A 252,829-nucleotide genomic window follows, 5' to 3' on the forward strand; every position below is an offset into this window, starting at 1 on the left:
CACCATACCTAACTGACATACCTTCTCCATTATACCACATTCACTGTCCAGCTAACATGGTCGATTCTGCACTAGACTCCTCTAGAGTTAGCAAAGTTTTGAGTCTTAGGTTTGCTGTACATCGGCCATCTTGTTACCATGTACAAATACTTTACTGTAGAAACAGAAGACAGTGCATGGTCTTGCTGTTAACAAGGAGGTGACTCGGAAAACCAGAGGATCTGTTAGGTGTCACGTGTGTGTGTGTGTGTGTGTGTGTGTGTGTACTGCAGCATTCCTGGGGTTCAGGTTCGCTGTACTGCTCCAACATTCCATCAAGGGCGACAGAGCGCCACGGCGACAGATTAGCATACAGAACAAAGCCGCCCGCAGGCTAGGCCACTGGGACCAAAACCTGCCCTCCGCCCCTCCCATCCCTTGCCCACTCTGCGTACACTCACACTCACACACATGCACACACACACACACACACAGACGCAAGCCCTGGGAGTACGTGTGTGTGCACCTGTCAGGGGTTAGCTGACACCTCTGGTGCTGGCAAAGCAGCTCCTCATTAGCATGGCTGTGATCTAGGGGTCCCCAGGGGTCCCAGCCTCCTCACCTCACCCCCTGCTCCCCCTTGCTCCTCTCCTCCTCCTCCTCCTCCTCCTCCTCCTCACATCTCCCACCCGTCTCTCTCTCCTCCTCCCCTCCTCCGCTTCCTCCGCCACTCTGATGGCTTGTTTGTCATCATGGGGGCTAATCAGGAGACACGGGGCCATGTAGATCAAGTGTGTGTGTGTGTGTTTCTGTCTTGAACCAAAGGGGATAGGGAGCGTGGTTGGTAAACTATGGCCTGGGAGAGCAGAGGCTGACTGTCACACATATGTAGCAAGAGAGAGAGAGAGAGGAAGAGAGATAGAGAGAGCGAAAGAAGGAGAGAGAAAGAGGGAGAGAGACTGTGGAGGGTGGCAGTAGCAGGCAGGGGGTAAGGCTCTCACACAGTGTGACTGGCTCCATGCTAACTCAAACCAGCTTCGGCCCACTAACCATGTACATCTGTGTATGTGTGTGACTCTGTGTGTGTGTCTGTGTGTGTCTGTGTCTGTGTGTGTCTGTGTGTGTGTGTGTGTGTGTGTGTGTGTGCATATGTTTGTGTGCGTCTGCAGCCAATATGAGTATGACCAGCTGAAATGCCTGACAGCCAGGGAGAGGATTTAAAGAAACAGTGCTCCCTAATGTGTGTGTTGAAAAGTGTGTGGGATCGAGGACAATCTTCCAAGAAAACTCACACATAAACACACACACACACACACACACACACACACACGCTCACACGCAGGTCGGACAGACACTCAAAACCTTCTCTCCTTCACTCTGTCTTTGTTTGTCCCCCTCTGTCTCTCTCTCTCTCTGTCTCTCTCTCTCTCTCTCTCTCTCTCTCTCTCTCTCTTTCTCTCTCTCTCCCTCTCTCTGTCTCTCTCTCTCTCTCTCTCTCTCTCTCTCTCTCTCTCTCTCTCTCACATACACACCAAGGCACCTGTACGAGGTATCTGGGTACTCCGCCCTGACCCTCATGCCTTCTGGGATGCGGGTCAAATGAACAATAAAAGGGATCAGGTATCTCCAACAACTCACACACAAACACACACACACACACATGCACACACACACAACACACACACACACACACACACACACGCACAATGAGCGAGCCCAGCTGTACAACAATAAGTGAGTGAAAAAGGCTCTCATGTAGCAGACTAAGGGAGCGCGTTACTGCCATGAGGCAAGCTATCCCAGGGCACAGGGGACACGCCGTGAAAAATAACTGGAAAGACCTCTCTGTCAGTAAAGAGCTATGGCTCTTGGCTCAGCTTCTAGAACAAAGAGAGAGCGAGTGAGAGAGAGAGAGAGAGACAGAGAGATAGAGAACGAGAGAGGGAGAAAGAGAAGAAAAAGGGAGCTCCAGAAAGTGCATTAGCTAAGCTCTCTGTGGCATGTCTCTAAGCCTGACTCATCGCCATCCTCTCCTAACTGGTCCCAGCGCCTGTATGTGTGTGTGTGTGTGTGTGTGTTTGTGTGTGTGTGCGTGTGCGTATTCATGGATAGGTTTATGCCTGTGCGTTAGCGTGTGCACATGCACGGGGGTTTAGCTGGCTCTGCTGTCTATCATGTGACGCAGAGGAACGTGATGGATGACACTCACTCGTGCTTGTGGTCGCGAGAAGATGTAAGACAGAGGAGCAAAATCGAGGAGGGGAATAAAGAAGTAAAGGGAGAGATTATAGAGAAAGAACGGGGGGGGAGAGAGGGAATGGAAGCAAGTGAGAGAGACGGAGTGAAAAGTTAGAGAAGGAGAAGTAGAAGTAGAATTAGAAGCGTGCTGTTTTTCCTCATCACCTGCTTTTCTACTATCAGTAGAATTACAGACCCCTTTATCTCTCTCATCTCCCACTCCATCACCTCCCCCTTATTAACATGACACAGCAGCGGAGGGAAACAGACGGCACCATAAAATGAAAAAAGAAAAAAGAAAAAAAAAAAGGAATGGATGGTGTCATCACTCGGTAGAATTGAATAGAGCAGAATTGAATTAAAGTGAACATCCACCATTAATGAACCCGAATTCACGTGTGATATTTTCATTTTCCGGGAACACAAACAAGTCTCAAGTGCCAACGCCAGCGAAAAATGTTTGAGTGTGTGATGTCGTCAACATACAAAACTTTGAGTTGCTGCTTTGATAAGGAATTGGAGAGTGATGTTGTGGAGGTTTTGCATCCAAATGAGTTTTTTACCCCTTAGGGACTCTCACTTCGTCCAGAAACTCAATCTCCTGTTCGCTGCCAGTGGAGCAGGTCCAGGATAAATGAGTGACATGTTAATTCTATTTTGTGGGCTTATTAAATTTAAGAATTTCCAATGATCTGGTCAGTCTTTTTTTATACAAAATGGGTATAAAATACACTTTGTTGTTATTTTTGTTTTTTTATAGCAAGGACCACAATGGGAAAAAACTGTGACTTTATTGTGTCATCTTTGAAAATGTTATTCCAAGTCAATGTGTGTTTTATCATGAATTGTCAACTAAAACTAAACAAACTAAAATTAAACTAAATTAAACTAAATTAAACTAAACAAAAAACAAACATTACACATGCCGTTCTGGGCTCTCGTTTCAACCCGTGATAAACATGTGCTAAACATCACATCTCCTGTGAAAGCCTTCAATGAGTTTGCCTAACCTGTGTGTGTGTGTGTGTGTGTGTGTGTGTGTGTGTGTGTGTGTGTGTGTGTGTGTCAGTCAGAGAGAGAGAGAATGAGAAGAGGAGAGAGGCAAAAAAAAAAAGGGATTGTGCTTATGTGTGTGTGCCTGTGCATTGTACGCGTGTGTGTGTGTGTGTGTGTATGTCTGTGCTCAGCGTATGTGTGTCTCAATCTCCCATTCTGCAACAGGGTGCTATATTCTTTCAGCGGTAGTAATGTTCCCCAGCTGGCTTTGCCCATTGGAGCCAAGCAGCCAGTCCCAGTTAACTACCAGCCCACAGGAAAATACCACCATGGCCCTCAGCGCAGCACGCAGGCCCTTCCAACCCAATCAGCCCACTATAAAACTTGCCCCTCACATGCTTCAGACATGGCGTGGAGTCGACTACAATAGCTGTAGAGAGGCAGATGGGAAAGAGAGCCAGAACAGACTGAGCTGCCATTCATGATCTAATTCACTATTGCTCTTCACAGTTTCTCTAGTTCACTATTTCACTGCGGCTGTTTACTATTTAAGGCCGTGATCAGAAAGAGAGATGCTTTTTTCTCCTTGCTCAAACGCAAAGTGCAGCTGTAGCAGACAGAGCAAGAGTTCAAAGGGCGCAATGAGCGTTACATCATTTGACAACTTGCGAGCTATCTAATTAGTGTTAGCTAGCTAACCTGAGGTAACAACGGGGATAACCATGTTGAAAATAAAAGAGAAAGTTATCAATTGCTCTGCCTGCTCTTGAAGAAGATGAGGAGCCCATTTTGAATAGCAGGATGTGGGTAAATAACAGCCCTGTAGGGAGAACGAAGAGAGTTTTATCATCTCATCCACGAGCGAGATAGTGCAAGGTCTATTTTCTCACTGACGCAATGTTCGGTTTGGCTAAAGTTGAGACATGTTCAACGCGGAGCGCCCCAAAACGCGGCATGCCCACAACGCGGAAAAAAAAAAAAGGTGCAGATGCATTCACAAAAGTGTCCTATGTGAACACAGCCTTACTCATTCATTGTTTCTATCTGCTGTTTCTCTCTGTTATACCTCAGTTAATAAAGCAAATCTAATCTAATATCATCAAATGTAACCCAAAATAATCAAAACGTGCAGATAGACTTATCGGCAACAAGCTTCTCTCTCTCTCTCTCTCCCTCTCTCTCTCTATCTCTTTTTTCTGGTTTTGCTGTGATCCAGTGAAGGCTGGCGGGGGAACATTATTATCGTTGCAACGGTCATGTCTCCAGGTGAATTCCTGTTTTCTCTCTTCTGGGGCCTGCAGCATACTGAGGTGTGTCAAACCGTCTCTTGGCTTGCACTGTTTCTAACACCTAACCTAGAATGCTTAAAATCCCCCTGACACTCACACACTCACACACACACACACACACACCCACACTGACATACATACACAGACATAAACACAGATACATCTCTCAACGCATACCCATCCAACACATATTTATGAAGTGTCTTTGTATGTCTTTTGTTTTTGTGTGTGTGTGCCTGTTCATGTGTGTGTGTGTGTGTGTGTGTGTGGGGGTGTGTGTGTATGTGTGGTGGGGCTGAGTTTGGCCCCAGGCATCTCCTTGTGGCTGCTGTGTGGCCTCTCCCTCTGTCTCTCTCTCTCGTTTCTCTCTCTCTCTCTCTCTCTCTCTCTCTGTCTCTCTCTCTCTTTCTCGCTTTCTCTCTCTTTCTTTCTGGCTGTTATCACGCTGATACATTTCCTGCTCCTGGCACGACTCCTGCATAGCTTATGGTTAAAGAAAGCTTTCATCCATCCAGCGCCTTCAGGACACACACACACACACACACACACACACACACACACACATATACCGGCGCTGGTACGGGCCGGCGCTGCCCCGCCAGACCACAGGCCCAGACAAGCTCCGCTGGCACCAATCACCCTGATAACATCTTAGGCTTTATTTCATTTTGGCTTGCTCTGTTCTGCTCTGGGAAAGACAGACGCAGAGGAGAGGGCTTTTTGGAAAAGTTTGACTTATGCCAGTATATAAGGAGAGTGTAGCCCCTTAACCTTGGGCAGATAACTTCCCTGCCTCCAATGCCATCTATGGACATGACAGTGCAAGCCCTCTTTCATCCCAGACAGACCAGAAGACGAATGTTTTTTTTTTTTTTGGGGGGGGGGGGGGGGTTCCATGTTTTGTTCTATGAGTTAAAGCTGCACTACATTCTCTTGGACACAGCTTTTTTTTTTATTTTACCCCTGAAAAGTAAAAAAAAAAAAGAAAAAAAAAGACAAGACATAATATATTTTGATTGCATTAAGTCAAGAGGAAAATTGTATCCGAAGTAGAAATAAGCATCCTCTGATCCAACATTAGATTAGAAATAGGTTCTATATATTTCCAAATGATTTTTCATGCTTTTTTCTCTTACAAAAAATGAATCATTTAACTTTTGACTGTGTATAAGTGGTTTCTGTGTGTGAGTGGCTCAAATATCACTAAAGCACAAAAAACTTAGAGGAGATTTTGATCTCTATTGAGCTCAGTGGGGTGATTGGTGAGGGCTGGGGGTGTGGCAGGGTGGTATATTGTGTATGAAAGTATCAATAATAAAAAAAAAATTGTTGGATATTGTTCCTTGGACACTGTAGATTTATATTTAACTGACAAGCAAGCATAAAGACAGCCTATGTTGTTCATGTGTTTGTCAGTGTCGAGGGTTCTTTCTTTAAGTAATTGCTCAAGACAAATAAGTGGGTGAAATAAGGGGAATCGTAAGTGTACCATGAAAGGCTTTCAATATCTCTTTGCGGTGAAGCAGCCTGTAAAAGGAAAATACAGCCATAAACGCCGTCTCCTCATTTTCTTCTCCCACAGTCCCACCCAATCAGAGTGGGACGCTAATAAGATAAGAGGAAGAGAACAACAACAGTGTAGTAAGTAGGATTACCCCTGTCTGACAAGCTAACAAGCCCCATCTCTTTTCCTTTTCAAAAATACTAATGGTAGCCTTTTCCTCCCGAAGGCAAACACACACTATTTTTCAACAGAAAAACGGAGTGAACGCCCCGGTCAGAAAATCTCTCCATTTACTCCTGAAAGGGGTGTATTATACGTTATGCACCGAGGTCTGGCAGACTGTACAATAGCTGAACACACACCAACACATGAGGTTTTTATCTGCATGTCCGTCAACCATATAGGCTTGAACTGTTCTCTAAGGAGTGTTTTTAGAGCAGTGGCAAGGTGTACATGTTGCCGGGCAGGTTCTCATCTGTGTTCTTGTGTGTGTGTGTGTAAATGCATGTGCTTGTCTGCGTGTGTGTGTGTGTGCATGTGCATGTGTGCGTATGCATATGAAAACATATGTGTGTGTGTGCATGCACTCTTCAGCCTGTGTGTGCATGTGCGCTTACGCTGTAATTACAGTAGGCCTCTTATCAAATTTGCTACATTACAGTGATGAACGCACACCCGTTATCAAATGTCACAACTAGGGAGGAGAAGCGAGGGGTACCTTGCAAAACTACTGAGCAGCAGTCAAATTACCTCCATTATGGCTAGTTATGCAAAGAACATAAACACTTTGGTAGATACGACACGGACAGCTCACGGTCCATAGCAGCAACACCGAGTTCACATCACCACTTCACTGAAAGCGTCGCGCAAACCAATGTGTTTGTGTTTAATACCGAAGCTTCATCATCACTCTCCATGCGTAGCAGGGACGGGGTGTGAGGTTTCTAATGCCTCTTAAGTAAGGCTGTTAAGGAGCAAAGAGTCCACACATCTGGAAGACACAGTCAGTCGGCACATGCTGAAAGTTAGCGGTGGCGCTCGCAGTCCAAATTAGTGGCGAGTTTTATTCCCCCGCTGTGGTAGGAAAATATCAAATCTGCTGCCATATGAGTGCCATAAAGCTGGCTGTGGAGCGTTTGATGCCTTCATGTGGGAGCCTTTAAGCTGCGTGTGTACGTGTGTGTGTCAGTGTGTGTGCGTGCGTGCGTGAGTGTCTTTGGTGGGATGTGCATGCCTTAATGTGAGATGCGAGTGAGTGGCTGTACGCATTCCTGCATGCATGCATGTTTTGCGTGTGCGGCTGTGTGCTGTATCTGTGTGTGTGCCCTCCCGCATGGATGTTGTGTTTCCTTCTTATGCATATATGTGCAAACGTACATTTCTATCTGTCCGTGTGTGCGTGTGTGTGTGAGTGTGTGTGTCTCAGGTGGCTGCGGTGGTGTGTATGTGCAGCTGTGCCATGTTTAGCAGCTCCCATATAGGCCTAGTTGACCCTGCTGGATATAGCAGACAGACAGACACAGGCGGAGTCAGACAGCCCCTGGGGTGGTCCTGTCTGAGGGGCAGTGTTATGGGCCAACAACACTAGGGGAGCCCACATATAGTACACATGCAAGAACACATATAATGGCACACACGCACATATGGGTATGTGAACGCAAATGCCCATATAGAGACACACACCACACACATGCACATGGTCTCATATGCGTACAAACGCACAAAAACACAAAGCATGTGAAGGGAATAATTGCCCTTGGATGTATGAAGCTCTTTTTTCATCACCTGCGATAACATTACCTTACATTATGTTTTTTTCATATTCAACCTATTCAAAAAAATGCATAGAAATGACAGCGGCTTGAGAATACGACGTAACCTTGCTTTTGTATTGCATTACTGTAGCAAGTTGCATGTACAGCTCAAAGAGCGGCTAAATCTCTTTATGAAACAACCTTTTTTCTATTCATAGCATTGGCAGCCGTGTCTATACAGCCCAGCAATCTGTATTATGTTGATCGTACTCAACATACTCAAGGCCTCAAAAACTTTGGCTGTTATATATCCATCATCTCTCTGTGTCTCCGTCCGTCCCTCTCTCTGTCTTTCTCTCCTCACTACCACCTTGCAACTTTAAAGTGAGAGGGGATTTTGTAAGTGTATGTTCACATTTCTTTCACTGCATACACTTCTTTAAATGAAAGGAGCATAATCTTATCTACCACAGAGGAATGGGGAATGGTTGCCGTGTTCAGAAACATGGAAACACACACACACACACACACACACACACGCAAATAGACACACATGCCTAACAGCGGACATAAGATAAATACCCTGGCAAGCATTCAACACATTCACGGAAGCACACATAAGCACCATACATAAGCACATGAACACACGTGCACACACACACACACACACACACACACACACACGCAAACACACATGACTTTACACACACCACCCACACAACTGCCACCGTGTAACCCCTAATCACAACCCCAGAGCTTGGACATCAAATGAAGCAAGTTTAAAAAAAAAATCATCAGGAGTAATTAACGCAGTTTCATATGCAAATGTGATTAATGCAAAACTACAAAGTCATTATGCAAATCGACTTTTCCTTGAGCCTCTGTACAAATATTCGCAGCGCAAATCAGGGATCAGTCTCGCCATCTTTCTTTTTTTATCTCTCTACCCCTCTCTCTCGCACTCCTTCCCTCTCTCTCGCTCTATCTCTCTCTCTCTCTCTTGGAGTAGAGATAATACGTAAGTAGCATGTGAAGTTATTTCTAACTCACGCAGTGTGTGTTTTCATGCGATGGGCCGGGGCTATGGCATTACGCCGCCTGCCTACTGATTACTGGCTGCTTGGCACTGGAGCGAGACAGGGAAGCCGGCGTACAGGGGAAGGTATGAATATGCAAGAGCCTGATTGCTTTTCATGATTAAAGCCTATTTAATATGGAAATGAGAGCAAGCCAGGTGATTAAAGGAGCATTGGGTGGTGGGGCAAAATAAGAGGGAGAAAGACAGAGAGAGGAAAGAGGAGAAGAGAGAGAGACACCTTCAAATACACACCGCTGGAGAGGTGTGGAAGCTGGAATGTCACAGATCTGTAGTGACACCAGCAGTTACTACTGAAACTACAAGGGCAGAGCGCTGCAAATCTGACCTCTTTGGGAATAGAGGTCATTCTCACTTTTGAGATGTTTGTACGACTGAAATATATTGGATACATACTGATGCCAGGTGGGTTTCATCCAAAACCACCAAAAAAGAAAAAAGAAAAAAATTACTGAGCGATATTTCTCAATATTTCAAAAACAAAATTGATTTTATCACATTAAAACGTTCCTGTGTGCTACACTATACTTTCACACAAGCAATAATTCTGTACGAGTGGGTGTCGCATTTTTAGAGTGGCGGGTATCTCATTTAAAATTAAATCTTCCATCACGCCATATTACTAAATCTGCCCCTGCAGCTCTGTGGCACCAATGCATTCTGTTTCTGCTGTATAGACACACACACAAGATATGTACATATGAAATGGGTCTGAAGCATTTTGATGTTTGGGTTTGGTTCAGTTAAGGGACATCAGTGTCAGTATCGGAGCGAGCTGGGAAGTTGCTTACTGTAATATGTTTCGTGCTCAACACCTAAATCAGTGTTAGAAAACAGGCACACCCCAGTGTAAATGATTTGGCCTAATATATTATCATGATACAAGAGTGGCGATGGATAAAGTTCAGAGCAGGGAGATCAAAGGTGGATGGAGAGAGAGATGTTTGAGGATGTCGCTGTCGTACACATCACACCTCATGAAATATTTACCGCGCGATCTCTATACACAGTGTATGTGTGTGCAAAAGAGAGAGAGAGAGAGAGAGAGAGAGAGAGAGAGGTTGTCATAATGTCCCCCTCGCCCCTATGTTCTGGATGTCTTAAAGTACTCCGAGGGGGCCTGCCAGCCGTCCTGGGAGGGGTTCAAAGCAGGGCCAGGGTCGTCTTAGCATGGCAACGCTCCCTTAGCGACAACCGCTCGCTGTCTGATGACACGCATCATTCTTCAGACACACACACACACACACACACAAACACACACATACAGGTACACATACACGTGCACATATCCACACAACACTAACACACACACACACACAAGCGATGCTAACACACACACTCTGACAAAGCCCACACATATACACACAGAGTGCATGCATCAGCAGGAGAAACTCAGGGAAAAAAACAGGGCACAGAAGGGCCATTTTTCATCTAAGTTATGTGTGTGTGTGTATGAGCGTGCATGCCTGTGTGTATATCCGTGTGAGTGTGTGTGTGTGTGTGTGTGTGCACCTTTTGGGGTTGAATCTGCTAGCCTTGCAGCATGTTTGCAGTCTAAGCAAGCAGGCTGACAGACAACAAGGCCAGACAGGATGTTGTAAAACAGAACCAGGTGAAGCAATCCAGGAGGGGACAGGGTTAAGGGTTACACACACACTACAAGCATTTTATCCATACTACCTTATATGTGCATGTAAATTGCTGTCTGTGTGTGTGTGTGTGTGTGTGTGTGGTGTCTTTATTTTCTAGTTTTACCAATTTTCCTATCCTAGTGCTTGTGTCTGTTTTTCTGTCACCTGTGTTGCAAATATTTGTGTGTGTTTCAGTCACCTAACCTCGAAATACCGGATACAAGCAAGTGTGCATATGTGATAATGTGTGTGTGTGTCTTTATGTGTGTGTGTGTGTGTGTGTGTGTGTGTACATGTGTGTCGGCACCACATTGGACCTAATTAGACCTAATAATGTAATCTAATTTGGTTGAAACTTAAGACTGCCTTGAGTGGCAATCTAATGTGTTGAACAAAGCTCTCCTCCTCTGTTTCATTTAGGGCTTCGAGTGCTTTCATGTCCTGTTCTCTTAGTGATAAGACTGGCTGACTGTCTGGCTGACTGAAACTCTAACTGACTGGCGGCCTAACAGTCTGACTCACTGACTAACTGTCTCACTGACTGGCAGGCTAAGTCAACCTAAGTGTGTTTAGCTGCCCAATTAAGTGTTTTTCCTCTGACCACCTAAAAGACAAAATGCCATGTCGAGTACGTTGTGTCTTTTTCATTGCATAAGGCTTCCAAATGAGTTCCATGTTGTGTGTTTTTTTTTTTTTCAAGAGGCCTTCTGGGCGGATTCACAAGTTGCTGCTAAAGGTTTCTTTTGGCTCTTTCAGTTTCTAGAGTATTTTAGAGAGTTCATCAAAGGCAATTAATGAATCAGTTAGACAATTAACAACAGCGATGTTACCACCGAAGTCAGATGCAAATGCGAGGGAAATACCGTCAGATGGATTGACTGCCTTGACTGATGCCATTTAAACAGAATAGATGAGACTATTAATTATTACTTTCCCCACTCTAGATTTTTTTTCTCCAGTGAAATTAATTGAAGGATTTACTGCAATCTACAAAATAAATCCCACAGTTTGTATTTTTCTAAAATTACCAGTGACATCCAAAAGTGTGCCACTACCACATATTATTTGGGAGCTCCTTCAATAGATTTTCCCTCTGCAAAAGATGGTGGCCATACACAGCTGCTGGCCACACACAGCAACTGTACATAGGTGTTGATTTCTGCAAAGTTACTGTTAAATATGTCGTCTTCAGCTTTGATTCTTAAATTTGAACAGGTTCAAATCTATATTCAGTGTCCTGCAAAATGCAACTTTTTAAGGAGAGAAGCATTTTCTATATTACATCTTAAAATCTCTCATGGCTGGCTTGGTCTTATAGAATCATAAAAAATTGGGAAGCATGGGTGACATATAGAACTAAAAATAATAAAATTAAATATAACAATACTATCACCTACCCTATTCTAAACGAGTCTCCCCTAATCCACCAGTGTAACTGAGCTATTACATCTCTCTGGTGTTTTAACTGTCTACTCATTTGTAATATTTTTTTAATATGATCACAGGTCATCACTTTCACAGCCGGGGATGACTTGAACCTGATGAAGCCTGGTGGCGAAATGTGTTGTTTGCGCCAGTGTATTTTCCTGTTCAGATAGACTAAATGATTTGATTAGCACCTGAGAAACGCACTGCTGTGCACAGGAACAACCACAACCTAAGGTGTCACAGGTTTTTAGTCTTTCCTTTTCACACCAACTCTGCCCCAGTCTACCACAACTTGCACAATCCAGTATAACCGCTCAGTTTATCTGTATGTGTGGTGGTGACTGTCTGACAACTTTTATAATAATTATTATAATATTACTACAACTCTGATAAATCATGATCGCGCTAACTCCAGTCTTTTCTCTTCTAAATCTGTGCAGGTCTGCTACTTTTTGTCTAATCCAGCATCAATTAATCTGGGTGTATGATGATTTTCTTAATATTATTATAACTCTGATAACTTAAAATACCATATATAATAAAAATAGAGTCTCTCCTTTTCTAGCCAAGTCTCTCCCAGTCTATCAAAGCCTGTATAATCTGGCATAGCCTAACCTATTAACTCTCTTAGTGTGTGGCGACCAGTTTCTCTGTTAACTTTATAATCTTTTTTGATATCACTAAAGCTCATAACTTTTACAATACAGCAGTCTCCCCCTTTTCCAACCAAGTCTCTCTTAGTCTACTGAAGCCTGTGTAATCCTGGATAGCCTTCCCAGTTCTTCTGGGTGTGTGATGGTGACTGTCTCCTCTGATAACTTTGAACTGGTTCCCCTGCAGCGCTGGCAGTCTACAGGCCCAGCTCTCTCCCCCCTATAGCCAGATGAACGGCCTCGCTGCCTTATTAATCCCCTTCTCCTCACCACGCAGAGAGATGAATTTTAATCAGCTTTCTTAACCTTTTTTTTTTTTATATGCTGCAGGATTTCTTTATGAACACACAGACATGCGTGTGCACTCACTCACACACACAAAAACACAAACACACGCACTGGGGGCGGCTCCTCTATCACCTTCTTCCTCGCCTTTCACAATTGGTTTCAGCTGAAGAAGTCCTTCAGGCCTGCCAGTGTGTGTGTGTGTGTGTGTGTGTGTGTGCGTGTGTGTGTGTATCTGTGTCTGTGTGTGTGTGATGTTTCACTTAGAGCAGAGCAGAATAGACACACAGCGCAGCTCTCACTCACTCTAATGAAATCATCCCAGGCTACATTAATCCCTCCTGAAGGCCACTGTCAAAATAACGAGCAGCTGGGATTCTTTAAAGAGAGCTATCTGTCTTGGACAGGTGAGAGATGTGTGCATGAGCAAGTGTGTGTGTGTGTGTGTGTGCGAGCGTGTGTTCAAGTGTGTACAGACATGTGTGCATCTCGACAGACGAGAGGACTCTCTTTAAATCTGTGTGTGTTTATAATTGAGCAGCTTAGCTCCCGGTTCCTCTAATTGCATCCTCGTTTTTTTTCCTCCTCCTTTAAATTTACAGTTTATTTCATCCTCCTTACCTCCTCTCTCCTGTTTGGGGCAGATACCCTTGGCCGGCGTCAGCCTCCTGTGCTCGTCCTCCTCTCCTCCGGGGGTAACCTGGATGCCCACCTCTACTGGTACCGGCCCCCTGCCCAGCTCCAGAGACCTGGCCCTGGGAGAGATGGGGATGATGTTGGCCCCGCCGCTCTCCCCGGGTTTGGAGAAGGACCGCGGGGCGGTCCCGGGCCCCCGGCACAGACGCCGCTTGTGCTCGATGAAGACCAGGATATCGCCCAGAGGGAAGTTGGTCTGGCATTGGCCGCAGGTCAGCAGATCGTGCTCCCCGGGTCCCGCCCTCCGAGGGCTGGGAGTGGATGGCTCCGGAGATGGAGATCCCGCCCCTGGCTCATGATTGGCCTCTGCTGCAGAAAAGGGAAGAGGAAGATGTGCATGTCAATCAGTGCTGTGTTTGACAAAAAAAAACCTTGCTCCATGGGGACAGCACAAAACGATACTTGATTAAAGAGAGAGAGAGCGAGATCAAGAAACATCGACAAAGAGAGGGGGAGAAAGAGAGCAAGACAGAAGAGAGACAAACAAACACAAACAGACACAGACAGAGAAAAAAATACACGGAGAGGTATACATTTTCTCTGAAATATTACCTGGAAAAAGCCGCCTCTCCCTACCGCGCGAGATGATCATTACGTTCACAATTGTGTCGCTTTCATTGGCATAAAACAACGCGGCTGCAAAGACACCTCGCCTAGACAAACACCTGGGAGCAGCTTTATCAGTGTGAGATCTGCGTGGGTGGGACTCAACACTTGTATGTGTGTGTGTGTGTGTGAGTGTGTGTGTGTGTGGCCAGGAAGCTATTCGTTTCACAGTACTAGCTGGGTTTCCGGTGAGGGCTTTTGCTGCACTAAGATGCCATAGCTAGATGGCTGCCTTCACCACGTGGGAGCCCAACTACAAGTGCAGAACAAAGTGTAGCGTACTGAAGGCCACATCCACCAGCAAGTGTGTGTGTGTGTGTTTGTGACTGTGACATAGAATGAAAAAAAAAAAAGAAAAACGAGAAGGAGAGAAAACAAGATGTCTGTGTGTGTCTCTGTCACCTGTGTGCGTGCATGAATGTGATCATGTGGAGCGGCACACAGGTGAGTAGGAACGCCGTATTCTCCATAGACAGAAAATCTATAAAGCCAATCCCAGGACCCTGTTAAGAGAGTAAATCTCATTCTTTACAGACGTGACACGGTCATTAATAACCATTACACACGCTTCCCCCCTATAGCTAAGACAGAGTCCCTCAGCTTAAAGTAAATCCCTCATGGACAACCTCCGTTTTTAACACCGCCCTGATGTACCAGTATGACAATGTGTCCTCTTCTAAGAGCCCGGAGGAAACCTGAAGCTCCAGAGACACTAGGGGCGTCGGAGCGAGCGGGTACCCAGGGAGAGGTGTTGATGCCTGGGAGAGGAGCGTAGCACCGCCTGCCTGTCTCTATTCCCTGCACTTCTAGCACCCGCATCTCCCCCTTCCAGCCTCTCTCTCTCTCTCTCTCTCTCTCTCTCTCTCTCCACAAACATGAAACCCTATAGTAACTGCTAAGATTAGACAAAGGGTGTGTGTTTGTGTGTCCGTTTGTGCGCGCCTGTGTCTCGGTGTGTGTATCCATCCAAGCCTTTGCTTATCAGAGAGAGATCCTAAACTCTCTTATCGCCCATCCCAATCTGTCATGGAGGCTTTCCTCGTCTAAACTCCCAGTCATTACCGTTAAAAGACAGACAGAGTTCCGCTTGAACATTACAGACAGTTTTGCCTGGTTTTATAATTTGAAATATTCGTTAGTAAGTATGTATCACCCCCCCACTGCACCCCCACCCCCCCCCCCACCCCCCACCCCCCCAACACACACACACACACACACACTTTCCAGTCCACTCCCTTCACCCTCACATAGCCCTCACTTCGCCCTGGAGTGATGATCCGATGCCAAATATCTTTTCTCTAAATGGCGACGGATTCCTGGATGCCTGCCAGATAATTTCCATCTCATAATCTTAGGCGGCGAAGAAGGAACACAAACACATATTTACCCACAGTTCACAGCTTGTGACCATAATTCACATGAGCCAATGTTCCAGTGTGTTCACAGGAGCCGTGTAACCGTGTGTGCACGCATGCATGTGTGTCTACGTGTGCACGCATGTGCGCGTAGGCGTGACACGTATGTGCTATGCGATACGCCACGTTCTCATTTCTGACTCCGAAAAACATATTCAAGGCAGGTGGCAGGATCATGATTTGAAAAGACCCAGATTCCAGATGTGTTTTAAATGGAGAAATGGAGAAAACATCGAGTCAAGGAAACTGACGGACACCTGGGCATTTGAACTTAACTTTCTAGGAGAAGACAAAGAGAGAGAGAGAGAGAGAGAGAGAGACAGAGAGAAAGAGAGAGAGCGAGAGTCGGGCCTGTTTGTTAACCCTGGGTTGAGTAACATGGCCGAGGGCAGAAAGGCAGTAAATTAGCAGGCGTTGGCAGCGTCACTATGACGCTGGAATATCAGTCGGACATCTTCTAAAACCGCACCCCTCTCTGAAACCCGCTCACTCATCTGTCCTGAGGCTCGCTTGTGTGAGAAAAACACGTGCTAAATGCACCAGCATGGCATGCTACACCAAAAACAAAACATAAAATACCCCTCCATGGACACACACACACACTCGCACGGAAACATACGCACACAAGGAAAACACACTAATGTAGCCTATCATCGTGGCAGACAGTGTCTAATTCCTCTGTATGAACTCCTATGTGAGAGGTGCATGCTTGATAGGTAAGGGAGCATAGGAGAAACACTGTCAAACATGCCACCGACGAGAAGGCGTGATGATAGCAATGAAACCCAGCTGTCTAACATGATACCACACAGAACATACAATATCTCTCTCTCTCTCTCTCTCTCACACACACAGACACACACACACACACACACACACACACAGAGTTACATTCAGCAAATGACAGTCAGACTATTCCGCCTTATCAAGTGTGAGTAAGTCAGGCAGCCTTAGAGCACCCCCTATCAGTTTGATGAGGAGAGAGTCAGTCACTCACTCCACTACTACCGCACACTGCCACTGCACAATACGTACCAGATGGGAGACACAGCAGAGAGACAATGGGCCTCTTTCACCAATATTTCCATTTGTGTAAAATGTTGAAAAAATGTTCAAATGCCCGGCCAAAATGTATTTAACGAAGAAAACCACGTTGGTTGAGGCAAGACGTTGTCTCGTTTGCAGCTGAAATATTCTTCATCGCATGTATTAAAATGCTTGCTATACAGTTGTGTTAGTGTTGCGTCGTAATTTCCCTGGCCTATTGTCAAGGCCAGTCAAACTGGGTAATATGGGTGACATGTGGGATATCTGTGCTGAGAATTTTTGTTCTGGTAAATGGTTTTCACATTAGTAGGAAGGTAAAAGGAGCTAAGTGTGTAAAACATGCCAAGGTGGATATACCAGGTTCTGAGCTCCTATTCTGATATTAATTGCCCCAATAAATCCCACTAATCCCTAATTATTGTGCGTGCCCTTATGTACTCATATAAAGGTGATGACTCTTGTTGTTGTTTAATTGTGCCTGAGGTGAGGGCAAAGAAAATTTTACAGCACGGTTAGACAAGTTCTATTCTATTCCATTCCGAGCTCGATTCTCTCCTGTAACGAAACGTCTCCTGCAGCTGAGCGGGAAACTGAGAAAATGTAATTTTGCTGGATTTCATCTGATTAGACTCTGGTTAACAGCTGAGCATTAAACGGAAAGCCATGAAACCATTTTCTGTTTCTGTAAGTCCTTACCTGACAGTACCTTCTAATACCAGCTGTACACTCTGTTCTAGTGGTAGAGGCAAACTAAGGCCAGGGGCACTCATTTGACAGTCAACCATACTGTATGGGTTCAGACCTGTCTTTCCTCTCCTTTTGTTTTCCCCCTTCCATTGGCTGGGCTAAAAACACACGAGCACGCACGCACACACACACACACGCACACATGTGTAAACCCCACAGGGAAAGTCGGGTAAGATTCACGCTGTCATTGAAAATAAATGACACCAGCAACATTGCAGATGGTTGCAATCAAAAATTCAAACGACAAGCGGCCTCGCTTAGCCTAACCCTTTTTCTCGGCTGCGATTGCCAAGGAGAGCTGCAACAGTGTGCGTTGTGTAAGGCCAGGGCTGTGTGTTTCATTATCTTATCACCATTTAATCCGTAGCAGTCTCATTTCTTATCATAAATCTTAGATTATCATTCTGAAAGTGAGCAAAATACAGCTATGCAGTTGACTGTGACTTGTCAGTAAATCACTATAAATGACTTGTCAGTTATGAGGCATGACATTTGGAGATAAATCAAATCTTCCTAACAATTTTAGAGGTCAGAGAAATAATAATAACGATAATAAAAGAAACTTTATAGCATTGCAAAATAAATTAAATATGTTTCATCATATTGAAATATAGAAAAAATCTGTAACATTAGGACAATAAACTGAAAGAAATAGTAAATCTTAAAATGTTCACCAGTCATCTCCTCTGAGATTGTCATCCAGTTACCACAATGTGTGAATATTTACTGTGGCGTCGCAGTGCGTACGGTGGGTTTCTTTCTAGCATTTGACAGCCATATGGTGTGAATAAAGAAAAAAACATCAACAGTTTCACCAGTAGCATGCCAATTCTCAGAGTAAACACATACCAAAAAGCATTTCCATAGCTGCATCTAGAAAACAATTCTGTGCACTATTGCTGATTAAACATAATAAAAATACGAATCTTTTGAACAAGGGAGGGCTGTGATGCTAATGATCAGTTGTTCCACATTCATGTGAGTGTTTCATGTAAGAATATTCTGCTGGTTGGTCTGTTTGTCATGGATGTGACCTCAAGCTTAGTGATTCACTGAAAAAACGCGGGAGGGACCTTTTACTTTTAATGCCTGCAACAGACTCTTAATAATACGAAAGATAAACTGTAAATCAGAGGTCAAATTCAACTTAAAAGAATGTGTTGTTTGACTATTCATAATATAGCATTCACTATAATGGTGGAGGACTCATGAAGAAGAGTATTGCATGTGATCTGTTAGTGTGTGAACATGTACAGTGTATGCAATTTGTACATGTGTGGTCATGTGGTTTGACTGTAAGTGAGCTTGTGTAAACGTATGTACTCTGCGTGTGCGTGTGTGCGTGTGCGTGTGTGTGTGTGTGTGCACAGATACATGCCAGCTTGCCTTGGTGCATACTTGTGCATTGCGTGCATTCATTGCGGTCGCTGTGAGTCGTACACCCCTCTGGATGCCTGGCCTGGCAAGTAGACTTCCAGTACACACTCTGCCTCTCAAGCCTGTCCAGAAATATGCTGATATTCAGGTTCTCTGCTCTTCCAAGTAGAGCGTGACCTATAGGGCCATCACCGCAAGGCACAAGGCTCTGTTCAGTTACTGTAAGTAACCCCTGATCTGACGCGTTCTAGTAATACGTTGGTGCCCTGTGGAAACTTCATATTATTACTTGTATTCGTAGAGACCTTGTGACTGGACTTGACAGTTTATATTGTTTCCCACGTGGAGGAAATGTTTCACGACCAAGCCAAGCCGGCCCTTCTGACAAGGCGTTGTAAAATGGGCGTGAATGGGAAAGTCCACTGTTTTTTCTGAAACGCTCTCAGTGATTAACGGTTTCAGCAGGACATTGACGATAATGCATTTACATTTACTGTTCATTCGTAATTCAATCAAATTTCAGAGGGTTTGGTTTCTCCCCCGCGGCCCTCAGATCCTCCAGCCTAAGGTGTGATCCTGGTCCTCTGAAGACCCACCCAGCTTAAGGAAACAGCCATCAGGGACGTGCTGCCTCAGGACATTAATAGGTACATTAACTGCTTTCCCTACATTATATATGTAATTATTATGATGTCCTGTATGTATGGTAAACACAGGTTCAGTCCTCGAACATGCAAATACAAGTGCATATGTGCACACACGCAGGGACACAGACGCACACACACACACACAGAAACACACATTGTTCTCACAGAGAGAACAATGGGATTTACAGATGCACACCCACAGTGTGATCGCTCTTCCCTCATCTGTTTAAGGTCCAGTACTTTTGGCATTGCATTTGACCTCTTTGATAACATCACAGAAAACCTGTGTGCCCAGTCATTCCCTAATCTTGCACTCATGCCTCTCAGGTCATTGTCACTGTGCTAAAGGCCACAGTTCAACAAGCAGCAGACGGTGTGTCATGTGAAAGAACAGGTAGGACAAGATTCAGGCCCCTTCAGATGCCCCAGCCTGCCTGCATCCAGCTAGCCACTAAATGCTCTGCGTTCATTCCTACAGCAGGATCAAGCTGAATGTCAAACATTTGTCAGCATTTCCAAACACCTTAACTGGTGAACTTGTTGTTTAACACTCGGAGGTCTCTGCAGAGAAATCAGCTGAGGCGTGGGGGGCAAAACTGGTATTACAAAGATCTCTAGAAGCTAGTCATTAAAAGCCTCAGACAAGACCAGGATGCATCCTGGAGACGTTCACAGATGTGAGCTTCAGCTCTGACTGGTCTGTCACGCATATTCAGTAATTCAAAACTAACTCTGTGACTACCAATATTCAGTATAATGCATTGTGCACTAAAAGTATGTAAGTATATCCGTTGAGTTCCACTGAATCATTTACATGAATATATTGACAGTACAGCAGGCCCAATATGGTTTTCTAGAGCCGGTATGAAAAATAAGAAAATATGTCAAGCAGGCAAATATTTGACAGTTAGTCCAAATTTATATAAGTCCCCTAAAGGCACTGAGAATATGCAAACAACTGTAATTATTTGTCTTGATCCATGCAGGAAAATGTTAAACAGACAGTCTCTCTCTCTCTCTCTCTCTCTCACACACACACACACACACACACACACACACACACACCTGATGTAAAACTCTAGTCCTGCAGTTCATAGGAATTTCACTGATTGCACAGACAAAAATTAATTGTACTGTATGAGTACAACTGGGCCTCTACCTTAATTAACTAACTGACAGCGACTGTGACAGCAGAGGAAAAAAAAATACGAGATCAATATTCAAGCTAGATCAATATTTGTCATCTGCCTAAAATCTGCTAAGCATGCACCTATACTTTCTCGATTAGAAGACCCCAACAGACATTTAGATTTCAGGTTCCTATTTGCGTTTGAAATTGCCCTAATTATTTGAGATGCGAATCAGTCAGCTGAAAAACTAGACTGAAGGAAAGTAAGTAAAATGAGAGGGAGACAAAGCGAATGGGCTAAATGATTAGTCTAAATGCTAAATGGTGTCGGGTGGGACGGAATGTGCCTAACCCCTCTCAACACAAAACAGATTGGCGAAAGATTACATCATGAACTTCTGCAATGAATTACCCAGATTAGGCCACTATGAAATTGGATTTAGGCAAGGCAGAGCGCCGGGAGATGAAGGCTAGATTGATATAATTGATTTGAAATTGGATTATGGGACTTTTTAATCATATGCCCGAAAATTCCTGCCGCAGATTTAATCTACGCTATTTAATCAAAATTTTTGGTCTCGGCTTTGAAAAGCCTCAAACAAGTTGTGACCCTCCGCTTTGAAAAATTGCATGAATGAAAGTTTAGATTGTTGTTGTTACCTTGGCTGTGTCGTTGTCTTCTTCTGCTTAATCTTTTTTTTTTTTTTTTTTTTTCACAAACAGCAAACTAAACTTATTTTCGTGCACAACTTGATTTTTCGTCTGCTCTTAAAAATTAATCACAAGTGGAGATAACAATTAGGCCTAAGCGTCACATGAAAAATAATTTGGTGTGTGTGTGAGTGTGTGTGTGTGTGTGTGTGTGTGTGTGTGTGTGTGTGTGTGCGTGTGTGCACGCGTGCGCGCGTGTGTGTGTGTGTGTGTGTGTGTGCGTGTGTGTGATTATTGCCAATTACAAAAGATGGATTAGGTACAAAACGACCAAATATTTAGGAGAAGTCAGTGCCTGCAATTCAAACGCTGAACAACAACGAAAAGGGATACACGCCCCTCACATGGAGCCACATGTTGCAATATGCTAGAAAAAAAATACTAAATTATGTTTTATGAAAAAGGTTTGCGCACACACACACACACACACATACACACACACGCACACACACGCGCACACACACCTACACACACACACACGCACACACACACACACACACACACACACGCACACTTAGCCAGACAGTCCTATAGTTATCATAAGATAATTTAATCAGTTTTGATCAGTAGTAAAGTCATATTGTGGAGCTGCAAAAGGTATACCCATTTGCAATCTCACCGAATTGTGTTACTATTAAATTGTATAATAACAATTAATAATAATCTATACAGTGGCTCTATTATTTCTTCAGTAGTAGTCAAAGTCCTCAAATTGTCTTAAAACGAAGAAGACACACTTTTCCCCTGTCAGTGCATTGGGTTCATCACATGTTAAATTAATTCTTAAACATCACAATTACCCTCTGTTATTAGCCTATTTGTGCAGTGTATTTTAAAGGGCTAAATACAATGCGTGGACACTATTTGAATCCATTTGCAAAAAAAAAAAAAAAAAACAAGAAGCTGTTCTGTTGCGGGGAACATCAGAATTAGTATGACAAAAAAAAAACTAAATTATTTAAACCAGTTAACTTTAAGTGAGAAGTCGTGGATTACAAGGAATTATCGGCTACCCACCTTGTATTGTCTCCCTGTGCGTCAACGATAAGTGCTGCGGGTTCACCTGCTTGCGGCGGGACATTGCCCCGGCATTTACTCTGGCATCGCCCGGTGAACGGCACTTGGAGTCGGCTTGGACCGTGGTGTCGGTCCTCTCTGGATCGCAGGTGAACAACTTTTTCCTAATCCTCCCTCTACAATTGACAGTCTTCGACTGCAACTTGGATGCGCGTTTGGAAGGTCAAAGACACGGATAGGTGCGCGATAAGGATGGAAGACCAATTTGTCCACAATTGTCCTGCAGCCGCGTCACTTCTTCAGAGGAAGCAACACCTGGATTGAAGAAGCCAAAGTAGTTTTAGGAGGCAATACAGGCAGCTGATGAATTGATATTTGCGCAGGTAGGTAATGTAGGTAATAACCTATTTGCAGACTGCGCTTCTTAGGTAAAAATCCTGGAGTGCCCACCTCTGCAGCGACCGTGGTGACAGATGAGGTACGGAGCACTCCACTGGTGATGGGTACAGGCTATTATTTGGCTCCTTTCTCTCTTCCTTTTCTTGTTTTTTTTATTGATATGATTATATCATCTGGGGTCAAACAGTTGCTGTTTATTCTAGGATCCCTACAGTCCTTCCATTTCAGCAGTGGTGCGCTAAAATGACCCTTTGGCACCGAGTCCTCCTGCGCGTTTTGGCATCGGTGCGCGGAACGGCAACTCTTGGCTCTGGTGGTAGCCTCGTTGAGAGAGAGAGAGAGAGAGAGAGAGAGAGAGAGAGAGAGAGAGAGAGAGAGAGAGAGAGACGTGAAGACAACAGGCGGGCAGACAAGACACCTCCTCCTCGTCCTGCTTCTCGTCCAACAAGCCGAGGTCCAATGTTTCCTACAGAGTCGAGGCTACTTCTTGTTGTTCACGATGAAAGGAGCTCTGTTTTGGGAGGACCCCGTGTGCGCGTGTGTGTGTCTGGGTGTCTGTGTGTGTGTATGTGTGTGTGTGTGCGTGTGTGCGTGTGTGTGTGTGTATGTGTATGTGTGGTTGGGGTTGCCTCCGTGGAGTGGGATGGGATTCAAGTTCAAGTGCGTCCGTGACGTTTGCGCGTCCACGCTGGGAGAGACACCAGACATCTGAAGGCGGCGGACTGCACGGACACTGGGGGCGACTAGCGGTGGCTCCCCGGCGCTCAGTGATGGGCTCGTTACTAAATAAGTAATCTATTACTCATCAGTCGTAACTCGTTTCAGAAGCAGTGTCAGTGTTTTACTCTTCTCTCTGGGAGCAACATGTCGTTAGCACCATTCCACTCTTACCTTCAAAAATCGGGATAATTCAGTTAGCTCTCCTGTGAATGATCAGGGCATCCAAAAAGCCATGATGTCCAATGGTCTTTTCCCTTTTCCGTCAATGGGAGCATTTCCACCAAGTGAAAGTATTTTTTATTGATTTTATTAATCTAAACTGACCTGCAGATTACGCACAGGCCAAACTCCCTTTGTTCCCTTTTTATCAATTCAGGCTAATCGATTATTAGGCTACTATTTTCATTCTTTTCATATCATGCCAACTGGAATTTTGCAGATCTGCTGTTGTGTATTTACTGTTTTTGGCAAAGAGGTCAGTTAGGCTATTCTAAATTAATTGGGATATCCACATATAGATTAGATCTGAGTTATAGATCGTCAAACCGGGGTCACAGGCATATCTGGGGTCATAGACCTATCATTTGAATACACACAAGTTGCCTGGACCTTTAGGCTAATTCAGATGATTTGCTTTTCATAAATCGCTTTTTTTGTCATTGAGGCAGTAGTATGTAAATCATGAAATAAGGCTATTGCGCATCATTAACATAAGTGAAAAGCACACCTAATTCCCCACATTGCACAGCATTTTAATAAGAAGCGGACAGGCTGCATGTTTGTTGTTGAGCCACTTTAAACATGTTGTGAGGCAACAGTACCCTCTGTTGGCACAGTCAGGAGACAATACAAACCTGTTTGGGAGCGATACTGTAAGACCGGGTTGTGTTTTATTTTAGGAATGACGTGTAGGCCTACTTAATTGGCCATTTATACAATCCAGAAACTAAGAGGGTCCTTGAAGAGCGGATCAGGTTCACTCAGAAGCAATTAATGGCACTAATGGGCAATCATTCCGCACATAATTCATTGTATTCATTTAGATCAATGTATGCACAGAAAAGTGCTTCGTACGCCGACCAACGTGACTTCACCATTGAATCGTAAGCCACGGCTCAACTCAGAAGAGACTGAATTTTCTAATTAGACCTAATACCGTTCCACACAAATAAATGTTTCAAAACTACTCTCTAATTTGGCTGAAATACGTTGTGTGCTAAAACTAAACCCTAATAAGCCCATTTAATGTTGACACTATTTCCTCAGGATCAGCAGAGAAGTGTGTAGCTATATAGCAATACATTTTATAGTCTCCCATTAATAAAACATGGCGGGCAATTTTAAGAGCATTAGAAGTTTGATTGCTTCGGGGCAGGCCTAGGGGACTTTCAGGACAGTAATTATTTATATAAATGAAATGTCATCTCAGCTCTGGCTCAAGTAGACATAACCTCAGCAGACTCCGCATGGAAACACTACAGCACAACAGCCATCTCTCACAGATCGGCCGAGCATGTTGTCAAGCATATTGCTTTGACTTGAGCGCATAAATTCGGTATGTGATATTACATGAAATGCCTTCTTTTGCATTTGGGCCAAGAGAGCAACAGCAGTCCGTGGACACATCGGATGCTGAAGGAAAACATTATCCTGAGTTCACACACTGCCTTGCCGTCCCTGCTGGCTGCAAGCAGTTCCTTGATCCTTACCCATGGGTTTCTCAATAATACATCAATGTCTCCATTATAGCTTGTATCTGCTGGCTCCGGGCAAAGGCAGTTTAAGCCGGGTTGCACAGGGCCAACGCACCACAAATACCCAGCTTGTGGACACAGGAAAGGTTTTAAGTCCAAAGTGTTGCCTCGGAGGAGACATGGATCTTACGTGGTTAAGTGCCATCGCTGTATGGGAGACACCTGAGTGGGCTGAGAACACTGCAGGGCATTACACACACACAAGAAACTATAGCGTGAATTGAGAAGAAAGTTTTGTCCAAAGTGTACAGAGACGTTTAATAAGTGCATAAGCCCATGCAATAGATGCGTTGGCTCTGTTGCAGAGTGACCAAGGATTTGAAGATTTTCCAGTTATTTATAATTATGTTAGAACATAAGAAATGAGTCCAGAGCCCAAAGGGAAACTCTATGAGAAAAACAAGGAATAGCCTTGTAAACCAGTGGACTAAAGCGCATTTAACTTCATGGTCACAACCTTTGTCACATGCCATCCTCTCTCTCCCATTTTCCATGTCACGCCCATCTGTTTGCTCTCTAATAAATGCCAAGAGGACATTAATATCTTAAAAAAAGAACAAAGTGTATGAAAGAAAACGTAGCTGCATATAATAACATTTTGAAGAACAGAAAAAGGATCTTGTGTTCACAAGGTTAAGTGTACAAACATGTCACACAGCCATTTTGATGTGTTTAACCACAATGTGACAAAGGACTGACAAAAGACAATGAAAGGTCCACTCTAGGACAGCCCATGGTAATATGAATATTGCTCTGGGATTTGCTTATAGTCGGTGCCTCATTATGCAATGTTTAATATTAATAAAGAAAGTACAAGTATATATTATTCATAAGCTGATTTACTGTGGTGTGTGTGTGTGTGTGTGTGTGTGTGTGTGTGTGTGTGTGTGTGTGTAGACTTGAGTGACAGATTGAGATGCTCCCTTGCTATGGGCAATACAACCAGACAAGGCTCTTACTTTTCTACAGGACACATCCTGACAATTTCTCCCACAGTTAAGAGGATTTGTCCGAGCACGGCTGAATATATAATACATGTAGATTCCAAATTTTAATTTGGACAAAGTAAATGATTCAATGCAGTCTTTTCTCAGACGTTAAGCTGGAAGGGTGTGTGTGTGTGTGTGTGTGTGTGTGTGTGTGTGTGTGTGTGTGTGTGTTTGGGGGTTGGGGGGTGACAGGATGTTACTCATAGCCGACTCTATACTTTGTAACATTTTCCACATCAACTTCAAAAATCAAATGAATATTGGCCAAGTTTTGTTTCAACCAGCAATAGCTTTTTTTTTTCATTCACCAGAAAGGAAGACACCCATCATTAAAGTCATGCCTTCATATCCTGTTTAGATTATTGTAGCTCATTGCTACCTTGCACTATAAAGACACTGTCCTTCCTGCAATTTGTAGGCTGCAAAATGCAGAAGACGCAACGATTTTGACTGGACCACAGGATAAATCACTTCACTTTTAATCTTATTGTACTGGTTCAGTTAAGCTCAGAATTGGGTTCAAAATCTCATCTCATCAATTACTTATATAAAAAAAAGGGTATGGCATTCCTTTTATATTAAACTATCTGGCATCTGTTTTTTTAATGACCCAAAGGAAAATAAGATGTTATCTTAAGATGTTATGATTTTATGGTATTCTTTGCGTATGGCTCCAGTCTCACCCTCAGCTGTCACTTCAGCCTCTTTTCCTTGCATAGGGTTGAGATAGCTTGCTGTTTATATACAAAAAGTAGGTTGTTATGTGTTCAACCCCCAAACACAATGAAAAAACCCCTCCACTGGCATGTAAGAGTCTTCAAAAGGCCGAAGAAACTCTGTTGATCCTTGTTGATATTGGGGACTTTTTTTTATTTTTTACAAACACAGCCTAAGCGGTACATTCCCCCTCAGATATTTGATACATATCTCTCAGATATAAACTAAATGAGTATTTTTGTAGCATTCAGTCAAGATGATTCTGCTTGTGTAATGTATCCCTCCTTAATGTAAATCCCCCCCTTGCTCATGTTTTATCTCCTTCCACAAATATTTTGGCACCACTCAAGATAGCTGTATTTGAAAATGCAACTACTGCCAAGCTGATGATACTTATATTAATATTTATGTTCTCTATTGATTTGGGGACGTGTTTGAATGAATTTATACCCTCTCAAAAAAATTGGGTGTACTACACCTCTGCAGCCATAGATTTTTAGGCAAGTTGAAAAGGCTTTTTCTTTTTATAGGATCCTGGAATAGTTTGTCTGAGGACAAAAAAGGGGTTTTCCATTACTTTCTTTTTGAAAATCCAGTTTTGCACATTGCCTTTGTCTTTCATCAATGTGTAGACTTGCATTATCTGTTTTAAATATATGCTAATATGCAATGTGACCTGTTAATCTAATAGACCTAAAACTAGGCTATTATCTTGTAATATAGAACTGATGTGCATATTCTTTGGATTTGTTTTGGGGGATTGTTTGGATTTGAGCGTCGTTTAGTGATTTGTTTAGTGAAAAGTGATTCCCACAGAGACTATATTGATTTGTCAAGTCTCATCAAGTTCATTGGTCAAATCCACCCTTGACGGTCAAGGTCCACGAGTCGTTCTTTGTCTCCCTCTAGTGGATATTGGCAATAACACAATTTTGTTGTGGTAAACCATGATGAAAAAAATATTCTTCAGACGTAAACCTGCTTGTTTTTTTGTTTTTTTTTCAATAACTGCAATAGTAATTAACCTGCTAAAACAAATGTATTTAAATGTGAAAGAGAGCAAAAATCTAACCACAGCAAACATGTGTGCGTTGTTTTTTCAGTTTATGGTCGTGATGCGTAATGACGTTTACCAGTCTCTGACGTACTTCATAATGGCGGTGCCCTTGTTACAATGGGGACTGTTGTTGATCACTTGTTAGCCAACTTACTGTGAATAATTGCAAATAATTCCTATAACTGTCAGTATTCAGTCGTTTACACCGAAGGCTACATGTTAAAGGTAAGCTTCGTGTTTCATAACAAGCAGCTGGACGCTCATCGAGGTGAATTCAAGATGGATTTGACAGGTTGAAAAGTTCTTAGCCTTAGCGTAAGACCTCGAGTGAAGCAAGTTTGCTAGCTAAGGTTAGCTAACGACGGATGCTAGCGGAGAAGATTGTCTGCTTGATTGTAGTGTAGGCGGCAACTTTGGCTGCCTTGAGTGTATTGCAAAATCAGATTAATGTTAGTTACTCGATATGTTAAGTTATTCTTCTCAGCGTACATCTTGCCAATACATTGGCGTGACTGATGTTCATACAGTGTGGATTAATTTAGCCCCCCGAAGCTAACTTCAGTTAGCGTAGCTAGCTTTAGTTAAACTTGCTGTTAACAGTTTTGATACGACCAGGGGAACAGTGCTTCTCCGTTGTTATTGACATCTACATGCAATTACCAGTTGTCACTAGTTAACGAATTTATTTTAAAAAAAAATGTTTACATGCCTAGCGATAACAGTAGCCTATGAATGAATGCGGGCAAATGCCGGTAGGTTTTGGTTCAGGCTAGCTTGAACATTAATGTCATTCTACCTGACAGTTTGGCAGATAACCAACACTGCTAGTATCCCGATAGATTTTCTTACTCTAAATATGAAAGTAGCTTGTGAATGAGGAGTGGCCACAGCTGTGATCTGTATGTGTGTGTTGTGACAGTCCAGTGCAGCGGGTCCATCCACCGTTGCCTCTCCCCAGCCAATGAAGGAATCCAAGGATATCTCGTCAATGTCCGGCCAGACATTTCTGGACCACATCAAGCCATGCTGGTACTGGGACAAGAAGGACCTGGCCCACACCCCATCTCAGTCCGAGGGCCTGGACCCGGGCACAGAGGCCCGCTACCGGAGAGAGGGGGCCCGCTTTATATTTGATGTGGGGACCCGACTTGGCCTGTATCCTTGACTGATTGATTTGATTACTCGGGGAAAATAAATTAATATTCATCTTTAGAGATAACAGAATACCATTTCTTCTTCTCCACTATGGAGCACAATAAATTAGAAGCAAGAGAGATAACAGCAACCAAAAGCATATCAGGCAATGATAAAACACCTCATCAAATAGTAAAATACTGCACTCTGTCAAATTGTAACATTTATTCCCTTCCCTCTAGGAGAGATACTAACATTTTGGTGTAAAGATATGCTTGTTTGCTATTTACAGGAGACTAGTGAGTTATTGGAGATAACATAGCAGTACAATAAAAGTCAAACTCCTGCAGTTGGTTAGAATTTGTTTCATTCAACTGCTGGTCACTGAAGAATTTGACTTAGAAATTGTTGTAAAAAATGTTTTGTAATATCCTTGACTGTCATCAGACACTACGATACGCTGGCAACCGGCATCATCTATTTCCACCGCTTCTACATGTTTCACTCCTTCAAGCAGTTCCCCAGATACGTGAGTTCAGTTGGTGGCTGTCCTTATCGTTTTTAATTCCTGGAAGTAGACTAAATGTGTGGGATAAATGTTGTGTTTGTGTCCCAACAGGTGACAGGCGCTTGCTGTCTTTTTCTGGCGGGGAAGGTAGAGGAAACTCCTAAGAAGTGTAAAGACATCATCAAAACAGCCCGCAGCTTACTGAATGACGTGCAGTTTGCCCAGTTTGGAGATGACCCTAAGGTGCAGTATTCCTTTGTCTTGAGACGTTTTTTACTTTAAACATAGGTGAAAAAAATTGGGGATTGTAAGTTCAAGGTCAAGGTATACCTTACTATCCCAATCAGGGAAATTCTTGTGGTCACAGAGCGCAGAAAAACAAAACATGAAATGCAGGCGGTCACACACTCCCACACACACATAAATGCTCTCCCTTTGTATCCCATATGCGTGCGCACACATACACACCTCCACAAATGCTCACACACACTCCTCCCGTGACATCTGTCCCACCTACACATGCAAACCCTTATACAGTACATACACCTGAGCACAACGATATTACAGTCCATCACAAAGTCCTAACTGTAAATCCATTGTGTACCAGCATTGTAGCGCCCGAGCCTTCAATATTATCCGGACAGAATAACACATAGGCTAGCCCTAGAAATAAAAACAAAACATAGCAGAAAACCTCCTACAGATTACTGTTGACAAATAATGGATTCATCAATCTAATCTTTGTGCGGATAAACAACCTGCTATACCTAGTAGTCTTAATCATATGCTGTAGGATTAAGCCTTTTGACTGACTGCTCAGTTGGGACCTCTCATGTCGTGGGTGGGAGGGTCATTAAGGATGTGATCAACCTTGTTTACGGTGAGGTGTGTGTACAGCTGGGCAGCTGACAGCTAATGACATCCAGTGACCCCGCCCGCCTGCACACCATCTGGATCATACGCTGTGGCTTAATTTGATCCTGGATGTGCACTTTTTCAAAACACAGATGAAGCCAGAAGACAGAGCGTTCTGAAGAATAGACTTATTAAATTATTGCAGAATGCAGTGGTCAGCTTTAAAGCTACTCACATGTAAAGTGATATATATGTTTAATCTACTGCACTAAATGTAAGGGTCTGTTATCCGTGCTCCATGTGTGCCAGTATATGTTTGTCACTCTTCAAGTTGCCAATACCTTCCTGCACCAGCGCCACCAAGATTCCTCTACTTTTATTACATTTTGTGAATGAAGTGAGTTCTGTAATAGGTAATACTAACTGCCTGACAAGGTTGCAAAAAAGCCTTGATACTGGGGTTATTGAGGCATCTGTGTTTCTTTCAACAGGAGGAGGTAATGGTGTTGGAGAGAATCTTGCTCCAGACTATCAAGTTTGACCTGCAGGTGGAGCACCCCTACATGTTCCTGCTGCGCTACGTCAAGCAGCTCAAAGGTGAGATGGGATCGGTGTGGCATCAAATCCACACATCAGGGTGATTCATTATTGTTCTAGGAATTAACAAGTTGTATTGATTTTTTTTTTTTGTGTTCTTATTGTTAAAGGTGATAAGAATAAAGTGTGCAAGGTGCTACAGATGGCATGGACCTTTGTCAATGACAGGTGAGCAGCCAGCATGTAAACACATACACTCTCACTCTTTCTATCACACCTGACTCCTTCTGGAGTGCAGGTATCATGTAGTGGACACGCTCATGCAGCTTATATTCATCAGTTTTACCATACTAGTAAATTTTCAATACATAATTTCAGTAATGACTGCCCTATAATGAGGATGTTGGTGATTACTGCATAGCAAATACCCACCTTAATCTAAACTGTTTTTTCCTCTGTGTACTTTCAAATTATTTCCTTAATAGGTATGGTGCAGATACATGTATCCATTTCTCATCTATTTTATTGTATGCTTTCTTTCAGGGTTTTACTTGCTTCCTATGTCAGTCACCCTAACCTGCTTGCTTGTTAATGTGTTCTTTAATTAATTGAAGAATTACTCAAACAGATTTGTTTTGTTAGTCTGGGCAGAGTGTTGATTTACAAATATGGGGTTATAAAAGACATAAGAATCTCAACAGAGTATGGGTCTTTTCAGTTTTCAAATTATCATTAGATAACAAATTCTCTTCATTGCTGACAAAACTGAACTGAATGAGTTGACCCTAACTGTATTGTCTGTGTCCCGTCCAGCCTATGCACCATGCTGTCTCTCCAGTGGGAGCCGGAGATCATCGCGGTGGCCGTCATGTACCTGGCCGGCCGCCTCTGTAAGTTTGACATCCAGGAGTGGACTGCCAAGCAGTCGTCACGCCGCTGGTGGGAGCAGTTTGTCCAGGACGTCCCAGTGGAGCTGCTTGAAGGTATTCATCGTACTTCCATGACATTTCATGCATTTCCTCCAAGTACAGTGCAGGCCAATAAACACTGCTTGTTGACAGCAGTATTGTCAGTTATTAAATGTGTTGGACAGGTTATTCCAAAGCTGAAGGGAGGTGATACAAAAGGCCTAGATGTAGGTATAAAGCCTGTAGTGAATTAGGCAGTGATGTTAGGAAAGCCCGATTAGCGACAAATAACCTTTGTGTAGACACTTTGATTTATAAAACCTCTGTTCTCTCTTCTCCCAGACATCTGTCACCAGATCCTGGACCTGTACTCGCAGGGCAACAAGCCCATCCCCCAGCAGATACAGGAGAAGGAGAGGGCCGCTGCACCTCAGCCCCCCGCCCCCCCAATCCCACAGGGCCAACCCCAGGGCGCCAACCCTCCTCCTCCACCACCAAAGAAGACTTCTCCTCAGGGTGGCAGCCCCGCACGCCAGCTCAAACGCCCACATGTGAGTACACACTGGGGTTGGGCGATCAGTGATGGACTAAATCCACCGTGGGTGGAAATTCCCTTGCTGAATTATTATTTATTTATTTATTTATTTATTCATTCATTCATTCAATTTAAATTACCGTTATCTCTGGTAATTTAAAATGTGGCCTAGTGCAGAACACACAAATGGGGAAGAGCACGCAGGTACAGAAATTATGCTTATTAAGTTGATTTTAAAATCAACTTAATCAGCATTTAGGCTGCCAGCACAGGTGGCGAAAACACAGCCTGCATTTCACAGATGGTTTTGTCCCTGCATGAGCTTCCCCATTTGAGCGCTACTGCTTCTTATTGGGAATGAACCACGACCTTATACTTATTCATCAGTTTTTTTTCTTTACTGCGAAGTGCTATAATTTAAAATGTAAAAATGCTCCTTGCTTGTGTATTTCAAAGCTATATTTCAAGTCGTCACACCCACGCCACACACACTGTGTGTGTGTTTGTCTGTCCCCACCGTCCCTGACATGGATAAACACAGGGAGGATGAGTTATATATATGATGACGATTGATTGACAGGAGGATTTACACTATCGCCCAACCCTAGTGACTGACTGATAATGCACTGGATCTAGCAACACATGTATGCATTTGACTTGGTTCATATCCATGGGTCAATCAAGTGATATTTTTTATTGAACATATGACTTGTCTTGAAAGTGGGGACTGATTATTGATGTTTCTTTTCTTCCACTTGTTTCAGGCATCCCCAAAAGATGAACCAAAGGCTCCAGGTAAGACTTGTGTTTAACTTCATGCAGGTTATGCTGCGTTGTACTTTGATGTAGTCAAATGCTACCAAACCTGAATCCACACTCCACACACTGAAAAGCTCTCTGGATTAATTCATCAAGCAACATGACAGTTATGCAAATACATTCTTGGAAACAGCTTCTAAACGGTGTATGGATTTTGTGTTATCGGGATTAATCTCTGCCCAACATGTTTTAGCATTATCTAAATTTGCTATTCAAGCCTACAGCCATGTTCCCAAATGCGTACACTGGCTTTGCAAGGCTTTTGCATCTCATCTCATGACTGGTCTGTTTGACTTGCAGAACAAGTTGGCTCAAAGATTCCTCGGCTGGAGAGCCCCATGCCCCCCCTGCCCACATCGCAGCCTCCCCCCGGTGAGTGTCTGTTAGTTGTCCATCTTCCTCCTGTGTCATTTAAAAGGAATGAGAGTTCAAATCATTTGGAGTTGGGCAGATTCTGTCCTGGCGTCCTCTCAACTCCCCGCTGTCTGTTTGCGTGCACCACCAGATAGGCCCGTAATGAGCAGCCTGGACCCCCTGCCCAGGACTGAAGCTTAGAGGGTCACACAAGTCCTTAGTCCTCTCAGTCTGGTTACATAACCAGCAACTCGTCTGGACATTATGTTTCCCAACACATGCATACTCCTAACCTCTCCCAGACCAATCTGATTAGCGCTTGAGCCTGATAATGAGACCTCCTATGTGGTAGAAGCCTGGCAGTCTTGGTCTAGCTGTGTGTACACTGTCTGGGAATGGAAAGGTTATTCTCATTCACGGGGGAAACAAGTATTCTCACGGTATTACTCATTGCCTGCCAAGATGATGGCGGTGAACAAATCGGATATTATGAATTTTTAACACGCCGTCTCTCTCCCTCTTGTCTTCTTCTCTCGCTCACCAGACCGCAAAGCCCCCGCTCCGGCCCCTCCCTCGGAAGCCGAACCTGGAAGCGAGTCGGCCCCACCTCCCCCCCACGCCCCTCCTCCCCACCAGCCCCCTCCCCTCCCCCACCGCCCCCCTCCGCCCCCGCCCTCCAACTACATCATGTCCACCAGCAGCTCCTACATGTCTGGAGAGGGCTACCAGAGCCTGCAGTCCATGATGAAGACGGAGGGGCCGTCTTACGCCCCCATGCCACCCAACTACGGACCCCCTATGCCGCCCTACCACCCCCACGTCTACCCCCCGCCCACAGCTCCGCCCCCGGGGCCCCCGCCTCCACCCTCCACCTACCCGCCACCCAGCCTGCCCCCAACCTACCCGCCGCCGGGCTACAACCACAGCTACCCTCCCCCGCCTCCTCCACGCATGCCGCCGGGCCACGTTCCCCCTCCTGGGATGGGTCTTCCGCCCGCTGGGTACCCTCCTCCGCCCCCCGTGCCCCCAGGACAGTCACAGGTGCCCCTGCCACCGCCCCCTGGCATGCCCATGAACCGCGGCGGGTGGATGAGATGAAAGGAAAAAGAGAGAGGAGAAGGAACGGAAGAGAACGAGAGGAAGAGCGGGGAGAGTCTGAACTAGGAACTGAGGCTGTGCAGAGCCACAACTGGGGATGTAAAGCTCTCTGGAGAGGGAAAACAACTAGAGGCCAAGACCTTGTGTTATTCTGGTACAAAACAAAGGAGGAGAGAGCTGGTTCAGTACGACTCCAGTACGACTTGTGTTAAACAAGTGCTGGGGTTCTGAATGAAGGCCTATCAAACAGACTTGGAAGGAAAACTGAGGTCTGGACAGTATTGTCAGGAGAAGCGCTGGCGCTGCAAGTGTGCACTGAGAATCTTCAATTATCTGGTCAATCTCGTTTTAAATGAGCAGCCGGAACATGGTACAACACACGCATCATGCACCCAGCTCTGGGATCCTGTAACAACACTGTCCACTCATTGTTTTTCCTCCTGGAAACGTACCAGGAAATATTAGCGCCCTACAATTTATGCTCCCAAATATGTCATTCTGTCACTCGTACTCTCATTCATCGGTTTTTCACCCACTGTAGGGCCATGAAATGTACCAATGTTCCCTTTCCAAGTTTTATTGTACCATTGGGAGGGTTCAGGATTTTTCCAATTCAGTGGAGATTCCTGTCTTTCTGCCTCCCTCTTACATTTCGTACTTTTTTCCCTGACGTCCTAATCACGTCCTTACATTGGTTTGCCTGGAATCCCCGTCATCTCGATGTCTCTCGTCTCTGGAATCTGTTCACTTCCTCCGTAAAGAGAGATTTTCTGTTCTCTCCACATTCCCACGGTTTCCTTTTCCAGGGAAAGACGGACCATAATAAATTCTTGAGATGGCTGAACATGCTTAGTCACATATGAAAAGGACTGTCAGGCTGAAAGACGCTGCCTGATGTTAATAAAAACATGCTGTATATTCTTTCATTATTAGATTTGTTTGATATTACTTTCTGTGCTGTGAAAACGCTATGGTCATGTTACAAGATGTTTTTTCTGTATCATTAGACATTTTACATTAGATACTGTCATTCCCACCCACTTCTTTTTCTTTTTGTAGTTTTATTGCTTTGTATGTTTTTCCCATCACATTTCTCTGAGTGAACCTGCACTGCACACAGTATTACATGAACTACCAAACAGAAAGCTGTAATCAAACCAACCATGTCTACAACACTGGACAGTCCAAGGTATATTTGTACATATCTGATCTTATGCTGATGGATCTCTTATTTTTGTTTGTTTTTGTTTTTTGAGAGTTTCTATCCGTATGTGCCTTACTCAGGCTTCTCTTTAACAGATGAATATGTATCCTGCACGCAACTTTGCTTTTGTGTCTAAGTGGCACTTGGGACAATAAAGACCTGCTTTTCCTACTTTGAACTTGAGTTTTATGTGAGTGTTTTGAGGTTTGATGGATACTGATCTCCAATCTGCTTAGCTGTCTCATTCAGTCATTTCCACTTCTGTCAAACACGCACATCAAATATTGGCTTCAGCTGCATTAAGTCTGTGCAAAGAGCTAGAAGGATAAATTACTTGTATTTTTGTTTTCTTTTACTTCCAGTACTATACCAACAGGGGGCAGCCTAACTCATGCGCAATTGACCAAAGCAGCATGTCTACAGAAATGTGTTCATTAATCAATTAAAGACACCACTTCAAAGTATCATTAAACAACTTTGTTTATTTTCTCCCAAAGTTTTCTAAAAGTGGCCTATTTCATGTTTTATTTCTTTCCACCTACCAATATCCATCTGATATCAGTGAAATTCATGAAAAGAAGTTACACAGTCATGCTAGTTACTACAGGAATTGACATTTACACTGTAGATTCTAGGATTCTGTATTGTGGTTTAGCACATATGCAGAAAAAAGAAACACTATAGATGTTTAAAAAAAAAACAATCAGGTTCCAAATCAAAACACCATGCAGAAAAAAAAAAAAGTGGCACATCTCAAATCAAATGCCATATAAAGTATTCAAAATTGTATCATGGCTTCAAATCAGTTCCTAGAAAAAAGGACACTTTTAAAAACCATAGTTTGATTTATCTTTTTTTTTTTTTTTTTTTTTTAGACCCATTATTTGAGAGAACAGAGGTGCAGGAAGAGCAGCCTCAACAATGTTCTAATTTGGAACAACTAAAACTAGAAATGGGAGAGCCTGAGCTGTCAGTCACTAATCGAACCTATTTCTGATTGAGCAAATCTCCTGATAGATTGAAAATGTGACTGCCCAGCTACTGATAGCGCTCCCATCTCTATCACCTGGCAATAAATACTTGGACTAACAGTGCTTGTTCATTCTGACATCACGGAATACTCGTTTAAAATGTTAAGTGTTTTCAGGAGACATCTAAGGGAAGACTTATCTCTCGCATTCTAACAAAAAACAGATTCAGCTTTAAGAAACATGCGCTGCTGAAACGCACCTGTTGAATCCATAAGAACAGAACAAGGCCTAGCTCCAGAAAAAAACTGATTTCAATCACTGAAACACCTCAACAAAATAATAATAAAATAGAATTATTCAGCCTTTTGCCTTGTAAATTTCACTAAACGTTGATGAGACGAGGCCGGTCCTGTATGGATGCAGCAAATGCCTTCAGCAGTCTTCAACCGTGTTGTAATCAGGGTTCAATAGCGAAGAAGAGGATTCACAGGCAGATGCTACAGTTGCAAGAGAAACCATTCAGTCGTCTTTCACACACACACACACACACGCACACACGCAGTCACAGATGGGCAAAGGTAAAGCTGTAGCCCTCCCAACCTGAGAACATGATTGTCGAGCATGCACACAGCATACAATTTTAGTTAATTTCACAATTCAAAATAAGGAAACTATCCATCTATCTGACTCTGATTGAGATGGTTTGTTTCAGAATGGCCTTGATAACATTTTCAGAGGTTACAGAGAGAAAGAATAATAGCAATTCATCTGAAAAAACAAAAAACAAAAAGATGGACTTTATTACCAAAAGCAAACCCTGTTTAAGGTCCGGTTGTGTGTGCTTTCCAAACTAAATATTTGATCACATGGCCACGCTAGAATACAAAATAGATAAAAGTAAAATCAACGATAACAATGAAGTAGTGCTATGGTTTTATACATAATATACACAAGTTAACAGTGATCTCTAGACTGTAGTATCGATAGACTTGTCTTATGAGCAAAAGGCGCTAGGTCACAGTGGGTTTCACTTAGTTAACACTTTAGAACGCTAATGCTAATTATACTCGTTGACCACTAGGGAGCGATACAGGTGACGGAGGAGCTGGGGTCTCTATAGGAGGTTCTATCAAACCTTATCTGAAGATACCGCCGCAATGTTGCCTTCGCATCACCGCAACATGTCTAGAGAGTTCTGGACCCCGCAGCCTTAATAAGTTCTGTGCTTGAAACCATGTAATATCGCTAGCTTAACATAGCACAGTTATGCTCTAAAGGACTATATTTGTTGTGTATTTATATAGCTTTCATGTCATAGCTTTATCACGAGCCTAGAATATACTGTAGGCTGTTTATGGAGAGAGATCATTCTGTAGCCTAAAGCCCCTAAAATCAATGGCAAATCAGTGAAACTAGCTGCCAGTTGTCAACACTTCATAAGCTCAGAAAGATAAAAACATATCGTACAAGTAAAGTTGTACATTAGTGAGTAAGAGACTAAAAGGTCCATTTTGTAGCTTCCTAGATTCTATCTAATCCAGTCTTTTGTGAGGGTTGGATGAAGGAGTGCTGGGTGCTGTAGGCAGTAGGGAGCTTGGCATGATGGGTAGTGTAGGCGCAGATAATGTGAGGTGGTTTCAGGTGAGTGTAGGTTGATCCTGATCTCTCTCGCTCTCTTCCTCTCTCTCTCTCTCTCTCTCTCTCTCTCGCTGGTTGCCATGCTACAGCGGCCCTTTGAACTGGTTCCCAGAGAGGTGCTGTCTGATGGACGGCTTTGATCCTGCCGCATCACCCAGCTTTCTCCACACCACCTGCACACCGAGAGAGAGAGAGAGAGAGAGAGAGATGGTGAGAGAGAAAGCGAGGGAGGAAGACAGCGTGTGAAAGAGAAGTAGAGCAAGACATACAGAGAGAGACAGGCAGCCATGGAGACAGAGACCTAAATAGTAAGGCTAGGCAGAAAAAAAAGACTTTCTTCTTCAAGACAGAAAACTTCAAACACTCACATTTTGACTTTGAGCTCAAAAGAGTGCACACACACACACACACACACACACACTACAGTAGAGCTATCTCTGTCCTCGGTCTCTGGGAGGCTGCCTGACTCTAGTCTCTGGCGCTGGGATCTCTGAGCGAGCGAGGGGCCCCCGGGGACCCCAATGATATTACAGAGGTACTATTGTAGTGCTTCCGAGATTCCTGGCCTGTCACATACCTCTGCAGGGCCCAGATAGCCCGGCTCTCCCTCTCTCTCTCTCTCTCTCTCTAATCAGCGAACCTTTTATACCGGTCCGGGCCTTTCAGCACCACAGAGAAGATGGAGGGAGGGAAGGGGGGGGGCAGAGGAGAGGAAGAATGGAGGGGTGAGGCTGAGGGGTGGAGAGTGCTCTTTTCCCTGCCGCTCCACTTTAATTGCTCTGACAGCTCAACTACGAGCCCCTTCTTAGGGCTTCCAATTAGAGCTCGCTTTGCAGGAGAGACGGGGGTGCGGGTGGGATGATGATGGGGGGGGGGGGGGGTGTTGGGGGGAGGGGGGGGCAGAGAGAGAGAGAGAGAGAAAGCACTGTGTTCGGGACACTGCTGCAAGTGTCGTTCCATACCAAATGAGGCTTCCTCATTAGCGACAGCAACTCAAAAACTAACCTGATTTGCACCCAGAAGAAGTGAACTGAACAGAAAGTGACCAACAGACAGACGGCACAAACATGAACATTATGAACAACAGGGATACTAGGATTAAAGCGAAGGTCTGCACACAGTATCACTCCTCCAGAAAAATGTGCAGGAGACAAGATGTTTTGATCTGAGTAGGTCTTTAAGCCTGAATGATTATGGCTAAAATGTTAATCCTGATTATTTTACTAGATATTGTGACTAGAATATAAATAATTATGATTATTTGCCTTGATGATAGTGGTAACAAAATTATTTTACTGCACTAGCTAACTTGCATCTTTCAGTGCATCAACATCTTGACTATTTTCCACCAGTGTTATTCTAAATTAAATTAAATAATAATAATAACTTTACTTATACAGAAACTTTAAAAACAGAGTTTACAAAATGCTTTGAATGTTTCAATATTACGTATTTGTGCAGCCCTAGTAGATGACTTTACATAGTGTAGGCAGTCAGATAACCGTACTCTCACCTCATGCCTTCTAGCTTTATTTCCTCACAGCAAATAAAGTTTTCAGTCATGCGATGTAGGTCATTGTCTCCCTACTCCGACTACAATATATGGGAGGCTTTTGATTGAGAACTAGCTCAAATACATACTCAGGAACACCGGGACAAGAAAAGCCTGAGGGGAGGACGAGTGCTGCACTTACGTTGCACATCTCTCGAACGATGGCCTTCTCTTTCTCGCTGAGATCCTCCTCGTAGTCCTCGGGAACCTGCTTGTCCAGGTTCTCGTGGACCTCCAGCACCTGGGGGCAGAGGGCTTTTATTCGTATAATCTTTCAAGAACAGGAGGTGTGGTCAGGTCACATTACCATATGAACTTGACTAAAGAGGGACACTAGAGGGATTAAAGAGGATATCAGAGAGCTATCGATGTAAATAGGAATCCGTTTTTTTTTTACGTTTTGCATCTTCTGACGGCTAAAAAAAATCTGAATCTGAAATCTGGTTTATTTTGGAGGCGTAGCAGCAGTGCAGTGGGAGTTCACTCTTGCACAGCAGAGTACGCAGTAAAAAGTGGGACTTTGTTGTACAGCACAGGGATTTAACAAAACTGAGGCCATCTTATTACAGAACTCTGAAAACATTTCCGTTATGGTGAGACGAGTGCATTTTAACAAGGTGCGTTGGTGAACAGCTAAACTGTAGTTTTCCCACCACATTCTCCCTAAGTGGAATTGTTTTTAAAATGTACTGTAACAACAACCCCTTGATCCCGCCCCCCCAGTACCTTCATGGCGTGAACCACGGCCTCAGGCTTCTGGACGCAGGACAGGTAGCCTGTGGCAGGAGAGGACTCGCTGGTCGGGAGGCGCCCCGTTCCCTAGGAGGAGGGCAAGTGTCAGTAACAGCAGCTGGAATGGCATGTTGTTGTGTTGTGTGTGTTTTTCTTGTTTTACAGGCATTGTATACAGTTTATAAGACAGCATACTGTAGTGAGTGACAGGAGAGATGGGAGGGAGAGTGATTTGAACCTCTAATGTGTAGCATGTGTCTTTGCCTGCTGAGAAAGCAGGACACCCCAGTGATGAAATGCTGTTACTGATGATAATTGTGGTTTCTGCCCTGAACTCAAACCGATTTGAGGCTCAACAACTGCGATAAAACTACAATTTACTGTATTTCACTGAACAGTGGAAGCTTCCGGTGTGTTTTTCAGATTATTTGACATTTCTACCTCAGCAGGCAGTCACACAGTGACACGCGACAAAGGTCGAGAGCAGGATCTGAACCCACAACATCTGGAGCACACGGCGTGCGCTGCAGCCGTGACGCCACCAGCTTCAGACGGTCCGCTGTCACACTGAGCTTAACGCCACGAGTCACAGCAAACTAGCACCACCTCGGTTCTTCATTTGAGTCACATCCGAGATACCCGGCTCAAAGAGAGACATATCTTTTACAAGAAAAGGTTAACCACACTTTCCTCATCAGTAGGTGTTTGGTGCAGATTTAACAAGGGAGATGGCGGGCAGGTAAACTGTCATTTACTCCCACTCAAAAATCAATATATTTAACATTTCTTTCAGCACAGAAATGCCACTGCCTTCATCCCAACTTAAATCGCCCCCTGTTTCTTGTGTGTGGGGTGTTTTTTGGGTTTGTTTTTCTTGCATTCACAATGTATTCAACCCTCAGCCAGGTCTGCTACCTGCGCTGTGTGATTTAACCCGGTGCGATGGGAGCAGCCAGCCAGTAAGAGGACCAGGGGGTGCCTGACTCATCCCACCCCCCAGTTAGTTCCAGACAGTGGCTCTCTGTTGGAGGGACACAGAGATCTGGTGGGACAAACACAATGGCTTCATTCACTGTGACCTGGCATCAGGGCCCTGCATTAGACACAGCTCCGTGGCTCTGTTAGCCCGGGTTCAATTCTCCGCTCGCTAGTGATGTGTTTGTCAGCTTGCTCTGTGCCCGCTGGCCCCATTTGAGTGCCAGCGCGAGCCCAACCACCCTAATAATAGGGACATAAAATAATAATCCTCCTACACCCAAGAGTGATGTTTTGCTAAAACTGCCCAACAACCACCTTAAAAATGAATAAAACCGCTGGTCCTGCGAGTTGTGAACTGACTTGTGCATCTTTCCACACCTGACAACCACTGAAAACCACAAGGATAACTGTTTGTATTAAAAAGATAAAAATTGGACAGTGAAAGGTCAACATTTTGCATGATATGCCTCATTTAAGAGGGAAAAAAAACACTTAAATTATAGCCAGGAAAGAATTTGGGTGGGAGTGATGAGGGTGTGCTGTTGTTACAAATTATTAAATCCATCAGCAAGGGTAAGTCTACAATTTTGAGAAAATGATAGGGGAAGAACCGAGAATTTATCTGTCCAACAATCCCCTTGGTAAATACAAACACACTTCCCACTGGCTACAGCGCGCTTCTTTTTGTAGAAGGTTACAGCGAGACATCTTAACAGCTGGGTGAGTAATTTCCCATACAGCTCTTGTGCAGTGAACGTGGAAGTAAACTACAAGTAAAAGTATGTAAATCACTGCCGCTCCCATTTGATGCTCTCTTCCATGGGTTAAAGCTACTGTTTGAAATGTGTAAACACTCCCGCTAGCAGTGGGGCCAGGTTTCTCAGTTTATTCTGCGCCGGGGCTGTGCAGTAAAGAAAAGGATTTGGACAGCGCAGAGACACAGCCAGCTCCGGGCCATGTTTACTATTCATATGGATGTACAGTTGGGGACGGCTTCCCTGCATAAATAGGCCTGATTTAGGCCTTGCAGGATGAGGGGAAAAGCAAACGCTGTCAGAATCAATGGTTTGTAGTTCTGGCACACAGAATACGAGTCGACTGTTGAGTGTTTGGGAGAATCACGCAGGCTGGCTGCTTTCTTTCTTTATCCGTCTTTCGGTTTGTCGTTCTCATTGGTGTTCTCTCTTTCTCTGACATACAAACAAACATACACACACACACACACACATACACACACACACAGAAAACAACAGTTCAGTTCTGTGCAGTTCTGCTGTTGCCGTCTGTGGCCCCACGTCTCTCATCTTCTCTCTCTCTCTCCATCTTCCAACAAGGGCTTTCTCTCACACGTGGATGAACTCAGGCCACATTAGAAAGCAGCCAATCAATCACCATGCAGCTCATCATGAATACGTCTCCATGGAGTCGCCACGACAACCAAGCCAAAATGAGAGGAAGAAGTGAATCACTTTCTAATCACCTGATAGAACAAATGAAAGCAACAAGAGTAAGTTACTGTCTGTACTGTATATGCAATTTATTTGCCAATGTAAAGGGTATTTCATGCCATAAAACACCATATTTTGTGGCAAGTAAAAATCATAAGCTTGTTGAATTTGTGATGTACCCGTAAGATGGTTATCCATCTTTTTGTTTTGGTCCAGAGGATGAGGACACATTTATTGTAAAGACTCTTTAGATTGGAGTCTATTTCTAGCTGATATGGAATGGATGAAGACTCAAACACCAACAAAATTCAAATCCCACACACTTCTCAAATGTGAATACCTCACAAAACCCAGTAAAATACTAGTTGAATGCATTTGAATAATTGACAAGAAGAGTGCTTTGTTCAATCTTGCAAATAATATGCCCAGATTTGAGGCTGTTTAAATGCCTGGCAAGATAAATTGAGCAAACATCCACATCAAGGCTGCAAGAGACAGTTACTGTCTGTGCTGTCTAGAAGATTGATTTGCCAGTTGTTGGATGATTTAATGGCATAAATCCCGAATGCAGTATCAAGAATGCATTTTTCAGTCTACTGATTGATTCTAATATTGACAGCTACTCTTGAGGTTTGTTGCGAGTTCTAAGTGAGGTGACCGTGAGTCAATATCATGACCTTGTTTCACGGCATAAACCGCGCTGTGAAATTAAATGCGGGGAGACAACCGTCGAGATAATTTGCCATTTAACCTTCCTCCTGGTTGGACAGACCTCCCAGGGGGGTCAAGGTTCACGGACATTATTGGACAGTGAGTGACGTGAAGCTCCTAGAGGAGAAGACGTTGATCTGTGAGCTTAAAAACGGAGCGTGCCGGGTCTGGACGCAGTAAGCCGGGGCCGTCCAGAGGGCCGGTGATTAAAACACAGTATTGATTTTTACACTTAGTCCTCTGGGTAGTGGCATGGCCCGGCTCTGGCCTTCCTTAAGCAGTCAGAAAACAATTACCCAGCCTCTCCTCCCCAGACACTGGCCGGGTCAGGGGTGGCGCTGGATTGGAGAGGATTATTACTTTTATAGCGGGATTCAGTTCAAACAGGCTCCAGGGGGAGGAAGGCAGCTGAGAGGAGCGGAGGGCAAGATGGGAGGAAGAGAGGAGGAGGCGTCGCTCCCTTTTATTTTCTCTCCTCATCTCTCTGTCTTAGTTCCTCTTTCCCCTCATCTCTTCCTCCTTTAATTCTGTCTCTTCTCTCTCTCTCTCGCTCTCTTTGTCTACATCCTGTCTCCCTCCTCTCACTCTCGCTTTCTCTGCCTCGTTCTCTCTCTCTTCCTGTGTGAATGTGTGTTTCTCTTCCTGCCGTGTGTAAGGGAGATAGGGAGTCTGGTAGCCTGTGGAGGTATAATTGGAGTTAGAAATAAAGTGAATTACAGCTGACTTGACTTGATTTCGCTGTGGAGGAACCGGGGAGAGGCACAGCTGTAGCCACCTCGTGTGTGTGTGTGTGTGTGCGTGCGCGCGCAATTAGTCCCTGCCTGCTCCCTGTATATGGAGCAAAGTGGCTACAAGCATCTTAATGTCGATTTTCGCCTATGCATCTCTTTGTGTGTCTGTCTGAGTGTGGGTGTGTGTATGTGCATCTCTGTTTGTGTCTATGTGAGTGTTTGGGTGTGTACGCTTGTTGTGTGCATCTGTGGGTGTTAGGGCTGCACGATTATGGCAAAAATCATAATCACGATTATTTTGATTGATATTGAGATCACGATTATTTAACACGATTACTCATTGACTTTGGGAACATCATGCATTTATTGAACTTTAAAAAAAAAACCATTGGATTTCTTTGAACTTTAAATATAATTGAACTGAAAAACAAAGAAATAAATGCAAATAAATAAATAAATAAAAGTAAAAATAGAGATAAATAAATAACTAAAATAAATAATCACATCACGTCTGTAATTTGGGGTCTCGCGGTGTGAAAACAAAAGTGAAACTTAACATACCACAGTCAGTAATGGGGATTTGTAGACAGTAACTTGTCTTCGCTGCCATACAGACTTAAACGGTAGGTGACTTTAACGTTACCTCGTGGTATTTAAGTAACGTTAGTGGAATTAGGTAATTTAACCATGTCGCAGTGCTTCAGTGCAATTGAACACGCACCGTGGGCCTGTACAGTGTTTCCACACCAATGATTTTTTTTTTTTTACCTTTCCTGTCGACCAACGGCTCTCTTTCTGTCATCTTCTACCAAGGAAGGTTTAAAAATAAACGGAGAAACGCGCCGGCCGGCTCTCTGTTACCGACTCCAGCTGAAACTATACCACAGCATGTTTGGGCTTTGGAGGAGGGGCGGAGCGGAGCGCACCGTTGCGGAGGAAAGGGGTGCGCTGGATTTACAACACAAGACAAAACGAGAGCAACATTGCTAAACGGAATGAGGCACAAAAATCGTTTTATCTCGATTTTCTTGTTTTCATAATCGTGGGAAGCCAAAATCGTAATCGAAAATAAAATTCGATTAATCGCCCAGCCCTAGTGGGTGTGTGTGTGTGTGTGTGTGTGTGTGTGTGTGTGTGTGTGTGTGTGTGTGTGTGTGTGTGTGTGTGTGTGTGGGTGGGCCTCCTGGGTACTCACCATGTGCATGGCGTCCTGGCGCTGGGGCAGAGAGGACAGCTGGGACTCTGAGTGGTAGAGGGTCATTCCCTTCCTCAGGGCGCGAAGGTCACCTGGGTTACACTGCTGGGCCCAAACATGTGCACCGACACAAACACACACACACACACACACACACACACAATTAGACTTAATTTCCATGTCATTTGAAGATAGCTAGGAACTTGCTTCACTGTGTCCCAACTCTACAGACAGGACGGCTCAAACTGCACGAAAAACACACTCACAGACACACACAGACTGCCTATCAACACTTTGTTCTCTCATGTCTTGTTTTGTTCTTCAAGCACCTGAATAGGGGAACTTTTGGCCCCTCCCACTTTGGAAGCCCTGCCTTCATTTTACCTTTAATTACAGATTCACACCAATTCCCATCATTATGGCATCTCAAAATCAATATATTCATATCTATTAGCATCATTACGGTAGCCTGACTGCAAGTACAGCTCAAGCGATGTGGAGGATGGTTTTAAGTAGGACACTTGATGAGCGTTCGCTAGTTATTTTATTGTACAGAAGTTATCAGAACCACCAAACTATTTAAAATTCAACAGCTGTACAATAACCTGCTTTGCCTATCGGAGCGTCGGCGGTGGCGTGTACAAGACCCTACGGTCCTGTCCTCCTACCCCGGCCCCGCGCTCTTACCGTCCCTCTGACGCTGTTGCTTCAAGCATTTTTTTTTTTTTTGCAATACAGAATTTGTTGTAGCTTTATTCGTAAATGGCGCAGCACAGCAGTGGACTGTATCATGTGTCATCATCGAGGGGCTTTATGCGGGGATTGTTTTCCCAAGATTCAGCCTCATTAGCAGCCAAAGACCACTGGTTCCTGGGGGCAGTAACTGGCCTCGCTCCTCTCTGTAGGCAGGAACACAGCAACACCACTGTTCCTTATGACATTTCTCATGTCACGCACTAGTGTTCCCTCTGCGCACGGCACAGCATGTAAACACACGTGATGCCTGGGAGCATTCAGGCTATAAATAACCCAATGAGCTGTGTGTGTGTGTGTGTGAGTACGTGTCTGTGTCTATGAATGCGTGGACATTGTGTCGTGTTGGCTGCTCTTGTGCATCACACACACACACACACACACACACACAGGTGCACATACACTCATGCGCACACACACAAAGCCACAATTAGCATTCTCTCTGTCTCTTCTCTCCTTTGATATCCCCTCTCCACATCACTCCTCTGGCTCAGTATCCCCTTATTGTTCCTCTAACCTTTCCCCATCTGTCCCATGGCACTTGGTGATCTATCCTTTGGTTTTCTCCATTCATGCCCTCAATCTGTACCTCTGCTAACCAACAATGATCACCGTGTCCTTTCTCTAGGCTTAGTGTCTGGCAGCAGACTTACGCCCTAAATGGCACATCTGGAGGAGCGACAGAAATTTGCACGACCACACAATCCAGGACATGAACATCAAGCGAATGACTAGTAAGACCAGTGAGGGTATCACTCATTACAAAATATCAAAATAAAGAGTAGTCTTCAATCATGCTGCTCTCTGGCAGGATCGCCATCACCTAAAGAAGACTTCAGTTATGCCTAGATTACCTCTAAAAAACGAACCAACACTCCCCACCAAACTCTACTTCTAACCCCCTAAGTCGACCTTGACCACGGATAGAGACCGACCAAGCCATGTGTTTGCCAGACAGGCCGGGACAGTCGGCCCTCTGCACTCCTCTTGGCTAAAGCACGCGGCCCCTTCCATCTATCCATCCATCACAATGTTCTCGGTGCTGACGGGGAAGGAGCCGTGGACGTCACGCATCATTTCCTGTCTGAGTTACGAGGGGCCGGGGTGATGCCGCCGTGACAAAAAGGGTAGAGGGCGACGCAGCGGCCTCCTTCTGCGCCATGATTTAATGGAATACAGAATCCGAGTAACCTGTGCTAGTCTCCCATGCGCAGACGTTTGGAGACGTTGCGTCAATTCATTTTAGTACTCTGCCAGCAGATTGATGTCTTTACAATGCCACGCTGTGATTAACTACCATCTATATCTTTTATTTTCTGTATTGGCATTTTTTGCGGGTAAAGAGTCTACTTTTTAGACTGGTTAAGTGCTTGACAAGATAAAGAGAGTGAACATCAATTAGCTATAACACTGGAAACCATGTTCAAATAGTCACTCTGTCAATAAATCAGCCGTTATTCATTTACCTCTCTCATCATTCAGGTCTCCTGAGTGGACCCTACTGCAGGCCACTCTCGCAAAGTCAACGAGGTCAATTAGCCCGCAGTTAATGGATGGGGTGTCATCCGGTATAAATTGAATCTGTCATATAAATCATTAAATTCTCTGAGTCACACTGAGCACTCACTTGTTAATGACAAAGTGGCAGTGAGCGCGCAGGGAAAGTCACAGAGTGCCTCACACTTCAGTGCGTCTGAGAGAGATAAGTAACGGTTGAAGAGAGGTGGGAGATGGGGAGTAGGAGTGGGAGAAAAGTTAAAGAACAAATCGTGTACAGTGCGTGCGTGCGGGTGAGTGCATTTGCACACGCACACACACACACGCACACACACACACACACCCCTTTGTGTCTGTGAGTCTCCGTCTCTGTGCTGTGTAGGCCTTTGTTTGTATCTACCTTCCGACCATTTTGTCGGCTCCCTCCCTCTCTCCCTTTAGTACATTTAAAAATCACTCAGCCAGGCTGCTTTGGAGGGTCAACATTCCACTGATAAGAAGCTATTGTTTCCTTCAGGCTCAACGCAAGTTTCACTGGGCCAGTTTCACAACACTGGAAGTTAGGCAATATTTCCATTCAGGCAGATAATCCATTGTAAATTCCACCTGCTAGTATTGAGACACAACAGTAAGTAGGCTAATTGCATAACAGGTTTTTTGTCCCTAATTACTGAAAGCTAACATTTTCACTACCAATCTTGTATTTTCATGGAAAGCAAAAAAGTTTCTCAATCACACAAACAACAAGGTAACGTTCTTAAAAAATTCATACAGTCCTGCATTCTTCAATTACACTCATACCAGTTGTCGGCCATGCATAATGGATGCCTGGATCTACCTGTTTCGCCCCCGCATCTTAAATTATTCAGCCCACCAGACGTCCCGGCAAGCCAGGACAAGCGTGTGTCATTCATGCACCAAAGCACAATGTAGCATTCATTCACCTAGGGTTACCTAGTACCAAACACCAACTGTGCTTTGCAAAACGGCTTCAAGGACAAAAACAGGCTCCTTGCCAAGACGGGCCACACACAGGCAGAGCCACCTGTGTTTCATTCATTAGCTTAGCATGCTAGCAGCAGATAACGGGTGCCACCCGTAGGAGAGAGCAACAAGCTTACAGCTGTGAAAGTCCCACCACCGGACAGATAAAAGAGGGAAAAAGCAAAAGAGGCTAGCCCCATTGACCTCAGTAGCATTTCAGAGGCCAGCAATCAGTGGCATTGGAGAAAGTTACCTTCTTGGTCTGTATCTGTGATAAGCTATACCGGCTATAAGCCTGGGGAGAGAAAAACAGTGTTCATGTAATGGTTCATTATTGGCTTATTGTCTATCAGGAGCCATTATTAGCAAGGTAGCAACTGTAGTAGTCTTCTTAGGGTCCATAAATTATTGTCACTGTAAAAAAACAAACTCTGAGACACTGTGGAGGAGAGAACTTCACACATTTAATGTCACACATTTGAGATTTTGAGGCAAAGCCCCTTGGTGATCTGGGCTATTTTATACAAAGTGTTCGGACCGATGAGAGAGTTCTGTCATGGTGATTTCACAGCTGCTTTTGAGTTGAGTTTTTTTGCATTAGACTATGCAGACTTATTCAAATATTGTCTTCCTGAGTGTGTGCCAAGTCCGATAAGGAGCTCGTAATCTTTTTCCCATGTCGCCACATTGCCACGGTCATCAAGAGGAAAATTATGTGCAGTCAGTCAGGAATGAGGCACTTCACCCTTATATACCTGCGCTATCAAACCTCATCAGCACTTGAGAAAATAATTATTACTGAGCAGTATCCAATTGATAAAAGTAAGTAAAAGTTCTATTATTGTGAAACCTAAATATTGACTATAAATCTTCACACCTTAGCTGTGGATCTTCATAGAAATCTCACAATCCTCTTCTCATATTCAGAAAAAAATATATACATTATTGCTATGAATACAGAATCTGTACTTGTTGAGTGTACCGCATGCATGACTTCACATCACAGCCACCATTTCCACACCCACCACCATGGTTTATAGTACAAGGAATATTTAGTCAAGGTGTAATTTAACAGCGGTGTTATTTCAAAAGGAGGTTCACACTGGATGTCCTGATGTAAAACGGCTGTGAGACAATGTGTAGCTCCTAATTGTAGCACTTAGAGCTAATTACGTGGATCATTGAGGTTTCGTGTCAGTGATTCCCGCCCACACTCTTTTGCCTACACATGAATCTGCAAGGAGATAATTGGGGAAAGAGAAAATCATGGGAAAAAAAAGGAATAAAGGCTTCCAATTAAAAATCCATTTAAACTGTGACTCCTCAACTTGACAGTCTTGCTTCCAAATGAAATGAGGCACACAATACAAGCTTACGATCAAACAGAAAGATAATAGATGATATATGTTGATGTATTGAATATATATCATAATATACTCTATATGGAAGTGTATGTAGGAGTTAAATCATTTTAAACACTTTGACATCTTTTCCCTGTGACCTCAGGGTCTATAAGCATAAAGTTTCTGAGAATCCTTCTAAAATGCACTTTGAAAAATGTAAACAAAAACCAGAGACATCCTCTGTGTTCAATCATTTAATCCCCAAAACAAAATAATATTTTTTTTTCCTGTTTACTCTATCCTCAATAAATAGATAAATATGAGATATACAACTTGAATGAAAAATCTAATTGCTATTATTTGACAGAATATTGCAATTGCAATTTAAACTGTAATTCATATCATCACGTTTTTCTTGTCATACATTTTTTTAGAACTTTAAAACTGTTTAAAGATGATGTTTAAAGTGATTTTGTTAATGTCAGTGTGCAGGATTTACTGAGTTTGAGTATGATGAAAGGTTTTCACCAATATTGTACAAAAATTACCTGGAGCACTAAAACACCTTGTGGTTTTTTTTTCTATTAATTGTTCAGCTCTAATGGTGGATACCTCCAAAATGTGTCTGGAAACATGCAAATGTTATTGATTCAAGTACTTATCATTGATCAGTGATCTAAGATCACTGGTCAGGAAAGACACATGACAAATTAATACATTTCGCTAATAAACTTTGCTACGAGTCAATAGAGAAACTAGTCTCTGGTCAGTGTTCCTCCTGTATGTCACACACACCTCCACACTTTCTCTAACATGTGACCTCCTGGTGAACTGAACATGCCACCTCCTCCCTCCCACACCCCCACCTCCACTCAGCCCCTCATCCCCCAAATTCTGGGGAAGTCACAGCAAGGTCAACTTTGGGAGAAATACTTTACTCTGTCACTGTCACTTAATGCCTCTTTCCCCTCCTTTCCCTCCTCTCATCGTTTCTCCGCTCCCACAGTTCGCCTCGGGGGCTAACATCACTGCTCGCTACTGAAGCTTACTGACTCCCCATGAATTAAACATGGATAAACACATTCGCCAACTAACAGGCAGGCTGTTATGAGGGGGTGGCTTCAGAGGGGAATCAAGCAACCACTTTGTCTCATCGCGGCTGCCTATCGCATGTGGCGGCTATGTTGGAAAGTTGTGAGAAGTGGTTTTTTTTTTTGTGAGGGTATAACTTCTTTTTCTTGCCATTTCATCGAATGGCACTGGACTGGGCCAACAGCGCAACACTTGTGTCTGTAACTGAAAGGGATGGGAGAGTCATGTGTGTGTGTGTGTGTGTGTGTGTGTGTGTGTGTGTAGGAACCTCACCTGTGAGAGAAGCTTATTATTATCGTCCTCCAGGATCCGCACTTTAGTCTCCAGCTGTCTGATGTAGTTGGAGGAGGAATCTGGAGGAGAGATGGAGAAGAAAAGAGGGGAAGAGAAGCGATTAGCATTTCAAAGACCACTAAGCGGAATACAGCCAGGCAGGGCCATTGGAGCAAAAAGGACCACAAAGAGCTCAAAAGGTTGACGCGCTCTTTGGGACGCCCAAAAACTCTTTGTGAAAGTGCATTTGCCAAATGAGGGGTTTTACAAGTATAAAGTTGAGATGTGCGCAGTACTTTGCTGATGCCTCATATGTTTATTTGCAATTGGAACCATTTGATCATTAGTCTCTCTATCGCTGCTTTGCAAATCTCCTGAGCTAAAATTACACTTTCACAACCAAACAACAACATGGAGAGGTCTGCTTTTGCTCTACTTTTGCCGTGTGTCGTACACACTGCTTCTCATGCCTCATCATACCACCTGACTCTCTGACAGATGAGAGTCTGAGTCTCTGCAGGTGCAGCAGCAATAGGTGAAAGGCCTTGTTTGTGCTTGAGGCCATCCACCTAGACAGACCTATACAGCAGGGCTTATCCCAAGAAATAATTCAGCCCTGTTGGCTTTAATGAACTCTGGATTGCCATCTAATACTCCTTTCACACACGCGACTCAGGAATATTACTCTATGCTGATCCGGGTCCATCCTGTGCAGGAAACACCACACGTGTATAGTAAGGGTGAAAAGAGTTGACCCACGTCTTTCCTGGGTCACTAGTGTGTGAAATGGATATTAATGGTATTTTTCAATATCACATCATGCTCTTTTAAGTGCTGCTTTAACACAGCGGCCTTCTGTCATGCTTTTCACACAACCGTGTCTATACTGTATATACCTGAGACACAGTGTACATGGCCTAATTGCCTTGCAGAGATTGCAAAATCTGTTGCTGATCCCATTATAGCGACACTCCACATTAACTTGAATCAACTTTGGTGAGTTCAAACCAGGGACAGCAGCTCTCTGAAGAGTGGAGGTGTGATTCGACTCAGTGGGTGGCACAGAACCTGTTATCTAAAAAGGCATGTTTAATTTACAGTGAGATCAAAGCGGAACTACGCAGAGGAACTGCACTCAGGCAACTTGTCAGGAACACACACCGCTGCGCTCACAGCTTAATTTTATTTTGTTTTTCTAAGTGGAAGTACAGAGAAAGAGGAGGTTTACGGAGTGGAGACTGTGGGAAAACAGTAACAAAGCCAGCGGGGAGGCTGCTGATGAAAATGTTGGGTTGGTGTAAGATGCAGATGAGAAGTTACTGCTCGTAGGGATATCTCTCTCTCTCTCACACACACACACACACACACACAGGTAAAATCACATCTTGTTGCATCAATGACGCAACGCCTACCTTGGTTTATATATAATTGACCCAAATAAGTCTAACCAGTCTGCTTCATTCATCAAGCTATAGTCTAGTTGAGCAGCAGTCTGCAACCAGGGGGCGCTATTCTGCAAAACTCGACTTGTTAATAAAGCAGTCATGCTCGGGGGCAGCCTGGATTATGTAGACTTGCACTGACACACAGTCAGTCACAGATAATAGCTACAGCCTTGTATCACACTTAGGTGAACAGAGATGGCAGGAAATGATCAGAGACCAGAGTCAGAGTCAAACACTTTCAATTCACTTGATTTTGAGTTTGAGTTTTCATTATGATCAAATTGAACTGAAACTACAAAACTGTCAGATATCTACCAAGATAAAATCCTTTTCACAAGCAAAACACTGATCCATCTCCCAAGCCCTGAAAGTAGATAGGAGTGAATGACAGTTGGCCCAGCAGGGTCCTATTTGTGGTCATTAGCCCCTTGACTCTTTAGGAGAGGCAACTGTGGCAGACAGTGGTGTCAGTTGGCTGGTTAGATGATGGTTGGACAGCTAGATGAGGAGGCCGCAGTAGCCAGAGCTGCTAATCCTCTCTTCCTGCCTTGTGACCCTCTAATCTGGATTCATCTGCTGGCCTGACCTGCGGCCAGATCTCAAGCCGATTACGATGAAGGTTCCTCAGCCTTCAGTCATCGCCGCCACGCTATAACAACAAAGACAGACTGAGAAACCCCAAACACAGGGAAAGGAAGGAAAACAAAAGTCCACTGCTGCTGTTTTTTCTGTGAGTGTTTTTTTTTTTTCAGATTACTAAAAGGAGGTGGAGATTCCTCCATCTGTAATCCAATAACCTCACGTAATCTGAATCTATCAGGCTCCTTCTCATCTCCCTAGCAGCAATTAATTAAAAAAAAGGAGCTCACTAGATCCAGGTCAGAATCAAAATCACTGTGCTTCCATTTATATTTACATGTGCCGGGAATTTAGCCTGGTGAATTGGTGCCACACAGGGCAAAAATAGCCAACACATGCATAGGGACTAATTATATTTTTTAAAGAGGAGGAGGAGGAAAAAGAAGATGAAGAAGAAAAGAAGTAGAAGAAAATGAAACCAAAAAATGAACCGATGGAATGGTTTGCAAGGTTGCAAGGTTATAGCATTCCAATAAGGATGAGGTCATATATGTCATCACATATATACACGTCATATATTGAAATTCAATATATTGCAATACAAAAATGTGACAATACATATGGTGGGGCAAAAAAAATGAATGGCTTGCCCATCACAATTTCACAAGCTTTCCTTCCAAATTATATTATTTGCACTTTGTAATGGCATTTTTAAATTGTTTACATTCTAGCAAGCCAATGCCATTGCTAGAAAGAGTTGTGGCTCAGAAATAAACAGAATTCTGCACAGTCATTTGTTGTCACTGAACCTTTATTTATTACATCGTATCTTGGCTGTATTGAATTGTGAAGCCCATAACGCGTATCGAATCGCATCGTGAGATAAGCATATCGTCCCATCCCTACATTCCAAACATACAGCTAATACATAGCTAATACACAGTAAACAGCCTCTACTAGTCCAGAGAAAGAGTTGGCCCAAAGGGAGGAATCCCACCGCTCTGAGCTGTGTGAGTCTACAGGCTGAGAAGCTGAGAAGCCTCAGATACCACCGTACCATCTCTCTCTCTTCCTCTCCCCCACCTCTAAGCCTTTGATGTGTTGCAGGGGTTAGAGATGTTAAAACCTGAGAGAGAGCGAGCGCATCACTTCAGCATCACACATGACATGTGATTAAGTGGTCCTGCTTAAATATGTGCAGATCTGCTGTGTGCACATTTAGTAGGAACACATGACAAGCGCAAAATGTCTGTACACCCACACACACACACACACACACACATGCACAAAAGCCGGAGGGATCTGGAGGGAGAATCCAGCCGCCCCCTCTCTTTAACACCCGGCTCCTGAGACCCATCCTGGAGGGAGAGGGGTCAGGCAATTAAACCATTCCCTGGCTCCCCTGCCATTCCTCCATCCTTTTATCCCTCCATCCCTCCAGCTCGGGGGGGGGGGGCTAGAGATCATACAGGGATCGCATAGCCGAGCCAAAATAATTACCCCGCGAAACTACAGCGACCCAGCCCCATGCAACTACTCCTTTATCCACAACAAGCACCGGGGGAGAGCGGTGATTATTACTTATGCATAACCTGAATGCAGTCTGGAGAGTTGATACAGCGAGTACAAGCAGCTAGGAAGTAAAGGCTTTAACATTGATGTCCAACTAAGCAATAAACAATACATCCCCAGAGAGAGAGAGAGAGGGGGAGAGAGAGAGAGAGAGAGAGAGAAGGGGGGGAAGGGGACTCACAGAGGGAAACCTTGTCCTTACACAATCTCATGTGAGCTATTTTTACCTCTGTGCAAGTGTTGTTTATACGGTAAAATGAGCTGATGTATCTTTACGTGAGATTATGTGTGTGTGTGTGTGTGTATACGAGACAAAATGTGACGCAGACAATGGCGCGAGTCTGTCCCTCTCCCTCCGCACGTCACTTTCTATCTCATCAGTGCCACTGTGACCCACTTCCAACAGCCACTCCCTCCTTCACTCCACTCCACTCCCTCTTTCCCTGCTTCTCTCTCTCCTTCCCTTTTATCGTGTCCCTCTACTTTAACTTCCCCCTCTCTTGTCTTCATTTTACCTTCTTAAAGGCGTTTTTGGGAGATGTGGACATATTTAGTGATGCGGACATAGACACCAAAATCATCCATGTGTCCCCAAGTAGATCATTCGCTCCGCTGCTCCATGCTAACATTTTGTTTTTTAATTATATGGCCTGAAGATTCCTAACTGTTTAAAAATGACATATCATTAAACTCAATAGAGCTGATGTAGGCATATTTATTTCAGGTGAGCAGCCACGTATTTATCCGCTGTGCAGTAGTTTTTTAGCTCACTGCATTCACTTCCTATCATATTTAGTGTAAATTTGACCAATCTTTTACACAAAACTGCCACATATCAGTTAAAATGTCTTACTATTTAGCAGCTACAAGTTCTCTTTTCTCTCTTTTGAGATAATGCTTGTCGCCCACTATCAATCAACATAGTGTATGCTAAAGAATCAGGATGGAGCACCAAAGCAAACAATCTACAGACAATTCTTAATTTTATTTTGCATCTATGTTCTCATAACTTAATGGGTAAGTCGATCAAAAATGCTCCCCAAGCTCCCAAAAACTTGGTGCATTCCTTTAAAGATATTTGACTTCTTTTTCTGTCTCTTCTTTGCTCCACACCTCCTATCCATCTCTCCATCACAGCTCGCATCTCCCTCCGTCTACACCATTTCTTAGTTATACAGGGTGTCTGCAAGTTTCATCAAGTTAAATTTGAGATTTTTTAAGACCTTTTTAGTGCCAGTTGGAATGAACTACGAGACCAATTTTCCAACTGAAACAAACATGAAAATGAAAGCAACTTCAGACCTATCACAGCATAAAACTGCATGACTAGGCTGGTGTGTCACTGGGAAAAAGAAACCACAGCATTTTTAAGATCTGTAAAACTGAATTTAAGACTTAAAATGCTTTATTTAACTGTATTATAGACATTTCACAGCCATGATTTTAGATCATATAATTTAAGACATTTTAAGACTTTTTTCAGGCTTCCCTTTCTATTCTTCCATTAACCTTGATTGCCTATCAATCTCTACACACTACCTTGTCAGTGTTGATTTAACTCTGAAAGTGTTAAAATGGACTCATACATAAACACTGGTGGTGTTTATGAGTCCAGTCAACACTCATTTACACTGGAAAATCTGTCCATTCCTCATAGCATACATTCCTGTGCGTGCTTCCTCTCTTTATCCCGCCCTCTCTATAAATCCGTCAGCTCCCAGTATGGGGCAGTGGGTGGGACTGGGATTACTGGAGGTCAAGGCAGGCCATTCTTAGAGCAGCAGGTTGGGAAGCACAGGAGGGAAGCGTGGAGTCAAGCATGCTGGAAGGGGGGTGTTGCAACAAGCAGAGGGGAGGGTAGTCTCGAAATTGGACCACACGTGTATAAATTTACACTGGGCATTCAGCTGATACTGATGGGAGTGCAACAATTAGAGCAAAACCAGCCTCCTCGCTGCTGACTCCAAGGTCTTTGCTACATCAAAGCGGCTTTGGTAGAAGAGTATGGTTAAAAAGGACCAGGCTTTGGAATCCCCTTACGTTTTCAAGTCAGATCCCATGGCTGTTTAGAAGCCTGCAGTGCATTGAAATCACTCCGCTTTTTATTATTCCTGGCTCGGCTTTGGCTTTCATCTCCTATTCACAGCTGTATCACTGTGTTTTAGCACCGAGACATGGATGTTCTCTCGACGACGTGTGTGTGTGTGTGTGTGTGTGTGTGTGCGTGGAGTATGAATGAGTGCTTATGCGCAGCATGTGTAAGATAGGGGAGTGCATGCGGGTTTGTGTGGGTGTGTAAGCCGAGTGTGTGAGTGTGTGGGAGGGAGAGAGAGAGAGAGAGAAAGAGAGAAAGAGAGAGAGAGAGAGAGAGAGAAAGAGAGAGAGAGAGAGAGAGAAAGAGAGAGAGGGGGGATTTTGAAACCCATCTGTGATTAAGTGTGTGTGTATATGTGTGACTGTGTGTGTGTGTGTATATGTGTGACTGTGTGTGTGTGTGTGTGAGACTGTGTGTGTGTGTTCATGTGTGTGTGTTCAAGGCGGGAGGTTGGGTCAATTACCTCAAGATGTTGAAGAAAGAGGAGAAACAGTCTAAACAGTCTCTCCCGCTCTCCTTCTCTGCAGCAACACCCAAGTCAGAATACAGTACATTCCATGTAATCTGACCTCACTGGCTGCAGAAAGTCCAATCTGTCAGGCAATAACTTCTTCATTAAACAGAGACTTCGAAGAACTCTAGATAGAACATACCAGAACCATGCCGGGATGGAGAACCAAACTGAGGTACACTTGAGGCTTTTGACGCTGACAAAAAGGGTGGCATAGGAGGAACAGAAGAGAGAAAGAGAGGGGGGAAGAGGAAGGCAGAGAGGAAGCAGGAAAAAAAAAACAGAAAATAAAAAGATATTTCAAGAGAAGGGAGGGCACCGTTGCCGGGGGTCAGGACTTGGCGCCAGTCAGGTGAACGGGGTTCGATGGTGTTTTCCTGAGAGGAAGTGTTTGATTGCTGTTCCATATTTTCTACTGTCAGAGGAACACTGTCAAGGCCGGGCATGCCCACACACACACACACACACACACACACACTAAACATGCCACAGAGCTGTAGAGGAATGGTGTTTGTGTATATATGTGTAGGTATGTTTGTGTTGAGCACTGTATATCTGTGCACTCTGCATGGTTTTATGTGCCTCTACACTTGCATATAAACCTGCAACCCCACCTGTTTGTATGTGTGTGTGTGTGTGTGTGTTTGTGTGTGTGCATGTGCTTGGCCAGCATGCCTGCATGTATGTGTGCCTCCTCTGCTTGGCTGCCCAGTGCTCGGTCATAGCCAGGGCAAGCCGACCAGAGGAGCAGAGAGGAACAAGTTAAGTGGGCATCCATGCTGCATTAATGAGGGGGATGGCAGAACCTGGCAACCCAAGCACGTAAACCACGGGCCCCTGGAAGGGCTTCAAAGGCTCGGCTGGCTCATCAGCTGGCGGGGAGCTAACCCCATCTGACAAGACATGGCACCCGCTCTGAGGGAGAGAGGGAGAGAACGCCTCACCTCCCCACGCACTGTGGAGTGTGTGCATGTGTGTATCCAAGGAAATAAGTGTGTGTGTGTGTGTGTGTTAGTGTGTGTGGGTGAGAGTGTGTGTTTTGGAGAATGAGAGAGCAAGACTTGTTCTTGCATGTGCATGTATGAACGTGTGTGTGTGTGTGTGATAACAGCAAAGCATAGTTTATGCTCGAAGAGAGACAACTCATGCTGAGTGACAAGTGTGAAAGTTAAAGTGCCAAATGGATTACACTTCAAAGGATTGCTTGTGTGTATCAACAACTTTAAACATTGACCAGGTGAAGTCGGCTTTTTAATCATTTGCCACTTTCCACGCAGGACCTAACGGCCAGGGACAACTCAAAATGTTTCAACTCAGGACTGACTGCACTATCCCGTTTATGCGTGATAACAGAACATATAAGAAATCATCTTAGTTGCAAATGCAAAACAACTAACAGAAATTTTGCTTTAAGGAGTATTTAGTGTTGTAAATATTTAGTACACTCTAGTGTATCATGAGTATCGTACCTCTGGGAAACCCTGTGTGGCCCTGTAGTGGAAATGTGGCTGTTGACTTGGTGCGAAGGGACTTTGGACCTTGGCACACACACTGTTACAGACACTAAACGTACAAGCGGTGTTCACTGTTACAGAAAGAATGTTTTGCCATCGGCACATGGCATGAGGCAAAAAGAAAGACAGACACTGTTATGGTATGGAAATACATGCTTTGTTTGCCTCTAATTATACTTTATGCAAATCTAAATTTCTATGATGAAACTTGTTAGTCAAAAGAGATAATTTTAATTAACGATATGTGTGGATGTTTTATGACATAACATAAGATACACACCTTAGATTTCATAACCAGGCCTGTTCATTTATAATAAGCATGTATGTCACCAACTACTGATTAGCTCTATTCAGATCAGTTGTACAACCAGCAACTGGACAACAAACAAGAGCCACAAACCAAATGTAATAATTCAGTCTCTTTGGCCAAACTGCTCTAACAGCCAACTGTCTACTTTTTAAACTACTTTGTCTGTTTAGGAAATATTTGGTGAAATTCTGAATACACTCACAGATTTGGCAGCTTTACAAGAAAGTTAAGTTTCATGCCTTGAACATGAGGTCTAGTCTTTCTGTTCAGGCTCCTGGAGCAGAACAGTGAGGGAGTGAGGACTGTGTTCAAACAGCTGTGTGGGACTCAGGCCCATGTTGCTGGATGTCAATTGAAAAGCTCAAGTTAACGCTCCCATTCACACACTTAATGCTGAGGTGAAAGACAGTGTCCCAAAGTAAATAAAACGCCTCACCATGTGTAACATAACATGACATGACATGACATGACATGACAAACAACTGACGTTGCATTGGTGAAATCGGAGCTGCAGTACAACATTCTGTACATAAATAGTCAATTGCCAAACCCTCTCCCAAATGTCACTAATCTTTTGTCTTTTGTCTCACTGTAAATAGGCAACACATGCACACATGGGGAGTAATTAAGGGTGTGGACCAAATATAAGCCCCTAGCTTTGATTTCATGGGATTAAATCCAACTGGCTGCCAGATTGCTATTCTTCTAGCCTAATCAAAAGATTAAGGGCATAGGGCACTAGCCCTATAAGTGGCCCGATCATCAAGGAAACAATTAAGCTGTGGCACTGCTGTTTCATTCTGTTGTGCCTTACACAATACAGAATGGACTTTTTTTTTTATTGAACTCAACAGCTTCACATCTGCATGTAAACAACTTGTAGGCAATTCTCTCTGGTGTTATCAATGCTAGAACAGCAAGTGTGTATTTTTTTCTTTTCTTTCTAAATCACAGCCACACATCGACTCATGCACACATACGTAAGCACCATCGCACACATACATTCACACAAACTTCACACACACATACACACACACATTTACAGCCAGCCACACACAGCTGCAGGCGCGTGAAGAGGTCAGCTGACCCTGCGAGGGTGGTGACAACAAGTGAAGGAGACAGAGGAGGGATGCATCACTTCGCTGGACGGGACGTGTGATAGCAACAAGACACATGTCTGTGTTACTGTCTCCTGGAATACCTATAAATAAACTCTCTCTCTCTCTGCTGCTTTCTCTCTCTGTCCCTCGCTCTCTGCAACCCTTCCCTTCTCTCTCCCTCTCTCTCTCTCTCCTTCTCCCACTTAGGGTGGCGAGACAGAGAGATCAATATCCAGACATGGGAGATTTAAACTGGTCTTCAATTGCCAGTCAATAGACATTAACAACCCATGGTACATCAAAGAGCCCCAGCTGACCTCAACTTCATTTGACTACAACAGGTATGCTTACATGCACACGACAGTCCGGTTACTGTGAATAATCAGATCAAGCCGACAGTGATTCCCCCTCAATAACTCTGTTTTATGTAGATTTATTTAATAGTCGGGTTGGTTTACTTAGAGAAGTATGCGACCTAATGAGATTCAGCCCGTGGTCAGTGTCAGAACATTTTGTCAGACTGCATGAATGCGTTTACAGAGAGCAATGATGCAAGTGGTGTTATTCTCTATTAAGCCTAGGTCACACTAGATGATTTTACTGCTGATTCTAAGTCTGTCTGGACCATCCCAGCGCAGATTATCCTGTAGTGTGAACAGGCTCAAGACTGCCGACGAGATTTTTTCAAACATGTCTGATTTTGTCGGGCCGAGTCTGATCGGGCTTGTGTTGTGTAAAGTGGTACAAGACTCACCAAGACTGAACCCTGAGAGTGACCGTGGCAACAGCCAATAGGAGTCTAGCTCAAGTGGGAAGAAAAAGAATGGACCGGAAAACAAATCATGTTAAACAACAAAAATACCCACTCACATAGATAGTTTACATTAGTAAAACTCCACTTGCTCCGCTCTTGATAAGTTGCCACACAATTTTATTTGGAGAAATAAATCTCATATAAAATGGTATGAAACAGCAGTGTGGCTGGGATCAATCCACACAACTATACAATTGCAATTAAAGTGAAAATTCTTCATCAATGTTACCCTTGTAATAATGTCACTTCAAAATACATATTATGTTTTTTGAAATACTATTTACAGTGAACTGTTCTGGAAAAATGGGACAATGCTTCTGGAGATGGTAATTTTCAACAAACATGCTCTGATAGAGACTTACAATTTATTACTAGTGGCGTGACAGACCTAGTTAGTTGATCCTTGACAGACTGTCTATACAAGTCCAGGTTTGAGCTTCACAAATGGGGTCAAATGCGCAGGATATGCTATAGTCCTTGTAACATTACATAATGCTGGGTGTTGAGCTATGTCAGCATTTCTTAAACTATGGGTCGCAAGTCTGTGTGGTGGGTCAGGTCCTCACATGACTAGAGTACTAGGATGCTTTAATGAGCCCGGATTCCTGGGTAAGACTTGAAAATATACTAAATTTGGGTCTCCGAAAAAGTTTAAAGAACCCCTTCGGCTATACGGGTCTACTCACTTTAAGAGGATCTGGTCTGTTCAGTATGTTCAGTTCAGTGTCTCCCCATTCCAAGAGCTTGTTTCTCACTATCTGACATTCAGTGACACTCATGGCCCTTGACACAGAAGGTCAAGGGTCATAACTCTTGACTGATTCAGGGACGCGACACAGCATTCCTCTGGATCAGTCAACCAGCTACTGTAGGATTTTCTGCTTGCATAGAAGAAAATGGCGGCAAATCACTGTGGGATTACTGTGTTACTGTGTATTTCCTTCATTTGTTTTCAGTAGCAGTGTTACTGGCTAATACCGGGCCTTAAAGCAAAACTCGCATGATCCCTTTTGTTTAAATACGTTTCCACTATTTAGACGGGATGATTTGTTGGGGGGATGAAATACCCTTTGTTAGAAGAAATTATAGTATCTTTACTTGTTAGTTAAATTAAAGTTAATTGCATACCATTTTCAACTATAAATATTTGGCAAAATGTAAAGGAAAACAGCTATTTACCTTATCCCCTTTGATAACATTTCAACAAATACCTAGACAGACCTGTTGGCTAAATGTCTGGATGTCATCAACATGGTACCCCACAGTGCCCATGAAAGGCTTTGTGGAAGAGGCTTAAGAGATGGCTCGCTTTACCTCACACAACCCACAACCCACAACCCACCACAGTGTGTAAACAAACACCAGAGGGCATTGTGGGTAGAGAACGTCCTCCTGGAGCCCATGGCTCTCTTTAACCTCATTCCTCTCCCCGTCGCCACGGTTGCACCACCGCAAAACCCCATGGCAACCTCATTTACATAAATCTGCATACCACCCCATTCCTTTAAAGTCTGTCTGACTGACTGCTGAGTTGGCAAAGGTTGCGCTTATGTAAGCAGACTCTTAACTGGTAGCAGCTAGATGGTAAATACAGGGGACGTTCCTCAATAAGTATAACCCTCAACCCCTTTATTATCTGGGTCTGAAAATCCCATCCGCCATGTGGGATCTGATGCAATGTGCAAAATAAGGCTTCTTCCAATCCTGTGAAAATGACCTTTTCTTTCCAGTGACATCATCTAGTGGTTTCACTGCTGTTTACATGAATAATAAAGAGATCTGATTTCATTCTAATGCAAATCAGAGAGACAGAGAGAGACAGAGAGAGAGAGAGAGAGAGAGAGAGAGAGAGAGAGAGAGAGAGAGAGAGAGAGAGAGAGAGAGAGCAGGCAAGCTTCAACTTGTGGGTCTGCCATCCAATCCAAGTGCTGACAAAATCACTTAATCTATCTCGCTAGCGTGTTTGACAGACTCGTTTTATCTGCGCTACGGTTGACTATGTCTCTAAACACCCACAGCATCACCTGTGACACGCGGGCAACCCCAAAAACGAATATGTAAATGAATTCTAAGAACACTTATGATTTCCCCAAAAAATAAGGCAGCCGAAAATAATTGCATTTTATGTGGAATTATTGGTGAAATAAATAACAGCAAGAGGGCAAGGACCGCAAATAAAGTGCCCTTTGGAAACAAATACCCCTGTATTTACCAATGTCATCTGGTGCTTTAACAACTATCAACCCGGCACTGATGGATAAAAGAGACCTCTCAAGGGCTATTGGCACAGTAATTGCCACAAAGAGAAAAAGATCTTATGTAAGAGCTGTTCAGACGGACACTTATCTCATCCAACCACAGCTAAAACTGGATTGATGTCGGACCGGAGTTCCACAGCCTCGACAACAATGTTCCGAGACGTGGGGAAATTAAACGAAGGCGACGTCGCTATTCTCTCCAGTCGTCAGGAAAAAAAAAAGGCCATTAGAAAGGAAACAAGAGAACGAGAGAGAGAGATGGAGAGGCAGAGAGAGAGACAGATATTGTGCGGACAGGACAGAAGCAGACATAATAACCCAGGGAATTCTGTTACAATCTATTATGAATGGTTAACGTTGGCTCGGGGCTCGACTGCGTAGCTACAACAGCCAGGTCTCCACTACAGGACAAAGCAGAGCTAGCCAGGACTCATTATCTACTGTATGTCACTGAATTTACCCCCTGAGTGATAATCTGAGTGAGTACTTTTGCCTACAGACATTTTTCATCTCCTCTTGTAATCACTTTGAGTTGGCCTCGGCGAGCACCACTTGGCCCCGCCGCAGAAAAATGACCAATGTATCTGGCGCTGAGTTCCAGACATCCTCATCCCCTGTTGCAAGACAGAACGCTCTGAAACATATTCAAACAGGGACATGCTGTCACACACACACACACACACACACACACACACACACACACACACACACACACACATATACACAGAAACAGGCTATTTTTTAACCCCTAACATAAAATCTCCTTGTAAGAGGCGACAGCAGCAAAATAACTTTTTAATCTTCCGAGTGGCGGCACACACTTCTTTTTCCCCTGGCGATGGCAAGACGCCTACAGCTTCAGAAAGAGAGACACAGAGAAAAAGAAGCAAGACTGCACTGTGAAAGATAAAGTCAAAAGGTGTGAACGATCAGAGGGGGGGGAGAGTCAAGTGAGTGTAAATGCCACCGACCATTTTAGAATAAAAGTTTACTTGCCCTGACAAGCCAACATTGGGCTACAGTCCCGGTTATTGTTGCTGCCGTGCCTACAGGGCCGACAGACAAACAGGCAGGCGGCACTGAGAGCCCGTTTTCTCAACACATCTCCTCCGTTTTATTGAACCTGCCAAGCGTTCCCAAGGTGTCTCGTCTTGCCTAATTGTTTCCAGTTCGGTTGACTTTGAGCACCGCGCTCGCCGCCCTTAAAAGCTTGATGAGATAGCAAAATAGCATCTCTCCTCACTTCTCTCTCTATCCTGACCTCTTTATTCCTCCCTTCGCTCCCTTTTTCATTTCTCCATCCTTCACCTCCCCGTGTCACGCCTGTCTTTTCATTACCTCCCCCTCTCTCATCCAGGCCTGATCAGTGTGTTGACCTCCAAAAGAGAGAGAGAGAGAGAGAGAGAGAGAGAGAGAGAAAGAGAGAGAGAGAGAGAGAGGCATAGCATAGATTCAAAATGACCAGTAGAGACCTGAGGAGGGCACTAAGCTGGGAAGATGAGAAATCTTCACCCATACATTTTAAAACAACCTTTAGTTGCCAAAACAAAGAGTTACTCCTTGAGCAACACTAAATACACAAGGTACTGTAGCAATTGAATAATAAATACGTTTTAATGCGTTTCCACAAAAAAAAGTCACCTTGCATGGTGCAGGGAATTGCAAGGGTTGAAAACAGGTTACTGCTGTTCCCCTTTTCTCAAATCTGATTGTCTAATTTGAGGTTATGGAGAAGTTTAAGTTAAATGAGGTTAGATTAAGGCATCACACTCTAATTTAGAGGATGAGGAGTTCGGGGTGGGTTCGGTGGATGAGGGTAGATGTTTGAAGAAAGAAGTTTAAGGGGATGCACAAAGAAGGACGGACTGACAGGACACACACACACACACACACACACAGCAAGTTCTCTGGAATACACAATCAATACAACAAGCAGCATTTAAACCTAATACTATTCCATCCACATGGTAGTGATAAATCACACCACTAAATATTTTATTGCAGCTACTAAATAGATAGATCAAGCACTGTTGTAAAAATCATCTTCCCAGTTCCCACCCTTGAGACAATAATGACATTTATGATTGTTGCTTACCCATGTCAAAAAAAGTTTAAAATGTAGGGCATTAAATATGATATCATCAGATGACGGTGTGGATTATGGCATTATATTTCATGCAGGGAAAGCTTTAAAAGTCATTATACAGTACTGTGGTATATCAAAAGAGTCCTAATTCCATAACAGCCACTACAGTAGCGAAGCACTCCATCCTTTTAATAGGTAGGAACCCCGCCTTTGACTTCCTACCCATTAGGTTTATTAGTGTGGCTTGTATAGGGGGAAAAGTAGACACACACACACACATATAGATATACACACATCAAGGGGAGAATCATGGGGGCAAATTCCATTAGTGAGTGCAACTACAGGTTTATAGCCAGATGGTTAACCTGCCCTGAATCAATCTGATGAAGACTACATTAGGACTCCATCACACACACACGCACGCACACTCACACACACACGCAAATACCTCATAAAACCTAATGGAAACTCGTCAACCGGTCATTTCATTATAGAAGACCTCCTTCACACCCCATCTTCTGGTCGTCAAGTCACACTCATGGAGTTCCTCACTCGATGATGCATGGCTGCCATTTGCACACCAGGGTGGTTATAGAGAGGCAGTTTGGCTTGATAAGTCCTGTGCTGGGGCAGAATCACAGTCCGGTCCCATCAATCAAACAACCATAGTCTCCCCTAAGGTTTTTCAGAGACTGGATCGGGGTCCAACGTTGAACCGCGGAACACTGAAATTTGTTCCTAAATAATGAAAAACGCTGATGGTTTTTGACTGGAAAATTATAACTTTGCATGAAGCTGCTGGATTTGCCATGCTGTCATTGCATTCGATCCAAACCCGCGGCACTGTGGGGACTGTGGGCTGAATAAAATATGTTAGGCCAGTGGGTTAATAGTCTAAAAAAATAGGGTACATTTTGTTTGATGAGTCTCCACAGAAGCCCTCAAAAGTGGTGAAGGCCTTGAAGTTGAAATGTTCCCCGTTGAGAAAACATTACGACGGCCATCTTCAGTGATTTGGTCAAACTCTAGGAACCGCCATCTTCATGTTGGATGAGGTAATGTCAACGCACAAATTTAGCTAGTTTAGTTTTAAAACCCATCTAATATGGGTTCTGGACACAACCTTATAGCTTCAAAAATATCACACAACCCATGAGCAGCAAAAAACAACTATTTCTGATGTTCTTTTTTGGTACATTATATGCAAACCTATATGTGCCAAGTGTGAAAATTAGAATTATATACATATACAAGGATGCTGCACCACAAAAACAACACTAATTGATCATAGGAAGTTACAAATTACATCACAGTCTACAATTCAAGTCTAGAAAAAACTTGTGTGGTTGTGTACAGTCATTACCACAGATCAATTTATTTTATCTATCAAGTAAAGAGCCTAATTTTGAGTCTATATCAAAAAACAATAATCAAATGCAGTCTTTGAACAGTGAGCCTAAGGTTTTTTTTTTGTTTTTTTGGGCCAGTGTCATCATTTTAACATGATATAACATAAGCCAGTAAAAACCCATACTCCAAAGCTGATGGCCGTTTGTTGTCATCTGACATGAGATATTACAATGTAAATGAGTCAACAGTGCAAATGACTAATTTAGGCTCAATGTCTTACTACTTTTGACTGTTCAGTTTTGCCAACGCGTAGTCAAGTAAACACAGAGACTGCTTATCTCATCTTGCAGATGATGCATCCGTTTCCAAGCGAGGCTCTTTCGGTGTCTGCCAAAAAGCAGTCAAGCACACCTCCATTAGCTCGGACCTTTGCAACCACAAGGCATTGTAGATGAGTCAGCAGCAAAAACAAGACTAACGTTAGCTCACTGTCCCAATGCCTGTGACTGTGTTTTTTTTTTTTTTTGGGGGGGGGGGTTTCACCCAGGCCTGGACCTCACAGTTGGGTCAGACACTATGTGGCCTCCATTGTCTGTGGCTCGGCCAGCTGTCCTTTGGGAGTCGCTGTGTCAGCCCGCATTAGCGGTGACTGACAGAGATCAGAATGGGCCAGTGGTGACCAGGTGGTCCCTCTGACTCAACGGATCTTACTTACAGCCCCACAGCGGAAAGGGGGAAGGTCATCGGTAAATCACCAACAGAAAGAGGGAGAAGAAAGGGCTGTGGAAGGAGGGATAGAGGGATGGAGGGAGGCAGGAGGGAAGAGGAGGTCCTATTTAGTCACACTAAGTGTGTCAGTACATTAAATTGTTAATTGCAATGAACTCTCTGCACCTGTTACACGCAACAGATTCCTATGCATTTATAGTTTAATGAAGGTTATTCTGACTTTGGTTTTGAGGGGAGAGATGGAGGGAGGGAGAGAGAGAGAGAGAGAGAGAGAGGTTAAATCAATGTTATAACCAGCCAACTAGCCATTCTATGTGTTGTTTTTTTAATGGAGGGTCATCCAGCCTCTAATCATCTTACTGTAAAAAGCCCCGGATTAGCAAACAGGAACATATGCTAGCCCTTTGTCCAGGTTTTCATCCCTGACTCCAGTCTCTCATTTCTCTCTCGCTCTGTCTCTTTTTTCTTCTCTCTCTCTTTTATAATTTACTGAATTTATTGCTTTTGTGGCGTCTGTGTGGTCTCATCAGAATGACCAAAGGAAAGATGTAAGCATGGCTTTTTAATCACACAATAACAGCTTATTAAAACTCAAACGCTGCAGGCTGAAGGCTGATGCCAGCATTTTTATTTGCTTTGCTTGCTTAATTGTTAGCTCTGTGTAGCACACAGCTTAATATACTCCAAAACTATATCTAATTTTGAAATGACACAATATACATCACTGAAATTTCCAATATATGACTGTAACAGCGCTTCTTTTTCTGTGCGACCTGTGGAATATGAACTCAGATTTGACCCCCGTCTCACTCCTTTTTTCCCACATGTGGACTCCCATGAGGCAGTTCAGCAGCAGGACATGTTCGCAGACGCCGAAGCTTTACTTACATAACTGACTCAGTGTTTTTATTACGACATACATAATGACAATATGCTGTGTTTACTGCACCTTTCATCCAAGTTCCTGTCAGCATGTTCTGCTTATTGCTATTCCCCAGACATTTAAAAGGCGAGGCAAGGCCCCACCCAAGCACTATTGACAGCTAAGGCCTTGAAATAATCACGATTTGACATGTGATATCTCAAACTGAAATCCATAACTCATAACAAAACTGTAAATCAGTCAACTTTAGACCAATACTGAGATATCTGATAATAGCAAGGCATTTGAAAAGCTGGAAACACTCCAAGCTGGATAAAGAGGAACGATCCTCTTTATTTCAGATGTGTTATGAAACACGCTGATGGTAACATACAAATCAATCCTCTGCTAAAACCGTACAGCTACAACATGGATTTGCTCTAAAGGCATTCAGCAGAGTGTTGGGTTTATTGGGTTCAATTGCTATCGACTGGAATGTGGAGCTGGAATGTATGTGTGTGTGTGTGGCTGTACTGTATCATTTACATTGTGGGGATCTCTCCTGCAATACACAGAGAAAGATGGTATAGGGCATCCTGAGATGTTGAAGATAGGAAATTTATAGGACATTTTAGGTACCGATATTGGTATTGATAAATTGAATTCCATACTAATGCGATACCAAATAATACTTTTTTGATATTTGCCAAGGGACAACAGATGAAAATTAGATACATCTGGCATAAATCTGGCATAGTTACATTTGGTTTTAAATGTTCATTAATATGCACTGTCCCTATTAAATAAAGAAATCATACAATCATTCGAAAGCAACAAAAGCCATCTATTTGTCTCTACAAATAAACACATGTAAAAGTACTTCCTTCGAAAATGTTTATGTAAATGTTAAAGTCTGTTTGTAAAATTATTTAATTTCAGCCTAATGTAAGGATGAAATATAAGAAGGGTACGTCTCATCGTGAATACAACAAATACAGAGTTGAGGATGCTTGGGATGACAGGTCAAATTTTTTTTTACTTTGCCAGGGTTTCCAGGCTTTCTATAAAGTGTAAGCACACTTTTGCCCCATTCTCCTTGGGGAGCGGAAAAGGCATTCTCAGTCAAAATTGCACCGAGGCAGTGTTTTTGTGTTGTCGAGTCGGGCTGCGTGTCTGGCATGTAGCCAATAGCGTTGCACGACAACATGTACCTCACACTGGTGCACTGCCAATAACAAATATAGCTGCAACGGAATGCATAGCGATTGGCTGTGAGTGCGAGTGGCTATAAAATGGATTTCCCTGTTGAAATATTTACTTCTCCAAAAATAAAAAAAGTATGGAAAGTTGGGGCCAAGTCTTCATTCAGAGCTCAGTAGTGTGCATTTTTCAGTGCTCTGCAGGTGTAGTGGTGTTTCTAGCCTCTCAGTCTTTTTCTGTCTGTTTGTCAGATAGTGAAAGAGAGTTTCTCCCCCCTCACCTCTCAGCAGCAGCAGCAGCAGCAGCAGCTGAGGTTTCAGGGATGGCCAATCACCAGCTGTGGCCCCTAGCTGTAGCACCCCCCCCCCCCCCTCCCCCCCTCCTCCTCCTCTTCTTTTTTACCCTCACTTTGACTCTCATCCTTTCCTCTTCCCTCTCACCTGCTCCTCTTCTCTCCTCTCCTTGCCCCATCTCTGTTTTTTCCCCTTTCATGCTCCCCTCTTCCTTATCCTGCCCTCCCTTCCCTCTCCTGCTCTTTTCATCCTTCTCCTCATCCTTCTCCCCCCCCTCCTCCTCCTCTCCCATTCCCTCCTCATCCTGTTCCCTCCGCCTCATGCCTTCTCCCCTAATCCCCCATAACCCCAACCCTCATCCATTTCTCTTAATCCCACCTCTCCTCCTCTTCCACATCTTTCTCTCCTCATTTCTCAGATATTCCCCTTCTCCTCAGCCGCTGCCAGATGACGGCCGCTGATGTGGGCTCCCTAAAAAACCCTCTGTCAGCCTTTCCGTCCATTTGGTGAACCGCGCTGGCATGACTGTGGCAAATACAGTCAACACAATAGGAATCAACTCCGTGCCTCTGCTTTCATTCTACTCGCCGGGCTTTTATGGTGCCTTCTCTTGTCCAGCATTTCCCAAAATGACAGCTATTAAGTTTTGCATGGAAACGTTGCACATTATACTTTTCATCCTGTTCCATGTGGTATAAACACTCCACCATATACAGCTTATATCTGGAGAATTACTAACCAGTAGGACACGGCGACAGGCTCTTTCTACAGCGTTTTTTCCATTTGATGACTATTGTTTTTCTTTGTTGTGCATTGCATTGACTAAAAGAAGGCCCAACAGGTATACAGGTACACAGTACAGACCTCTCGCTTTGAGAGAGCGCGGCCTAGCCGATTTTTAACAAAAGCAAAGGCGGCCTTTTGCACAAACCGCCGCCGGCGAGGAAGCTGCGGCTCTACAGGCGAGATTCAACTTGTTTAGAAGTTGCACAAACAGAAAGAATAAAAAGTGACAGGAGAAACCTGTCAAAGGGGAGAGAGGGAGAGATACAGGGAGACACGGAGAGAAAAGAGGTGGCACGCTGTAGAGAAAGCAAGGGAGAGCACACCCCATAATACAGAATAAAAGGGGCGTAGTATCCTAGCAACAAGCGAAAAGGAGAAGCTGCTTGCTCTGCAGTGTCCTCTATTGCTCCTGGATCTTCAACCTTGAGCCTTTCTGTCAGAGGTTCTTCTCAACGGCCATCTAGGAGACACTTTGATCCTTCCTCCCGTCCTTTATCCTTCTACTCGTTCTTTTAGGACACCCTGTTGCACCCTTATGAGCGTGCTTTCATAAGTACACACGCAGTTTAACACTATCTTCTTCTAAAGGGTTTAAGAGAGTGCCTCGGTTCGTACAGTGCATATCATGCGCAGGGCTACGTGCCATGTATTTAAAAGAGCGGTGGGCAGAGATACTGGATCCCGCTCTTCAAATCCTTTTAACGGAGAACCCCCCAAACCCTCTGCCATGTTTCAGAGAGCCTCAGCAGAGCTACAACATCAATGGTTTAATCCCCTTACATCTTTTGTTGACTGAGAGAGAGTGAGAGAGAGAACAAGAGAGAGAGAGGGAGAGAGAATACATAGGAGATAACATGAAATATCTCCTAAAAATCCCTCCAGGCTGGTTTTGTTTCTCAATTAATCTATTCCAGACTGAGATCAAATATAGTGATGGGTAGCTACTGAGATAGCCACAGGTAGTTCCAGCATACTGTGGTAGCAGGGTAGGTAGTATAAGACTATCTTTAAGTTCAATCTTCAAAGACGGATTTTTCTGTATAGTATAGTGTGTGTGTGTGTGTGTGTGTGTGTGTGTGTGTGTGTGTGTGTGTGAGGCAATTCATGGGTGGGGCGTCTGACTTCATTGATCAATCTAACTTCACCCAGAGATCAAAGAAAATGTCACGGCTGCTGCAGCAATCCCACCTATTGCATCGTTCTTTTTTCCAAAGTATGAAATAATGAAGGCTTTCTGGTAACCCTTTACTACCTGAAGTACATTGCAGAGCATCATAAGCACATTATAAGCACATTATATAACACTATGACACTATAGAAACTATAGTCACATCAGAAAATTATGTGCATTGTAATGCACTCTGACATGCATTATAAAATATTATGAACCGGATAAGACTGAGATTAGTTAGACTTCCCTGATTTAATATTTAACTCCCACAGTATTTGGACATTGTGTTTATTCTAGCATAATACATTCAATTCTGCTTATAATGGTTATAATGCAGTCATAGTCTGCTTATAATGTGCTTTTATGATGCCTCACGAGCAACACTTCAAGTAAAGCGTTACCGACCTTTGTTTGCCTTGCAAGCTGATGCCCGACTCAAAATGTGCTGATGCTGAACTCCCCAAAAACAGCAGCAGAGCGGAGCAGTGTGAGATCAGAATGAGAGAGGCCACTGCGCCGGAGACGAGAGACGAGCCGGCTATAATTGGCTGTCAGAAGTGTCATCTCCTCTCAGCGTGTGAGTGAGAAGAGGCTGAAATATGCTGTGTGATGCCCCTCTGAGGATGAATAACAGGCTCGATTCGCCTCATCTGACGCCTAATTCGGCCGACTCTATATGAAGCTATACTGAACATACGGAGAGAAACTAAGTCCGCAACAAACACAAGTGAGGATGCGGTGGTTGTATGGTCTGTATCAGAGTCTTCCTATCTTCCTCCATCTGTCCCATGCCCGTTCAAACTTTCTAAAACCAAACTCTCCCTCCCTCCCATTTTCACATCTCTTCCTTCCATCCTTCCTCTATCAATCTCTATCACATCCCCCATTTTTAAGCCTGATATTGTGGCAAGGCCTGGTGACTCCAGAGCCAAGCAGCCTGTGTGTAATCAGACATTATCTGTACTTCTGCTAAACCCGGCGCTAACTCTGATGGAGTTAAAGAGGATCGGAGGGAGACCCAGGAACATCTCCAGTAGTTTTAGATAATCGTCGCGGACATCCCCGATGGTTGTTCCACACAAGTTAACACCAGCACAGATGCACCATCCAATACCATGAGTGTCAAATATGATGCAAAGATTGAAACAGATTAAACGCATTTTGTACTTGTATCCCTCGCTCTTCCTGTCTCTCCCTCCCATCCATCCATCTATCCATCCATCCACTGAGGTTGCCAGTCATTCATAATCATTCAGACTTTTCCCTCTTCCATGATCCTGCATTTTGCTGTGATTATCAGCTTTCAGCTAAGCTCTTTACGATCAGTCATATAGGTCGAATCGAACACTCGGCTGATAGAAATGGAAATAAATAAATAAGGATTTCGATCAGCCTGTATAATCTGAGGTCAAGCCCAGTTAAGTGTGGTGGCCTTAATATCTTTTCTGATGTTTAAATGGAATTTGATCAGGCATCAGATCAGCGATATTGGGAGGCAGAGAAGAGAGCTGAAGCATTTTTGAATACATATTTGACACGGGATGGGGATAAGTGAACATTGCTGATGTATTCACGGCATTGCAAGTTTGAAACTGGCCCCTAACCTTTCCCGATCCCTCTCTTTCCTTACCTTCCTCCTTCTCCTCTCTATTGTATACCATCTAATAAAGCAGCAATGCCATTTAAATCATCTAAAAGACACCAGGGGTCCAGAGATATTACAGCATGTCCTGGTTCCAGATAGAGTTCTTTATGTGACTGATTTGGCTGCTCTAGTGTTTATGCTACACTCTGTCCATCTTAGTCCATGTCATCATCACAGGTCCTCAGTCCTGAATAACAGAAAACATAATATCAGTTGTTCATTTTGGTGCTACAGGCGTTCAGCTGCTCCCTTGTTTGCGGTCGCTTGTAAATCTCCTTTAGGCTCCGGGATGCTCAACTCATTTCCTACCAAGATGGTGGAGGAGATTTGAGCAGGCAGTCACGTGTGTGGCGTGGCACATACAGACACACATACACACATCAAGCCTGTGCAAGTCCCCTCACTACACAGATTACTGTGCCTTGATATGACATTTTAATGGCTGTACTTTGGGCTAATAGAGTCCCGGTGCAGCAGAGAGAGACGAGTGCAGTCTAACTGGTTTGTAAAACTCCCAAACACAGGATGATAAGGGGCTGACTGCCTGATTTACTGGAGGAGATGAAGCGCACTCACCCTGGCAGCCTCCAGTGTTTACCTTACATTCAGTTGAGTAGCGACCCCCCCCCCCCACACACACACACACACACACACACACACACACACTCACACTACCACAGTTGACAGTTTACGCCCTATGCCAGAAAAAATGCATAATAATACCAAAAAAATTACATCCAGTTTTACTGACTCCTCCAATAAACCAATAATTATAAGGCCAATGTTTTGAATGAGTCTTCATATGAGAATATAAGCATTGAAAAAAGAACAACTTTAAAACTGAAACTGTGACTATAGGACTGTGACCAGGTCTGGAAGAAGAAACTCCACTACTGCTACAAACAGTGATCCTCCACCATGCACGTGTGTGAGAGACAGAGAGAGATGAGGGAAAACTGTTTTAAATGTTTATTCACTCTTTCCTCCCTACATAGTCACTTTCTGCTCATGTAATGTACAGATCCTCCATCATGTCTACTGAAGGTTCAGGGAGATGGGATGGACACAGTTGCTTTTTTCTTCTCTCTCTCTCGCTCTCTTAACACTGTTGCGTGGATGACAATACACTGACAGATGGCCATAGTAGCCTTAATGTGGGGGTAATTGGGAAGGGGGTGGGGGTGGGGGGTTTACACTGCAAAACCTCAAACTCCTCACTTCCTCCACTGTAACAGAAGACAGAAAACCACTAATGATTCACCCCAACCCCCGCCAAACCAAACAGCCGACTCCTCCTGACAGCAAAGTGTCAGAAAAAACAGAAAAATCATACATTCATTCTTGACACGTTTAGAAAATCAACATAAGATCCCTCTCTCTGACATCATCACAGACACGCAGACACACATACTGTATAATCCCCCTTTAATTGATCCCTTCCCGTCCGAACTGGTGAACTACCGCCTCTTTCCAGGCTCCCGGTAACACAAGAACATTTAGAAAGGAAGGTCTGCCTCAAGGCCCGTCCCAAACCAAAACAGAAACATGTTTTCCCAAGATACACAGTCCAGTCTTGGCAGTGGAGAGAATGAAATCGGGCTGCAGGAGGAAATTAGCCTTCGGTAAAGCGGAGCAAGGTTACCTAAAACCATTCCAAAAACACTTCCTGAAGATGGAGCAACAGTGTCGAGCCTGAACAATTCATTCCAGATGCTTCAGCCGACCGTCAAACTCTGCATTATCTCATCCATCTCACTGGGAGGGCCGGCCAGTCATATTTCACATTTTTTGCAGGCAAGCGGGTTATGCAAAGCGGCCTAATGGAGCAGTCCAACTTTCACTGTGAGCCTGAGATCATGTATTGTTGTGACCGTCTCGCCCTGGAATGAACCCTTAAAGAAAAGGCCAAGACAAAAACAAATCAACTTTTTACACTGTTAAACAAAACGTCACATTGCATGTCCTTCATGTCAACTAGTGGAGCGTTTCAATATTTCTTTCTTTCACAGTTCAACAACGCATTTTTCACCTAACCGCACCATTCACACAAATTCCAAATGAGTTATTACATCTCTCAACCTACTTAAACTAACAGGTCATGCCTTGCGGGAGCCACCACAAGCAGGTCCCTTCACCCACTGTGGCTCCAGGCCCATATTCTAAGCACCCGAGCGTCAGAGAAAAGCAATCTATATCTGTTAAACTACGGGTCGGCGTGGGGTGACAGCGCCGCTATCTAAATGCAAGCAAGGTGAAGACATTTGCTGACTCCGGTCTCCAATGTCACAGCAACCAAGAGGGAACAGCTGACAGGCAGAATATCCAGATGAACGCCTTGTTCCTTCCAGGCCCCGAAAGGAGCTGATGAGGAGGAGTTAACGTCGTGGAGTTGCTGACTTTTGGCAACCTGGGACCGCTCCCCTATCGAAGGTCACCGGGCGTGTTGCATAGACAGAATCGGATTGCTGATAGCCGAGTTTACGCTGCGGCCCGGGATGGTTTTTGTCACGGTGCCACCTGAACCCCCCCCCCTCCTCCCTCTCTCTGCTTTGCATCTTTATCAGTTGTTTGCATTTCACCCCATCTCACAGATAATACAGATCAATAAGGTCTTGTCGGGAGTGCACTGCCTCTCTCATTGAAACCGCTTTCAATAAGCCAAGGACAGGCTGGGAATGGGTCAGAGGACAAGTGGGGAGCGGTGACTCTCCTGTAACCTTCCACGGTCTAACCAAGTGGCGTCGCTAACGGCTTTCTTTAACCCTTGAATGTTTTGAGATTTGCCCTGAATATTTTTTGATCAGAAAATACATATAAAGGGACCATAAAGGCTCCAGTATGAGCGCTGTCTACAGAGATTTGTACTGCACAAGAGTGTAGGGAAAGTTCAATTTAGTGGTCAGAGCGGGCCGGTTGTTTTACGTGAGCCAGCTTTAAAATCCACTTTGGGGCGAACCGAGGTACATGCCAGGACACAAATCAAACTCGCCTGTCTATGCTCTGTGTGTATTTGGTAGGGGACACTGCCAATCACCGTCATGTAATTTGAGCAGGACTAAAGAAATACGTTTTGCATGACTTTAATTCTGTCTGTCCTGGGTCTTGGTCAGAGATGGGAAGGTAGAGCCAGGAAAAGACAGGCCACGATGTATGAATCTTTTTCACTTTTTCAAAAGAGGAAGACAGGTAGGATGTGTGACAGGCTTGGTTAAATGATTGATTGATTATCCAAATATGGAAAGGCAGCAAAAAAAAAAAATTGCGCTGAGTAGTAGCCAGACAGACACTGGAGAGTTCGCTTGGACTGACACTTGACTTGGCTGATAGTTTCATTCTTAGATGCAGCTGAACTCTTCATTGCTTCCAAATGCTAAACGGCTTTTCCAAGATGTCATGCTTTGCTGGAGTCAGTATAATGTTGGATCACTCCAAACAAAATGACTCTTGTGTTTCCAGTCTGCAAGATAGTTAATAAGGTTAGTGCTGCTGAACATTAAATGCATAAAATCTGTTAACCTCCGCATGAAACTTCTATATTGTTTTAAACAAGACATTGTTTCCCCAAAAATAATAAAATGTGTTCAAAAATGAGATTTTGAATTATGCTATTTAGGCTTTTCCATGGCATAATGATCTTTGTTACTACAGCTATGATGGGAAAATATCAGCTTTCTAACAGAAGAAGATGACAGGTCAAATAATTTGCTTCTTAAAATAAGCGTTGCATAAAGTTAAGTTTCCATATCTAACAAACAAACAAAAGCAGCTTACTGTTAACTTGTAATATTATGAGTTAATGTGAAATCTACAGAGTGGAATATATAGAGGCAAAACCTTTGATTAAATGTAACTCATTTTTCTTTTAAGTAAGTAAAGACACAGACCAGGAGTGATGAGCGCATTTATAGTTTTATATATTCATTCATAGTTCTTTTTTTCTCTGTTTATCTTCTACACAACCTGAACTGAACAAGGGAGAGGAGAAGAGGACAAAGAGAGATGAGGGGAGGAGAGAGATGAGAGGCAAGAGAAGAATTCAGAAGGGGAGGAGTGAGGAGGGATACAGCAACAGATAAGACAGACAGGACACTACAATATATCACTGTGGGCCGGTACAGACTGCTGTTCAAAGTGGTTAGTACGCTGCTTAATCTAGACCTATGTTCACATCAAAGTGCTCCAGCTTGATGCATTGAACTTTTACATATCTTCTACCAGGGGAGGATACCCCCAGACCTCCCTATATGGTTCTGTAGCTGCCTCCCGTCTGACCCCCAAATGTTAAATGAGAAATCCTAACAACGCCAACCTCATCTGTCCTTCACCTTGAATGATAAAGCGAGAGAGGGAAGCAAACAGTCAGGGGAAGAGTAAAGCATTCTTACATTCTTGCAAACTAGGTGGGATTGACTGGAAGGACCACACCCTGTTTGTCTCATTTGAGTGAGTTACTTGGAAGCAGCATGCAGACACACACACACACACACACACACACACACACACAGCTGACCTCACTCTGGCTGGCATCATTCTGCACGGGTCAACCGGCATGGAGGCCGACCATGCCCAAACCCATCCCCATCCCCCTATCCCTTACTTCCCTCCGCTCCAGTGGCTTTGAGGCCAGGCGTGGGCGCCGTCCACTCGCCCCACTGATCACTGCCGTTGCCTAGGCGACCGAGCAACCCAGCCCCTCCAGCAGCCCACTGCCCAATGATCGGAAAAGAAGGGCATCCGTTTAGAGGGGTGTAGAGATAGAGGGAGGGAGACAGAAAGAGAGGGAAGACGGGGAGAAATGGCTGAAATTGCCACAGTATTCCCAACAACCGCACATCCTTTTGCATGATACAATAAACCACATTTATATGCATTAATGCTGTAAGATATTACAAGACAAAATACAGAAGCAGCTTCCAGAATACACACAGCAACAGATTGCTGTGTGTATTCTCAATCTCTGCTCATCTTCTACTTATACAGTGCGACATGATCATCTACATGCAGCACATTATAATATCATCTGGACTGAAAACTCTACACTTGGAAAAAATCAGCAAACTTTACTCAAAATAACTGCATTTTGACATATTCCAAGATAATATGTTATGTAATGACCACACAAAACGCAATATAGCATGCTGGACTTCAGGATAAACTTCTTGCAAATTTTTCTGTAATGTTTTTTTTTTTTTTTAATGAGACAGCACTGTATTTTACAGTGTGTCCATGTCTGTGTGTGCTGCACTCATGCTCAGGCTCTATAACCTCATTCTGTCGGATGAGCGCTGCGTTGATGGGAATAAACGGACAGCGGATCAGACAGCAGGTTCATAGGAATTGAAAGAGAGAGAGATGGAGGGAGATGGAGGCGGAGATGGAGGCAGATGGAGAGAGAGAGAGAGAGAGAGAGAGGGGGAAAGACAGAAGAAGTCAGGTCTGTAAATTAGGGAAAGCAGGAAAAGAAAAAGTTGGAAGAGCGACCTGGAGTTAAAAGAGCGACCTGGAGTTAAAAGAGATTGATTCGTACTTGTGAAGAAGAGAGAGACAAAAAGACAAGAGTGGACACTTCCTTCTCTTTCCATCTTCCTGTTCCTCTTTCCATGCAGTCCCGTTCCTGCTGTGTCACTAAAGAGAGAGAGACCCACTTCCTCTTTTGTTTATCCAGGAATGTGGGACGTCCTGACAGGCTGGCTTTCCATTGACAATACACAGCTGAGAGTTCCCCCTCTGGCTCTTTCTCTCAATCTCTCCCCTGTGTGTGTGTGTGTGTGTGTGTGTGTGTGTTTCTGCTCCATTATCTGTGTTATCAGCCGGCCAGGCCTCACACAGGCAGACAGGGTGCTGGGAAACGCAACCCAGAGAGCGACACAGGAGAGACATACAGGCTGCCACGCCCCGGGGAAACTCTCCAACAATACCCGACACGCCTCAGTCACTGCAGAAACCGGATCAAATATATCCATCAAAAAGAAAAAAAAAACATTAACAAAATCTAAAAAAGGACAGATTACCACAGAAAGTCTTTCTCTGAAGGCACTAGTGTCATTTTGGTGAAACAGAATCATTTACAAATCTGACGCTTTATCAGAAGTTCGTGTAAGTAAACTTCTACTGTCCTTTACCGCATTTTAAAAGTATCCAATGAGGAATTTTAACGATTTCCTCTACATGTTTTAAAATTAAAACATATGGTACAATGTAATTATGCCAATTTTATCAACCATATTAATTGTGCGGCCCTAATTACAGCTTTGTCAATTATTCTCCAAGAGTAGCTGATTATTTTCATCCCTTTGGTTCTTTTTCATTCATGCTCCTTGGCAGTGTTGCACTTTGTACCTAACTGCAGAACGGACCTGGGGTGAGGTTACAAGAAACTAAATCAGCACCTCAGCACACACACACACAGAGAGACGTACATCTGAGCGTGGACAAACAGGATATCAGCAAGAGAAACATCCTATTCCTGCTAGACGCCCTGTTTAGCCCCGCAGACACTCCACACAATGACTTGAAACCAAAGCAGAGAGGAAAACACCATTGTGTTGTTGATCCTCTGGTTTCCTTTGAAATGTGAAAGCAGCTCACACAGAGTAACTCAAGGCTGACTTTGACCAGCTGGCTGTGTTTGATTGATGTTTGTTTTAGAGAAACATAGGGGATATTGAAAACCTGTCTGGTTCTTTGAAGAAATAAAACCAGCTATAAAGACTTTGCAGCGCTCTAAACAAAGTAAGCATGGGAGTTTGATTCCTTCTCATAAATAACTGACCCAAATATGTCTCGTTTTTCATGACTGTATTCTCAAGAGCTGAACATAATATTGTCATTATTTTTTGATGGGAAAAGAAAACTATTTTACTTCAGCCATAGACACATCTGTAATGCTTTTGGGAAAGACTTAAAATTCTTCAGCCGCACCTTTAAAGCTGATGGATAAAGCACCTCTGAGGTAGAGGGAGACAATGCTTCAGTCACACAGTAATTAGTTAAACATGTTTGGCCATATGAATGTGAATATCACGTCGCTGACTAATTGGTGTTAGAGTGATGAAACACAAACTGGTGGCCGACTGGGAGGGCTGGTTCTACAGTTTCACTATGAGCTTTTAGGTCACGTCACTCCCCAAGGGGAAATGAAAAGGAGACAGAGAGAGAAAGAGAAAGAGAAAGAGACAGAGAGAGAGAGAGAGAGAGAGAGAGAGAGAGATAGATAGAGAGAGAGAGAGACAGGGTGAGTGAGTGAGAGAGAGAGACAGAGACGCAGAGAGAGACAGAGAGAGATAGAGAGAAAGAGAGAGAGAGAAGCTTGTAAATAAGTCAGAAGAGTTTACACTCACTTTGGCACCTCATACATTAGGACACACACACACACACACACACACGCACACACACACACTGAATAGCCAGGTGTTAAAAATCCCAGTTTAAACACAGAGTTTTATGACTTCTCGGGGAGTTAATTAGGACTAATGTGAGCCTAATTTGAGCCTGAGTGGTTAGGTTTATAGGGTGACTCAACAGAGTGACTAAATATAGGAAGGCATGGGTTCCTCGGAGTACAGCACCATTCACTCAGGAGAACAAATCTAGGAGGCCACTGCAAGCAGTCTCCTTTGATGTCAAACAACATATCATATTAATCCAATTCACATTGAACACATTACGCTAAAGCTCTTTTAAATCTCATTCCTCCAAGCATCGCAAATATCTCTGGCTCCTCTCTGAGAGGAGCAGCCACATGCAGCTGGATGACTGACAGGCTCCATGGTAACGAGGTCTGAAAAGTATTATGGGAGAAGGGAGGGGAGGGAGGGGCCACCATGGGCCATTTATCAGTGTCTAAGGCCCACTGTTTTAGCTCACTGTCTCCAGCACTCAACAGGAGTTGGGCCTTATTCAACATCTCAGTGGCCAGTGGCACACACGTGGATGCATGTGTGTGGAGACACACACACATATACAGTATACACACACCAGCTTGTGTGAGAGGGGGGGGATTAACCCTTGTTGGTACAGCTGCTGTTGCTGGGAGTGTATCTCTTTCTCTCATTAGCATATCTGTGTTAAGATTAGCCCCAGTGGTCCCGGCACAGCTGGACTAAAACAATTTACTAAATCAATGTTTTATTTACCCTTGCACTGATGCACGAGTGTCAATCCATCTGCATGCCACAACCTTAATCATATCATCAAGGGTAACTTACATTCACAGACCGTAGCCAAATGGTTCTGCAGTTTAATCACTCAAAGGACAAATCAGCTTTTGTGTGTTCAAAAGTAGCCTGAGAGCAAATTCTAATTCATTCCAGAGGGAATTATTTCACTGATATCATACACTACCAGTCAAAAGTTTGGACACATCTGATTGGATGTTTTTCATTATCTTAAAGCCATTTTGATCTAAAGGCTTATGCTTAAATGTTTGAAATTTGTTTCTTAAATAATATAAATATAAACAGTGAAGTTGATGCTTATGTATGAATTTCTTTCCAAAGCCTTTAAATCAAGGCAAAGGGCGGCTACTTTAAAGAATCTAAAATATGAGATAGTTTTGATTTAACACTTTTTTTGGTCACTACATAATTCAATTTGTGTTATTTCATAGTTTTGATGTCTTTACTATTATTCTAAAATGTGAAAAATAGTAAAAAAAAAAATAAAGAAGAATGTGTGAGAAAGTGTTTTTTCTATTGCATGGGCTGCTCCATGAGAAACACAGACCACTGCATGATGTGTGAATGTGATCATGCTATACCACGTGGTCCACTTCTGAATGGTCCCAAAGTGGAAAAAGTATCAAAATATGTTATCGTTAGCCTGGGTCTAATTTCTTTTCTGTGTCCCACTCCCAGGCTGAAAAGGTTTGAGGATCCTTGCTGCACTGGCTTCTTATTTAGAGACACTCCATCTGCAGAGTTGAAATATTGTTCCTTTAAGGCCGTTTGGCAGCTAAAAGGCCAGGGGAATGTGTGAGGTCTGTTTAAGGTCAACAGGCGTTACCAGAGAGAGGATCTTTATCAGATCATCTGTCCAGTGTCAAACCAGCACTGTGCTGGCTAGCCACCTTTTGTTTTTTACCTCTCTGGCTTTGTTTTCACTGCAGGTTAAAAACTAATGTTGCTTGTTGTATCATTCATTCAGTTCTTCTTACAGTAGAAGCAGCATAAACTGCACAATTTTCCTCAATAGAACAGAGCTCCAAATCCACTTGTCACACCATCCATAACTAGAAAGAGGCTACTAATGCTATACCTATCTATATTTTCTTTATCCCAAAAATCAACTGATACTTTGTCTCATCCCAAACTGCTATACTCCACTGCTATACCGACACACCAGAGGCCGGTTTCTGTGTGGCACTAGGGAAGCCTAATGCAAGCTCTCTGTGACAGCATCATATTTCAGTAGGTCTTTGACTGGAATTGGGTTCCAGACCACCAAAAGTGAATGCAGACGCTGAGACGTCTGGAAATAGAAGTCACTAATGTAGCTTATGAAACACAGCAGCACTCAATGTAGCCCCTGCTGTTTTTCTTTTTTTTCCTTCAGAACAGAATCCCTTGCTAGCCTCACTATGGTCATACACACATTATAGCACACACACACAATGTACAAGCAAACATGGACACAGACACAGCTTGTATCCCCAAAGGAAAAGGAGAGGGGGGTTTGTCTGCAGTGTCAACGCACAAGAAATTCAATTAAACAGACAGCGGGATGTCTCCAAGACCCAACCTCCTCTGAACCCAATATGCCGTCCAACAGCCCCCACCCCTCCCACCCCCAAAGCTTCCCAGCCAACCCCCTACCACCATCCAGCCACTCCCCCAACACTACCAAGCCCCTTTGAGGGCCCTTTGTTGGGCTCTCTGTCATACACCCCTCTCCCTGTGCCTCTTTTTGCCTCAAAAGAGCTGGAACCTTTCTAGAATGGTAGACGCCTATTGGTCAAAAAGCTGGAAAAAAAAAGTTTAATATTTGACTGAAAAGTTTATAGAAAATGGAAATCAAGGCTCCAGCTCAAACAAGTGGTTGCTTTTACTCTTAGGGTACCAAACTCATTTCCTCCTCCTCCTCTCCTCCACCTCTTTCTGTCTCTGGCACCCAGACAGATGCTGTTCATTTAGCACTTGAGCGGCAATCCTCGAGCTTGTCTGCTAAATACCCAGGGGAGCCACTGGCATTTGGACAGCATTAAATAAAGCCACTCTGTAGACCTCACACCACGGCAAAGGCTCTGGCTAAACCTGACCTCACAACATGGTCGCTCCACTCAGATTTCAGCCAGCCCCTCTTCTGATAATATGGAAGAATGGGCCACATCTGAGCTGGTGAGGACTAGTTTTCACTAGTCAGACTCAGTCCTGTTGAATACTAGCCATGGGCCAGCAAGCAAGTAATATGCATTTTTTGAAAATGATTCAGTGAGAGGAGTGATGCAACATCAGTTTGATTTGAGTGCTTGGTACGGTTACTGTTGTAATAGTTTACAGCTCATCCAACCTGTGTAATAGTAGATTACGATCATTGGATTACCGTTTTTAATTTTGATTGCCATCTTTAATTATTTTACAGCAGTTTGTAACTTTGTCAAGAATACAAGAATAGTTCTGTACAAATATACTGTTGTTGTTTTTTTTTCCTCCTATAGGAGTTGTTTGCGATCATGTTAAAGCCAGAAAGGTTTGTAATGAGCTAAGATAGCATCAGTCTCATCCCCAATGCATCGGTCTTAACGACGAACCCTCTCTCAAGTGATTGGGGTTTTTCTGATACCAGCTGTGTGTGTGTGTGTGTGTGTGTGTTTATATCTGTCTGTCGGTTAGTCGACAATGATGAACGCAGAGAGCAAGAGCTTCAGGGGCACACAATGTCACACAACACATCTAGCGAAACAGCGGCTTAGAGAGGTGCAAGGCCGCTACAGACACAATATTGCTGTTATGTAATGACACTGAAACACTGCCCAAAACTGTGTTTGTTTGTGTGTGTGTGTGTGTGTGTGTGTGAGTGTGTGTGAGTGTGTGTGTGTGTGTTTCCGGATTAAGGCCTCCCTCGGCTCTCCCTCATGCTTCCACCCTATTGTAGTCTTTACCTTCAGGGTTTTAACGGCGCACAATTCCCGGAAAACACATGACCTATGACATCTGAACTAGGAAGTAATTTCCTTAGGATGAGCACCTACATGCTGCGACTGCTGCTGTTACCTTGTCCATGTAAATAAGGCTAAAATAAAAAAGGCTCGACCTGATGAGAGATTTTTTTTTCTCTCCAACAGCATGAAACAGAATTTATTCCCTTTGCCAAACAGATCATGGCGAGTTATCGGCCCATGTGCTAGCTAAACCAGGCTTAGCGTCCTCCTGTTCCATTACGGCATTTTCATCCCTCTCGCAGCTTTCAGCTGGGTATTTAGGTCCTGAAACGGGGACATTGATTTCTGGTCCCGTGCCGTGCATTTCAAACAGCCCCTAAGCGGGCCCGAGTGCTCCTCCACAGCCAAAGACAACAATGATAATCAGCGGACGACTCCAAAAATCAATTTGCTTGAGCCCCTCTAAAAGCAATTAAGATAAGTCCTCTTCCTTGAAGACCACGAGAGCAGTGACCTAAATCAGAGCAGATTCAGATGATGGGGTAGCGTGGGACTGAAAAGGCCACTTAAGGATGCTGTGAGTGTGTGTGTGAGTGTGTGTGTGTGTGTGTGTGTGTGCCTGTGTGTGTGTGTGTGTGTGTGTGTGTGTGTGTGTGTGTCATAAGCATCCCAATCAAGACTTGGTGGCGAGGTTAAGATAAGACCTCATGCTAATCCTCCACAGTAATTCTGATCAGCATATGTTGTTGTCATTGTAATCACACGCATGTGGCAACTATGAGCATGCAGCAAAAATAAGAAGAGGAACACACATGTATGACAGGTAACAGGAATGTGTGTGCGTGTCTGTGGTCAGACAGCGAGCTTGACAAACATGGAAACATAGTGGCAATTATTTATCACTTCATATGAAGCCTCCAAAGGACAGCAGCAGCCTCGGGCCACTTGTCTGGGGATCTTTGTGAGCCATTTATTAGTGCTGCTCATGCATCCCAGACCATGAGAGAGACTTAGGGTCACAAATGTCAAACCACAAGCAAAAGGGCCGACCTGACTGACTCTCTTTCATAAAAAGGAGAGAAACAGGGTGCAAAACTTTCTGATTTTGGGTTGGTGAGAACTCAGTAGTTAATTTCTAAATGCAACAGGACCCTAGCTGTAGGTGTTTGATGCCACTATAATAGATAACAGCATCCCACAGGTAAACAAATCTGCCAGTCATCTGGCACTTGGGAATCTGAATAGGAGCATCTGGCCTGATAGGTGAGGCTGGGACTCTGGGATATGGGTCCTTGGGTCTTTGCCTGTGAGAGTCTACAGGTATGTGATAGCCTTGGTGTGTGACCAGGTGTAGAGAGTGTGTGAACTCACCATTAAGTCCATTGGGGATGCTCCTGTGATGGTGCGGTGCTGACAGGTCATCCATGGACCTCCTCATGGTGGTGCCCAGCTTACTGTTCTCTGAGCTGGGCTTGTGTATGTGGCTGTGGTTGTGGTGGTCGGGGCTACCGGCGCTACCGGTGCTGGACGTACTGCTGCCGTCCCCGACATCCCTGACCGTGCCGGTGCCCCCGTTCAGGTTGGTCAAACTGGACTGACTGTCTATGGAGCTCCTGGAGCCAGCGCCGTTCCTCTCCTCGTCCAGCATGAGGATGATCTCCTTCAGCTCGGAGTTCTCCCGCATCACGCTCTCCTGGTTGGCCTCCAGCTCCTTCAGCTTCATCATGTAGGTGCCCACCTCCTTCCACATGGCGCTGGCCGTGTAGCGGCCGAAGCGCTGCCACTCCCGGGACAGTTTCTTGCCCTTCTGTCGGTCGTCGTCCAGGAAGCAGCAGAGCTCCCGGAGCTCGTGGTTGTCGTCCTGCAGCTTCTGGTTGATCTCCTTCAGGCTCCGGATCTCATGCAGGTGCACCTGCAGCCGCCGGTTGATGTCCTTCATCATGTTGCCGTGCTCGATCATCAAGTTCATTTTCTCTCCGTCAACCCTCCTTAACCTCCTGACCAGCTCCTCTTTGCTGCAGCGCAGCAGCTCGTCGTCCGTCATCTGGCTCAGGTCATCCTTGGGTCCCTCGGATGGATTTTTAGCCATGACTATAGGCTGTGCTGCTCTCAGTTCGTTTAAACAGTGGGTGGCAATTAACTATCAAGACTAATTTAACCAAGCCTCAATTGGGGAATTGTATTAAAATATGAATACATGGTCCAAAATATTAAAATAAGTCCCCCCTCTAGAATAGGCCGATAATGAAAAGGAAAATATTAATGTGATGCTATGGCAACCCGTGCATGGACTGAACGAGCTCTCACTAATCTTTCAAAAAAAATAAAAAATAAAAATCCTTCATGAATTTCGCAAAGAAGTGCTGGTACTCACATTCCGACAATAACAACAACATTTGAACGATTACCAATCGATTACCAGTGATTTCCAATCAGGTCATGGTCCCGGGCGCGGAGTCCTGTCAACACAGTATTCCGAGTCCCATCGCAATGTGCGCTGTCTTCGCACAACATCGCTCCATTCAAATGATTAAAAAATGAAACACAACAAATTGAAAATAGAGACTATATCCCAAACTACGTTCAATCGACGGAGATTCGTATAAACACTACACCTTTAAACGCCACTTTTCTACCGGCGGTGCTCTCGGACGCCTTCTACGATCAACAGCGCTCCTCGGATAAGCCTCTTTCCAGAGATGGTGTGGTGCTGGACGAGGGATTCAAGGCTTCAACTGGGCTCTCCCCCCTCTCTCCTCCTCCACCCCCTCCTTCTTGTCCAAATACTCGGGTTTGAAATCATTCAAGAGGATTTCGGCCAAGACGGCCAATCAAGACATGGGAGCGGAGTGAGCAGCAGGTACATGAGGAGTGTGGTGAAGCCCACACAGCGCACGGGCTCGGCCCTCTTAAAGGAACAGTAATGGTTAATAAAGTAAAGTTCAATAAAAGAAAACAAAAATAAACATAAACAAAGTGTCCCTATTTTAAGATTGGTACATTGGACTGTGGCTGGCATAGTAGACCTATTGTTTTTTTTATTGATATGTTTAATACAAATATTAAAACACATCTACATATTTAATATATTGGATATTCATATATGATATACCCACTATATTAAATATTATATATGTGAAAATACGTTAAGAAATATTTAATAATCACAATACATTATTATTGTTGTTGTTATGCTACTGTTATCAATATATTATGTGGGCTATTTCATAATTAAAGTCACTTTTACTAGTAAATATAGGTTAGTTCTACAGCAGTTCTCATATGTAAGGCCCATGTACTAGTCTTTGCAAAATAAGAGAATAACTCTCAACCTCCAACATTCATGGTATCAGCATTCAAAAATCTTTTGGCCTGATTCAGTGAATACTTAATAAACTCTAAAAAAATAAAATAAAATAAACACAGTACATAAGAACAGAGGTGAATAATAACCTTTGAGTGTTTTAATAGACCGCTGAACCAAATATATAGAGCACAGTTTATCTGAAATCTGAGAGAGAAAGCTTAACAGGTGCGTTTGAGATTTCTTTGCAAAGTCACAGCGCCACCTTGCGGTTACATTTTGTAATGACCAAAGAAAAACTCCCAGAGCAGATTAAATCTGTCAAATATACATACTGTAAGTTTTTCTACATCGTTATAAACTAAAATTATTGATACAAGCCCATAACTGCTTCACATCCGTTAATAATCATGTTTAATATCAAGGGTTGATCAATCTTCAGCTGTAGTGTATTTACAAATAAAAAATGTTTTTGATCAAACACTTTGAATATTGATAGCCAACCAGCACACTGGGGTAGATTGTGACACAAATTGACTGACAGGTTTCTATGATATTTCTCTAAGCGGCATGATGCAGCATAGTGCAAAATTACCTTGAGTGAATTACAAGGCTGCAAATGTATATAAGAGGATATTCAGTATTTTCTATTCAGGCTGTTCTTCAATAGACAGAGAAAACCACCACTTTCTATAATAGACACATTGTTAAACCTATTACATTGTAGGCAAAATGATCTAATCATCAAAAAAAAATGTTTTTAAATACAATCATTGACCTTCAGTAGTGCAGGTTCATAACATTCATAGAAAGAGCTAAAGAGTTAATTCCTGCTATCAATTGTACAAAAAGATGTTCTGTGCTCAGGATACTGTAAGGTACTTTGAAAAGTGCCCATTAAATGGTTTCTTATTCCCATATCATTGTACTAATAATAATACTATCAATATATTATTTCATTATAAAATATTATTATGATTAATACAATTAGAAGAAAAAGCAGAGTTATGAGGTGCTTTACAAAGGATAAGAAAAACCTAAATGACCAGGAAAAGCAGTAAATCAACGAGAGAGCCTTTTGACTGAGGCAGGAATACAGAGAGCTGCACTAATCTAATCAAGAAAAGATAAAAGCATGAAACTGAAGTTAAAATAACAAGATTGAACAACTCTCTTAATCTGCTCATTAAAACTCAAATTAGCATCACAAATCACACCTAGGTTTCTTGCTACTGGCCTTATTGGCAGACAGAGTGCCTAATTCCTGGTGAATTAATTTAATTGAGTTGGATGGGCCACAGAGGACTAATTCTGATTTATTTTAGCTGTAAAACATTCTGGGACATCCAGCGCTTAACATCTACAAGGCAGTTTTGGAGAGTGGCTACACAGTTATTCAGTTTTACAGGCAGATATAAGTGTTTCATCAGCATTATAATGAACATTTATACTATGTTTGTGGATAATGTCCAAGTCAAAGCTTGTAAATGGAGAATAAAATGGGGCCCAGAACTGAATCCTGCAGGTTTCTCAAGTAATCTAATAAAATAGTATGGTCTATTGTAATGAAAGCTGCACTTAATTAAAAAAAAAATTTGAATATTAAAATTTGAATATTCCCCACCTTTTTTTCTCTGTGCTATGAAGTTCTTTTTCTAAAACCTTGGATTTTTTTTTTATCAGAGCAGCCTATATTTAATATCTTTTTCAAATCACAAATATTCTGCATTAATTATTTCATTGCCTCAGCAACCCATACTATTGTTATTCTGCACACCCCAATAATGCTGTAATCCATACTCTTTCCCCATACATTCTACTATTCATTCTACTTAATATGTTCCAGTGCTGAAATTGTCATTTGTGTATTTTTGTAGAACCTCTATTTGCTATATTCTTGTTGCTGTTATATTGTTGCCATTTATTTCCTGTGGTTTCTGTGTTTGATGGAGCACACCACTCCGCTCTTGGGCCTGAGCGTGCCGGTGTCCAGGATGTCAAAGGTCTGCCCCGGGATCAGGCTGAAGTCAAACCTCTGCAGCAGCTTAGCCATCACCACCTTAGCCTCCATCTGAAATCACGCCATCAAGCTGTTCAGTTTGTGCGTGTTTGTGTAGTAGTTGTGTGTGTGTGTGTGTGTGTGTGTGTGTCTGCCACCCACCTGAGCAAAGTTCTGTCCCAGGCATGAGCGCGGTCCCAGGGCAAAGGGGTAGTAGCAGTAATAAGGCCTTATAAAACAGATAAGAGAGGACTTCATTTATTACAGTGCATTTTCATTCCTGTCTCTCCTGTCTTAGTTTAAAGTGAAACTTAATTTAGTGGTATGGGATTATATCAAGCAATGATCCATGCTCTAACATCTTGTGAAGACTAAAATGAAAACATCCAATCCATATTGTATTAAGGCATAGATGATTACTTTGTGTTGTCTGGAGTTTAGTTTAGTAGTAAATTGCAATGCAACATAAGGAAAACTTGCAATACAGTTATATATTTTACACACACACACACATACACATACACACACACATATAGAAATATACATATACAGTAATATATATCTGTTTTGATCATCGTGTGAATTTCATTGTGTGCTACTTACTTGGGAGCATCAGGGTGAAATCTGTCCGGATCAAATGTCAGTGGGTCCTTGAAGAATTTTTCCAACCTCCCAGTCACATAGGAGTTAAACTGAATTTCAAGGCAAATTACATTTACAAAGTACATTTAATTTTGATATCAGTTAAAAAAAAATATTCTAAAAAAAAAAACTTGTGTTTCTCCAAATCAAACCAATGAAAATGCATTGGAAAATGAAAAATATGCACATACAACAATGTGAAAATCAACCAGTTTTACTCACTGGTTTACTTTTGGAGATAAATGGTTTCTGTGGGACGATTTGCTTAGGAAGAAGAAACAATTCCGACCCACAGTTAAAGAAAATGCTGCTTTGGAGGTACAAACACGTTAAAAGTGTAATGACTCACTATACAGATGACTCCTCCAGGTATGGGGATGCCATCGATGACCATGTCATCGAGCAGGTCACGAGATGTTCCCGGAGCTGTGGGGTAAATCCTCAGAGTCTCTTTTAGCACCTGGGGGGGAAGTTACAAGGTACACCTCTGGGTCAGTTATTGCTTCAGATACTTTCAGTTACTCTGACTGCATGCTTCAGCCAAAATAAGAGCCAAACCATAATTTTGCGAACTTCATGATATGTACCTGTGTGAGATAGATCAGTTTCCCCAGATCATCATAGCTTATCTCCTGCTTCATCCCAATGACATCATCCACCTCTTTCTTCACTCTGAGAAAGATAACACAATTGAGGAAATCATTTTTTTTTCAGTATCTACAATATCAAATGAATTGTTTGAGAATGTATTAGTTCTTACTTTTCCAGTATTTCAGGATGTCTTCCCAGTTCCATGATGCAAAAAGCAAGTTGATTAGCTGTTGTTTCTTGCCCTAAAAAGTTACAAATGGTAACTTTTAATACACAATTAATACAAAAATAGCACATAACAAAAAATCATAGAATCTGCATAAGAAGGAGAACTTTGGTTCTCTTTGTTCCCAAATGTTTTGACCCTAAACCAAAAACTTGAGCTTACCATTGTTTACCTCTCCACCCTACTTTCCACACCAAAGTGAGTATCAAGCTTATTTTGCAGCTTTCTCACGCACCGACAACAGAGCCTCACCCGCAATGAAGAATGTCACAAAGTTGTCCAACATAAACTCTTCATCTTCTTTATCCATGCTTTCCTCTGGAATCAAAAAATGGTTTTAAACAGGTGCACTAATACTGACCTCAATCTTATTATCATATTATATTATTTGTAAACCTATGGGGTTTAACCTAAAAAATATCTATTTAGGAAAGAAAGGCACTAACTGCTTATGAATGTATGAAACCTATCTCATCTATCTATCTGTTTACCTTTTAGTGTGAACAGCTAGCGGTGCAGAATTGCATATGCGCTCTGTAAAGCTAATAATGTGGACAACCAATGATGCACATTTTGCATACCCTGCATATATGCTGTAAACTGTGGATCTGTAAACTGCAAATCTTTTGATAACCTGAAAATATGTTGTTGAAGACGCTGTATCTTAATTTATAAATTTGTTATATTATCCTCTATATGTTCTATTGTTGTTATTATTCATTGCATTGTTTTCAATACTCATTATTTGTTCTATTCTTGTCTATATCCTATTGTTTGCTGCTGCAATGACCCAGTTTCCCCACAGGGATCATTACAGTTTCATCCAATCTAATCTAATCTGAAGATAAGGGGCCACAACCTTTGCCAGCAGCTTTGATGATTTGTGTGAGGATGTCCTTGGGAACCTCCTCGCCATTTTGGATGGCAGTCTTTCTGCTGTGGATCCACTTTGCGCCCGTTGAGCGCAGCAGCTGGCACGCCTGCCTCACTTCGTTGACGAACGTCCTGTTCTTTGGGTTGTGCTGGAAATGCCAGATTTTAAGATCTCACACACCTTACAAGATGACTATCTTCGCCATTCAAACCTCATACAAGCATGCAATGAACTCGTACCTCGAAAAAGATGTCTCGGGCGTAGTAAACCATCCCTTTCAGACATTTCTCGATGGCTTTAGGGAAAGGAGAGTCCTTACTCTTCAGCAGATCTAAATCCACTCCAAAAGCAACCTATATGTTGCCAAGGAAACAAAAGAGACGATACATGTGTCTAGAGATATTAGCAAATTTGGTTCACAGAAATATTTGTTGGTGCTATTGTTACGAATCCTAAAAGAAGCCATTGCTAGTACATTTCTTTACGTACTGCAGATAGCTTCTGTACTGACTTAAGTAGATCTGTTAAGACAGTTGAGCAGTTTTAGATACTGGACTCAAGAAAATCAGACTAAAGATGACTCCGGTACTCTCTTTGCATTCACTAATAGCAGAAAAAGAAATAACAGAACAAGGCACAATACCTTGGCAATAACATCTAACGTAACACAGTTGACTAGTGCGAGCATGTTGGCCTCTTCTTTGCGATCGGCAACTTCCGTAAGTTTATCCATCAGTCTCTCTGCCCTCTCATTGAAGGTGCCCATCAGACCTCTCAGGTACCTGGAAGTGATGGCAGTTACAGATAGTGTAAAGCACAGCCAAGATGTAAACCGCCACACAAATGTTACAGTCGGACAATGTTGCTTCTGGAAATAGTAGAGCAGTGGGCTTTTTTGTCCACAGTCTGAATCTCTTACATGGGATCTCTACTGACTGCGATCACTGAGTATAAAATGAAAGTTGAGCAGATATTCCTTTCTGCCTTTACGATCTAACGAACTAAAAAGCTCCCACACCTGCTTGTCCTCTACTGTGTGAAATGTATAAATAACTCACAGGCTGCTGAAGGCGGGGTCCATGATCCGGCGCTGTTTGTACCACTGGTCGTGGTCATGTGATGTGACCAGGCCATTGCCAAGGAACCTGGAGGAGAAACATGACACACATTGCGTTCAGACTAGCAAGGTAAGAGCTGTAAGGATCTGACATGTTGAAATAACACTTGATGATTGAAGAGAAATCAGCCACATCAGTTATGAAGTGTCTAAAAACCTGGCTAACTGTAAATAAAAATACTTTACATTCCTTTAATACAATGGATTGGGACAATAATGAATAATGGCTAATGCAGCAGTCCTTAAAGTATTTGAGAGACATTTATGGCATTTCATACCAAAGAGGGTGTGGCCAAAGGTCTCCACATTTGAACACTGTTACATTAACGTTAACGACATGTAACATATTTCTACTCCAAACCCTTTGTCATCTCTATAAAGGGTGTTGCCAAAAGATGAAAAGTGTTGTCTGTAGCCATGGCAGTCATCTAAAACACTTTCCTAATTAATTAATTATTTTATTACTTGTCATTACTTGTCAAGACACTCACAGCTGTCAAGCATGTAACTAGCACTAATAACTCGTTTTCACTTGTTAACCTCCATTTTGAAACAGATCAATGAAAATTAGGTGTGTTGAGAAGACTTAGTCATGTTCAAAAGAGTCACACATTTTCTCCTGAAAGGCACAGTGGTCAAATTCCAAGATAGCCATCGCTGAACTTATTGAATTTTGATTTTTTTTTTTGTTTAATTTTGGCTCTGCTCTTGTCATTCTACACTCATTCACACAAAACAGCATCTTACTCTGTAATGTAATGTCAGCTCAGGTATTCAAAACATCGAGGATAGCTGAAATTCCACTACATAATGTAATAAAATCAAATGTAATAAAGTCCATAACATAATAAAAATCCAATAACGTCATAAAATTTTGGTTAGTGGAGCAGTGTTTTATCTTAACGGCATTCATTTACTTTTGAATGTCTCTTCCAGGGTTTGCCCTATAAAGAAATTACTTGTTGGATAGGTGTGTTTCTGCTGAATCTAGCAATATCACTTGCTAGCATATTATTCAAAATATACTGGCATTCAAAATATTGAGGATAGCTGAAATTCCACTTCATCCAAAAAAGTTTACTATGTACAGGAGCACTGCGTGTTATATTCTGAATAGTTTGAATACATGGTATCTGTATTACTGTGATGCTATTTATTATTTTTAAGAAGCATTGGACCAGTGAATTACCTCTGACCAAACAGGTTTGAGAGTCTCTTGTAGACAAGTTTATCTTTTGGGTACTTTGGGGACATCAGGATTTCCTGAAACCAGGGGCAACACAAGCAGGGTATTACAAAAACAAGGATTTTTTTTTGTTTATGCAAATATTGTCGTGATAAATGCTAACAAATGTGCTCCAAAAGCCACAGTGGTCATTACATAGTACAAATGTAGTTCTGATTTTTACTGTGGAAGCAGTTCAAGCAAAAGAGGTCACTCTGAGCACCTTTACACCATTTATTATGCAATGCTGTTTGTTTGCTTATGCAACTGATGGCTAAGCAAAGGCTTTTACCTTAGTGGTCTCTGGACAGGTCACAAGCAGTGCAACATTGTGCAGAATATTGAACCTGTAAACAGGCCCATAAATCTCAGCCCTGTAAAGGATAACATATTGATTATCAAAAGTTTGACATGCGAACAATTACAGTCTGGACACGCCCCCTTAAGCAACCTTAGATACCAACACGTTAATTTAGGCCTGAATATTTGGGGTGTGTGTGTGTGTGTGTGTGTGTGTGTGACAAAGAGAGAGAGGGACAGAAGAGAGAGAGAGAGAGAGAGAGAGAGAGAGAGAGAGAGAGAGAGAGAGAGAGGAGGGACTCTGAAAGATAACATTAGAGAGAAGGACAGCAGCCTAACATGAGTGTAAACGCCTACAGTTTTTTTTAGAGGAAAGGTTTACCTGCCCTGATCTGCAGACAATAGGCTACAGTTATGGTTGTTGTTATCGCTGCAGTGCACCAGAAGTTGACAGACAGGCTGCTCCTGGAGCATGTTTTGATTTTTTCACTCTCTCTCTCTCTCATTAAGCTATACACTAATGTCAGTCTATGTGTCAAGCCAACCAGAACCGGTCACAGTAAAAAGGCCTACTGTATGTTGCATACTGTATGTTTTGTTGTTGTTGTTGCTGTTGTTTCGAGTAATACAAAGTACCAAAGTGAAACTAACGAATTGACCCAAGGAGTAAAGTCGTAGTAAGTTCGTTTTCCCCCCAAAAATATACTTTTCACAACATATATTCGTAGCTGTAAGCTAATGTAAATGCCAATGAAATGTGTCAATCACAATAACAGCAGCTAGTTACACCAACAAGGACAGGTGGATAAGAAATTAAAGCAGAAATTTCTCACCATTCCAGAAATGTGTCGTGCAAAACTTTGCCATCTTTCATTGCCCTCCAAAATACTGTCGAATGTCCGAAGAGAAAACTGTTTGGGGGGGGGGGCAAAAGCATCAGGTAAAATAAATCGTTTTTTAAGGTAATTTAGCGAGAAAGCGAGCCAACTGTAGCCCACATAATCCACTTACCTGTCTCTCGGTGGCCCAGGTATGTGATCATATTTCATATGAATGTGTTTGATATACAGACAGTAACCGAGAAACGCTATGAAAATCAGAAAGAACAGATACAAAAGCGCATGACCAGCCCAGGATAAAATCAGATGGAAAACCGCCATATCGGTCAGTCAACGATTCTACTAGAATCAGAACCACGAAGAAGTCCTGGGTTTCAACCAGCGGTCACTCCGTCTGAAATAAACACTTCCGTATTGTAACTATCTGCAATCCTGAAATATTAGAAGTAGGTCGAAGGTCTATAACTAAATACCACCAGGTACATTCAATCCACTTGAATTAGTGATATTTCTGCCCACATGCACAGTTCTGGCTCCATAGCTCAGTGGTTAGAGCACTGGTCTTGTAAACCAGGGGTCGCGAGTTCGATCCTCGCTGGGGCCTGGGTTTCATTTTCCGGTTTAAACTTCGCAAGGATCTGCGTGTTTATATATGAGAAGATGTTATATAGTAAAACTTCGCGACTGATACCAGATGCGATTGAAGAACATCAGATAGTTATTGCTGATAGCAAATAAGTCAGATCTGTTCATTATCCAGAGGTGTGACTAAGTCAACTGTGCTCGAGTCTCAAGTCTTGAGGCTCAAGTCTTATCAAGTCAAGTCCATGTCATTAATGTCAAGTCTCAAGTCTAAATGTAGAACACCAAGTCAAGTCAGAACAAATCAAGAGCCCAGTATCAATTTAATATCTTAAAGAAATCTAAATATATAGGACTTTTCAATACAATATGGTTTTAACAGGATAAAGACTTGGTAAGAGCATCATGAGTTTGATTTCTATAATCAGTTTCAACTAAATTTAATTCAATTCAATCAATTAAATTCAATCATTCCATACAAATCTAGAAAACAGAATTTAAATTCAGTCGCCTGGTGGAACAAAACTTTCACTCTAAGTCATTTACACAAACACAAGATCTTTTGTCAAGACTTTAGAAACGTTTTCAAGTCATCAAAGTGCAAGTCAAAGTCAAGTCCCAAGTCACCAGAACCCAAGTCCAGCCAAGTCTCAAGTAGGCTATTAAAACTGTGACTCAAGTCTGACTCAAGTCCAAGTCATGTGACTTGAGTCCCCACCTCTGGTTATCCCTAACCAGAAACAGCAACAGTAATCCTAATATAGTTGAGAAGGATACTAAATAGCAAAATATCCAATAGGAATTTTATAGGGGAATTATAGTGATGCCATAGGAGATAAAAAAAAATACCATAAAACACAAAAATAAACCCACTATAGAGTACCACAGACACACTATAAGTCATGGAAGTGCCTACATTATCGTTAGGTTAATGTCAGATTTAATGTTCCCTCTAAAATTTCATTAGGTTCATCATCAATTAAAATTATAATATATAGTTTGATACATGAAGGGAGATTAAATGAGCACAGATCCTGTACAGACCCACGGCGTGTGTGTTCAGTTCAATTCGATTAAATTCAATACAATGCACTGAAGCACTGCGACAATGTTATCGTTAAATAATTCCACTAACCTTAGTTAAATACCACAAGGTGGGCTATACGATACCTACCGTTAAAGACCCTATAGACAACTTTTTTGCTTTAACTTAACATTATGAAGTAAATGTTGATTGCACAGTGTAATGGCTATAGAATAATGACACCATCGGCGTTTAGATTGGTTCCCTATAAGCCTCGCTTTCACTATGCAATTCTGTCTGCCACCGGGCACGATCTCCCGGGAGAATGAAGGCTCGATTTACGGCACAAAGGAAGTGCGTCATCCATTGCGCAACCAAAAGAGGAATAGGATAGGTAGCTATCGGTAGCGGTAGCGTTAGCCATGTTGCTAACGCTAACAGCCAGAAACAAACAAATGATCCATTGTCCGTTTGATAATCTAATCAAAGAGCACGTTTTCTTGCAGTGGCCTTTCTAAAATGAGCAGTGGTGAAAGTTACTACATTGTGTTATGATCAAGGAGTTGATAAGCAGACAGATGGTTTGTTCTATTGCACGGAGCTAGGCTCTAACAGAAAGCGATCCGGTTGTCTTTGCGACAGCGGCGTAAACAACAATACCACTTGGAAACGCTAGGGGGGAACAATGGGGGGAAAGTTGAAAAGTTATCTGTATCCACTTTAATGTTTGAAGGGCAGCAGAAGACTTTGTAACCGGTTACAGTTTACAAATCCCGTTAGTAACACAGGCGAGTCCAGCACATGGTGGAATGTTAAGTCACTTTTGTTTTCACACCGGGGGAGACTCTGTGGTTGAGTTCAGTGCTGCTGGTTTGCTGTCTGTACATCTCCACATGACAAACATGACGTGATGTGACATCAGGCTCATTAGAGATCGATTTAATTTCTCTACATTGACCAACTTTTGATTTTGTGCTTCTGTATGGGAAACACTGCATCTCTTAGCCACAGACGCCCTCTAGAGGCCATCTCACGAAGCGCATCATCTCACTAAGCGTTACTGACTGACTGACTGCCTGACCTGAATTTGCCTCGTGAAAAATTAGATGACTGCCACTGACAAAATTTGCCACCTTCAAGACGTCGAGATAATTGGTAGCCTCTATCTGTTTGTGTTTCTCAAAATTAAGACCATATTTCCCATAAACCCCATTTCTTCCTGTCACAAAGAAGATGTTGCTACTAGTCCCTCCTCCCTGGCATCACTCGCTCCATGTGCATTTGTTTTCTCTTTTGCTTTTGAAGAAGATAAACATGTTGGAAGAGATTTTTCCATAGCCTTCTTCCTGTTTTGTGCTGTAAAGCAATTCATCAGATTTCCCCCCCTAATCCGACCCTGTGGCACGCAATGAAAAATGCAATGCAGAGGCCAGTATAGGCTGCCAATCCACTTGACGATGGTCTTATTTGTCTACAGTAATTATACTAATGTCTCAAAATTACTGTGGTTATGATTTATTGATGCTAAAATGCGACACATAGCACCTTTATAAACCTGAGGCATGATTTTGTGTGATTTGCCATTTACACCTGGCAGGAGTATAGGCATTCAGCATATGAAAATAAATAGGCATAGAAAAAAAAATGTATTTAAACATTGCAAAAACGTTCTCAGTAGTGAGAGGTTTCAATGTTGTTATGCCAGATCCATAAATATAGAGCTATAGGCCTAAGTTATGAAGCATAACTAGGCCATGGCCCGTGTGGCAGCGGTGCACTCACTGCACCGACCTTACAAACCTTGGTTCATTGTACTGATGACGCAGAGGTGAATCAGAGTTTCATGCCTCTAAAACTTTCAAACCAAATTGTTTTTCCTCCCACCTCAGAGTTCAGTGCGCTCTCATCCCTCACCGATCTCCAAATAGGATCCATGACTCAAAATAGGATCATCACTGACAACCGAAGCGTGGAGCTGCGTAGATAGAGACGCTTCACACATCAGACGCCGCCTGCTTTCACTTCGGCTGGTGAAGCGGGGAACCCTCCCTCAGTTTATACAATTACACTCATCTCCGTCAACACTGGCGTGATGAGGCAATTGTCTGAGTCAACAGATACAAAGAAACTCACATAGATTTAATAAAGCCATGGGGACAGAAGTGATAGGCTAAGTGATGCACATGGACATTGTAAATCCAAAGTGCGATGGGTTGAACATTTATATTTGCTCCTCTAAATAGATCAGCTCATCATTAAACTCATTGCGCGGTGCAAGGGGGCTAAAAGGCTGTGACTAAACAAGTGTGGGAGACACAGAATCTGATTTGGAGATGGTTAAGTTGTTCTTTGTGTGTGTTATCCTTCAAGAAGTGCCATAAGTTGATTGCTTCTGAAGTAATAATAATAATAATAATAATAATAATACATTTTATTTGAGGGCGCCTTTCAGGACACCCAAGGTCGCCTTACAATGCATAAAAAGAAACATACTCGAACAGGTAAAAACAGTGAAACATGGCAAAGACACCAGTATAGACAAAACAAGTGACATAAGGTGGGCAGACACGTATAGGAGGGGGAATAAAAACAGTAACAGTGTAAGGATAAAAGGGAAACACACAGTACGATGAGCATTACAGTGAGTAGGCCAGTTTGAACAGGTGAGTTTTGAGGTGGGATTTGAATGCTGTTTTGGTGTCAGACTGTCGAATGCGTGGGGGCAGGGAGTTCCAAAGCCTGGGAGCAGTGCAGCTGAAAGCCCTAGCACCCATGGTGCTGAGGCGTGAGGTGGGGATGGTCAGGAGACCAGCTGAGGATGAGCGCAGGGAGCGGGAGGAGATGTAATCCTGGAGGAGGTCAGAAAGATAAGTGGGGGCTAGGTTGTGGAGGGCTTTGAAGGTGAGCAGAAGGTTTTTATAGTCAATCCGGTATTGAACAGGGAGCCAGTGTAGTTGGATGAGAATGGGGGTGATGTGGTCGGATGATTTGGTGCGAGTAATGATCCGGGCAGCCGAGTTCTGAATGATTTGAAGCCTGTTAAGCAGTTTGGTGGGAAGGCCAGAGAGAACTGCATTACAGTAGTCAATCCGGGATGTGACGAATGCGTGGACCAAGACTTCAGTGCTGGATTGAGACAGGGATGGGCAGAGTCTGGAAATGTTGCGAAGGTGGAAGAAAGCAGTCCGGGTGATGTTTTGTGATGTGAGGTGCAAAGGAAAGGGTGCTATCCAGAATGACACCGAGGCTCTTGACTTACGGTACGGGGTACGGGGAAGCCATCAATGATGATGTTTAGGGCTTTGGTGTTTTGGGCTTTGGAAAGGGTGGTTTTGGAGCCAATGAGCAGGGCCTCAGTTTTGCTGCCATTGAGCTTCAGAAAGTTCCTGCTCATCCAGCTCCTGATGTCCTGGAGGCAGGTGGTGAGGGAGGTGGGAGGAAGGGCAGTGGTGGGTTTAGTGGAGATGTAGACTTGTGTATCATCAGCGTAGCAATGAAAGTGGACACCATGGTGACGGAAGATTGTGCCCAGGGGAAGGAGGTAGATGATTAATAGGAGTGGACCCAGTACTGACCCCTGGGGGACACCCAGTGGAACAGCAGAACACCTTGACCTGTGGTTCCTCAGTTGGACATACTGTTGTCTGTCAGTGAGATATGACGAGAACCAGGAGAGTGCAACACCAGTAATCCCAATGTCAGCCAGGCGCTCCAGGAGTACTGGGTGGGAGATGGTGTCGAAGGCAGCACTGAGGTCAAGGAGGATAAGGATGGTAAGCAGTCCAGAAGTATTCCCTCTGAGATTCCCAGTAGCCTTTTTCTAGGACAAAAACAGTGATCCATGTAATGCAAAACGGTTGAACTAATTTGAGGAATTCCTGCATGTTTTAGCTATAGTTCAGGTGTGAGCACAGTCGACGGTGAAATGCAGTTGTCTTTATACCAGATGGAAAAAAAGTGTGAAAATCCAATAGGCATACTTGTTTTTAGAATGAAATAAAAAGGTCAAGATGTCTTCTCCCCAAAGCCAACTCATTCTTCACACCTCAGCCACCTACTTATGTTCTTCAGGCTGACACCAGGATGGAAGCAAGTGACTGAGCAGCACACTAATCCAAATACCATCTGAACACGTAGGTGGTGATATACACACTATAGGATTATTTTTACATAGTAAGCCAAGCTGCTAATAGCTTTTCAGAGTCACGGTGTGTGAGGTGGAACTGCCTGCATGAAAAGGAGAGGCAACGCTGCCTCAACAAACATCATGCAAATCCGCACTCTCCTCTACTCTATTTGTGTTAAAATGCATTAAGTGCATTTGTCAGACCAATTTTTTTCACAAGGCTCTTAAAAAGTGTCACTGAAATGTAAAATATGGTTGTTAAGACAAATCAGGAATTTGTGTTTTTCCATGTATTGGTTTTATCATCCATATTTAACCATGCACATCAACTGAGAAATTAAATATTTCCAGTTATAGCCTTTCACAGATCTGATTTTTCCTGTGCATGTTGAAGACTGAGATTACATGTTTATATGGGCTGGGGGTGATTTGAAGGGGATGTCACCCACCTTGTTAACTCTAAATGAACAATAGAATATAGAGAAATAAAAATGTGGGGAAATGGATCTTTACCTCTACACCATTCCCCAGGAAACCCCACTGTTTTATGAGAGGATAACAAAATGTATGTAATTTCATATTCCATTGCTGGTGTTTCAGACTAGCAGACTAGCAGGAGGCAAGGTGCACATTCAGGCGTGTATTTAGTCATGGTGACCAGCAGGGGATGCTCTGTGTCAGTTTCTCAATATCCCACTATTCTCTCATCCTCCATGGCTTTGCTTTGAGAAAATGAGTTGTGGACAAAGTTGACTCCCTCGGACACTAAGCCACATCATGTTTTCTAACCTGAATGTGGGCCACTGTGATGTACATTTGAATGACATTGCTGTCCATGGCTGATTCCATCTTTCCGACGAGATTTATCCAATATTCTGGTCTAAGTCACGCAAGAAACCTCATCTGATATTAAAAAAAATAAATTGTTGTATGTTTTTGCTACAAACCACCCACTTCCACTAGTATGGCCACTTCATACCTGTACATATTGTTCCCAATAACCTTCAAGCTTGTCTGCATTCTTATCTTAAAAAGAACGAGCAATCATATTTTTGGTCCAGGGTTTTGGCTCTGTGTAAACGCTGGAGGCTAGGGGCTGTTTGATGTTGTTATGGCTGGCTGTCTGCCGTCTCAGTAGTACTGGATCCGCAGGCCCCTCTCATGTCCAAAGGTATTGTGTTGGCTGCTCTTCTGATTATATTATCGACAGAGAGAGGGAGAAAATTAAGACTCCCACTGGACGTGGGTAAACAAACAAAAAGTTTTTAGAGTCTTGTCCATCCAAGGAATTTCAGTTATTCAGACTTCTCTGAGGATATTGATGTCCAGTGTTGGGATTTTTGGGCTGAATGTTGTTCTTGCTTGATAAAACACTTTGTCTGTCCTCAGTCTGCAAGATTGAGGGGCAAGAAAAATATTCAAGGGCCAAGGACATCTTTATAAGAGACGATAAAAAAAGAACAATATTATTATCCATTTAGATATGCATAGTCCAACAGTCCCTACAAGTGAATGTAAGACAAATGCAATGGAGTATACGGTCATATAGGACATTTGAACCACCTGCATCACCTGCAATTTGAGGTAAAGGGAGACACAAAATGAAAACATGCAATGCCCAATTTCGTTCAAAGTGTTCATTCATGCTCCATAACCCTTGGATGTCTGTCTCTCTCTTGAATGGAGGCTTGGGTTTGAGATTAGCCTTGTTGACCATCTCAGAACAAGGCCTTCCTCTGTGTCAAGCTGGTCAAGGAATGGGATAAGTCAAACTCCTGATAATCCATAAGATCCTAAGATCCATTGGCATTCTCAGTAAGTCATTTAGGTAAGTATGTGTATGGGTTTGCGTGCGTGAGTGGTGGCTTTCATGAGTTCATTGACGCTTGTGTCCGTGTGTGTGCGTGCATGCGTGTGTGTGTGTGTGTTACCCTCATCACATGTGATCCACAGGGGGGGAGGCTGGGGACGAGGCAGTCTGTAAAGGGAGTGGCGAGGGACTTTAAGGACCATGCTGTTTTGCCGGTCGACCAGCCACAGTACACCCAGAGGAAATCTCATGTTCCTGCCAGCCTACAAGAGTAAACAGATCTGTAACCACCGAGCGCTGGCACCGGGCCTCGGCCACCAGCGCTATAACTAAAGGAATGAATCACATCACACACACACACACACACACGCATGCACAGACTGAGGTATGCGCATGTGTAAGCACGCGTTCGTACTCAGTCACAAACCCGCAGTTAGAATGCACAGCTGTCACTCAGATGCACATGAACCCCTAATAAATAAGGGTTTTGGATGGTATTTTCTTCCTTTTTTTGCTGTGACTTTCTGCATGCACCCTCAAATATTTATTGCCACCCCATTTGATATTGTGTGACAAGTTAAGTATCTGAAATATAATGACCTTGGTCCGGGGATGGACTTCTGTATCTCACTCCATGAGATGATGCACATGCCCTCCTTAAGCTGTAAAGTGTATTCACCCAGCTTTTAAATGCATCCACCCAGCAACTCCTTTCCTCATTCAAGATTTCAGATAACAGTTTAGCCACGGAGTCTTGAAACCTCCCCTGTCTTTTATGCTCCTTTTTTTCTCTCTCTCTTCTGTTTTCCCTTGCTCTCCTTTCTCCTCTGTCTACACATCTGCGGTTATTTATCTGTTATGCTGTGGCAGCAATGTGGTCAACATGTGTCTGGCTTCCTTCCACATAGCACTCATCTGTAGTCAACTTATGAATCACTACAGGACTATAGTAGACCTACCAAGCTCCTTATCGTTCAGGCCAGCGCGGATGGCTGGATACCCGCTATAGGGATGGATAGATGGATTTCTAAGACTTCCCTTGGCTGTATACATAACACGAGTACACCATGTGCCACCTGCGTCCCACTTCTGACCTAATGTTCTATCGGAAATGTATAGCGATGTTTTTTTTTTTTCTCCGCTCTCGGGTCAACGAGAGCAGCAAGCAAAGGATAGGCGTCATGACCTATAGGAATTAGAGTATCTAAGATGAGTATCTGGATTGCCTAAGCCTGTGGATTTGCATTACCCTGACCCCTGAACTTTAAATCTCGATGTTATTTAATCCTCTTGTAAGAGTATACCCTTTGTATGGACAGAACAACCTAGAAACCGGAGCAGAGATTGATGGTGGTGGCGGTGGCTGTGAGCTACAATCAATGGGGACGTGGCCTTAAGTGTTTAAACCTATGGTACGGCGAAATGTCTTGTTTTGCGCAGGGGCCATTTTGTCTGATTGGCTGAGCTGAGTGGAAACCCTTCTGCATTATTTTGATACACCATGTAGTTTAGCTTCACTTCGCTGGAAGCTGAATTCAAAGGAACTTATCGCCAACACCCGCAGCCCTCCAACTTTTGTAGTTTGGACACAAATGATAAATTTAGTCTCATGAATCATACTCATACTGACACGTGGTTTTAAAAAAGCTGGCCTGGAACCTTGAGATGTCTGATAGATAACGCTGGTGTGGCTTCTGACCCTCAGACATGAGCTCAATTTATAAAAAGAAACTGACGTCGGATTGAAAACACACAGTCGGTAAGACAGGGTAAATTAAGGAAACGTTTGATGCCGTTGATTCATAGGGTGTTACAATAACCCAACAGTGATTGCGCATACTTCTTCCATGTACTGTCAGGGGAGCTGGGCCGTGATGCCTAATTGAATCCTGTCATCACTGGGCTCCGGATGTTTTGAAGGTGGAAAAGGTAATTTAGATAAAAAATTACAGTCCCGTACCCATTACTTCTCGTCAAGGCTCACACTAACACACACAAAAAACAACCTTTTCATCACGGATTATTAGACAATTTAGCATTCCAGCTTCCACCAGCCCTGCTGTGTGCGCAGGACATTCACCACTCTATAAGATTAATACAGGAACCTCCCTTTGATGGTCTGACTTTGTTTGTTTCCATCGTGGATGACGGAGACGGCACTTCTTTGCGAGGGAATAAACAACATGTAAAATAAAACTCCCACTTGCTATGTCCTGACATGGAGGAAGTTTCAGGCATTTTGGAGGTGTTTGGAAGTGAAACCAGATTGCTTGACAAGTGCTGAGGGTCTCTAGCATTGTATGATCAGTGGATTGTTTCTGGATGGTCCTGGGTAAGCACAGTGAGAGACAAAATAAGGTCATACAAGAGTAGTGAGTTCCTTGGCTGGGACCATCAGTGAGGCTGCAGTATCTCCTGTCCGCTCTCTTTAGATCGAGCCTGTAGCTCCAAACAAGGAATCACACATTTGACTGCACTTTTCACTGATGTTTGCTGCAGTGCTGTGATGGCTGCACTGTAACTTAACCTCTGTAAGGAGAGGTTTGGAAAAACAAATTTTTGTCTTTCAGTCACTAAAAAATATAATTACTGGTCTGGCAATAAGTAATTTCAGAGACATGATTTTTGTGTTACAGTATATGCTTATTTAGGTCTACTTTGCAGTATTTAAAAAAAAAAAAAATCTGCTGTAGAACTAATGCAAGATAAATGCATGATCTACAATGCTACAGTTGTACTATTCAAAAAAACTTCTTCATGTCTACTTCATGCTGGGGCTGTAAAACTGTAAGCTGCAACAGATGAGGAACAAGTTGAATTTTTTATGTACTTTAAAGCTGCATTAAGCACGACTTTTCTGTGAAAATACACCCATCTTATCAGCCTAAATCCAAATAGGGAAATTGAGACCACACACATTCACCCTATTTGCTCAAATTAAATTCTGGTTTCAGGTATGGACATTTCTCCACCTAAAGTGACAAATTGAAACATAAGAGTGAAATCCATACTGTCTCCTAAACAGCGGTGAGCAGCACTCCGCCCAGAGAAAGCAGGACTCGCCGACGTTAGATCTTGTGCCGCTCTTGTCCCTTTGATACATTGATCACAGACACAGACCGGTCAGGTTGGTAAACATGAGCGTGCTGTGTGCTGTTCACCAACATCAAATCACATGATTTCTGGGTATTGAAGTTCAAATTTTTCAAACAGTTACTGCTCGCTGCCATCTGGGGCCGCCGACATGCAAAGCTGCCAAGGCGTAATATTAATACTCAGTGTAGCATAGTGAAATAACCAACTCCTTATGAAAGGCTCAATATACAGTATTCACCTAACTCTAACTTTAAAGCCTAAATTTTTACATTGGTTTTAACATATGCGGAGATAGGAAAGTATGATTCACTTGGGACAACCTTTCATTGTGAAGTAGCACTTCTGCCTGAGATTTGAAAGTCTTGAGTTTATTATACAAACTACAAGGACCAGAATTTAAAAGTATTTAGTTGAGCACCAGAAGCTTTGTTGGTGATGTGTCAGGCTGCACTCACTGTTTTTTACACTAAAAGTAGAATGATAGAAGAACTTATCTCATATAGCATCTCAATATAATGTGAAAAACCCCAAATGAGCCAGGCGATGAATGCAAAGTCTTTATATATTTCTTCATCATAATTGCAACAACATATTCATAGAGCACTGAAGTACAACGTAGAATGAAATACAGACACTTGATGTTGCTGTATGAAGTGATGTGAGGCAAGTGGTTTCCCTTTTGACGTCGAGCGCCTGCATTTCTCAGTCCGATTAGTGCACCATGTTGAGTATAGAGTCATTTCAAAGCTTCAGCAAACTTTAAAAAAAAAAGAACAGACAAATAAATACTGTACAAGACCATATATGTAATACTAGGTTCAGAAATCACAAAAAGATCATGCTTTTCTTAACAGAACACTTGATATATGCACTTTCATAGAACAATGCAGCATTTCTGGCGAGTTATCTTTTCCCTTCACGATAACACTATCATCAACAAATGGCAAACATGAGTACATTTGATATTCATATATATCTTTTGTATATATACCTTAAATAAAGTGCCTTCCTTTAAAATCTGTGATTCCAAAATGTAAATGCGTGTTCACATGTATACATCTGGAAATAGTATTCCTGAAAGAGGTTTGGAGCGAAAACCCATAGAATTAGAATGGATAGAAAGGGCAATTCCTGGAGTATCATGGTACTTTTAAGTATAACATTACTGCCATTGAATGTTTGCTAAATTGTCACAGGAATGAGGTTTCATCTTCATATGTGGAATGACCACATATGTCCACACTGACATTATCAAATATTCTATGTCAGCCATCATAAGAGTACCAACTAAACTCAACTGTTTATTTGAGTAGAAATGTCCTTTCTATCCATTCAAGTTCCGTACATAAACCCAAAGACTTCAAGCCAACAGCCTCAATAGCAATGACACCTTTTTTCCAAACACAATGCACCAAAATGACAACAGCTATTCAGTGATAACGGTTCCAACTGCTTTCCAAAAAAACTGCACAAAAAGCATAATCTGTTCATCAATCTGGATTACACATTCGATACCCTTCTACTAATCTCTACCCGAATACATGTGCACTTCGTACAAGGTCCAATAGTGCTCCGCGGTCGAGGTAAATGGACAAAATTTTATCATGGTCAGTTAGTCCCCCTGAGAACATTGTAGAGACACATCTATGAGAACAACCTGCTCACTTGAGAACACTTTTTGCCTACATTTACGCTGTAGATACTTGGGTGGCTGGATTTACACAGGCGGCAACAGTCTGATTTTTAACTCTTTGCGACCCAGATCATATCTTTTCATGGCTGTCAAAATGTGAGGAAACACATGGAGTCGATCTGTGTGGCAAAGCATTTGAAATCAAATGTGCTGTTCCTGTGCAATTACTCCCTAAATGATACGTTCATAATTCTCACCAGCAAGCTCATCAATGGGTTTGAAATCCCTTTAGCTTACTGATTGCTTGCTCTGGTTAAGATTTCCAACTATTTCTTTAATATTTCTATCAATCTTTTAATATTACTAATAGGAGTCTAGTGTCCCAATAGATTGAAATGCACATACTGTGCTTAGATGTGGGACCTTTTGAGAAAATGTAACCTATTTTTCTCATTCATTTGGGTCTAGTGATGTCCTCCCTTCACACTGTAGGCTTGTTTTACCAAAATATCCCCCTTAGTACCTTTCAAACCTGAAATATGTTCATTTATTGTTAGCAGCATAGTTAGGAGTTTTCATTTATTGGACTCTGCCCATGCATTCCTTTCTCTCATCAGTATAACCTGCCCATAATCATACATTTCCTAATGTAAAATCTATAAGAAGCATGATCAAGATGTTTACCATATGTTGCTATTGTCAATCACAAGAGCTCCGGGACACCACCAAAAAAAGCCAGCAGGTAGACATCATGCTTACACGCACACAGGAGTGTGTACTGAATAAAAAAACAAAGAGAGAGCTTGATGTCATGCCAGATGTGTAACAGGTTGGCAAGCATTAGGAGAATACTGCATCTTTTTTTCCATTCATGTAATTCAGTTCAGTTCAGTTGAGCCTGATATCAGGACACTGTGCCAAATCCTAACTTGAGACAGCCACACTTCAGCATCAGCCTGAAAACCCCCCAAAACTCCCAATCGCATCTGTGCATTACCTCTGAGTCTTCAATGCACGGTCAATGGCCGATGCATGGTTTAGACATATAGATGTAGATTTTTTTAAAGGTAGGCAGTCCCCTCTCAAGTTAGGATTGGGCCCACTGACTCTCTGGGTGAAGTGGTAGTTTTGGCTGTGGTCCCTCAGTACTCCCTGGCCTCTTCTAGTTCATTCATGAACACGTCTTCATGGGGGTTTTCTGGGCAGCTCAGCCCATTGTTGGGCGGCCGCACCGCATGGAAGCGGCTCCAGTCTCCCTTGCACAGGATCCAAGGCAGCACGTCCACTTTGAAGTGCAGCTCAGGTGAGAAATCGGTGCTGATCAGGTTAGGCGTGCCTGCGCCCTTCCCCCGCGTGATCAGCCGTCCGCGGTCGTCATAACAACAGTGCTGCGCCGCCAGCGTAGACGAGTCGCCAGAAAGCGCTGAGCGGATGCAGGTGCGCGCTGATGGCTTGTAGATGTCCAGACGCTCCTTGGGGCCACTGGCATCGCGCCAGCGGAACGGCCGGTCGTGATTCTCATCGAAAACGCTGACCACCGTGTACGCCACTTCAGAGGGGTAGGAGCAGGGGCAGCTGGGCAGCTCCGCCAAGACCTGGTGGAGGTACCTCTGGAGGAACTCACTCTTACAGTTCAGCCACTTCTCACAGCTGTCCACATCTGTTGGAAAGAGCACAGTAACACCATGTTTTTAGCATTACTAGTCACAACAACTCTCTCTTGGCAATAAATCTAGAGGCAGTCTAGAGGCCATAAGTCCTGTGTCTGGCATCATGATGGACAGCCATGCTACCAAGCAAGCCAGTTCAAAAGTACATTTTCAAAACTATGTTAGATCCAATACATTTACATTCCCTTGTGTACCTGGCAGCATATCAATGGAATCTTTACTTTCTTATAATCCGTCATCCAAAGGGGTGATATCATACCTACGACTATCTCTGACTTACTTGATACTTCTCTGGATTATGTGAAGACAGTTTGGATTTGGGCATTGAAATTACAGAGGAGCAACAGACAGATTTGCAGAAGAAGGTGCACGTGCACTCAGCATCTATACACACCAAGCATGGTCTAATACAGTTTAAGGTGTTGCATCATCTTCATCTCTCTAAGGTCAAGCTCTCTAAAATGTGTCTGAATGTGGACCCATTGTGTGACCGATGTAGAATATTTCCTGCTTATTTGGGGCATATGTCCTGACTTTGCCCTAATCTCCGGATAAGTAGCAGTTATACGCACATCAAAAAGATGCTGGGCTATTTCAAACAGCAGCAGATAAACAGAGTACAGCCCGCACATTAGGAACTCCAGTTATACCTCAGATTATTGTCTAATAAAGGTGTATGAATGGAGTTCCTAGTGTGTGGGCTCTACTCTCTTTGGCCTAAACTGTCCAACGTCTGGCCTTCTGTATTTAACACTTTGTCTGATATTTCAGGGCAAACGGTAGAGCCTGACCACAGTGTTGGCTTTCTTTTGGGTACTGGTAGAGAGGTTCAGAGGCTCCACTTCCACTCTAGCGAGGTTCATAAACCTTTTCAACTCTTTTTAACTGGAAGTCTCCCACTCATGTCCTAGGTAAACACAAAACACATTCAACTGACCTGTCCCAAATGGCTCTGTGCCATTCTCCATTTCGAAGGGGAAAGGCTCCACCACAGTGTTGACATCATCTACAAAAAGAGAAAGAGGCACATCAAATATAAATTAAAGACCCTATTTTACACAAATAACAGCCATAGTAAACATCTTTATAGGAACCTCTACTGCCGTGGCCCTGGAGTAATAATATTTCGGCAATCATCCAACACAATGGAAAAAAAGGTTCTAATAAACTGGAACAAAAGAACGCACATTACAGACCAACATTTGGACCAATGAAGACTGCATCTATGCCTTGGAAGGAAAGAAGAATATGTGTGAGCTCACCAGGACAAGGCTCCAGGTCGCACCTGGAGGCCTCTGTCAGAGTGCAGGAGTAGCCACAGGACTTGGTCCTCTTCTTCTCACCGTGTCCACAGGTCACTGAGCAGGGAGACCAGGCAGTCCACTCGTCTGTCTCCTTCTCTGTGGGAGGAAAAACAAAACAGAGTCAGTGACACTAACTCAGCCCGAGCTACTTTTGTTACATTTCATTTTGGCCTTGGACTATAGGGAAGCTTTGCAATCCTGGGAAAATTCAACAAATGTTTAGGCTAATGCAAGGTTTATATACTGCAAATTATTAGAGATTATTAGAAAGAGAGGGAGAAAGAAAGTGAAAGGGTGTTACATTTTCGAGGAGCACTGCATATGGTTGCGGTCACAGATCAACATTTGGCTCAATCACTACATGCATTTAACAAGCTAATATGAGAAAACAGCTTCAAAGGCTTGATCAAGATTATGAGCACAAGGGGAATGACCTTTGCAAATCCAGAAAACAAACTTCTCTGTCTGTCAAAGTTCTCTGTTGAAATAACTGATTGTGCGAGTAGCATCAGCATCCTAATCCAGAATCAGCTTTCCAAATTTCTCGTCTGTCTCAGTCAATATGGACGGAAATTTTCTCCTGGTCTAACCTTTCCCATGCAAACCCATGTTCTTTTGAAGTAGGCTTCAGTCAAATTAGAGAGAAAGAGCCTGTGCTGGGGTGGGTTGATCCGCCTGCGCACCAAGTTTCCTCGTGGTGTTAATGACACTGAAAACAAGTCGTTCTCGATTACAGGCGAGGTGGGTGCAGAAATACCAGCTTGGGTGTAGCGGGCACCCGATTTGCCTTTGTGGGCGCTGCCAACTCGCCATGTGGCCACATGGGAACAGGGTCTCAGGAGAGTCTTAATTACAGGCGAAGCTAAGGCAGACATCCTTGATTTATGTTCACCAAACCTTTAGATCTGACCACTTAACAGGCATTGTTGCCCTTTCTGGTAAGTCTACATGCACATCACTTACACAGACAAGGTTTATACGAGTAGATGGATAAGGGAAAGGTTACACAGCTAAAACGAGATGGCACTCAGTAGAGCGCATACTTCCGCCAACGCTATGCAAATGTCAAGATATGCCAGTTCATAATTTAATTTAATTTCTTCCATGCCCTATTACCAACTTGTTTCACATCAGCAGATGCACACATTTTCATGACTGGACCTGAAATGGGACATGAGATTATCCCTGTTGAAATTCTAGCCACTTTTTAAGCATTTTAGCTGATTATTGCAACACCACATGGCCAATCAGCTCTATATTTCTTCAGTTTCCATTAGGGCTGCCCTTCTACCACTGGACCGGAAATGAGCTCCCCAGTGCCCCCATGTTGTTTGATTGGGCCAATAATGGATGGTTCGTATGTCTGCTGATAAGCCACAAAGTTTGATGGTGTTATGTGAATCTGTTCAGAAGTTATATGCCTTTTAGTGAGAAGCCACGCCCACTGCAACGCCCCTGTTTGGCCAATTGGTGCGAAAAGTTAATCAGATCTTCCTTGGCCCATGACCAAACTTTCCACAAAGTTTCGTCCAAATCTGTTCATAACTTTTGGAGTTATCCTGCTAACAGACAAACAAACAAACAATGGGGAATGGGGTGGAAACATCCATCCAACTCCATTAGCGGAAGTAACTGTGTTTTTATACAATAATAACTTTCATAATTTTCTCTCTCCCTCTCATCTCTCTCTCCCTCTCTCTCTCTCTATCTCTGTCTCCTTATTTACTATCTTTACCACTGAATAAAGTCTGTGCATGTTGAGGCACACCGCTCTTTTTCCCATCAGAGGAGAGCAGAATTAAGAGAAACAAAAAAAAAAAAGCAACAAAGCCGTAAATGTTATGCAGAGCCCTGAAAGACCCCCGAAATTCTTGAACTGGCTCAAAAGGCCGAGCCGCGGAGGGCAGCGAGGGCCGCCAGGGTCCGGGGGGGCCCACGGGGTCCCGCGGAAGGATGAAAGGGCCAGCCGAATGGCCCCTGTCATTCTGTGTTCCCAATCTGCCCTCTAATTGTCCACAAGCAGAGGGCTGTTTTGTCCCAGGGAACAGTGCCGGCCTCACGCTGCCATTAGCGAGCGCATCGGACCCATCTTCAAAAGGCGGGCCTCTGCGACCAGCACGACCAGTGTCGACTTCAAAATGCCTGAAGCCCACAATGCCCTGATGGTCGAGTGCTCATGCTGCCTCTCCTCCTGGCATCGCCTGGTCCGCTCCGGCTGCCAGGACGGTCTACTGTAGTCTGTCTCTCTCTCTTTCTTTCTTTCTCTCTCTCTCTCTCTCTCTCTTCCTAAAGACATTCCTGTTCCCGCTATCTCTCTTTTGATATGTGAAAGTCAATGGCTGTATTCCCGCAACTTCACGTGTTACCTTTTTTCTTCCTTACATAAGTGGAAAAGATTTGATTCATTTTGGTTAAGTGCTCAGTTGTAATCAGTTTCTTGTGTTGCTACATTGTGAAGCCGAATCTAACGCTGAAAAGTGAAAATCGAGAGGGATTGTGCTTATGTGGCTGCACTGGCAGACAGTGAGTGTACCACTTGGCAAACCTCACCGTAGTAGCTCTGCATCGGGTCCCAGCCCTCGTTCCAGCGACTATCCCAGTACCCGCCCACCCCGCTGGGGAGGGGCTCCTCGCTGCCGTAATCCAGGGAGTAATCTTCCTCCTCCTCTTCCTCGCCGGTTTCCTCCAAGCCTGAGCGGCCGGTGCTGTCCTCGCTGGAATCGGCGTCGGTGTAGCCCCAGAACAGGGGCCAGAAAAGCTTCTTCCCTCCCAGCCAGTCTACTGTGGAAGAGGGGGAGGAGGAAGAGGAGGGTAGCCAGTCTTTTTCCTTGGCCAGGTCCATCTCTACCTCCATCTGAGGGTCGTCCACCACCTCAATGGTTACCTGCATGATCAGAGAGGGAGATCTCAGTGAATTTAAAGTACAAATCCGTCTTCAAACAGAATTTGCCTATATGATCTTTGACAGCTTCAGTATTTGTGAACATGAACAACTCTTTCCTAAAGTTATAAACTATCAACCAAGACTCCAAACTGTGACTAAACCGCCTAATTTACAGTGAATGAAAGACCTACAATGAGAAAAGTATTCATATTCAACAAGTATCTATTGAACTGTCACAGATCACTGGGATAACTATGTTAATTCTGCTTTTGCTTGGAGATGTCATCAGCACAGCACAAGCAGCGCAGCTTATCAACAGGCTGAAGCATCATACATAATTGATGATATCCTTTGTGCAGCTTTACCGTATCAGTTACTCATCACAAGAAATCAACCATCTCAAATCCTCAAAGAAAGTATTTTAGAAAACCAAACCCGCTCCCTGGATCTAACTCAGCCAGCCAGACGTGAGCATGAGCATTCAGACGACCAAACGATCCCAGCTCCTTCGCTTTCGTCTCAGGCAGAGAATGCGAGCGTTTATTCTGGTTAACTACCTCTCATTACCTCAGTATGACTCATCCTAGATGCTGCAGTAGTTACAAGGGCCCGCTTCAGCTGATGTAAAGACCAGGCAACAAGGAAACGTCCTGTCTGCATTTTCGCTATCTTTTTGTAACTGTTGTGAAAATAATTTAAGGATTAGAGTTAAGAAAGTGTGTGGAAATTGCTGTCGTTTGTTCTAGATGGCTGTTCCCTTGATGCAGAGAGTCTTATAGTTAATGTATGGTATGTGTGGTGTATGTGCTGCAGAAAATTCGGTTTCGCCGGGACAGTGAGAGCCGGGTCACTGTAGTTACATGATGTAGACATGGGCATCATTATGTCCGCCTAACCACATCCTGATTACACTGACCAGAGAGGAGGAGGAGGAGGAAAACTACCCCGAGATAAGTTAAACAGAACGACTTTTTGAAGACGCTTAGGCCAATCTAGAGGGAAATGATGAGGACTTAATGGGTAACGCTTATGATTACAGATCCCCTTTTTCCCTTTATTACACTTTAATTGAATAGTAGCAAAAAAAGACACAGCTGGCTGTCTAAGATTAGAAGGAGAGACTGCTAGATTTTGTTACACAGTGAGAAAATAAATCATTACAAGAAGAGAGAAAACAACTGCCCAGTTCCGCGCTTCTTTTGCGCTAATGATTTCTATTTAACCCATAATTTACCACCTATTTCTTTACTGTGTAATTACACCAGACGCACCAAAATGAGCGCGTTGTCATTTAAAGGGTTGTTAACTTATGGCATATTACATATCACAAGGCTTTAGTCAACCAGGCAAGTCCATTAAGAATGTAAAATATCAAAAATAACATATCCTTATCTCCGTCTTGACGTGTCTCTCTAACAAGCTGAACTCGTTCTGTGAGACCCATCATAGAGGTTCTACTTACACATTGTCCAATATGACCCCAAATACAATCTGTGACTCCCCACACGCCACTGACCTGTATGTTGGGGTTCTGTGAGTTCATGTCAGCGTTGGCCAGGTCCGGGAAGTTCTTGAGATCCAGGATGAAGGGTTTGGTCTCCTCCTCGGGCTCGGGCTGTGGCAGGACCCCCACGGAGCGGTGCTGGGTGTGGGACCACCTCCGCTGGTGGCTGTGGGGCTCGGGCAGCAGACTCTGCACCTGGTTCTGCTGCTCCAGAGCCTCGGGGCTCTGAGGTGGCTGGCCGTGAGCCTGGTGGAAAATAAAACAGAAGACGTAAGACAATGTATTTAGTATTATTTCACGTTTTTTTGTTTCTTTATTGCTAACATCACCCTCCTCTCACTCATATTAGCGATGATTAATGGCCATCTGGACCACAGACAGTAAACTATTAGAATGATTCAAAGGAGAATACCACCGTCATTTAGAGTTATAGCCCATACTGTCTACACCTAGTTTACATTTCCCCCAGTCATTTTGCAATGTATGCTGTATAAAGTTAGATTTTTTTTTACATTTACTCTTCATTTTTAAAATACAAAACAGTGTCAAACCTATCTTGAAAGTAACTGCTAACAAAGTCCCATCTAACAAACACGCCCCACATAAGAAGATATGGACGTGACAATAGAGTTTGTAAGGTGACATGTTTTGAGAGATTATTTGCTGGAGGAGACACCCATTTCTTCCTGTGGGTGTCAGGTGATTGACAGTAAACAAAACGTATTGATAAGAAAACACTCAACTTGGGCACCATGAAATAATGATAAAACAGAAACTTTGACAAAGCCAAATTAAGGCTTCATGTTTAATGTGATGGATCATGTAGCTTGGGCAATTTTCAAGTCTGTGGAAGTTGTTTTTCACACTGCACAAAATGAATGGGAGCAACTTTCTGAAGGTTGGAAAACCTAGATAATTGGCACAAACTTAAAAAACACTGGTATTATCCTTTTAGGTAGCCTAAAGCCAGTGGCTACTTTAGGGTAAGTGACATAAAGTCTTGTCATTTTTGTAATTGGCTTAATGGCTGATTGATGAGCACCTCTAGAACACAATTAGCGCTCTGTTTCCAGGAAGAAACCTTGAAAATATCTACAATTTCACAGCTTGGTCAGCAATTCTAAAAAGCCACTGAGGCAACCAACCAACCAGCCAAGCGACCAACCGGCCCGCTCGTTCGTTTCATTCTTTTTTTTTTTTTTTTTCCCACAACAGTCATGGCATCCAGGCCTTGGACAAAGAGGGGCCTGTGCCAGAAATATCCTCTTTTAGCTTTAATGAGAGGGCCTGGGAGGCGTGGGACCCCTGGGCCGGCCCGAGTGTGTCTGAACCTGCCGTGCCGCCGCCGCCGCCACCACCACCACTTAGCTTCCCCTCGCAGGTCTCTCTCAGGTCCTCAGAAGGAAGACCAGCAGGAGGAAAAGTTCATCACTGAGATTAACATTATAATGGTGAGGAGTCGGAGAGATATATGTAACTGGAGTACATTTGGGGGTGTGATTCTCCAGTGAGCACACGTCTATTTCATGTTTAATAGGAGGACGTGTGTCTATTTCATGTCTGATACTGGTCCAAGTCAAACCTCGACCCCCCAAAACATCCAGTACCCCCTTGTCTGCCAATCACCCAAGTCTGTACAGTATCCTCAATACAACAAAATGGCCCAAACACACAATGGGACAGGACTTTGGGATTGGAGCTGTGCCAGTTTGTGGTCTGCACAGAGCGAAATAGTGGCGGTTGGAGGGCAAAAGAGGGGAAAAAAGATCTGGATTAACGACAAGACGGTTGAAGAATTATAGTTATGGCCTGTAGAACAGAACGTACTTTTCACTGGCTGACTGCGATTGTCCCATAAAAAAGTTATCTGGTCGGTCAAATCCAACCATGTGAACACATAATGCCTATTTAGAGGAGAAGCCTGTCAAGCACAATAAGCGGTAGATGAGGAGGAGGCAGCCCCCTCCCCAGGAATCTGTAAATTGGCAGTAGTGACATAAATTGATAACCTTTGAGGAAAAATCAGCCCTGTAAATCAACTTTTCCTTGCAAATACTGCAAACAAATATTCCAAATATTGCAATGAATGCAAGTTTGACCTATTCCCACACTTTTAACTCTTATTATCCTATTCAAACAGACAAGGGCCATAATTTAACAAATTATAGCAATATTACTGCAATAAACAGTCCAATGATAACACTCAGCCAGCATGACACTATAACTTTTTATACGACTTCTCACCGATCCCTGTGTTTGCTAAGTTAACACATAAAATGTTGCAAAGGCCCCTGCAGTTTTTCAGAAAAGCCAATGTAAATTCAAATATTAAACTCAATAATTACACGCACAATTCCTTTTACAAGACCCAGGACATTTAAGTCCCATAATACAGGCATTTTTTAAAGGTGAATGTTTTTAGATGGGATGCCATTGTTTTTGACTGAACTTGGTACAGGGGTTTTTAAGACCTGGATCTTATAGGTGCTGCGCAAGAATGCACCGATACCAGTTTTTCACTGTCGATACCTCCAATCTAATCCATTACATTTACTGAGCAATACAGACTTAGGCTGTTGATTGAAGCCTGTGGTAATAAATGACGATCTAACATCATTTTGTGCGCGAGAAAGGTAGAAAATCAAGTCACTTTGCTTTTGATTTCTGACATCTTGCACCTGGCTCTTGGTGTAGGATTTTATTGGGGAAATTCTCCGGCACAATACTCCATTTTATCATGGTATTGGCCTGTTAGCCGCATCAGTGCATCGCTAGTGCTACTGTGCCTCCTGCCTTTGGCTAAAGGGAAGGACTCAGGGGAAGATTATTACAACTGGGGGGATCAGACACAAACTCAGTGAGAGACAGGACAGCTCATTCTGCACTATGCAATGCGTCTATTTGTCCTACATTCCTCATATCTGACCAGCAGTGACAATATCCACTCACATACACATTGTAACACTCACACACATGCACACACATGCTCTAACACCTACACACACACACACACACACACACACACACACACACACACACACACACAAACACACGCAGACACACAGAAACAGGCCGGAGTCATGAGGGAGGCCACATACTTTCACACCCTCCTCATCTCGTCTTGTTACACATCTGGATCCTGTATTTTTTCGCCCTGTATATCACTCTCCTCCTCCTTTCTTCCTCCCCCTCGTTCTCTCTGATCCCGCTCTCCTCCTCTCCTCCTCTCCTCCTCTCCTCCTCTCGGCAGAGGGGCTCTCCTGATCAAAGGCCTATTGGCTGATGACATGTGGTGTGTTTAACGGGGCGACTATATGGATGCAGTGGGAGACCTTGGCCTGGCCTGGAAACTGGCGCTCTCTCTCTCTCTCTCTCTCTCTCTCTCTCCCTCTCTCTCTCTCTCTTCAGACAAACACTACTGAGAGATCCACTTCCAACTTCCCACCCCTTCGGTAAAACAAAGCCTTGTGTCCTGTCCTTTCAGAGGGCCCGACTGACTGGAAAACACTGGATCCATTTAGGGCTACTGCCGCCGCCGCCGCCACTGCTGCTGCTGCTGCTGCTGCTGATGGTGACACACATTCAGGATGGGGAGAGGAGGTCGAGGCGCTGGATGGGGGCAGGGGCTGGATGGGTGAAGGGGGGTGGTGGGGGTGGTGGTGGTGGGGGGGGGGGGGGTGGGTCCGGTGGGGTTGGAGGGGAGCGGGCTGGGAAGGCAGGCGGTGTGGCAGCCCTGATTTATGTGACCGCAGATATCAAAGGCCTCTGCACTTGGCCGTTTCCAAACCATTACAGAAGAACAATAAACTATGGGCCCTCTTTGATCGCCGCCTTTGCAAATGAAAAAAAACAAAAAAAAACACAGGGGAAAACAAATGCATGCTCGGTGGAATCGGGGTGAGGGTGCGGAGGTGGGGGGTGGGGGGGGGGTGGGGGGTGGCAGGCGGGGGTTGGCGGGATGGGATGGTACGAAACAGACAGGGCAAACAGGGCAAACAGGTCCTGATATTTGGAAAAGAGGCCACTCACACTTCAACACAACCCCCCCCCCCCCTCCTCCTCCTCTTCCCCGAGAGATGAGGGTAAGACCAAAAACAGGAAATTCCACATTAACACAAAAAAGAGCCAACGTAAACAATCAGAGGAGTGACCCTTGACCCCGGCTCCAGTGTGAGAGACTCGGAGGGTTCGCCCTACCCCGGTTACATAAGCCTCTCGTTACTGTGCACCGCTTTACTGTACTGTACTGCCCCACCGCCCCTTTCCCCCCCCCCCTCCTCATCCTCCTCCTCCTTCTCCTCTCTCCCTCCTCTAATCTCTCTCCTCTCCATCCACCGCTTTTGGACAAGCATCCGCCAGGTCACAGGCAGAGGTGCACAGTCACCAGCTGCAGCCTTTTGGAGGATGAAACGAGCAATCATAAATGCCACAGCAACTTTTTCTGCTCGCTAACCATCCCCCTTCTCTCTCTCTCTCTCTCTCTCTCTCCCTCTCTCTCTCTCTCCCTCCCTCTCTCTCTCTCCCTCTCTCTCTTCTTTGACATCAATCAGACAGATGATGGGAGAGAGACCCAATAGGGCATCCATGGGAGGCCACACAAGAAGGAAAGTTCAAAGGCAAAAACTGAACCCTGACACACACACACACACACACACACACACGCACGCACGCACACACACAAACACACAGACTTTGATATCCATATATGTCCATGTGTAACACAAACACTCGCTTGGACACACTACACACTACACACTACACAGGGTGTGTGTAGAGATGTGTGTAGAGACTTTGAATTTATTATTGGTGCTGCCCAGTGTTGGCAAAGCTTCTCTGCTACCTTACTATACATGGAGAGAGAAAAGGAACAACAGAGATTAGCCTGCTGCACTCCTGAGGAAATCCCTCTCTCATGGCCTTTGTCCTCATTTTATTGATTGATTAATATTAATAGTGACTTTTGTGTGACTTACATACTATTTTGTTCAACACTTTCTATCTATGGTGTAATAAAGTCACCACTTTAGCTTCCATTAGCCTATAAAATTATGTACAACAAAAATAAAGAAACTTTGATTTAATATTTTCATACTTGTTATATAGGTTGGAAACATACCATAACAAAAAATAGTATAATATTCCTCTAATAGGGACTTACAGTGTGTCTGTGGTATTCAATAGTGAGTTAATAGTGACCTTATCCTACTTTATTGCATTTTATTTTATTTTATTTCCTATGGCATTAAGACATATTCCTATAATATCCATATAGGGACTTTTAGTTTTGCCGTGATGTTTGTATAGTATTCTTCTCAGTATTATTATTATAGGATAGCTCTTTTTGATAAAGGTAATAAGCAATGAATGGGATATAAAACTAAGAACACAGAAATAGACCTTGCAATAATTAACACGTTAGTAATGATTCAATAGGGCATTAACAATTTTGATAAGGAAATCACATTTTGTCAGCCGCAGGTGTAATCATAAGGCGTCACGGTCATTTTTTAAACTTGCTGCTGAACTTAGCTAAGCTTCAAAAAGCCAACACACATAATGCATGAAGAAAACTTACCTTATGGGCAACATTCTTGTGTCTAGTGGGAAAGCCCGTCCCGAAACTAACGACAAGTATCGGCCAAATCATCAGCAGCATCTGAAATCTCCCCGCGACCTCTTGACGCATCTTCTCCACTGAAAAGCTTCCTTTTGAAGATTTGTAAAAGTACTTTGGAGGCTTTTCTCCGACTATCTTCTCTAACTTTAGCTCGTTGATTCAGAGAGAACGATATTCCCTGCCCTTCATTAGTTTTGTCGGCAACTTTGACTCGGGACAAGTGAAGTTTTCAGCCTCGCCAGCCTCGAAGTGTCGCACTTTATGAAGATGCGCACCAGTGTCCCAAGGTATCCAGCGCGCTATCCATATCTGGCACCAGCGACTCTCGCAGCGGCTGTCTGTCCGTACGGCGGGTCTAGGTCAGTGTCTACCTTCCCCATAAAAAAACAGATCTGGATCAGCTTTAAGTACCGAAGAACCCAAATACCCACGCAAAATCTCCCCGTCCGCACCGGCGCCCGCTTATTCAACTACTTTAAAATGTGAGTCATTTCGTCGTGGGTGGGTGTTTTCTTCCAATACATTGACATCTGGAGTTCATAGTATGCTGTGCGTTTTTTTTTTTTTTTTTTATCTCTGATGCGTTAATCCATTATCCAGTTGAAGTTAATCCACACCGGTTCCGTAGGCCTGTATGCGTGTAAGAGTGTGTGTGTGTGTGTGGTGTGTGTGTGTGATGTGTTTGTGTGTGTGTACCGCCCAGCCAACCGGTTTCGGTAAACTTTCCTTTTACGCACGCATTCATGCTGAAGGAGTCGGGGGGGTGGGATGCTCATTGCTCAGTTTCGGAGGCGGCGGTGTGTGTGTGTGTGTGTGTGTTGGGGCGAGGGTAGGGCGGTGTGTGTGTGGAAGGGGGTGGGGTGTATTGGAGGGGACTACTGAAGAGTATTGGGGGACTATTGCTTCCCAAAGGTACAAGAACTTCAGGTGTAAATACATGGGCTGCTGCTGTAGAATGGAGGGAATGGAGAGGTCAGTGGTAGGGGAACCCGCCATATTAACATAACATTTACTCTAGTATTTGAGTCATAAAATCTTATTTTCCTCACAACAAGTGAAATAATGTGACAGCGGTATGAATTCATTCCACTTGTTTCTAGAATTTCCTAAATCAAGTGTCATTTTCTTGACACAGTATCCAGGGGTTTTGTTCCTGCCTTATTCTGCCTTCTGGAGACAAGCAGGATTAGCTCACCGCATTGGCAGAATGTTTCACTTGTTTTAAGAAAAAATGACATTTTAAAAAGACTAAATGATTTGTTATGGTGGAATTTTTCGCAGTGTAATGGTAGCAAACTGCAGGATATCAATGACTAATCTGTCAAAAAGGCTTTAGAACACATTTGTCATTGACTGTTCAGTTGTGCCTGCAATCTGCTTGCGCCCACTGTAAATAAACACAGACCCATTCCAGCACTTAATACAAAGAAAGAGTGATTTAATCTTTGCAGCACTGTTTCCAACAGCATGGTCAACATACATCATGGCTTTACAAACCCCTTTAAGTGGTTTATCTTCGACCCAAATACAATGAAATTGCCAAGGGCAAAAGCAACTGATAAGGAAGTTTCCAATGGTCACTGCAGGTCAGTTCACAGGTCTGTTTGTGGCAGGTTGAACAATGTCACATTACATCAAAGAGCTCCAAGCAATTCTACATTTGAATCATCTCTCTGTTTTTGATGCTTCCGTTTCAAACTAAAGGAAGCCTGTCTGAGAGAAATCGTCATGTTGCTGTTTGCAATTACACTGTGCCTCCAAAGAAGAGAGACTCCACATACTGCATGGGCCTCCAGACAGCTTGGGAGGAAACTCTGACAAGAAGCAGAGTCTCATGTCAAAGCACAATGCCGAGGAGTGAAATTCCAGATTATATTGTCATGTGTTCTAGCATTTACTGTCATGTTTATTGAATCAAATGCATCGCTCAACTGTTATTCAAGCCATTTTTCATGGACAAAACAAATAATAACCATTTTGGAATGACTGTCACTCACAGACAACAATGCAATACATGTCTAATTAATGTACAGTAAAACAAAGTGACCCTAAAAGTTGTCATACTGTGCTGTAATGCCAAAAACATCAATAAAAGCATCTCTAAACTTTTGAGTTTAGTCGTTTTGATGAACATTTATAGGAATGGTCACAATGCCACACGATGGCCAGCTTTCCGACTGGCTACACCGATGCGGCCCGATGATCAACAAGTATTTTCAATTCACATCAACAAAGTGATAGAACATAAACATACACACATGAATTGGATGTTTGACAGTGGCACAGGTGCCGTATTTAGGGGTGACCTGTCTATGTAAGTTCACACAGAAAATCCAACGGTATAACAAAACAAACACTTAACAGTGAAAGCAGGTCGATTTGGAATGCCATTCGATAAGATGATCACAGATGATACAGTACGGGAAAGAAAAAGTCTGTTTCTGACATTTTAAGCATGCCCAAACAAATCCTGCAAATTTCAGTGACTACATCATCTGTGCATTTACAATGCCTGTCAGTAGTGCTAGCACTGAAGTAAGACGTGTAAGTAGTCCGCTAAAACACACACACGTTCCACCGGGACACATTTGGAGCTGCCTTTCAGATAAAAGGTACATTTCTCACAAAAATAGACAGCTGAAAGAAAGACAATAAAAGGCATTTAAAATAAATAAAGCTGTCTGTATATCAGATAAGCATGGAAGCAGCATCGTCATACATACAGATCTACGTTACAGCGTGTCATCGTGTTCAGAGATTGGTGTCGACGCTGATTAACAAGAAAGCACTTGAGTGAGAATGACAGAACGACAAAAATCACACGTGTAGCTCATTAGCTTATAGAAATGTTAAAGACATTGGGCTCAAGTTTTTGAGTGCAGGTGTAAACAGTAAATAAGGCTGAAAAATATTTCTAGAAAATAAGCTGTAAAAAATATTCCTTGCTCTTGCTCTCCCAGGGGTTCCTTCCCTGTTAAATGTTTTTTTTATTTATTTTTTTTCATTTTGAACAGGTGCTTTGCATTTTAAGAGAAAGGTAGAAAATATATCTATACATATATATCCTTTGGTTAGGGAAAGAACCCAATATTCTATACTCTCTATTCAAGTAAAAGTGATTAGGAAAAAAGCCATCAGACAAATACATATGGAGAACACATGCTTATGTTGCTCCTTTGAAATAGTGTATCTTTCTTTGAGGTTTGGGATGCTACCCTAAGGCAGTATTCTACCGACTTCGGGATAAATAATATTTACATATATCTTTTATTTACTCTTGTGTGCATCATAACAACTGTTATGAACCCATTTCTCATTTATATATAAATTTTCTCCAAGTGCACGAGTGGTAACTCATGGCAAAATCCTGTCTACTCTACACTGTTTGGATTACAGAGAAACTCCACATTGTTATTATTATTGCACAAATAAGACGAGTTCAGTGTGCACACAGGAATAAGACTTGACGTTAGGTCTTACACAAATGCAGTCACAATAAGTTAGGACAAATTGAATGGCTCTGAACACACTTTGTAACAACGGACACAGAAAGACAGAAAGATGTGGGTGACTTTTTGGCCCTCTCCCTGCTATGGGTGATTCGGTTGGACAGCTCACAGAACGCATCACACACACAGGCTGATAAAGCAATGCTAGTGTGCGGGTTTCGAAGCGGGGCGGACCTGCGAAGACTTTGGTTCGGGCGAGTCCGTTGGGGTCGAGAGTCGGATGGTAGAGATGTGGAGTAGAGTGGGGTACGGACTGGCTCAGAGGAAAATAAGAGCGGGTCACGGGGGGAAAAGAGAGGGATCCGAGAAAGGAAAAGGTAGAGGAAAGTATGTGGAGGGAATTGGTGGGGGAGAGGGAAGCGGGGGGCGTTGATTGGGAACAGTGTGTAGAGGTGGGGGGGGGGGGAAAGGCTGGATATGACGGGAAGGGGATGATGTGGCTCAGTCCTGAAGCAGGCTCTCCTCAGACATCCAGCCCAGAGAGGGCAGGGGCTGCTCACGTCTGGAGTACTTCAGCTGCAGCAGGTCGCCCACTTCACTGATGGCCTCCAACGCCTGGCACAGGAAGAGGAAGAAGGTTATTAATCCTGAATCCAACGAGACATTATTTATGCAGATCAAAAATATTTAAGATAATGCGTTTTCACACTGAGCCAGAGGAAAAAAAACAAAAAACCTGATGGTTAATGCACTGCAGTGCCTGATCAATTGCGCAAGTGACACAAGTTGAATACGTTTTTTTTTGCTGTTGGCGATAGATAAAATGATAAGCATTAATCATCTTTGATTTTTAGTCTTTCAACATGTCAGAGGAGTGAAGGAGACGAGGCTCTGGAGTAAAGGTGAACGGAGAGCTCCCTGCAAAACCACAACAGAGCAGAAACTCCTCCGCTGCTTTCCACAAGAGACTGTATCAGTGTTGCAACACTGCAGGACACCTGGAAACAATTTACCTTCCTCCTGACCTTTTTTCTGATTCCATAGTTTGAGAAATAGTGAGGGCTGGGTTTTCCAAAGACGGAAAAAGCGGCTCCTCGAAGTGCTCAACAAAGGCAGGCTGATGCCCTTTAAATGGACTATTAAAAACGGTGTTGACATACTCCTCAATGAGATAAATGAAGTGTCTTTGGAGAGACAGAGAAGCCTGAGTAAAAGCCTCTGTCTGAGAAATACTGTAATATTTAGAGACAGCTTGGCCTTCCACGTTCCTCTATAATAAAGGACATATTGGATGCCTTTATTATTCAACATACACACTCACACATATGCTGACACATACACATACACACACACACGTTGGCTCTGACAGTCGGCAGTCAGGCAGATCTGACTGACTGACCAACTGCTGAGAAAAGCTCACTCAGTGTTTTGAAGGGTAGCGAGTCTAAACACATGATCATCCACGGATCAAAAACAGGCTCTTATATCATGTCAGAGGAATAAAATTAAGTCTTCAACAATAAATGTCTATTCTGTAATGATATCCCCTTGATCTGGAGCCAGTGGTGAAGAAGATAGACTTTGAGTAGAGATCATAAGTGTCTTTCTCTTTATATCTCTGATGATTAATATAAACCCAAATGGCAGTTGCACGTTGGTAATGGGTGTTCAGCAGCATTCAAACAAATGTGTACAGACAGTTTGTCTGGGAAACTACTTTTTTCTTATCTCTCCCACTCCTAAGAGTGAACAAAGAGAGCTGATGTGGCAATTTGAGACTCTTGTTATTGATGCACATCAGAGATGTGACAGTGCAGCGAATGCAAATGGTGTGTTCTGGATGCTTATCGGACTTATCGGGTGACTCACTGTGTCGAGCATCTCTCTGGTATGAGCGGCCGACACGCAGAAGCGCGCCCTGGACTCGATGATGGGTGTGGCGGGGAAGCCGACCACCACCGTGCCGATGTTCCTCTTCAACATCTCCCGGCCAAACGCCCTGCAAAGCAACGGCAGGATTAGACGAAGAGCAACACTTGGCAAGGTCTGAAGATGGTCTGAGCTCTCAGCCATCACCACATCTGAGATGGTGTCTCTCTCTTATATGGGCGACTAAACTGAAATCATCTACTGCCTTCAATATGCATAGTTAGATTCTATTGAGAAAAGGGACAAAGGTAAGGAAAGTCATAAAAAAACAAAGTGAGGCGAATACGTCTTTCCTAGATGTGGAATGATTTAGGAGAAATATCCTATTGATGTTAAAATGGCCTCCAAGGACTCTATTATATACTGCGGAATGAATGAGAATCACCTACCCAATTTTGGCAGGCATGTAGAGCATCATGGGCACGACGGGCGAGTCATCGTTGCCGTAGATGATGAAGCCCATGTCGCGGAGTTTCCTGCGGAAGTAGGTGGTGTTCTCCGACAGCTGTCTGAGGCGATCAGCACCTGGGGAGGGCAGAGACAAACGTTCAAGCGGAGGCCAAGTCCTGCTCCGACAACAGGAGCAGATGTCAACCATAAAATGTTCAAAAATCCTTGGGATGAGTGCTAAACTCTCTCCAGTAAAAACAATGTTAAATCACTTTACTTGAAATTAGAAGTTAAGTTGTTTTAGCAATGGAGATCTTCATTACACACAATATTGAAAGTAAATATTTGTAATGGAGTTAAGTGTGGCACTTATACTGGAGAAAATAACTGATCAAAACCTTCACAGGTTGAAGCAGCAGCCCCTTCAATATTGCTTAGACTTCAATCAATTCCTTTCATATGTGACTTTGAAGATGATATATGCAATATACTGCTGGTAAATTTGTTGTGATGACACGTTCTACTGCTACCAAAGAAATGCCACTGGGGCTGCTACCAAAGGTAGCCCTAATGAACTGCTTTGTACATTCATTTTGTCCAATGTGGGAGTTTTTGGGATTGATTCCCTGTTAAATTTCTTAAATGGAAGAGCAGTGGTAGAGAGGCAAGCTGTATGTAGCACCAACGGTCCTTATCACAATCCAATTGACACTGACATGCGCTTATTTGGAGGAAGCCCTGCACCATTTGCCTTTGAAGACAAACAGGGTTTTAAGTTAAGAGGTCAAGGGGGTGAAACTAAACAGGCATCAATCTACGAGTATCAGTCACATGACCTATGGATGCACACTGTGGATTTCCTCACTCAGACCTGTGCAGTGCCAAGCCTCCTGAGATAGCATCTTAACCAAATAAATAACCACATGGCACAAAGCGCCAACAACAACAACAGACATCTGCCTGGCCGTGTTGAAAAACAGAGCAGAAACACGACGGCTTCAAAGCACCCCAAGACACAACAAAGTCTGACATATTTACCCAGACATTTTTTTTACAGTCCAGGAATCCAAAACTGTTCTCAGCATTGAGTGATTAGTTGGGGGGGAAAAAAGAAACAGTAGCATATGATATTCAGGCAGATTGCTTTTCAAGTGCTTTGGTATTCCTTTGATATTAGGCTCATATTGAAGAATGCCTTGTCCGTCTTGTACCCTTATGTCCTATCCACATATTTGATTGATGTAAGCTTCAAACAAGAGACGTTCATTTTGATGTAGGCCTGTGCCTGGAACCATGGACGGCCATTCTTAGCAACTTGAACACAACACCAAACCGTTAGCAGGCAGCTGAACTGTCACTCTGACTTCGTGTCTGCGTCTGCAACTTCAAAGGCATGAATTTCAAACAGTGACTGGGCTGCAACCAATCAGCCTGTCATTGTTACTCTTCCACAAGGAAAACTTGTCAAGCTGGGATATGGTGCAAGGTCAGCCAGTCTGGCCTGCTCTTCTCAGAGAACGGTCTGGAAAGAGAGCTGATGACATTGTGGAAAGACCAAAGTAGGGATGGAGGTTGCTCCTAACCGCCGACACGGGTTCAGGTGTTTATTCTTCTCCCTAATGGCTGAGAGTAGACTGGGGGGTCAGGGTAATCTGATCTTATATCAGCATTTTAACAGAAACTGCTACCTTCAAGGCCCACAAGGAGTTAAGGGGTACCGCCCTACAAGAAAAACAAGACCAGAGAGTGACCTGTTTGTGTGTGTGTGTGTGCGTGTGTGTATGGGAGACGAGTCCAACAGAGTTTGATCTGTCCAAATCTCTGGCCCTCAGCGCCATGCCGCTTTGTACCCAGCTGGAGGGCAAAGAGACACACACACACACACGAACAAACACACATCTGAAAGCCATAAAGGGAGTGTATCAGAGTCAACACACTACCACTTCAAGAGCTTCAATCAGCGTGGGCCGACTGAGAGAAGCAGGGAACTGTCCATCCACCAGTTCTTAAAAAATGCATATTGGGAAAGATGGAGAAAGACAAGAGTACTGTGCAGTGTTTGAAGATCTCCCTGTAGTCCTCCAAAGTTCATGCTTAAGAAAAAAAGTGTAGGTTTTATCTCACCCTCGACAGATCAGGGAGTGAAACAAGAGCTGTGATTTTCAAAAGGAACTCTTCAGCTGGCAAAAGAGATCCTTAACAGCGATCCTCTCAAAATGTTAACAATAAGATGCATTTTTCCAATACACCGCAGCTTGATTTAGGTGCAACTGGGAAAAGCCCATTGTGACCACAGCCCACTCTTGAAATATTAGCTCAAGTGATTTTCTAAAACAGGAAATGAATGGGAAAATTACTCTTTCAACACATCCTATTTTACAGTAGCCACTGAGGTGATGTGAGTGTAGACATGGGTCCATGGGGCCCAAATTATATCTAGACTACGCCTACACATGCCATGTGGGTTTGATAAGCCAGTCTACCACTCCTTTGTTTACTGGTGTCTATTTGCCATAGTTGGCCATCGATAACAGCCTTTATCACTTGGCAGGGAATGAGAGATTGCAAGGGTAAACAGGCACACTCAGTATGAAGGAGCCAAAGGACAAACGTGGCAAAGCTGATGTGAATCTGGAAAAAAAAAAAACATGATGTCATGGCAACTAATACCTCTCTACCAGTCAACTGCTACAAAGTCAATGACACTGCATGGAGAGAGAGGACTAAACACAGATTTATAAAAAGCGAACACTCGGAGCCACAGGTCTATACTGCCATCTTGTGGTCACTGATGGAAAGCCATGTCACACAGTGCCAGACAGTGTAATCCCAAAACAGACAAAAACACTTTCCAAGTGACCCAGAAACTAGGCCTACATCTAGGACAACATTTCTGATTGGCTGCAGTCCAAGGGAAATGAAAAGCATGAAAAGCCCACAATGAAGAGCCCCTACAGTCCACTATGCACCAGACACATACTATTATCTTCCATTTGACATAATCTGCAGAGCCAACTCCACCCAATCCACATTTCTACCAGCTCTGTGTAACTTGCCTACCCAAAGCCCTCTGCATTCCATGTGGGTGCAACAGCAAACAAATGGTAAAAATCATACAATATGACACCCATAAACCCCCTAGCTTTGAGCACCACCCTGGATTATTATGACTGGTTTAAGAAATCCAAATACTGTGGATGTTTTTTTCCACCTTCATGCTGCCTTGATCATAGCCTATGCCAGTCTTTTCTCCTGGCACTGGTACAGCGCTAAATCAAAATGAATCAAATTGTAAACAGTGTTGTGGGCATGCAAGACAACAACCCCAATTTATTTTACTGTGCCTTCTCCATTTTTTCACTTTCCTCAGACACACTCCAATTATATGGGCGAAAGCATCCTATCAATCAGATAATTATGTGATTCTCCCCGTAGGGAAATTGTCTTTTTGCTTGACCTCTCCACAGGGAGGAGTGCAGGATCAACTACAGAGCAGCACCCCTGGGTCTGGCAGGGAGAGCAGGGCAGATGCTTGCCAATACGGGAGCTTGACACACTTTTGAGTGATTTCACGCTATGCACAGCACTGGCATCACGTCCTGGACACCTACCCAGTGTGGACCCGTCCTCTCCCATGATGATCTCCATCGAAGTGATAATCTGCTGGGCCACAGGAGGGGACATGGAGGTGGCGTACAGGGCGCTGTGAGAGTGGTTCCGCAGGTAGTCGATCAGCTCCTTAAAGAGAAATTACATCAGAATTGCTTTTATTTGCCATGTACAACGGGTACACAAGGAATTCAATTTGGTTATCTGATGCTGACAAATTACATGACAGCTGCACATTACAGGACAGTCACCCTAGTGTGGGACAAAATACAACAGGACCTCATATAGTGCAGAAGAGTAGAGTAAACATAAAGACAGTACAAGTATACATTCAAGATAAACAAGTGTAGCAGCATTGTAGCTGGCACAATCCTGAGTAGTTTGAACACAATAGGACCAACTTGATGAAGCTTGATGATGATGCTGTGATGCATTGGTAGCTCAAAACTAAGAGATGAGGATCTGTCAGTGCAGTATAACTTCAGGGTAATACTTCAGTACTTTACAAGTTTGCACACCTTGCACACAGCACAATCATTTGGGCAATAGACCATTATCTGGGCATTTCAGGAATGCCCTGATGGTGAAATGTATTTATTTATTTATTTATTTATTTTAAATTTGAAGAATGTGTGTGTGCGTAAGTGATTCTTTTGCAAGAGAAATCAGACAAACGAGTCATTTAATTAAAAGCTTTTTTTGGAAAACAGGAAGCAAACTTTCCCACTGCTGGTAAAACAGTGTTGAGCAATTACATTATGACGGAAACTGAATGACACACAGGGTGTTGGGTTTCAACGGTCAGGATCCTAAGGAGGATGAGTAAGTGCTGAAACTACAGTGATATCAGTGGGCCTCACCTAACAACTAAAACTGGCTCGGTTATAAAAAGCACAACTCAGTTATAAAAAAAGAAACCATGTCAGACACACCTTGGGAAAAAAAAAAAAACTACAATCAAACAATCTAGATCTGTAATATGAGTAAAGGAGGGAAGGAATGAAGGAAGAAAAGAAGGAAGGAAGAGCGTCACACTGATACACGTAAATCCTCCTAATCAGTGCCTTGACTTCTCAAACAATCTAAGTTTATGATCCAGGAAATAGTCACTAGGGTGAAGTCTAAAACCACAACCCCTTGGCTTTACCTGTGCGACAGTTCACTAACCTTCTTGCCTCCGATGTATCCCCCAGCAGCACCGAAGCTCTTGGTGAACGTCCCCATCATGATGTCCACGTCTTTGGGGTCCAGGCCAAAGTAGTCAACCACCCCTCTGCCATTAGGCCCCAGGGCCCCGATACTGTGGGCCTCATCCAGGTACAGGTAGGCCTTGTAGCGCTTCTTCAGGGCAATGACCTCTGGCAGACGAACGATGGACCCCTCCATACTGCAAGGAGGAGGAATTCATGTAAAAAAAAAAAGACAAATTATGTGTAGTCCCACAAGGCAGTTTATTAGCAGTTTATTTGAATGTGATTTCAGCTTTCTGGCTCCCTAGTCGATCAACTGCCTTAATCTCTTTTATGGAGAATACAGTAATGTTAGGCTACTTGGCTTGTTCGTTAACATTACCAACTGAACCATTAGCAAACATAGCTTATGATGCATTATATACATAGAAGCACTGTGTATACAACAATGTGCAACTACGTATACAACAATATAAAATGAGTATGTGTTGTCCTTTAATCATAAAAATACATCATTGGATCACAGCAGTCCATTCAAAGTATTTGCAATGAAGCACCTGGAAGTAAGTTCTCATGTTGTATGACAGATAAGATGTGTAAGTTCAAAGTAAAATTTTCAAAATGGTACATTTACATACTATTATTAATGATATACTGCTCAATAAAGAACAGATATGATTTGTAGGAAATCATGTTTTTAGGTGCTGTCAACCATGGTAAAGTTTGATACCCCGAAGTGAAGTATAGGGGAATAAAGTGTCTCATCCTGAATTTGCCTCTTGATACTGTGGTGCTAGTACTGTGGTAAAAATACAGTTATGAAAACTCTATGTGCTATGTGCTCTATGTATGGTGCCTTTTCAAATAAAGGTGTCAGGATACTGCATCAGTAATGGTACACAGTGGTACATGATGCAGAAGTAGCATATGAGCAGTCTATCCTATTGGCTACTGCTTGAGCTCTTTGTTTAAGTGTGTACGTGTAGCTGTGCATGTCTTATTTGGCAGCTGAAGTGTTTCCTTTGGAATTCCCTGTGGAAATCCCACTCCATTAACATTACATTAGTCAAGTGTATTGATTACCTCGGGCAGTTTCCCCGAGAATTATATTGATCGCATAGATTGATTGCCTTTATATAGTAAGTACACTTCAAAGGACAAGGCAGAGAATGTATACTTAAAGGAGAGTGGGCACTCTGTCTACCATGCCATTATTTTCTTTATTTAGACAAAAGGGAAATTGGTGAGTGTTACCATAATAGAGGGATCATGGCAAAGAAACGGTCTTAACTGTGAAGCTGGGATTCAAGCAAGGGTGAGATATGGTCACATTGCAAATGGTGCCGTCTCATTTTTCCCTACCACATAATTTCTTTGTATTTACTATGCAAAGTCAGCAGCTGAGTGTAACATCAGTTGAAATCAGTGTAGAGAAATGCTCTTACTTACATGGAACCGTAATCTGCTGAGACATTGCTTCCATTATCTTGTTAAAGTGCTTCATTGTTTCACTGCAAATGAGTTTGCTGATACAGTGAAGATGAGGGCCATATTCAAATATTAAAACAGCCTTCGGGACCTCCGACTAGCTTACTAAGTCATTACTTTTATATTGTTGCTGTTGCCATAATGTCTCAAATGGAGTAAACTGCTCTATTGCATCAGAGATGTCAATCATGCTGGCAAGGATGACAGCTTACATTTGGGAATAGTCTTCTCCTGGTCTCAAACCTATGAATTCAGTGATTGCCAGTATGACAGACAATTGCGCTACCAATTAAGCTAAATAAAGATTGATGAGTCTTGAACCAGAGGAGTGAATTTAAAGGAGAATACCAATGTCATTTAGAGTTATAGCCCATTTACTTCTGTCTAAGTCTAGTTTACATTTCCCCCAGTCCTTTTACAATTCATGTTGTCATGTCAATTTTTTTGTTTTTCTGTTTTTAAAATATAAACTTTATGGTGCCATTAACTGCTATCCCAGCAAACAAACACACCCTAAATAAAAAGACACGGATGTGAGAATAAAGTTTGTAAGGTGACATGTTTTTGAGGGATTATTTCCTGGTGGAGATTTCCATTTCTTCCTGTGGGCGTCAGGTAATTGACAGTAAGCAGAATGTAACGTAAACTCAACTCAGGCACACTCTGGCACAATGAAACAACGATAAAACAGAAACTTTGACAAAACCAAATTAAGGCTTCATGTTTACTGTGATGGATTATCTTGCCTGGGTAATTTTCAAGTCATTTTTCATAGTGTACAAAAATGAATGGAAACAAATGACTTTTTCTGAAGGTAGAAAAGGAGCCCTGATATCTCCAACTATGCTGACTTGTTGACTGTGTGCAGACAACACCAGGAAAAAAATGTAAAGGAGAGGGACAAACTAGACAATTGGCACAAACTTTAAAATACACTGGTATTATCCTTTAATTGGCATATTGCCAATAAATACTTTTGTTTACTATACGTGTGTGTGTGTGTGTGTGTGTGTGTGTGTGTGTGTGAGTAAAACACAAAGAGAGAGGGATTAATATATACCTGTATATTCCCTCCACCACAATGAGGATTTTCTTCCAGGGCCGGTGTGTTCTTGGCTGCCCATGAACGATGGCATCTCTCAGCAGCTTCTCCAGACTTTGCATGTCTACAATACACAGGAATTAGGGATAGAGTTTACCTTTAGTCTTACGTTAATTAGCAAAGAAAAGATCTAGAGAAATCTCGGCATAGTAAGCTTTTATTGTCAAACGGCAGATTTTATTCCTCTAAAGAAATATGAGAGCATTCTTTCAATTCAATTCTTTCAATGGCTGAGTGTCAATATTTTATGATCACAACCCTTTGGAGCGTTGAGAGTTTTTCCTCAGCAGTCAGTCAGCCTGGTTCCTGGTTGCTGACTGTGAGCCTTGACGCAGCTCAAGTGATATGTGTGTGTGTGTGTCTGCTAAACAGAAAGCCACACCACACCCATTACTGTGTGAGCGTGTATAGTAAACAAAATGAGATGTGTCAATTTTGCATTGAGTGAAGCAATTTGCAGCAGACACACCCTTCTTAAATGTATTTGCTTTTCTCTTGGGTAAAGCAGCTAAAACTTTAGACAACAATAGTGTTTCAAGAGATGCATTTTAGTCACTCTAACCCTCTGTATTCTGCGTTACTGCATGCTTTGGGTGCGTCAAGTTTACAATTCTATGTGGTTATTCTTATGTTATGTAATGGTTACCGTAGGTCACTCACTGTTGTGTTTGAAGACCCGGATGGTGGACCCAGACAGGCGAGCACCCAGCACCAGGGATGCGTGATTCAGCTCGTCACTCAGGATAAGACAACCCTACAACAAGGTAAAATAAAAACAAAAAATATTCCTTTCAAACTATTCAGGCAGGGTTTGGGATTTCTGATCAACACAAACACACAGACAGAGGGGAATCAAGTGATTCTGGTCTGCATTTCAAAGTCAGGAGAGCAGGCATTCCTAATTAGCCAGAAAACACAAACACTATTCAACGTTGAGAGTGAAGCTCATCATGCAGCAACGCTTAAGTTAATTGCCTTATTAAGAGCTTTGCTTACAAAATAGTAATACCTAAGAATTTAATTGACTGGACTTTTCCAGTGTTGAGTAATGACTTCCAAGTACAGCAGTTGTTGATTATTCCTCTTTGAAATGTATTGGTTGTTGCAGAGACTTAAAATGTCTGAAACACTGTGCATGTTTATATACACAGAGTCATATCCTGGTTAAGGTCTTATTCAGGTTAAGCTGTACCCCTTCCTCTTTGACTGAGAAATACTAGGTTACTTCTAATACATTGGGAAATGATGATCCCTATAGTAATCTGTGTGATGTTTTTTAGTGATATCAAAATGTACCCATAACCCTGTGGGAATCCCAGTTTGAGCAAAGGGCTAAAAAACAAAAGTGAAAAGAGTAAAATGGTTACAAGCCACAGTAACCCGTTTAATGCTGGACAAGATGGCATCTTAACAAGGTTTCTCATAATCAGAGTATGAGCTTACTTGGGTTATTCTAAGAGAATTAGTTTAAATGTATTAACCCAAAACCAGGTTACCTGAGTAACTTAATTATGAACAGAATCTTCTGTGTATGTTAACATAGGCACTGAAATGTTTCGACATTTCATCCCAAGTCTGAATCAGAAACCAGGCATTTTGAATTTAAAATCTAATTTACAAATCACTGCATTATTTCTTAGGTGGACTGGCTGGTTCGGCAGTCTGAGGTAAACGAGGTTCTAGGACAATTTTATTTCCAGGATATGACTTTTTCAAATTAAGTCATTAATATTTCCAGCCATCCCCCTAATGAGGACAAAAGGCCGCGGTCGCAGTACAAACGCAGACACCTTATCCACCTCCTGACACCCAACACACCCAAACTTTTCCACAGGTCACATCATTTCCTCTGGTCAATGAATGATTGAGCGTGTTACACAACACTCAATTATGCCATGACGTGAAGATGTGAGCCAGCAGAAAAGTGACAGGCATGGTTAGGAATTCATGATCCCTACTGACAAGGGAGGTGACTGAAATCTTTATGTTTTGCTGTCTCTCTGTCTGTTTGCCTCGCTCTCTGTCTGTCTGTCTGCATCTCTGTTTCTCACTCTTAAGACTGTCAGGAAACGTGCTCCGAGACTCACAAGGTACACGCGCCTGTCAGCCCAGATTTTTACATCCTGTTCAAACACTACTTAAGAGGCCCCGGCTATGGGAAAAAGAAGAGGAAGTGAGGACCGGTGTGTTTGACCTGTTGGGGTTAGAGCAAGAGAGACTAGCCAAATGTCATTCACCAACCCCTTTCACTCAGAATGTTTTGAAAACATGGGGCGGAAACTCGCACGTTGTGGAACAGTCTGAACTCTTCAGGGGCGGCCACTGATCTGAAAACACAACTTGTTTTCACCTCACATAGGAAACAGTGTGAAACTTTTTTTTTGGTTACGATAAAACGGGCTACAATTACAGGCGCAATTTGATAGAAATACCATCTACGGACAAAGCGAGGTAATTAAGAAGGAGTAGGGCATTTTAGAGAGAACAAAAAACAAAGGAAGAGAAGGAAATGCCATACCTTCCCGGTAAGAGCAGGAATGTTCATGGAATTGGTCGCGAAGCCCATGCCAAAAGCCATGGATGACTCGACACCCAAGAACCTGGCAACCAACTGCTCCAGCTCCTCGTGGATGTCCAGGTTCCCTAGAAACAACAACATGTCAGTAACCAAGTCCTGCCACATCACCCTAGAATTGTTTAATAGGGGATCTGTTTGTCAAGTGGCAGATTTGTTTTCATATCCCTGTTAAATGGTGTTAAGAGCGAGGTCAGTCCACTCTCCTTGAGGTAAATGCACCAGTCTCCTTGGCTACTTGTTATCTTCAGTGTTTTTCTTTTGCAAAAGATAAAGATAAAATGTGCTAAACTAAAATATAGCTGCCCAGGTCAAAAAAGTGACTGCAGCATACTCGGCATTAAAATGGACATTGACTTGAAAACTTCAAAGCTGAAGTCTGGTGTAGTTTACAACGTGTCATTATATTTCGTACTCTGCAATCTTTCAGTGCTTCAAAACCACTTGAGCCTGTGGCTTCTGTTGTTTCCTGAACGTACTACAAACAAAAGAGGGCATGGCCTTTAAAGGAATAGTTAAGGTTTTTAAGAAGTCTGTTAATCATGAACTGAAAGCTCATTTTTGCAATGAAAGCACTCTCAGATGACAAATCATAGAGGCTTCTTAATAAAAACCTGAACTACCCCTTTAAGAGAGCTTTTTGACCCTTACCCATCTCATAGCGGGTGCTGCCCACTCCAACTCCATACTTGTGTGTGGCCTCAATAGCAGCATCGGCACAAGTGCCAGTGTTCTCAGCAAAGCCGAGGTAGTTGTATGAGCCCATATTGATGACATCCTTCACAACTTTGCCTGTGTGCCTGAGAGAGATAGAGAGAGAAAGAGAAAGAGAGAACAAGAGAGGGAGAGAGAGAGAAAGAAAGAGACAGAAAGAGAGAGAGGGAAGGGAAGAAAGCAGTGGAACCCGGACTCAAGGTTAATAGAAATAATAACCTTCAACATGCATACCAGTCAAGGTTGCCGGGCAACCATTTCCTATTCAATGTTGATCCTTACACTGCCACAGATATCACGCTGCACGTACGACACTATACAATACTTTATTGTCCCAGGGGAATTCAGTTTGCATAGGCCAGCACAGAAAAAAAACAAAGTACACATTATACGCACCAGCAAGCAAAATATGAAACGACATTCAGTTATCAGTGCAGCCAGTCTATTTTATGTACATGGAAAGGCCAGCGCAGATAATGAACTGCTCAATGTATTCAACAGTGGGCAGGGTATAAAACAGAAACAGTAATGTTATCAGTCTATGCCCATGGGGAGACAAGCACTCAACTATATGTACAGTATACATAAAATGTTATTCATCGAGGCATTTTTCCTCTTGTTGTAAATATAGTGGGTCCAATAATCTCTGGGCAGTTTGTCTGCACAGACTAAGTTGTTTGCCATTTGTTATCCATGGATTCTCCCCATTCATTAGCACTCTTTAGCAAGTTGCTGTGAAACGACTTGCTAACAGTCAATGATAACAATTTATCTATATTACTGTATGTTTGTGGCCTTAAAGACATCAGAGCGGTGGGCCCAGTGGATCAGTGGGTTAAGGCACAATCCATGAGCTTGCAGGATCTTTGGTTCAGGGGTTGATGACCTTCGTTGCATGTCATCTCTCTCTCTCTCCATTCTTTCCTAACATTACCCACTGCATACCCAGTCTAATAAAGCAGAAATGCCTTAGAAATAATCTTTAAAAACACTGGGACAAAACTTAGTCCAATTATACGCCATACAAGTGTTTTAGAGACTTTTTGCTGTCTGGATTGTATTCATACTACTTCCGACTGGTGCACAGTGTCTGTCTGTTTCAACACAATGCCATGTGACAGATACGACTTTTGTCACTCTTATCATCAGAAACAGGTCGATGACCTTAAGTGCAAAACACTTCCCACTAACCTAGAGATTGGAGACAGTGAGATATACAAATGGGCACTCACTCTCACACTCCCCATAGGTGGTAGGAGAAGTGTAGTAATCAACTACATGGACAACACCTTGATATAAATAACCATGCGTACATATAGACACGCACAAACACACACACACACACACACACACACACACACACACACACACACACACAGTGCAGCAACTCACTGGAAGGTCCAGTTGTAGTCATGGGAGACTCTCTCTACCAGGTCCATCTTGGCACCAGGAACACTACAGATGGGCCGGTTCCAGTTGTCCCGGATCCTCATATACAGGTTCCTGGTGTAAAAGTTCTCAAAGTCCTGATACAGGGGGACGAAATCCTACGGGAGAGAGGAACAACATTTATAAGGGTGTGAGAAGAGATGGAGAGATGATAGTTCATTTTCATTTACTTTGCCAGGCAGGTCAAGTTAAGTGGAAAACCTTTAATGGGAAGCAGGAGAGTTGGATGGACACACAACACTCAACAGGGAGACAATTACAGACACCAAATAGGAGAACAACAGTTGTGAAACACTGGACAGTACAACATGTTTTGTACAGTTGAGGGGAAACTGAAACAGGTAGGACTCGCCCATATCCTCATACTTATTGTCACGTTTCTTCTGATATGAAAGTTTGGAGTACATGCCAAAGGAAACTATACTTGTTCTGCGGTAGTACAGTATCACAAAACAGTAGCACTATCAACACCAATCGGCTGTGTGGACTTTGTCTTGACCAAAGTCACCTTTCCGCATTTCTGTGTTAAAAGTGCATTGTTCATTTCCGTGCAGTTTCAGATAAACTCATTCTACAACAAGGGCCACGATCAACGCTACTGTTGAACCAAGTAAAAAGGGTGTGAAAGCAAGCGTGAAAGACGAGCAATACTGTCACAGCCAATGTGGCGGGCTGTGACTTGTACAGTTTCGTTCTAGGATCAGATAGCCAACATCCAAAACAATGTGACAGCTTTTTTTGGCTACTGGTATAAGTAAAGCCAGTTATGGAATAATATTAAAAGTTCTGCCCTGTCTTATGTCTTATGACTTGCTTACAAAATAGCAACATTTAAAAGGATGGTGTATTTTTTCACCTCATAACAAATGATTTTGAAGAGAGAAATTATTTTAAAAGTGATATACAACGAGTGGGACTGAAATGCTTCCATTCTAGATGATGTGCCAAAAGTTTGAAATGTTTGAAAGAAAGCATTAAAATGATTTGTCTTGAACTTTCAATGAATCAAAGTCTTGGCTTTGAAATAGTTTTGAATCAGCCACAGTATTCAACTAAGGCCTACCTTCTGCTCCTCTCTCTCCCGGGCCACGTGGCACTTCTCGATGTTCCAGTGGCGAAGGAAGTCTCGGAGGTAGCCGAAGATGGTGAGGATGCCATAGCCCATGTAAGTGAGCACGGCCACCAGGAGAGGCGTCTCCTCAAACGATTCCAAAAAGGGCTTCTTGTAGAGGCTGGAGTTACGCGGGACATTTTGGTTCTGGGGGAAAAACAGAGAAAAAGAAAACAATTGTAGCCCATGTCTTTTAGAATTAACAATTAAGACCTAATGTTTAGTTTAGTCCACTGCACTTCAGTTTGACAGCTTTTATCAGAGTATAACCAAAAACACCCACTCATTTACTGATACATCTAGGCTTAAGACACCGATTTATGTGTAATAATGTCAACGAATGAAAAGAAAGAAGAACAGAAATGAAATTAGAATTCTCTTTTAAATCAAAACTGGGCCTAGCCTGAATTGACGTATATTTCCCCAAGGCACTTGAGGTCAAACTGGCCTATTAGCATCAACGATCACACAGGGAGAGGTCACACAACTCACTGATAAAACGGTAAGAACAAAAGCTCTTGTCACACTGCAGCTAGGCCTTTAGGACAACAGTGCCTGTGAGCCTTGAGCCATCCCAACAGGCGGTCATTTCTCCTTTAAAAGGTAATGGCTTATCTCTGCTTTAAATCTGTTTACTCATTAAATCTGCCACAGTGGAAAGCCCATTTGAATGAGAGAGAAGGCAGAGCAGGCCAAGCCAGCAAGCAGCCTGCAGCCTCTCTCTCTCTCCCTGTAAACAAACAGAGACAGGAGAGCTCTGCTTCTGCCAGAGCTAAAACAGAGGAACCAAAAGTAGACTGCATCTTTGTAGCGTGTGCAGTGTGAAAGAGTTTAAAGGTGTTTTTGTTGGCAAGATGGTTAGAAAGCTAGTAAAGGATACAATAGGCACATTTAGCCGGCTCCGACCAATGGGCAGTAAAACAGCCATCAAGAGGGCATGAAACAACCTGGGGCCTAATTCATGAAGCTTTATGAATAGAAATATTGATCTCAGATTATGGGACCATATAAAGTTGGTCTCACATCAGAAGTGCTATTCTATTAAACTCAGTGGATATAGTGGACCCTCACCTCATGTATTCAACCAACTAAAAGCTACTGAAAAATATCTTTGGGGCATCACTGCAAGCTGGACTGTGGACTGGTTGTCTACAAAACCAACACTAAACAAATGAGGGCCGTCACTCATTACAAGCTCTGCCCTGCCGCTTAGCAACCACACGACATGTGACCAGTCATGACTCTCGAAGAAATACCTCTGTGGAGGAGAACAGGACAGCACTGCAGCGTGTGTGTGTGTCTTTGTGTGCGTGTGTATGTGTACAAAGCCGGTCGAACAGGTCCCTCTCTCTCTAAAGATCCTTGAGAATACACTCCCAAGTCTTGAGTCCATGCAGTCTTGTTTGTGAACTGTCCCAAACTTAGACCTAGCCCTCTATTGAGCACAAAAACACATTCATTTCCAAGCACACCACTCAAGAGAAACCGTTACATCCCGAGGTCAACCGCTGCAACTAAATACAGTTCCGTCTACGTCATATTTGCTCAACTTTTTATAACTGTAGAGTAGTAGGAACTAAAAAGATGTAGGCCTGTGTCAGATCATATGCTCTTTCAAAGACTTGCTCTGTAGCTGAATAGATGATCATATTCCATTCAACCCACAGAAATAAAAGTTTGCATGTGGTACATGTTTCAACACTGATAAAAGCAATGACTGAGTCCTCTTCCCACTAATTGCATATTCCATGCGCAGCTTATCTGTATGGATCCATTATTGACAATATCATCTCGGCTGAGAACTGTTAGTGCTGTCTTCTTGTATTCCTTCCTGCTCATAAAATATCCTGCCTGGTGCCAGTAAACAATGGGTGGGTTATTCACCTTTGCTTCCAATCTTTTTCCTTTACACTCCCTATAGGCATTATGATTAACTCAATACAAGAAAGTCCATTTTTCATCCAAGGACCCAGACCCAGGAGTACATTTACACGACCCAGGCAGATTAAAGCACGGTCTAGATTCTTGTCATGTGGGGAAACTCAACAGAGGCCAGCGACCCATTTTGGATCCACAAATTTAATGCTGCGGCCTGAAAGGTAGCCAAAAGAGACGAGAAGTTCTGTGGGTGGTGGTGCACCCGTAGGTCTGCTGCTGTGACAGTGAGAGTTTCCACACCACAGCTTCCTCTTTCAGTTTTACAAGTTGTTAACCGCCCGACTTTCCATCAGTCTGCCTTATCAACCTCAGATCAGAAAGAAATGAACTGATAACACTTTTTCAATGTTGATACCAATTCTGAGTATTTCTAACCTTTACGTATTGCTTAATACAATGTACCTATCTGGTTGGTCTATTACTTATACTGAACAACACAGATTAATAGTTTGAGGTCACAAGAATAATTGAGATGTTAGAGACCTAACACCCTTCAATGTGTGAAAATGCCAGTGCTTTCATTTGTATGTTTCACATGGCTCTTGAACACTGAATGTAGTTTGTTTTAAGAAGTTCACAGATACTGTTACCCTAGTTTCACCTGGTATCAGCCCGATACTGGATACTAGCATCAGTGCATTCCTAGACGGGAAAAACTGATATGATCTCTGCCTTCTCTTCTGGCAGGTTGGAGAGAATACATGCATATGGAGCTAACTGGTCTGACAGTCATGGCACCTGGACCTAATTGTCTGAAACCACTGTATTTTGAAATCAGCAGCATTGCAGCTGTCTGGAATTTGACAGGCTCAAGTACGAGGAGACTCAGTTCAAATCTTCCTGTATGTACGTGTATGTATAGGATTTCTCTGAATGTGTGTGTTAGTGTGGAGGCCCACTGAACCCAAACCTCTGAAAAAAACTTCAAAGGCGTGGGTGTGATACCCCCACACACACACACGCCACCACCCACTTTCATTCTGCTTTCCATTCCAGCCTATAGGAAGAACCACGCCCTTCATAGCCTGAAGACATTCCTCTCCCCCTTTAAGTGTCAAGTGGACGGAGGCCTGCTCTCCTCTCCTCTCCTCTCCTCTCCTCTCCTCTCCTCTCCCAGGAGAGAGAGCCAGCTCCTCTGGTAACACTACACAACGGGGCCCTGCTGGTATTCTCCAAGCCAGTGTCAGTGTAAACAGAGACCGGCCCATCCACACCACACACACACACACACACAAAATAACAACAAGGTGTAAGGTTACAAGGACCTCACCACTACAATCCCCCCTGATCAGGTAGCATGCGCCATTGTGTGGTTAAGTAGTTTTAAAAGGGCAAAAATAAGTGACAAAAAGAAAATGGATTCACAATAATGTTATCATTCAATTTATAATTCTGAGCTGTAAGGCTTAGTACTAACACAGTCTCTTGTATTATGCCTACATCCTATTGAAATCTGTCATCACTAAATAGGTTGTTTAGATCCTCTACCCCCATACGCCTGATAGATTAAAATCGTGTCTTAAACATAGAAATTAGTTTTCAAAGCCACGTGTAACATATCAGAAATCAGGTCGCTAATGCTAGACAGCTAGCTAGGATTATGTCGCATTAGTACAATGCTGTTGTAACGCATGTAATCTCGACTAATTACAATCCAGTTTTCCATGTGAAAACATAACGTTGGGCTGCCTTCATTTGGCTGCAGTTCTCACTTTTCGCCTGTCTGTAAACAAAACAAATACTCAAAACAAGAATGTATATCCGCAGTGGCACACGACTGAGCATTCGTTGATTAATATTTCAACTGAAATTATTTTCTTATGTAAAATGCCTTAGTAGACACAATAATAAACACAGCGTTGCTTGTTTCTGGCCCTTCCCCATCGAGCAGTTGACGGTTGGGCCTCACCTTCTCCCTCGGGCGACGATACTTCTGTGTCTGTTGAAACAGGCAGTGGTTCTTCACGAAGCCATTTTTACTCGATTTCTTGCCATTTGAGGTCCGGTGACAGGCGTCTCCGTTTAGCAGCTTGTTCGCGGAGCTTTCGGTCATTTTTGTCGGCCAACTGCGCCCGAAAAATTCACGATTTGAGGTGGCCCAACTTGTGTAATCGTGAAGTCATGTATGAGCTGAGGGGGAAGACGGATGAGACGCCCACTCTGCACTGGCCACACGAGCTTGGCGGAAATCCACGCCCCTGCCTGCTTTCATTGGCCAATGGTGTTACTCCAGTGCAAAGATCGTGTATGCATAAGAAAATGATTCACTCAAATTAATTATCCCTCCCTCTGGTCTGCAAACCCTCACATTTGCATTATCGTTCTGTGGGCCATATCTCTTATCCATTATAGGATATACAGTATTATGTATATGCCTCTTCTACAATGGATTTCTCCCTGTGTAATCATTGAACATCGGCGCAAAATGCTGGGTCTAGAAAACAGCACTTGCACTTTGATTCTGACGGATTGCCGTTTAACACTGATGTGTTAGATAGCTGAAAAATATTCTGACATCAAACTCGAAAAATTGTAGATGCACTGGATTTTTTTTCCTTTAAACGTCAATTTATTCAGACTCTGGTCCGTGATGACGTTTGTGGTCCGCGGAAATAGGAACAGAGTGAGAGCTCTTGCCCTCTCTCTGTCTAGCGTCACCCATTCCTCAACAAGGGGGGTCCTAAGGCCCAGCCCATGGAAATAACCCATAATAACCTTTGCCTGGGCGTCAGCTGAACACCCACTTCCAGTGACGCTGTTTCTCACCTGTACAGGACAAGTGTCAATGATCTGTCCAAGGTGATTCCCACGAGAAACATGGGAGATGTCTACAAATTCCTACACTGAATATTACACTGAATAGAAATACTCATATTAGATCAAATGGCTAAATATGTCTGATCTGCAGTTTAGGATAAAGTCTCTCATGGCACCAATTTTCCAACGCTTATGTTTGGCTGTGAACTTATTATTGCAGAGATTTGGGATTATTGCAGAGAAAGGCAGAGAGAAAACAGTTGATCTTTAATTGCTTACAAACAAAAACAGACATAGAAACATGCCATTGGTATGCCACTTGCCTGAAACTGTAAGCTGTAAGTTAACATTAGACCCTTTGGCCTATCTGCCCACTCCATCAGCCTGCCTTGTTTTACACAACACACAATTTTCCCATTTCAGAGCATATATGAAAATGTTTCTCTTCTCTCAGAATGACAACAATGCACTATACTGTATGTTTTCCCTTTACCGTTTAGGAGGGAAGGAGGTTTGTACGTAATGTTTTGAACTACCAGTGAAGACATTCCAGGGTGGTGGAGCAGGAGAAGACCTCTGACGTGAGGATTTGAGGAATGTGAGTGAGAGGATGCAACAACAACAGAGGTGTTTCCTGGAGTCAAGGCCAAGCCTGCGTGCTAGACCTTTAAAGACCCTCATGGTTGTATTTCCTGTTTGGTAAATATTGTCTGGAGGAACGTGCGTGTCAGCACAAGGCCCTGGTATATGGGGAAAAAATGTGTCTTATGTGTCTATGCTAACAATGTGTGTGAGTGTGTAGGATATGGTGTACTACACTATATTTGTATGTGTCCTTTAGGTTTGGGGCCATTCATGAATTGAATTAAGAATGCACGGTAAATTCCAGTTCAATTCCTGGAGTTGGAATTGGAATTACACTCAGTTCTAAGGAAACAGAATTGGAATTGATTTGGAATGACAGAAAACAGAATTGAATTCCATGAAATTCCATGAAATTCCACTTCAAAGAGAGATGGCCTTGACTCGCTAAACATTATAAATCAAACATTATGAATCAAATAAAAGACAGTTCAACAAATCAAATACATTCAGTCAGTCACAATGTATGTATTACGATTACATGTTATGCCTCAAATACCACCTGAAAGGAACCTTTAACATTTTATGATATTCTGTAATAATAATATATAACAGTATGTGTAATCTCAGATATGTGGTAAGAAAAAACAAAAAAACATGGAATATCACAGAATTTCACTGAATTAAATTCAAATTAATTCCAATTCTGTTCCAATGCTGTTTTCAAATTCCAATTCTAATTCCTCAGCTGAATTGGAATTAATGAGTTCATTCATGAATAGGCCCTTTTCACGTCGTCATGGTAACAGCTTCCGCATCGAGATGGCCATGGCCTTCACTAAATCGCTCCACAACCTGCCCAATATTGACATCGGTGAAAGACTTGCTGACCTGTTTTTATTGACTCCTGAATTTAAACCAGAGAAAGGCTTCAAGTTCTTCACCTAAAGTTTCCTCTTCGATCATGAAGGAGAATTTTAGCTTCAGTTTCTCCTCGTCTGCTGTCATCTCCTGGCAGTCATCACCTCATTTGCATAACATTATTACATTATGTATCTAGTGCTAGTAACCATTACAATTTTGTTGTTTTTGTCGTCTTTGTTGGATTGGTTTATCAATAACTCGCAAAAATAAAGTTGCCACACGAAGTTGTGATGCAAGAGTTTCTCAACATGGAAGCTGTTACCATGATGATGTGAAAAGGGCCTGTTGACCCCAACCCCAGTGTGCTTGTTTGAGTGTTGGGGGATTCTCTTCATGTGGAAATAGTGGGACACTCTGTAAATACTGTGCAGACTTGAAAAGACTTCTTCTTCGTTCAAGAAACCCACTTCTTCTTCCAACCTCCTAGATGGCACTGTTGGGCCACACAAAGACAAAAACACCCGCCCCCCCCTCCTATTAACAGAGCCATAATGAGAGGTTATGCTGGTGCTGTGGGTTGTAGTTCAGTGTGTGATGGCATTGGTGTGCAGCCCAATGTTCCCAGGGTGTGACATCCATGATTAAGACATTGATGATAACATCTGACTACTTGATTCTCTAATCAATTTTCAAGGCCTGCCTTTTTTGTTTTCTCTCAAGGTTGTAACCTTGGCTGCGTAATAATAAAAGATCAACGCAGCTTGCCAATGTACACAGAGGCAGTTAAGCTCCCCATCTATTCCGAACCTGATAAAGGCGATAAGGATCCAGTTTTAATAGGATCAGAGGCAGGGTTAAGAGGAAAGAGGATCTGCTCGCATTGATACTGCCGTAGCAAGGAGCTTTAGTAATTATTGGAATACATTCTCATGAGATACAGACATTGAAAATCATAGTGAATGGTTTGTGATTAGCGATTGACGGCAAAAAAATAGAGTTGAGACTTTTTTCATCTGATAAGAATGTACTCGATGTGATGCACCGTATATGCAGATGATTATCTTTTTTGCTCATGGCAGCGTCTCTTTTAGCTCTGTTCTCAGTAGAGCCATATGCAAAGATTATTCCAAACAGGTAGCTATTGTTAGCTACAACTACCAGAACTATTTCATATGAATCTCTTTTATGTGAGGGGATAAAAAGTGGGCTACCTACTGTTCAGTGCTTCCCTGCATCAGTATTGCATCATAAAGTATAGAAGTTCTGAACGAAGCTATCTAGCCCAGTGGGATGCACCAACATATCCACTATCCCTATAAACAAAAGCATAATTATTATCTGTCTCAGCTGACAAGTTTACATGTCATTGCTGATATATTGTCTGCTTTTTACAGTAAGTATCATTCAAATGACAGATGATTTCCCATTCACGGAAGATGTATTCCTGCTCTCTGTTGCAATTTCCCTGCTTTGATGTCATGTAATGAAATCATCAGGAGAATCAATCTCTCCTCCTATTCCCCAGACAGCCTATTAAGAGCCAGCGCTGCCATAGAGGAAGTCTAGGCAAGCAGCCATTTTTCATACTTCAATGGCGTCTAATGTGTTAGATAACAAATGATGAAATGAGGATAATACACAAGTAACCATATAAATGAGTATGAATGAGCGTGCTCATTGCTAGGAATTCCACTCATGCACAAACTGAAGCAATTGCAAATCACATCCCACCAATGATCCACTCCAAGAGATAGATCACTCCTGCGATAAATGTCTCAAACAGTCGCACAAGGACAAAGTATCCGTCAAAGCATTCCTTTTGACATTGCAAACTGCATGTATGGTGAATGTGTGTGGAGGGAAGAATAATAGAAACATCAAGTGTGCCCAGGTACAGTAAGGAGAGAGATTTAGGAATGCAGGAGAAATGAAATGAAATGGTGTTGCTTTCTGATTGTAAGACAACAAATACCACTTGTTAATGATGATACTTTCATGCATCATCATCATCAGCAGCAGCAGCAGCATTAGAACCACCACTACTACTACCAGATAGGAAACAACAGCACCTGCAGACGCTCTCATTCAAACCAAACTCTATCCCTCTCCTCAGATGAAGACATTGGCTGAGCCGTCAATCAATTCCCGTCACAGCAAATCCCAGCGCTGTCAGTGTGCACTCCCAGCATGCCTGGGCGGGCCCTGCACACCGGTGGGTAGCGGCGAGGCTGCGTTCCTGACTGACACAACCATTAGAGATTGTTACGCCTGTCTAAATCTTCCCCACCATAATGGATTATCCACAGAGGGAGCCGCTGAGGAGAGGACCAATCCTGCTCTCCGGGATTCAGATGAGGGCCTTGGCTGCACACCGCGACCCAGACAGACAGACTGACTGACAGGCAGGCCATTTTCCAGTGAGTAGTAGACTCTGTCCAACTCCAGACTGCCGGTATAATGATGAGTGAATTATTGCAGTCCTGAGTATGCAAAGATGAGGAACTAATGCAGGGAAGTGAGTGAGTGACAGAATAAAGACAGGTCTCCCAGGTATATGCTGCTGCTGTAGTGTGTTAGTTTGACAGATTCAATTTACAGAATGTGTGGCTTCGTATATTGTATATTCACACTATGAATGAGAGTGACAGTGCATATTAAAATCAACCATATACTCATGAGTAGGCCCAAAGGGAATCTGCAGACTGTAATCTGCAGACTGGAAAAAGTTGCACAGAAAATGACATTTCCTGTGCAACTTTTTTTTTTTTGCTTAAAATCTGCAGAATACTAAATGTAGGCCATGATTTTTGGTGTATGAACATGATTTCCTAACATAAAAAACATGGTTTTGTGTAAATAAAAGCTACACTGATTATGTTTGATTTGGCTAAATGCCAATTAAAGTAACATTAAATGAGTGAGCTTAAAATTAAATGAGTTTAAATTACTTTTCAAAATGTCTGCAGATCCTGTCTGCATCTACCCATGAGGATGAGGAATAGTGTAGGTGGTAGTGAGGAACTAAGGCTGTTGTTTTCCAAGGAGGTGGGTGTTTTTCTTTAACAAAACTAAAAAAAAATCTACCTCTGTTACAGCAGCAGCCCTCAATACTGAAGTAGAAGAAGAACAAATCTCCTCATGGAGTGAGATAAGATCTCTGGCCGCAGTTTTCGACAGGTCAACAGCAGCACTGGGTACATTTATCACCAAACTTATTGCTTTGCTGCCACCGAGGGGAGGGAGCACGGGGAAATATCACAAAAAACCGCATCACAAAACAAACTAAGCTATCCTCCTTCAAGTGCAAAGAGCGGAAAGATGTGCTACAACAACTCAATATTGTTTATTATTTCTGGGTTTGTTTCCGTCTGGAGCAAAGATAAGAAGCTATCCATCACGGCCTCCGTCTGCGACCTGAAGATTCCATTATGGCCCGACACAATATGTTTGCTGTTTGCGTCGAACGGCACACAAAAGCAATGCCAAGGAACCAATTTCCTGCTACCTTCATGAATAAGAAACTCGTTCATCTTCCTCCGCGCGCATTCGGAAAGGCAGACAAGGGCCGAGCGGAGACCCATTATCAACCTGTCCCTGAAAATTAAATGCACCTTAACACTTCGACAATGGTCCGAGTGCAATTGCGAGCCGGAGAGGGACCGCCTCCGCTCTGTTGTCCTGCGATATGAAACCCTGCTGGCTTCAAAAAGCTCAAATTGATCGTGTTGTCTAGAGCATATCAGGCTGGCATGTTTCTGATCAAACCACAAACCACAGACAACAATCTACCCCCCATATCTCAGCTGCACTAAGCCGGTACGTGTCAGATTGATTCGCTCACACCAGCACTCCTACTGGCCCTCACAATAGACCCCCTGCTGTCTGTAAAGCACCTCACACCGGTAGAGAATGAATTTCCATCCATTCATTCAATTTTTATTTGCACATGGGGCACACGCTGAGAGCAAGCCCTCAGTTTGAGTATATGTTCCCCTTTGTTATAAAGCAGAACATGACAATAAATCAATCAAAAAGTACAGTATGTAAATGATAAAATACACTACCAGTCAGAAGTTTGGTTTATTTTTTTACTATTTTTCACATTTTAGAATAATAGTAAAGACATCAAAACTATGAAATAACACAAATGGAATTATGCAGTGACCAAAACAAGTGTAAACAAATCAAAACTATCTCATATTTTAGATTCTTTAAAGTAGCCGCCCTTTGCCTTGATGGAAAGGCAAAGGCTTTGGAAAGAAATTCATACATAGGCATCAACTTCACTATTTATATTTGTCTAAGAAACAAATTTCAAGCATTTAAGCATAAGCCTTTAGATCAAAATGGCTTTAAGATAATGGAAAACATAGTACATTCAATCAGGTGTGTCCAAACTTTTGACTGGTAACCAAAAAGCCATGAAGACAGTACTGATAATAATAGTAAAGATGATAATAATAGAATGATTAAAAACATATCTAAGCAGAATGAGGAAATCAGCTGAGTAAGAATGACATATAAATATATAAACACCTCTGATAAGGTCAAGGTCAATGTTAAATCACATCAGACTCCCTTTCCTACCATGGAGTCGTGTTTTTTTATATGTTGCTTAGCCTGGTTCCCCAGGTGCAGAGGGGAAGCAGGGACACGCTGCCTGGTTTCTCCCACACTGGCAGAGAATCGGATGACTTTCAGCATGGCAGCTCCTCTCCGCATGGTATAGGTCAATGTTAAATCACATCAGAGCCACTTTGCCATAATTGAGTCAGGGGGTTTTAACGTCTTTTAGCCTGGTTCCTCAGGTGCAGCAGAGGGGAGGCAGAGACAAGCTGCAGCACTTCACCTCGCTCTTCCTCTGACCCAATAAAGGCTGTAAACAGGCGGTGAGAGCCGCGCCGGCTCTGATCTCAAACTGTGAGGAAAAACTGAATCTGAATGTACATAACAGCTGTGACCGGAGACAGAGATAGGGGTCGTTTTGTACTCAGCGTGGAAGAACCCCGATGCCCTACACTCTGCATGGGTTTTTTATTTTTATTGTAGGATCTTGAGAATGAGGTGGGAGGTCAAAACTATTTTTTATTTCATATCCTCTGCTCAGATGGAATCAGAAAAAACATGTAAGCTTGTTGATGTTTACCTTTGTACCCTCTCCACCTGCCTCTATTGAAATTCTGGCTATTGGGGATAATTTTGCACCAACCCAGACTGAGTAATACTAACCACAAGCTAGCAGGCTTGTAAAATTTCTATTACTGGTTATAATTTTAGCCAATATACTTAGCCAGCTGTGTCCAGGGCTTTATTTGACAAGCAATATAATTTATAACAGATAGTGCTCATGGGGAACTCAAAATGGACACTGAAAAAGCCTATGAAACACAGGAATGAGGTCTTGAAGGTGCCTTATTAATAAAACAAAATAATGATTCCATTTTGAAGAAAATGGCGATTTCATGCAATTGGTGGCACCCATGGATATTGCTTCATTCATTATTGGTTGGAGAGCAGTCTGGTGTTTTTCAACCTTGAAGAAAAAAGGTTGGTCAGTGTTGCAGTTTGTGTCCTTTTCTGCTATTAGGTTTCTAGTTCATCAAATTTTGCTTAGTTTTAGGTTAGTAAACCACAAATGACAACAAGCTTAATCAGTTAATTCAGGCACATTTAGAAAACTATCAAAGTGCACTGTCCCTATCACATGTTCTAATATAATTAAATTTCAGTGGTATGGATCTGAAACTCTGTTCGCCTTCTGCCTCTTGGCTGCACAATATGTTTGTTCTATTATATATTTATTTCTCAGTGTACCCGCCATAATTTTTCTGATGCTGGTGAAAGACCGGCAATAAAACACAGCAGGCAAGCCCAGGACGCTGAACTAATACGAGAAGCCATAACAAAAATAATGCCCATTGAACAAAACATAAATCATGTGAATAAACCAACTGTCTGCACCCCTATTCAGGCATGAGTGAGAGATGGCATTATGCAGAGATTTGTAAGTCTGCTGGGCTGTGTAATGCCAAGTTGATTAGTTTCGGAGGCCAGGAAAATAAAACTGTCAGACTGCATAAATCATAATTAATTGTAATTAATGGAACCAGTTTTGTTCTAATCATCACATAAATCGCAGAGCCTATTTCTGGTGAAAATGTCACTACTCACACTTTGTAATTGATGGCTTCTCTGAATACACTTTGGGTATTTAATCATCTATGTAAATGGGACACATTACTCAGGAAGTGATTAAAACAGGGGGGAACTACTATGAGCAAAATATAACAATTACACAACTAATAGACTCCCCACTATGTTCTCAAAGTTGGAGTTAAGCAGCTCTAAACTGGACTGAATAATCTGATTGGGGGGGGGGGGGGGGGGGTATCACATTTCATTTTCAAAGCAGCATGGTTTCCTCAGATATAAATACCACAAATATTTATTTACTCCACAAGAAAGGCAGATAGCGATCTCGATTCCACACTATATGAAATTTATTACATTGGAAGTACTGTACAAGAAATATAGAGCTGGTTTGCTTTATACCCTACAGGTAACAGGTCGTATCCTTTTAATATGCCATAGATCAAAGAAAGACATGGGAGAATCAACCTGATTTACAGGAATGCTGTACATATCTGGTATCAAATATGGGCCATAACATTGCTCACAAGTATACTAGTGGCTTAAATAAAACAGAAAAAGGGGAAAAGGTAAATATTAACAGTCCCTGCTAAGTTTCTGGTGGGGTTTGTATATTTAAAAAAACAACAAAAAACAACATAAAATAACTAAATCTATATATTTCCAGGGCTTTGGACCAAATATTACCACCCACATCTGAAATGACATTGTTTACACTGTACAGACAGAACAATGAAGTTTTCAGATGCAGAAGCAGATCTCATACATACAATAAAACGGCTATCCTTTCAGCTCCACTCATGTTATATTTATCATGTTCACTCATGTTATATTGAACACGAGTGAACATGTTCTGAACATGTTAGCGCTGAACATGTTCTGAGTGGAGCCGAGTAAACAACAAAAAAAAAATAAAAGAGGAAAAAGGAGGGGGAAAGAAAAAGCAATGTTTTCTTTCAAACTGAAAGCAAAAAAAAAATTCTAACAGAGCATTCCTGATAGGACCTCCCGGATTTTAAAACCCGTCTCGTCGCTGGGAGCGTGCAGACTACCTCCCCACCCTCTCGGATGCCAGCAGCCGCCCTAACCGGACTCTGTGCCACCTCGCTCTCACTCCTTCCTGCGCTTCTTGTCGTGGTAGTCGTCCTTGGAGCGGCTGCTGGTGGAGGGCCTCTTGGAGCCGCCGTGCTGCTTAGCCTCCTCCAAGAACTTGTCCAGACCGAAGGGATCCTCCTCAAACTGGACCGGCCCTTCCCGCCGCTGCCCGTGGTCGGCGCCGGAGAACTCCCTGTCTGGAACGAACCTGATGGGGGATGGGAGGAAAGGGAAGAGAGAGTGAGAATGGCGCTGCATATTCCTCGTTTCCCTTACTGGTTTGAAGGTCATTTGACTGCGGGCTGAACATGTGAGAACAATTGAGCTCTTACAGGAATACATTGACATTTACAGGAATACACTGACAATTTTTGTTTTGCTGTTTGTCCTTCAAAGCATAAAAGGGTACTACCACAAGCTAACTGCTAGCAATTTGCTTTTTTTGGGTAACAGATGTGCAAAAACATTTTCCACCGCAAGAAGAAAAATGAGACTCAAAAATATGACTGGATCCAAAATGTCAAGGCATTCCACGAAACAGATGTTGTAATGCCTCAGAGAGCAGTGCTTAAGTTAAAGATTTGTCATGATATGTGTGCACGATGGTGTAGCACCCCGTGGCCAGCCAGCCATTCCTAGAGGACAATGACAAGCTGGCGACTAAACATATGGGGCAGGCCATGCTCGACTAGTAGAGTGTGGCACTGCCGCCCCAAGGACAAGGGCTCCTGCTGGGACGTCATGTGCACGCTTGCCTTGTGCCTAGAAATAAAGCTGGAATGACCTCAAAAAAGTTTCAGGTCTTTATGAATGATTTTTTTTTTTTTTGCCTGAAGTGTTCATTATGATTGAGAAGGTTAAGAGTGACTTGTTAAGTGGTCCAGGTTCAGTAGTTTCACTCCTGATAAATAGAAAAGGACTCCCAAGCTTGATAAATATGAACAACCGTTTCAAACCAGTGATCTCAGCCTGGGGTTTGGGACCCCCTGGGGGTGGTGAATTAATTTTACAGAGGTCAAATGCAGACTGTAAGCCCTAAGTGATGTCACTAGGGCTCCAGATCAAAACGGCTTGTAAAATCACATGATTTTTAAATAAGGAACCTATGGGAAAACGGGAGGAGTTTCAGATTTCACATTTTCTCAGCTATCAGACACAATGACAAAATGCGTACATATGGAAGGGCAAGGAAAAAACTGTTTTGTACAATATGGGACCTTTAAACATAACCGGTTATGCTAATGAGCTAATTCAGACACTTAATTAGCAAATATTTCTATGTGAACATGGGCGGTATATTAATATGAACTCCCTATCCATATCTAAATCCATTTTTCCTCATTAATATGTAAATTTATGCAGCAAGGTGCTCCAAAATCTAATCAGATCTTTTACTCTATAGGGGAAACCTGTGGTGTAAGTATGAAGTTTCTACCACGTAGTGTTCTTGAGATGTTGTGCTCACAAGACAGATAGATACACAGACAGACAGACACCACCATGATGACATAATGTCCCGCATGCCATGTGATGACGGGACATAAAAATGAATATTTTCAGCCTCCAGGTTATCTTCAATAATCAAGCATGTTATATGTGGGAATCACTTTGCTTTTACAGGAACCACTGATTTAAACAAGTCTCTGTTTATGATGACTATTTTTTAATGCACCTATGACTCTGAATTATCCTTATCAGAATCAAGGTAAAAAAGTAAATAGTTAATTATGCAAACAAGTAAGTCAATAAATACATCAATGAAGTAAATAAATGTTTCACAAAAAGATGTTAAAAACAAACAACATCCATAATTCCACTAATCCACTGGTACCTGTTGTTGTGCATGAGTGTGTCAAAGTCATCTGCGTAGGTGTCCTTGTCTATGTTCTTGCTGGGCCGGTAGATGTTCTGGGCCATGTCTCTGCCGCTGCGGAACGGCTGGTCGTACACATTGTACGTCTCATCCTCACCGCCGGCAAAACCGCTATCCATACCCTGGAGAGGGAGAGAGCAACAGAAAAATATGAAGAGTGCACAAAAAATGTAATACCTGGAACTTTTGAAGTGAGGCTGTCCCTGCATATATAAGTCTTAGCTGGCTGTCTGCCACCACCTACCACCTAAAAAATGAAACCAAAGTTGTCATGCAAACTATTCTGTGTTCCCCCTTTGTATGTGGCTTGTGAGTGACTTCCAGTAGTGCGTTTTCCTTGCTTAAGGCTCTTGAATAGACTACCTGTCACCCATAAAGGTTGTTTTGGAACTCAAGTTTTCAATCCTGTTCCCATCCTCATGCAAAACACAAACCACTGAAAACTTTACCACCTAAGCCTCAACACTGGAGGTGAAATGAAACCTTTTTGCTATGAAGACTGGAGTAGATGTTTTAACTGCAGCAAGGTATGTCTGTCTGAAGCCTTGAAAGCCAAGACATCTCACTTGGCTGAGGCAATTTTTATTTTTTTTTGGCCAGCTGGTAGATGTTTCCCCCACATCGCAGAGCCGGGAATCCAGTCTTCTTCGTATTTATATTTTTGTCCAATGAGCACAAAACTCATCTAGATCTATATTATTTAGTAAAAGGAATGAGCATGAGTTTGTATTCATAATCTAAGCTGTATGTGTTCTAACCTTGTTCTGGTTGAAGAGTCGCTGGTCGTACTGGGCCTCGCTGGAGGAACGAGGGTTGGGCATGCCCAGAGCGATGAGCTCGCTGATGTCTCTGTCCTGGTCCCTCTGCAGCTTCGACCTGGAAATGAGCACACACACACACTTTACAAACAAATTGTATATTTCTATCCACATGCACAATAACTTGTCAAGGATATAATAATAGGGACACAGAACAATGCCTGGACCGCAACATGGATGCGTAGCAATATCACACAAAACAAATGGCACTGACACACACACAAGAGAGGAAGGTGAGATGAAATCGAGTATGGAAAAATAAGTGGCAGAAGATTTTAGCTAAAAGTTAAATTCATAATTCTAAAATTCAAAACCGCAATATTTCCCATTCTGTAGCGTCAAAACAATGATTTAAGTCGCAAATAAATGGCAATTTGATGGTGTTATGCTTCCGTAAAACAACATATTTCCGGTTTAAACAGGATGTTGGGGCGGAATACTGCGCAGGGGGGAACTGTTCAAAAGTTGAAAATGTAGAAAGACAAAGTAAAAATTGTGGATTGTGTTTGCAATTATCCAGTTAAATAAGTGTACCTTACTACAATTAGCTATCAAAGTGAATAGGTCATACTCATTTCATTGTGACTTTAAAATCTTGACTATTTGTCCTTCAACAAACAGCTATTCCAAGGTTAAGTAGCAAGCAATCTAAGATAATGAGGTTTCTTTCTTTCGACAGCTGGAATTGTCATTGTAATGAGCGCTCGTCTGATTTTCACTTCCACCCCCACCCCCCCCACAGACCCACAATTACATCAACTGACAACCTGACAGTGCACCCACATTTATGCACAAAGACAGACCCCCCCCCCCCCCACACACACACACACACACACACACACAAACACAAAAATCACACATCTCACATGCGCATATGGGCTCTGGATCATTGCAGACAAGGGCTAATGCTTGAGAGCTATGCTGGATCCTGCTGAGTTTGTTCAGTATTACTGCCGGCCCCATGAATGATTCAGCAGTGAGCGGTACATCTGTGCGAAGTGTGTATATGTGTATGAGGGGGAGAGGGAGGGTGAGAGAGAGAGTGAGGGGGGTGAGGGGTGGGGTGTTCATGTGCAGGGTGTTAAAAGTGCGTGTCCAGCACCTCTTATCGGGAGCAGCTCTGGAAATGTTCCTGTCGTGCTGTCTCTCTTTCCTTCGGTCATGGCGGATCTCGTCACGCTCCCTGGCCTCACCGTCCTCGCCACCTGCCGCGTGAGAGGGGGAGATGGACGGATGGAGAGAGGGACAAGGAGTGAAAAGGAACATGATGGGAAACCAGAAAACAAATATGGAGGGAAATGGGAGACAGAACAGAGAGGGAAATGGTAGAGGGGAGGTAGAGTGAGGGGGTGAAAAGAAACATGAGGACAGAAAGAGGAGAGAGGGAGTGAAAAGGACATGTAACAGTGGAGGTGGATCGTAGGTAAAGATGAAAAAGACAGGGAGGAATAGGGGTGTTGGAGGAGAGAAGGAAAACAGACAGATGTGTAAGCGAGGGCAGAGGGATGGGAAGGGATGTGAGGCAGGGGATTGATGGAGAAACACCAGGAGAGGGAGAAGAAAGTGAGAGACAAAGTGTCAGAGGTCAGTAAACTTGCAAAACAAAAACAAAAACACAGCTGACAGCTGGGGGTTTGCTAGAATTTATAACCGCTTCCATTTTCGTTTTAGTTCTCCTTAATAATAGGATTTCACAGCAATTCTCTTATTGTTTTGCTATACAAAAACACGCATTTTCAGATTTTTGCATTCACAATGCATGCAATGCGTTACGCTCTTTAAATGGTCATTATTCCAAAACTGTGCATAAAAACAGGACATGCCACATTGATTTCTGTTCCCTAAAATATATGTTAATAAGCAGTAGGGAAGCAGAAACATAATTTCACAGCTTACTGGTCATTCAATACTGGTGAGTTGAATATTGTCGTCATCACTAATGCCACTATCATGTTAAAGTGTTGGAATTGGTAACAGCACTGACAACTGAGTCTGCTCTACACACGCATACATAACTAAACAAGATTCGTACATAAATATCACATGGATCTACACATACACACAAGAGAGTCATACACACACTGGTAATAAAAGCACACCGCTGGAACAATACCATATGGACTAGAGCCAGACAGGTATACTGGGGTACTGATAGTATCGGATGATTTTTTTACTTTTTCTTGGCCCATATCTTTAGGACTCACCTTTGTCCCCGTGGCCTTTGATCCCTGCCCTGCGGTCTCGGGCCATCTGGGCCAGCTCCCTCAGCTTCTCCTCCTTCTTCTCCTTCTCCTTCTGGGCCATCTTCTTCTCTACCTGGGCACGCATCTCCACTGCCTCTCTGGCCTATAGAAAATGAGTGTAACAGCAAATTAGGATTAAAATAGATCACCAACATTACAAGAAACCATTAGTGTACCAAAGTGTAAGGGTCTAAATTCATAATGTCCTGATAACACATATGACAAAACATTTCCATGACCATTGAATAATCATGTAAGATAATTTAAATATGTACAAAAAGGTTTATGTTTCAGGCAATGCAACAATGCTGGACAACAGCGTGAAACCAAGATCCATGAGGGCCAACAGGGCAGTACCTTTCTGTCAGCGATGTAGAGAGCCTCGGCCAGCTTGGCAAAGTTTTCATTAATGTGAACTGTTTGCAGCCCCCTGCCATCAGCGGCCAGACGCTTGTCAAGAGGAATGGTGTAGCCCTGGGAGAAATCGCAGACAGATCGAGAGAGAGACGTGAGCAGACAGAGAAAAAAAATGGCAGCGGGGCAGGGAAACTGGAATCACCATGAAATATAAACAGGATCCTGAAATTCCAAAACAAAACACAAAAAAGGCCTGGGAGAAACATATTCCTGCTTGAGCTACCAACGACAACAACAACAAGGTTTGCCCTTTAGAAATGGACAGAAGTGGTCAGATTGATTCTTTGTGCCCCAGGAGAGTCTGGCTCCTGTGTTGCATTACCTTCGCGTTCTTCCAGTTGGAGATGCACGGGGGAATCTTCCACTCCTGTTGCTCCTTGACTGTCATCTAAAAGAATAGAGAGAGAAGCCTAGTGTTAAACTTTAATATCTACTGGACAATGCAGGCAACTTTCACTATTAATATTGATTTCAAATGTATCGATACCGTATGAAAGTGTATTTAAAAGCAAAACGCTGGTTTCGCACAATAGGATCCTAAGTGTTTAACTAGTTTATGGGTAATTCTGTAGAGAAAATGAATTGAGTGTATTCTGATTAAATTAGAAAAGTAAAAAACGATTCAAAGACAAAAACAGTTATAAACACGTATAATGCAATATGCTTCACATTAACATTTTCAGCCAATTGGATTAAGTCGTGCATTCTCAAGAGTTATTGCAAACCAAACTCTACCTTTCTGCTTGGAGAATGCATGACAGGTGCAGGAGGAGAGGGAGGCCCACGAGGAATCTTCTTGTTGATCCTGAAACACATAAATACACAGGTCACATTTCTTTCTCATTTTGTCTCAAATGCCTCAACTGCCCTGTGAGAACCAAGTTATTAAAAGTCAGTATGTAGATACTGCTTGGCTTCAGTGGGAAAAATAGTCGCAAAGACAGTTACAACAAACTGTGACCTTGGAATTAGCAAGTTCCATCTGGCATTTTGATCCAAAATGAGTTCTTCATAATTGGGCTTAATATTAGGGATGGGTACGATTAGTTGAATACTCAATTACCCGAAACAGCTGAAATCAACTTTTGACTTCCAGATGGATAATGCACAATAATTACTGAAATTATTTATCAACTTCAGTCAAATAAAAAGCCATGTCCTGCCTAAAATGCAATGGTTAACAGTGCATGTTTAAAATAATTCTGGCTAATTTTTGATCGAGTTTGAACGGTGCTGTGGGTGACGCACTCAGCTGGGTAGAAACTGATTAGTATCACAGGGTCATTGAAGCGGAGTAGCCGCTGATGAGACCCTGGAAGCTGGCATGAATGATGCAGATGCCTGCCTCCAGACCGCCACAGTTATTTATTAAAACTCTTTTTGGGGAGGACTACTGCGCTACGGATGCAGAGCAAAAAAGAGATACAACTTTACTTGAACCAGCAATGCATCCAAACCAACCAGAATCCAGTCCAATGTCACAGCGCAACGAAAAGCATTTCCAGAAGCTTGGTGCCAAACAGTAGCTTGCCAGTCCTGCTACCTCTGTACCCGCTGAGTATTTAACAGACTCTGTAAGCACCTCGTACTAGGACTGTTTTCTTTCACAAGAACTAGGCTCAAACATAGTCAGCTAGGATTGTGATTTTTTTTATGTTTCTTTTAAATCTGATCAGGCATATTTGGTCTGTTATGGTCTGGACCTGTTATGGGGAGTATATAACTTGCAACAGCGTACATTTTTTTATGCCTTTTAATGCCAATTAAAATAAAATACAAGACCAATTTGGCAACTGAAAAAAAATGAAAAATGGAAGTGCCAACTGGAACTAAGAATGGGCTGACTTAAGGAAAATGCACCAAGATATCTTCAAGACCTCTAAAATGTATGACTTAAAGTGATTTATCTAACTGTATTTAAGACTGTTTAGGCAATGAAATTAGATAATATAATTGAATTAATATAATTCTATATAATTAATCAATATGTCATTAACATAATTCAAGTCATGATGCTTTTTAAGGACCTGCACACACCTTGTATAATCTAGCAAACAGGTGTTTACAAGTGGCTGAAGTTACTGTGATGGAGTTGTGTTTACATACTTGAAACGTGGAGGTTCCATGGGGTCCTTTTGCATCTCCACCATGCGGATCACCCTCTGCTTGGCCCCCGAGTTGAAGGCCACTCCCTGCTGGGATGGGGTGTATCTTGGGGAAAGAAACAAGACGTGTCACCACATATAGGAGTTTTACACTCTCACACATACACAGATCATAAACAAGTTGAAATAGCTACAACAATTCTCAAAGTGTTTCATATGGTCGTCTAGCCTACCCTGTGCCCAAATGACTGTCATTAGAATTTTGAACCATTCTGAATTATTTGCCCACTTGACTGCATTAGTTGAATACACTCCAGAGATAAAAAAAATATATTGCATGTGATCAAAACGGTAAACCTTGAGTATATTGAATTGGCTTAAACTTCCTTTTTATAAGAGTATATCAACATATATATTGCACAGTGGAACAACCAAAGTTTTTAAAGAGCATTTCCACACACTAACCCTTGAAAAAAATGCAAATTAGTCAAGTTTTTTTTTTTTTAAACACAATGTGTTTGTATGGGTGCAACATTCGAGTGGCATCTAATCAGGTGAGTATCAACACTAGGATTTGAAGAACTGATTCTGAATCGGACTAAATAAAATCATGATGAATCGAAGAACTGTTAACCAGCCCTAATATATACCTGATGTACTGTGCGGGGGCCTGTTTGTCTGCTGCTCTCACAGGCATGGCAGCGGCGATCTTTTGAGAAACCTGCTTGTCCAAGGCGGCACGCGTCTTCTCTGTCAGCTACACACAAAGGAAACAGACCCATAGAATTTGAGTTGATAGAACAGTCATTCAAATCTACATGCTTGAATGGTCATTTGGCTGGTACACTTACAATGGCTGCCATAGAATGTTTGATAATGACGTTATGGAAATCAGTGTTGATTTGGTGCATGAGACTCAGAAAGCTGATGTGTTACCATGGCAACGGCATCATCTAGATGAACATTCCACAGGTAGTTGTGATGAACGTTCTAACTTTCTGAGTCTTGTGTTCTGTCCACTCATTAAATAAATATTTACATGACAATATTATCAAAATCCTATAGACGCCATGTTAGGTGAACCAAAGGAAATTACCATGATACACTAGGAAGTGTCCTTTCTATCTATTCAAGTTCTGTGGACAGACCTCAGTGTCCAAGTTAAAAGAAAACAATTGTAGTTAAGGCATAGTGACTATGTTTACATACGGAGAGATCATCAACTCATCCCCTCAACCCAACTCAAAAACCAACTAATAAGCTAAATAAAGAATTAGATTAAAAAAATCAATAATAAATTGCAATGTTACGGCATGTAAGGGTATCTACAGGGTTCAGAAAGCCATACCTGGAATAGAATTAAATCCAATTTAAAAACCAGAAGAAACAAAAGCTATCAAAACCAGCCTACTTCTGACTGAATGTAGCAAATGACTGTTCTGAGATATAAAAGAACAGGAAGTTTGCTAAGAAAAAAGTTCAATATGCTAGGAAAAAAATTACATAATTTTGTATTAAACCTGTCATTACATAGTGAAAAAATAAGAAACCTGTCATTACATGGTGAAAAATAAGACCTTTAATAACTGTATTTAAGATTTAACACTTTCAAACTTTAAATTCAGATAATTTATTTTAAGATACCTTATGGACCTGCAAGATACCCAGTAGATGTTTACAAGAAAAATCAATTTTCAATTAGACTGAGCCAAGATGGATTATCTGGCCTTATCTTGCAATGAATATCAGATTAAATGAGAACTTGAATGATCCCCATGGGGGAACTGGGTAAAGGATATTCTATGATCTTAGAGAGTCTTGAACTCTATGTCCCATACAAAACTAAATCTAATGGCAACCTGCCTATCACCTTGGCCTTTCCATAAATAAGGGAACCCCATACCTACACAGAGCACCATGACTCACCTCTTTGACGGCCTCCTCGTCGGGCCTCTGTAGTTCTGGAGCATCGGCATTCAGAACCTCCTTGGGAAGTAGGTCTGTGTACTTGCTGAAGACCACCTGCACAAATAAAAGACGAGAACAGTTTAGCAACAACTGTAACGTATGATGCTGCTTGATGTACTCACATCATGAAGTGACATGCACCATTGAAATGGATTGTGTGTATTAGAAGTCAGTTATATCAAAGAGTGATGACATGTCTGACAATGCTTGTAAGTGTGGTGTGTGTGTAACTGGCAGGTCATGTGAAACATCGGCATCTTCACTGTTTATGTCTTAAGCCTAGGTCAGACTAGATTTTGGCACCCATTCTAAGTCTGACTGGTATTTGTGTCTATACCTTATCCTTGCCCTGTCCTTGTCTGGCGATGGCATCATATTTGATCTTTCCTTCTGCGTCCACCTGCACCGCCAGGGCATTGGATGTCTTTTTCTTCCTGCCCATCTCCAGGGGAAACTGGGCCACATGGATCTCCGGGAAAGCTCCTCCATCTCCAAAGTCCTACAGAAACACAGATTGAAAGGACAAGATGAGGAGATGGAAGTGAAATTAAGTGGTCATGCTTTCTTGCATGGCTCTATGGCAGTGTCTCCTCTACATTCAACAGTAGGCCATCGCAGCACTGCCAGAGAATATGAGGAATAAAAAAAATCATTCAAGCGCTGTTCTGTGTCTCGAAAAACACTACACATATACATCAAATGTTTTCAATTAATGCTTTAAACAAAACATTTACCTGAAACTGAACTTATTTAGTCCAACAACCCAAAGAACAACTAAAACTGGTACCAAAATAAGGACGGATGTGGAAACATGCAGAGACAAAACTAACCCCATACCACCACCAAATAAATCTGTAAGTAAGTCTGTGAGTATCATGTTTGCGATAACTGTCTCTACAATGAAGCTGTGCTTTCAAATAAAACTAATTTACCTCAAGTGAGCGAGGCACCCAGCCCTTTCTGTGTCCGTAGGGAGGAGGCTCTCTGCGGGATGAAACCAGGGCGGTGGAATAGGACTTCTGGGCCCGGAGCCTCTCCTCTGCCTCCAGCTGGTCCTGCGACAGCTGGGTCGGCGCCGGTAAAAAACTGGACAAACACAAATACGTACAGAGCTTCAATCACAACGTTATGTGTACGTTAGCTCACTTGCTATTGGGCCTTGCTAACGTTAGCCAACTGTGATATTTAGCTACTAACGTTAACTTACACATTACAGATGGTTCTTACGTTTTGAAACAGGCGCTAACACCAATTAAAATAGTCCAGCTAACGACATGGCAATCATGTGATAATAAATATAATTGTGCGTATAAAACGTCGCTTGTTGTCATAAACTGTTGATAAACATGTAGCTAACAAGCAAGCTAAGCTATGAACATGCCAACGTGCAAGGCCAGCTAGTTAAATGACGTTTACCTAAAGCTAGCTAGCTAGCTTAGCTAACACCGTTAGCTTTGACCGAGGTAGCAAAGGATCGCACACAACCCAAAAATATCAATATAAAACGTTTAGCTTATTCCGTGTATATGATAGCGCTTCACTTATATGACAGAGAATGCCACACAAAATCATTTGTGATAGCAAATTAGTTCAAAAACACACGTAAGGCTTTGTCACCGAACTCACCTCGCAAGAGACATTTTTCTCCTTTCTTCCTTAGCAAGGAATCGCACATGCGCAGTGCCAGACAACAGAACAGAACAGAACAGAACAGAACAGAATAGAATAGACAATATAGAATTTAGAATCATCATTATCCTTTTGCAATAAGTTTTTCTTAATTTCGTTCACCAGCAAATATAATTTTTCACCCAAAAAATAAGTATATATATACAGTACATATATATATATATGGATACACATTTATTATTATTTTTTATTATAATTAACTTTATTTTTTATCTTAGTAGCTCTTCTCTTTTCCCTGGTAGGCTACTGTTCTGCCAGTTGCTGCTGTGGCACCAGAATTTCCCCAAGGGGATTAATAAAGTGATATCTTATCTTATCAGGATTACTTTTGCCAGTTGTTAACTGTTAGGCCTATTTGATGATTTAGCTGAGGTCAGAGCTTCTTAAACTATGGATTGGGGAACCAAAGTGGGTTGTGTTCCTGTTTCTTATGGGTCCCCACCATATGGTTACGTAATGTACTACTAGTGTGGGAATGTAATATCTCCTCTAGTAATCTGGTACATGAGAAAAAGGCAGTTATTGTGATCAGGAGAAACAATTTGCCACTTAACTTTGATTTTCCAAAGCAATTTGACTTTCAGTGCAAGCTGGCTCTTAGGAAACCAAAAGCACACGGCAGTGATAGAATCTCAATGAAGAGTCTGTCAATAGAGATTGCCCCTCACTAGCTGAGTGCTCTGGTGAGAGAGCAAACAGAGCAGAGTGCAATCAACAAGAAATCCATATGGGGATTTGCTTACACACATTCTCAATAAATATCACAAGTCGTTTCAAGTTGTCTCATCTTGAGTCACAAGCAAGTCTCAGTCTATGCATGCACAAGTCCAGATCAAGGGAAAGTAATTTCCCTTATGTAAGTCTCAAATCACCAGTTTTGGACTCAAGTCTAACTCAAGGTGAAGTTACAACCCCTTGAGGCCACACCTCTGCCTGACGTCTTGTCTTTCCTGGAGTGATGTGTGATTTTATAAAATAAATAAATAAATAAATAAAAACTCTCAAGACTCATTAAGAGATAAAACTAAAACACCATGAAGAGTGTTTTGGCTTGTTATGTCTTCGCAGGAAACTAAATTTAGTAGCCAAGCATGTTTTTGTTTCACACACTAAGCTGTTTTAATTCTACATCACACCCTGTTAGTGAATGGAGTGGTTTATACCTTATCACTTAGTCCTTGAGGGACAGACTCCAAAAGGCTGGGACAGCACAGCACCATTACCTTCAGGCACATTCACACATGCCTGCTGGCTATGTTCTGGGTGTGTGGTGTCTGTAGGCCTGTATCCACATCCTCTTATGTCCTCTTAATCGCATGGGACAAACCACAAACACGCTGAATTTGTAATGCAGGTTGACATGCGCACAGGGTATTAAATTTAACCAAGAGCGCAAAGCAACAGAAGTTCCTGCTCCCACAAACACAATGTTATGAGATTACTTTTCTTTATCTTGAACTATTCTAAGGTATCTGCTAGCAACGTTTTGGGAATTGTGCTGGGCACATCCGGATTATGTCCCATACAGAACAGTCCTCTAGCTTTCATACTAAAAAACTCTTTCCACAGTGTGATAGCCCTTTTTTTGACTACAGTCAGTCCAATCTGATAGGGCTGCCATTTACTATTGGCCCCAATAACTCTATTTCCCTTTCCAAAGTTTTGCTCTCGTTCTGTGATCCTATGTTGTATAATGCTATCATAAGGCTGTATCCCAGGTTGTGACACATTCTGTCTTTTCGCTTAAAGCAATATTCCACTTGGGGATTATTCGGCACTTCACCGCCATGAAAACCACAATAACAACTACTCACCAAGATCATTCATTTCAACAAGGCCAAAATAGCCTGAAAACTTACATTTAACACGTTTGTGAACATATTCAACAACAGATCCCACTACTGTGACTTTCAACTGACTGTGGGTCCAACGTTTTAGAACATAATTCCGCAGAATAGCATTTTTATTGATAGAAGAGAACATAGCGGAGGGATACCATTTAGGAGAGATAGTTCCTGTTTGGGAGACCGGATGTAGTTTTATTTTTAAATACTAATTTTAGTGTAAACCAAGAATAGAAATGCAAAATGAGGACAGACCCAGGACTGATTTGTTGTCTTAAAAGCGGGATCTGTTGTTGAATCTGTTCACAAACGTGTTAAATGTAAGTTTTCAGGCTATTTTTGTGGCCTCATTCAAATGAATGGCAAGTACGCTACAAAGAACGCTACAAACTCGTCCCAGCTACATCCGATCTTTGTGAGTATTCTGGTTTTCATGGCGGTCAAGTGCCAAATAACCTCCATGTTAAAACTAAGTGGAATATAGCTTTAAGTTTTAAGAACCCCTTGCCAACTGACCCATAAACACAGTGTCAGACATGACTCCTTAGAGAAAAGTCTTTTTCAAATGTTCAGCATGGCTAAGCAAACATTTTAGCCCCATGTCACTCCAAATTTAAGGCCTAGCCTAATGGTTTACTACACCTGAGAGTGTGGGCAATAACATAGAGACAGAGAGAACAGCGAGTTCAGTTATACCAGTGCTATGACGTCCTCCCTTTTTAGCCTTTTAGTCAGCTTGGTGTGAAAAGCTCTGATCTCTCCCTCTCTGTTTCAGCCTTCGGCTATGACAGGGATCAACCGAGGCCACATTTCCACTGTGAACTCCTTCCTCTCTTTACCTATTAGTTTTCAAGAGAAGAACTGTGGTGAATGGACCGGGGCCTTAATGTGACGGTGACCCATTGCCTCTTCTAGTCCCTAACTCCCTGCTAAGCGCTCGGTTGATTTCAGCCCTTCTTGCCCACCAGGGTTCCTCCTGCGGTCCAAGCATATACCTCAGATTTGTCTGTTTTTGTTCAGCGCTAGCACTAACTGATTTGCTCCATTGCTCTGCAGTAGAACTCCACGCTGAGTTCTACTACGGAGCAATGAAGCAGTGTAAGCGGAGAGGACAGCAGACATTATCCTCTGTAAAATAGCCAGGAGGAATCCCTCGAGCCGTTCCAGTCTCGGTCGACACAATGGCATAGGTTTCACTTGAGAGTCCTAAACCAGTAGGAGAACATAAAAGCTTGCAAAATGGGATTTTGTTAAGGAATAGGATAATTATGTAATGTCACCATAACTGGCCCTACTGATGTGATGAATATGAAGAATATCTTGACTCAGTCTATCCTGCTGGAGTGATCAGCAATAAATGTGACATCCCTGCTGTTAATGACTGGTGGTTGATCTTCCTCTTCTTTCTTCTGCTGCCTCCGACTATCTATAATTCTCTCTCTCTCTCTCTCTCTAATGCTTTTTTCTTGGTTTCTACATCTTTCCAACTCTCCATCCCCCTCTTTCCCTCTTTCTTCCTCTCTCTCTCTCTCTAGGAGGAGGAGGCAGCCTGTCAGTCTCTCAGCAGAGACGTAGTTTATTAATGTGACAGAGGGTAAGAGGACACGTCAGAGGAGATCAATCACTGGTCTGTGGCACGGGACGAGAAAGCTTTTAATAGACCCAATCATCTGGGTGCTCCTCTTCTGGGTCGTGCCTGGCGTTTGGCATTGAGGAGCCCTATACCATTCTGTCTGCCTCTCCCTGGACTCGCCGCAGCACGAGTGATGGAGTGAGTATCTTTTCACCACTCAACTGAAATCGCCCTCCGGGGGATCTGTAAGTGGTGCTTTAGTTTTTTTTTTTGAGTATTTTCTTGAGGATGGTGGGAAATGTAAATTAATAAACCTGTTTACTTTTCAAGTTCAGTTTATGAGAGGAAATATCAACAAAGGGGCATGTATTCCCCGAAAAGTTTTTTTTAAGAGGCTATTTCCCCATGAGATCCTGTGAATGAAATATGGAACCATGTGAATGAAATCTTTGTTTCTAAATCAAAGGCAGTAGATAAGACGAAGGTTAATTCTCTTACATCTGAGATGCAGCATTAAATGTTGCATTTGTGGAGCCATGCTTTCCATTTGGCATATGGTCAAACGGCGCTCATGTCCCCGTCATGAGGCCAGGCAGACTGCGGGAGGGGCCGTCCACGTGCCGCCAGCTGAGCTGCTTACGCCGGGGTTGTGGCGGAGGGCCTTGATGCGAGCCGACACGGAGGTGGCAGTGCCAGTGGCTATGTCAAGCCTCCCAACGAGAGAAGTGTGAGGGGCGGAGGAAAACAACACATGCTCTGGGATACCTCGTCGTCGTCAGCGTGACCCCTGTCTCCAGCAAGGCACAGAGGGAGCAGAGGAAAGGGAGATCAAGCGGGAGAAGGAGAGGAAGATCCGCAGAGAAATAACAGATAAATAAACTGGCAGATCAAAAGATATGCAGAGCAACGCAGTCATTATTCACCCTTTGAAACTCATTTAATAGTCATTAGAATGTGCTATTACTTCTATCTTTGTATCACATTTTTCATCTGAGGTTAATTGGAAAACATCTTAATAGAGGTGAATACAAATCGACTGTCTTTTCCCTGCCTAATGCAGCATCTCATGTTCCCAGTAAACTTCCTGTCTCAGAAATTGATGCTGTTCCCCCTAGCATCAGTCAAAAGCAAACACAAAGATGCAAGGAGCGCTTGTAAACTCATCAGCCACTCAAGCATGGGGATTCAAAAGAAAGTTTCTCTTCCTCTTCATGGCTTTTATAGGGGAGTTTGTTTCCGAAAGCTGAGCTCCTCCCTGTCGGAAATGATTCATGTCACAGTGATTACCAGGTAAATACTGGGAGGAGAAGGAGGAAAAGAGGAAGAGAGGAGTGGAGAAAAAAGCAAGAGCCTTGTGGCTGCTCATGGGGAGTGAATGAAAAATGAAAACAACTCAAACTGGGTCAGCAGCCTGCCAGTTCCCAGTCAGGAGAATGCACAGACACACACGCACACTCACATACATGCATATGCATACACACACGTGCACACACATACACACAAAAATAAAACAATTGAGATACTCTGGAGGACTTACTGCATGAGCCACAGCACACTTGACAGAGTGAAGCAATGCTATAGAGGCTGTTTGCTTATTTTCTGTTGCACTGCAATCTCCCACCTGACACAACAATCTCATATAGCTTCTTTACCATTTGTCACCGTAGATTATAGATAGCTGACAGATGGTCTTAGATTAGTCTAAGTCTATTTCCATTCACTCCTTACCTCTAACTTGTCTGTCAAATGTGGTTACAGAGTAAATGCTGTTACTGTTCCTTTCGGCAGCTGTTTTGATGAAGCAAATCAGTATGAATTACATGGATGTATGTTACTGTTTACAGAGCAAGACACCTTTCCTCTTTTCATAAATCCAGGAGACAGGTATGGAGAGCTCTGCACTGGCTGGTTATCCTTGACTTGTCATTGGTGCATAATGTTCATGGACTGTCTTTCTGTATACCTGTGAGTGTGTGTGGTTGAGAAACCTGCACAGTGTGAGGAAAACAGGGAGAAAACAGAAAGATAGAGTATGAAAGAAAAGAAGAAAAGAAGGTGAACACAAACAAGACAGAAAAACAGGAGGGAGGCTGATAGAAAGAGAGGCAGACTGAGAGAAATTCTGTGTGTTGTTTAAATGGCTGCTAAATTCTCCTTAACCTTTAACACAGACCTTAACCCAGTGTTGCTGAAGCCATGGGCCATGCTATCTGGCCTCGCTATGGAGTGGAGTCACTCCTGGTCAGCGCTCCACTTTGCCAGCACCAGGACTGGGTCCACAGCAAAACAGGGCCAGCCAAGGTCAGCAGAGGGCTTGAACAGCTTATGAGGGCTAAATAAACCGCAGGCATTGCCAGCGGAGCCTACGGAGACTTAATAGGAGGGAAAGGGAACAGCTACAGGAGCGCTGAGGAGGAGGAGAGTTCATGTACACGGTCAAAATGATACAGAGGTGACAAGGTGACTTTTCACAATTTGCGCCTCAATATTTTCTTGTTATGATTTTGTTCTATTTAAAATATAATCCTAGATTTGCCTTATTGACATAATAACGTCATTGAAACAAACTCTGTGATATGTTTATGATCATGCTGTGATATGGGTGTGTGAGTGTAATCCTGCTGTTATAACAGAATGGATTATTCAATATTTATGACCATGCAGTTTATGCTGTGATGTCAAAATACTGATACTACTAAATACTAGAGAGTATTCTCATATTGCATTCTCTTTGTTGTTTGATTGAGGTTGCGAATCATGTATGTTAAACATTTCCTTTCATCTTCGTATAATGGAAAGACTGAACAATCTATCAGCCAAATTGGGTATCTTTATCACATAAAGTTATTACATGTAGTTGAATATGAGTTAGGCATACAGGGAATGATCTCTTAATTACATGATCCCTTAATTGCATGTCCCCCTTTTTCATAAATTAACACATGATGAGGAAATGATATAGCAATGTGTGCGTTCACTCATCAGCTTATTAGATGATAAATGTACTATGACTGGGTGGTGTTCAGTTCATATATTTACCACTAGATGGCAGCACCACCCAAAGCTGGGTTGTCAGTCATGAACACACACTTACACACACGTTAGTCTGCAGACACACACACACTCACACAAACCCAAACACACACACTTTCACAAGTGACAACAAAGATGTCTGCAGGTGTTTCTCAGCCTCTGAGTTCTTCTACACCGTGAATCTGTTTTGCATGAGAGACAGACATTGAAATGGAGAGATGATGGTGTATTTATGTGACTGTATGTTTTTCAATGTGTGCGTGCATGTGCGCAGTTCTGTGCGAGTGCCAGAGAGAGCATTAGCAGAGAATGAGAGAGAGAGCCAGGGGCGGCCAGTCAGGGCCTCTTTACATCAGCAGGCAGGCTGGCTGAGATGCTTTTCCCCCTTCTATATTTGGACCCTCTCCACTTGCACAGCAGCCTCAGTGCACATCCCATTCAGGGTGATAGGAGGGAGGTGGCCCCCCATCAGCACCAGCAGTCCCATCGTCGGCCTCCCAATTTGGGGAGGAAATCACTCATTTCCTAATCGACACAAAATTGCTTTGTCACTCGGAGAGAGCTTGTTGTTGAGAGGGCGAACGAGAGAGCCGGGCTAATTAAAATGCTCTCAGCGAACATCGACAGCCTTTTACGCAATTACTCAGCCTGCTGCGTGTGTTCAAATAAACAAGTAAGCACAGTTGCTCTCTGATAAACCCCATTTCATGCTGCGTTCATCCCTTCACGCCCGTGGCGCTGGTGCTTGGCGCTCGACACTGATCTGACCTTGAGAAGGAAGGGGAGATACAGACAGCAATAGTCGAAACAGCAGCGCACAGGGCTAATCTGCCGAGCATGTCGCTCGATGAAGGGTGCTGATAGCGAGCAGCGGCGTCTCCAGCAGTGGAGATATGTATCGCTCCAGATTTGAGACAGAACCCTGTAAGTGAAGGTGTTGCAAGGCGAACTCAAGCAGCCGCAGTTCTGCTTCATTTTCTGCTCCACTTGATGCCTGAAAATGTAACACAATTCAGTTCAGCAGCAAGTGAAAATGTGATGATAATGCATGTGGTGCTAACAAGGCAGCAAGTCGACTCCGCAAACAGCCAAAGAGTAAAATAACTGCACAGTTGTGAGTAGCAAACATGATCTCTTGGAACTTAATGTCGTGCTAATGAGACAAAATGCTATCAACACTTGAATAACAAGTCGGAACAAAAGAGTAGTTGTGCATCTGTTGGTCTTGGTGGAACAACAATCCAGGCGATCAGAGAATGAAGTTTCTGAGCGCGACCAACTCTTATTCAGCAACGCTTCATGCTGCAACTCAAATTCTCTCTCGCTTCACCTCACATTTCATCTGGATCCAGGGGACATCTTGAGATGGGATCTGGTGTGTGTGTGTGTGTGTGTGTGTGTGTGCATTTGTGCGTGTGTGTCTCAGCTGACATGTGCCAAACACTTGCACAGGCTCGCACACACACACACACACACACACACACACACACGCATGCACACACACACGCACAGCTGTGGGACATATTCCTGTCACAGTTGGGGCACTGCCAGGCCAGCCGCGCCCTCCAACCACTGTCTGATTGATTTGTTGGAGCAACGTTGGCCCCGGTGCTTTCATCTTTATGCATGGAGGTTCCCCGTGGCAGTCCCCCTCATTTTCCTCACTTCCCTCCATTTCTCCATCTCCATTTCCTCCGTTCTCTCCTCTATCCATGCTCCTTCAACCCTACCCTTAACTACCCCACCACAGGCATCCAGTGTTCTGAAATGGACCTCATTATCATAATAAGCGCCAGCAAGGTTCACCTAGGGACAGCTGCGGCCTCCACAGTAACTAGACAACGTGTTGCCGAGCGGCTGGTGCGAGGGGGGCCGCTCCTCCCTAACTGCTTCCGACAGGTGAGGGAGATGGGAGGCAGGAGCTACAGCTGCGCTCCACACATACCTGGTAGTGGATCAGCTGGCGTCGCCTCCCGAGGAAGAGGGGACACAGCTGCAATTCTCGATGTTTGTTCCACCTTGCAGAGTTGGTATTTATTGATATATTTTAGGCACATGCAACCCATGCACTTGGGTCTTCTCTGATCATTCCAAAAAAGGTTCTGCAGACCGATTATTTAGGAATTTGCAGAACATCTTGTTCTTTTAAAAATGGGGTTTTCATGTTTATGATATGATGAGCATTTCTCATATATATTTCTTAAGCCAACCAGCGCATTCTGTCAAAGTGTTAAATTACAAATGGAGCGAGAGCAGAGAAGGCACATTGGGCTACGGGGAGTGGATAGTCATTTACATCTCAGAGCCAGTCAAGGGTAGCGAACCCAAATGGAACTGCCACCACTGTCTCCCACATGGTTTTATTGGTCTCTCTCTGAATTAGTACCGTATGAAAAGAGACCGTAATATGGATTTGCAAGGCCTCCCCACATAAAGATAGCTCAGGCTATACCACTCGAGGCCCAGGCTAGGAGGACTATGGGAGATCACAGGGCGCATTTCATCGTGCGGGCCTGAACTGCGAATTAGCCATGCATGACAGAAAAATACAAGGCATGAAATTAGCTACAGCTCCCCTCCTCTGTGATCTGTCTCCCCTGACGTCAGTTGCTCCCTGCTGTATTTTTGCTGTACTTTTCATTCCAAATGAACTAGCAGAAAAATGCAGATTAGATTTATTATTAGGGGTCAGCAGTGGAGACTGATGTGGAAAGTCAAATCCTATGCGGAACATAATATACTTCTATAGGGAGGGGATTTGAATAATGCATAATGTACTTTAAATGACCGTACATATTTTGAATTGGCAATAGCTGAGAGGTGCTCATTCAGTCATGTAGAGATAAGGCAGCTCTCAGTGTGTAATTGTTTATGGGAGGAGAAAAATGACTCAGTGATCCTTTAACAAATGCTAAGGTCTTATTTCTCAGCTGATCTCAAATCCCTACAAATAACTTCTTGGAACAAGAAAGAAAGTTTCACCAACAGTGAGCTCATTATGAAGAAAGAGAGAATGAGATAGGTGCAAAGAGACTTTCTCACTTCATTTTCACATGACATACACACACACACAAACACACACACACACACTGCAGAGATTAGAAAATCTATTGTTGACTCCTTCCTTTAGATTTTGGCATTTTTTGGCTAGTAGGGGAGAGAGATAGTGACAGGTAACAACTGACATGACACAATCCATATAACTGTCGTAAAGGCTAGACTTATGAAATCCTTCAAGGGCACTGACCCTATTGGATCCGGTCAGCAGCATTTTTACCTGGGCACTACTTTTTTCGGACGTTTGACTCCCTTGGATGTCTTCTCTGAGATCAAAGCACAATGTTACACCCACTTCTTTATGTTCCCGTTTGATATACCGACGCTTGTCCTTGTAACATTTTCTAGCAAAAAAACCAACAAAAAAAGCATGTCAATTGTGATGCCTTTGGGAGAAAGGAGTCGCTCGACATTGACTCAATTGACCTGGCTCTCCCGCTGGATTGAAGTGTTTTTGGCTGAGTGAACAGTGTTTCAAGGTTACGGCGAGAGATGCAGTCAAACGTAATGGCAGCCTGTAATGAGTGTTTTCCTGTGGGATGGACGGTGACTTTGTGGATGGCAGGTGATTCAAGGCCTCGGGGAGAAAGGATTAGAGACTCTCCTGCCATCTCCGAGCTCGGGCTAATGTAGACTGATAGAGCACACTCTCGCTTCTCTTGTGAAAGCCTTTCTCCTCCTCGCTATCTTTCTGTCTCGTTCTCAATCTCTTTCGCTTTTACAGTCTGCGTATTTGTGCGTCTCTTCCGCTCTGTTTCTGTGGCCTGTCTGCATACCATCTCTTCCTTTCTTTCAGCTGTCCTCTCATTCTTTTCCACCTGCCTCTTTCTTTCATTTCTGTTTTTTTCCGCCGCTATCTTCTCACCCTCCGCCCCACTCCCCCTCCCCTCCACGCCTCCGGAAAAACTGTGATCTCGGCTATATCTTTTTACAGATTTTCCGCTCCCTTAAGAAGGCGTGCATTCACATGGCCGCCGCCTCTGTGACTTCCCATCCATATGACACGTCATGTACAGATTACGTGAAACATTGTCAAATCCCATAGGCCGTGTACGAGGGTCTCACTGGCATTAAGCACTGAATCAAACCCCCAAGTCAATGCAGGCTGGCTTTTAGTGTCAGAAAAGCCTTTGCCTAGAACTTTTGCCCGAGGAATAAAGACCAACTGGACTGTATACACATGCTTATTGCCCACAGGCACACACACACACACGCCTTAGAGAATATGTGTCTTTACATTTGAAAAAAACTCCACTTGTGTGTGTATATTGTCACTTATATATCACTATATGCTACAGCAGGATAGGGGCACTCTGTTTTTTTCTACATACCATTCAAACAGAGCCCGGCTCTCAGTTATATAAGCTTTCTTTGTGCTCAGATCCTTTCATCGTTTGATGTCATTCCACGTTTACTGTGCCCACATCAATAGAAATGACACAGTCCCCTCTCTGCGCGCAACACATATGTCAGGACTGTAAATGGTGTAGAATAAGGGTTATCGGCCTGAGCGGCGTGGCAGAAATAAGTGATAAATCACGGCGCGGCGTGATGTGGACACCTCATCAGGCTTCGCATTTGCTGAATGTGCCCCCTGTAATATTGAGGCAATGAGTGCCGTCACTTGCCCCTCATTGTAATTAATGTCACCTGAGAGAGACTGAGGGAGAAAGAAAGAGAGATGGACAGAGAGAGAGAGAGAGGAATAAAGATAGAGAGAGAGAGAGCTGGCAAGCTTGTGAGGAAGATATAATTTCGGGTTGGACCAAATACCTTGACTATGGGGTAATAGTGCTAAAGCGAGGTTTGAAACTGCCTTTTTTTTTGGAGATGTCAAAGGTGCTAAAGAGAAAATTCCTATGATTTTGGACAGCTTAGTCTATAACTTTGTACACGAACCAGTCTGCCAAAGCTAGGATATCAGAGCCAAAACTATAATATGTACTGTGTATATATATAAGTGTGAAATTACCTACTGTGAGTAATTCATTGTCATTACAGGTTAGAGTGCTGCTTCTTTGGATTCCTGTTAGGAGACAGAATTGTTCATGCTTACAAATACTGATTTAACTCTTTTTTTCCCCCCCATTCATCTTTTAATTATCCAGGTAGGGCAGTTAAGAAATCTCAACTGCCTGGAAATGATTGGAGTAATATGAATTCTACTATGCTTATATGCTATGTTTGTGTATATTCCTATGTGTTAATGTTATGTGTGATGTGTGATGACTCATGTGTGCTGTACTGATGTAAAGTGTGATAATCAGTGTTGCTATTGTGTATTTAATTGTGTTTGAAGAGAGGTTAAAGATACTTTCTATCCTGGTTAGACAATAAAGTTGTATTATTGTGTTGTAAGGTATGATATGATACTATATTGCATTGTATCATATTATTGTATTGTACACTATTGTATGTATATCCTAGTCTATTCTAGTCTATTCAGCTGTAGATGTTTCCTTTGAGTCCAGTTGATGAGTAGAGCTTTTCCGCTGTAGTATCAGACACGGTGACTTTTATATTTGCAAGTCTATTCTGTGTTCGAGCGAGTGAAATGTTCGCAGTTGTGTACGCAACATTTCTCCCTGACACTGTGTATTTCTGCCTACTCCATCATGTTTTCATCTCATTTTCCCAGCGTTTTGCCCTGGTCAGACTTGGAAATGGAGAGGAAGCTGAGTGGCTCTCTAAATTACAGCAGGCCTCCTCTCTCTAACTCAGCCTCGAGGCACAGCAACCAATCAAGGTGGGAGAAAAAGGGTGGGCGAGAGAGAGAGAGAGAGAGAGAGAGTGTGAGAGAGAGAGAGAGAGAGAGAGGTGGCAGAGCGTGGTTGGCTGGTTGACAGAGCATGATAAGAAATGAGAAACAACAACAGGATCATATTTTTATCTAATCAGAGTTGGATTCTAATGATGAACATTCAACACATGGGGATTATTACACCGTCAGACAGATGAGACATTCTCTCTGCATCGCTGAGAGCTTTCTAGTTAGGTAACTGAAAAACAATATTGCCCATTGTTCCTTGCTTGATACTTCCATAGTCAAAACAATTTTCTTATCAATAATGACACTATTTTCAGGCGGGGTCTAATTGGTGCAATTGTCAACTGGTGGATATCTCAATTGATTAATATATCTATTATGTAAATTAGTGTATATTCCAACTGATGAATGCCTAATTTTTGGAAAGAAACTGAACATTTCACAGAACAAAGACAAGATGCTTCTCTGATGACGGGGATAGCACACAAAACAATTGGAGAACACAAACTTGCTCATGCTTTGCAGAAAATCGCTCTTGCCCCTTAATATTGATAATGAAATATGACAAATAGTATAGTTACCATATCCCAAAATGCACTGCAGTACATCCAGATCCATAGTCGCTGCTGATGCGTGTCTCTGCTAAAAGAGGCACGTGCTCGCTGATGCAATATTGTTTTGTCTGAAAAACACCTGGAGCAAATTCTTCACAGAGCGCCCCAAAGCTCAGCAGTATTTAAAATCCAGCACACCTTTGATCGACATGCATGATTCATTTTCACAACACCCTAAACTGGTAGCAACAACGCATAGTTAAAAACCTCTGGGAAAGGCTACAAATTAAAGATTGGGTTTGAAAAAAAAAATCAACGTTCCTTTCCTTTTCTGTCCCATGTCACCCATGCTCTTGCTGACTGAGGTTCTGTTTGCTCTAAACAGAAATTCCCCTCCACCCGCTCACACAGCTCCACTGCAGAAACCCAAGGCCTGCTGATCAATGCGACCTTAATTTGAGAGCATGGATTATAATAGAAGCATTAGCGTCCATTGATTAGTGCTAAGAGGGCCAGTCGCAGTATGAATGGAGCGTCAATAGAAACATCACTCACAACTGGAGGCAATGACAAAGACCTGCAGACCCCCTCCAGGCCGCGGGGGGATTTAAATGTCAAGTACATACTTGATTTGTAGTGGAGTGGACTGTGCTTTACAGTAGTTTGTTCCGGGCCTTATGTTGGTGCTTACTTAAACAGAAACAACACATTAAAAACCCTTTTTTCATCAGAAGATCAATACGTTTTGCTGTCACATAGTGAAACATAAAATTCTACATTCCGGTGTATATTGGAATAATTTTGAATTTATGTCTAAAATTACAGATCGCCTTCTTGTGTTTCAAACTTGCCTTTGGAATTCTAATGTGATTGATTGACGTTTTACATTTCACACTTTTATTTTTACACACATTGATTGTACAGATATGAGAGGTTAGACAGGCAGGACTGTGAGCAGGAAAGATCTGGGTGGTGGGTGAATCTAAATTCTTGACAACTACCAGTCTACAAAATCAAATCATTCAAGGAGGTAAGGAACAGCTGAAGGTGTTAAAGAGCTTGGTGTGTCACCACTTAACCTGTGACGCTGTCCAAAGAACTCCTGTTGTTTCTACTGACATTCATTTCAACATTTTGAATCTGTTATTTTGATGAAAGTTCTCTATTTGACCACTGACTGTCTCAGTTTTGAACACATCCATGTATAATTACCATTGCCCCAGCAAGATAATATGCATCTCTTTCCTGTAATGTCCTGTATCCAAACTGAGATAACAGACAGTTTGGTCAGTAATCGGATTAATGAAACAATCAGGCGATCGCCGGTGATTGACTGAGTGAGCCTGAGAAGGAGAACTTTTCCAAATAGGCCGAGGAAACAACAATAAACACAGCCAATCGTCTTTATCGGTGAGCAGCACATTGCTCATCCACACCTTCTGCAGCCAGTCAACCGAACCCTAATTAACTCTCTGGAATTGGCTGTTTTTGGCCTCAATATTCCTCCCCAGTATTCACAGGGCTAGAGATTATCTTTATCTTTTTTTGTTGGGCAATGATAATCTGGGTGTACTGCGGGGCTAGGAAAAGCAAGCCTGGGGCAATAATATTTCCACTCTGTTTCCTATTGACTGTGCTGCCTGACAGGCCCGGGGTGACAGGCAGTCACCGAAATGTATGATCCCACACTCCTCTCTGGGCAGTTTTACACTGGTGAGAGAAGGCCTCAACGTCTGTCAAATCAAACCAGTTTCTTTAATTTCTTGGTACTAACGAGATATTACTAAGAGATGGCTGGGATGCCTCAGAGTGGCTTAGAAATATGGCTACATGGAGGCTTACTGCACTGCAAAAATTGTCTATCTTAACAAGTCATTTAGTTTCATATTCAGCCTTCAAATCTTATATTTTCTTAAAACAAGAGAACAAGTCTGCCAATGGGGTGGGATAGCTTATTTCCAATGTAGTTTCACTTCATTCAGGAGTTTTCTAGAGTCAGAATAAGGCAAAATCACTGCACTACTATCAAGAAAATGACATTTGATTCTACAAAATCCTTGAAACAAGTTGATTTGCATTGGAAATAAGTGAAATTATCGATTCAGGACTCAGTAGTAGACTAAATGACTTAAGATGGAGATTTTTTGCAGTGTGTCCTGATTAATGTATTCGGTTTAGTTCACTCGGAGCCCTGCTGATCTACACATTTCTGGCACTGTTGTGTTTTCCGTTTCTTCGAAGGCCCCTATATGTTGCCAGCGTCTCATTCTCCTTCCTCCTCCCTCCTCCTCCCTCCTCATCCTCCCGTTGTGAAGCATGAAGTAACAGCAGCACTGTGAAACTGCTAAGCTTGCTCCTTCATCCCCCCCAGTGGAGCATCTGCTGCATTTGAGCTGTATAGTTTGCGAGAACACACACCCCAGGCCCCCGATGTGAAACCGCACCCTCTAACACATTACGACGGCATCTTCCAGCGGAGCATTTTCATTGGCTTATGCTAAATATGGCACTCGTACAGCGGGAGATGGAGGTAGCTGCCGGAGAGAGAGGAGAGGTGGAGGGCAGGGCTGTGAAAGGTGATGCAGGGACACGCAGGGCTTATGGGAGCGAGGAGGAGTATGGCAGGGAGACGGCGTTCAGGTGGGGGAAGGGGTGAATCGTGTTGTCATGTTTCGCACAGCTATGGGGGAAAGTCTAATTTGACGCCCAGAGGGAAAGGGAGGGGAGAGGAGGTGCGATGAGGCTAATGTGGAGCGATATGGAAGGGGAATTAGCTGAACACTAGACTCACTCCCACAGTCAGGTTCACTCATTCAGTATATTCCCACAGAGGGCTAATGGACGGGAGAGACAGAGTGGGTGAGAGAGAGAGAGAGAGAGAGAGAGAGAGAGAGAGAGAGAGAGAGAGAGAGAGTGAGAGAGAGAGAGAGAGAGAGACAGAGACAGAGACAGAGAGAGGGAGGTAAGAAAAAGAGAAATATGAGCCTAGGGGAAAAGTAGGAGTGTTATGTCATGAACCTAGTAAGGGGGTGTGGAGTATGTGTGTGTGTGTGTGTGTGTGTGTGTGTGTGCGTGTGTGTGTGCATCCGCAGGTAAAGCAACAACCTGCAACAGGCCTAAAGATCTTTCTTTAGAAACGCATTTGCTGTTCATTAGTAAACAGCCTGCCACTTCTCATTTTATTTCCATCCCTGTTGTGGTTTACCTGCTCTTTGAGATTTGCTTTTAATGGAAAGTGCATTATAAAATGCATCATTATTATTTTAGTCTTTTAGTCTTGCCTTACAATAAATGTCATTCATCCAGGTATGTGCTTGCTGCTCCTAGTTGCTCGGCTATGTCTAAAGTGGAGTTGCATTCAAATTCTGCTGAGCGCCAGTTCCACAAAGTCAAATTCCTTATTCGCATAATTGAAAACTAAAGGTTACTCTGATTTTCTCTCTTTCACACTCAACTTGCTCGTTCTTCTTTGTCTCTCTCTCCCTCCCTCTTTCTCTCTCTCTCTTTCTCTCTCACTCTTCCTCCCACTATCTGTCTTTCTGTTTCTCAGGAGAGCTCATTCTTCCAGGCTTATTTCCCATGAGCCTCTGCTGGTTGTTTGAATGCTATCATTCCGCGCAGCTGCCATGGTGACAGGTAGAGAGCGTTCTTGCTCCAAGCGCAAACTTGACACTACATTTGATGACCTAAGCAGAATGAAGTGTTTGTGTGTGTGTGTGTGTGTGTCTGTGCATGTGTGTCTGTGTGTGTGCGTGATTTATCTAACTGACTTTCACACATCACAAAAGGCCACAGGTGTCAATAACATTGTGTTCTTTCTGCTGTCTGGCAGTGTGTACTGTATGAGACTTATTGCATCAGAAAATGAGACATACAGACGGATACAGTAAAGTTATGTCAATTTGTCAGCATCCACTCCTATGGGGTATCGGGTTTGTCAGTGAACAGAGGTTTTATGAGCGCCGTCTGTCTCTATGCCTCTGTATCTTCCACCAAACCCCTCTGAGGAGTGGAGGATGCCCTTGCTCGTGTCAAGCCAGTGTGTCACAGCAATCTGTTTTGACAGGCTCAGAAAGATGTTTGTCTTTGATAGCGAGGTGCCTCTTCCCTCCGAACGGGAAATTGGATGGCATCTGAGGTCTCTGTCACACGCACCTCGCTAACCGGCGGAGTCACTGTATTAGGGGGGCAAAAAATATACTTGAGCATATTATGCCATCCTCTGCTGAATTTGCACAATTGTGGGACTGCCAGCTGGTTTACATTGCCTCGGCTGTGACAGTCCTTGAGTAAATTATGGTGACTGCGGGGAGAAATAACACCTGAAAAACCCAATTTCACACCACATAAAACTGTACATCAAAGAGCTAATTACAATTCTGAATGCATTCTCTTGCATTCACCATCAGAGTCAGTCAAGCCTAGTCAATATCGCAGACACCTTTACACAAGCTTAGTCTGATGTCATCCAGTCAATGTCAAGCTTTTCTATCCAGCCGAGCCTCTGCTGGGATCTACACCGCTTTTATCGAACCCGTCCACACTCCATTGACTGTGGATTGAAGCCACTAATGCAACTCTCTCTGTGTCTCCGTCTCCCTTCTGCTCTCTTTCTTTCGCCGTCTCTCCGCAGCTCTCTCTCTCTCTCTCTCTCTTTCTAGCCTATACGCCTCTCTTCTTCCTCCTGATGACGTTTTCTCGTTCGGGTTCACGCTCCGTCTCCCTCCTACTTTCACTCTATCTCTTTTTCTCCCCCCCCCCCCCCCCCTCTCTTTCTTTTATCGGTTTTTAATGGATCACACCATGGATCGGAACCACGATGAGCCTCACCCTTAGTCAGCCAGTGCATTGAGAAGTGCAATTATCTATCATGAATTGATTGATATATGGAGGGAGATGTATCCAGACATAAAACAATACAGCTGGCTGAAAGTAAACAGAACATGATATCAGTGGCCAGGCTTGACCTGTGCTAATAGAGCATGTTTCTTTAGGAAAACCATTACACCTAAACTACACAGCATGTATAATATTTACAATAAGGGTACATTAATTAAGGGTTAGTTAATGCTTAATAAGGGTTAGTTAATGCTTAATAAGCATTAACTAACCCTTAATTAACAGTTAACTAATGTGTCTGGTAATAATTTACTAATGGTGTTCATGTTAACTAAGGTATTAATTTATACATTATTTAATAGTTTATAAAGATGACTATTAAATAATGTATAAATTAATACCTTAGTTAACATGAACACCATTAGTAAATTATTACCAGACACATTAGTTAACTGTTAATTAAGGGTTAGTTAATGCTTATTAAGCATTAACTAACCCTTAATTAATGTACCCTTATTGTAAAGTGTTACCAATATTTGCATATCCGAACTTGTTGCGGTCTAGTTTCAGCATGGACTTTTAATCTGCTACACCAGATCCGTTCTTGTAGGCTACCACCGCGGTCTGCTGGTTGTGTTGCACCTATCTACAATTTACCTATGGGAAAGTTACTTTAATTTAATTTTAGTTTTGTTTATTTTTCGCACAAACAACAAATAGAGAATAGAATAACAAATAGATACAACATGCAGCTTAACACAGATTGTGCAGGTGAGGGGAAAAAAAGCCCAGAGGGGTTTATAGTATCTCACCTAATTACCATAAAATGAAAACAATATACAATAATAATAACAGACAATCATACAATAAGTGAACAAAAGGATCTAGTTTTTTTTTTTCCATAAACAACTCAAGTTGTTATATTTAGCAATTGTCTCGTATCTAGTTTGAGCTTTGATAGCGTTTGAAAATGTTTTGCAAACTTTGAAGCTGTTTTTGTTTCTCTGCTATGCACTATGATGTTTTTTCTAGCTGACATGGTGATAAATTACTAAGCAAAATCTTGGCATTTATATACATCTGTATGGCTCAAATACACAACAAACAGTCTGTAGTCTGTCAACAATGCATATATCAACACCAGATCCACCAGCGTGCTGTGTGCTTGGCCAGTGGAGCAGGCTGCACTGAAGTAAATGTCTGTTTATCTGATCCGACCCTGCCGACACAAACGGATGGAACAGAGAAGCTGAGGTGTAGCTGAGCCGTTACACCCACGGCCCTCTGACCATCATTATGACTCCAATGCAGTATCAACAACAGGGAGAAAACCCAGAAGCCCGTACTGGCATTTTAATTCAAAGTTGCTTCAGGACCAGGACACTTTGTGGGAGCGTTCACCTGTTTGGATGCCTGCAGCGCTGGGCCTGGATGGAGCCACAGCTATCACACAGGGGGCAGGTTTTAGTGAACAGTCTGGCAGCATCAACGCTTTGGCACAGAGCAACAGTCGTGGAGCCTCTTGGTCCTTTTCTCCAGAAGATACAGAAGTCTTTTGTTGAATTTGTCTGAGATGGGCATCATTGGTCCTCTATCTATCTCCCTGTTGCTGAGGGAGCAGGGATTCGTCTGGCCAGTGAGGTGGCAGCACTGCGGCTCCAGGAGGCTCAACGCCATGTCTGTCCCAAGAATAGAGCAGCTTGGTTAGCCTTTAGCCTTTTGGTGCTATGTTGCCCGGGGGCTTTCTTAATCATCTTCCTCTCCCTTTGTTCTAGGACAGAGTTTTCAATGCTTGGAACTTAGTCTCTTTTTGGAGATCTGAGGACAAGCATATTGGCAGGGCAGAAGCTATGTTTTTCAGTCCACTTATATCCACCTAGCAGCAAGTAGGTGAAGGGGTGAAGGTGAAGCTTGAGCATGTATGAAGAATTCGCTGCACTCATGGGAAATGGAGGACACCACTGGAAATTTCAAACCAAGTGGGGATAAGGTCAGTGAGATTTGTTGTGAAATTTTTTAGACTCTTCAAAGGCTGCAGGTGTGAAGAGAGGTTGACAGCAGCTCGCTTTTCAAGGACTTCAGCCACTCCAGGAAAAAAAATCACTGTACAACCTCTGTGTCAAGTCAGTCAATGTTACACAGCTAGCCGATTGTCCTGACACTCCTCCACAAGTGGTGGAGTCGCCTCCAGGCTTGAGGGGAGGCCTCTCTTATATGGAAGGTGCTATATAAGCCCCTTATCCCCCAAAAGAGCTGGGGACTTGTGGTGGAGGCTTTTCTATACTGCCACCAATGCTTTCATTTCCTGTTTCAGCCCACCACTTATGCCTACCTGCCCATTTTGACACGGCATTTAATTGCTTTACTGGGTGCTTACGTCTGTTCCCATTGTTAGACTTATTGTGCACTTTACTCAGCGGGTTGGGTTTTTGTTTAATCGCCGTGTTTTAGTTGTTTTCACTTCCTTATTCCCAGGGGGAACAAATGAAGGAGCACTCAGGCCAATTTCCTCCTTGGCCAAGCAAAACTGGTTAATCATCTTGTGATTTTGTTCAAAACCTTGATAACAACTAGTCTTTCTATTGACTATGTATCATCAAAGAGACAATGCTATTGTGTTTAAAAAAGTGTGGTGTGTGAATGACATTGTACGTTCTGTGGATCCTCACAATGTTTTCATTTGTACAGTGATACTAGGTTTTGTCTTCAGCTGATATTGTATATTGGTGTTGATGGATGTTCTTTTTTAAATACTCCCAATTTTTTAAGCGAGATGCTCTGTTGTGTCACATGAACCTCAAGCGACTCAGTGAAGACATTTTAAATGTCAAATGTCTCTTTTTCTCATTTTCTCTCTTGCTTCTGCTATTTCTTTCTTTTGCACTCTACCCTTCTCTCTCTCCCTCTTGCTATCCATTTGTCTCTCTCACTCCCTTCTCTCTCTCTCTCTCTCATTTCTCTCCCATCGTCTCCTGTCTTTCTCCCTCTTTTCTAATTGTCCGCTTAGCTGGGGGCATGGAGGCAGATGAGGAGACGATGATACAGAAGTTCTCATTATGTAATTCATTATCCTGCCCAGTTTTGATTGGCTCTCCGGGATGAGGAGGGGAGGAGAGAGGTGTGGCGGGGCGGGGGAATAAAAGACACTTTACACATGGCGGGGCTCGGCGCGGTGCGCGGCCAAGGAATGTGGTGGCTGGCGCTGCCTTTTTTCACGGGTCATTGGTTTCAATAGAGAGAGAGAGAGAGAGAGAGAGAGAGAGAGAGAGAGAGAGATGGGAGGAGGTTATATCTATCCACAATCCTCCATCGGCAACTGCCCATCCTCCTCTCTTCCTCATCCTCAGCATGTAGCACACCTCTCTTTAAGGTCACAGACTACTCTGCCTAAATGCAGAAAACATTTGCTTTGGTCTGTATATTTAAAACCCATGGCATAAAGCTATGCATATATGCACAAATGGATGTATCTGCATGCAGGAACACACATACGAGCACACACATACACACACTTATACACAAACAAAAAAGCGTTTTACTATTAACACTTGAGGACAGACACACCTCGTCTATACACACGTCTAATCTTCCATACTCCTCATCTTCCATCCATTATCCATGCTCCTGGAGCAGAAAATGTTGAGAGCCCCAAGTCCTTAGCACAGCAAAATACAACAGCAGAGAGCAGGGTGTTAATAAATAAGCAAATAAATAACAACCTCTGCACTCAGTCCTCACAGTCCAGTTTCCAAACCTTTTATTGCTGGCCATAACAGATTGTTGGATGAAGCTGTTCATTGTGCTTTCTGCAAATGTAATTAAAATGAAATTATAGTAACTTCATTTTTCTGGGGCTGCCCTAAAGCACCCTCGTGGGCCCCCTTGACCCTACTTTGAGAACTTTCACTGTGCTTGTATAGGATACAAAATGAGAGGGTCATACAGGATGGAGCTCAAGGTTTGATTGTCTTACCGTGTTCCCACAAGGCAAAGAACCATCTGATTTGAGTCAAACTGGAAGCTTAAAGAGTAACTCCACACTGAAACACTTTTTTGAGTTGTATTTAGTACTGTTTAGTTATGAAATGCAACAATGCCGGTTATATTGCCAACATCTGAGCACAAATGTACCGGTGCCGAATTTATCTTACTAAACCCAGCTAAATTTGCCCTCTAGTGGTTAAAATGAGCAGCCGGTGCTCAGTTGGAGATGCAGCTGTGTACAAGGACAAGTGTCCTAATGGTACATTCAGATCACGGGCTACAAAAGCTACAAAACGGTCTGGTGTACCAAGCTGCAGCGTCGCCAAGGGAGCAGAAAAGTGTTGCCTGGGTGGTTGTTGACGGTTCGCGTCGTCATCATGTTGGGTGCACCGACTAATGATGTCATACTGTCATAGATTTGCATTTGTCTCATTTGTATTTCATTTAGCAAATAATCGTTCTTGTTAATTGAAATAATTCATAAAGAAAATAACAATAATGTAAATATAGCTCCCCTACGCTACCGTCCCTCTACTCTGATTGGTTCGCACTTCACCGCATCATCAGAGGGTGGAAAAAATGTTAATCCAGTTGAACATCAGTTTGTAGCTTTGTGTCACCAGCTTTTATTGAAAATGAATAACTTCCTGGTGCTTTGTAGCCTGTAATCTGAACATACTATAAGATACATAATTTGATAAAAAAAAATATGTCACCACCCCCAGTATGAAGCTAGATTTGAGACACTCCACCCCGTTCCTCTTCTCACCAACCTGGCCCAACCCCACACCCCCCTCCTCTGCCCCGCTCTCCACTTTCTTGCATTTTTCAGAATCGCACAGTAGGCGGAGAGAAGCTCAAACTGGGTGCATAATTACTCTTTAATTGTCTTCTAGACATTTAAGAAGTCTAGTTGTATTGATAGAGTCTTGGATGACTAAAAAATGCAACTTTGTACTGTCAGGTACAGCGGGCTAGCATCCTCCCTGCTGCTGAAGTGATGCCACACATAATGAAAGTGCACCTGTTCAAATTAACCAAAATTTGCAAGGTCACAGCGATACACTGAATACACCACATGATGCATTTAAAGAGATGCTAACTACAGAAAGAGGCATATAGATAGATAAAAGGGGGGAGAAAGAATAAGTGAGGAAAAGCAGAGGAGGTGATGAAGAGAGAGCAAGAGAAAGAGTAATGTGCTGAGGGTAGGAAAGAGATGGAGGGAGAAATGGAAAGAGAGAAAGAATCAGGAGGGGAGTCATTGTGTGGGAGAAAAAGATAAATACAGTGAGTGAGAAACAGAGTTACAAAGGAAACGAGTTACAGAGAAGGGCAGCTTATAGCAGGACTACTGTCCCCAGCGTTGTGTGTTTGTCATCATCTCCCTGATTCACCGCTGTGTTACATAACACCAGGCCTGGTTTTTATATAATAACCACACACTGCAAGAAATGTCCATCTCAATAAGTGATTTAGTCCTGTCTTCTGTCTTATACCTTCAAACTTCTTCAGTCATATTTGTATTAAAGCAAGTGGCAAATCTACCAATTGGATGTGATTTCACGTGTTTCTATGCAACTCTACATGTTTCAAGAGTTTTCAAATGGAGTGAAAAAAATGGAGTGAAATGCTCTAGTTTAACATATTTTTTGTTTGTTTCAAGAAGCAAGCGACATCAATTTCCGATTTTTATGATTTTACGACTAAATAAAAGATGACACGACTTAAGATAAACATTTCAACATTGCAGTGCCGAGAGCAGGAATCTGTCAACACTGCACCGCAAGCCTCCCAAAACTGTCCCAATTGCACAAGATCTATAGCTTGTTTTTACAATGGATGAATGACAATGTACTGTAACACCCATGCGGCATGCGTGCAGGGCTTTCAAAATGTTCCATTTTTCGAAAATACTAACAAAAGAGGGACAGGAAACGGAATGAGAGTGAACTGTCAACAGGCTTTGTTGATAAAAGTCTCTTGACAAATTATGTTTGTCCCTCGCAGAGAATAAAATCTTGTTTTGGCAGATAATGAAATTTAAATGTGAAGCAGTGATTAGGCAAAGTCCATCTACTTTTTTTAGCTTCAATACACACGCACACACACACATTGCAAGCAAACACACACGCACACACACATTCATGCCTGACCGTCTGAATCTCACCATCATCATAATGGGAGTTTACATCCATCTTGTCAACTATTTGCTCTAGACACCCATATTTAAATCTAATGAGCTTCCCTGAGTCTAGGCTCCTGGCTCCTGTGAGATTGTGCAAGAAGCGTGGAACCTAATCCTCTCTCACACAGATCACTGACTTACAGCAATCAGCTAATAACTCTGCCACTCTCTCATTAACCGCTCGCAGTGAGTCTGGTCTGGGGCCCACTCTGCTCACAGCACAGCCCTGACTAAACACACACACACACACACACACACACCCCTACACACACACACACACATATATATAGTGCATATACTTGTAAGCATGGATGCATAAACACATGCACATATTTATGCACACTACCAGTCAAAATGTTCTTTATTTTTACTATTTTCCACATTTTAGAATTATACTAAAGACATCAAAACTATGAAATAACGCGAATGGAATTATGCAGTGACCAAAAAAGTGTTAAACAATTCAAAACTATCTTATATTTTAGATTCTTTAAAGTAGCCGCCCTTTGCCTTGATGGAAAGGCAAAGGCTTTGGAAAGAAATTCATACATAGGCATCAACAAATTTCAAGCATTTAAGCATAAGCCTTTAGATCAAAATGGCTTTAAGATAATGAAAAACATAGTACATTCAATCAGGTGTCTCCAAACTTTTGACTGGCAGTGTATATTTATGATGAATCAGTTGAATCTAGCCAATAATACAGTAAGTTTATAGTGGAGAATACGCAGAAAAGTTTGAATGGAGTTTAGGAGTTTACCCTACATGACCATCCTGGTGGTGACTCAGCTAAGGCGCACCCCCGCTGCACCTGCAATATTGTGGGTTTGAATTTGGATCATGACCCATGTGACAGGTCAACCACCTGCCATTTCTCATATTTTCTGGGCAGCAGGAAGACCTAATGGTTAGACACTGTCCCATACAAAGATGCACCATTCCACAGGATTGATCTCCATGACAGCCAATGTCATTAACAGACACGTTTCCTGTCGAAGCTTTCCGAACCACTGCCTACTCATTAATTATAGGTCGCTCTGGAAAAGATGCCCAAAATGTAAAAATGTAAATGAGTTACATCAATGGCATCCAAGTAAACCCCTGCCAATTTGACAGCTTTCTCGCTTTGGGGGTGTTATTGATTTGTGTGTGTGTGTGTGTGTGTGTGTGTGTGTGTGTGTGTGTGTGTGTGTGTGTGTGTGTGTGTGTGTGTGTGTGTGTGTGTGTGTGTGTGGTGCATGTGTGCATTTGTATTTTTTGTAATGTTTCCTTGGAAGTCATCTTTCACAGTACAGAATTGGAAGTGAAATCACACACTTCCACTAGAACCCAATTCATTTTCTATTTATATAACCAGTGCTTAATTTGTGCCGGATCATGCCGGAACAGGATCCGGCACCTCGCGGTTTTGGACTACCTGCATTCCGGTACTTATTTGTGTGGACTCGGCACCTCTGGTGGCATGAAAGTTTGTTTTTTGGGGGGTTTTTATTGTCTGCCATGTAATAATCCCAGTAGCTGACTCTTCCTTTCCCCTCCATTGCAAAAACCGAATTGGCTCCTTTCCATATGAAGACAGGTGATTATTAGAAAGTAGCAGCAAGAGCATAGTAATCACGTCACATGAGTGAGCTGCTCTGCAGAGTGTGTTATGGTAAACTTCAGACATCGTCATGACTAAAAGACAGTTGAATTTGCTGTCCATATGTCCGCTGTGTGGACTATTTTTGGAAAATTAGACTGTTTTGGGTTTTTTTGTAAATGTGTTACAGTTCTCTGCTGGGACAATAACATCTAAATTCATATTTGCATAGATGAAAACAGAGTGCGGACCTGTAAGTCCCACAGTTAAATATGTGGGCAATTGCGCATATTGCGTTTGTAAAAACCCATCGGTTTGGACAAAATGAGCATTATGTAGCCTATACAATAATCAAATATTGTTATAGGTTCCCAGTAGTCGGAGCTCTAAGGTCATTTAGTAATGTTTAGGCTGTTAGGTCTACAGTAAGCTATATGGCTGCACTGAGCACCACCGTGCCTCCAATGCGCTTGTTGTCTTGATATGTTCCGGAACCTTTTCCCTCCAGACCGACTCGCAGGAACACCGACCCCTTGGTGTTCCGGGACCTCATCATTTACAAATTAAGCACAGTATATAACTGCAAATCCGGTTCTTCTATTTGAGATCAGTGCTGTTTCCTTGTCTTTCACCTCTCCGAGCCCAGTGAATATTGCCCTGTTAATGCTCTAATGATATCATCTCTAAGCATAATGAACTAATGTGTCAAGAGGATGTCAGTCCTATCCGCCAATCTCTCCTCATCAAGCAAAGTGTTTGGTAGGTGGATATGTAGGTAATCTTTATGGCAATTTTAATAGCTCCCATTATTCCCCTGTGCCGTGATTCAAAACCTGCTGACAGCAGCAGCCGGCTGCCAAGCAGCAACTTTCGTACTCATTATTTCACAATCAGGAGTCTTTTATTTACCTCCATCGCCACTCCCAGTCTCTGAGGGACCTAATGGAGACATTTTTCTCATTAAAATGAGACAAGGGGAATGTGAGCTGCCCAGAACTGAAGTATCTGAGCTGCCTGAGTTTTGATCTTCTACCTATTGGCTAACATATGCCTGCAGCATATTGGTGTGCTGTAGAAACCTTTCATCTTCAGATAGATAGATTGATTATAACTGACAGCTGTCATTGTCTCACAATTGCAGAAAATATTTTAGGTTCTGGGGACCAAATCAAACCGTTGATGGTACACTGCATGTACAACTGTACACATTGTACACAGCTTGTACAAAAATACACAAGTGTCAATTTTAGTTTCTCTCACTTACTGAAAAGTTGTCCTTTTGGAGACATGAGTTTTCTGCAGAACACACACACACACACACACACACACACACACTACTACAGCTGTATGTAGGTTAGGATGTGTCTGACAATGGGTTAGGGGCTGTTGATGTTATTTGGGGACTAATGAGGTTATTTTGGATTTAGATCTCTACCTTCTAATCTGGTATTGGCTCTGGTAAAGGTTATAGCACCGCTTGGAAAATACAATATGTCACTTTTTTGTCACGTTTTCATTTTTTAATTTCGAGTTTGAAATAGTTTAAAACTTGTCCCTGTCTATCCTTTAACCGTGTCATTTGATAATAGCAGTGTTATTCAATATGCAGTATAGCTTGAATTATGTGAATCCTTTTCAGCCTGGTTTCTTTCTTTCAAGAAAGTGTAGTGCTGGAAGGATAGAAAATGTATTTTTTGCTGAATAATAAACAAAAAAAAAAAAATCCATACCATCCTAACAAGAATAATGGGTCTTTGTAGCATTTAATTATGAGAAATTGCTGAGTAGAAAAGTTTTGTAATAATAGCCCTTCAGAGAAATACATAAGCAGTTATCCTGCAAGGGAGAAGGCCCTCGGTTGTTTGCTTTGTAATTAAGGACGCTGCAGCTCCTGCAGCTATAAAGCTCTCTACTCCTCCTCCTCTCTCTTCCTCTCCTCTTGTCGGCAGCAGTGCTCAGTGTAATCTCTGGCCTAATAAACACATGCACACATACACATGCACACACACAGATACATGCGCGCGAACACACACACACACACACACACACACACATATTCTCTGTGAAATCCCTTTAGCTGGAAGAGCATGCCATCTTAGCAGTGCAGGCCTTAACCACGCACTGCAGCGGCTATATATAGAAGTCATCATAGTCGGCTTTCAGGCCCCCCTCATCTATTTTCCCTCTCTTCTTCTTTTCTGTATTAACCGCACCAGTGGTTTTCTTTTCCTAAAGTGCTTTCTAGCCGGACGGCCCATCCTCACTGCTGTCCTTGAAAAGGTTACGCGCATGTTTCATTCTTCTCCATTTTGTCTGTCCCCAACAGAGAGAAAAGGGGGGTTGGGAGCGAGAGTGAGAGATGGAGAGAGAGAGAGAGAGAGAGTCCCTCCTGATTGAGAATGATTAAAAGCAGCGGGTTGTCACACCCTGCTGGTAGTGATGACACAACAAAATTACAGCGTGTAAAAGACGGTAGGAGGAGGAAGGGAGTAGGAAGGAGGAAACGGAGGAAAAAAGAAATCCAATCCAAAACACGTTTCGACAAATTGATGTTGAACAGAGCCTGAAATCCCCCTGTGTCTACCTGGCCCCCATCAGTTGCCTCATTATACACCGAATGACCTCATTATTTCCTAGAGAAACAGGCGTTTCCCTGTACGACCCCCCGGCCTTGATGTGTAGGGCCCCCAGGATCCCATTAAAACAAAGGTCTGTTGCAGGACCACTCAGAGGCAGACAGTGCTCCATTTTATTCACGCCTGTAAAAGTACCAACCGGTGTCTTATAGCGCAGTAGCTCATAGCTGCTTGCGCTTGTGTTATTAAAGTTAATGTTTTATTATGGGATCTCTGATTGGCCATCTGGACTGCATGGTAGCACAGAAATTAGTATGGTTACCGCAGTGCTACTGGTAGACGTTCATTGTCTATGCCCATGTACAGCTCTGGTTGCAGAAGAGAGCGCAAGGTCTCTTTTTTGAGCAATTATTTTCTTTCTTTTACCCGGTGAGAAGACGCATACTTGATTATCGTCTTAGTGCAGATGTGAGACAAGTTCCTTTTAAATCACTTTGCAAATGGGCATGCTACAACATCTTCACCGCATACAGATGAAACAATCGCACTGATGAAAACATAATAACAACAACAAAATGAGAACAGCCTACTTTAAGAGGTGTTGAAGGTGAAAACGAGAGAAAAATGTGGTGGTTTCCTGAAATAGCAATTTGATGTGACAGGTATCCTCCTCTGTACTTTGCGAAGATACGGCATTCGTACATGATCATGAAGTTTAGTGTTTACAAAAGCTATTCACATGGTGTTTTACAACATTGATGGAAGGCTTTACAGAAGTAAAGGACTCGGCGTATATATTTTGTATGATTTCTTGCAAATTCCCATGAGGTCACGCTGCATATGAAGTTACTGTCTATTTTTACTATCTTTTTGTACCATCCATATGACAAGGATTTGTATACGTCTGCTCAATTAACACAGGCAAAACACCTTTTTTTGAAATCATTGGTAGCATTAGCGGTGACATCTGCGGTGCCGTATGTGTCACACATTCTGCTCTAAAGCATGTCAGCCTGCCACTTGTTTGATGAAAGGTGGGATGTGGGAGGAAATTTCCGGATGTGTTGATGCAAATCCCCCAAGGAAAACAATTCCAAAGTCTGATTTTTGTCGCTGTAGTCGCAAAACATCGAATTTGGAGACCTCTGAGTTTTATCTAAGTGATTAATGGCATCCGCTGTCATGTATCAATAACATAATTATGCACAGAAATCACATTCCTCTTAAGTTTATATGAGTGCAAATGTTTTCCTTTTTCTCCTTACTAATTTTTTTTACTAACACCCATAAGTCCATTATGTACCTCATTCATTTCAATATAACCACACCTTTGCTAATGCTTTACATAAAGCTAACAAGCTTCCCACCACAGGACTGTGGGATATGAAAACAAACACGCTTTCTGTGGTTTCCCACATTGCTCTGTGAATTACGTGGCCATCTGCCGTATCAGTGATCTTAAATACACATTGTAATGCTAGTACCATGTTTGTGTTCAGCAGAAGTATGAGCAATTTATGGTTCCATTAGACTGCATAAGCCACAGTGCTGACTAGAGACGACGTGTGATGAAAAGAGGGTTTTTTCATAAGTGATTCTTTGATTTTGATTATGATTATTCATGATTTTCCTGAAAACTCAGGCTGTCCTGAAAACTCAATTAGCAGACACCTGCAGTAACCCCTGCTTGACAGAAGGAGTCTTGTATAAAACCTGAGGGTAAGAAAAGGTCTTTCTGTCTGCCAGATGCCATGTCTGCTTTTCTATCCTGCCAGTGTTACCCAACTCATGTTAACATTTAAATTGCTGCCTCGCTGCAGGCCCAGAGATGAGCAGAAATGTCACTGTGTGATGACAAACAAACAATGCCTCTACCCCGTCTTGATTCCTCTCTTTATTGGACGAGGGAGCAGAAAGGTCCATTTGCATTTTAGAGGAAACGTGGGCTGCAGAACCCCGGGCGCACACAAGGAACTGCCGGTGTGACGCTTGGAAATGTGACATCGTGCCACAAATAAAAGTCAATACCTCGAAGGCTAGACGCTTTCTCTCTCTCTCGCTCTCTGTGAACATTCTCTCTCACACACAAGCCCAGCGGCCATGCGTTGTTTGAGCAGCATGTACCCATCAAATCCACCCACCCACCCCTCCTCCATCCCCACAACCCCTCTCTCGGAGCGTGTATCACAGGGCTGACAGACAGCGCCGGGGCCGAAGCGCTCCCTCAGCTGTGGAGGTCTGGTCTAGTGAGTACTACTGATATGTCTGCCATCAGCCACCAGTGGCTTCACTTACACTGCCTCTTAGAAACCGGTTTTTACTGCAAAGGTCGGGGAACAATTTATTTTCTACTATTTGTAACAGCGGAGGTAGCACATTATTGAGCTGTCTGACTCAACAGTACATCAATCTGAAACTGCTTCACATAACATCAGTGCAGGATTTGTTTCCCTAAGTTTAAATCTAAAACCAGACAGTGGGTCCTTTGAAGTTCTATGGAGGAATATCCTTCTGAAATGTTTTGTCTCTTGGGTGTCCATAGACTAAAACCAACCGCCACAGTATGTTCATATAAGCAGCTTCTCATATAACTTTATTTTAAGTAACTACCTTTTTTTGCTTTTAGGATAGAATTATTTTAATTTGAAAAAGAGCACATATCTGATTGCGAACAGCAAAAGTTAGAGATCAGAAATGTAACTGCAAGGCATATGGAGGAAAGCTAAACCAGGAATACTTTATTAGCGCAGCAACTTCTGCCTTTATGAGCTTTCAACAGCAGGTGTAACTAGACTCTGCAACTGGTGTGTTCCTCCCAGGGCCCTTCTTAAATGAACACTGTCTGAAGTGCAGCAGATTCATTTGGTGTGTGGAGGAGATAATGTTTAATCTGTAAAAGAAAAGATGTTAATCTGTTATTTATGTTGATGACTGGCGGTCCCAGCTGGATCTGCTTTGCTATTCATAGAGTTGAGACTGAGTCTTCTCGCCTCAGCTGTTCCACGGGCCGTTAAGGGCGTGATTTACATGCACAAACCATTGCCTTGCTCCGATCTGGTGTGTGTGTGTGTGTGTGCGTGTTTATGTGTCAGAGAGGGAAAGAAAGGTTGTGTGCTTCACCTAGTAGCTCTGTGTGTGTGTGTGTGTGTGCGTGCGTGCGTGTGTGTGTGCCTGTGTGCAGTGAAAGGTGGTGAATTTCAGCAGAGAGGTGCATTTTCTTCACACATCAAGTTTTAACATTTTTCCTTTTCACCTGAACTTCTGGTTTCGAGCTCCATCACTGATCCATCACTATTTTTAGTCTCATTAACACAGAAACGGTTGCACTAATGAGCAAATGAGCTTAGTGACATTTAGTGAGTTAATGAAAGCTATCCATATTCACTCTATAAAATGTACTACACCAGTGTTTTTAAAATTCCCAAACATGGGTCATGGGAATATTAAGAAAACAACCTCAAAGTTATTCAGGCGATACTGAAGCATCTGAGGCTACTGGCTGTTATGCTGCTGAAGCCCAAGACCCTGCAGGCTAGCAGAGGCTAGTAGGTATGTAATGTAAAAACAGGGCCAATTTTCGTTAGATTAGCCAGCACAATTTCCTGCAAAATTATTATTTTGAAATTGTTGGTCCTGAGAGATAAATGTTTGTGCTTCACTCTCCGGAAAAAAACACCCTATGGTTCCTTAATTGGGTTGGGATCCTAACTGGGTTGTGGATCTACTTCTGGTTCATCCCCCAAAATGACAAGAGAAGCAGTGGGTTTTAAAGAACATGGGGTCTCCGGCTGAGAAACTAAATTTCTCATTTAGGGCAAACAGCTAATAAAACAGCTGCATGCAATTATTCACTCATTGAAGTAAGCACTGGAATAAAATAATTAGCTGTAATTTACACAAATCATGCATTCAGTGATTATTTTATGCCTTGCAACTCAGTCAGATTGAATTAATTTTTCTTCACCTTTCAGTTCCTCTATTCTTTGTTTCAACTATTAATGTAGCAGGAAAAAGCGAAATATACTCAAATAATTAGCACTTAAACAAAAATGTGTGTGAAGAAAGAAAAGTTATAACATGCCAACCTAGGTAATTTTTTTTCAACATGTACTGTATGTTGCAGTATTCTCTTTACCTTAGCATTACACAAATTGAGTGTCAAAAAACTGGCTACTCTTGTGGGATTCAATATACTCATGTTGATTAATCACTCTAAATTACAACGCTACAACTATACACTCAGGCACATATACTCACACACACACACACACACATCCATTAAGCGGTGTGTAGGATATCCAGCCGTGAAATCAACCGCTGAATATGGAGTGCTTCCGTTCGGGGAAAGAGAGAGCCATTGATCGCTGTCTCCCGACATAAAAGAAAGTATTGATGCCATACCCCACAAGGATTGGTGTTAGACGCACAGGCGCAGAGGAATCGCACGCCCAGGAGGAACCTGACCCCACTGACCCCGCACACACTGCTCTCCCTCTACTGGAAGAGTTGATTCCTCTTGCGTCAAACTTCACAGTACATTTCAGCAAGCCTCTTAGTGCCCCGGGACGGCTGTCGCTCACTCCTTCCCCGAAGTCTACGGTTAACAAGGGGAAGATATTACAGTAAATACCATGTGTTCAACAAGGATACCCCCCCCCCCCTCCACACACACACCACCACCACCAGTAGTTCCCCACCAGCCACCACACCTTTCCTACCACTGAAACATGATGCTTTTTTAGTACGAGTTACTGCAATGGTTCTCAACGTGGGGTCCCGGGACCACCGGGGGTCCTTGAGTGGGTTCCAGGGGGTCCCCAGCAAATTGATGAACTGTTAAACTTCACCATTACTCTGCCTACAATACAGATGTTCATGGAATTCTGGACAAAATCATATCTAACCATAAAAATATTTCTGAGACAAAATCTCATCAAACGGGGGTTCGTGGCCCTAATGTGGACTAAATTAGGGGTCCTTGATATGAAAAAGGTTGAGAATCACTGAGTTACTCTATACCCTACTTCTTCTTCTAACTCTTTCAGCTAAGGGCCAAGGCCGAGGCAGTTGCGCTCCTGGACTAGATGAACTGAATGAACCACGGCAGTGATAATGAGCAATATGATAATGGCTACAGTACACTCTGACCCTTAGCTGGTCCTTATTCAAATTCAGATGATGGGGTCTTTTGAATTTCTTCACTCCGGGCCCTAAAATGAGTGAATATCCAGGGTTCATTAACATACTCTTATCCAGTGGGGACCCATCAGAAAGAGGACTGTGACCCATTTGAGTCAAAACTACTAGCTTGAAAAGTACTGCAGCATAAGACTATTATGCTATAGAACATCACAACAAAGATGAAGACGTTTTATCTACGGCTTACTGATAGTAATCACACAGTGCAGAATTCTAAAAAAAACACTTTTTGTGCTCACTAATGAATTCAAATCTATATTTAATACACCTACAACGTGGGCTTCACTCCCTAAAAACTGAATTTATTAGTGTGGCGTCAGAAGAAATGACTTGCTAAATATTGTGCCCACAAGCGAAGAATGTGACTCAGTTTTCGTGTTACATGTCCCCGGTGGAACATTGGCTTATAAAGTGTTCCTCCATAAAATGTCTGCTGTTATGCCGTTCTGGCAGCCTCAAGGCAAAAACCGGAGAGGTAGTTTGATCTCCTCAGACGTTTAATTTTTTTTTTCCTGCGTAAGATAGAAAGACTTCCCAGTAAATAGCTCCTTAAATGAGGACTATCAGCAAACCCGAATCATCTGCATATTCAGACGTTTTTGTCGGGTTGTTAGTTTTTTGTTTGGTATTAGTTTTGCAAGTAATGGTTTCTAGTCTTCAATAACTACTGCAACACATGTTGAGTGAAATAAACTGACAGCTTCAAGCAGACAAATTGTCATGAAAGGAGAAGCCATGTCATTTTTTTTAAATACTGCATTCATCTACAATAGTGCCTCATGTCATGACAGCCATCCTGGTACACAACCTTTGCAGTGAACAGGGGCAAAAGCAGTTTTGTTGCTTCCCATGGAGGGGGTGCTAGATAGCTGTCTGTCTGTGTGAAACACGCTCCACAGCTTCCCTGTCAGAAACTTCTGATGGAGTTGGAACAGTGACATATTTCAAGGCTATAATCAGTCACAATATGACAGAGAAATTACCACCTTCCCTCAAGAGCAATCAGTCAGTTCCAGTGCCAATCAGCTCATCTGACGCTCACACAAATAGACATGTCAAAAAATCCTACTCAGCTGTAACCCAGCAGATTTTGGTGTTCCGGAGGAAGTGTTTGGCTCCTGAGAAAGGAAGTAATGCATCAAAACATCCATGTGTCTGATTTTAAACATACGGATTTGATTCGCAAAAACAGTCCGCACGCACTCATCGCCGGTCCCGTTAATTATCTTCCCCAACTTGCATCCTCACAATTTTGTCAAATAACTTTACCCATTCGCAGAAAGTCTGACAGCTACACCTTTGACAGTTTACTTTATTTAGATTCATCTCGCCCGAGCACCGCGGGCCGGCGGCGCCCCGAGTCAACGTTAAATGATCATGTTCCAGTGCGATGGTCTAACCAAGCTCTGCCGCTCGACCCAGATGCCAGGAGTGACGAGGTTTCCATTTGAGCAGAAAGATAAGACAGCCTCCGACCCGTCTCCCGTCGCAGGGGGGCTCAGCGGGGGAGGCAGGGATGAGACGAGGGATGGATAGAGGAGCAGAGGGGTGGAGGGGTGGAGGGGGGGGTGTTTTCTGTCGCTTCCCCTGTAATCTGACCAAAGCAAGGAGACAGAATGGAGGGTGAAGCGAGGGGAGTAGTTGTAAAGTGAATGTGTCACACTGGCAGGCCCCTGGGAAGACCCTGTAAACACTGCTCAGTCACAGCTCTGATTACAGAGACAGAGACGGGGAGGGACGGAAGGAGGGATAGGGGGAGGGAGAGGGAGGAATGGAAGTGGGGGGGGAGGGTGTGACAAGAAAGGAGAGGGAGGGAGGGAGGGAGGGAGGAGCAAATGAGAGGACAGAAAAGGACAAGGAGATAGGATGAGGGAGGGAGGGAAGCTAAGTGGAGGAATATGATCTAGAGATGGCTGATGGAAGAACAGAAGTCGGGAGGGGAGAAGTAGACGCAGCAACGAGACGGCGGTGTGGATAAAAAAAAAAAAAAAACATTAGACAGAGTGAGAGAATGAGACCGTGGAAAATCAAAAAACCCCTTGCTTAGTCCTTCTGTTACTTTGCCATGCTTGTTATTCCTCTTCTCCCTGCAGGCTGAACTGAAGTTGTTGGTTTTATAGGAAATCATCCGGCCGACGAGCCTCGCGCTGCAGTGCATAACTCTATCAGAGAGTCAGAACATGGATTTGCCTGCTGGAGTCAATACTGCAGCTACACTCAACTCAATCCCATTTGCATTGCGTCAACTCCTGGCTGTGCGCTATTGATCTATGTAGCCTTTGCAACATGATGATGTTGAATGGTGGTGGAAAATGTTTTATTAATATTTTCATGTAATTGCTGACACTCGCCCAATTACGTGGCGTGAGCAGCAAGACTAGCAGTAAAGAGGTGAATTAGAGGTTCCTCTCTCAATACGCACTAATCAGTGTTCTTTGATGCAAGGTTATGTAATTGCGTAAACGCTTGCTGATTAATTGTCGTGATAGAGATGTTTGGTGATTACCGCGGTGTACGTTCCCGAGCCGAGCTTCTCAGAAGACGAACTTCCGTCCGACCAATCAAAGGAGGAGAAAGGAATCAATGGGCCTATCGGAAGGCCGGGAACATTCAGCATGTCAGAGTGAAGCCAAAGAGACACGGTGAGAGGGAGATTGAGACTGGGTAATGAGACTCAGTGTTCCTCTGTCTTTGGGCTCAAGGTTGTTTCTGGTCCTGATAGCCATCTGCATTCAGTGGCATGGGCCAGATGGATTAGTTTAATATTGAATTAGAGCTGTCTTTTTAGAATGCCTCTCCAGCCATGTCCAGGGTTAGCTTGTATAATGTCTCATGTCATTCATTTGGAGCAGCCTTCTCCTTGGCAGCCGCACAAAAAAATCTGTTAAAGACAAGGGGAGAGGAAAGTTAGTGCACACACACACACACCCTTACACTGATAAAGTGAAGTTGATATTTTTCCTGATGCTTTGGCAACATCGTTTGTGAACTTTGATGACAATAAAGCACATTGAAATTAAAATTAAAATAGAGAGAGACAGAGAGAGAGAGAGAGAGAGAGAGAGAGAGTTGGGCGTCCACACTCAGACATATACACTCAACAAGCACATACAAACTCACACAACACCTCTCTCTGTCTCCCTCTTTCTCTCTGAAGACACCCCCACACACACACACATACAGACACACTTCAACCCTAACCACACACACACACACACACACACCTTTTCTGTTTCCCACATTCCCCCTACCCTGAGCTGACTCCCCCAGACTGACAGTGTGGATGATTTCTCCTGTCAGCCTGCCTTAAGTGGGCACTGTCACACTGTAGCTACCGCAGTCTCTCTCCAGCCAGCACTCCCCCTGCCTGGTCCTGCCCTCACCCCCTCTCTGTGGGCTGCTCTCTCCCCAAACTTTTTCTCCTCCTCTTACTTCTTTGTCTGTTCCTTCCGCAGTCTCAGTCAGTCTCAAACCATTGCCTTACCTTTCCCTCCAGTGCAAATCTCCTCTCCATGTGGGCGTTGAAGGTGGAAATGGGAGTAGAACTGGCTTCCTCAGTTCTACTCCCACTGACATGCTCTGATGGATGATATACAGTGGTAGCCAGTGTGCACGTCCTGGTTTTGCCAGGTCAGCATTTTTTAATGTGCTGAAGACGACTCCTTCAGCCAAGTTTTTCTGTTACTTCATCATTAGGCTACCGAACACATTGGCATTTAGCTAGTCTGCTAGCTATCAACTTTTGTTCAACCTGCCTCAAGGCCAACAAGGCTAATAGACATTGAGCCATAAACCTACTATTATTTCTACTTCTACTGGCGATATAATCTGAACAATTTAACAACCATATAAAGTTGTAAAACATTATTTAAAGGCATGTTAGAGATTTTGTGTGTCTCAAGTCCAAGTAGGCCTAGCACATTTAAGGCTGACTGGTAAATCACCTTAATTTAGCTTCATTGTATCTTTAAGTGGTGTGTGGGGTTTGGGGGGTGCTTTAAAGTAAATTTCCTATTTCAAATAATGTGTTCTAGCCGTTGAAACCATGTGGGTCATATAATAATATAATGTCATGTAAACTTTTATATCAGTCCCTCCTCCAAGAGACGTTGTATCAGCCACCATAACCCATGTGGATTAGACGATCGATGTTGAAATGTTTGCTGGGTATAGTCTACCCTTTGCTGTCTTGGTATGGTGAAGGGTCCATTAGTTAGCTAGCTAACACTAACTCAGCTAGCTCTCTCTACAACATTAATGCACTCCAAACCAGATATTTTTATTTGCACCAGTGTTTCCCCATTCTACCATGAACCACCATGCCAAAAGTATTTTCTAAATAATTGTAGTTTTGCCAAAAATGGTCTCAGACTAATCTATTATGCAGGGAGGGAGGGAGGTGACTGGCATGCAACTATGGTGCGGTTAACAAAGTTATCAGTAACTATGGGTATAAAACTCACAACTTGCCTCATCTCTCCACAGGATCGCCTCGCTCGAGGCCTCAGTCAGTGAAGCATCCAAGCGCAACAGAAAATACCTCAGTAAGGTCGATCTAAGTTGATCTAATCTTGAGTCTGAGTCATATCCTAGCAGTAACTTCTGACTTCATAACATCGTTTTTTGAAGTCTAACATCTTTTTAAAAGTTGCAAAAATGGATTATTTAACAGGAGTTTTATTAAAAAATGTCTTTCCGATGGACATGCCCCTGGACTAATTTAGTCTATGATGTCTATGATGATCTCAAATAAACAGCACTATGATGTTCTGGAAGTTTTAAAAATATCTGATGGCTTGATGAAAATAGTAACTGTAAATGCCGCCCCCCCCCCCCCCACCCCCACCCCCACCCTGCATCTACCCTGCATCATCTAACTATAAAGTGAGGAATCTCTGTCTGTGAGTGAGTGAGTGTGTGTGTGTGTGTGTCCGTCGCATATCTCGAGAACCGTTCGTCCGATCGACTTCACACTTGGCGGGTGTATTGCTGGGGACCCAAGGACGTGCAGCGTCAGATTTGGTGCAATTTGGACACGTGACACATTCCATATTACTAAACTTTGAATAAACAAGCGAACAGCACTCTGCAGACGCGGGGCTCAAAGCAACTGACTGGAAGCACAGTGTCGAGTGTGAAGTTGTTTGGATGAGCGGTTCTCGAGAAAGCTACAAGCAGCAATACCGGAGGCCAAGCAATCGGCCCTTTCCGAACAGGCATGTTTTGAACGGGCACTGTACTAGTTAGTATAATTAGTAACATTGCTGCAGCAGCACAGCAAGCATTTAAAAAGGTAGAACTTCTTCGATGGCTACATCTGTACATAAGCGGACGAGACAGGCAAATATCGTGCAATACCAAAGGGAACCATTACGTATGGATAGATATTAGAATGAGAGAGAAGGAGAGAGAGCAGAGAAGACAGAGGATGGGATAGATGGGTTCGGAGCAGCGGAGGTGCCTGTTATCATAATGGGGAAGACAGACGGCCGGATAGATCTGTGTGGGAAAAACCACAGCTATCACTCTGACCGGATTCAGACCCTTTACTGGAAATGTTTATGAGTTGGACCAGCTTTCTCCGCAGAGGACCTGAATGCTTGTGGCTGGCTGGCTGATACAGTAAGGCTCCTCTTTGTTGGATCTCAGAAGGTTAAGGACGCACAAACAAAAAAGCCAGCAGAGCATTTTGAAATAAAATATCTAATATCAGTCTCATTCTTAGTATTGAGTCTTAAAATCGTATTTTTCTTAAAATGAGTGAAAAAAAGATCTGCCCATAGGATGAAATAATTTCACTTTTTTCCAACATATTTTAACTTGTTTTAAGAATTTTCTTAAATCAAGTGACATTATCTTGATACTTAATAATCAATAATCCATCATATTGCCACTTGTTTCAACAAATTCTCCACACTGGCACATATTTTCACTTGTTCTAAGGAAGAAGACAATGTTCTGAGACTCAACACCAGACGAAATGACTTCAGATGGATATTTTCTGCAGTGTAGCGCCAAGTTCACAGAGTGTTACAGCGCTGTATATGGCCTTAATATCTGCTTTAGGTTCACTTGTAAAGAGGACAGAAAAGAGAGGCCACAGCTATTCATCCTAATCACAGCCGTTTTTGTCAATTTGTCATATTATCGATCAGATAGGGGAGCTGAGGCGCTGCAGCATCCGAGCAGACTTGAAAAGAAGAATAGAGATGGTAAGTTCTGGAGTTTGACCGTCACAGTAGATAGCTCAGGACCACACTATTTTGTGTGTGTGTGTGGTGTGTGTGTGTGTGTGTGTGTGTGTGTGTGTGTGTGTATGGGTGTGTGCTCGTGTGGTTAGCCCCCTGATACATCCACTGTAGTATGAGAGATGGATGAGGCACAACAGATCAATATACCCTCTGACCCGGATACTAATGGATCAGCCCAGCCCTCCTTAGAAAAAGCCTGCCACTTGGGGCTGTTCAATTCACACACACACACACACACACACACACACACACACACACACACACACACACTCGCACACTGGGACACTAGTCGGCATGTATCATTACGTTGATAGTAAATTTTCTTTGCTTTTATTTTCTTGCTTTTATCATATGGTAGGCTGTCTATAACGGTAAAAAGATTGGGTGTGTGAGTGTGTTTAAGTGTGTACAGGAATATGTTTGTGTGTGTGTGTGTGTGTGTGTGCATGCTTGTGCGTGTCTGTGAGCAATTTGCTCCAATTTGTTACACGCGGCAAAAGTGAAAAATACCAAAATGAAAGAAGTTCTCGCCCTGTTTCTGTGTGTGCCAAAGCCAATTTTTTTGGACATTGTTTTTCCCCCCTGGAAACATACTGTATGCCTTGCTGTTCACAAGAGTTGTGGGTTTACTGCATATTTTTCTACACCCATTTGTGTGTATGTATTTACAGACTATGTTTGCCATTATGAAATATTAAAAGTGGGAGTGTTTGCTCTGATAGACCAGCTACTGCTAATAGCACTGTGTGTGTGTGTGTGTGTGTGTGTGAGTGTGTGTGAGTCATGAGTTGAGGCACTATACGGCAGGAGTGGCTTCTCGGCTTCTCGTTGGAGGGAAAAACTCGCTGCTCTCAGTGTTTCTGGGAGAGTGGCTTATCCCTGAATTATGTGTGTCTTGGTTAGGCATGTAGTCTGTCTGAGCTGCTCAGTCATCTGTCTTTCTGGTCAGGTCTTTCTGAGGATTCACTGGCTGCACTGAGGCGTTACTAGGGCGGGGGGTGGTGGGGGGGGAGTGAATTCCCACTGGTTTTGGAGGGAGTACTATTGAATTTCAGTTTGGAATAGGTTATCTGTATGCCCTACAATGTGTCATATCTATGCCACATTCACACAAAAGAGACCGGATTTGTTGCAGCCTCCAAAATCAGCGTTGTCACATTAATATACAACCCTACTGAGAGCAAATTTGTAAAGATTGGACTGTGACAGCAGTCAGGATAATTTTCTGGCTTTCAGAGTACATTTTCTGGTTTTGAAGCGATAGAACTACTATAATCACAATTTTATTTTAAAAATGTCGGCGAGAATAGCGGTTGTTGTGGTTGTGATGTACAAAGACATTCATATTAATTTTTAGCAGCTCTAGGATGTGGAGTCCTGGTTCTCTGGTTTCCCCGCTTTGAGAGAGATGGCTCATTTTCAAAAATACTAAATGAACTGTCATAAAAGAATAACTTAAAAATACCACAGCCAGGGGGAATACACTGTGATTGGCTGCAGGGTGTCTATTGATTTTGTCTAACTTCAAGTTTAACAGAAAACTGTTGGTGCACCGTTCTACATAAATATGCAAGAAAGATTTGGTCATTCCATTTCAGCCATACACTGGCATATAATCAATACATTACACCTTAAGTAAATACAAATAAGTGTCATAATGGCTTGAAGCATTGCTATTTCAAGTTAGTGATGAAGATGCCATAGTTATTCAGTTTGGGAGTGCCACATGGGCGGTATTAGCTCATCATCTGGCAGGAAGCAGCTCATAATTGTTTAGAATTATAAAGCTTCTCTGATGTCAGATTGTTCCTAAGGTTTTGTTTTATTTGCAGTAATAGTAAGATAATGAATCCAATGCATGAGAATCTTGTGCTAATTATGGGATCTTGGTGAATGTGGCCAGCTGGTACTAAAGAAACAGATCTTGCTTTGGTATAGACAGAGATAGTAGCTGAAGATGTGAATGAACACTCTTATTTTTTTATCCTTGACCATGGTATAAGTAGGATAGCACTCTATATCGTGTACATAAAAAGATCTGAACAGACCTGCTTTGCATTGGGTGATTTATTTTGCCCCACCATCATCTCAAATCATTTAATGTACACCTTGTTGGGTATTTTGCCTTACATTTTTTTTTTTATTTTAATGGGAAGGGAAGGTTAGATCCCTTCACCTTTTCCCTTCATCTGGTTCTCCCTTAGCACTGACTAAATAGCGGATGATTCATTTCAAATCCCAGTCTACAGTTTAAATTGCTGAATTTGTTAACAAATTCTGAACTTGTCTAAGAGCTGTTGTCGTTTCATTTGAGATAAAAAAAAGAGTAAATTAGTACAAGAAATGGATTAATAGTTCACTGGAAGCATAGTACCTAACACTGACTCCTGTTGAGAAGAGTGAACTATCTTGTTCTCTCCTCTTTCTAGTTTGGCCCTTTTTTTTTTTTAGTCTGTGCGTTTGGCCCATATGAACGTGCACTGGCTATATTTCTGTCAGACATGGTCTCTTTTCCCTGTCATCCTCTTTCACATCCATCTGTCTTACTGTTGTTTCTACATCTCTGTTTTACCTCCTGTCTGTCTGCCTTCTTATCTGTCTATTCTGTCCATCTCCTCTGCCCATCCATCTTTTTTATTCTTTCCTCTTTTTTCTTTCCAGACTCATTCTTTTTCAATCAATGTCCCTCTCTATTTGCATCAGTCTGTCTCTCATGCTGCCACCTGGGGAAAGGTATTAAAGATTTATTTTGAATTAAATCCAAACCAGAGCAGCAGCATGTCAGTCTGTTAAATTTTTTAAATGATTGTTTCAATACTAATTTTGCTCCTGGCATGTCCTGTCGGGGGGCAAAGCAGTGAGGAATCAACTCAAATATGCACACACACACTCACACACAAATGCTCTGTACTCATGACCCAAGATGTTATTTGATATGTAGTGAGTCATGTGTAGCAGTGAACATGTTTGAGCTCTTTCATAACATCTTCCAACTGTACCTGACTGTGGGAACTTCACAAAACAGTTGCTTTCAAACGTCACATATTTCCCCCGAGGGATATTTTGTCAAGTCACATGGAAGAGTTAGCAGATGGAAAGACTGCTCATGCTCGACAAGGGACAGACAAGAGGGACAATCCAGTGGTGACATTTAGCTGAGGACGACTGCCCTTTAACAAAAGTCAATTTAGCAGGAACACACAAAGGTCAGTGTGTTTAGGGGGACGCTCATGATGAGCCATAAACGGCGCCGCATTGGTGACACAGTGACAACTTCCCGGTGTTGCACATCATCCCACACACCTTTCACAGATTTTTTTAATGATTGTATTTGAGGTTTGTACAAAATGTATGTACAGAATTTTTCTTTTCTCATATCTTTATATCACACTTCCATTACTTTTACTTCCTAAAAAACGGTATATTTTTTTGCTTCATGGCGTTCCAGTAAGCGTTCAAAAAATTCCAACCAATAACACCATCACAAATTTTTGAACAATCCCCCCTCTACAGAAGCAAGATACCACTGAAATACTGTTTCCTTTTTCCCACGGCGCAGCCGAGGGCATCACGAGCCAAGTTCAGGTCAGTCAGTCAGTCAGTCAGTGAAGTCGCTTAGTGAGATGTTGCATCAGCACGCTGATGACGCTGACGCGACCTGTGCGTGCTTTCGACGTCATGAGCGTGGCAGCAGTAGCTGTAGCTCCCGCCTCCAAAAAGCTGTGTTTTGTGAAAGCAGAGGACTTTATTGAAACTTTTATGGTGGCGTGTACATGATACTAAGCCCAAGGACACCCAATGTAAGTTTGAGCCACCAAGGACACGGAGCTTTTCACGTTTAAAAAGCGCATCAACCGCTGAGTATCTGAACTTCTGACTAACTTCACCGCGGTAAGGAACCGGCATTTCTGGGGGTCCTTCCCCAGAAAAAAAAAAGAAAGTAATTTAAAACAAATTTCCTGCATTTCTACACCACCTAACCTCTTGGATTAAGTCAAGAAACAGCCACCTGCACTAGTCCAGTTTAGTTAGATTGAGGGTGCTATGAAAACCAAGAATGCATATTAGCAGTTTGAATTAAACTGAAGCTCCCTGCGCTCTCCGGGGAAAATAGTACGCCAAACTCCCTTTAAGAAATATGACATATTAAAAATTCCTTACGTGTCCGTAGAAACACATAACTCTAGAAACACAAGATAAAAGGTGTCATATGTAGACAGTCTTCTTGTCAATTCGGCATTAATATAATCCATAAAGATAAACTGTATTTCCGTACAAACTTTACATTTTGGATTTTGTCGCCTCAACTCGCTACCAGCCTCCATTGGTTAGCTGCGCTATTTTAGTGGGAGAAGACCGTGGGAATGAGAGGCGAACCGTTTCAAAAATTAGATTTATCACTGAAATAAGTGCTGGTTGGGGGATCAGATACACGCCGAATTAAACACCGACTCATAACACTGTTAATTCACCGTCTATCATGTGTGGGTGATGGTATTTGAGGAGTTTTTTCGGCCGTTACCAAAGTAACTACCCGGTTTGCTGCTTCCTGTTTGGTGCTGGAGAGAGCGCAAGCAGGTTCATTCAACATACGCTAGCTTATCTTTTCCTATGTTCTATTTTCAGTCAATGATCGCAGTCAAGCTAAATGCCATGTTTCTTACCTTTGTAACAGACTCCTGTGTGGATTCATTGACAGCCAAAGCATGCTGTGGCAAACGATCAGCGACGGGTTCGACTGAACCAACTCAAAGGGTGGTCCAAAAATGTGTGATTTTTTTATTACTTGTTTTTGTCAGTTGCTGAAAATAGTAAAATGATCATTGATATAGGCTGCTTAAATATAATCACCTGATTGTGGGGACTGTATGATGATAGGTTTATTTTTAAAAAGATAAAAAGTGGGGTAGCAAAACCATAACTTTGCTCCCCCTAATTGAATAATGGGGATGCATTTGCTCCACTTGCTCCATTGCTCAGGCGCCTATGTCCACGTCTTTTGTTGCCCTATAAACTTTGACGTTAGGTAACGTTGTTACCTGTGGTATCTAAGTGACATTAGTGGACTTACTTAACCGATAACCGTGTCGTGATCGTCGTGATGCTTCAGTGCATTGAATTGAATTGAACACACGCTGTGGGTCTGTACAGGATCTGTACTTGTTATTTTAGTTATTAGTAGTTTTTGTAGCACACTGTAAAGTCTTGCAGTGCTGGCACAAGGACGTCGAGCATCACGGATCACAACCTTGCTCTGTTCTTGGTTTGCTGGCTCTACGGCTGCCGTCATGGATCCTATCTTGCACAAATTATCTCAACAACACTAATTACGCATCAAAGCTGTGCAGTACTGTTCAGATTTGCACTTGTTGAAGCTTTGACCCCTTATAGATTGCAAGTGTTCGGGAAGGTATGTTTCAACACAGAATGGTCAAAACAACCACAGTACTTGTTGGATTTTCAAGGTCTGCAGCAAAAATAAAACTCCATTCACCACCTTCCACCTGAAGAGAGACAGGCAGACACAAGGCAGTTAAAGCACTGTGAATCAGGAGAATAGACTTCAAAGATAAGCTGATTTATACACAACATTTCACCTCAGGAATGTTGATATGGGGATGTTAGCATTTCGCCAGACAGGAATGTTGAAGCTGGCCCGCCTCTCCGTGATGTACTGCACACAGGAGCGAATATTATTTAATCTGTCTCCAAATGTTACATCTGCTCTGCTCTCTCATGTTGTTTTCAGAGGATGGGACATTATTCCCTATCCACAAATCATTTTACAAATACTGCTAAACGTTATGTGCTTCGGTATGCTGCAGCATGAAATAAAGTGGAAAATGATTTCAATAAAGTAAGTAAAACAATAACACCAGAGTTACATAAGCATACAATTTGGGTTAAGAAATCAAAGTCTACAAAGTGAGCTTCAGAAAGTGTTTTAAATTAGCATATTCTACTTTATGTACACATACTCACAATGCTTTCATTGCAGAGACAACAGTGGTGAGTTCACTGATCTGGGATTATTCAAATAAGATTAAAGTTTTTATTGAATAAATAAAAACCTTTGATAAAGTAATTTATAGACTGTATATGGAGGATGAGGGTTTTGAAATAAATGGTGAGAATCTCCTGTAGGAACCAAACATAAACACTTACCAATTTTAGGCATTACTTTCAATTCCAAAGCATAAATAAGGATCAAGACATCCATACAATAGGATATAATATTTTTTTTTACCATTCGATGGTCAACTTAATTTAACTGAGAATGACCCAACTTTATTAGAAAAGCAAATCACATGTTCAGATAGACAACTCTATCACGTAATGGAATTCATCCCAGAGAGAAAGGTGTGAAAAAGGCATTACAAGACAACACGTATCAAAACCTCAAAAGTATCAGAACCTCAAAACTTTTCAAGGATACCTAGCTTCTGGGAAGGGCTAGACCAGACAGGTGTCTGAAATACACCAGTAGCATAACAGCCAATTACTCCAGCCTCAAGTCCATGTAAACAATGTTTGTATTCTCGCCATAGTTTTTTGTTTTTTTCTATTTTTCAAAGCTGGATACGCCTTCCCTAGTGGTACATGTCATCACCCTCACGCACTCGTTTTCTCTGCCCAGTTGTGTCGAAGTCTTCACTTGTTTGTCTCTCTCACTTTGTCTCCTTGTTGTTTCTCAAAAGTTTGACTCAATCTTCACTGTTTTCTCTCCAACCTCCCCTCTCCTCCTTCATCCTATACTCTCATGCCGCCGCCTTCCCCCCTGCCCTCCTATCCCAACCCACCTCTCTCTCTCTCTCTCTTCCTTTCCGTTTCTCCTCTTCTGCCGTTCTCGCTGGTGATGAGAAGCAGTAGTTCTCAGCGCTGTTACAATTGGGACCCGGGAGGCCGCTGCCTGGCTTTTGGCAGAGGTTGATAAGGGATGATGCTGCAGTTGCCAAGCCATACAAATTATTTCAGGAATAAAGAGATCAATAGCATCTTTTAGCAAATCCTCCCCCCTCCCAGACCACCGTTCATCCCAAGTTTATTTTACACTGCCAGACTAAAAGTTAGGGGAGACAAAGAGAAATCTGAGGAAGGCACGTTGTAAACTGTGTGTTGCACCAGAGGCTATTCATGAAGAGATTAGGCAACCATGAAAAAAACAACTTAAAGGATAAGGTTTTTTAATGCATTGCTTACCATCAACAAATCCTATGAAAATAACAAAATCAGCAATGATTTTGTTTTGCCAGCAAATCTCGTCCATGTAGCCGATGCCCAATGAAGCCATGTCCCAGCAGCCATAGAACTCCATTGTATTAAAAAAATGATGAAAAACACGTCAAAGAGCCATGCCGTTGCTCTGGGCAGCATATTACATCATCACGATGCACCGGGCCAGCCGACTTTTTCCTCAAACAACTTAATAAGCCGGCTGTAAACACTTTGCAATCTCAGGAAAGTAGTTCCGTAGCACAGAAAATAGTCCCCGGTCTGACTTTTCGTGGTAACAGTTAGCGATTTTTAAAATTGAAACTATGTCTTTGTGAGCTGTATTTCAAGGTTTTTAGCTTACAATTGGAGCCAATTACTTCCAGGTTGACGGCTAAAAACGGTACGTGGGAAGTCAGAAAGTAACGGGAGTAGAGCAAATGCATTGTTGATTTTGTTATTTTCATAGGATTTGTTGACGGTAAGCAATGCATTAAAAAACACCGGCCTTATCCTTTAAGTAATATCAGCCTCGCTATTTGCTGAAGTTATCATTCCCAGCACCAAACTGCCAACTAATATTTTGAGAGAGAAAGAGAGAATGCAAGCATTTGCATTTTTTATGCACTCGCATGTCCACCTTGGTGTGTTGCTCCCAAGTTTTAGTGTTATTTATTATGATTTTAGAGGAATTATGTGAGCTTCATTACATTAAGTCATTTAGCAGACGCTTTTGTCCAAAGCGACTTACCAACCAACTGTGCATCACAGTTTTCATCAGCTAAGACTTTTAATAGGAATAAGTAGCATTTGTTGAATTGTGTTTTTTTTTTGTTATTTTTTTTTTAAGTTTAATAAGGTTAAGAAGATAGGTTAGTTCAAGAAGGGTCCAGATGTAACCTGAAGAGATGTGTCTTTAGTCTCCCCCGAAAGATGGGCAGTGATTCGGGCGTTCTGACAGAAGGGGGGAGCTCGTTCCACCATTGTGGCGCCAGGGATGAGAAGAGTCGCGACCGGGATGAGTGACTTCTGAGCCCACATAGCGATGGAGAGGCGAGGCGAGCTGCAAGGGTGGAGGAGCGGAGGGAACGAGGCGAGGTTTGGAACCTGACCATAGATTGCAGATAGGGAGGGGCAGTCTGATGTACTGCCCTGTAGGTGAGTACCAGTGTCTTGAATTTGATGCGTGCTGAGATGGGAAGCCAGTGAAGCGACCGGAAGAGGGGAGTGACGTGAGAGAATTTTGGTTGGTTGTACACCAGACGGGCTGCAGCGTTCTGAATGCGCTGTAAAGGTCTGATGGCAGAGGCAGGTAGCCCGGCCAGAAGAACGTTGCAGTAGTCCAGGCGGGAGATGACAAGTGCCTGGACCAGGAGTTGTGCCGCTTCCCTCGTAAGGAACGGGCGAATTTTGCGGATGTTGTAGAGGGAGAACCTACAGGAGCGGGTTGTCGCTGCAATGTAGGCAGAGCAGGACAGCTGGTTGTTCAGGATCACCCCGAGGTTCTTGTCAGTCTGAGAGGGTAACACAGTGGTGTTGTCAATGGAGATGGAGAGGTCTGTGAGAGGGCAATCTTTCCCTGGGAGAAAGAGTAGCTCCGTCTTTTCAAGATTGAGCTTGAGGTGGTGCACAGACATCCAAGCACTGATGTCTTTGAGACATGCAGAGATGCGTCCATCAATTTGTGTATCTGAGGGGGGGGAAGGAGAGGTAGAGTTGAGTGTCGTCAGCATAGCAGTGATAGGAGAAGTCATGAGAGGAGATCACATGGCCGAGGGATTTAGTATAGAGAGAGAATAGCATGGGCCCCAGGACTGAGCCCTGAGGGACACCAGTGTTAAGAATGCAGGGTCTGGACAGAGATTCCCTCCATGAGACCTGGTAAGAGCGGTTAGATAGATAGGATGCGAACCGGGAGTGTGCAGATCCAGTGATTCCCAGTTCAGATAGGATGGAGAGAAGGATTTGGTGGTCAACTGTATCAAAAGCAGCAGACGAGTCAAGGAGGACAAGGACAGAGGAGAGGGATGAAGCCCTGGCAGTGTGCAGGGCCTCTGTGACAGCAAGGAGTGCAGTCTCAGTAGAGTGAGAAGCCTTGAAACCGGATTAAGAGGGTCATTCTGGGAGAGATAGAGAGAAAGTTGGTTGGAAACTGCTCGCTCAAGAGTTTTGGATAGAAATGAGAGAAGAGATACAGGTCTGTAGTTCTGGATAGCAGCAGGGTCAAGGGAGGGTTTCTTAAGAAGAGGCTTGACTCTGGCAGTCTTTAGAGCAGCTGGAACAAGGCCTGAGGACAGAGAGGAATTAATAAGGGCAGTGAGGAAGGGAGTGATGTCGGTGGAGATGGTTTGGAGAAGAGTGGAAGGGATAGGATCAAGGGGGCAGGTGGTGGCTCGGTTAGACCTGACAAGTGTGAGGACATCTTCTGGGGAGAGGGTAGAGAAGGAAGCAAGCCCAGGGACAAGGGGCAGAGAAGCAGGTTTGGAGTAAGGAATAGTGTTAGTGGCTGGATGATGGAAGGAACAGCTGATGTCATCCACCTTCTTAGCAAAGTAGGTGACAAAATCATCAGCTGAGAGGGAAGAGGGAGGGGATGGTGGGTTGAGGAGGGATGAGAAGGTGGAAAACAGTTTACTGGGGTTGGAGGTAGAAGACTGGATTTCAGTAATGAAGAAGGAAGTCTTTGCTGTTGACACAGCAGAGGTGAAGTTGGAGAGGAGAAGGTGGTAGGCAGCGAGATCGTCAGGGCGCTGCGATTTCCTACATTTCCTCTCAGCTGCCCGAAGCTCTGTTCTTTGAGTTCGCAGAGATTAGTTAGTTAGTTCGCAGAGAGCTTCTTCCTCAAGAATGACAATCTGGCCAACACACTAAAGCAATCCATTCTCTTATTCTGAGAGAGTGACATGGTGAGGGCTGTTCCAGGAGTCAGACGTATTCATGATGATTTTTCTCTCCTTTTTTCCTGTCTGTTACAATAAAATCCTCTCTGTGATTCATGCCACCGACAGATGCACTGCAATCACCAACAATACACAAATAAAGAAACTTGCAAACATGTTTTTGGACCTTCCATTTGCATTTCCCAGATATTTTAAACCTGAAAAGCCTGATATTTTAAACCCCATTCAGTCACACGATGGTCTCTTTAACCATTAGGCCACCCACTGAATGCCGAGATTTGCAGGCCTTTTCTAGCTCAGTCAGATTTCCACATTGACTTCTATGTGGCATTGTTATTCAAGGCGTGGCCATTGTAATGTCAGTGACCTGTTAGTAGCACTGTATCTCTATCCGTACTCTGCTTACGCTCCATGCATAATGATCTACTGGATCTGTCACAGATCTTTCCGCTCGGATTAAAGAAACTGCTGAACATAATGGTGTTTCTACAGCCCCAAATGAGACATGGGATATGAGTGATGGAGCATTACGATGGTAGTCTTTGTCATTTTCGGCCATGTTGCGGCTTCACATCAGTGTGCCGAATGGCCCATTACTCTTCATTGGCGATCCTGTCGTGTGTCTATGTGTATGCATATGTGTGTCTGTGTATGTGTGTGTGTGTGAGAGAGAGAGAGAGAGAGAGAGACTAGCCTCCTGCCTCTCTGAGTTCTGTGAGTAGGCAGGCTTTTTGCAAGGAAATAAGTGAACTCATCACAGCGCCCACTCTATTTATTTAGCCTGTTATTATTCTTTTCATGCTGTATATCCTTCAAGAGAGAAGTGAGAAAACAGAGGGGAACAGCAGTCATCCCGTCATGGTTTTAGGAATAAAAATAGACATTTTAGCATTGGATGAATGATAGCAGGAAAATACATTCGAGACAGTCTAGCCACTTTAATTACCCTATCAGTCTTTCTTTCAAACGTCTTTCCTCTTAAACAGCTTTCCTCTTTATTTCTTTCTTTCACGTGTGAGCATATTTAAATAGATGCACATTCTCCGTCTAGCTTTCTTTCTCTGTATTTTCATCTCAGTCTGTGTCCAGAAAAGATTGTTATCATTATGTTTCACTGCAAAAAAACATTCCATCTTAACAAGCCAGTTAGTCTCGTGTTGAGTCTTAAATAATTATTTATCTTTAAAAGAAGTGTAAAAATCTTCCAACAGGATGAGACCATTCAGCTTGTTTCCAGTGCAAATCAACTTGTTTCAACAATTTTCTTGAATCAAGTGACATTTTCTTTAAACTAGTGGAGTGGTCCTCCTTATTCTGCCTTGTTTCCAGATATTGTCACTTTGAAACTTCATTGCACACAAGTATAATTACCTCACCCCATTGGCAGATTCCTTTTTAAGACTCAACAAGAGATCAAATGGCTTGCTAAGAGTTAATTAGTAAGTTAGTTTTGCCAATTCCCATCTAAGTAATTATCAATAACTACATCAAAGGCACAACTTGACACAGCTGTAGCCTAAAGTGGAATATTCCCGGTTCATAACTTTCTCTGACTGGGAAAATGTGGGTGGGGGAAGCAACATTTGTCCAGATGTCCTTGAAAGTGACACTTAACCCCCAGCTGTTCCTGTGGAGTTGCTCAGTGTCCAACAGTAGTTTGTGGCTGCATTGTGGTCGCACAGAGCTGCTCCCTGGTGTAACTATGAGCATGAGCCAGGAAGTTACTGAAAAAGACCAACCCAACCTGTGCCAAGCCAATCTGAGGCAGTGGAAGCCTAGAGGTTAGGGAATGGGCCTGCCACTGTAAGGTTGCCAGTTTGGGTTTGGAAAATGAATTAAAAAAACACTTTCCCCTCCCTCAACAAATACCATTGAGATGCCTTTGAGCTAGGAAGCTAACCCCAAATTGCTCCAGTAGAGCTGCTCAGTGGCTAATGGTAGAAGACTGTGGTTGTACTGGACAGCGCCCAGATGTGAATGTGCATAACTGACTAACTCAAAGCACTTTGAATTGGCTTTGTGTATGAAATGTGCAATATAAATAAACTTGCCTTGCCTTGCCTGTGAGCGTGAAATAGGGCATTGCTGAAAAAGAACATGCATGCTCAGTCAAACATCTCTGGATAAACCATACCCACAATACATTTACTTCTTTTATATACTGCAATACTGCATTGATCAACAGTATGATCTATGGGCAACACAGTATGATAGCACTCTAGTAACTATAGTAACCAAATTGATAGCAATTGAATGATTCCATTAAGCCTATTACAATACTGTTGAGAAAGTGTCCTCAAAGAACAATCATATTTATGCTGAGACATTGCCCGAGGCAGAGCAACAATATTGCACTGAGCACTGTCATTTCTTTTGCTTAAACCCGTCATTCGGGGTGTAAAGCCTACTTGTCAGACTAGCCTTACCTATGACCTTTTTTATGATTGAAACCAGCCGTCGTACGACACATCATATTATTTGATGTCTTCACTTGATCGGTACAATCAGTGAAGCGCTACATGTCTGCTTTATAGCTGTTCTGAATGTCATTCTCTCTCCTTCATCTCGCCTTTTGAAAAGAAATTTCTTTGGCTTTCAGAGGGCAAAGCCGCAGGGCACCGAACATCTCAATCATAACCGTTCTGCACAATGTCTCAGCGCAAGCACAGAGATGAATTCCTCTGGCAGGGGCGTTTCTTTGGTCTACATTTTGTATTTACTATTGTACTGCATATTTCTCAATATGTTCGTAAAGATGATAGAATACGACACATTTCTTAAGGCATAAAGTGCTCGTGACACTCGTGGGAAGTTGCAAAGCTTCCCCTTGCTTGTTGAAGATTTGATCTCAGCTGGTGGTGCCCTCTCATGACTTTCCTGTCTTGTTGGAAATTTCACTTTTCATCTTTTATGTAGTGTCACTGCTGTGCTTTATTTTATTTATTTATTTTTTTTGCTTCACTGTCAAGTGAAGTTTTTTTGTGTAGCACTTACAGTTTTTTACGATCGCTAGCAAGCGTTTTTCAATACTTATAATACTTTTTCTAAACTCTTCACACACCAACTCACCTACAACACACAGTTGGCAAAACAGTTAATTTTATGCTCAAAATCACATATTGTAAACTAAACACCAACACTAATTTTCAAAATGCAAGAATACTTTGTCAAAATACACTAACTCTACCAAAACACTGCAAACATGTCTCAAAATCAAATAATTCTTTCAAAACTCTAGCACATGTTTTCTTCCAACAGGAACATTTAGTCAATCACAGCACAATGACATACAAAATACTAACAGCAGATGGTATTACAGAAAATGCATTACTTTACATGTGTCAGTTCTACCCTTATACAATAGACAGTATATTGATAATCAATTGTTTTTCGCACTGCAGTTACTTTTGAAGTCACTCTACATTTTTCTTTTGTTGAGTGTAGTAAATGTTTTGCAAACATTCTATATCAGAAGTGAATGACTCATCTTTACTTTATAGAATGTACAGTATATGAAAAAGGAATAAGTTACAGAATTGCTGCAGTAAAGGCTTTATTTGCTATAGGAAATTACTGCAAGAGATCAACAAAAATCTGCAGTATAGCTGCTGGTTACAGTGGTGTAAAAATAAAATATACAAACAGAAAAAGGCACAGAAGAAAAAAAAAGAAAAATACACAGTCCTTTTCTAATCTACCCGGTCTTCTGCATTTGGCCACATGTTCTCGTCCACATCACTCCTTATATTTTCTCTGGCTATGCACCTTGGGAAGTATCTTTTGGCGTGCCTTATCCACCCCTGGCAGTGTTCAGCTGTGATTGGTCTATTTGCATAACTTCAATCAGCTGTTTCTCACTAGCAATAAAAATGTACATGTTTCAATGTACAATGTGAACTGCTGTTCACTTCAACTTTAGCCTATAAGTTAGGTTTAGAACATGAGGTTATCTGTTCTGACATACAGTGTGAAAGCATTTGTAAATTTGGCAGTAAAAATCCATAGTTTTGGTCTTGGTTGAGCTTGTGTGTAAAAGAAATTCAAGAGTTTTTAAAATGTGTTCAGTGAATGCATTTTGTGTCAAAGGAACAAGAAATGTGTTAATGGTATGGCCCGCAACAGAGCGATGTTGTGCTAACTGTGTTAAGAGTCATGAAAATGTGACTACAGAACTGATAAAAGGTTGCTAGCAATCGTAAAAAACTGTAATAGTCTTAAAGACGAGATGAAATGAAAAATGCCTTTTTAACCCTTTTAGATCACATCCCCGGTCATACTGTGCACCTATTTAACAATATATGCCAAAAAAAATACCAAAAATCAATTTCATTGTATTCTTATATCAAAATTCAATCATGTTTTCTTCCTGTAAAACAAAATATGCCGTGTGCTTACGTAAGCATGCCTGTAACTAATTTCAACCAATAATATCATGACATCCACCCATCAATCAATCTTCAACTTTTAGCGCACAGAGCTAAGAGGCTAAGATTCATTAGTTAGCTAGCTAGCAACAGCACACCCACTTTTCAACGTTCAAATCAAATTCCTCCCAACGTTATGTCCCGCCTGTCTTTCCTGTTTCACTCGGAAATACGTCACGATACGGAAGTTAGATACTCTCGAAATGCCGTTTCATCTCGACTTTAAACAATAAATGAAAATGACACCCACCGACCTTAGACCCTAAATGAGAACTGAGAATGAGAAGAAAAAAACCAGAGAAAACCCCCGCAAAAAATGGAAGAAACCTCACAGACAGCGATTCCCCTGCCAGGACAGTCAGGTGTGCAATGGGTGCCGAGAGTGGGCAAATAAAGACTGAATGTTGATAACGAAATGGAACATAAACAAAGTACATAAAATAACCATAGTAAGAATTCTTGGGTGAACGTCCAGATCTGGCACAGGTCATCACAGGGGCAACACCCGGAGCAGGGACACCAGCGCCGTCTCAGTTACCATGGACACCAACTACCATGAGGGGTGAGAGGGGGAGGAAATGTCAGCGACCACAAAGGACGCTGATACTGCCCGGCCGCAGCCACAACCTGAGATGGAAAGAGATAGGAGACGCATGCATGCACACAGCAGACGAACAGAACAGAAAGGCCCATGTAATATCTTAAATGTTAGCAGAAGCACCTTGGAGTCACATCTGGCATGAATTGGGAGCCAGTGTAGGGAGGACAGGATAGGCGTTATGCGGTCAAATTTTCTTGCTTCGGTTAAGATTCTGGCAGCAGCAGCATTTTGTTCAAGTTTAAGATTTTTAATGCTAGAATTAATTGTAGCAATATTCCAAAGATGGTAAAAGAAATTTGTAATTGTGTTTTTGACGTGCGACTTGAACGCACATTGTCTAGTGTAGAGTGTAGAGTGACTGGAAAGAGACAATGGCATGGTCAAACCCACAAATTTCTTTAATAGAACATTAATGCATCTCATTCCACTGACTTCCAGGTTTGCTAACAGCCCACCCCTTTTCAAACATCCCAAAACATCTACAAGTCGAAACAGAGAAAGTTGGAGAAGTGGTATAAGAAATTGTCAAGTCTTACTAGTCAATTTGTCACCTCTTCTGTTTTCCAGTCGGTAAAAGCTGCTTTGTGCAGGAAGTTAACACACTCTTGTATTGCTGGATTGTTTTCTTGAAGAAACTGACAGTTACCACCCACCCAGTATGTTTACTGTTTTTCCCACTGCCTTATGTCAGGTTTTTTGTTTTGTTTTTTTGACCTTGAGACCTGCTATCTGCTGTAGGTCTGCGTGCCAGGTTTGTATTTATCTATATTAATATATCTATAAATGTCTACATACATCTATATGCAGTACTGCCCTACAAAGCCAAAGTGCAGTAACTACGCAAACAGTGAAACTGAGAAAAATGACTTTAAAGTTTATCCAAAGTCCAGGAAAATAGGTTATATGAAGACAAGTGATAATGTGCTCAAGTATTGTATTATTATAAAGTAATTTTTTGTATATATAAAAACTGACCACAAATTTGACCTATGACCCCTAGAATGCAGTTACTGCACTTTGCCTTTGTACCACCTGATGCAACTGTATGGATTATGCAAAGGCAAAGTGCAGTAACTACCAATATCTATGTATTTGTACTATTTTTTGTTTTATCTGTTTCATGGGAATTGTTTGAAACCTATTTCAGCCGTATTCAATGGTTTACCTAATTTATATATAATATAATATTTTTAAGTGTACATCTGAAATAATCCAGGTATTGTTTCGCCAATATGAAACAGCTAGTTCATTAAGAAGATATAGGAGGGATGTGGGGGAAGAGTGGGGCAGATGCTGGGTAATATAAAATATGAATAATATAATATATTTCCATTTTATTCAGAATATAAAAGAAAATATAACATAATGGTCACAAATGCCATCTATCTGTGAAATTAATCAATGAATCAATCAGGTTTTCAATCAGAATTATTGAATAAAAATAAATTGACTACATTTACTGTGTAGGCTGGGCTAAAAGAAGAGAATATCAGTGTTTCCAAGTTGCAGGTTGGATTCATCAGTCATTTCACATCATTTAGACTGACGGTGAGCCAGTGATATTTTGATAGGTTACATGGCATTTCCAGTCAGTCAGTCAGCATCATGTGTGTAGTTTCTGCTCCTCTCAGCATTATAATAATCATCACTTCAACGTTGACACAGGTTTCAAGCCATGCCAGCTGACAGCTGCCTCTTCCCCTGCTTCAAAAACATTTTAGAAGACAGATCGCGGACTTCTGCAAATGACTGAAACTAGCGCTAACTAGCGAGCTAGGATAGCTAGCAGGGAAGTTTGAGCTGGGTTAGCTAGCCACGTTGTGTGGTAATGCCCCAATCAAGAGGAATGAATCGGGTTATTGAACTGACTGAAGGATTATCATTGAGATATCAGAGAGGATTTACAAGCAAGTCTCCATGGGAGCAGGCAGGAATCAGATCATTCTTTCAGTCTATTAGATGACGTGAGCCGGTGGCTATTTCTACGCTAACAGCAGAGGGCAGTGCATTAACTTAGCCCTTATTTTATGTATGTAATGTGAGCTTGCCAGTTTTCTTACCATTATCCGGGTATTTGTTTTTGAATGCAAGTTCCACCATGAGTTTTCCTCTGGATAGCACCATTACTGCGTAGCTTGAAGTCGTATTAACTGCAGCTGGAGCGCAGTAACTTCACATACTGCGGTCTGCCTTTGTTTTCTCATGGATTTTGTAGTTACTGCAAATTTGACAGTCCTTTTTCTCTAAAACGGTGATTAGTTCAGCCCAGACACTTTGTCACAAGATAAATCAGATGGTACAGAGCCCAAATATGATCCTAACTCAATTTTGACCAAATGTGTAGTTACTGCGGTTTGCCTTTGTACGGCAGAGTAGGTCCTTTCTTTTGACCATTTTGTCCATCTGCCACACAATAATATTTATTATTCTTTCTCAACAGCAAGACAATGGTAACTAGAATGATATTGTTAGCAGCACAGCTGTTGCCTGGCAAAATAGATAAAAAAAACGCCTGAATTGGTGCGGCATCCAACCTCTCATTAGACCAATTGTGTGCAGAGAGTGGGTGGTTACACTTATCGCTTATTCACCCACTGAAGCCATAATTATAACAATAGCTGATGCCATTGTTCTTTCGTTAAACTTGGCTTTGAAGAATGTAGATGCAAACACCTGCTGGAATGCGTTACATGATGTGAGATCAGACGCGCACTGACTGCACTTTATCAATTCCCACACTTTTTTTTTCATTTCTTTGTTTTTCTCAATCTATTTCCCTTCGTTTTTCAGGGACATCTGTGTCTTTTGGTTTGCCCTCTAATCCTCTTTCTCTCTCTTTCTCTCTCTCTCTCTCAACTTTATTTACCCATTTCTGGGTGAACAAAACTGTGAGAGTGCGAGAGACAGACAGACAGACACAGAGAGAAAGTGTGAAAAGAGAGACAGAAAGACAGAGCGAGAATAAGGAGAGGAAAGGGAGAGAAAAGGGAGGAAGAGAAGCAGAGGGGTGTGAAGTCTCATTTAGCTTCAGCGGCAGCAGAATGTCTCGGCTTCAGTGGCTGCTGTTGATGGGAGGAGCAGGAACAGCCGGGCTCCCCCGCCGAGAAAGGGACCAGCACAGCGAGATGAAATGGCTCTTACAAAACACTCTGATCACACATTACAGCAAATTACTTCCCATTACACAGAAAAAAGAAATAATAAATAAAAGAAATCAGTGTGCATTTTCAGCGAACCATGGTTCTACAGTCTGTGAAGTAGTGACATGGATGCCCACAGACTGAGACGATTTGTACTATACAAATGAGATCCAGGAAATGCGTGTAATTATAAAGTAAAAGTGCATACGTGTAAGTTTTTAAAAAGGGGTTCAGATAGCAGTTGTGTTTAATAGAGGGCGCATCCGGAGCTTTTATGTCTTCAGATACAATTCATATATTCAGTAAGCTTGATCCATATTGCTAATTAACTTCCCTGTACGAGTCTTATCTCAAATTTCCTGCATGCCGCACAGATGTTCAAGAACCATCTTTTAAAACCCTGAGCCTTGTAATTGAGTCTTGACTCTATTTGAGGTTACAGCTAATAGAACAGTTTATAGTGGTAAAGGGGTGAGGTGATATGGATAAAATATCACACAGTTTACATTTCGCTTTTCTAAGGCTGTAGGCAGCAAGTTACTGTACAACTCAAACAGTAACAATATTCCATTTTCAGCTTTAACAGAAAGTGTACGGTAACAAGAAAAAGTTGTAAAATTCAAGTTTATTAAGCACAAGTTTAAGAATAACTTAACAAAGACTATCAAGATCAGATCAAAGTAGGTTTTCAGACCTATTTTAGTTTTAATGAACTCTAGTTTCAGTCATGGGTGAAATGAATCATAACACTCACATAAGGCTCTGAATTACGACTATAGACCATAAATCACTCGTGGTAAAACATAGTTACATCTTTAAATTGGCCTGCTATTTTCTCACACCGTTAGTCGTGGACTAGTAGTTTCAGAAATGTTTTAGCAGCAGGCAATTGCAGCACTTTGGGCAAAAGGTTTGATGAAAGCAGTGAATGTAAACAACTATAAAGTTGTGAATGGAAATTACAATTTACAATTTCCCATTTGGCAGACGCTTTTATCCAAAGCGACATACATATGAGATTTTAATACAACACAAGCAAGGATCTAGTCAGGAGAGAACGAGAATAAGTGCCATAAAGGTAAGTTCTGGTCCAACAGGACATGGGTGCTACGAGGCAGTGCAAAGAGGCAATGCATAGAGGCAGATAAAGCGGTTTTTTTTTTTTGGTTTTTTTTTTGGTTACACAGTCCATCAGGTGAGAAGGTGTTCACTAAAGAGCTGGGTCTTTAGCCTTTTCTTAAAGATTGAGAGGGACTGCGGATCGAATGGAGTTTGGTAACTCGTTCCACCACCGAGGAACCACAGAAGAAGAGTCGGGCTAGAGACTTAGGGCCTTGTTGTGGTGGCAGCACCAGGCGCCGTTCCTTGGCAGAGCGTAGTGGGCGGGAGGGAGCGTAGACCTGAATGAGGGAGTTCAGGTAGGTAGGAGCCGTTTTGGTTGCTGCTTTGTAGACGAGCATCAAGGACTTGAACTTGATGCGGGCAGCAACTGGGAGCCAGTGGAGGGATATGAACAGCGGAGTGACGTGCTCTTTTGGGCCGGTTGAAGACCAGACGTGCCGCCGCGTTCTGGATCATCTGCGGAGGTTTGAGCGTACATGCTGGGAGCCCTGCCAGTAAGGAGTTGCAGTAGTCAAGGTGTGATATTATAAGCGCCTGTACTAGGAGTTGTGCTGCATGTTCAGACAGGTAGGGTCTGATCTTCCTGATGTTGTACAGGGCAAATCGGCATGACCGAGCAACAGAAGCCACATGCTCCTTAAAGGTTAGTTGGTCATCAATTATGACACCCACGTTTCTGGCAGACTTTGCAGGAATGAGCTGAGCTGATTCGAGCTGGATACTGATCTGTTGTTGTACAGAGGGACTGGCTGGGATGACAAGGAGCTCAGTCTTTGACAGGTTAAGCTGAAGGTGGCGTTCCTTCATCCATGCCGAGATATCGGCGAGGCATGCCGATATCCGTGCCGAGACTGTGGGGTCGTCTGGCGGGAACAATAGGAGGAGCTGGGTATCGTCAGCATATTCTGCTTTGGAGCTCAGTTCAATCTCTCTTTTTAAGAGTTTAGTGAAAATCCCACCCCTTTCAGATTTCCACAACAAAGCAACAGATAGAGGGCGTGACCCACGTCAGCTGACCCACCTATCGAAACTCAGAGAGTGAAACCAGGAAGTGCTCAGCCACAACAAAGCCTGACAACAGCCTAAGTCCAAATCTAACCCAGAAACAAAGATTCAAAACACTTATTGACCGACGGCTATCTCCTACGTCCTAGGTCCTAGATCCGAGCTTTTGAAATTGAAATTACACATGGGTTGCAGGCTAATATATGGGGTTGGGATGATATGCTTATCTCACGATACGATTTGATAGGCGATATGGGCTTCACAATGCAATACGACCACGATACGATGTAATAAATAAAAGTTAAATGACAACAAAGTCTGACTGTGCAGAATTATGTTTATTTCTGAGATTCAAATCTTTCTAGCAATGGCATTGGCTAGAATGTAAACAGCAATTTAAAAATGTTATTACAAAGTGCAAATAATATAATTTGGACGGAGAGCTTTGGAAATTGTGATGGACAATTATTAATAATCATTATCATTAATCATTTTTCTGCCCCATGGTACGTATTGTCACATTTTGTATTGCAATATACTAAATTTCGATATATCGTCTTCCTACTAATATAATGTACAACATCATGATGCCATGATCTCCTTGTGAAATGCAAATCGACAAAAGTACCAGTGACAATGTAAGATGGTTATTTTGTTACAATAGATGTTGCTATGGTTAAACATAACACATATTGGTTCTCGCTCTGTAAATGGGGGAAAAGTGGTAATTCAGGAGGCCCACACATGTATTTGCTTGTCACACCTTGTTAGAGGGCCCAGATTTCCCAGCCCCTATTCAGACCACCATATTGCTTATTCTACCATTTCATTTTAAACCCTTTTTTTTTTTAACCTGAACTGACCAAGAACACATTCTCATTAACTATTAGGAGCGAAGTTACTTTGTCATGTAGCTGCAGGTTGGAGGGGCTGTTACAGTTCAAGCTCACGCCTCCTCCTCAGTAAACTTCCTCCAATCTATGTGTTTGGCTCTAAAAGCATCACGACCAAGGCTCATAGGTCCCTTAGGGAGTAAGGAGGAGTAGGAAGAGGGAGACAAGGAACATGCATTACCATAAAACCTTGGTGGACTGAGGCATAGGTCAGGAAGCCACAGTGTGGAGGCTGGAGGCTGGAAGACTGTTAAAATAACATGATGGAGTAAATCAAATCACCATGTGTTTTAAAGTATCATATATTCTTTACAACAAATAAAAAAACTAAAGCAGAATCATATTTGTTATTCCTACAATCTTGGACAGTTTGGTCTTAAAGGAGAATACCAGTGTCATTTAGTCATATTGAATAGGAATAGTATATTTGAATAATTGTATTAAAGTGACATTTTAGAGGTATTCTAAAAGCATTCATTGAATTGTTTTTGGGCCTGGCAGAGACTGTCCTATTTTAAAAACAAAGGCAATTATTTAAATTGCAGTTTTTTGCAGGATTTGAAATTAAGCTTTACAGATGGGAAAAATGACCCACAAATGAACCTCATATCAAGCAGGTAATATCAGTATGAAGGAAAAGGCCCTTTGCAAATTGCCAATTGATTTGTGTTGACTCATGACCTTTTCCAAATGCAAAACAGCATTTATCAAATATAGATTAGCCTGTACGATGGCCATTTTTGAATCATTGATCCGGCTGCGACTGGCGTGTCACAACATTTTAACGGCACTCTCTGCTATAGCACTGAAAATCTCTTCACTCACTGAATTGTACTGCAGGCTATTTGCCCCGGCGAACTCTCAGCATCCCGAGAGACTTACCATGGCACTCTACAAAAGTTAAACGGTATACACCGCTTCTTTTAAGATGCTTGTCCCTGCTAAAGTGAGAACATTTAAACTAGCAAGGCAAAACAGATGGCTGCAACAGATTTGAGCCAACAGCTGGGCATCACATGCCATTAGCTTTAAGTTGCCCCCTCTTGCCACAGCACGGATCACATTGTCTCACCCCATCTTGTACATGCAGATGACTTCCCACTTTACCAGGCAGCGCTAGACACTGGCCTTCACCTTCTGCTTTTTCAAAGACAAAGGGAAGAGGAAGGAAAGAATTTACTTAGCACTGCAGAGCCGGAAAGCACCTGTGTGTGTGTGCTGCTGTCTGGTAGATTGTGTGTGAATGTGCGTGCGTGTGAGCGTGTACATACGTGTGTGCATGTGTGTGCACACGTGGCTGATGATTAATGTGTGCAGGTTGTGGTTTAGGCACAACGAGCATGTCTTACACTCACAATGCTTTGTCTTCACGGACTCCCCCTGACACCCACTCCTCTCAGGGAGAACTTGGAGCAAATGGGCCATCGTCTGTCTGGCACCCACAAATTTACCTCCCCAGCACCCAGGCCCTTATAGGCAGAGGGGCGTAATAAACAAAACCCTGTGAGGTGAGGGTAGTCGGTGTGGAAAAAAATGCAATTCATCTGAGGCGGTAGCTTTTGGTATACTGACCAGTCAAACAATGCATGCGTGTGCGTGCTAGTGTGTGTGACTAAAGCTGGAGCAATTGGTGTGAGCAGAAGAAAGTGCTGAAGATGTGTTTTTTTTACTGCTTATTCATATACTTTGTACAATTCTGATACCTCCTGATCTTTGACAGTTTACATTCCCAGTGTGCACACAAGCTAGGACTGGCAAGCATATAGTACTCTAAATGTAAGATTTTCAGGGATTAAAAAGATTCAGAAAATTGTTTTTTACTTTCCAATTGATGACCATGTATTTTTGACAATGTGTAGAACATCTTTTATGACTCTGGGACCTAGCAAACCCGAAAAAAACAAAACATGTATGTGCATCAATGGGGAAATCAACCAGATTTTCTCCAACCTCTCAGAAGTTTTTCCAGAGAAAATATGATTTGGAGCCTGCATTAGAGTTTGGGGATGGGAGCGACTCTAGGACTGCAGGAATATTATATTATGTTGAGGGACTGAGGGGGCACATAATGGGAGCTGGGACAGGCATTGGCCCTGCGAGAAGAGGAATCTATCTGAAGCAACACCTTATGGATGGATGACTTGGGAAGATATGGTCCCACTGGCGTAAATGGAAATGCACCCTGGCAAATCCAATCTAGACGTCTGACATTATGTTTGAGGGGGAGGGAAGAGAAAGAGTGAGTAAGAGAGTGATAGATCCAGAGAGAGTGAGAAAAAAAGAGAAATAATACTGGACAAGGTACACTCTAAAATAATGGTCCTTTGGGGGGCTCCTCTAAGATCAAAAGCCAGTAAGCACATTAGAGTTCCTCACTAAAACAAATCCCAGAAGGGTTCTTTCAGGAACCCGTATATATTAGATATTTGTGGACGTACAGTCAATCTGGAGAACACCTTTTAAGTTTTTCAAAGCCCTTTTTTGCCATGGTGCAAGACAAGGGCATCAGGAGCCAAATTCACGTCAGTCAGTCAGTGAGTCAATCAACCATCAGATGCTTAACCCCTATATACCAAGGGTGGGGCCAGCTGAAAGGTGTTTGCCCCCCTTGGTGCCCCCCCGATCCTCACTGGGTCAGACTGCTGTGAATCTTGGCTCATTGACTTGTGATGTGGAAGACCGTCTGTGCAGCATGACTGCTCCTGTAGAGGAAAACAGAAGAGACATGTCTGTGTTGCCAGCAACCGTCAAATATGAGACATGAAGGCTTCGATCAGTCAGACAGACATGTCTGACACGTAACCCCTAACATCAAACAGCACTCTCTCACCTCGTGTTGAGTCAGAGAGTGCTGGTATTACACTACCACTAAGGTGTATAAGCTTTGGCTAATTTATGTGTGAAAAATACATTTTTGTTGCCAAATATTTCACAACTAGATTGAGCTAGCAAAGCAGTTTCTGCATAACAAGTATGGGATTTTTTAAGTCTGGGCAATGCTAACAAAACATTTACTTAACTTAAACTTTAACTACAGCACACCTCTATTGTATATAGGATTATGGAGGAGGGAGAGATACAAAGAGAGAGAGAAAGCTTGAAATGGAAAAATAGAAATGCATTCAATGGGTGAACTGAAGTGTCTAAGAGACAGTACTGGCACATACTTCTTGAATAAAGTGTTTCTGCTTATTCAGTTCATGTATCTATGAATAGGTGTTGTTTTGGGGCTCTCTGGTTTTTATGCATCTGTAGTTACTTGACAGGACGTGGATGAATTTCCCTGTCTGATGTCATTGGACACTACTTCATCCATTTGAATTTTGCCCTTTAAATCTAGATATTTCTCATAGGCGAAAACATGTCAAATGGATTGGTTATGCTTTGTGATAATATAGCTTGGAGCCCAAATTTCACTTTTGAATATTTAAAAATCACATCAGTTTCTATTTAACATTCCCTGAATATTGCATTACGTTATTCTTTGCTCTTAAAATGAGATGAAATCCAGTGCTCATGTTTTGCTATATAGCATGAAGCTAGTTTAAAGGTCAGTGTTGTTAAATTATTTAAGTTTTACATTTTCTGCTCCATTGTTACCAGGTTTGACTCCAAATGTGTATGGAGTTCACTGTATATTTGTTACCTGTGAATATATGAACATATTAAATTTGGTTTTGTCATTAATTCATTTCATGATTAACACGACAATAGTTAATCATAAAATGTAAGACTTTCATTAGGCAGGAAGAGCTGCCACTTTACAGGTAATCTGAAATGGGTAATTTAATGGTTAATAAACAAATATTCATGTCTGCAAATATAAAGAACCCATTAGTGAAGGATGAATATCTATTAAAGTGAGTTTTAATAGAAGACCAGTGTGAATATCAATGAAACACTATCATATGGCTTATATAGCAGGAAAAAAAGCTAATAATATTTTGTTCCTGCACCTTTTTGACATTTTGACAAAGGGAGGCAATGGCAAATTTACATGAGTAGATTAAATTAGCATGCAGTAAAACATTAGGGGGTGAACACAACGTGGTCATGCATTGTAAATACAGTAATTCAAGATTTCGTAACATGAGCACAATTTAGAGGCGGGTAAAACAACTTTTCTGTTTGAGACAAAACAAAAATATATATTTACAATAACATTAATAATAGGCCTAGTTAACACGATGTTTTGGGACTGGTTTGTTAATATGTTAGTAAATGGTTTAGTGACAAAAAAGTTGTAGCAAAGGGAGAACATTCTCATGAGTAGAATGTAATTAAAACATTTCTGCATTAGTTAATAGATTAGTAAACATGAATACATTTATTCATGCCTTAGCTAAGTGTTAGTACAAGATTACTTAATGCTTTAACTAAAATTAGTTAAGACAATCTTACTATAACGTTTTACCAGAATTTATCATAAAAGGTGGATGCCATTCTCTCTCATCCCACCTCAAATCGACCTTAAACCGTCTATATAGTAAAACCTGTGGCCTATACGTTAAATAATACACTTCCACAATTGCATTGCCATTGCCTTGCAATGGAGTTGAGCTATTTTGCAGCCAGATACTGTCAAAACAGGGCTGTGGTTTGAACACATTGTGACAGCTTGAGGGGAGGATGCAAGGGAAAGGGAGACGAAGCATTGCCATCGATTGATCCACTGGTGTTTGGTATCAGGGCTGCTGCAGGGACATGAAGGCTCCAAGATAGTGCAGATCTAGGATCCCATTAGGACACACAGTCTGCTCTTTCCACATCGCTCCCTCAGATCTGCTGTTTCAGACCATCAGGACGGCCTGACAGTATCGGGGCCCCTCAGCCCTCTCTCTCTCTACCCCACTGTGATCCATCACTAAAACACCTTGCCTCTGGGTCCCTGCTGGCTCTCAGATGCCTCTGATCAGGTTAGCGACCGCACTCAGACAGGGAAGGTGCTGAGAAGGCATCTCTTTCCTCCATTCTTTTAAAAGATTTATTTAAAGCGGCTGTATTTTAGCATTTGGCTCACAAGACTGTGTTTGTCCGGCTCAAAATTCCTGCAGATTTTTGAAAACCCTTATTTAATCAGTAGCGAGTATCGTCAAAGGAGGCAAACGCGCGCGCACGGACACATGCACACGCCCACACAAGCAAGACATGCCCAGTACAACTACAGTCTTGTACTTTTTACCACTGTGCAGATCCAGTGGTTTGGTTTGGCATCTTTCAAAGAGATTTCAGCGGTTTAGGAGAGTACATGTGGTTCAATTCTCCTGCCAAGATTTTCTCAGCGAGTCCCAGGATTCAAACTGGCAACCTTCCAATCACAAGCTTATTGATTATTACACCTCTTCCACCACCTTGATATACACTACTCCTCCTAAACAAATCCAGTTAGACTGTAGGAAATTACACTGCATGTTGTGCATAGACAACACTAAAGTTGCAGCAGTAAGGTTCGGGAGACAATTAGAGTTCGAGAACTCAATGTTCCACTTGACTGAGGATAAACAGACACTGAACCTAACGCTATGCAAATTAGTCCAATTAACTACAGTATCAATGCATAGGGTCTGCCTCTCAAGCAATCAAGTAAGTAGAGTGTTTAATGGATTCTGGCTGAGCTGCAGAACAGAGCATACAAGTATGAGTGAGAGCACTTTCAGAATGCAATTTCAGAGAAATATTAGCATAGCATTTTTCTTTTGCTCTGTTACACCACTATACAAAGACCTGCAGTACCCAGCCCCCTATAGGTATTACCATTATCCCCCTCCAGCATGCCACTGTAGTCATGGGAAGTGTAGTTCTGTACCTGGCATAGTTCCTGCGCTGTACTATTTCTGGGGCTCCATTACAAAGCTGCCACCCAGCTTTGTTTACCAGCATCATCCTCCCCCTTGACAGCAGGAGCTAAGCCTTTCTCTCCGGGAGACGAGAGGAGAAGTAAGACAAGCACGGTAGAGGGAAGAGGAGGAAGGGCTAGAGGGAAAGAGAGGAGGACCGCAGAGAGGGAGGGATGTGAAGAAGAATCGAAGAAGGTTATGGGAGTAAGCAGAAAAGGCGGGAGAAAGAACGGAGGGCGTGAGCAAGGGAGGGAGGAGAGAAGCTGGCAGGGTGCAAAGGAGTTACGAGGGGGGATATAGATAAAGGTATATATCCAGGTGGCTTTTGAAGTGGGTTATGAAAGTAGGCCCAGAGTGTGTGAGAGTCCTGTGGAGTGTGTCCTTATACTACTGAGCTGAACAACAGGGGGCCTCAACACCTCTCGCACTAGGAAACACACAGTGTGAGGTGCTTAAGTACACTATAAACTACGTCATAAACACTTGTGTGTGTGTGTTTTCTCTGTTTGTTTGCGTTTGTCTGTCTCAGTGTGTCTTCAAGTTTGCATTTCTGTGTGAATATATATCTGTGTGTGGGTCTATTTGTGCTCGTCTGTCTCTTCGTGTTTCTTGTGCATGGCTGTGTTTTTCAGTGTGTGTGTGTGTGTGTGTGTGTGTGTGTGTGTGCAATGAGTAGTCAACACTCTGATCACAAACTTTGAGATAAAGGCTCAATGTGGGAATCCACCACAGGGAAAACCCACACACAGAAAGTGAGGTAAAGAGATAACGCACGCAACTTTGCAGTTCCAAAACTGTTTTCCCTAATACCCGCAACCATCCACCCACAATAAATACAAATCTTTTGAGTGTACATTTTCATTACAATTCATACTTTCATTCCATAGGGGAATACTTTCCCATATGTATCAGCATTTGTATAAAAACCGAGCTGCCAGCCGAAGGATATCTGCATGTAATTATCCCAAAACTATTCATTTAGTTGCAAAAGGCTCCTGTGTATTGCTGTTCGTTTGCCAAAAGCCTATTGGATCAAATTGCCAAGCTGGCAGAACTACACAATGATGACACAGAACTAAACTGTGTTTATCTGGGGAGCTTTCCAACTATTTCTCCTACCTCCTTTCTCTTTCTCTCACCTACTGCCCACTTCTTCTTATGTTCATTTTTCTTCAATCTTTCGGTATCTCCCTTTCACTTGTCTCTCCTTTTCCTATCTCCATCTCCATCTCCATCTCCATCTCTCTTCCTTTTATGTTCATTTTCCTGCAATTGTTCTCTCTTTCAGTCTGTCTTCCCATTTATTTCTCTCTCTCTCTCTCTCTGTCCTCCATATATACATATGGCTGTGTGTGTGTGTGCATGTGTGTATGTGTGTGTGTATCTCTCCTCTTTCTCACTTAATTATATCCCCTCACTTTCCATTATTCTTTTACAGTTTGTTCCCACAGGCGGTAAAGATAAGGAACTTGTTATTATTCTCTTTATTTTTTTTTTAAGAGCTTATTTTAATTTCTTCAGGGAAGAAAAGGTGTGGGAGTCTTTTTCGATCGTTTATGGATTCATTGTCAAGCTCTAAATTGATTTCTCTTCCTTAACTACTGTAAAGTTCTGACTTAAACAGGAATGCCACAGATATAAGATTTTGGTATGCAATGCCGACTGCCATGAACAGGTGTGTTGAGCTGGTGTGTTGAAACTATAGTACTGTCTGTTGACTCTTACATGCATTTCACACAGTCGAGTCTTTTCTTCAGTATGCGCCACATACTGACAAGCAGACAGATTGGCTTTGAGCCTTCAAACCTAAGAAGGCTAACAGCTCATTGCAAATACTGTTTTTCACTCAAAGGTGGAATTTGACCATTATGTTGCTGTTCGCTGCCTTGGGAACAGCAAGGCCATTTATCACTCAATCTGCCCATACTCGACACCCTCAGCTGGAGAGCAGAGTCTTTCTATTGACCTCTGCTGTCGTTCTGAGTACAGCTCTGGCAAACTTTATCTTCGGTAATTCCAAATTGCAAAAATGATCCCAAATAAGAGCAGATTCCCTATCATGCAAACACATTAAGAGGAGAAGCATATTAAATCTCATGCCCAAATTACCTCCTATCAAAGCCACCTCCTTTTGCTCCTCGAGAGCAAAATGTAATGCTTTCTCAAGCTGTCTCCCTCTGTTTTTTTATTCGTAATGAAACCAATTTACAGGTAATTGCCTCCTCTCTCTGCTGCCGCTTTGTCCTGTGCTCTAATGACAGTGCTGTGCATGGAGTGATAAACCGCAGGGAAACGCAAGGCAATATGTTGTTGTATTGTTAATTAGGTTGAGAGGAAGGCTATTCTCTGGGGTGAATTCTAATGGCAAGTCGACTGTGGAGAGTTCGCTACTGTAGCACATTACAGCACAACAAGCATGTGGATGGAACATACATGAGAGTTTAATCTTATACATGTGCTTAACATGTACACAGTAAGAGTGGGAAGTGACAAATAGGGCTAAAAACAGGCAAGTGTAATTAGCTTCCTCTTCACTTGAAAGAGTTTACAACTGCAACCATCAATCAAGGCAGTTTGCTGCATTATACTATACTATAATACTATGATTTAGAAACCAGTGTAACCATGCTGACGCGTACCACAGCCATATGTCCATCACAATCTACATATATGCCACTTGACAGATGCTCTTATCCAAAGGGCTTTACAGTACCATGAGTGCATAGTTTTATTTCTCATAACATAGGTGCCTCCAATGGGAATCAAACTTTTAACCCTGGCAGTGTTAATGCTCTGCTCTACCCACTCAGCTATATATAGGACCAATCTGTTTTGCTGCATTTGTAACTGGAGTAAATAATTTACAAGCTATACAACGTAATTATCTTTTCATGCAATTTAAAAATCTTTCACTCAATCAACATTTATCTTCTTCCTCTTTATATTGTTATAAAACCTAGGAGAAATATCATTAACCAAGGGCAGCTTGAGTACAATATGCTGCTCAATACTGCTGTGACAGGGTTTTATATTCCTCTCTGTGATACAGCTACAGTGTCTTTTTACTACTAGTCGCCTGAAAGTAAGTGAAAAGTGCATGTCTTAAAATGCAAAAATACATGCTCTGTGCACGAAAAGTGAAAGAGGATTACATGGAAGAGACACAACTAGAAACAGGTAGTAGTCTGACCTAGAAATAGCACAGTGGGAAGTAATAATGTTGTGGTTGGGGTGGTGGATGGGTGTAAACATTTGCCTTCAGGTCCGAAGACCCGGGTTTGATTCCCTTCTCATACCAACAAGATTTCTACTGTGAGAGAAGTTTTAGTTTTTAGCAAAAGTGTTTCTTATTTAACCATGGTGACCAACCCTAACCAAAGTTTTAGTTGCCTAATTCTAACCCTAACCTTAACCAAAGTTGTTTACTTGCCTAAACTTAACCATGAGCTAACCTTTTCACATTAAAAATAGGTGAAAACGGCACATCCAGTTCATGCTATTGTCCCATAATCCAGTTTCTGCTGTTGACACATAATCAGATTTGCGGTGGAGGAACTTAATGTTCAGATCATTCATGTCCACATAACACATAATCTACATTTCAGAGTTCAAGCTCATCTCACAATATTTTATAAGACTGTGTTGGAGCATTGTAAAGGTGACCGCTGATATTGATTGTGTGTTTATGAGCTTATGGATTTTTCCTTAAAACCATACCAGAGTGAAATATAGCAATTGGATCTGCCAATGTAGTGCTTATTATCAACTAATATCAATCATTCAGTTATGCAACAATCTTTTATAATCAATTGAATATATACAGTGAGATTATTGCAGGGAAAGCCGTACCTATTACCTAGTACTTATTTATTCATAATATTGCAAACAGGTCATTTATAATGTCTAAAACTATTTACAGTGGATGTAATATACTGGCAATGTTATAACAATGAAGCGAAGTATTATTGATGCACACTCTGAAAGTGTGTCAGATGTGTTGTTTGATTATCAAACAGGGAGCAGTGTTTAGTTTCCTTGCACCAAGAGCTTAGAATTAATTTGAGATGAAAAAAAAAAAAAAAACAATACCACAGAAACAAAAATAAACAAAGGCAGTAATGGAGCGACTGTGCCATCATGTGTGCTGCTATTTCTCAACTCCAGAAATATGAGAAAATTGCAACAATTGGGCCAGTCCTTATAGAGGAGGGAATTACTCTGCACACACACAAAGAGATTTGATGTTTTGACCAACTGACTTTTCTCAAGATGATGAGTGTACAATAAACACCGCTGTATTATTCCTTAGCATGCCTAAAACAAACAAGATTACAGACTTGTCAGCAGCATGCTTGTAGGCAAACACACACACACACACACACACACACACTTCACAAGCAAGCTGGGTATATTTGAGAGATGAGGGGCAGGCAGCGCACTTAACAGATATATTCATTTGAATATTTTCTTTGAAAAAGCATGGCTTCCTGGAAGAAAATGTTTACCTGCTGCTTCTCTCCTCCCATTATTCAGCCTTTAACTGCCACTGTGTAGATGTAAGGTCATTGATGAGTGAAGCGTCAATATGTTCCAATATTGTAAAAACAAAAAGGCTGTGTTAATGTGTTTTAACATAAGTGAATGATAAATAGATACATCCCAAAGTAGTCAGCCTCCCACATTGTTTGGGTGCAATGTAATCAAAATGCACATATGGACAATGTAAAGTCATGGGATGGAAGAGAGTGAAAAAATACTGTGGACACAGATTTAAATGCATACAGCCACAGGCCAAGTGAGTCTCAATACTTCAATTCTTAATGATTGGATCTCAAAAATCGTGGAAGTCTTCAAAAGTTGAAGTGTAAAAAAAATGGAAGTGTAACTGTAAGCCGCAGAGAAGTACAAAAGCCCAACCTGCCCCATAGATTCTGAAATGAAAAAATCAATCATGTTTCCATTTTATCACAGTGAAGTTGTAATGGATTTATGAATAATGCAGGTATTAAGCAGGTTCTGACTATTAACTGTGCTTTAAAAGCTTATATTACTTACGGACATCTAACCGGAAACATTCTAGAACCTATCAGATGTCTGCAGTATTTCATGCTATTTTTAGCTAAAATAATAATTTTAGTTATTTTCATTCACCCAAAGACATTCAATGAAATTTCTTACATCGCCTGCTCGCAGAGTCACCTGTTGCTGTGCAGTTACACACATTGCTACGGAAGCTAGCTAAAGAGCTGCTTTGAAAATGGCAGAGGGAAATTAGTAAGTAAAGTAAGTAAATTGTGCTAGGTTGTCAATAGGTTGACAAGTTTGTCAGGGTGTGAATGGCGGAGTAAGTGAGAAAATCCACTTAAAATAGAAACATCCGCTTCTTGCTCATGTGCAAATGTAGTGGAAGTGTAAACCTGTCTTTTTTAGCAACACCCTGCTTCACAGTCACGTACCCATTCACACTTTTGCGCTGTCAGTTCACCACCTGCAATCCTCTCCTGTTGGCCGCTGAGCGTTCAGTGTTACTGTAAGTGTCCTGCTCAACGGAACCTCAGCAGCTTCGATTTTCTGAATTGTCTCTCTCTGCATTTTGGTTCTTAAAACGGAACGATTGCAGAGAATCTGTTCTATAATGAGGAGTGATTGGATTGACATTAAAGAGCTCAATCATTAATCAGAGGGAAATGATGCATAGATACGTGTTGCTAATTAATCACCTCTTTAATAGATAAAGCTCCTTAAAGCGCTTTTGGGTGCATGTACAGTATGTGAACGTGTGTATTTGAGCGTGTGTGTGTGTGTGTGTGTGTGTGTGTGCATTGCTGTTTTGTTTTCCTTGTCTTATCAGTGACAGCACAGCCCTATGCCCCCCACCACCCTCCCCCCCCAGCAACCTAACTAAATACTTGCATCCCCCCCTCCTGTCACCACACACCCCTCCCTCTTCCCCCCACTCGCCCCTTCACCCCCTCACTCTCTCACCAAAATGCCCTAAATTAGCTCTGACCTTCTCTAATGAAAAGAAGAAACAACACTCCGGCTTATTACGGTGGCGGGGCCGCGCGCCCGTGAAATAGCACGCTGTTATTTACCAGCCCCCCAGTGGCAATTACGCGGCGCACCCTGGAAAGCTTTCCACCCCTACTCCAGCTAGCAGGTGGTCCTTTTAGATACAACAGACACAAATGACAATGAAGTAAACAACCACTATTCACCAGTTCTTGCACCGTTGAAAATGGCACCACTGCCAGTGTGCGGAGTGATAAAGAATACGGGGTGAACATTCATGGGGAGAAGATTTACCTTGATTGCTGTCCATTCCCTTGCTGTATTAGTAGTTTAAATATACACTACCAGTCAAAAGTTTGGACGCACATATTTTTCTTTATTTTTACTATTTTTCACATTTTAGAATAATAGTAAAGACATCAAAACTATGAAATAACACAAATTGAATTATGCAGTGGCCAAAAAAGTGTTAAACAAATCAAAACTATCTTGTATTTTAGATTCTTTAAAGTAGCCATTCTTTGCCTTGATGGAAAGACAAAGGCTTTGGAGAGAAATTCATACATAGGCATCAACTTCACTATTTATATTTGTCTAAATAACTCATTTCAAGCATTTAAGCATAAGCCTTTAGATCAAAATGGCTTTAAGATAATGAGAAACACAATACATTCAATCAGGTGGGTCCAAACTTTTGACTGGTAGTGTATATAAAATATAATGGTGCTTCAAAAATACAGAAATACAGTATGAGTTGTGAGGATCTAGGGCATTATGAGTAGTCAGGATCTGGGGCTTAAGGAACACAGCATACCGAATGATCAGATTCAACTGAATTCCTTTGCATTTGATTGTTTTGAGCCGTGCAATCACATAAAAAAAAAACCTTTGTAGGCTACAACAAAGTATGGGGTGTTTTCAGTGCTGGACATGCACTGGGAGTTTCTAAGGATGGAGCTGCCTCTCTCGAATCATACAGTCATGTATTATGGATATGAATATGTTCAAGGGCACTGAATTGAACACGGGCTTAACTATACTCACATGAATATTTGCAGGCACACAGTGTGACGGCCCACAAGCAAGGCGAGTGCTGGTTCTGCCCCGTCTGCACACACACACACACACACACACACACGCAGAAATCCACACACCTATACACAAACATATGTCACAGTTATTTTCATACACTCAAGTTCTGTTGCTGAAAATGAGGTGCGTTCAGCACATGCATTTCATTGCATTGTTTAACATCTCCTATGTGTATACATTTATTTGGCTTATGTTGCTGTTGTTATGTTGCTGTATGTGTTTTTTGCTGTCTGTCTGGAATGACACCCTCACAATGTGAATGTGTATATGTAATGTGTTTCAGACTGGTTAATGTGTGTTGTCATTTGCACATTTTATATGCTTCTAAGAGTAAAAATACAGAGAGCAACTAGCTCCCATGTGTGTATGTGTGTGTGTGTGTGTGTGTGTGTGTGTGTGTGCCTATCCTGTTCTGCATTACAAACACCACTGCCGCTGAGAATTTCACCAGTTAGCTTTCACACTGAGCAGTTATCCTGAAAGCTTCAGTCAGATCATTTTGAATAAGGGCAGCTGCCACCACTGCCTTCAATGCTGATTAAAGTTCTGATGATATTCTTAATGTCCAATATAATTTTTGCTTTTAATAATGGAATTGGGCCCGGTAACCCCCAAAATGCATACATTTTCACATTGTCCAATTCATCTATATTTCCTAATACCAATAACTAAATGTCAGTGCGTAATGATAAGTGTCACAGCAAATGGAGAGAGGAGTGTGTGACTTTTTTTCTATGTTACAGCCTAAATGACACATAAAATATTGACCTTCATTCCCAAGTAAAAAGTTCTGTCTAGCTGTAAACAAGCTATAGACGTTGCATCGTTTGCGAACAGCGCACCAGTGTGATTCTGAAATTTTTCTGGAATTGAACATTAATTGATCTCATACTCAATGCATCAGTTCAGCAGATGATCAGACTGGCTTCTCACCTTATTTTAGTCTAAATGTATCCACCTGGCTTTCCTGAAAGCAAAGCTGTGAACAGGAAAAATCGCGGAGATTGGAGATTGGAGGAAGATTATATTTCTACTGACCTAGGCTATCTGGTTGTGGTGAAGGAGTAGCAGTTATCCACAGAATTGATTTCAAATTTAATCTCCTTCAATAACGTTTCCTCAATTTAGTCACTGGGCTTCTTAATTAAGGGTAAGACCTGTGTCCTAGTGCATAGACCCATTAAGCAAAATTCATTCTTAAATCTCTGAACTACCAAAGTTATTATATCAAAATATTATAAAATCCTAATAGCTGTGGATTCTAACATCCATATCTGTTGCTTGTCCATTGTTCTTGAGACGGATTTCATAAATTTTATTGAGTCGGTTAATTTATTTCTCAGTGTGTTAGAGAACCGACCCTCTTAAGGGGGCATACGCTTGACTTGGTATTGTTGCTTGGTTTCACCCCAATTAAATTTGCAATGTGTGTATCTGACCATAAGTCCATGGTTGTTAATGTGCCCATTCTTTGCTCTTCTCCCAGCCTCTGTGCCCCTCTCCTTTCCCATATTTGATTGCCTCTGCTTGCAAAATTCAGTACTCAGTACCGAGGAGATTGTTGATCATTTTAATTGCACTTTCTTCACTATTCTTGATGCTGTTGCTCCTTTGAAGAACAAACAGTCGAGAAGAAAATCCCCTGCCATGACTACATGAAAACATTTGAAGAGAGATTGTGGAAAAGCCTATCCTAAATGGAAGGCTGATAAACTACAAGTTCAAGCCTCTCGTAAAAAATGTGAAGATTTTTAAAAGTTACTGCCGGTTGAATTTGAAGCGTGTTGACTTTGGTGACCCTTTGAGTCCGTTAGTGGTAGACTCCCCCTCGCTCGTCCAATGTGTGTTTGTAACTGCGGCTGCAAATCTACGTGTGACAAAATATATTTTTGCTGGCAAATATTCTAGTTACAACTAGACTGGGAAAGGCAGTTTTGCCTAACAGATGTGGAATTTATTAAGTTTGGCCAATGCTAACAAAACATTTTGGCTAACATGCTACTATGATACTAAAAGACAGCTAACCTACTGGAGCATAACAATATAGTAGAGTGGATCTATTCTTATTGACTACACGTTGGTTATCCTGATTATTTCAGGACTGTAGTAACTAACAGTTGATGCTGCACACCCAGCTAGGCGCTGTGGGACTGGACAGCATCCGTACTTGTCTGTTCACCTATAATGTAATATAATATTTCCAAATTGTATCCCGGGACACACAGAGGTAACACATAGAAAGCAACACATAGAATAAACCAATTTTCACTGCAATGGTCTCCTTTTTCTACAGCCATTATACAATGCTACCAAAATGTTGAGAATGATATATTGAGGTAAATTTTCTACATGTATAAGACTCCAGATCAGACGCTCTGACAGAAACCTATGTGACTGTTGATCATTTTGCTCTGTTTTGAAGCCTGTAGACTGTATCTCACATGAAACCCTCCACCTGCCCTCCAGATGTTGTATCTACTAAGTTTCTTGAAGAGGTATTCAATTCAGTCAGCTTGAACAGTTCATCTGTAATCAATAGCGCTCTGGTAAGTGTTACTTTCCCCTCCAGGTTTTAAACATGGTTAAGCATGGTTCAACCTCTTCTCAAGAAACTTAGTCTTGACCCCCGTGTCTCCTGCAAAATACAGCCTCCTTTCCAAGCTCTCCTTTTTATCCAAGCTTTCAGAAAAGGTTTGATATGTGATATCTTTTATGAGTCAAAATAAAAACGAATACGTTTTTTAAGAAATTCCAGTCTGATTTTAGAGTACTTCACAATACAGAGACTGCTCTCTGCTCCAAGGACCTTCCTTTCACAGCAGGTAAGGTATGTTGATTTTGATTCTTTTAGATCTCACTGCCACTTTTGACACCGTAGGTCGTACAATTTTATATTAGATTGCTTGAAAAACTGGCTAGTTTCTTCTCTCTGCTCCAGCTCCTACCTTTTCAACAAAACATTCTCAGTCATGATAGGAAACTCTTCCTCAACAGACATTACATGTGTCGTACTGTATAGGGATCAATTTTGGGCCTTACAGTCAATATTCACAATGCTAATAATAATCGATAGCAATCAAAATTTCAGAATAAATACCTGGCTAATATCAGATTTTTTTTTACTTGTCCATTAAAAAGCCATCACTGCATCGATTCTGATGCCTTACCACTCTTTGAGGTCTTTCCATGAGTAAAGGCAACACCATTATTTATTCTGGTTTCACTTATCACTCTCCTTTCTTGCTTGGAGACTTTTCCAAATCTAATTCTCTTTTTCCGGACGTCTCAAAGCGGAGGTGGTGAAGCCGATCCCTGCCAAGCTACACTGCTCCTACTACAATCCAAAATAGCCCACAGATTGCGTCGTAATTCTCTTTATTATTTTCCTAAAACGCACAACGCTTCACTTCCTGTGCGCCAAGAAGATTTCCTGCCCAACCACATAGATTTGGCCAAACCAGGGTGTTGTGCATTGCCAATGGGTGGATTTTCTGTTATTTTGCCAAAAACAGCAATATTTATTTTTTTTTTTTCATAAAAATGTTACATAATGCAGTTTTAATTGTCCTTGAACTCCCTTTTTATGTTTTACTTTCATGTTTTACTTTTATGTTTCTTGCTTTGTTCCTTTTGCTTTTTCTGTTGATTTTTGTGTTTTTTGTAACAGTTAAAAATGCTAAACAAATAAAGTCTGTTATTCTTAGCATTATTTTCATTATCTTCTTCTTCTTGCTATTATTATTATTGTTGTTATTTTTGTTATTACCTTTCAACATACAGCCGTGAAGTAAAAATAAAAATCCTGAGCAGTGTTCTGGGACAAAAATTAATCCATGAACTCCACACTGAAAAAAGTACTTTCCAATTTCTGCCAAACTGTCAAAAGGGCTTATAGGTGTGGGACATTTCAGTTCAGGCCACCTTGTCTTTCTTCTTGACACCGGCCCGGGCCAGATCCTGTTTCATGTTCTGGAAGCCATTAGGCTTGTTTGTTCAGTACAACTGACACGGTGTCATGCATGCAAACTCTTCTCTTTCTCTCCTGTACACGCAGAAAATTCAATAATGTAACAGCACCTGTGTGTTTGACCTTGGCGATGGTATACTGTTCATACAGACTACGCTGTAATTGTCTGGCTGACTGTTGGCAGACGGGATGAATGTCAATGTCTCAGTGTTTTACATTTTTTGTGAGTACAGGAGCTCACAGCAGATACAAATACCGTAAGCCTACAAAACTATACATTTCTCAAAAGTGTACATTTAATTAATTAATTCAAACAAGCATGCGAAGAAAGTATATTAAATGTCCAGTAGTGCATAAGTTTGGTGTACTATGGCGGTAGTTACACTGAATAAAATGAATGGCATGAAATTGGAAGCCCAGGGTTTGTCTATTACTATGTTATCCACATTGGGTTTGTCCCCTCTGGCAGTATCCATCTCTATTACAGACAATATTGCCCATCTAAATTGGCTCCAAAGGTTGCAGAGGAAGGTAAGAGGGAAAGTGTCCTCGCTGCTCCCCTTTATATGGAGGTGATATAGACATTTCAGTGGATGTGATGCCACACCGCCGCCGTGATCATGACCTCCCGCCCCATACCTCGGGGTGCGTTTTTGATTGGTCATGTCTAAGCCTCACTCCCGTGGGGTCGGGACGCTGGCTTCCTGACCTATCAGATGAGAGACAGCCCAGCGGTGATGGAGCGAAGAGAGAATATGCCTCGGAGCAAACACAATCAGTACATTTCAGCTGAACTCTCTTTCTCTTTGCCTTTTTCTCTCTCTCTCTCTCTCTCTCTCTCTCTCTCTCTCTCTCTCTCTCTCTCTCTCTCTCTCTCTCTCTCTCTCTCTCTCTCTCTCTCTCTCTCTCTCTCTCTCTCTCTCTCTCTCTCCATCTCCCTTATCTCTAATTGAGATCACCCACCAGCTGAAAATATGGAGGTATTGCCTGACCTTTAGATCCCCACTACACATAGTGAGAAAACCCAGACAAACTACTGACATGCCGTGCTTAGAGGCTAGACTAGTGATACCAATATACAGAAATGGATGAACACACAAAGCCATAACGGGCCAAGACAGAGCTAAGGTCTTATATGAGAGGGTGGAGTATATGGGAATTTTGTATTTGCTGGCTGCGGCTCTGAATTGCATGCAATCTTTGTGTTCATTTCTGAAAACGGGGAGTTGTGGCCCTTTCATCACCCACAGCCTGCACATCAAGGTCTGCCCTCACCTGTGTGCTGCACTATTTATGCAAATTCTTTTGAAGTATCAGCTATCAAAACACTGTAAGTGCACATAGGAATTATCTTTGTTGACTTGCTGAAGCGATCTGATTTCTTTCTTTCTTTCTTTCTTCAAGCGTTTTTGGCCTCTGCCAGTGTGTGCTGTAGAAAAATCTCTTGTTCTTGGCCTCCGATCTGATAACTGCAAGTGTTAGAAATGAGAACCACGACTGCATTTTTAGTTCTAGCAAACATGAATATTAAGTAAACGTGACTGTAAAAGTGTTATTTATTGCAGGGATAGGGTAGAGAGTGCTGTGTGTCAGGACTGCAAAGGTAAAAGTCGGAATAAAATGAGACGTTGATGGCTATTATGTTACTAACTCACACATGTAATCATTTTTTAAATGAATTTTTCTGGTAATTTGAATCACATTTTTGTATTTCTTGCATGCAGAGCGCCTTATCAAGAAGTCATAGCCGGGATTCGATTTTGCATTTTCACCGCTGACAGTTGATTAACTCAATTCGAATGATGGCACATAATATTACATAACGAATATAGATACACATTCCACAACTGCATTACCATGAGAGACAGGAGTTGCACTATTTTTCACGCAGATTTTGAGTAGTGATAATATGACAACATGATAATATGAAACAACCATTGTATAAACCGTTGATTGCCTGAGTGGTGACATATTTCCCACTTTGATTTGAGTCAGACTTTAAGGATTAATCAGCATCCAGCAACGTATTATCTTCAGCCGGCATACTGGAGTACTCACTAGCATGATAGCGGTGACATCCATCTGCCTGTCCCCTTGTTTTTAATCTCTTCTGGCACTGAGAGACAGTTAGGGAAGTGACAGCTCTCACAGCATGGTGGTGCAGCCCAGTACAACAGGAGAGACACTCTGGCATGAAGACCTATCAATCTCAGACTCCAAATCTACCATGACATTTGCAATCAGTATAAGCCTGCGGTTCACAAACTCAGGAACCAGAGTCCAGTGTCGGGACCAGAGTGGTCCATAGGCTAGTTTCCTGACATTGATATGGGCAATTTTCTGGATCTAATGTAAGTGGCACTTTACGGAATCCAATACATCTTATACATGATATGTCTTATACGTTTACTCCTTGAAAAAATGAGAACAGTTCCTGAGAAACAGCGGTTTTACAAACTGCCTGTCCATCATGGTAATATGAATGCGTGCCAGGGCAATGCTGCCTCTGTAAGAAATGTATAATACGGCCAAATGGCCTATTTCAGGTTCAAATGCACTTTCTAGAGAAGGCGTGATATAGTTGAAACAAGAAATCTGCTTTTCTTAACACATTACTCTGGTTAAGAACAAACAGAATAAAAGCCAATCAACACTCTTTAAAACTGAATTACTAACAGATGGTGAGTCAAATAAAATTTTGGACACAGAGGAATAACGTTTTAATTAACAATAGTTTTGGTCAACATCCACAAAGCATTCAAAAACCTAGTCCTGGACCTGTCCTTTCCCTCTCACTACATGTCAGAGCTATTTTGCAGCGGCCAATTAGTAACCCTTCGGTGAAATTCAGCTGGGATACCAAATGACAAGAGTGAAAGCAGGCTATGCTATGGAAGCTGCCTATACTGTCCAGTAGTCACACATCATGGGACCTAGTTGACAGGTGAGCTCCTTTCGCAGAATGGCAGTAATGATGACTTGCGGTATAAGGCTGGAGCTTTGCACACACACACACACACACACACACACACACATACACACTCACACACTAGTAGCCATATAGTATTTCATGGCTACTAAGGGGTTTTATAAGATAGAAGGCTAATCTATTATCGATTAATCCTCTGTAGAACTGAAGCCTTTCACACTACATTTGGCTGTAATACCTGCAGGCCTTTGGGTTAGCGCCCTATGTTAAGAATTCTGTTTTTTATTTGTTCCACAGTGGCTTTCTCCACTCATTTCACTCGAGTGCCAGTGCCATTTAACAGGCTTTTTACTTGCAATCACATGAGTCTGAGTTTGAAATTAACTCTACCCACCAGCCAAATGATGGTGAATTTTGACTGTGGCCACTATGGCAGGTGGCCAACCTCTGTTTGGCTTTTCTATTTTATTTTGAAAACAACTTTGGCTGCCAAGAAAGTGAATTGGACAGTAGTCCATGAGTTTCAAGCCACGTGTGAATTTACTGTGGAGGGGAGGCTTTTCTGCTCCACTACAGCAAGGTATGTGTCAGAGGAGGATATTTGCTGACCTCTTTCTAAAGCTTCATTTACATGCGCTTGACATGCCCTAATGGTGGTCCGGTGGAATTGGTGACCTGGCATTAATTCACTGCAAAGAGCGTACCGAGTAAAATCTAATCTCTGTAAAACACACTGAAGCTCCATTTGCATACAGTAAACTGCATACACACACATGAACACACACACGCACGCACACACAAACACAACACACACACCCAAACATGTGCCACCACCAATAACAAACTTGTTGACTGACTCGCATGCAATTGCACATACATAATATCACCCCACACACAAATCCCTCCCACCCACACACACACACACGCACACACACACACACAACATGCACACCCACACGAACACATCTAATTACCATGCAAAGTATGTAGTGCATCAGAATGATTTTCCCCAGCAAAACTAATTATGAATTCCACAACTACAGTCATTCAATAACATTGCCATTAAATCATAATTGCTGAGGCAGGCCCCTATTGACATTTTCCTCACATAAGGGGCAACATGTTCTCTTGTAAGAGATGAAGCTTTGAAGCTGCTCTTTGAGGTTCAACTTCAAAGAAAGGATAGGGGCTGAATGATGAAGGTGAGGAGTTGAGGACCGCACTCCAAGCAGACAAACACACCTTGACACAGACACAAACATATATGCAGTGTATAAACATATACATAAATATAGTTTGCACAAAAACACATGCCTTTCAGCATGGGAGTAATGATAACTTGTGTCACAGGATAAGGTCACATTCACACACACACACACACACACAGAGACTAAAGTACAAAGTCAAAAACAAGTCTACAGTCTTCAGTCGATGGAATATTTAGCCGTCTTTCTCTCCCCATGCAGTGCTCACATCCTGCTGATGTCTGGACTTTTCAAGCTGTTTTTTTTTTTTTATTTCCCTGCATGGAGAAATCAATGCACATATAGGCTTCTCTAATGCTATCAAGACCTTTTAGAGTCCCTCAATCAGATAGAGATGGTAAAGCATATGTTTCCCAATGTTTCCATCTGTTTTTCTCCTTTACTATTGGTTTCTTCCTCTCCTCCCTCCCCTCCGTGTGTGTGTGTGTGTGCGCATATATGTACTAGTGTGCATTTGTTCACGCATGTGTTCGTGCGTGTGTGTTTCATCAAAGTGTTTGCGGTGCAATTTGCACTCATGCATTTGAATCCAATTGTGCATGTTTGTCTGTGTGTGTGATTTCACAGCCACTGCTCCCCTGGGCCTAGTTTGCACCCCACACTACCTAAACCTTTTTTTTGCCACTTACCTGCTTTTTTCTCAGATCTTTGTTTAGCATTGTGGAGCTGTTAAGTCTGTTGATGTAACTGGTGCATGACTTCACAGTGATCCAATGCCAAACAGTGGCAGAAATGAACAGAAAAAGGCAGACGGAGCTTCCATAGCCGCATTTGATTTGCATGCAGCATTGAATCACATGCACTGTTAGAGCATAACAGCCAAGCTTCACAATAGGGTTTCAGCTCTACTGTGTCACAGCGTGAGTAGCCACATACAGTAGCCGGCCTTGAAAAGAATTGTGAGCAAACTAAAGCAAAGTAAAAAATCAATCTTGTAATCCACCACTCCAGCCTTGATTGCATGAATACACAATTGGAAGTCTAGGCTCCTCTGCCATCTGTGCAGCGGCACACTAAGAAAATAATCTATTTAATTTCCCTGGTGACCGCAGGTGCTATCATTTATCTCATCCAGAGAGACTTCTAAAGTAGATAAACGTACTTCTTAGAATGAGATAAATCTACCTTACCATATGTGCCCTGCTGTGCCGCCTTATGGGAAAGAGAGAGGATTGCGTGTTAGTGTTTCCTCTGCTGTTGAATACTTAGAGGCCGAACTTTGCCTGGAGGAATTCCATTTATATCAATTTCAGTGGAGAGTTATAGTGTCTCATGCAGGTGACTAGGTGCAGTTTTACAGGCCTTTCTATTACACCAAGAAATGAGCAGTGGGGAAACTGCTGTGTTTAAATACGGTATATATTTGAAAGGACGTCACATCATGCTATCCGTTCTCTGTGGGCAATAACCATATATGTAGCCTACATGATGCAAAAATGCTGCTCTACAGCTAACAATACTTGACAACTTCCCAGGACGTATGTGTGTGTGTGTGTGTGTGTATATGTGTGTGTGTATATTAGCATGTGCATGTGTGTGATTCAGCAGTACAGATTTAGCCAGGCCCCTGCCTAGCGCTGTGCACACACCCCCTGGTGTTTCTCCTGCACAGAGCTGGCATTTTAGTTCACTCTTGCGTGACTGTACTGAGGACTCTCTGTCTCTGTCTGTTACTCCTTCATCATTTATTTTTCTCTGTCTTCATCTCGTCCTATTTCTTCACCCTCTTCTGAAATATTCTCAGAACTCTCCCTCTTTTTTCTCTCTGCCTCTTCCCCTTTTCTGCAGGCTTGTCAACAATCCTCACAAAGGATATGCCTTTATTTCCCCACTCCTCCCTGCAGACTTGCATCACGCCCCGAGGCTAGCATCTATTTGTAACCGTAACTACCTGGACTTTGAACTTTCTGACCCCTCACCCCTAGGGAGTCTGACATACTGTATGACCAATCAAGAGCACCGTAGGTCACGGGTGGCCACAGATGGTCATGACAGTTCTAGGCTATAAGCTGTGGCAGAATATGAATCTATACATAATGCAAACAGTACAGTCATTTAGCCTTGAGCGATGCTGCTGAGAAAGTGAAGTGTAGCGCAGCGGACCAGAGGGAGGTCTGTGTGCTGCTGCCAGCGCAACAGTTTGCTTGTCGAAAGATTTGATCTAGGACCTAATTGAAGTTGACGTGAGCGGAGGAAGAGTGCAACATGGTGTGTGCTGAAAAGCAGCAGGACTGCTCTGAATTTGGCTCCCAAAGTGCGGAGTGTTCCTTAAAAATGGCTGCACTAAGGGAGTTCTAGTGGGTCTCAAGTGGTGTGTGTGTGTGGAGGTGGAGGTGAGGTTGGCTGTCACTAACACACGCAGAAATATCTTGCTACCAATTGCATGTTTGTTTGGTGTTATGGCGTATTGTTGCGTGTTGTTCGTCCACCCCCGTCCCACCTCCCCTGCCCCACACAGATGCACACTAAACACGCTGACATGCACACACGCTACTAAAGATGCCATATGCACAACTGTAGGTATTTCAACGAACCATTCTCTTTACAAGGGGAAAATGGGATAGAAAATTAGATTGGTAGAACAAAAGGAGTGAAAAAAGATGGACAAAGTGGGATTGAATCGATATCCGAGGGAGGAGAGGGAAATCGGAAAAAAAAGGGGGCGCCGTGGTTTTGTGCATCTCCCAAACCAGTGGGTGGACAGAGTGGGGTGAGAAGTGGAAGGAACGATTAAAATGTGCCACGGCCACAAAGTGCTCCTGGACTAATTAAGTCGACAGCAGTTTTGCTCCAGCAGCTCCATTTTGAGTGTGTAATGTATTTCAATAATGACAGTGCATGGCAGCAAACTGGCTTGTCGTCACGCTCTCTCTCCCAGCTAATCCTGTTACTGCTGACCACTCTGACGGGGCTCGAATCCAACACTCCTGCCTGCCTGCCTGCCTGCCTGCCGCTTTGCCGGGGAGGGCTGGATGAAGGGAGGAGATGGAAGGAGAGAGAAAAAGATAGAAAGAGAGAGAGAGAAAGAGAGAGAGAGAGCTTGTTTGTTTATTTGAATGTGTGGTTGCTTACTTGTCTGCTCGTGCGTGCGTGCTCCAGTGTGTCTACGTGTATGCGTGCGTGAGATTTTGTGTGTGTTTTGTGTGTGTTTTGCTTGCTTGCGTGTGTGTACATGCCAGCGGGAGTGTTCGTGCATATCTACAGTAAATGTTTACTCAGTCCGCGGTGAATACACTCCAGCCTCTCGCTGCTTACTGAGGGGTTTTCGGCATCATCTCGGGCTCTGAGCCCATCCACTCTGCTCCGGCCACAATGGCTAATCCTGACACAGGCAGCAGCGACTAGCAATCAGCACTCACAGACCGGTACATAATGGAACTCTGCCTGCCTTCCTGTCTGGCCGTACGTCTGTATGGATGACTGGCAGGCCGGCCGCTCGTCTGGATGCTCGCCTTTCAGTGTCTCTCTGGCTGTTTGGAAGGCGGGCTGGATGGCTGGTTGTGTATATCTCTCTCTGTCTGCCTGGCTTCTTCGTGTGACTCTCTGCAGTATACTGTGCTGATACAGGATCACTAGGCAGTTCACACTATTTGTAGACTGTTTGCTGAACAGTCTGGTCTGGCCCAACCACATATATGACACACGAGGGTGTGTTTACGTTGGTACATGAGAGTCGAGCGTTTTACTTTTCTGCTCCCTCTTTTCTTCCTCCCACTCCTCCTTCCTTCCACCCTTCATTCGTTCCTTTGTTCCTTCCTTCCTTCCTTCCTTCCTTCCTTCCTCAATCCTTCCTTCCTTCCTTTCATCCTTCCTTTATTACTTAATTATTCTTTCCTTCATTCCATTCTTTGTTCTTCATTTGTTTGTTTTGCTTGTTGATTGGTTCCCTCCTTGCGTCCTTCCTTCCTTTGTTTTCCCCCCATCCTTTCTTTCTTTCTTTCTTTCTTTCTTTCTTTCTTTCTTTCTTTCTTTCTTTCTTTCTTTAGTGTGGTGCGATCGATTGTACTTTATCATGTGTAGTGCCAGCAAAACTGCACTTTATCTAACTGCTGAAAGTCTTTCTTTCTTTCTTTCTTTCTTTTTTTCTTTCTTTCTGTATATCTGTAGTGCTGATTGTACTTTACAGTGCCAGCAAAACTGCACTTTATCATACTGCTGGTGAAATTGCACTTTGTCATACCGCTGTGCAAACTGCACTTCCATTTCCTTAAGATTATTCTATAGGCTTCAGGCTCGAGCAATACTAATAGCAGTCTGAATAGTCCAGAGCAGAAGTGGGTTTTTCAGCAACTGTTGCCACGGTGTGATGTGAGGCAAACTGCTCAGGTTAGCATGCGGGCGGCCTGTGCTTTGTGGATGGGGATTTGACTAATTGATGATTAGTTGTTTAGATAATGTTTGATCAGTAAGACACAACATGGTTCCATTATTTAGTAATGGCTATGCAGGCACAAAGCAGTGACCAATCAATACTAAAACATACCCATTAGCTAGTTATTTGGTATGATAGTGTTAGTATGATAAAGAACTATTACTGATCAGTTGCAATGACCCAATCATTGTTCTGTAATTATTTGATAAATATGCATTGTTTCCCGTTGTTGAGTTGAGATTGTATTATAGTGAGGTTAATGACAAATATATTTGGGTGTCGTCCCTGCATTGCACTACCTAATTAAAGGAACTCTATTGCGCAAGTGTTGCCGTTTCTGCTACTGAATTTGTGTTTTCCTCAAATTGTATTTGGAGGAGGGATGGACCTTCTGGGGAGATTTCTAAAGTAGCAGCAGAAGAGAGCCCCTCTACCCCAGGCACATTGTTCAAAGTCAATTTGTGGACAGGCAATTTTCCCCTCCCAAAGCCAAATACATCCTGTACATGTAACAATCCCCCCCATAACCCTTTTACTTCAAATAGAAGCTACCCCAGCATTATTGCCCTTAATTTGTTGTGTTTGGGCCTAAAACACTGCAAAATACATTTTACCAGAAAGCTGAGCTGTATTACAGTGGATGTGTTTTTCCAGCTGTACCTTCCAAATATTGGATCACAGCAAATAGTCTTTAATGGGAGGAAATAGGTCTGTCCTGGGGCTTGTTGCACAGAAGCAGCCCCAGTGCCTCAGACCTCCTCTCTCGCTCTCTCTCTCTCTCTCTCTCTCTCTCTCTCCTCTCTCTCTCTCTCTCTCTCTCAGTGTGTGTCTCTCTCTCTCTGTCTCTCTCTCTCTCTCTCTCTCTCTGTGTGTGTGTCTGTCTCTCTGTATTATCATGCGGTTTGATGCTTATGCTCTCTTACAGCTTTTGAACATGCAGCATCGTGCATGCTAGAAGCTTCCGGTTCCCATAATGAGGCCAGAGGTTGTTGGAGGAGGGGGTGGGGTGGGGCATGTGTATGTATGTGTGTGTATGTATGTGTGAGGGGGGGGGGGGGGGGGGGGGGGGGGGGGGGGGGGGGGGGGGTGGGGGGGGGGGGGGGGGGGGGGGGTTGGGTTGAGAGATGGTGTGATATTCCGGAAGAGGCAGGATGAAAGGGATGAGAGGGAATTGAGTTAGCAAAAGACTGAGAGCTGGATGAGAGAAAATAATAGTTGGTTTTGCTGCGTGTCCAAGGTCTGATGACAGACAAGGCAATAGCCATTGTGTTAGCTTTCATTGCATCAGCAGTGACATCACATTCCCATGGAAGAAGATAATTGTGCGACTTGAAAAAGTGAAGCCACAAAAACAACACAAGCACCAGGGGACAGAAGCTTGCATACCTGTATTTTCAGAGCTCCATGCACAGACAAAGTCCTTTCATGCCAAAGATCTCTGTGCTCAGAAGGGTGTGAAGAGCTACTTTGCATAATCCAGTCGCATTCATGTGCAGCGAGCTTTAGGGAGATACAGGGGGGAGTGAAACAGGATTCCCTCCGGGCTGCTGCTTTCACCTGCTGGAGGTGGACTTTAAAACCAAGGCCACA

At 42.7% G+C, this 252,829-nt stretch overlaps 7 protein-coding genes and 1 non-coding gene across 16 annotated transcripts in view; 2 read left to right on the forward strand and 6 right to left on the reverse strand.

Moving 5' to 3' along the window:
• Nucleotides 1-23,186, reverse strand: part of bcl11bb (BCL11 transcription factor B b) — a 33,469-nt gene extending 10,283 nt beyond the window's left edge. The window contains exons 1-3 of one of the 7 annotated variants that reach the window (XM_071924892.2): nt 22,696-23,186; nt 22,246-22,560; nt 13,475-13,858 (exon numbers count right to left, since the gene is read on the reverse strand). In XM_071924892.2, the coding sequence (XP_071780993.1) occupies nt 13,475-13,858; nt 22,246-22,309 (448 nt within the window). In that variant the 5' untranslated portion in view covers nt 22,310-22,560; nt 22,696-23,186. Of the gene's footprint in view, nt 1-13,474; nt 13,859-14,101; nt 14,220-22,245 lie in introns of those variants that run through there. The other 6 variants (XM_078289894.1, XM_071924893.2, XM_071924897.2 and 3 more) reach the window with 6 other exon arrangements.
• A 4,809-nt stretch (nt 23,187-27,995) lies between these two features.
• ccnk (cyclin K) lies at nt 27,996-36,011 on the forward strand. 2 transcript variants are annotated; one of them, XM_071924914.2, is made up of 11 exons: nt 27,996-28,106; nt 28,801-29,036; nt 29,463-29,544; nt 29,635-29,766; nt 30,870-30,975; nt 31,086-31,143; nt 31,729-31,898; nt 32,166-32,374; nt 33,123-33,153; nt 33,478-33,549; nt 34,076-36,011. In XM_071924914.2, the coding sequence occupies exons 1-11, from the start codon at nt 28,098-28,100 to the stop codon at nt 34,627-34,629; spliced, it is 1,659 nt and encodes a 552-aa protein (XP_071781015.1). In that variant the 5' UTR covers nt 27,996-28,097; the 3' UTR covers nt 34,630-36,011. The 2 variants fall into 2 exon arrangements, with proteins under 2 accessions (XP_071781015.1, XP_071781016.1); XM_071924915.2 differs by having other exon boundaries at nt 28,008-28,106; nt 28,806-29,036.
• A 316-nt stretch (nt 36,012-36,327) lies between these two features.
• ccdc85cb (coiled-coil domain containing 85C, b) lies at nt 36,328-87,851 on the reverse strand. Of its 2 annotated transcripts, none has more exons than XM_071924900.2 (7): nt 86,521-87,851; nt 51,732-51,811; nt 49,277-49,318; nt 45,790-45,891; nt 40,721-40,813; nt 40,137-40,235; nt 36,328-38,615 (listed from the first exon to the last, which is right to left on the reverse strand). In XM_071924900.2, the coding sequence occupies exons 1-7, from the start codon at nt 87,236-87,238 to the stop codon at nt 38,526-38,528; spliced, it is 1,224 nt and encodes a 407-aa protein (XP_071781001.1). In that variant the 5' UTR covers nt 87,239-87,851; the 3' UTR covers nt 36,328-38,525. The 2 variants fall into 2 exon arrangements, with proteins under 2 accessions (XP_071781001.1, XP_071781000.1); XM_071924899.2 differs by having other exon boundaries at nt 45,790-45,894.
• A 740-nt stretch (nt 87,852-88,591) lies between these two features.
• Nucleotides 88,592-96,624, reverse strand: LOC139931402 (cholesterol 24-hydroxylase-like). Its single transcript, XM_071924898.2, has 16 exons — nt 96,439-96,624; nt 96,261-96,338; nt 95,420-95,501; nt 95,092-95,165; nt 93,844-93,930; nt 93,429-93,567; nt 93,025-93,138; nt 92,771-92,933; nt 92,164-92,229; nt 91,855-91,927; nt 91,682-91,766; nt 91,444-91,554; nt 91,056-91,144; nt 90,615-90,681; nt 89,141-90,524; nt 88,592-89,001 (listed from the first exon to the last, which is right to left on the reverse strand). The coding sequence occupies exons 1-15, from the start codon at nt 96,585-96,587 to the stop codon at nt 90,375-90,377; spliced, it is 1,527 nt and encodes a 508-aa protein (XP_071780999.2). The 5' UTR covers nt 96,588-96,624; the 3' UTR covers nt 88,592-89,001; nt 89,141-90,374.
• A 173-nt stretch (nt 96,625-96,797) lies between these two features.
• trnat-ugu (transfer RNA threonine (anticodon UGU)) lies at nt 96,798-96,870 on the forward strand. Its single transcript has one exon. It is a non-coding gene; the product is annotated as a tRNA-Thr (tRNA).
• Nucleotides 96,871-107,447: 10,577 nt separating this feature from the next.
• On the reverse strand, nt 107,448-121,953 carry ism2b (isthmin 2b). Its single transcript, XM_071924912.2, has 6 exons — nt 121,475-121,953; nt 115,912-116,145; nt 114,062-114,395; nt 111,470-111,607; nt 111,145-111,213; nt 107,448-110,197 (listed from the first exon to the last, which is right to left on the reverse strand). The coding sequence occupies exons 1-6, from the start codon at nt 121,583-121,585 to the stop codon at nt 109,680-109,682; spliced, it is 1,404 nt and encodes a 467-aa protein (XP_071781013.1). The 5' UTR covers nt 121,586-121,953; the 3' UTR covers nt 107,448-109,679.
• Nucleotides 121,954-122,933: 980 nt separating this feature from the next.
• Nucleotides 122,934-144,584, reverse strand: sptlc2b (serine palmitoyltransferase, long chain base subunit 2b). The gene is made up of 12 exons (XM_071924916.2): nt 144,370-144,584; nt 140,475-140,669; nt 139,355-139,509; nt 137,900-138,048; nt 137,192-137,316; nt 135,334-135,427; nt 134,632-134,737; nt 132,061-132,280; nt 130,896-131,022; nt 127,284-127,419; nt 126,835-126,964; nt 122,934-125,580 (listed from the first exon to the last, which is right to left on the reverse strand). The coding sequence occupies exons 1-12, from the start codon at nt 144,511-144,513 to the stop codon at nt 125,467-125,469; spliced, it is 1,695 nt and encodes a 564-aa protein (XP_071781017.1). The 5' UTR covers nt 144,514-144,584; the 3' UTR covers nt 122,934-125,466.
• Nucleotides 144,585-153,141: 8,557 nt separating this feature from the next.
• On the reverse strand, nt 153,142-164,997 carry snw1 (SNW domain containing 1). Its single transcript, XM_071924913.2, has 14 exons — nt 164,959-164,997; nt 164,265-164,418; nt 163,670-163,831; nt 163,291-163,386; nt 162,015-162,121; nt 161,366-161,470; nt 159,995-160,064; nt 159,582-159,647; nt 159,200-159,316; nt 158,804-158,945; nt 157,702-157,804; nt 156,540-156,657; nt 155,740-155,903; nt 153,142-154,116 (listed from the first exon to the last, which is right to left on the reverse strand). Exons 1-14 carry the CDS (start codon nt 164,970-164,972, stop codon nt 153,924-153,926), a joined length of 1,611 nt encoding a protein of 536 aa, XP_071781014.2. The 5' UTR covers nt 164,973-164,997; the 3' UTR covers nt 153,142-153,923.
• Between the last annotated feature and the right edge of the window lie 87,832 nt (nt 164,998-252,829).

Source organism: Centroberyx gerrardi, chromosome 18, assembly GCF_048128805.1.
Source record: "Centroberyx gerrardi isolate f3 chromosome 18, fCenGer3.hap1.cur.20231027, whole genome shotgun sequence".
Lineage (NCBI taxonomy): Eukaryota > Metazoa > Chordata > Actinopteri > Beryciformes > Berycidae > Centroberyx > Centroberyx gerrardi.

Excerpts from the sequence above, each read along its gene's own strand:
- ccnk (XM_071924914.2), top strand. Across the intron at positions 29,037-29,462 it reads GTGGGGACCCGACTTGGCCT|ACACTACGATACGCTGGCAA; the intron begins GTATCCTTGACT and ends GACTGTCATCAG. Across the intron at positions 31,899-32,165 it reads CCCAGTGGAGCTGCTTGAAG|ACATCTGTCACCAGATCCTG; the intron begins GTATTCATCGTA and ends CTCTTCTCCCAG.
- ccdc85cb (XM_071924899.2), bottom strand. The coding sequence starts at position 87,238 with ATGGCTAAAAATCCATCCGAGGGACCCAAGGATGACCTGAGCCAGATG. Across the intron at positions 51,812-86,520 it reads CATCCCCAATGGACTTAATG|ATTCCTCCTCCAACTACATC; the intron begins GTGAGTTCACAC and ends TCTCTCCTCCAG. Across the intron at positions 38,616-40,136 it reads TCGTTCGAGAGATGTGCAAC|GTGGTGTGGAGAAAGCTGGG; the intron begins GTAAGTGCAGCA and ends CTCGGTGTGCAG.
- LOC139931402 (XM_071924898.2), bottom strand. The coding sequence starts at position 96,587 with ATGGCGGTTTTCCATCTGATTTTATCCTGGGCTGGTCATGCGCTTTTG. Across the intron at positions 92,934-93,024 it reads CCCGAGACATCTTTTTCGAG|CACAACCCAAAGAACAGGAC; the intron begins GTACGAGTTCAT and ends TGGCATTTCCAG. Across the intron at positions 91,928-92,163 it reads TGTGACATTCTTCATTGCGG|GGCAAGAAACAACAGCTAAT; the intron begins GTGAGGCTCTGT and ends GTAACTTTTTAG.
- ism2b (XM_071924912.2), bottom strand. The coding sequence starts at position 121,585 with ATGCGTCAAGAGGTCGCGGGGAGATTTCAGATGCTGCTGATGATTTGG. Across the intron at positions 111,214-111,469 it reads CGACCTGGAGCCTTGTCCTG|ATGATGTCAACACTGTGGTG; the intron begins GTGAGCTCACAC and ends CTCTTTTTGTAG. Across the intron at positions 110,198-111,144 it reads CACAGAGCCATTTGGGACAG|ATGTGGACAGCTGTGAGAAG; the intron begins GTCAGTTGAATG and ends TCTTTCCAACAG.
- sptlc2b (XM_071924916.2), bottom strand. The coding sequence starts at position 144,513 with ATGACCGAAAGCTCCGCGAACAAGCTGCTAAACGGAGACGCCTGTCAC. Across the intron at positions 135,428-137,191 it reads TTCCTGCTCTTACCGGGAAG|GGTTGTCTTATCCTGAGTGA; the intron begins GTATGGCATTTC and ends ACCTTGTTGTAG. Across the intron at positions 132,281-134,631 it reads GTGGTGGAGGGAATATACAG|TATGGAGGGGTCCATCGTTC; the intron begins GTATATATTAAT and ends TCCTCCTTGCAG.
- snw1 (XM_071924913.2), bottom strand. Across the intron at positions 163,387-163,669 it reads AAGGACAGGGCAAGGATAAG|GTGGTCTTCAGCAAGTACAC; the intron begins GTATAGACACAA and ends TTATTTGTGCAG. Across the intron at positions 158,946-159,199 it reads TCTACATCGCTGACAGAAAG|GCCAGAGAGGCAGTGGAGAT; the intron begins GTACTGCCCTGT and ends CATTTTCTATAG.